The sequence below is a fragment of the Calliopsis andreniformis genome, chromosome 9 (genome assembly GCF_051401765.1).
Source record: "Calliopsis andreniformis isolate RMS-2024a chromosome 9, iyCalAndr_principal, whole genome shotgun sequence".
In the NCBI taxonomy this organism is placed as follows: domain Eukaryota; kingdom Metazoa; phylum Arthropoda; class Insecta; order Hymenoptera; family Andrenidae; genus Calliopsis; species Calliopsis andreniformis.
This window is the reverse complement of record NC_135070.1, coordinates 19,753,281-20,000,000: the sequence shown is the minus strand read 5'-3', so window position 1 is coordinate 20,000,000 and position 246,720 is coordinate 19,753,281. Positions and strand designations below refer to the sequence as shown.

The 246,720-nt window shown below is 46.0% G+C and overlaps 9 protein-coding genes across 20 annotated transcripts in view; 7 read left to right on the top strand and 2 right to left on the bottom strand.

Moving 5' to 3' along the window:
* LOC143182748 (uncharacterized) overlaps positions 1–2,377 on the top strand; it is a 29,934-nt gene extending 27,557 nt beyond the window's left edge. For all 3 annotated transcript variants that reach the window (XM_076383941.1, XM_076383939.1, XM_076383940.1), the window contains exon 6: positions 1,532–2,377. In XM_076383941.1, the coding sequence (XP_076240056.1) occupies positions 1,532–2,229 (698 nt within the window). In that variant the 3' untranslated portion in view covers positions 2,230–2,377. The remainder of the gene's footprint in view (positions 1–1,531) is intronic.
* Positions 2,378–18,197: 15,820 nt separating this feature from the next.
* Positions 18,198–18,449, top strand: LOC143182755 (uncharacterized). Its single transcript, XM_076383956.1, has one exon. The coding sequence runs from the start codon at positions 18,198–18,200 to the stop codon at positions 18,447–18,449; it is 252 nt and encodes an 83-aa protein (XP_076240071.1).
* Positions 18,450–20,412: 1,963 nt separating this feature from the next.
* Positions 20,413–20,796, top strand: LOC143183488 (broad-complex core protein-like). Its single transcript, XM_076385032.1, has 2 exons — positions 20,413–20,422; positions 20,471–20,796. Exons 1-2 carry the CDS (start codon positions 20,413–20,415, stop codon positions 20,794–20,796), a joined length of 336 nt encoding a protein of 111 aa, XP_076241147.1.
* Positions 20,797–34,061: 13,265 nt separating this feature from the next.
* LOC143182752 (neo-calmodulin) lies at positions 34,062–103,939 on the top strand. Of its 6 annotated transcripts, XM_076383947.1 has the most exons (9): positions 34,062–34,191; positions 54,245–54,271; positions 81,621–81,662; positions 95,339–95,602; positions 100,142–100,175; positions 102,064–102,165; positions 103,001–103,136; positions 103,215–103,363; positions 103,800–103,939. In XM_076383947.1, exons 1-9 carry the CDS (start codon positions 34,153–34,155, stop codon positions 103,829–103,831), a joined length of 825 nt encoding a protein of 274 aa, XP_076240062.1. In that variant the 5' UTR covers positions 34,062–34,152; the 3' UTR covers positions 103,832–103,939. The 6 variants fall into 6 exon arrangements, with proteins under 6 accessions (XP_076240062.1, XP_076240064.1, XP_076240065.1 ...); XM_076383949.1 differs by lacking the exon at positions 81,621–81,662; XM_076383945.1 differs by lacking the exons at positions 34,062–34,191; positions 54,245–54,271 and adding an exon at positions 76,299–76,426.
* LOC143184153 (uncharacterized) lies at positions 60,951–75,662 on the top strand. Its single transcript, XM_076386186.1, has 2 exons — positions 60,951–61,190; positions 75,521–75,662. Exons 1-2 carry the CDS (start codon positions 60,951–60,953, stop codon positions 75,605–75,607), a joined length of 327 nt encoding a protein of 108 aa, XP_076242301.1. The 3' UTR covers positions 75,608–75,662.
* Tpnciib (troponin C type IIb) lies at positions 87,149–95,326 on the bottom strand. 4 transcript variants are annotated; one of them, XM_076383954.1, is made up of 5 exons: positions 95,309–95,326; positions 91,985–92,003; positions 90,631–90,774; positions 88,170–88,418; positions 87,149–87,403 (listed from the first exon to the last, which is right to left on the bottom strand). In XM_076383954.1, coding segments are annotated over exons 2-5 (423 nt in total). In that variant the 5' UTR covers positions 91,986–92,003; positions 95,309–95,326; the 3' UTR covers positions 87,149–87,374. The 4 variants fall into 4 exon arrangements, with proteins under 4 accessions (XP_076240069.1, XP_076240068.1, XP_076240067.1 ...); XM_076383953.1 differs by lacking the exon at positions 95,309–95,326 and adding an exon at positions 92,313–92,452; XM_076383952.1 differs by lacking the exon at positions 95,309–95,326 and adding an exon at positions 92,301–92,394.
* A 7,528-nt stretch (positions 103,940–111,467) lies between the features above and the next one.
* Positions 111,468–115,164, bottom strand: Erp44 (Endoplasmic reticulum protein 44). Of its 2 annotated transcripts, XM_076383942.1 has the most exons (7): positions 115,034–115,164; positions 114,391–114,472; positions 114,141–114,296; positions 113,732–114,032; positions 113,576–113,623; positions 113,104–113,399; positions 111,468–113,038 (listed from the first exon to the last, which is right to left on the bottom strand). In XM_076383942.1, the coding sequence occupies exons 1-7, from the start codon at positions 115,088–115,090 to the stop codon at positions 112,695–112,697; spliced, it is 1,284 nt and encodes a 427-aa protein (XP_076240057.1). In that variant the 5' UTR covers positions 115,091–115,164; the 3' UTR covers positions 111,468–112,694. The 2 variants fall into 2 exon arrangements, with proteins under 2 accessions (XP_076240057.1, XP_076240058.1); XM_076383943.1 differs by lacking the exon at positions 113,576–113,623.
* Positions 115,165–123,765: 8,601 nt separating this feature from the next.
* Positions 123,766–125,130, top strand: LOC143182751 (uncharacterized). The gene is made up of 2 exons (XM_076383944.1): positions 123,766–123,792; positions 124,047–125,130. The coding sequence occupies exons 1-2, from the start codon at positions 123,766–123,768 to the stop codon at positions 124,950–124,952; spliced, it is 933 nt and encodes a 310-aa protein (XP_076240059.1). The 3' UTR covers positions 124,953–125,130.
* Positions 125,131–174,674: 49,544 nt separating this feature from the next.
* Sp1 (transcription factor Sp8) lies at positions 174,675–201,727 on the top strand. The gene is made up of 3 exons (XM_076384540.1): positions 174,675–174,785; positions 199,752–200,802; positions 200,871–201,727. Exons 1-3 carry the CDS (start codon positions 174,675–174,677, stop codon positions 201,725–201,727), a joined length of 2,019 nt encoding a protein of 672 aa, XP_076240655.1.
* The last annotated feature ends 44,993 nt before the right edge of the window (positions 201,728–246,720 follow it).

The window sequence follows — 246,720 nt, the reverse complement described above, 5'->3', positions numbered from 1 at the left end:
TTGGCATCGATGTTTCTTCCTTTGATGTTGACTCGGCCATTACTTGCAGTTGCATGTAGAAACATAAAAGCGAATTAGTTGACTCTTTGACCCGATTGTACGTAAATGTAATTGTTACATTGTGACCAGACTTTAAGTAGCGACTTTACGTTCTTCTGTCATGGATAGGTATTTAATATTGAAGATGCAGGTCGTTAATATGGATTGATACAGGGAGGGTATTGTATATGTGACACGTTCGAAATCTGAAGCTTAGAAATTACAGACTTTATTTCTCAGACATATGTCAGGTTTTTATAATTCACAATTTCAAGTTCCGTTCGCCTTTCGAAAAGCCGACGTCTGACAGTGATTCGTTAGAATTTCATGACAATACCGTTGCAATAGGATCCGGTAACCAAAGGAGACTTATCCGGTTTGATAGCACTGATTTCGCGAAACGCGCAACCGCGTATCGGGAAAGAGGGAAAGAGGGCCTGGGAGGGCCAAAGGGAGGGTGGTTCTCCTCGCCTCACAGTCTCCTTCGCCCCCACTACTGGTCCACGTAACTCTTTCGAAAAGTTCGTAAGACTCGCGTAACCAATCCGGAAGCTACTTAGATTTTTCTCTCCCCGCCGATCCCTCGGCCCTATCCTCCAGCTTCGTCTCTCTCTCAGCCGCTTTCTCGTTCTAGTCGTGGGTTCGTAACCCTCCTTTGGCCCTCCCGTCGTCGTTGGCTCTCCTCGGTTTCGTAGTCTCGCGGCGGTCTATCGATCGCCGTGGCTCTCCGCGCTTAGAGTCAACATCAGTCATAATACAGCGCAACGGCATACGGGGGTTATTAAGAATAATACGCATCCTAGGTATATATCCCCCCTAGGCCCGCTCCCCCTCGTCGCTGGCACGGAAAAACGGGGGAAGGAGCGAGTGGTTCGTGGGGGGTTCGGTTGCTAGGGTAACCGGCTGGGTAAAATTCCGCAAAGAAGAAGCATCGCCGTTATGTTCCCGCTGTTGCTCTTGCTCTTATATACGCCCGTTACCACTGCCGCGCTCTCGTTGTATCGACATCTCATCCTCGCGGACGTTATACTGGCTTTTATGAGACGATGAATGTACACTCGGGCCCTGCCCGCCTGCCTTCCTTGAGCACTCTCCCCTAGCCCACCTTTCAACCCTCCGTCTCACTCCGTTTCCCTTCGATACGCCTCATCCTGCCCCCTTTTCTCTCCCCTTCAGCCTTCCTTCGCCAGCCCAACGACTGTTGGCTCCTTTTAACTCGCGAACGATTAACAACATCCGTGTCCGTTTAGTCGGAAAGCGAAGCCGCGTTTCTCTTGATTTCCTCTTTTCTTTCGCGCACGAGCGCGCCTCCGCGCGCCCCTGCGCGCCCCCGCGCGCCCCCGCGCGCACACCCAACCCTCTCTGCCGCGAGCGTTTCAGAGAATCGGACGTGTAAGCTGAGCCGACGGAGAGGAGATCGTAGAGAGCAGCGTGTATGCAATTAATCCGCGTGAATCTCGGTTGGACTCAGCCCCCTCCTCTTTGGTTGCAGACCGGGAGGTCGCCGAGGAGGACGGGGGTTGGCGGTCCGCTACCACCGGAGACGGTCAACGGGAGACCGGCCAATCGAGCCAAAGTACAGGGACTAGTCAGTGCGAGATGGTGCAGGGGCACCAGCAGCACCAGGAGCTGCCCATTATCGATCTCTTAGATGACATTAACGATCAGATGCAGATCGTGCTCAAGTCTGAACCTCTGTCGCCGAAGATAGACGAGCTCGAGTCCTGTCTGCTCACGGAGCAGATCGATTTGCAGACGGAACGTGCCTCGGCCGCGTCGAGCGCTCAGCAAACTAGCCTCCAGTCGAGCAACAGTAGACAACATCAACAAACGAGGACGGTGCTGAACGAAGCTGTTCCGTTCGCCGATCTACGCTGGCTGACTCAGAACGGCGGCCACCAGCCGACGTCGAAGCATCGCGACGCCCCTAGAACCTCTCACGCCGAGGAGCTGAAGAACAATCGCTCGATCAGCGGCACTTATTGTAGCTTCTGCCAGAAGACCTTCTCGCGAGCGTGGTCGCTGCAGAGGCACCTGACCGACACGCACTTCTACGTGCCGCAGTCGCTGTCCTGCGACCAGTGTGGCAGGAGCTACAAGTCCAGGAACAGCCTGGTCAGCCACAAGAGCCAGTACCACGCGAGGAAGGAGCGCAAGGAACACGAGGAACAGTGCGAGGTCACGTATTGACCGACCTCCACGGTTTAGTGACCGAATTCGCGTCGAAGTTCCGTCTTGCCTCGCGTCTCACCCCTTGGACACCATCTACGACGGGGAATACCCATACGCGCGAGGGCCCATGGCTCCTTCCGGCATGAGAAAGCAAAGAGACGCCTGAACGTCCACCCGAGCACTGTTACCCTTCACTTTTGTAAATATCGTTGAATAGACAACTCTCGAGCATTTTTCTGTAAATATCTCGCCTAGTCCCTAGACCCTCGACACGAGTTACCTCGCTGCATGCCAAAGAGAATATACACAGTTACCATATCCACGCGCTAGCTCCCTCATCGTCGGCCGATGACGTCGCGAGAGCTGCGGATTTCGAAATAAGTTCCGCCATCTGGACTAGTCCCGTGCCAAGTTCATGGCTCGAGTGTCTCGTCGCGGCAAAATCGATACCTCTCTCCTACGGTACGACTGTGCTCTTCCTCATCCACCCCTAGGGACCGCACAAGGGTGGTTCACCCCCGACGATAAAGTCAACTTTGTAGCTTTCCCCCGTCGATTAGCGGCGCGAGCGGTTGGCCCGTCGATGACACAACCACGCTTCGATCCGATCGGAGAGAGTCGGGTTTCTGCCGACAGAGAGAAGCCTCGGCTGGTTGGCCGAGGACGAATCTATTTATCGGTCGATTGGACTGTAACCCATCTATCTGTGTCTGGGCCTTTAAAAATAATTTTTCGGTTCAGATACGGCCTCTCTCGTTTCGCTTCGTATCGCTTCTCCTATCGTTCCGTCCGTCACTCTCCCTTTCCTCGCGTCTCTTCGCCTTTCTCATGCTCGCGGCTCGTTCTCTGGCGCGTCTCGCCCTCCGTTAGAACCGTCACGCACGGGACGTTCGTTTATGGAAGTTTGTAGTTACCGTCGAAGTAATCGTCGCATAGCAAGTGTAGCGTGAATGACCGTTAGACGACTGGATGAGAGAAAAATAAAAGGACGATTCGATTGAAAATGTAAAGTTGTTTTCACTTTGAATAAAACACTCACCTAAACCCGGGCCGCCGAAGATCGCGTGGAAACTCTCTCAGATCCCCCGCTAGGCGTTGCGTTCTCGACCTCGTATCAATGATCGACAACCGACCTGTTCGCTTCATCGCATCATCCCCGTTAGAAACAGATATTATCATACTCTTGTATATATTATACTACACACGTTATTACCTACAAGATCTACTCTGCTCTGTCTCGCTGTAAATAATATGCATCGACATTATGGATACATCTCTCTGGTGCTCTGAAACCACTAACGTCATCGCTCACGATCGTTCACTGGAATCTTGGAATTGCTTGCACTCTACTATCCGTAATGCGCTATAAAACAGATCGGACGTATAGAACGACTGTACGAGAGCACAACGATGAATTCGTGAATGAGAACGGTACGGCGCCCTCCGATTTGGAAGTGCTTTCCGCAAAACAGTCGTCGACCATTGTCATCGTGACGAATCATTTCCAGTTGCACGTGGAAAGGGGGTATATTTGCATTTAGAGACTAGTCTCGACGATGGTCAAGTCTCCGACTGTGGGACGTATTGGGGGTTGAAACGGTGACGGTGACAATGGCACGGCGAGGCTAACGGAAGGCGCTTTCACGGAGAAGTGCTCGCTTGGTACCTGTGGTGTCAGATGAAACATAGAATGGGCGTACGATGAAGATGCAATGTGGTAGCACCTGCAAGCATTATCACGTGGTTCCAAAGTAACGCAAAACAGACAGTTTGAGCACGGCTTGGTCGGGTGACGGTGCAACGTGCGCGACACACTGACTAATCGAGAAGGGCGCACGAATTTCTCTGTCTCTCTCTCGGCTCGGATAAAAAGGTGGTAGATGGTGGTGTTGAAAGGGGCAAAAATCAGTCCGCATAAAAATCGAAAAAAAAAAAAAATCTAGAAACTATGACCGATGTCGCGGGACACGTGACCTAGAGAGAGGACCTCTAGAGCGGCGGGGAAGCAAAACGGGTTGGTTCCCTAGATCCGCGTTGGACACACGTGTCCGTGTCCAAACTGACGTTCGAGCCCCCCAAAAACTCAAAAGTAACCCCCTGTGTCTGGTTCTGCCGCCAGGTCAGTTGGCTGGCAGCGGCGCGACCGATGAGTTTCGATGCGAGCCTTGCAACAAAATCCTGACCTCCCTAACGCGGTTGAGGCGGCACATACAGAACGTGCACACCAGGCCCAGCAAGGAACCGATCTGTAACATCTGCAAGCGGGTATACTCGAGCCTGAACAGCCTGCGGAACCACAAGAGCATCTATCATCGGCAACACAGCAAGAACGAGCAGCAGCGCAAGGAGATGGAACAGATACGTGAACGGGAGAGAGAGCAGAGAGAACTGTCGGAGATAGTAAGCTTGCAGCAGCAGCAACAGCCACAGGACCAACAGCTCGATCAACAGTCGCGATTGGGATAAACGATCGAGAACAGCCGTGAAATCTCCTTCGGTTTTATTGGTCCCCAGGACCTCGAGATCTCGTCCTATCGAGGGCTCGCGACCTTCGCGATCCAATGGATTATTATATAAGAGCGATTACGCGTGCGTCCTTGGATGGATCTGAGAGATAGGGATCGAGAAGCCTGTTCCACGCGTGCGCCAGTTCTCGTTTCGATCGAGACTGATTTAGGGTCAGAAACGTAGTCGGAGCTACTGTCGATCATCGTTACGCACCGTTGCTTAGGGTTGCCAATCGTTTCGATCGTATTTACGTACACGAATCGTATGTAGTTGTTGAAGAATCTCCTGTAAGACACACTGGTCGGATTTATCGGTTTGACGGACAGTATCGTTGGGTTATCTAGTAATACATGTCCTGTTTTCTGTCGTTCGAAATGCTGACGCGCGATAAGCTATCGGTTTTTGCATACATTCTCTAAGCGTACATCGCGGATCTCGTTCATTCTTCCACGATGACCTGGAGTCAGGAGAGGGTGGTCCATGGAATCCAATCGTGAAGGAGACTATCTGATAGGGGGCGATACTGTTATTATTATAGTTTTCGAGGAACAAGATATCGGATTAAGAAAATTCAATGAAAATCTAAGGGCGCTGGAGTCGTGCTGGAAAAAAATTTAATTTTTCTACTATAAGGTTATAAAAAGAGAGAGATATATATACATATACATAGATACATATACGTTACGTTGCATGTAAATACTTGCTCGGGTTGAGTAGTTAAAAACCTTCGCTTCGAAGACGTTTCCTTTATTTAACTTCGATGGGAGTAGCAACGACCCCCTTGTTATTTTTTCTTTGTGTTTAATTTGATCAACGAAGGGTGGTGATCAGTGGTAACCCGCGCGCTCTATCACCAGGTACGGTGTTACAAGGAAAGTGGCAGTACAAACGTGAAAATACACTATAAGTTAACCTGATGTACCTAAGTTAGCGATCGCAACTCTCTCCGCATCCTACGCGTGCAGGTTGACCTGTATGTAAGGGCAAGATTAGTTGGCTCCTCTCACCCTGTCTATCGTTGTCTCTGTGAGACTTTAGTACAAGAGTAGGGGAAATAGCCGTGAACGCTTTAGCCAACTGATTGTGTTTAATCTGTAGACGCGTCTCCTTTCTTTCTGTCCTCTCCGTCAATCTCTTTCATTTTTATTTACGTGTTGAAATTTAAACTAAGAGAAGATATTGTGAGATGCGATTAAGCGAATTTTTTCAATACCTTTTTCGCAGGAAATGGTGCAATTAGTACATCGAAATGTTTTAATCTTTTTATTTTAAATACCAGAAAGGATTTTCGTTTTTCTAATACTGATATCATGCGTTCATGATCTTGAGAGTAATTTCGTCCAGACAATCAATGTCGATTGTTAAATTAACGTATTTGGTTTTTGATTAGATTTAATGGGGGTGGCATTTTTCATGCCACGATTCAATTTTAGGCTATACTATATGTTGGAAACATACTTTGTGTGACTCTAATGCTTTGTTCTCCTTGATGATAAGTAAACAAACGTTTTGAGACGATTTAACAATTGTTATTGAATATTTTTAGCTTCGATAGGGTCTTTCAATGTCGATATCGAAACAGAAATTGTGATAACTTATGTTATTATTTTTATTTTTTTTTTCTTTAAAATGTAGATTAAAGATTTTGTTTAACGTTCTATCTCTATGCTCGACCGTAATAAAAATAAACGAAAAAAGAGAACAAAAAAATATTTATCGCGAGCGTTTAGAACATTATCGAAGAGAGAGCGTCGCCTGTACGTAGAATGTAAATAAAATCCGTTCAGCCGAGAGAATGGCGCGCGTTTGTGCGTGCGTGCGTACGTACTCATGTAAATAAGAAAGTCTTTTATATCTGAATTTATCGATGCACAAGCGTAATTACGTAACTATATGTATAGAGAAATTTATAAACACGGTACATACACACTCACGTTTCACGTACACGCACAAGTATACAAACATTTATTTTTATCGCTGGTATCGTCGACTTTCTTTTATTGGTTTATTTTTGTTTTGCGTCTTTAATTATGTTTATTACCAGGCTTTCGGGGATAGCGCGTATGTCTAATAGGTACTCACGCACGTATACGCTTACCGTATCCTTCTTTTTTTTTCTTTCCATTTCGTTGCTACTATTTTAATTGGATTCTCGAATAAATTTAATTATCGTTTAACGATTATTCTTACCATTATTATTACTATTATTATACAAATATGATTATTAATATTATTATTACTATTATTAATATTATTATTATTACGATTTATCATCCTTATTTATGAATAAAATGGTTCTTTTGTACGCTGAGAGAGAGCGGCCCCCTCTTATTTCTCACGTGTCGGAGAAAGGTGCACGCGGGTAACGTGGTGCGCCGCTCGTTAACCTTCGCGCACCGGATTATGCAACCTGGACGGCGGGTGCCGTTTCGCGTTTTCTTTTTTCTCTCTTCTCTCCTCTCCTCTCTGTTCTCTTTGGCCGCGTTACACCTCGTTGCCCCTGCGTGCGCTTCCGGCCGACCCACATATACACGCACACGCCGCCGTGTAGCACGTGAGCCCCAGACCCCGTGACACGTATATTCGCCCGAGGTGGCTGCCACCTCCGTGTTCCTTCGTTCTCCGTAGTCAATGGGTGCGCGCGCGTTCACGCTTCGAAACACCCGAGGGTCAGACCATCGAGAAATAAGCCGTTATATATACCCCCTTCATCCCGAGAACACGATCTATAGCGATTGGAGCAAGTATGGAGAGGTACAGTGGCTGGGAAAGTATTTTCAAAAAATTTACATTTTCTTTATAGTCTAGATGTTTTTGAAAGTCGAGTAATTAGTCAGTTTCAATTCAAAATAGTGTAATTTTTAGAGTCACGTGGATTGTGTCACGCTCTGTTCCATACAAGTTTCATTCAAACAGACACAATGATTCGAATTTTAAATAGACCCATAATCAATCCATTATTTCATTGTTTGATAGAGTTTCATTGGTATGCAACAGAGCTTGACGCGTGAAAATTACTTGAGATAGTTTCTGTAACAATCGAGTCTGCTCCAAGTGCCTCGCTATATTTCATCCACTAACTATGTCCTCCCTTAGTCAACTGGTCACCGAAGGCCATTTCCTGATCGTAAATAACGCCAGAAACGTCCTCTACGTTTACACCAATACCAGCTTGCTTCTCAAAGAGGCGGTAACTGTACATTCGCGCAACGACGAGAGATAGAGTGGTGGGGATATAGCTTCTCAGTGGCCTTGAGCGGCCATTTGATTCTGTGCTGTTTCTTTTCCCCTGGAACGGAAACTCCTCGGCAGCCTCGGGGCGGAAGAGGAGCTTTCGCCCAGGTCAAGTTCAACCGGACCGAGAGAAATTGCTCTCCCGACGACATTGAGGCCCTCCGTTGCATTCTCAGACGCTTCATTATCGCATCGTCGCGCGTACTGGATCGCTCCTCGCGAGGAGCATTTAGCGCGGAGGAAAAAGGAAGAATTCGGAGAATGCAGCGAAGGTCTCCCTATCTTTCTCTCTCTCGCGACCATCACACAGTCACGGCTCAGGGCCGCGCAGGAACGTGGACGCGCATCGATAACACGTGCCTCGAGATTCGTAGAGAATCCCGACTTCCGGTGGTGACGATCGGCGATCGTTGCGTTACCCTATTGGTCAATGACAAACCAGAGCCCCGAGCCACCTTTCTCTCTGCGATGAAACGGAAAGAAACACAGAGAAAAGAGAATTCGAGCGGCCGCACTACGTTAGGGGGTTGAAGTAACAACCCCTTCGAGAACAACAGCTGCGATTGGCGGCCCCTCGACACGTGCATCTCCTTATCAGTCCCTCCTTTCCGCTTTTAGTACCTCGAACGTGCACCTCTTTCACCTTCCTAAATAAACCAATCGAAGTCCACGTTTAGCCCACCCACCCTCTACCCCCTCAACCATTATCATTGTCACCACATCAAAACCCCTCGGCCCTGCGCATTGAAGAACACCATCAGCGTACACTAATCATGTCCAGTGATATTAATGGCAGTCGTATCTTTGTTCTTGTTTGTTCCCGGTCCCGCTCGCTCGGCTATACGTTCGGCTCTGGTTCGTCATTGTTCTGTGTGTACCTACCCGCTACCTTCACGAACACGGATTTGCGCTGGGGGTCCATCCACACACGTGGCTCTCCGTGTGCCTCCTCCTACGCCACAAATATTGGTTCGTAACGGAAAAAATATCTTTTCTTTTTAATTGGGTGTCGATATTTATTACGGACATATATTGGTGCTTGGTCTCTCTCTCTTTGTCTCTCTGTCTCTCTGTCTATTTCTCTCTTAAATTCTCTCCTTGCAACTCTTCACTGCTATTTTATTCGATCTTTCTTTGCCACTTTCTCTACTTCTTTTCTCTCTCTTTCTCTTTGCTTCGAGTTTTGTTACTTAACTATCTTTTTCGTTACCGCTGCTTTCTTTCTCTTTCATTTCCGTCTCTCTCTAATCGCCTGTTCGTTTAACATGCTCTCTCGCGATTCTATCACGCGTTTCATTCGTACGGTTAACGATAACGATCGCCGTGTCCGCCGACTCGGAACGAAATCGCCTTATCGGGGGCCTGCAGCGAGTCAACACTCGGCGATCCTCGCGATGAGATTGTCGCATCCGTTGCACGGCAGCCTGCTACACACCCCGGGCGTCTGCTATACCTGTGACGTTTGTGGTAAAACCCTCTCGACGAAGCTCACCCTGAAGCGGCACAAAGAACAGCAGCATTTCCAGCCCCTGAACAGCGCTGTCTGCGCGCTCTGCCACAAAGTGTTCAGGACGCTGAACAGCCTGAACAATCACAAGAGCATCTATCATCGTAGGCAGAAATAGAGCCGGTTATCGTCGCGTCACGCTCACGCCGTGCCGTGGAACGCTGTGAAACGAGCTTAGTAGAGACGGAAAGAGGGAAGAAACGGAAGGAAACGGGGTGTCAATGGACGACGGCAACCCAGGGGCTCCGAGGGAGGACGAGAAGACAGGCTTGTCGACAGCATGGCCGCTGGAGGGACGGGAGGGAAGAAGGACCGCGCTCTGTGTTCTCATTTTCACTTTCCTTTCCGTGATTCGTGTTCGACCGTTCGCGAGGCCACGGTTCCCTTATCATCGTCCTCTAGTTTCGTCGTTCACGCTTGGAGACTGCCCTGGGACATCGCGTCGGGGTGCATCCGCCGCGTGAACCACGGAGTTGTTGTTACATACATTGTTAGTTATTACGATCGGTTGCGTCGTGGCCAGTGGCGTTCGTTGGTTCGATTGCTCTGTTAACGTTTTGCGATACCATGGGACCAGTTGCAGTAACGAGATCTCTCGCGTTCGGTAGCACCCTGACCAGAGCGTGAGGTCCACGGGGCGAAAGGCACAGTAGAGGGGCGTAATAGGGAGTCCTTCTGTAGAAGATGCGTTTGCGACATCCCGAAGATATCGAGACGGGGCTGGCTTAGAGAGAAACAAAATCAGTGCTTCCAGACGAGAGTGAATGGGCCCGTGCCGGTTTACGCGGCGGTCGAGTGTCGCGCAGACTCCTCGAGAGACACTCCGTGTTCTCCAAACATATGTTCGCCGAGCTCTATCACTGCGCTGCTCTTCTGAGCAGAGTTCGCGGAGCTCGGCACTCCCTGGGAACTTGGCCTCGGTCTTCGTAGACTAGCGTGTTATCATTGTTAGGAGTAAGCGACGCACACAAGTGAGATTATCACAAATCGTACGACGAGGGAGCAAATTCTCTCCGAGACGAGAGGGCTCCGGTTTTTCGGAGCCACGCGCCCTTTCCCCCCACCTATAGAAGTTTGTGGGGGGAGTCGAAGTTCAGGGTCGCGTCCCGTCCGCAGTCGAGGCCCGCTCGTTGCCTCGAAGTCGCGGGCCCCGGAGCTCGCGACCGCTCCGAGCGACCTTTAGCGCGAGCCGACGACGATCCGCGACAACTCGAATTCGTTACGATTTCTTGGAATTGGGAGAACGCGTTAGGGCCGAAAAATTAGGGTAAGTCGTATAGTTATTTTCGTCTACTTTTATACAGTAATCCCCTCGATCTATCCACGAACGGGATATTTGAATTTGGCGCGGAAACTTGGGTCGTGTTGTGGCCCTTGACGAGCCACCCTCGAGGGCTCAAGACTGGCTGCGGTTTAGGGAAGCTCGTGGACAAAACCTCGCTCGGATCGTCGTCGGCCCTCGTTGACGGTGCTCGTGAAGAAACGTGGCGGCTTCGTGCGTCGCGGCGCGTCGAATGGACGCTGCTAGTCGGCACTCTCGCAGATGCAACACGTCCTTCTGCCGCGAGACAGCCTCCGAGGCGCGCCGCGACTCCTCGTATCGAGATACATACGGCTTAATCGCAGGCTATATATACATACGGTAGTTAGATAAATATATTGCAAGCAAAAGGAGAAAATGCGAAAAAAAGCGAGGGAGGAGAATACTTCCAGGTGTCGTAGCGGCGACACCATCGTCCAACTAACTTTAGGCGGAAACTAAGCGTTTCGACAAGACTGTAAACAAATAACCGGAAGACTCGAGCGTGTTTTTCATTGTTTCGACGTTTAAGTGGGGGTGGGATGGGGGATGATGGCTGCAGAGGGAGGAAGGACAGCGAGGAAAGGGACTCTTGGGGCGGAGAGTACACGCGAAGGGAGCTGAGGGTGGGGGGAGTCCGTCGCGGATCGATCAACGCGATTGTAAAAAGTAAATAGAATGTTTAACGAGAGTTAAGTTACGCTGAGTCAGGGTATACTCGTGGCGGGGGTGGGAGCTCTGGCTCCCGATCCTCCCGCGACGATTTTCGTTCCCGTTCCGCGACGGAGAAGGGAAAGAGAGATCCATTGATATAATATTAATATAATATATACATATATATTTTATCTTAATATATTCATTCCATATTAAATGCTTTAGCGGGGGTACCTTGCACACAAACACACATATTCATTTTCAGTGGTATACACCGGGCTTTACATAAAGTACCTTATTTTTATTACTACTATTTTCTATTATCGCTAGTGGAGTTTCACATTCTTATCACTATCGTCGTCGTCGTCGTCGTCGTCGTTAGGGTCGAACGAGAATATTCTTTCATTTTTCATATTCACATCTCACACACATGCACACCGTCGGTCGTCACCGTGTAACGTCACTCGTTCCTTCTTTTTATTTCCTTCGTTTCTTCGTTTTTTGATGGAAATCCGCGTGTCATCAAGGTTTCACAGACACGCAGTACACACGCACACAGAGACACGCACAGATACGCCACGATACTTGTTGAGAGAGTCTAACTTGAACAATACTCAGACGCGTGGGAGCGAGAAAAGCGGGAAAAGGAAGGCGCGTTTCACCCTCGCGCGGCCTTGGCGCGTTCATTTGCATACTTCGTTCGCTGCCACCTCTCCGCGAGCAACACCCGCCGTCTTTGCCTCTTTCTTACGCGCGCTTTCGAATTTCCTTTTCTCTTCGATCGAAGTGGGAAGAGCAAGGGGAAGGGGGATCGCGATGACGACATCGTCGAGATCTCTGAACGACGTCTGAGACCGCGTCGCGTTCAGTAATAGGCGTTTTCGGATTTTTTCCGGCAGTCCGAATGCGTGGGGCAGATGGGGCGAGAAAGAGGAAACACGGTCCACTAACACTGACAGGTTACTTATATAATTAAACGATAATAGCCATATATACATATTAACCGACAACATAGCATATACCTATATTTTAGTAGAACTTTGATAAGCAACCTCGCGAGGACTTCCTGGCGTCAGCGAGATTATTTCTTGGTTAACTTTCTTTGCATTATGTTACTCCAACCTCACCACAGTGACTCTGTGAATGAAAAGCTACAGTCGGTACTAAATCAAGTGGCTACTCGAGGACAACTGTTGGGGAGCTTTCCCCACTTTTGCTTTCAGCCTCTATCCTACTTTTTCTTTCATAGAAGTCTGCCAGAAAGAAGCCAATAGGACACACAGAGTGTCTTATCTATCATAATGCACAATCAAGAAAGTGTCCATTTGATTTTATTTCTACTGTATCTGTTCCCCGATAAATGTACCTATGTATTATTTTTACATCGTTTAAAACGGTTCGTCGCGCGTCAGGTAGGCCTAACGATGGTCCCCGAACGATAAACATATAGACAGACTAGGTCCCGTCGTGCGTCGACGTTTGTAGATGATTGATCGCAAAATAATTCGCAGAACACACATAGACACGATACGATATATTTTACAGCGTACTAATTCACACACTGTGCATCATTGTAAAAACGGTGAACTCAGTCGAACATAGGCACCTGTACACACAGACAGCACGTACACATAAAGGTACAGGTGACACAGACAGATCGATATGTATTTATCGAGGAATACTTCAAACAAGGACATGCGTACACAGACACACAGACTTGTACATCGTTAGATAGGCTATGATAATTTAAATTAGGTTATATTCCGTTCGAAATGGTCCGCGTCGCTCGTATTTTCGAAGTCACCTCTTCGTCGAAGATTTCGATTGGATTTCCTTCGGCTGAGATTCGAGATCTCTGAAGAGAGGGAAGATTTAGCGATATTGCGTAGGAGTCTTGACGCAAGTTAAGCGAGAGTCAGGAAATGGTTAGGCAGGTTTCTATTTAGCGTTCGAAATTACGCTCGACGCAGAACATTATTATGCAAAATGTAAACGCAGTGGGGGAAAAAGAGGAACGATGTCGGTAGAAGGAAGTGTGGTGTTTTCTTTGTTCGGGTCGGATAGAGGGAATGAAGAGGAACGAAGCTTTAAATTATTGAGAGAGAGAGAGAGAGAGAGAGAGAGAGAGAGAAAGAGAGTGAGCGAAAGATCGAGCGAGAGAGAGAGAGTGCGTGTGTGATAAACACGATTTTATAGTAGTCAGTAATTGGGAGAAAGAACTGATATTGATAAAATATTTAAACTAGTAGATTTATTCGAAGAAATTGATTTGCGACTACTGTAAAAGAGGAAAAAAGGGAAAAACAGAAGAAACATAAAAATGGCCAAATATAATTGCGGAAATATATATTCGCCGTCCGATCCGCGCGGTCGGCGCTATATTACGAGAATAATAAATTATTAATGAAATTAATATAAATTGAATGAATATTTAACTGCAAATTTGTATATTAGTAGAGAGGTTTATATTAGAGTATCTTTCCTTTTTCCGCTCTTTGTTCGTTTATCGTTCGTTTTAGTTTCCGCGTGAACGCGTTACGAAATTGCGAGGAGAACCCCGTGGAAACCGCGGTTGTTACTAGATAATTTATAATGTTATTCCGACGGCTCGTTGAGTGCAATGAGAACAAGACCGTTGGGGGTGGGAGGAAAATTGGAAAAAGAAGGGAAAAAAAAGTGTAAAATAAAACACGCCGTTCTCGGAATTCGCGCCTCTGTAGTTGGCCTTGCGAAACTCGCGCAGAAGGGACAAGAAACGCGACGGTGCTTCCTAATTTTTTACGATTGGCCAGTGCAAAATATTGAATCGTTCGAAGTCGTTTATTCGAACCTCGAAAGAAAGACTGAATCGTTAAATTGAACGTGTCGTGGCTGGCTGCGCGTTCCGCTTCTACCCCTTTTCGAACGAGGGGGTGGATGGAACGATGACGAAAGTTGAGACGGAAGTTCTTGAAAGGCGAAACGTTCGATTACGAAGAAGATAAAAAAAAGAAAGAAAGATGACTAGGGAAGAACTGGAGACGCGTACCTGATTGCATTTATAATTTAAATGACGCCGCCATCTGCGACACGGTTTGGCGTCAGACTGAATTGGACTGATTTATCTATTCTTCTTTTCCTTTTCTTTGTATTTTTTTTCGTTTCTAATCGTTCTAATTAGTGAACTTTTACATTGGACTGATCATATGAACGTTTTTATTGACTGAATGTTACCAAACGATTGTTAATTAAAAGTATCTAATTTCTAAGTTAAAGCGTGAATCCGATTTATCGGATTTTTTTGGCAGGGCACCGCAGGAGTTCGAATCCACTGAGAAAGAAGGGTAGGAGGAGAGGAGAAGGGCAGGAAATCATAGAGAAATGTGTTCCTTGAGAGACGATGTACATTTTCGTTTACGGTTCGACAGATCCACGTTTCCTTCGTTCACTTCTCGTTACTGTGTTCTTATCTTTGATATTTGTTCACGATAGGCCTTTGCAATTACTGTTTTGTTTTATGGTCAAGGGTAAGAGGCACCTCTATATACACGCACACACACCTACACATACAGAAGTTTTAGGTTCTTCTTTTTCTTTATCACGTATTAATTAATCCGTAGACTTATGCAATAGGAACGATAGGACCTTACGTTGCTCTTATTTTTTTCTTTTTCTTCGCTCACTGTTCTTTATTTTTTTTTTTATTGCCAGCAGCAGCTATTTTACACACGGTACAGACAGGGAAAAGTAAGCAGCAGTTCTCGTATAAACCAGCTTCCTTAAATATAAATAGTAAGCGGTTAATTCCGGTTCTTTAATTACCTTACGATAGAGTTATAAATTAGCGATCATCCACGGATACTGAGCAGACATATTGCAAATCATCGATGATAACGATTGCCTGCGCGAAAACACACCGTTGAATAGAATTATTTTTTTCTTGTAACCCTGATTTCTTATTTTCGAGAGAAAGGGCGAGTGTGAGAGAAAGCGAGAGAAAGAGAGAGAACGAGGAAGAGAGCAAACAAAAAATAGAAAAGAAAAACCATGAAAAATAGCAGCGAAGCACTGAAAGAATCATTTGAGAAATGAGAATCGAGCTTATCCGAGATTCGTCAGACATGTAAAAATTGTATTGAGAAATAAAAAAGGAAATAAGACAATGGAAAAATAGGAAAACACCCCGGTGCCATCGGCTCGAAGCATCCAGTTAAACATAGGGGAGGGGGGCAAGAGGGAAAAAAGTCTGAATTCTTTCCGGTAACGACTCCGTTTTCGGGTACAAATCGTTTCTTTCTTAAGCGAAGTATGTCCGAGCGTTACCGTGCTTACTTATTATTTGTTATCTGCCAAGGTGTTCTGGTTATAATATATATATTTATTGACGACTATTATTATTATATTATAATTATAGTTATTATTTTTTATTTTTAAGCAATGTCAAATGCATCTTAATATATTTTCACCTTTTTTATATATATATATATATATACATAGATGATATATATATAATATGAAATGTACTATTTGGTTTAATAACTCGCTTGTATTTATTTTCACATACGTTACATTTTTCACGCCACTTCAGCTCACCTATCACATCCTCGAAGGCGTGCATCACGTCTGTGCCATGTATTTTGTTTCCACCCCTCCGTGTGAACCCGGCAGCCCTGTTTAAATCGTCACCGTGAGCGCACGTCGCCTCACGCTTCTTTCTTTCAGCTGGGAAGGTAAGTTAACGCACGAACGACCTCGCAGGTCGCTGGAGAACCGCTCAATTTTCCACCCTCCCTGAGCGGCGATCATTCACTGATCTCGCCTAACGAGCTGTGCTCCATTCGGAATTTAGTAAACGCTTGTCCTTAACGAGGGAATCGTGGACAGCACGCGTGTGGTCGCGTGGAGACCGAAGTAAGAACGATTCAACAGAAGAATGGCTCGCCACAGATATGTTAGACGGCCCTCGAACGGGGAGAAACTGGCGCACATGCGTGCTACTGTTTTCCCCGTGGAATTTTGGCTGCCAGAAAAAGGAGAGCCACGTCCAGCCGTAGTCGCTGGAGGGTGGAGAAGGACCATAGTTCGAGGCAAGATCGACTGTGAGAGAAACGAGGGCCATTCGCGCGAGCACGCGACAAAGAGAACGATTAAGCCGCCACGCCGCTCACGCGTATTATTACGTTTAAGTTCGAATTGCATGCTTTAAGTGTCACCCAGAATGCTCAGTGTCTCCCTATTCGTCGTCTCCTTTTATTTCTCTTTTCTCATATATATTTTTTTCATCCCCCACCGCCCGCATCCGACACACCCCACAACGTGTTTTGTTGGACGCCGCGACGTCTAACGAGGCTCGCGGACATTATATCGCATCTGGAACGACTGGAAAGCGTCTCGTACGTATTCCTTGGATCGAATTCTATGAGAACCGATTCAACCCTCCCCTACCATTGTTCCCTCGTTCACCGTCGCCCCGTGTAGCGTTTTGCACGCGCGAGTGTCTGCGTGCGCACGAGCGTCGTATACAAAGATTTCATAATTCGAGAAATCGTAGCGAGGCCGAGCTCATCAGCGGGAGGAGGCCGTGTTCACCATTCCTTTTTACCGTCTGAAGTTTAACGAGACACGCGGCCCGAGAAATTGGATAAAAAGCTTTTTTTCCCCCGGCGATGCGGCATTGAACGAAACGAGCCACGGCCTCGCACCGTTCCCCGTTCGATGGCTAAAGGGCGAAGGAGAAAAGGCCAGATACAGCATTATGCGATCAGACACACGTACACAGACACGCACAGGTGGCGTACCACGCGAGAGAAGCTTCGAGCAGCGTCCGACCGGGTCCCTTTTAATTAACGAGCACACCGCGCTCGTTAGAAATGAACCGCACCTTATTGACGCTTAATTCGTCCCCGTGTTCTTCGTTCGTCAGACGCTTCATCCCGCCTCCTCTGTCCCTTTATCGCGATCAAGCGTGTGCATAGAGTCGCGAAATGTGTCTGTCACGGACGAAGCTGTTCCACTTGTTCCCCAGCGCGTCTTACCACCCTTTGGCTCCGCGGAGAAAAACTGGCATTGAATGTTCTTACTTCGCTCCCCCAAAAGGCGACCGTTTCGAAGCGTCCTCGCAAGTGTTTCCACGTACACACACACACACACGCACATACATACCTTCTTTTCTCCTTTGTATCGAGCGTCTCCTACGTTTCTTCTCCTTTCGAACCACCTTCAGTCCCGCGACGTTTGAAAGAAAAGCGCGGGATGCGGGAAAATGTGGATCGCGTCGCGATTCGACGTCGATTTCGCGGAGGCGCGCGCGGTTGAGGAATGAGAACGGGAGATCGCGATGAATCCCGGCTCGTCTCGGGGCGAACCACAGCCGGAAGTCCGTGAATAATTTGAAAGCGACCGGGACAATGACGGGTCACGAGGGGAGACGTGAATCGCGCGATGCAGAAAGAAGAAAGGATTCGAGAAACGTTCCTTCGGAGTTTTCTCGCGCTTTCATCAGGAATCCACCCCCCTTGAGATGCCCACCCCAGCGGTAGGGGAGGAGGCGATGATTTCTTTTCTCGGACGATACCTGTGCCGCATCGTTTAGGAAAATATGAGCACGAGCAAAGAGGAGCGGAGCGAGAGGCAGGTGGAAGGTTGCAGGGTGAGAGTGAGGGATGATGAAGGATGCTGGAGCAGCGAGAGAACGAGAGAGAGAGAAAGATGAAGAGTGTGTCGCTTGATAAGAGGGGCCTAGGGGTATAAGTGTAGGGGTTGCAGCTGCATGAGGTGCATTGTTGTGTTTCAGTGCTCACCTCTATGACGGGGATGACCTTGAACTCTCTGAACACCCAGTCAGCGAAGAAGATGTTCACCTGCCAGATGTGCGGCAAGGTGCTATGCAGCAAAGCATCCCTGAAACGCCACGTAGCCGACAAGCACGCCGAGCGACAGGAGGAGTACAGATGCGTCATCTGCGAACGGGTCTACTGCTCGCGTAACTCCCTGATGACCCATATATATACCTATCATAAGAGCAGACCCGGCGACATTGACATTAAGTTCTTTTGAAGGTTTAGATAAGGTAGGGACCACGTTAACCTCTCACGCCACACTTTTTCACGCCGTCTCTATCCCCCGCGTTCTCCTACCCCCTGTCGCCCTCTTGTCTCCTCTTTCTCCCTTCCGTTCGACCTTTTTCTCCCACCGTGCGTAACCCACAAACATCGTTAGAACGCTACCGCGTAGGTCACAATCGCGTAATCGGTGTCTCGAAACGACCTCGGCTGCGCGAACAGTTCACTCCCTCTTCCTCTTTCCGGTACTCCTTTCCCCCCTCGCGATCAGTGCATGCCAATGAAACCGGTCCCAACTCCCACGTGGGTTCGACCCTTGTTCCTCTTCTTCTTCTGCCTCTGCCACCTCTCTTCTTGCGGTTCGAGCTTTCCTCCGTCTCTCTTCCGCAGAACTGCTTTTCTCCCCTCTCCCTCCACTCCTCCCTCACCTACCCCCCTGTCGTCCTTCGTTCTGTTCGGTACCGTACGGTCTCGCCGATCGAATTCTTCCGGTACTCGCAGCTCCGTTATACCCCCTGTCGGTGACTCGGGATCGATGCGTCGGGTTAGTCCTTCGCAACGATTGTCGATCGAGGATCGTTCAATTGACCGATATCATCCGTTCGATTCAGGGGGTTTGCGAATCGGTTGGGGCTAGACCGATTCCTTTGAATCGAACAGGGTACACGAATTTCGCTTAAGGTTCTCCCCACTAACACTCCCCTCCACTCCTTTCGCCTCTTTTTTTATCAATTTTTTTGTGCCAGTCGATCCCTATATACGTGTCTCGCTTCTTTTTTTTCGTTGATCGTTTCGCTTGCTTTTTCTTCCTGTCTTTTTTTTATGCTTTCGATTATTTTTCGTCCGTGGCTTTTCGATGTTCGATGTTGTGTGCATGCTGATGTATAACACCACCGTTTGATGCTCGTTTTGCAGCTTCGATGCTCGCTTAATATCGAAACGCCAGTTTCGAGAGCGGTGGGTCGATCGTCGATCGGTTCCAGACTATTTCTCCGGGCCTCTTTTTTTTCTTTCGTTCAAATACTCCGCGCCGCTGCATGACGAGCGTAAATTGCAACACGCGTCGCGAGTTTCGATCTCACTGTTTCTCTAACAATGGGTCGCGATCGTTCATTGAGCGTCGCGTATCGAGTCTCTAACCAGCGATCAGCCGCGACAGCATGCACCCTTTGCACGCACGGGTAGTCCGATCGGAAACGAAATACTGTCACACACTTATGAGTAACATCTTCTCGCGTACTTTAACATCGTGAACTCGAGAATGCCTGACTCGATCTCGCGAAACTTGCCGCATCTGGCATGGTGGTTTTGGTCCTCTTCATCTCTGCTCACTCGACTAATCATAACTCGGTCAATTAACGATACTTCCGACATATGATTGGATGAAGTATTCGGGGGAGGAATAAAGAGGGACTTAATCCATGATAATCCTTGATCGATCCCGAAAGAAACCGACAGGGTTGGATCTGAAATCGAGTCGAGATCGTCTCGAGAATGAAAGTGGGAAAATTTTGATAGAAGAGTAGCATCGAATATCTGAGATTCCATCTGTTTGATAAATGGAACAAACACGATGAATATTCTATTCAGACTCCTGGTAAAGATTGATTCGATGCGCGCTCCTCTCTTCGAAAAAGATTCTCCCTCTCCTTTTACTCATCCTCAGACGTTCGAGGAAGATCTGTTCCTAGAAGGATGATATTTATTTCGCACTTCTACGCGAGAACAGTATCGTCGTTTTATCGACAGAAATGTTCCCTGTTTGGTTGGAGGGAATCGAGGAAATGAACTGCTCGAGGTCACTGCTGGGCGACGCGAGATACCAGGAAATAGGAAATCTTTGAGAAAAGGAATCTCCTAAAAATTGGCCAATGATCTCGAGCAGTCAAACGACTTTTTCCTACCTGTAAAAAATCTCAGAATATTCTGAATGTATTGCACGAGACTGTTCTCGCGGAATGGCGACAGGTTTTGGTTTCCAGTGAAAATGTCTGACGCTAGACGGACGGTTTTCAGGTACGGGCAACGGGATGCATCCAGCACCGTCGACGCCTCCCTCTGTCATGTACCGGATGCCGCCGCCAACGGCGGGCGGTATAAACGAGCCTCAGGAATGCCCGTACTGCCGTCGCAACTTCTCATGCTACTACTCCCTGAAGCGTCATTTCCAGGACAAGCACGAGCAATCGGACACCCTCTACGTGTGCGAGTTCTGCAACCGCACGTACCGCACCAAGAACTCGCTCACCACGCACAAGAGTCTTCAGCACCGCGGTTCGAGCGTCATACTGAAGAGGCTGCTGAAGGCGCAGATGCAGCAGCAGCAGCAGCAGCCGCAATGAAAATGTCGGAACCGTGTTGCAGCAGTCACCAGGTCTCGAGCTCTGGTCATTCTCGTCGTCGCCATCGACGTCTCCGTCCGGTTCCTCGTCGCTCGTCGATCCAAGCGGACCGAGGCGCGCTGCCATGCGTCCCGACGCGTCTGTCGCCGCCTGTCGCTAGACGAAGATTCAGCTACGCCGATCCTCGTACCGATCGGCCCTCCCTTGACGTTCTTCCATCGGAGAATCGCGCTTCCATCCCCCACGCCCCGTTGTAGTCGTCGTTTTGTAGTTCTCCTCGAGTCAAGACTGCGATTAATCCAAAGAAGAAACGAAGAGAGAATCGACTGAGACGCGGTCCAGCGGTTTTGAAATAAAGCCAGCTGGTCGCGCGAAGGCTGTAGCGACCGTGAGCCGAGAATACATTCCATGCGTCGGGCTGTAGCCCCGCTGCCGGGAGCCAGGGGCTCGGGCCGATCTCGACGAGGCCTCGGAAGGCGACAATCACCTCGGGACGTTCCGTTGAGAAGGGACTCGTCCGCAGGCAAACTCGTCTTTTCGCAAGTACCGTACGAAAGTTGCAATTTATGGAGGGGATTGGTTCGGGGGCGTGCACAGTAAATCACTTCAGAGTAGTTAGTCTTTGGTTGGGTTTGCCTGTTCGTAGACGATCCCTGGTATCATGTCAATTCACGATGTATCACTGTTTTGGTTCGGCGGACACAAGGAAGCGTCCCAAAGTGGCGATGGTCCAAGGGTATGACGCGAGGACGAGGGGTCGGGGGAAGAAAGCACGTGTTCAGGCATGGTGCATCGCGTTGTACATACATGTGTTACGCGTAATATGTGTAGATGTACGGTATGCGTGGGATGTGTGCGTATGATGGTGTTCGTGTGTGACGTGTCTTTGTCGTTGGGATCTCTTCTACGCGCGCACACGCTAGAGCGTGCGAGTATTCGACCGTTAAGGGGTGGGGGATAGTAGATCCGTGGATCTTAGGCCTAAGTGAAAAATTCAATTACAAAAGTCTATACGAACATGTGCTCAAATTTCGGGAAATGGGGGAGGGGAACAGGAAGGGGTTGAATCGTGTGGGAAGGGCGCGGAAGCGGGTGGTTAGAGGACCGGTAGGGTTGAAGGGACGATGAAGGTGGGTGGGCGAGATAGGGTATATATCGTATTATCGAGTCTGGCTGAGTAGGGCAGGATGTTAGGGGTGGATGGGGGAAGGTTGTCGCGCGGAGACAAACGTGGGGGGAAAGAGCAAGCGGAAAAGTGCAAGTAGATGTTATATGGGCTCTTACACGTGTACAGGTCCGTCGTGCGCGCAAATTACACAGACTATATTTTTAACTCTTTAAAAGTAATATTTTGAGCTGTACATATATATATTATATTCGTACGATTATTGATATATTATATATATATTATATATATATATAACGATGATATTCTCTTGTTCAGGTTTTATAAGGGGGTGTAAAGGAAGCGAGAAGGAAGAGAGAATGTTAGTCTCGACGTAGATAGAACACGGCGGGCAGGGCAGTGGAGCTTCCGCGTTCACCATTTTCTTCTCTTTCGAGATGGATTATCGACTCTTTCATTAGTTGTTCGCATCGCGTCGACGAATGTGCAATATTACGAAGTAAGAAGGGGTGAATTAAGGGAGCATTTCTTTCCGTTTTCTCTTCGTTTCGTCGTGATCGAATGCAAAAATTTAAGGGGTGGGGGAACTAATCGGGCCACAGATAAAGCGACCAAACACCTTGTGTTTCGGATTGATTTGGGAAATGGTGGTGGGGGTAGGGGTCAGAGAATGGCGCACGAGGAACTACTCGAACACTGCCCTGTTCTTTTTAAATCTTCAACACGCATCCATGCTTAACGGACGTACAAGGTGAAAAGGCGAAACCCTAAGAGAAGAAAAAAGAAGAAGTTGTTCGTCGTGCAACATAGTTCAGGTTTAGAAATCAGTATGAAAGAAAAAGCAAATCTGAAAATACGAAACAAAGTTGATGTTTTATCTTAAGGGGGTTACAATGAAGATGAAAAAGGAAACAAAGGAAATGCCATTATAAGCTAAGGAGCAAGTACAAATTTATTCGAAGGGGAAAGATGATAAAAACAAATTATTCGTCTACGTCTAATTCTTAGGTTCCGTAGTAGCCGGGGGATGAAAGAGGGAGGAAGGTATTTAAGGGTTCGAAACAGAGTGCAGGAGAAAAGAGAAACGTGGTATAAGGGGACGAGAGAGCGACAAGTTTTCCAAACATATCTTCGCGAATGCTAAGTATACCGTGAAAAGAAAAATTATACGATTTTAGATTTAGGTGTCTTCCGATGGCGGGAGTTTTTAAAATATCGCGTATACATTCGTAGAGGTTCTAAACAAGATAAAACGGAAAAAGGAAAAAATCTTTTTCCCGCGACCGGACAAAGCATAATGTGGAGAGAGAAAAAACAAAGAGAGACGACGTTCCTTTCGCGACGTGGAGGACTTTGCTTTTCGGAAAATTTCTTTTCGACTCGGGAAAAGCTTAAAGACACATGGAATTCGTTAGTGAAAATTGTCCTAGTCATTTTGGAAAACCTTTTTATAATTCTGTGATATATTCTCGAACGCGACGAAGCATTCAAGATAGGATATATATGTGTATTCGGCGATACAAAACGAAAGGGGAACAAGGAACGTGGGAAATATGGGGTGGGATGGGGGATGAAGAAATTAGAAGAAAAGCAGAAAATGATACGAACGTTCCACATTATGATTGCCGGCGTGCGCTGATCGCATATATAATATGTATATACATATACTTATATAGCGAAAGGAAAAACTTAATTGGTTAATCGATATCGGGAAATTCTGTGATGTCCTTCAGTTGGGTATACTAGAACGAAAAAGATATTAGAGGTATATGATGAAAACAAAAAAGTATACGGAATTAGGTCGATGTTCGGTGTTGTGTAAGTTAATTGTATAGGGGAAACACAGAAAAGCAAAGCCGGGACGAGACTTATAAGGTCGTGAACAGTCGAACGCTGTCATTGAAGATTCCTCGATCGTTCAGGCGACAACTGATCCACTCTGAGAATCGAGAAAGAACTGAACGATGCGCGTTATGAAAAATTCTGCGGAGGGAAAGCTCGTAGGAAAAAAGCCTAATGATAATCGGCACGATACCAAAGTGGATTTGACTGTTATTCGTTTTTCTCTTCGTTTTTCTTCCTTCAGCGAGACCAAAGCGTGAAAGACGAGCTTTCCTGGGGATAATGACGCGTGTAAACCCGTTTCTCCCAGGGATCAGTCGTCGCCGTGAAATCGGGGGACGTCGCGCGGTGCTTCGAACGTATAACATATCTCTTCAGGGTAGTGGGCCCGTCGTGTACGCTGACACGGTGTTGAAAGTCGTGGGGAAAGAGATACACACACGCATACACACAGAATCTATTCCAATGTGCCAACGTCTTCGTACTAAAAGCAAGGAGAACTTTAGGTCTTTTACTATTTACACGTGGAAGGGAAGAAGACGAAGAAGAAACGAGGAGGGGATGGACGTAGCTTAGGGACGCGTCTCGTCTTCTCAAGGGGAACGAATATTATCGGACATTATTATTATTATTAACTACTAATCGTTCTAGGGTTTAAAACGAAATATTATCGAAGGAACTCTTTTTCAAACATTAATGCATGGATTTTCGTCTCGTAAAAGTAAGAAGATATGGAAAGGAAAGAATGAGAGAGGATCAGCGAGAATGAGAGGAAAAAAGATATTTTAAACTATCTATTTTTATTTGCATCGTCTATTGTCACGTACGTGTAAATATTAATCGAGTAAGCGACCTCTGACCGCGAGTTTCGCGCAAAGGAGAACGATAAATGATCCGCACCGCTGCTACCGGAATAGGCATTGCTCTATCGGGAATCGTGCGAACCGGACGTTGGTAGGCTCTGCGTCTCTGTGTGGACGATATGTGGTCATTGTTGTCTCGAGAAGAAACGCCATTCGTATCACGTACTTCCTTTTTTCTTGTCGAACGTGTAATCGCCCGCGAAGGCGAGACCAACTGGCAGACTAAAGACTATAGCACCGATAACAGAATCGATTGTCAAGGGAAATTCGTCGAACATGGCCGTGAACCTGGGACAACATTGCTTCTCGTCTCAGATTTCGCCATTTTCCACGGATCTCTCACGCCAAACCAACGCAAGTACATTCTAGCTTCCGTTAGAGCCGTTTGGTAGACGTGTATACGTAAACGTTCTCTTTCTTTTTGATTATTATTAATCGTAGTCTAATTCTAATTTCATTTTTTTTTTTCGTTTAGTCGAACGACTCTTGCATCGGATCATTCGAGTCCGAGAGCTGAAGGGCTCGAGAGCAAAATGATATGTTTCCTGGCGCTGTGACGAAATACTTTGATACGCGAATTTACTTTCGAGAAGGCTGATTTTTATAATTTTTAAAGGAACGTCGACACGTTAATTAAGGACTAAAATTTTTATTTTTATTATTTTCCAGACTTTTTCGTTCTTCCTTTTTTTTTTTTATAGAAAACATCCCTACGTTTTAGGGAGTGATTGACTGATTAGACTGGTTTTTTCAATTGGTTTAAACTTCTTCTTGATCATGTGATATTGTCTTACCAAAGAGCATCGGGAAATTGTGAGAGCTTCTCGGACTTTCGGTCGATACTTGTCGTGGCAAATTATATTCTCGTGAAAGATAGGGAACTTCGTATCGTAGACAAGATTTCATCGTTCTTCGATCAATTAATTAACTCTTTTTCTATAAGAAAAAAATTATTGCATTATATACCTTTACGATCTCGTGCAATCTCGAAGAACATATCGCTAGTTCGATGGGCCTTGAAATCCCGAAAGTCCGAGCGAGCGTCGCGTGGATATATTATTCTTCGGTTTCGATTGAAAGTAAAATGAAAAATTGTATCTTTATCTTTTTTGTTTTTAATCAAAAGGGGGATCAAAAAGTAAAAATGAAACTACGAAACGGAAAAAGAGAAGGAAAGATAAAAGGAGAAAGAAAGATACGCATCCTCGAAAATAAAGAAAGCAGGTTGCTTAGGGATGTATGATTTAACGAGAAATATCGCTAGGAGAAAAGAAAAGAAAAAGAAACGAACGAATAAAAAAACAAATAGTAAAATAACGTCGAGCATATAGGAGAAAGACTACTTAGATTTATTTTTATTATGTCTTCAAAAAGACTTTAAATATAATATTTATATTGTGCCATAATTAATATTAACGAGACCTTAAGTATAAATTAATTGTTACGAGAAAGTTTTTAAATTTATCGGAAGGGGAAAATCGCAAAAAGGAAAAAACATACAAAAAAAGATTAATAATGGAAAAAAGCGCCAAGAGGAATGAAAAAGTATATCATCTTAATTGTCTATCGATAATTAACCGTACACGGATAGTTATTAAGAAAAGATTCGCGTCGTTTTTTAAGTAGAACTCCGCATTTACAAGAGAAGCTAGGATTAAATAACAACCAGGTTGATCCTCACATCCGCTCATCACGTAATACTAACACGATTCGCGTAGCGTGCGACTTATTATCAGAAGAAATGAAAAAAAAAACAATTATTAAAAAAAGAAGAAGCCATAGAAGAATAAGAAGAAATGAAGAAGATATAAAAAACACCTGCCGTTCTTCCGCGTACGAAGTATCGCCTTCACTTCGTTCTTGCCAAATTTGCGACACCATGCCGCCCTTCTTCAGACCACAACGATTTCTGGTATCGCCCATCATTGACTCGTTCTCCTTGCGAATATTTTTCTGGCTTTTATTTATTCACAAATTTCTCCGCCGATGTTGAAACAAATAAGGATGAAAAATCCACCGTCCCAGATGGAAAAAAAAGTGATGAAGAGGCGAGTCGATGATACTACTAAATAATCGCTTGGTCGAAGATGGTACTGAATGCGAGAAAAGCCGCATTCGAAGAACGAACGGACGAGATACGCGCAATTATTCGAGTGTTTAACATATGAACCGATTTTTCAAGGGAATTCGAGAGAATGGACATGTTTTGAGAACGCGGGAGACGAGGAACATAGAAGCGTGCGAGGGTTCCATCATCGTCCGCGCGTAAACGCGTTCGACTATTCCGTCTTCCTTTGTTTCCGGTTCCAAATGCCGCGTAACTCATCCGTTCGGACCGCAGCACGCGAACTACATCCGAATATCATCGTTTCATTTGATTCTACATATCGTCTGCGAGCGTGCTCTCCATTATGGATATAGCAGATCCCCGTATCACATCGATATGTACATATATCGTACCGGGTACCGCATTTTAAGTTGTTTTGCCTCCGTGTATTATTATTATATTATTATTATTATTATTATTATTATTATTATTATTATTATTATTATTGCTATTATAATTATAATTATTATTATTATTATTATTATTATTATTATTATTATTATTATTATTATTATTATAATTATTATTATTATACCGAATTTTGTCTTTTTGAGTCTGTTCAACGTTAATACATTGTCAGCGATGTTGTTTTATTACGACCGTGCTATTGTCAGTGAATTGAATTAGTAAAGATAGTTGAAGATCGTTCGGTTTAACAATCGAGAAACGGGGAAAGTGAGAGAGAACGATGTGTAACGATATATTGTCAAGGAGTCGATGGCACGTTATGTTAACTTTTTATGTACATAAATATATATATGCAGATATATGTACGTATTATATATACATAACACGCATAAAATATTATATATATTATATATATTATATATAGGCCTATTTCGTAAGGTTTCTCCTTGGTTTTATTTTTTATGTTAGTTTCTTCGTCGTTTTGTTACAGCGAACTACAGTGAGAATAAGAGAGAGTGGAAGAGTGAGAGAGAGCGAGAAAGACAAAGAAAGAGTGATTGTTTAAACGCGTTGAGAAGAATTTAATTGATACTTATTATCATTATCACAATTATTGCTATTATTATTATATTCATTATTATTGCTCTTATTACTATTATAATTATTGTAATAATAATTATTAGTACTAGAATTATTATTATTTTTTATTAGTGATTCTATCACGATTGTGATCGTTCGTTTGTTTTCTTTTTTTTTTTAAATATATATGTATAATATAAATTGATCGATCGCGATGTGTGCGCGCACGATGATAATGCATATCGAGGAAGAGATCGAGAGAAAGCTCTCTGCGCCGCGTTAGCCAGATTCAGACCTGTTGCGAGATCCGCCCACACATCGTGAGCATCCATTGTCGTCCGACTTTTTTTCTCTCGCGTTTGCGTTTTCTTGCGGTTTACTTCTTCCTTGTCATTCGAGATACGATCACGAAGCGTCGAGATATATAGGTACATATACGATGGTTTCCATCCGTTTCGTAGAGATTTAATTTTTAATCCCCGTAAAATTAACCGTAACAGGAAGCACAATTTATTAAGAGATAGACCGGGTCGTCGAGCGCAAAAGGATCCACGTGTTGCAACCGTGTTCACTTGTCCGCTGTTTCCTCGTTGCCGATCTTTTCTTTTTTTATTCAAGGCACGAACCGCGCGATATCGAAGCTCGCACTCGTAGCTTTACACTTCTCACTGAATGTTCTCTTCGCGACATTCCACGGGCGATTGGCCGCCGACGCCAACCGTTTCTACTTACATACTTCGTCTAGCTTTCGCCATACCTTTCGAGGGTTCACGTTTTTCGCCCGCCGACGGAGGAAAGTGCACTGTTCGTCGATGGCGAAGCAAAAGAGAAGAATCCGCGTGGAGGATACGAAACAAACGTAGCCGAAAAGAACCGTTCTCGCGACGTTGTGGAATCTTTCGTGGACAATCACGGCCCGACTATAATTGTAATTGTAAACAAAGTGCAACACGCTGCCTTGCTGAACAGTACAAGTACAAAACGAATACAAATACATTAAAAGAAAAAAAAATCATGTCTTCGATTTAATGGATGGAAATGATTTCCGGTAGTTAAGATATCAAAAAAAAAAGAAAAAAATAAATAAAATAGAAAAAACATAAAAATGTGTACGAGGTAGAGAGAAAGGAGGGGAAACAGAAATGATTTTAGGGGAGAAGAATGTAAGGGAATAAAGAAGGAAAAGAGAAAGAAAGCATTTTAGTCGTAGGGAATGGTAGAATTGAAACGAGCCTCCTTTGTAAAGCAGCGCCGCTGTTCGTCGAGCGTGTATAGGAAGAAAGGGAGAAAATTGCGACAAATGGCGTGCGTTTGTTCACAAATACCTCAGTTGCCGTGGCCTCAGACACACAAACGCGTGTACACGATATCATTCTTCCAACGCATCTCTCATCTTCTCCGCCATTTTGCCTGCCGCAGGGGTGGCATCGCACAAAAAAGTTCACGGTACTTCCAAAGAACGAAAGAATGTTAAGTCTCTAGAGCGATTTCCATTCATTTCTACACACTGCTGGCTCAAAGATACCTCTTTGTAATCTTGAAAATCAGATGGGATTCATCGAACGACTCAGCATCCCTTAAGTCACTTAATCCAAATTTGCTATCGATTCCCCTAATCAGCAGCTTTCTAACGAGCTCTAAGTCCATTTTTCTAAATAATCCCGTGTGATTTTTAAGATACATATGGAATCGCTGGATTCGGTTGAACGATAGGACTCCAACAGTGTATAGAAACGACGCGATAGCATCGGGAACGAAGTCTTTTCGTCGTTTGGAAACGAGAGGCGCGACAATCGTGGATCGTTGGTCCAAAGCAAGACGTCACTGCCAAACAAACCTCTGAAACGTCGAAGGAGCCTTTTGGCCGTCAAACGAGAAGCCGAGGCGAAAGGAAACGTTCCACGTCTGAGGCTCGGCAACAACAGATTCTCATCTAAGCTACAATCGTTGTTGTACTTACTTGTCTTCTATTTTGTCACTGCATTGTCTGGGTAATTAATGCGAGCAGGGTGGCGCACGCCCTTCCCGCGGGCGGCTTCCGCCGTGAGCCGGAAGTGAACACGTCAAAGAGGTTCGTGGTGAGGCCTCCGGGCGTCCAGAGATTGAGGAAATGTATAAGGGTGTTCCAAGCTACGTGATGCAACTGCAGAAGTGATTTCTCTCATGGGAGAATGGACTCTAGAGTGCAGAATGCAGTTTCCGGAGAGGGAGCAGCTTCTTTTGAGTTGCGTCGCTTAATTTGGCATGCGCCGTAGATCGAGGGAAGGTCGCGCGCGTACCACGAGCGCGCAAACAGTCGCCGTATTATATTTTACAGAATACAAAGTATAGATATATAAATGAATGAATGAATAAATGAAAATTATATATATTGTTCCGTTATCGCCGTTATAATACCATCCGTGTAACATATATATTACAATTGCGAATAAATTTGCAGTTTATTACCATACCGAACACAGAGAGAGAAATTCTTCAGTGTGCTCCGTAAACGATTAACGAGCTTCTTTTTCCGCATATTAACGACACTACAATTATGATATATCGCGTAACGCATTAATATAAAGGTATAAATAAACTATAAATATGAATGAATAAATATTAAATGAATAATTCTCCGCCCGGTTGTTTCGCTGTCTGTGGATGCAAAAACCTTCTGGGGGAAATGTTCAGTTTCCCGTTTATTATTATTGTAATACAAACGGTACCTCTTGTCTTTCTTGCGTAACGAAGAAGAAAATTGAGAAGGGGATGGAGAACGCGAGGAACTCGACACGAGAGTCGGGATGGTGGGATGGGGAGTACGGAGAGGGAACGAGAAAGGAGTAAATGGAGTCGAATCGAAGGTCGATGTGTGTTGTGTATTTAAACGTATGTAGCATAAGTGTGTACGAGACAAGTTTCCGCGATGGGAGGGCTCGCTCGTGAATCGCGCGATCCGTGAACGTTTCTTTTTTCACCCGTGACCGTAGGATACGACTTCGTTGTCGCCCAATCAACGAACTTCATCGCGATCGAGGAAGATCGAGAAACAGAAAACGCCTCGAGGCGTTGACGAAATGGAGAATGCAATTAATCGATCGAATACGCGCGACCCAAAAATCGATAAAGTGCGGACGGCGAGAAGAGAGAGAGAGAGAGAGAGAGAGAGAAAAAGAAATGATATATAGTTCAATATATACATAATAAATATTCGAGAAAAGTTCTATATATATATATATATATATATATGGCGGACACACGATGTCGACATATTTTCTAACGCGCGTCGCGTCTTTAGGCTATTCACGGATTAATTGTAAGGCATTGCAATTAATTGATGTATGTACGTAAGCATTCATTCGTATTTTTCAAGGCAGTAAAATGGAATTATTATCGTCTTTATTATTATTAATTATTATTATTGATTATTATTGATTATTATTATCTATTAATTATTATTATTATTATTATACAAAAAATTCGATAATAGTTGTTGGTGTAATATTATGAAATAAATCTTTAACGATAGAAAAAGAGTACTCCCTGCAGTGTTTTCTTCTCTCGCTCCGTCACCCTCAATTTCAGAAGCGTGTACCGTGGAGACAACAAAATCCTCAGACGCTGAGTGCACGTAATCGCTAATACTATGTTGGAGGCACGTACGAGCTGCTCGATAAATCGCGGATCAATTGCGCAAGGTATACTGGCAGGGCATAATACCATTGGTGACGTCACCGAGCATGCAGGTGGAAAATGCAGCGTGTCCCTTTAATCTCGTGCGCAAAACAACGCATGTGAGTATAAACGGGACGCCTTAGAAGTGGGGGCGTGTTGATAATTGAATGCTTTCAAGGACTAAACGCGGCGCAACAGGAAAATCTAAGAAACAACGAAATTCATCTAGACGGGAAATCGATTTCACCGGCGAGAAACTGTTAAAATATGCGGAAAGGAGAGGACTGCGTGGGCAGCCCGAGACAGAGAGAAATGAATATTTCATAAAGGGACGTTGTGGAATTGCAACCATATTCGTTTTCTACTCGCAACACCCCCATCTTCCGACCTCGAGGTATCATCATAATTCTCGCCCCCGTGTTCATGAATGCCAACGTACACCGGTGGTTAAGTGCTGCGGTGCTAATTAGCCAACCTGATGCTGTTTCAGTCGCTCCAGTTACTTATTATGCACGCGCAATCGTCCTCTTCCTTTTTCCACTTGCCTTAAGGCCGCTGATTACGAAAAACTTTAGAGCAGGTTAAATAAGGTGGTGAATCTCATTAGTATGTTTTACTTTGGTACTCAGCAGATACCTCGAATGTGATTAATTTGCTGCTACTTTAATTCCCGAGTAGCTCCTTGTAGAAAGAAAAGTAATAGACATGGAAAAATATGAGGGAAATTGATTCTATTTATTCGTTGCCTGTTGCATCCTTACCAAAAGACCTTTTACATTAAGAAGAGGAAATAATTGAATAACTGTACAAAGTTGTCAACTCCAATTTTAGGAGAATTTGTATTACACATGGCAATCTTTTTAATTATTACGGTCTTCCGTTTAATAGTGAGCAACAATTTTAAAAAGGTAGGAGAAACAGTACATTATACCAACCCCATTCCAGAAAGAAATGTCTGGCTTTAAATAATTCTCTATTATAAGGAGACAATTTTTCCTGTTATTATGGATCGCCATTTATCTAGTACTCCGTAGAGTGAATAAAAAATAAAAGAGACTTATAGCTCTGATCCCATTCCTCAGAAGAATATCTTTTGTTTCACAAATAGTCGCTGCAAGACCACAATACTCCATGGAATATTTTCATAAATAAAAGAATATAGAAATTGATATTTTTCAATATAAAAGTGATTAATTAGTCTTAAAATCAGGAGGACTTCACGATCGTGCTACAGAAGTCAGGAGTCATTCAGAGGTCCCAGGACTTTACCTAAAAATTTGACTAAAAAAGTGTAACATGAGAAGAATTCCAATTATTCCACTCGCAACAGCGAATCGCCTTAATAACGCGACTGTAACCGTTTCCTTATCGAGACATTTAGCAAATTCGTGCCACTCACATCTACGCGATATTTGTTAGCGATAACAATCTAAACGAGCAAATAAGCCACGAGAGGTAGAAATCGGAAAACTTCAGTTCGTTTAAGCTCAAGGACTATGAGGCGTTTTCCAAGACGTTAAGAACGCTTGATAAATATTTAAAGAAACGGTCGAACATCGATGGAGACCCATTCTGTTATCGGAAAGAATAATTCCAAGGTCGGTCTCGGCGAGTACAGAATTTCCCCGTATAAGGGAAGAAGCTTCAGCAAACTGGAACAAGGAAACAGACGTTAAACGCACTGGAGAGATGGAAACATCGTAAATTTCGCCCCAGTGGAGCGATACAATTTAAATTTTGCGGAGCAGAATTAATCAGAAGAAATACACATTTGTTGGCGTTAAAGTAAAAGCGCTTCAGACACGATGAACTTAGTGAATCTGTGAAGTCTACAGTTCTACGATGGGAAGATAGGACGCCTGAGATAGAGTAAAAATGCCGGTCGTTTGGTATGCATCAATCCGGAGATATCTTGTGTGCATATCAACTCGAAGCAGAAAGCTGGACAGAATCGGAAGAGGAATCGGCGGCGGTTCGGAGGCAGCGCATGTCGCGACGGCCTTGGCGCTGGTTGACCTTGGCACTCCTGCTCGAGGCGTCCGTAAAGTAGGCGCGGCCCTGGGGCACGCCACTATGGCGTCGCGGCGAGCGTGCGCGAGAAAGCTGGGGGTGGTTTCCTCCACCTCAGCTGCTCGGAGACCAGCCAGACGGGACAGCCGGTCAGACGCTACTCAGGCCAGAGCCGCGTCAACGTCCTTCCGTGTACATCCTCGACGTCGAACCGACGTCCAACTGGCGTCCTTTCATCATCGCGCTACGATCTTTCTCTGGAGTCCTACCCCTCAACTTCCTCTTCGTCTTCCTCGACGATCAGCTCGAAAGTGCTCCTTCGATCCTCTGCTACGAGCCTCGCCTAGATTCGCCTAGGAAACATACAGCTTCCCATCGAAGGATCCTTTCCTCTTCGACACCCCTCAGTTTCGAAGCTAGTCGAAGACGACTCGTTGCTCCCATCGTGCACGTATTCTCTGTTACTTGTGTACGAGCGCGCGAAACGGAAGCAGGGCGCGACGACAGATCGGCGGGAAGGTCTGACAACGCGCGACCACCTGTAGTTGTGGCCTCGAGCCACTCCTGACTCGGGACCGAGCCTCCTCCGTGTCACCCCACCCTCCTCAGAGCCGCTGCCTCTCGTAACCCTCGGAACCGGACGCATAGCTGGACCTCACGTCGTCGAGGAAGCCTTAAAGCGACGAGCACCATCAGCTGGGAGGCCAAGGGTGGGCGCATCCGGACGCGAATACCGTTCAAAGTCTGCCAGGATTACCACCAAAATGAAGACGTCATCGTTCTCTCTGCGCGTCATGCGACGGGTGAGTAAGCAAATGTTTTACTTTCGATTTCGATTTCATTGGTGGTTGGGGGTTGGTACAGAGATGAATGATTTAAGATCGAGGACGTGGTGGTCAGGGGTCATGAATTTGAGACTGAATCTTTGGACGTTTGTCAGGGTTTTTTTGAGGTGGCAGCCTTTCAGAAGTGTGTCCTAGGTTTTTGTTTATTGGCAGAGAGAACATTTTATTAGGTTGCAGAGTAATGTCACAAATTTTCCTCTTGAACGCGTTCGAATGATTTGGAATCAATTGATTATTTTTTCTCTGGTTTTTCTACTTAAACCCAGACTGATACTATTATAAATTTCTTCCTTAGATATCTAAAATCAAAACAAATTTCCATACAAAAGAACCGTTAAAAACGAGTAGAATTTAAATTTCAAATTCAAATTTAAAATTTAAAATTTAAAATTTTGAATTTAAAATTTTGAATGTTAAATTTAAAATTCAAAATCTCCATGTCACAGCTTTGTTACTTGAACACGAAATGGAATTATCTCTAGAACCTTCCTGTCGACTATTCACAAAAGCTTGAAATAGTTCTTGGCATATTTATGCCCTGAACTGTCACCTCGAAAGCATTCCTCTCCAATTTTGAATCAATTCAGCAAATTAACTAACTGGTAGCACAATTCAAACGCGGGGGCGATGCGTTTCATGTCGCGGGATCCCAAAACAATAAATGTTTCCCGTCATTTATAAAATACGTTGGCAGTTTCCCGCGCGGATATCGCGCCAAACGACGACACCGTAAATAATTTGTTTGGCAAAAATCTGTGCCAGGGTTATGCGCGTGAATCCGTCCATGCACGAATCTATCCTTAGTAGAACTGATTTATTCGCCGCTGGTGGTTCTCTGAATGCATATTCCATTCGAATGCATATTCAACTGGCAGTACCCGCTGCGATATAATTCCTGAAGGAATAGGATTGTAGCGGTGGCCCTTCAATCCGATCGCTTGTAAATTTTCAATCAATTTGGCTGGCATCCTGTTTCGAAATATTCTGAACATTTGTTTTTAGTACACTCTTTTCTATTTTTGAAAATACTCTTCAGAACTTCCAAATTTCATCAGAACTTTTAAAATGATTCAGAGTTCAGTAAAAATTAAAGTGATTCGAATAGATAGTATATTTGAAGCACTTTGGGGTCTATCAATGTGGCATAGCTTGTGGGAAGAATGGAGATGAAGCGCGTCATAGCTGGAGAATTCTTAGGTGGAAAACTACTTGCACTGGCTGCGTTGCGGTGCATAGGTTACGTAATATGGTGGCTGGTAATCAATTACCCTTGGAAACGCGGGGAATATTATTTCGAAATAGCGCTGGGCGATATCGACGATGAACGGCGCTAATTGATACGCTCTGTTCCACGAAATTGCTTCGAGATAACAGGTTCATTCTGTTTCTGCGAGATCTAAAGTACTTTATCGTAAAGAATAGAAACCCTAGGCTAGGTGACGAGGGTAGTTTATTTTTCAGTCGTTTCTCACAAAATTGGAGAGGTGAAGTAAAGAGAAGGGTTCCTAGAAGCAATTATGCCATTCAAGTAAAACTGGGGTAATTTATTGGAATTTTTTAATCCAAAGTGCTGATACTTTTAATAGTTAGACGTTTACAAGGAAAACTTAAAATAATGAAACATGAATGAAATTCCATATGTGCGTCGTTTTCTCGTAATTAGTATTTCTAGGACAATTTGTGTAATATTTCGTTATGCAACCTAAAAAGGAATGAACAGTCCACTACATAGAGAATTTTATGAAACTTTACATAACTGGTAAGTTCGTTTTAAAGAACCACTATTTCTAACGTTAATTATCTCCAATTAAATATGCCAACTTTTTTGGAGTGGATTGCTGTTCAATTACCTACACTTTCATAAAAATTTTATTACCTTTGATTCAAGGTAATCCCACGGAAATCCTTCATTCTACAGGATTTAGGTTTTCCTAGGCATAATTAAATTGGAAAAGACTGTAAACTCGTTGAGATGGAATTCGTCTTGTAACAACTTCATCCCCGTGACTCAAATAACCATGATTCGCGTCTAAACTCGCAGGAGGCCGAGATTAAACCGTAATTTCCATTTTCGCGGCGGATCTCTTAATTAATAATTTTGCGGCGACGCGAAAGTACGATTCCACTGGCAAATGGGGAAAAGAAGGGGTGGAAGAAAGCGATTACGTTGCTTGTGGAATGTGAAGCAACGTCACAGGGATCGCTTTAAACGTTTCTTTTCCCCTTCATTTCGCGTTGTCTCTTGTTCGGTTTTAATACTCCCAGCTAGAGCTTTGGTCGGTTATTTTCTGCGAGAAAAACGTTTCCTTCGTCTGACGCATGCAAAATACAGAGAGGGCTCGCTTTGCGCCAGTGGAACTTCGTTTCCTCGCGGCCCCTTTGCACTAGCTGGAATATACAGAGGCATTTCGAGCCACACTGCAAACAATCCGAAATTCAAAAGAGCGCTGCGTTCTCTTTTTCATCCCTTTATACTTGCTTTTCACGCGAGTGCTAGAAATCCTGAGATCCCCTGAGCGGATCTTATTCGCAAAACTCTGTCGCCTTCCTGAAAGGAATTGGAAATTGAATTTCTTTGAAGGGAACTTAGGAAAGAGTTTAATAGAAATTAACATCACAATTAATTACGATTAAATCCTTGGAGGCGGTAGCCTTTCGCTTCAGTTATTAATTGGTTACTTCTAGTCTCCTTATACTTAAAAAGTAAATACAGGTGCTAGTCATTTTAACAGGTTTGATGGTTCTTCATATAAGCAGAAGTCTGTATCGAAATTCCACGAGATATCTAAAGAGCATTATGCAGATCCATTTCCTGGAATGATCACGCTTCAATTTTCTTAAAGTGTATTTGATTGGAGTTCTCCTTTAGCTATCAAAGACACGGTATCCCGTCGCTGTCAATGCTCCACGGTCCTATTGTTCACGGAAAATGACCGGATTTCCCGAGAAACCGTACACTCAGAGGACTCGATAAGAGGAGTAACGTTTCAAAAATCCTTTTACCTTTTCCCAGAACTGCGTCCCTCGCGAGACGGCGCTAGCTAACTCGTGAAGTTTTCTCATTTCCTCGGGAAAACAGGCCACTCGTCCTTGGCCAGTCCCGTCGTCTTCCATGGTCTTTCTTTGCTTCTGTTACCCCTGTCGTTCTTTCTGTACTGTAACGCGATTTTGGGGAATGTCGATTCATCCAATTACGAATCCCTCTTTCGTTATTCCGGTCAGGGATTTGGTTGTTTCCACCCCGCACTCTTTCTTGCGTCTCGTTAATTCTATTGCTTTCGCAAGACGAAAAGGGGTTTGTTGGAAAATACGATGGTATCTTAGAGAAGTTTAGGGAAACTTTGCAATTCAATGAAATTTTAGTAACTTATTAATTTAGGATGATATTCGTTTGAACACTTGAAACACACTTTTTTCTATTTGTTAAAAATTGCATTAAAAAATGCATTTAAATATGCACCTCAAATCCAGCTCAGAAGATACGCCTGAAGCGTGTCTGACTTCCCCTATTCTACTGACATGTTCTACTAGCTGCTGTGACTGACGCCTGGCTATCGCACACCGTCAGTAGAATAAATCTTTAGTCAGACACATTTCAGGCGAACTTCAGGCGTTGCTACAATGAGTTACTCTGAAAGGAAGACTGAAACGCAATTTCATCATTTCACATTTTTTTCATTTTTTGGCATGTAGAATTGCCTCATAAAATTTGTAATATTCCTTGTCGAACATCGCGTAATTTGTTCGCATTGCACTCTCATTCTATCCAGCATCCTCTAAATTGAGAGTGGTCATAAATCTTTCCTCGAACTATCGACTACCTGGAAATTGATGTTTTCCTTCGGCAAACTCAAGAAGGGGAATCAAAAGATCATAAGTATAATTATCTACGGCGTGAAGGTAATTTTCCAAGTTCGTTAGCAGATGGCAGAGTAGGCCCTTTTAAAGCGAGTCGCGTAATTCGATTTCCTCTTGGACGACGTAGTCGATCGAGGAACACGTCGACGTTGCCACTGTGTGTTTGTCCCTCCTGTCAGCTGTTCCGCTGTCGCTCAGGGATAATATTGACCGTCTAAGGCGCAACACGATGCAATTAAGTCGGAAGTTAATTGATCGCGCCACCAAATTCTCTGTTCGTTTCGTGTACCTTTGAATAGCGGTTTGCACGATGAACCTATGACGTTGTTAAGACATATTGTCGTTGCAGCGGACAGAGGATGCGATAGATACACATTTTTCTGTGAATACGCAAAAGAGTGTTTCCAGAGAGGAACACTGGTACGAACATTGTGAATTCGTGGTCTATATTCAATCAAGCAGGCTTGTAATCGGATTGTCGAGCGTGCCAACCTTTATTTTGGATTATTGTACAGTGGATTCTATTCGCGCATTACAGAAATTGTTGCACAACCTGGAGGACTGGCGGAGCAAATTTTTCATTGGAAAATTTCAATGGTCTATTGCACCGTTCTGGTCGAATACTTTTCCATGCTGGTCTAGAATGATTCAGGTTATAGAGAAATTATTTATATTCCATAAAAGCCGCTCTGGTTAACCCTTTCGCTGCGGTCGACGTATATATACATTCTGAGAAAATAACCGCTGGTTAAAAGGGTACACGGCGTAAAGAAGCAGGACTCTATTTAAAAAAATACCCTGATAAAACTGTAGACACTATCTTTTGCATTGACTAGTCTGTTAGTGAGTTTCTATTCAAAATTTGCTGTAGTAAAAAAGTCAAATATTCCTCGAGGCAGAAGGAGCTATCAGAATGCATAACTAAAGTTTGAAAACGTCCAAGGAACTTAGAAAAAGCAGTCAAAGAGGATTTCACACGGGAAAAGTATTGCTTTAGGTATAAAGAAATAATTCTTTTACCAGTATTTACTTCTGTGTTAATGTTCTTATATTCAGTGCTTCCCGAGAAAAACTGTCTTATCTTTTTATGACCCAAGATCGTCTGCCCGAAGGTTACCAAAAAATGTCTTCTACGTTGCGACTAGAGCAGCGATAAAACCGCGGAATTTTGCTCGTCCCAGTTTCCATCGTGGCCGAATTGCAACGTTTCCCAAACGTTCGAGGAAATTGGACGCTGGGGTCGACGATAGCACTGGGGAATTACGCGTTATCAAACCTAGGCCCTCATCGACGAAACTGCTATCTGTGTTATAGCATTTCCCCCCTTTTTTTAAAATTCTGATCCATTGCGCTTCTGGCATCCTCGAAAGCCTCGTGTCTTTGGAAACCGTCCTTGAGACGAGCTTGGGCAAAAATAGTACCGCATTTTCTATTCTGTGAGTCTTCAAGAGTTTGTACAAACTTCGTTCTACTCGCTTCTCTAAAGCTATGTCACTTTATGTGTTTCCGTCAATGCAGACTCTCTTGGTGAAGCTGCAATTTCTCAGAAGATCCATAATCCCTCGTAATCTAAGGTTTCTGAAAAGCCGCCAGTCCTTGGGGACCGCCCCTGAGGCGAGCTTTAACTTCGAATATCATGTGGGACACGTATCGAGAAAATGGTCCTACTTTCCATTCGACTACGTGTTCCCTGGAACCAATGAGAGTCTTACGCGTTTCGACTTTTCCCGAAACGCGTCGGTGAACTGGCAAATGCTGCTTGCGAAAACAGAATAGCGAAACAGGGAGCTGGTCCCTTTGGCGTCCCTTTTATCGCGCAATTCTTCCTTGGAAGTCGTGAAATAAGGACTCAAACGAGGGATGGTAAAGGAGCATTTCGCCGCGTATGAAATTCCTTTTGCGATCGCTCGATCGACGTTCCGCGCATTTTCCGCGGGGACGATGAAAGCCCGTGATCCTCGGTGAAAAGGGAGCCAAGGAACACGCGACGCTACGGCTCGAATATGAAAAGAGTTTCTAATATTTGCCGAGGAGTTCTCGAGCAGGCTTCGATCTGATCGACGAGCGGCTTATTCTTAGCCAGGGTATAGTCGTCGTTACCCTGTGCGACGCTCTATTTCCTCGATACTTGAGGGGGAAGAGTGTCCATTCTGTTCTAGGCAAACAGTGTCGTCGAGAATAACGATTGAAGAAACCGGTATCAGAGCTTTCTCCAGGGATTTCACTCATGTCAGACGGCGCATTGACTAACGATTGCGAAAAAGGAAATAATGGCTCGTGGGAGTCTGAAGTCGCATTGGTCTCCATTAAAACAAGAAACGGAGAGTATTAAGAAATATCGTTCCGCGTTCCGTGCATTGTTAGTTCTCTCCTCGCTGTTAAAGCGTCACAACGCCTCCGGAGATCGTTCGGCGCTAAAAGGTCAAAGGGCGGGGCGAAGGAGGATCGATTTCATTGGAAAATCGAAAGACGCGAATCGCAATATCTTCGAACCTATGTAATTGCGAGATACTGCGAGAGGATTTTCTCCTCGATCCAGGAAATCTATGGATTAAGCGTGATAGAAATTTGTAGATTTTTTTCGACGACCTCATCGATTGACTGCTACCTGATGGATTTCGCACTGAATGAAATTTTCTCGATTTCCGATTTATCAGCCAAGCGAAATGGGATTGGCAGCCCCCTGAAACGAATTAATAAAAATTGACGGGTCGATCTTGCTGCTCGATGTAGAATATTGCTTTTTCCTCGCGCTGGTGGACAGAGCAAATTTAATGCAGGACCTCCATCATCCAGAGTCCACTGGTAGAACCATGCTTTGATGGATCATGTTATTTCAGATGAAATTGCATGAACTTGCCATGAAGAATTTTCGATGGTTTTATTATAACGTAAGGGAGCTCATTTTCCTTTCTCTTTTCTCTGAATAATGATTATACTGCTTTCCTTATGCGATATTGATTAAAGATGTAAAGTATAAGCTTATTTATCTTTTGGAAATTAATCGTGAAGCCTATATAGAGACAAATCCAATATAAAAATTCAATTGCCTCGTTAATATCAATGTTTCTAGCTGGCTTTTTTCAGATTAAGTAACAAAGTTACACAGAAACTTAACATTATTATGTCCTTATTACTATAGTAACGAGACACATCATTTATGCATAAGTTCCAGAGGTAAAGGAACTTGGTACATTACCCTACAGCGTTCTTCGGGTTACACAATCGTTCTGACCAAACTCAAGAGTAGTACTCGATATTCTAAATAAATATTATCGTGGTTCAAATACTAATATTTCAACAGTCACGAGCAGAATCCATCACTCTGGCAATATTTCTTCAAATTTTTTCTTCTTGTAGAGTACCTCATCCAGCAATCATTTGAATACCTAAGCGTTTCTCCGAAAGAAAAATTTTCTCAGCTCGTTCCAACAAAATCAGGCCATTAACAATGTTTTTTTCGCCGTAGTATGAGATCTTCCAGGCGCCTGGAATATCATTTGCCTTGGCGAACGTATGCTCCCTGTTCTTTTGGACTGAATGCGATCGCGGTCCATACGTCGCGTCCAGATTGCAGAAAACATATCAAGAGGACAAAAACGTCGCGGGAATCCATCCCATTCGACTGCGTTTTATGACAATAAATCGGCAATAATGGGGCGACGTGGAGTGTGAGCGACGTAATAAACGCGACCATTCGCTCCTCACTCGTTCGATCGACGAAAAACGGTCTCCCCAGTGTTCGATTCACCACCACCAGGTTTCGTGTCTCCGCGATAAATCGTAGCTATATTTTCATGGTTCAAGGATTACCGCCGTGTCTGTAAATCTTAGTACGCCAGGGCAACCGTCGTACAGCAACCACTAAAACTTCCTGCACCCCTTGACCCTCCTGTTACGAGCCTCGGTTATAGGTGGCCTTTGTTCTCTGGAGTCCACATTTAGATTCTAACCAAAGATACAGGTACGCTTAGAGCTTTAGAATTTTCGGGAGAAACATGTATCAAGGATTTGGATAAAGGTGTTGCAAGTTATTTATGGGGTTGATGTATAATAATCGTAAATTAGTATATCAGTGAATGCCTCTTATAGAACGATTTAAGTTTAAGAACTTCTGCCGTATATTTCCTGCATTAAATTGCTGTCGTTGCAGATGCAGTTAACAATTCAGAAATGCAATTTATTGTGCATTATTGCGTTTAATTGAGGAGGAGTTTTTATGGTTCATCTCTTGTAGTGAAATGGTTAAAACTCGACGAGGAATCGTTTCTCTTTTCGTTCGACGTACCTTTTACCCTGGAGAACCGAAATCCAATTTCTCGTGATGCAGCGTGGATGAGTTTCCTTGCGCAGGAACTAGTCAGTCTAGACTTTCTTCCACGTTTTTCTTCCTGACCATTAGGCTACTCTTCCTACGTTTTCTCATTTATCAAGCGAGGATCTGTGATGATCGGATAATAGAAATTATCATTGGACGGCTTTTACCTCTCGCTGTAGTGAAATCGGATCGGAAGGGACAAAATCACATACAAGGGGTGGTTAAGAGCATTCCTAAACGGCTCGGAATGTGTTTGATTATTCGGAGAGCGTGCTTTCAGATCGGACAGGTGTTCAGGGAAACAGGAGGGATGATGCGATTACGAGTTTAATTTTGCAAGGACTTATAGCGCCAGGTAATTTTCGACTTATACTACTGGCAAAGTGTTTGAAATCTCTCTATCACTATATGGAATGTGGTCCTCTGAAAATTGGAAAAAATGCTCATGTATAGTACGTTCCATTCCTTAAACTGCACAATTTTAGAATTCTGCCAATATTGGGAAACCCTAATTCCTACGAATTCCTTGATTTCAGAAAATTTCTCTGACTCAAACATTTTGTTGGATCTTAAAAAGCTTCTGAAGAATCTCAAATTCCATGGCGCTGCAGTTTCTAAAAATCCATGAATTTTACAAAAATTCTGAAGCTCAGAAAATTCCTAAGCTTCCGAAAGTTATCTCTTTTACAGAAACTTTTCAATTTCTCCACTCTCGTAGTACCTAATAAAATTGGGCATTCATGAAATTCCTGTCCACTCGTCGTATCAAACGACAACTGTTTTATCGTCGCCCTTTAATTAACCATCCACATCCATACACTCTGGCCTGCGAAACACGATCGGTGCTTCCAATCTCCATTTTCCGTGCCAGTGATTCGCGGCAAACGAGCTGTCCACACGCGGGACATTCGTCGTTTCGTGTCGGCACTCGTCGTAAAGCAGCTAGAAACTCGAGGGACGAGCATAGTGTCGAGCAGCGTGTTCCTCTTATCGGAACCTAAATAAAAGGCCCCAAGCCCCGCGCATAAATCGCGTCCCATCGTCTGTAAACATCCGTCGAAAAACAGATTCGCTGGGTTTTTCGTTCGATCGCTGGGGAATGGACAACTGGCGGCGAATAGGCGTGGAAATTTAAATGTCGCGAGTGCAACATGTAAGCTGCTTTGTCGCCTGCAGTCCTTGCATTTCCATCAGCTTAATTAAGCCGGCTAACGGCCAGCGGAATTGCGGCACAATTCCGCGGAGCCGTTGCGTCGTCGGTGACACAGACCAAGCGCGAATGGTGGAGCTTCCTGATCGTCTTGGCCACTCGTGGCCCCTTTTAACCTAATTGTCCGCCGACAGACAAGCTGTCATCGTATTTTCATGCTGATCGAACTTTCTGATGCCATTTAGCGCAAGTTACTGCGAGCTGCGTTTCAATTCAGCCCCCTTTTTCATGTCTCACCTTGGATGGTTTTATGTATTATATAGTGCTGTGTTTGTTTGAATATAAATTACAAAAGCCATTAGAAGAGGAGGATGATTGTAATTTTGTTAAGAGTTTCCTTGAATTATGTTCATATTTTTTTATAAGTACAATGCCGTTAACCATAAAATGAAAACACTTGAAAATAAGCTCCCTGCTCGGCAGTCTTTAAATTTCTGAAATTGTTTCAAGGGTAAAGCTTGCCAGAGGACTTCATACCCATCTTAGTTTATTGTCCTTCGTAGGAAAGGTGCTATTTATAAAAAAGGGAGAAAAAGTACGACAATTGTTAAAGGGACTCGTAATGGAAGGCCGAGACTTTACGATTTACTAAGCTTTTTTCTTTTATTGTTTCACCGATAGCGCGCGCCAGCTCCCAGGGGCTCGTGGAACGTTATAAAGAGAATTAAATGGCCGGGGGCGATGGCGGGACGCAAAGGACCAGCAAAAGGAAAAATACGAGGAGACACGACCTGTGACAATTACTTCTTGACGTTCTAGGCCTCGCCGAGAGGCTTTAAAGCCGACAGGCTTGTAAAGTTGTGCGATCGAACAGTTCCCTGTATGGTTTCGTCGAATCATTCATTTCTACGGCTGCGAGACGAAGCTCGTGGTGGATTCGAACAAGAGAAAAGCCGCCCACGCCAGGGACCACCCCTTGAAATCGTCGCCATCACCCTGCATATCTACAGGCATAAATTTTTCCATCCGGGGAATCTAATTTCCGCCTACGCTGGTCCTTGAGTCGTGAACATCTAATTGAATCCTCGCTGGTGGAGGCAAAACCACGTGTTGCTCTACCAGTCGTTTGCGAAAATTGTGCAATTGAGGTTTAATCCTTTTACGATAGAAAAAGTAGAATTAGTAATGAGGTACTACATAGGAAATGGAGAGAGTATTTATAGTCTTATTACCATTGATTAATAAAGAATCGAGGTGTTAGCGGAGCATAGTGATCAATAGCTTAATATTTTACTGATTATTGTCTTTTAAAATTAAGCTCAGGCATATACCTATATTCGAAATTTCAACAATATTGTAACGAGGTCTGAACCCTCAAAGATATCGTCTTCAAATTCGCCTCAAGTTTCTCGCAATATTCCTTCCGCTCAACAGACTATTTCCCACGGCACAGGAGTGCACGAATTCATGCGAACCTCGTTATGCTTGTCGGATTGTTTGAGGAAAGCGTGTTCATCGGGGTAACGCTTCAAAGCTACAGGTATAAGAAGCAATTACGTTCGTTAGCTTTTCGCGTGGCAAGTCGCTATTCGCCTACAGCAGGGTGTCAAGGTTACTTTATACGTTTTTCTCTTGTCATGTTTTTTTCTAGTCTTGCATCTTTAACCTGTTTCTCAGTTACATATCATAATGAGTTTCCTAGGTTCCCGTTAATATACATTTCTCGTAAAAAGGTATTTCGTAAGAACTCCTCTGCTCTAAATTCAACTTTTATGAGCTAGCACAATGCCTGTAACTCGAGATTAAGTATCATATATTTCATAACAAGTTTTATGTTCCTTGGGGTTTTAATTAAGAGTGTGTCGTGGCAACTTAAGTAGTGTAAGTATTTAATGACAAGTAGATATATGTCGATAAAGGTGTGACTCATTCTACTAATTAGTCAGTTTTGTATGCAGTGTGTACTGTATCCCAAAGGAAATTAAAAAAAGTCAGACATTTACCTGCATAATACTATCGTGTTTGACAAGTATACATATGAATTGTATATGCATATTGCAGTTCCAGCAGCAATAGAAATGGCGTGCAAATTTGCAACTAGAAATACGCGAGGGATTAACCTTCATAACGCCACACCGAAAACTGGCCGCTAAATACCGAGAGACCGAAAAAAGGAGTATCGAAAATGCACCTGGGAATTAACAGGAATTACCTTGCAGTCGCAATTTTGCAGCGATAATCAGGGACGCGATGATTCCCAGAGGCCTCACAACAAGGTGAAAAGGACAGTCTCTTAATTAATCTTGTAATTAAGTTTCATTGATATTGCATCAGCGGCGCGCAAAAACGGGCGGGAACATTAACGTTGATTAGAGGGAAAGAGGCACGTGTGCTCGAGAAAAAGCTGAACCATCGACGAGAGCGTAATGCTGCCAGTTGGCCTGTAAGAATGTGCCGACAGAGAGAGCTTTCATGTGACCGAGCGTTGCTTCTGTATGCGGCCTAAAGTGCACAGCCCACCTGTTGCTAGGCCTATATCGGCTGGCGATCTCTCGCGTTTTCCAGCGTCCTACTCGAATGCTTCGCATTCCACGATTAACGCCCCCGCCGTGCTTTATTTCCGACCACGAAAGATCGAATTATGAAACAGTCTCGTTTCCCGTAGATTAGTCGCTGGTCAGCCGATCCGGTTTCATCGACGGAAGGAAAAAGAATCAATTCCCCTTGTCATGTTTCTGTCGACAGAGCTTGCGATGATTAATGAAGAGGAGATTGTGGACAGATTTAAGTGAATATTATTAACCTAATCTTGACCTCACCTTGCTCTAATCCAGACTTAGATCAAACCTCTTTTCAAGGGAAATTTCAGTACTTTCCTGCTATTCAAAAGTTTGAAAATTTAAATATTTGAAAATTTGAATATTTAAAAATTTGAAAATTTGAAAATTTGAAAGTTTGAAAATTTGAAAATTTGAAAATTTAAAAATTTGAAAATTTGAAAATTTGAATATTTGAAAATTTGAATATTTGAATATTTGAAAATTTAAAAAAAGGCTTTGACAGAATCAACAACTTTCTTTAACTTTATTTTGACTGAAAATACATTCAAATCAAAGTAATTGAACAAAGATTACCACGGAGCCGAGGTGACGCGTTCCAGGTAGATACGCGTGAGAGCAGAGTCTAAATATTTATGTTCCGTACTTGCGCCAGTTCCGTCGCTTAAGCGTTTGTTAATTGATGGACTTAGGATTGTCTGCCCTCTTTAAATATACACCAACCCCTTCAAGCGCAGTCAGACGCAATATTTACTCTCCGACTCGACTCGCTGGTTCTCTCGTTTCCCAGAACCCAGCTGCAACGGAAGGAAAATAAGAGTCGAACGGAAATTAAATCTACGCCGTTTGCCGTATCAAATTCTAGTCAGAGTTTCGCCAAGTTTATCAAGATAACCCTCCTTCCTGGAACGAATCATGAACTACCTTGAAAAATTCCGAGTGGAGTAAACAGTCGTCAAGATCTCCTGCATTTTTTAAGGCTTTGACGCGACGCAGAGTCAACGAAATCGCTGGAACTTACAACTGGACTTTCTTAAAACTCCTTTGACGAAAGAAGCCGAAGGAGGAACTAGAATCAGGGAAGATCATTAGGCACACTAATTGCGCTGTCGTTAGCCAAACGATGGCGCTCGAACACTGGCTTTGAACGTCAAGATGGAACCACTTTGCTGTCAGAGGATTACTTCGAAGCTTTTACACCAGTAATTCACCGAATGGCCATCCTACCTTGCGTACTTCGTCCTCCCTCGTCAATCGCGTCTTGCCAATGAGAGTCTCGGACCTAAAGTACGCTTCCTTATCAACTTATCGAACTTTTCAAGCATCTTCCACAGAGTAGTCTGGTTGAATCAAGATAGAAAGCCTTGAGCTCGGGGACACCGTCAGCTTCTAAAGCTCAGCATAGGGTGCGCGCGGCTGAACCTCGTTTCGAGTCGTATTCGTAATGAAGTTTGGGCGAGTTATCAGGCATCCATAGCGGGAAAGGCTGGGAGAAGAGGCGGTTGCCAGGGAAACCAGTCGCACGTGTCAGCTACGTGATCCCTTTCGATTGTATGAAATTTCTCGTCGTCACGCGCGCAACCGTTTCGCCTCTCGGAAAAGTTTCATACCATGGACCACCGAGGAGATTACCAACGGCTCCCTGCTTCTTAGCAAACTCTCGATAATCGGGGAAAAGTTTAGGGAATCAGAAGACGGAGGAAACTTGACGATGAATGCTTGACGAAATTTCCATACGGAGGAGCGCGACGTTGATCTATACTACTGGCACTAGTAGCTGCACCTTAATGGCGCGAAAGTGGCGGGGATTTGTAGCGTAGATCCATGTGTAATTAAATGCACGGAACTGGCGCGGAGGGCTTCGTTAGTTCGGGAATTCGTGGCTTCTGCCTCGAGCACGTTTCCCACCGGACTTAGAGAACTTCCGCTCGCGGTTGAACACAATATCGTATGTACAGAACGCCTCGCAATTTTCAGAGCACATTCTGAGGCTGGATCAAAGGTTTAACGGGTGTGGAACGAGTTATGACGCATGGAGTACAACTATTCTGTTATTTCGTTTAAGATTCGAACTTCTGTTTCGCGTGAGACCGTAACCATGCACCAAAGGTGCAATCTAATGTTTCACAGGGATACGATTTGACACTGTATTTGAAAGGAGCGGAGATTGATATGAATTGAAGATGAGTTCTATCTGAATTACGTACGAGCTTCCATAGAATTATGTTTGAATTGCGTTTCTATTGGATCTGATTTGCCTCTGTCGTATCACAAGCGAGTTCCAGATACAACTGAGGTGCGTTCGGGTTGCAACTAGATCGTATCTAGGCAACAGCCTGAGTTGTATTTCAGCTGTACTACTTTGTATAGAAGGTGATATCAACCTGAACCTGATACGAATCTGAATCACAAACTGAATGTAAATTATAAATGTAAATTAAAGGGTCGTGATATTCGAATCATAGAACAGGAGTGAACTTAGGGTTCTTAATAATTCTTTCGCCTCAAGGTGACACCATATATGGGTATTTTACGATGGAGACGACCCTCACTCGTATTATTACCTCGAATCGTTAGCAGTTCACGCGAATCCGACGATCCCCATCGAGCACGGCGTTAGACGCTCGTTATTGGATCGCACTATTGTCCAGTGGAAATTGCAAGAGCCGAGTCATGGGGATCTGGGTCATTTATGTAGGGCAGGTAATGTCAGGGGTCGCGTGGAGGTTCCAGCTCTCGTTTCAGGCTTCCAGGGAAGATCTTCAGTCGTCTCGCGTGTTCGTTTCCCTGATTTCCCAGGGACCTCCAAGGAGTTTCGACACTTGGTAGGATCTTCGCACGTACTCACCTTGGAAATATTCCTGTCCTTTGCATAGGTAATGATATTGACTCTCATGGCGAATAAACTGAATATTTCGAGGAAAGAGGTATAGAATTTGCAACTAGATGCAAGCTGAATTATCGATATATGGAGTAGCATATGGTATACTGACTTTTAAAATTGAAATTTACGATACAAAACTACATTTCCCTCATCAGAAATTCGCTAATGCCTTTTGAACATAAATCAAGCAAGTACTATCAATTAAAACAATTAAAATGCAATTTCGCTTCTAAAGCAGATAAATCCAAGAGATAGATAATCCGGCAGAAACGTTCGAGATCCACTCGGGGTTGAGGCAGTGAATGATCAGTTTGATTACCAATTGCCCGTGGAACGCGATACGGCTGACAATAAAGCCTGGGCCGTCCATTGTAAACTGTCTCACGGCTGATACACCGTTATAAAGTCCTCTCTTCCTGAACGGCTGACAGCGGCTTAACCGGCGAAGGTTTCGATTTCCATGACCTGAAAAGATCGATACACAATTGAAACGACTGGGCTGTTTGCTCGACAGGCTCAAAGGAACTTTTACTACCACTTAATTGCCGCTCGTCGATGCATCGATCATTCGATTCGCGCTTACTCGTCTCTCGTGCAAATGCCACGCATTTCCCTTCCCTCAAGAGAAAATTCTAAATATTCAGAAGGTCGAGCGCTTCTTTCCCTCTCGAACACCCGCTCTCTCGTCAGAACTCGTGCAAATTCTCGAGTGGATCCCCGTGTAACCGGGTGAAAAGCTCGCTCCTTGTCCGCGATTGATATTTCCTCGAGTGGCTCGTTTTGTTTCTACAGCGAGTCGAGAGTAAGCTTATTCTGGCTAGATTGCTTTTCGTGACCGGCTCGCGGCGGAAGTCGTACATCGAAATCCCGGCGACTTCCATCGGAGCACGTGACCACATTTATTTACACGAGCGACAGGATCTGTGAGCGTTCTAGAAAAGCGATCCAGAGGTGTCCGAGGTGTTGATGGAAAAGGAATTTTCCAAGCGACGGATGCGATTCTATCGCCACGCCCGAGCGTGGTCCCTCCCTTCAACTTATTTCGCGCGTTGTCGTTCATGCACCTCTGCATCGACGCCTTCAGCCCGGTGAAAAGTAGAACAACCACTTTGTCAGTGTCACTGCGGCGCACATAACGGTGCAGCGAGATATTTATCTAGCTCCCACTCGATAAACGGCCAGAGTAGTCTGCCGTTAATATCGTCCTCGTGTCCTTCCAACCTTTCTCGCGTTACACGTCGTCCCTCAAAACGCTTCCTGCTACGGTTCGGTTAGATTGCCAGTGCATGGGTCAGACGGAGGACATCTTCAGGGACATGGTAGGGTTGAAAGGCGAAGGCTGTTATTCCTTGGGCTAGATGGTTTTTAGTCCTTTTTTTGCGTCAGGTTTCCTTCAGGAATAATTAAGGGAGTCTAGACATGTGGGTGTACTTGATGTAGTTTAAATGCACTTGAAATGCAATTCAAAGACACTTGGAACGTGAATGCACTTACGAGGCAGGCTACATGCACTTGAAATGCACACTAGATGCAGCTTAAATGTACTTGTAGTACAATTAAGATGCAGTGCGAATACACTCGGGATGTACCTGAGATGCAGCTTAAACGCACTTGGAATGCACTGGAGATGCGACTGAGCTTCATTTTGGATGCGCTTAAACGGCGTGTCTGGTGGAATTCGGAAACGCTTCAGATACATGAGATATGTGGATCACTGGAACGAGTTCTGCATACATTTAGTGCACACCGTGGTACAACATTTTGAATACATAATGCGCGTCATTTCAAGTCTCAAATAAAACTGCAACTCAGAACATGATATTTTCCAGAGTTACAGGCATATAAAATTTGCCCTTACTATTATTCCTCCAATCCATGCGCAGCATGTATAAGATAATCCACTTTTTCTCATAGACTGGTACGGGAAATGACTTCCAAACCATAAACTTCATTTCTAATCTTCCCTCATTTTAAATATACGCTTTTACAAACCAGCAACTCAACCTTCCCACAAGGCTGACTCAAAAGATTTGCAACCCTTGTAGCATATAAAGTTCCTCCAAGCCTCTCGTAAAGATTGGCTACAAGGAAGATACAAGAAATCACGCAGCTCGACGTAATCCCGTCACAAGGAAGGGTTTACGGCGCAGAGATGCCTGGAAGTCGGTAAACAAAAACAAGCTGACGCTCTGCTTTGATTTCGTTCATCCTCGAGCGACCCTCGTTACTCCAATCTCCTCCCGCCTTCCTGGAGGACCGCCCGAGAGACTTTCCCAGAGGATAATCACGCAGAACTGCTTTCGGGATGAATACATCGTCGATTCGGAGCACGTGTCGCGGAAGATCCAGGCAAATGGCTGATTTCCTGGCCTCTGCTTAACCACCGCAGGAGTTTTCTTTGGCAGCTGGTGCTTTTCACTCGGAAGCTGTTCAGCTCAAGGAAGCAGACCGAGGCTTCCGTTTCCCCATAGAGGCGCATGCGTGAAACGGCGAGAACTCGATTTTCAGTCGAGTCACGAGCGAATAATGGAAGCAGTGGAAGAAGGAAAAGGGTCGCTGGAATTCTCTCTCTGTGGATGCACCCACCCTGTTGACTCGTCGAACGAGATCTCGTGTCTCGCTAAGGGACGAGGCGCGAAAATTTCACGGTCGTCGCGGATCTCGTGCACCTTGCCTGTCGGTTTCCCCATTGAAACGGCGTATCTGGTCGGTTTCCATGGTGATTCCCGGATATGAAGCGGCTCGTAAAATCAATGGAACGAAGTCAAGCCACACGCCGGGCTTAGTCGGTCGAAAGTAATTACGGTATCAGGAATGACGAAATCCGACAGAGATCAATCTGGAGCGGATTTCTGTCGATCGCCGAGTGGTCCAGATCCGACATCACCCTCGGATGTTTACCGAGCCCGCTCTACGTTGAATTTTAAAGCGCCTCCGTTAGCGCAGGAAATAGGGTCGCTTTCCGAGCGGACCTTTTTTGTCTTCGATTCATCCTCTTTTCTCTGAGTCTACGCGGGGCTTTATTTACAGTCGCCGGGACAGGTACAGGCACAAGTTTTACATTTTAATCGGAACGAACACAGGACAGTTGGTGCAGAGAGAGGATACAGTCGCTTTGAAAGTAAATTGGCTTTCCTGTTGATCGCCACACTCATTGGCAGCCGTGCGCGATACTGAATAACGATGCGCCGTCGGGGAAATTTAAATCCTCGGGTTAATCGAGATACCAGAAAGCTCTGCCTCGCGAAGGTCGAGGCAAATGGCTGAGGATGCTGGGGATGCGGAAAGTTTTTATCAGAACTCGTTTAGTTTCGCGTTCCACTTGTTGTCGATGCCGCCTCGCTTCCAGGGGTCGTTTGTGGCTACAATACTGAACGTGATTGGGTCATCTCGCTAAGAACTTCGTAGGGGATCGAAGGCGCGATTAATCTTGCCGACCTCCCTACCACTTGTTACCACAATAGATAGCACTTTTCTACTTTATTTTCTAAGATCATGGTTCGACTGCTTAATAAGTGTGCATTGGTAAGGTAAATGGAGTTGTGTATAATTTAATTACGGTGTGAAGGAAATGAAGGTGATAAGGTTGATGCTTCGTTTCTGAGTAGTTAATTACTGAGAACGCCTACAATATGCCTGAACAGCGTCTGACTTGACTTATTCCACTGCCGTCGTTGTGTCTGACATGACTGATCTATGACGCGGTGGCAGTAGAATGGGGTTGAAGTCAGACACACCTCTCGTACATCTTTGTCAATAACTTGAAAATGAAGCTTTAAACAGAATTTGATTATATTTAGTTTCCTTCCAATTCCAATTATATAGAATCGCTTCATAAAACTTGTGACACCTGTTGTCAAACAGCCTGTATATCAATCATATAGCTATTAAGTTTTTTATAGAGTGATATAGAGTATAAGTTTTTTATTTATGACAAAACCGTGAAAAAGTATTCATACATACATATTTCCGATATGGACTTGTTTTCGAGCCACACCTGTTTTTGTGTCAGCGATCTCTGTACTGTATAAATCCAACCTAGTAAAGTGTCTGTTTACTGTTTATCTGGAAGAGTAAAAGGTCACGTCATGAGTTCTGTCACATTTGTAAACATGTATTGCGTACATTGCTAATGAGGGTCAGCTTACTGTGTAGGTCTCATTCTATTTAATTATTACTCTAAAATCTGTTGTTTGTAACTTCAATGACCCAAGCAAAGTAGCCTGCAAATTTGTACAGTACTCAGCCTTCTCTAATAACTCAGACAACTCACGGCGGGAGGTATTTACCCTTCTATGCTAGCCATTTCGAACAGTTTTTTTCAAGGTAGGCACATATTTGTTGAAACAAAAAACAAACTGTAACTTGGATGCAAGGTTACCGGATGTACGTTTATATGAATTTTTACTGTATACCTTGAATCTATCCTTGCATTATTTTCCACGTATTACGAAACACGTTGTAATTACATCATGGGTTTAATTATAGAAAGGAGAACATATTTGTTACTCATATTATGTAATTAACACAACAACGAACAGTCTATATTATATCCTCCGCTCCATTAACCACTAGCAGCTGTCGCTCGAAAATTCAGTCATCATAAAACAACAGCCGTATATTCTCTGAAACAACGCCCACATATTTGTACCATTCACCACAGTCTTACTCAGACATTGCAAACCATCTCGCGTACGAGCTAATTTCGATGGGAACACAAGCGGGTATAACGGTCGCTATCATTCCGACACGCCGACATTAAATGCACGGAAATGGGCAAGTTTTGCGGTTCAGCCAATTACGCGGAATGCAAGGGAAATGTGAAGCGGAAGTAGCAAATACAATGTTTCTGTTTTCCGCTTGTTCGCGAGCTCGCCAATGAAACAGCCAAGAAAACGGGAGCTTGCAGACCCGTGACGCGGTTTCCAGGACAACCTGAAATTATATTTGCCTAGAGATTGGGGCGATATTCGAACATCTTCGCGGGCATGGATCGTTATGGGGAATGGTTTTACTCTTCCAATAGGAATCAGTGGAAGCTAAGCTCGCGGAGGCGTTAATTCGGGGCGGGTTGCTCGATGTGACAAACAAGTAGAATAGACGTGTATTGCATGCGACGCGCGATCAATCGGCGATCATGACTGTCTCACTTGCGTTCGACCTTTCCCTGTCTCTATCTCTTTTACAATTCTCTATCTCTACCTGTCTGTATAACATTCTTTTCTTGTGTTTCTATTGCACAGGCGCATCGCGGGCCGGCAGTCGTGCAGGTACAAATACTTCCACGCAAAAGTTTCAAACTTTGTGCACTAAGAAGGGACACGCCTTAGGCGACCCTAGTTTTAGTCTTTTCAGCTAGAATGCGGCCGTTCGCTAGATGAAGTAGTACTTAGTTTGCCTAGGTCCGCAACAGTTCGTATTTTCAGCCCTGTCTCGCTAGTAGAGCGAAACGAAGCTTCTTAGCCACCAGCAGCCACCTGATTTAGTCACCATCGCGCGGACCTCTCGGATAGATCGCTTCAACCGGACACCTAGTGATAGCTAAATCACTGAATGCCTAGATTGCGTTTGCGTAGCGTCACTTTGCCTTCGAGGATCGTCGGAGCCGTGAAATTTGCAAATTTCGCGGGCACAAGTATCTCAATCGTATTACTGATTCGAGAAGCTGTATAAAAAAATTCAGATTTTGCGAATTCACGATTTCCATACCGAGCTCGCGAATGTGCCTTCTATCGATCGAGAAATTTACATTCTACGCGTGTATGCAGCATGACCACTCGACGATGCATGAGAAAGTTGAGCATGTTTCGCGTTTATGTTGGTCGCGTTTCACCAACATCTCACTGTAGTGCCCACGAAGAGCCCTTCTAGTGCGATGCAGCATTCACTGAAAGCTTTTCTCGATGATATATCTAATGTGTATGCTTTTCTTTTATAGGTAAGTGATTCTCACGCAACACGATCCTGTTAGCCGGTTGGTAAGTCAGCTTTCCTTGTCTTAAAAGCTTGATGGTACTGTGAAAGCTCGATAAGCTCGTGGTCGGTACGACAGAGCTCTTTGAAAGCTCTGTTCGGTCATGTACCGACTGTGGTGGTACATTCCTCGATCTATACTACTTGCGTTGTACTTATCGTGTGAACCCTCACTAGTTTCCTGTCGTGTTTATTGACTGTACGCTTGATAACTAAATGAATTATGATCGAGTACCATAACTGGGTATATGTAATAATTTCAAGTACTGATACTTCTCTTGATTCTGGCCTAACATGCACATTGGCATGTAGGAAAAGTTATACTCTCGTAAATACGTGGCCAATTATACTGGTGCATGCAATCTACTATCAATGATAATCATTCCGTAATATCAAATGATATTACGGAAGAATTCAAGAAAAAATCTCCATACATCAAATAAGTAGATTGATCCAAACCAGGTAAATTTATTTTGAACATAAGTGAATTATTATAAATTGTTAAATTTTTCTGTACTTGCTCCGCACAAACGACTAATTTTTTTCCTAAATAATTCTTTAAATAATTCTAGCGACAAACAAGTTATGCAAATTACCACTGCATTATTGATGCAAGTCATAGATATCCTATTACGCGATGAGTTGGTGAAGCATTGAAAGGGATTTCGAAACGTCGATACACAGAGCCAGCAGCGAGAATTATTGAAACATGGAAACGCCGATCACTCGAAAATATGCAATAGATTCTTTTATTGTTTTTAACAGCCATAAATTTAATCCTGAGGGCATGTTAGCGCGATTACAACACTCTATGAAAAAACTCGGTAACTTTTTTAAAACCTTCTACGGTTCAAAAAACAATTTCAAACATAGATATTTCGGTGGGTGAAAGCTGCACAAATGTTTCATTTCAGAGACCATTTATTGAGGGCTACAAGGAAACCAAATTTCATAAATTTTTGACGTTTTAAAAAAAGAAAGTTTTTACTCTCTTTTCAGTTTTACAATTTTTGGTAAATACTATCGACTCAAAGTGAGTTTATCAGTGAGGAATTCTAAATGCGAAGAACGATCATAAAAAACCGAAAAGCTGTTCTTCCAAGTAGCAGAAAGTGATCCAGTAGATGAGCCACTGGCTTAGTCAGCCGCATTAACGTCTGACCACAACGAGGTGATTCCCCTGTCATGTTTCTCCTTTAATTATTCATCTCTGCGTACAGGAAAGAGCATTTCCATGCCAAGGACACGTAGCAGGCAGTCCCAGCTGTGTTCTCGGGCGATTCTCAACAAACGTACACGAGCGATCGTTGCGATTCGCATCGAGCGAGCAGGAAAAAGGTCGGGCGAGAAGGATAAAGCGACACGGTTCGCGCTAAAAAATTTTGATAAACGCCTCAGAACTCGCGTGCCTCGTTAGATAAAGTCACGAGGCATAAATCAACGAGCCTGGCGAGATCCCTTTTCCTACTTTTCTTATCGCGAGTGTACGTCCGGCGACGAGCCCGCGCGGAAAAAGAACATTCCGAGAAGCAGACGTAGCGAACTATTATTCTGTTGCCGCTGGAGGTTATTGGAAACCTGCGCTTTCGAGATGCACTGAATCTCTAGGGGTGTTGTTCGAACGGTCAATTACAATTCGCTTGGAATCTGTGCCATTTACTTCGCGTCGAATTGTGCACAAGTTGAGAAGTCTTTACCTTTATTCGATGAATGTTTCCTGTTTTTTGGTCATACGCTTTAGAAATGCAGAATTTGTTATTTATAGCAAGTAGATACAATAAACTATTATATAAAGAACATTCAACTTTGCCATGATAATGTCTTTAGATTATTTTTATTTTTAAGAAGGAGCAAATATTCATCCCCAAAGTTGTCGCGAAGTTTTGTAGAACTGCCTACATAGACGGAAATGTTTTGCAGTGACATAACTCGAGCTACTAAAGCTGCAGAGTACAAATTTGAAGAAAATCCTGTCTTGAGAAAGGAGAGTTGATTATACTCCGTGTAAAGGCGCTTCTATAAAAGACGTTACCTTCGCACGGTCTTATACCGAGAGAGAGCTGCTGCTGGTTCTGACACCAGGTGATTGAGAGACCGATTACCCTTGGCTCTACTTTGGCGAAAAGGGGGACACGAGCCATTTTTCATCCCACCTTACACAGAGGCTCGTACAGCTGCTTTTCATGGAGAATACTAATGCATCAATTGTGAGAAAGGGCGTTGGCACAAACATCGGAAAGAATTTTATCTCTTATCGCACACTTCTCGAAAACAAGTGAACCAGAAGAAAGAATATTTTCATAAAATCGTAAAAAATAATATAGAGGTACCGTGTGATATAAAATCTTATCAAAGATTGATGTGACGTTGGAGATTCATTAGAAAAGAAATATATGGAGGTACAATTTTTTCGAAAAAATGAATTCGACAGTACTCAAGGAAAGAAACCTTGCGAGAAACCTGCAGAATTATATGCATATACACAGGGTTATATTCATGTATGTAATTACTTCAAGGTGACGGTGAAATTGTACTTGGTCCTCAGCCTTCAGCGCAAGTGTACGGTCCAGAATTTTATTTTTGTCGGTAACGAGGTCATTGCAAGCGGAAAACCATTACTCAATCTATTGAAAGAGTTCGTGATGCCACTGCCTTACTCAATTTTAAAACCTCTCACGAATTACGACGGCAGATTCTGAGGAATTCTAGAAGCGACTCGCGAATCCTGTTACCAGGCGGACCTGAAACGCTGAGACGTCGAAAGCAGCATGAAAAAATCGGGAAACGTGTCTGCGAATCGTTCTCTGATGATGCATCCGCGTGAAGGGCTCACGTTTCAATTTTAATAACATTCCGCGGCTAATTTGTACGCGAAGTTGTCACCGAAAGTTGCCCTACCACGGAACACCGCCCACGCGTTATGAAAATGTAATGAGAGCGCATCCTCAGCGAACGATTCTCAAACGACTACTGAAACTTTAATTGCGATTCTGCCATTTACATAAACACTATTGGTCGATTAAGGGTTTTGAAACTTTCCTCTGGGATTTTCGTACCATGCCGCGGATTCTCATTTTGGAAGTTGGACGCATTAGTAAAATGGTTTTAATATTGCAAACAGGAAAATGCACAAAATAAATGATACCAATTATTCTTAACCGCAATTACAAACATTAATTTCTTAATTAGGATCTCTGAAAATGAAAAAAGGAGAAATTTAATTTCTCTACTGTTCGCTACCAAACTGTTTTTATCTCTTTTCTCAATATTCGTCATTAAAAACTGAAGGTGTTTATTTGGTTGCTCTTTTACTGCTTGTTTCGCGCGCTGCTAGCACTAAGTGAATGCAAATTTGCGAGAGGAAGCGATTCGGAAGAAACGAGCGAACACTTCGGTCAGATTATCTCCGTGCTCCGTGCTATCTACTTTACTTCTCCTTAACCAAGGTCAGGGGACAGTGCATGAGCCATTGCGCGAAATGAAACGTACACTGCCCTCTTTTACGCTCATTCCGTCTTCAATTTGTCGAATACCATAGGTTAGACAGGAGTGGCAGGCGGAAATTGAGCGACTTCCGTCGGTTCCGTGAACGCAGTGCTGTTGTTGAAGGTTAAACACCGGTTCGACAATGTTGGTAGCACTTTTAGTTGTTAATTGGAATCCGACAGAGCTCCCGTAGGTCGTGGCAGCGTGGTTTTCTCGTCAGCCGAGCGAAACTGTGGCTCTGTCGGCTCGCAGTAGAACAGGTCAACGATGTTTGCCACTTTGCACATGGAAGAAAGGCTCCTTAGAGGTTCCGTTAGCTCGATAATGGCCGCGAATTTTTTGTTCCAACAGAAAGAAGCCTTTTGACTGACAGAAGGGAGTGTAATTGACACAAAAATTGGCGAGCAAGAATTGACGTAAGAGGGTTGAATTTACAGAGCACGGTTGACAGAAGGAATTTCAATGGATGGAAGAGCCTGTCAGATTGACAGAAGCGTGAAAAAGATATCGGAAAACGGAAACTCAAGACGTCTGAAATATTAATAGCGGACCACCTGGCGAGACAAACGTCGCGGAAACTCCGCTGTCTCGCTCGACGTTTAGGCGAGTTCCACTTGTTTTTCCTCGGTGTTTCCGGCCGAAAGGAAATCGAGAGATATTTCATTCCGTGTCGAGGAATAATAGCATCGGAAAGCTCCGCGGCTCTTGGAAGTCGTTTGTGTAATGCACGTCAGACGAACGCGCCGCTGGCACCTGTCAATATTTTCTAAGGGAACTTGCACAAAAGCCCGCCAGCAGCTCGAGAAGACAGTACGCTAACGCGACTACCGCTTCGTTGGACAATACGCCCATTTTGTGTACATTTTTTCCTATTCGAGCGACATCATTTGCAAATGAACAGAGGAATCCTTGGAGAAAACAATTTATTCTGGACCCAGTTTAACTTTGAAGCGAAACGCGCGATAACTGCCAGTGGGTATCGATTTGCTTCGTGAAAAAGAAAATATACAGAGCAGCCTTGTAATTAGAGCGGGCCTTTGGACACACAAATTCCGCTTGCCAGTTTGTCAAATTTCAAAGCGTCATAACTCTCGGAACGCTGGGTCTTTAGTCACATGCGATCTGCAGCTTACGTGGAAGATTCAGTCGGGAAGGGGTGCTGTTGACTGGTAACAGTAATTAAACTCGGCAAGGGCGACGGGAGAAATTATAAAGCTGCAAATATTGCAACTTCGCTCGTATGGTGGAACTTGGTACACCCCTACCTCGGATTTCAGAGCCTAACAGGTTTTCCTCCTATTTGACCTACACTTTTGACACACTACTGACGTTACTGTCTCATGCAGGTGTCTGTCACTTGCATTTCCCTGCAGATATTGGTAAATTCTTCTTTTGTGAACAGGCCTCAGAATTTTTGTATACTACTTAATTCTCTTATATTTTTAATTTTTAAGAAACTAGAAATAAATTTATTAGACATTTCTTGCACTACCACTTGTCGTATGATTAAGATCTCAGCGCGTAAACTGCCGGTCGCTCCTAAATTCGTGGGAGATCGATGCACAATGCATCGATCCCAAACACTCGAGTAATAATACAACCAGTTTCGAAGCCCATATGCAATAACTGGTTCGTGACTGGTCACGTGGTTGATTAAGAAGCACGCAGCCAGCCACTGTCAGCACCATGGCTTTCGCGAAATTAGGATCCAGGCAGAAACTAATCGTGGAACCAGAGCACGGTCAAGTGCCTCGCCTCGATGATCCAGTGGAATACAATCGCGAGGCAAAACCACAATGGCAGTCGGTGCGGTTTCGACCAATCGATCCGCTCAGACGCGGAATAGAGACACCACTGTGGGTTTTTACCATTCGATGGATCTCTGGAGGGTCCTTGGGGCGGTTCCTAAGGATCTCCGTGTCGCAAGCTACGGGATTGAATCGAATCTCGTCGAATCTCGACCGTTCCATTACAGGATAACTGTTTTTTCAAAGCTGCGCGGGCTTTCCTATTGAATCTGTCGTCGATATTTCGATTTCTAAAAGATTTCCTGTGGGGTGCTCCAAAGTGAAAAAGGTGGAGACGAGTATTTGGTGGCAGGATCTTTTCACAGTATTGAATGAATAGTACTTTCCTTTGATTATATTTTTAATAAAATTTTAATTCCATATTTTATTAAAATTGTCTTCTATAATTATAACTAAAATATCGACTCCTACGGGTTTCCAAAGATTCCGCTTTCAGTGCGGTCAGTTAATGTCCAGAACTTACAAATAAATATAGTTACACTATTTGAATTAACTAGTTACTCCTCCCACAAAAGTTTACCTTTATAAAAATGTTCCTCCCACGACTTCTCCACTTACTGTAATCACTTAGGGGAGAAAAATCGTGATAGGAGGTAATCGTCCCCACACGCGGACGCTCTGGTGACCAGCCGGAAGCACAGTTCCGGTAGGAACCCAAAGAGAAAGACGTTCACCCTTGAGAATGGCGTACGTAGACGTAGAGAGGATGCCCGTTAGAGCACATTGGTCGTTGGTACGGTCGGTCGACACGGATGATGCTCTCGGGGGTCGGGACAAGCTCCGGAGAAGCTCTGATCGTGGCGGTCGTGCGGGGCTTCGAGCTTGCGCACTCTCGCGCCTGGAAATCGCGGAGTCGGTGCGCGAGGGGCGCGTGGTGGCACCGGGGGTGTCAGTCACGGCCCATCTGCCCACCATCGAGCACGTAAGTCCGTAAGCGGTTACTTTTTCACCCTCTGAGGAACCACTTCCTCAAAACCCCTCGTCACGACTCCTTTTTGTCTCCGTTCTTCCATCAGACTTTTTATCTCGTCACTTCCCAATACTTCCACGACCTCTCGTCACCCTGTCTTTCTACCCCCGCCACGCCGTGTGTGTCTGACACTTCACTCTCCTCGAACCCCGAATAGTTTCAGTTCCCCATCGAAATGGCCGACGTACAGCGAGAATTTCATACGTACATGGATTTTCGGAGGTGCGCGAAAGAATTCAATGGGGGGGCCAGCCGGCGACGGTTACAGTGATTATGGCGAAAATGGCGGGCACTCTGGACGATTTCGCGAGCGCAACCCAGTCAGGAATGCTGGTACGAGGGATGAACGTGTAGTCGAACGCAAGTGTTCGCGGTTCTTTTGTGCACAGAGTGTGGAATCGTTTTCTCGTTGAATCGACGTTCCGGCCGTGTGAGTGAGACCTTTTCGGAGGCAACGTGCCCTCCCCCCCCTCTTTCGTTCGCCAGGAAATGGATTTCCTTTGGGCTAATGTCTTTTTCTTGACTGAGACTCTCGGTGAAAAGGCTGTGCCAGTCGAGGTTCTTCCCACGGGACGCGTTGTAAGTCTGGCCGTGTGGCTCCTGACGAATCGTTGATTCGAATCACTTATTCTGCCGTATTGTCGCAATCCTTGACCAGTTCCACTGGACCCGCATGGGTATCTTAATGGAATTTTATTGGCGAGTGGAGTTAGTTTGAATTTCGAAGTCTTTAAGCATGTTTCCTTCTAAAGAAGTTTCTTGGAGAATAATTTGAAAGCTTCGTTTCAGCTTCTACACGCGAGCACGTGATGCACGCGTGACGCGTTCAATTTCCCTCCAGTTTTGCGTACATTTTCATAAATTAACAGGGACACTCAGGAAACGTGTACGGTCTTAGGAAGAATTGCCCCTTAATTAGAGGGTCATTAATCACTCTATAATAACAAAGTGTTCTTTTAAACGGATATAATTTATCGTCAAGTTGTTACTTCCACTTTCGACGATATCCACTGTGCACAGAATTAGTTCCTCAGCTTCGAGCGAGTAGTAAATGAAAAGCTCGTGGAATTGAGACTTTCAAGAGCTTTCTTTTGAACGCGTACGTCGGCCACTCGAAACACTCGCATCGCGTGTACGCGCGACGTCTTGGGGAAGGTGAAGTTGCCTCTTCGAGGAGGACGAAGATGACCACGTGCGTCCCAATCACTGATGAACACGAGCAGATATCTCTTCCCGACCTGGCCAAGGAAATACTCGAGCGGTTTGGCATTAACTTGCACCGCATTGCACAAGAGCATCTTCGACATTTAATAATACAATTTCTTGTCGAAAAAGAGAAAGGACGAAGCGAATGAGGAGTGTTCCCTTGGCCTAGATATAGCTTCCGATATCGATGAAAAGGAAATCCACCTTTCCTTTGACCGATTTTTCGTGTACAGTAGAATGTATGATAAACAAGTGTCCTGTTATCTGAGTTTCACTATTCTTTTATTCAAACCTTTCTTTGTTTATCATAGAAAGAGAAGCTTCGGTTTAAAAGTGACTTTTCATAAACCAATTACTAAAGTAGTAAATTAATCATGTTCTGATAATAATTTGGCGTCACTAAAAGCAACGCCAACACTTCCGTATCTCTACTATTTCTATGATTATTATTAAAAAAAAGTATTCGGCGTGAGAAATATGAGCAATTACCCAGCTGCATTTCTCGTTAATTCATACAAGAGACATTCTACTGTACACACACTTACTCTTCCAAGCAGGTGTACCTAACTAAACATCTAATTAATTCCGAAAACTGTCTGGTCAAAGAGAGAAATCTCACTTCCTTCAGAATCCAATTAAACTGAAACAACCGTCGGAAGCAGCGCCGTTCCCGCTGGAATCGCTGAAATACTTCAGCGACGGCGCTTCCGGGCGACGAGCGTTTCGGTTTCGCGAAACATCGAATTCCTCGAGTGTTCGATAACTGGGAGTTCGCACTGCCTGTCTCGTTTTCGTAGAATAATAGCCAGAAGGCCGCTTAATCGAGTGGCTTTTAAGCATTCCGCGCTGTTCAGCGTTTCAGGATGCCCAGCCACGATCAACTCTTTGTCAGTGGGCTTCTATTTGTTAATGCTGATTTGTTGCCAGTGGAGGCTGCTTTGATAATCGACCGATAGAATCGACGCTCCAAAACGAACTGGTTTTGCGGGAGCCGTTTAATGGGAGAGGAATGACATCCCGATAGAATGCGTCCGGCTCGCAGACGCGCGTAATCAAGGGAATACAGACTGTCCCTGCACAGACACGATAAACCGCGAGTGGACGAGATTGATAGGCTATCTCGGTCCAACCTTTTCGTTCGTGTCTGTGAAATTTATGACAGAATTCGTCTGTGGAATATCTGGGGGTATATTGCACGAGTTTTAAGGGATATCATTAATGCAAATGAGACTAGATTAATTATGAATTTTATGCGATACAAATTTTATGTCTTGGAATAAAAGAATCGTCAAAGGAATATTTCTACATAGTCTAGATTATGGAGTAAAAAGTGACTTTAATGCTATTGCAAGTTGAATGTTAATTTGGTGTGCGCAGAAACGTTTTGAATTATTAGCATCTTTACCCACACCTGTAACTGTTACTAGACCATCTCTAAAGAGATGTTTCGTAGGGTACAGCTTAATAATTTCGCTGGAACGTGTGGTTTCGTATTTAGAAGCCGCAGCATCAGGCTTGGTCGCAATTTCTTCGTTAATTACGCTTCCTTCGTAAATTATATCTGGAATGATGGGGCTATCGAAAAACTGCATTTGCAAAATGAACTGGCTGCATATGTAATACCGTTACGTTGACACACATATGTTAAAGGTATACCCTTAGCATATCGAATCGATAATCAGATTATAGAAGCCAGTGAAGTAATAAAATGGCTTTGGATATTAGTTTATCTTATTTTACAACATATTCTTCACTTTGGAGACCTTACGCTGCTAGTTCGATTTGGAGGTAATATTTCCAAAAATCAGCTAGTCTTCTAAACAGTGAAACCTGTTGCCTGGTCCATTAAATTATAACAATTAATACAAGTGTTGCGTGTCGATGATCGTTAACCCACGCGTGCCTGAAACAATTTTCCTAATTTAACGATTATGCTCGTTAGCACACTAACACTTTTGTTGAGATTACGGCCCTCTGTGGGTGCAAATGCAATATTTGTTAACGAGGTTCAACTAATCCTGTACATGACGTATCGCGTTCTCCTGAAATGGGTTTCAACCATAAACCAGTGATTCAAAGCTTTGTAGAGGATATGGTTTGCTTTTGATAGAATGTAATATTGCAAGTAATAAATATTCTGGCAATTATGTTTCAATGTAAATGCTTTTATTTACTTCTCTCGATCTCCTATTTTATGCATTCAGCTGCATTCGAATACATTCAAGTTGATTTCTCCTGAAACCTTTAATCTTCCATTTTATGCGCACAAAGAAGTCATAAAAAGTGGTTCAAAGCTTTCAGAGTAGTGTTTTGAACCGTCTTATCTTTAACGACGTTCGCGACACCCTCTGTTATCACGAATCTCTGCCATTTCCAATTGTAATTACTTGGAAGGGTAGATACGTATCTGAAAGTCGTGTACCATAAAAGCAGGAATAATAAACGAGGGCCATTGGTCGCGTAGAAGGTGTTCAACCCTTCTGTAAAACATGCGAAATTCTAGACTGATAGTCGCGTGAGTTCGAGAACGAATTTTTTCCAAAAGCCCACGCGACCCCTGATAACGATATTTTTAGGCGGGTCGGCTGGACACCTTGTCATTATCTTCCATCATGCATCGAGTCGTTGCACCCTCAACCACTCAATTCTATTTCCAGCAATCTTCAGTAAAATTCACCACCGAAGGGAATTATGAATGAAGTTGAAGCCATATTTAAACTGCTTCGTGTTCCAATCCTCGTTGTCCTAGGAAAATCGTTCACCTGTATAAACGATATGCTAGACAAACTTAAGAGAGAATTAAGTTATGTAAAGGGAATTCCACTTTCTCAGGTGATTTCGTCGTGCAAACTTGATTCACGATTATCACAGACTTCTTTAGCTTGAATAGGTCGTTTCAATAACAGTGTTTCCCTGATACTCGATAATCAGTCTTTGACAGACTGAATCGCGCTTCGATAATCGAAGGAGAAAAGTTGCCTTCACGCTTGAAGGGAGCAAGAACGACTTTGAAACGATATTCCCACGAGATTGACATACCATTTCAGAGGATTTCTCCTCTGCTCTCGTGGAACAGCATAGGAGGGTAGTCGCGCGACGACAAACGAGCTGCCTCGTCCCATCGGCGACGTTCCAGAGAATTTCTCTTCTCGTCGGAGGAACCCAGGCCCCTTTAAATAGGCTCGATTTATTCGAGCGATAACCAGGGACACTCGTGCCTTCTCGCGATGCATCTCCCTGTCGCTTTTCCCTTCGTTTCCTGTCAGCCCCTCCATTCAACGTTTACGCTCCCTTCGCTGACCGCCTCTCCTGCGACTCTTCCGTTTCCGGTCGCTTGATCACGCGAGGAATGTTTCAGTCTTGAGAGAAGTGAAACTGTGGAAAGCCTTATGTTTCTTTTCAAGGCAGTTTAAGTAGTTTAGGAAGAGTATTTTGGAAAAAATAGAGGGTTGGGTAGAGAGGTGGTGGAGGCAGCAGTTATAGGTGAGTGCTTCGGTGGACCAATGGGTCTAGAAGCTATCAGCTCGATCCTGGGCTACCATTTCTCTATTCTCGAGCCTTTCCACCGCGTTTCAGTCGATTACAGGGTCTCTTTCTGTGACGAGAATGACCATGCAGTTCCACTTGGCTGTTGTTCAACTACCTCTCCTTCGATAAGGAGTGCCTCCGAGGCAGAAGCGTTATTCTCAGGTGTGCCTATCGTTAATTGCCGTGATTATCTCGATTATATCCCGTTCAGTCTCTCTGCTCCCCAATTATGCCCTTTATCTCCTCAGTGCCTCTGATACCTTCGCTGCATATGAATTTCGGGAGGCCATGCTCACCTGCATTCTAATACACATAACTAAAATAAGCATTTTATAACAATATTCTTTATGTATCGAATTATTCGAGCTAAGACTACTTCCAGTGACTATCTTCTCAGTAAACTGGAAGCTATGAAAAGCTCATGCTTTCCCCAACCAACTCGCGTTTGTTATCGCAGTCAGCCTTAAAAGCCTGTTCTGGCGTAATCTGTTGCTCACAGCCGCCCAGATACTTTTCACCTCCGCCCTGAGCGTGGGAGGTCGAAGTCTACAGACAAGTAGTCAATGACAGGGACGAGTTTCGTGTGCCCTGCCCTCCCGCAGCTCGATATCGTAACTAGGACGTGAACCTGGGCTACCTAGCGTGCGCACGCGTACGCACGCAGCGTGCATACACGGCGATTTCGGTGTAAACCACCCCCGTTTCGATAAGCCGCCTCGGATCGTGTAACCGCTCGAGATTCCTGCCCGACTAGTCGAAGACGGTGTCCCAAATTCAAGCTGCCACTCTTCTTGTCCCGGATGTGCCATCATGTCCCGTTCTCTAATAACGAATCTTGGGTCTTGACGTTACTGGAATAGAGAATTGAAAAGCTACCTAGTCATTGGGGAAGAGGCTTCCGTAAATTGTCAGAGAAAAGTATAGAGAAAGATTCTGAGTTGCATAGGAGGTAATTTGAAGGAGGTTAGCAATAGGGAGGTGGGCCTGTAGATTAATAGAAAGCTTGTATAAAGAGTTTTCTTAAATACTGAAGACTGAATAAGAATGTGCGTTTCTGGAGTGAGAAAACTGCTTCATCTTTAATGCTACTCCCCAAGCGCTGTGCAAGCTTTACACCTACAATTAAGAAAACTTACAATTCATTAAAAAGAACTTCATCCTTTTTTCAGCCCTTTTTTAAGAGTGTATTTAAGACTCATATTCACCATGATTTTCTTTACCCACATTTTTAACATAAATCTACCCTATTCATCCAAACATACAAGTCTATAAATTCAATAGGATACTAAAGCTAATGACTTTTATGAGCGATTCAGCTCGTTAGAGCTTTCTACGCCAAACGAGAACAGCGGATCGTTTGAGCGTTCGTTAAACGCAGTTTTGATAGACCAGCAGCTTGCAGACCGCTTCGTTAATGCTCCCCATGAATAGATCATGAAACGCTACATTGTCTTTCAGCCGCGGAAAGAAATGGCATTGTTCAGAAGTGTCTCTGGAACCAGATACGATAAGAAATTTCGCTCAGGGAAGTTTATTGACAACGGCAACAGGTGCAGGCCGTCTTCCGCAAAGTCAACCCTGCGTGACGTCCGCTTGTTCGCTCACAAATCGCCCTTTCATCGCGCTCATTTTGTCCTCGCAACACCGTACAAACTTCTGCTTCCTATGACGTCAAGGATCCCGACCTCGACGAGTCTTGTCAGTCGTTTTTCTCGCGGTGGGACGAGCAACCACTCGAATTCGCCACAACGAAGACGCAACATTCACTTACATCCCGCGTTAATATGTAACAAGGAAATTCTGTGACCCGGGGATTGGCGACGGGCCTGGCTACGATCCAGCGTTGTCAGCGACGAAACGCTACCCTGGAATACCTCCCCCGTGACGGTTTCCCATAAATCATCCCCCGAGCCACGGATGCGGGATGGAAACTTCACAGACTGATACAACTCATCGAAAGAAACAGAAGAGTTTCATCAAGACTTTTGAAAACCATCGAGACTTTGAACAGTCCTCAGATTTGACCAGTGTTGGAAATGACTCTAACTTTTCCTCATAAATTTTTTAGTAGCTGTGGCTATGCAATATTATCGCTATCATTCAGGGACTTGGCAGTTCTGTTTCAATAAACTTATTATACTTATTCTTTTTATAGAGATTTTTATACCTTTTTTTGTAGCTAGTTCTTTCTGCTGAATGTAAGGCTAACAGCGCGTTAATTGAACGACAGTTTTGATTTTAAAAAAACGAAGAACGAGAATGTTAGGCAGGAGGTCACAAATGAGGAATATTTTTAGCGTTTATTAGCCACAAGCCGTGCACTCGGCTCGTAAATCTCGCGGTTGGACTGCGGATGCTGAGCAATATTCGCCTGTGTATCGATTGCGCACATAAAGCAGCCTTTGTTACCCTGGAGCCGTTAATCCTCGATCCTCGGTCTCGCATTCGGGGAAATCGCGGCGCGGTAGTTAGGGAAAGTCCTGTGTCGCGTACGTGAAAAGCTTCAGCTGGAAAAGGCGATTCGGTACGCGCTGGGACGCAAAAAGCGCGAAGCTCCTGGATCCCTAGCTCCACAGTCTATTCAGACAGGGATTACCAGATTTTTCGTCGGATGGACCCTGCCTTTTGTCAGTGGACAGTTAATGTGACTGCTGCTGGTAGCCCTGTGCCGTGAAACGCTGAGCTAAATGAAAATTTTGCGCCTCGATTCGATTTTCGGTTAGACGAACGACGTCGGACGTGGGATGTCGATTTATAGGGAAGACTGGCAGTCGATCGACGATAATCTCGTAAGACACTATATCGCGACACGCTCGCAAACGCTTGCCGATGGCCTGGGGGTGGGGGAGTTAGGCGAACGAAGGACGAAAGATGAAAGGTTGGAGGAAGACAGGGTAGAGGGGTGTAGGATAAAGGACGGAGGATGCAGAACGGAGGATGGAAAACAGAGGTCGGAGGACGTTGGGGGTGGAGGTGGGTGCAGCGTGGGAGTGATCAATACTACCCTCCACGCCAAGTTCCCGCGGGAGTGACAAAGATGGGCCAGGACGCGCGGAAGACGCGATTTTCGGAAGAGGAACTCTCGGACGACCGTCAGCTTCCTATTTTCTCGGAACCAGACCTATGAGATATTATTTCGTGGTAGGATTGAATCAATAATGCGATTTCAAGCGAAAATGTTCAGTTTATGTCGAGACTTTTACGTAGAATTATATAGTGAATCAATATAAACTTAGCAAGGGATTTATATATTTTATGAGAATCGTTTTTTAACGAGGCTACATATATCAGTTAAGGCTACTTTATGGCACATTTTAAGACACCTTCAATGATCAGACTAATGAGTTTTAAATGGAAGTTTCTCCTAGCATCATCATTCAGGTTGCACAAACGATTCTTCTATCACGTTCGCTTCTTGAAGACGGTGGTCTTGTTTGTTCTACACTCCACGATGTTCAAACGGGATACACTATTTAAGATCCACTCGACTTGGAAGAATAAACGATCATTATCTGTAATGCTACTTCTTCAGCAGGACTTACATCAAATAAAGTCTTAGAAGGTATTTTTTTTCGGAACTGTTGAGAAAAAGTAATAAAAAAATTGTGCAAGATTCTCATCAGCAGGCACCATAAGCTTTTGCAACGAAACTTCGCATACGTTCGATGGGCCGCTGTCGATGAGACAGCAACAAACTCGACGCGACGGACGTGTATGCACGCTGCTGGTATGCAGAGAAACGGAGTCAGTGGGCTATCGATGGCGTGGCTGGTTGTTTAGGTTAACAGCCCCCAGTCACGCACGACCGAACGAATGGGACGCGCTATATTGTTCTGGATACACGACCAGCCTGTCCTTCCTTCCCTTTGGCTCGTTTTATCGCTCGCTTTCTGCGTGTCTCTCTAGCCACGTTTGTGTCCTCGGCTTCGATCCGCGAGCTCGACCCTCTAGCCTCTAGAAAGTGTCCACGCGTCGCGTGGAAATTGCTCCTACTAATGATATTTTAGTTTGACACCCTTTCGAGGCATGTTGTAGTAGATTAATAAGTCATTCGCAGCTGTTTTCAAGGGTCAGTTTCTGTCTTAACTAGGTGGTGCTTTCTGTATAGGGATGGTTATACTGTTAAAAGGAAGTATGTCAGAGCGATACAATTGAAAGCTAGTAAAATTGATTAGGTAGAAAATCTCAAATTATTTTTTATTGCTATAGTATTTTATGTTGCACACATTTATAATTTATATTTATGTTATTACATTACAGTTCGATTGACGTCCCTGTACTTTCATTTTACAAGTACCTCAATTGTCTAATTCTTCTGTCCAGATCGTTCGATAAATTCGCGATTTCCTTTTGATGAGATATCTGATAACGTCTGGAGCTATCGAATTTATTACGCAAGCTTTAAACCGAGTCCTTGATTCCTCGTGGGGTGTACAACCAACGTGACAGCGCAGCAAGAGACAAATTCCCGCTCGTTCGTACGAGAAAATTGCAATTTCGAGGGAGGTTCGAGAGGCCGCCACCCCCTCCACTCGGAACTTCCCGGGAAGCTCGTTATCAATAATGAACGAAACACCGGGAGATCGGCCTGTTCGACGAAAAACGATAAATTAGGAAGGAACTGGCTGTGCCCCGGAATTGCTTAACGTGAATGTTTCATTAAATCCGTCTTCCTGCTTCCTGAAACGCGAGCGAAGATGTATCGCAATTCACCCCTCTATCGCCGATTTCTTGGTACGTCAATTCCTCTATTCCTCCGACATGGGTTGAATTTTCGCTTTAGAGATGAGATGAACCGATTTCTTATCTAGATAAAAATTTCAAATAACAGAGAACATAAATAATTGTTAGTTCGCTATTTTAAAATTCATTGCTATTTTAATGATGTCTGACAGCTGACACGACGCTGCGACTGTGCAAACGCGACGTGTCGAGAACGAAGCGTCAGTGACGGTTCGTTCAAAGCCGCAGCCCTTCTGCCTCAGCCGCCATTCACGTTCCTCTTGGTCTCTTTTCAAGCTGTTTTCTCTCTATTACCATCACGTCAAGTCTGTCAGGTTCGTCCTCGAGCGCACCGCAGGACCGATACAAAGCGACATTAATCCGCTTTCCGGTGGCTTCGCGCCGCGACGTTGCATCGGCAGTCGTTTAATCGAGTTTCAAGCTTCCGACGGAGGGAGGCCGCGTCACAACGACTCGCAGAACCGAGGGAATCGTGACGAGAGTAGCAACTGATTGTAAATTCTGCCTGTCCCGCTGGGACAACATAACGTGCGAACAAGTTGTCGTTAGAATCCCATTGAAACGCTTATTTTCACTTAGGCGGAATTGTAACTGACTGGAGTTCGGAATATTTTACGAGGAGCTAAGAAATTTATCTTCTTCCAAGTATCGTGAGCTCTGCTTTCTTCCTGTGCACTTGTTATAGATTGTACTGTACAGAATCCTTTAACGAAATAGGGAAAAATGTCTGACAGGGTCTACTAGATCTATCCACGTGCAAAAATTAAACTATCAATCATACTCATCGCGTACGCAAACATTGTTAAGGTACCCTATTTTTGATCAAACGTCGTTGTTTCATTCGTCACGAAGTAGGCCACACCGTAGATTAATCTTTCCGTTTCGAACACGTCGCTCCTCTGCGAATCGGGTCGAAGTTTTCCTCATCGAAAACGAGACCTGAAATCCTCGTAATCCCGTCGAATTCTGGCACGATCTTCTCCCAGAGGATTCGTTATCGACGATCCGATTTCGCGGCTGGTCGATCGCATTTATCGTATCGTTTCGCCCGTTTCGTCATTCGATGGCACGAGGCAAGCTCGAGACGCGATTTAAGAGTAGGCAGGTCGGCAATGGACCGGAAGGAAATACTGTCGCGCGATACGACCCGTTTCCACGGGGGATGAAACACGGTAAGAGGATGGTGGATCCAATATTTTAATTTCGAGAGGAAAATGGTTGTCGATCGATGCCCACCACGCACCCGATTAAATCCGTTCGCTTTTTCTATAGACGGCTGATTGTTAGCCCTGGTCGGCCAGAAATTGCAATTTTTCAATGAAACTGGCCCTCGAGAAATCCCATCGGAGTTTCAATGGCCCGCTCTTATCGACGTTATTACTCTGTCGTTCGAACTATCGTTACCATCTCCTGCCGGCTTCGGGGAGAATAAAATCTGCCAGGCTCTTTTCTTCGGCGTACTCCATGGAAACTGAGCTACGGCGGCTACTGAATGAGGAGGGTATAAATTAAAAATAAACTCTTAAGAGTTTTGGTTAGCCTATCATAAGAAAGTACTAAGAACTTTTTCCATAGATTGATAAAGGGTACTTCGTTCGAGGCGTTAAGGCTTCCTCGTGAAAGCCTGCAGCTATGAAAAAATTCCTAATATTTATGATACTTCCTGGTGATTAAGTATCTGGAGAGTTACGATATCAATTAATTAAAAAATGATGCTCCAAGTTTCTTCGTACTTCACAAGAAATATGAGTGAAGTACGTCTACATCGTTATAAATGCCCCAATTAAAAAAAAGGCAGATGTACCGTGACTAATATAGTTGCGCCATTCGTTATAAAAATCAGATCAGATTCGTGGAAACATTCGCGGGTATCTGATTTTAGATTGCAAACAGCTAATCGATAACGGGGTCGTAACTTATTCAACCGTTACACGAGAATCGAGACTTCGTAACTACGGTTTAAACAAACATTCTATACATGTATCCCCTACAAAGAGTAAAAATTACCCTGTCGCGCCGTTTAATTGGAGGCATTCCATAGGAAATTCGAGCAGGTTCGCCACTCTGCGCGGAATCGATTAAGTAGATCCAGACGTCCGTGCGCGGCCACGCCTCGAAAAGCAACCTGTAACAACACGGCCGTCGGGTAGCGTTCTTAACGGGGCTTTTACGTTTCTCTGGCGCGTTACGATCGTAAAACGCCACTTTGTGGTTCCTGGTTTGTTATCTAAACTTCATTCGAACTCGTCGGCAACTGACGCATTATCGTGCTTGCTTTTTAAACTGCTAAGTGGTTCGTTTTCCAGGCCAGAAACGCGACTGCATATCTGGGAATAATTAAAGGTAAACTCGCTCGTTTCGCTCGTTGCAAATGATCTATAAACTTCATAAAATATTTTACCTTTTCTTGGGCTAGTATAATCGCTGGTATTTTTTACAATTTCTTCAATATATTGTTAATTTAATGTTAAAGAACACATTAGCCTCATCGCTTATCGCTAGTACGGGAGTCTATAACTTCACTCAGCGATTGCTGACACCTTTACAGAGATTTTAGAGCGATTGTACGACGATCGAGATAAATTCGGTTCCGTCGAGTGTTCCGAAGCAGGCGTCATCCTCTGGGTCCTGCATTAGGCGCGAATAACACGGTCTGCTGCATCGATTTAAACTTCCCCTGCCCCGCCCTAACCCCGTGACACGTCCTGGCTCGTGACGCGAGCTTATCGCGGGATTCTCGCGTCTCGTTAGAGCGAAACGCGAATTACGAGAACGAGGTCTGCGTCTAATTGCGTGGGCGAAGCGATTTAACTTGCCCGGCTCCCTCCAGTTTCCAAATTGTTACAATCTGCCGCTCCTCGAGATACAGCAGCAGTGAAATATTCGTTATCAGCGGGTAAACGGTCTGGGAGGTCGTGTACTGGAAGACAACCGCGATTTTTTCGTAAATTACAGCCGACGCTGAGCTAAACACGCCACGGCGCTAGGCCATTAACATGCAAATTCAATTTGTTCGTGTAGGCGATTCTTCCTCTCGGTTCAGGGGATACCACTGAACCTGGGAGTTCTGGAGTTCGTCAAAGTATTGTAAAAATTGTGGTAATGAAGTACGTGGGCGAAATTTATGAAACTTTGGAACACACATTTGGGGGAGAATGATGACTCTTGTTACTGATATAAAACCAATTTAAAACTTGTTCTTGAGGATACTTTACAAAACATGTTAAATGAATTTCCTTCAATTTTGCTGTGCCTGAGAATTTGATAATATCTCTTATGTAATATAAAGAGAGAGTCAAAGATGCACTCGTTTAACCTCAAAGGCGACCATTGTCGAGATTCTCTACAGTGAATTTTCAAAGCAGATTTCCTTTGTCACGAATGATGAGCTTGGGTGCTTATCATGTGACACACTTTTTTGTGGTACTTGCTTCATTCCGTACTTGTAGCCTGCTAGGAGAAGTAGAGAAACTTGTGAACTGTCTACTCACTGAACTACCACCACTTTGGTTCAAGATTTCTTATTAGCGAGCTGAAAGGGGCAACTTAAATCGTTTCAGCAAATTATTTCGAATAACCGATCGGGATATCTCTGTGGCACATTCCGCCATCAAATTTTTCATCGCCACCTAAATTGCTTGAGCGCATGGTGTGAAGAGGGTTCACTCGAGTTCTCAACAACATTTTTCCCCGTACACGTCTGCGAAATCTATCGAGGCGTCAGGCGAACGAATTTAATTAGAAAAGTTTCGCAGCTGAAGCCAGACACAAACGCGGCCCATTCTACTTTCGTTCTCGTCATCCTGAATAGGCCACTCCAGACCTCACTTCTAAGAGAATTTTTCGCGTTTTCTGTCGCTCCATCGCAAGTGGAAGTCTCTCCCGGAACAAGAAAGAGAGAACAACAACAGGTGTAACGCGAGGAAGTAGACTGTAATGCTCTCGCGGAGTTTTGCCCTTTTTATAGCTCTTGATAATAATACACGCGCTTCGTGAGAGTGTCGATAGAAATGTGAGACGTTCTTGTAGGATCTGGTACAAACATTAACCTAATGACAAAACTTTATGTACCTATGAAGTACGATATCAAAGCCTAATTTGAAGTTAATATCGAGAGCTATTCTTAGTTCCACTGTACTCTTATTGTTAATACACCCAATAATCGAAACTCTAAATAATAGAAAGTGTAGATACTCAAGGTCTAGTTAATCAAGGTTCTATTGTATTAGATACACGTTCTCCTGAATTGGAACAACTACTGATCCAAAAGAATCAAAGGATTCCTTAATTGATTTTCAATTATAAGAATAACTAGTTATATTCTTGGGTACCTAATCATTTAGGAATCCTCTCACTAGTGTACATACATTTCCATTGGCAACAAATCAAAGAAGCAGTCACCCACGTTTTGGTATCACTCCCGATAACTTCCAATAGGCAATTGCTTGAAAATCTTCTCTAAATTACTGAACCGGTGTCAGGAATACTAGGATATAATAAACCTCCACCCACGATTTTAGACATCATAAAAAGTTTGTCACGATATCCTTGAGGCACTATTAAAAGTTTGAACGCTGGCAACAAATCAAAGAGAAAGTTAGTTACCATTTTTAGTAGTTCGCGATAATTTTAGCTGAGCGATTGCGAAGTATCGGAGACGTGCACGTGTATTCAATTATTTAAACGGGCAGGCAGTGCACTTGGTTCTTCCGCAACATTGTTGCCCGAACAAGTGATCGATATCTAGACGAAGCGCAGAAAACGGTGAAACGCGAGACTCCGTCAACGAGACTGTTTCTTTCTAGATCCATGGCCATAATTGCAATAACCAACGACCGATCGATCGAGCCATGAGGACGCATCAGCTGCGGCTCGTGTCGCCTGGAATGTAGTCGTTCGAAGGAGCACACAAAATTCACGCGTTAAAACAAACAAAGAATACGAGATCAAAAAAGAAAAAAAAGAAAACTGAAATTCACAAATTATATTCATTAAGGTTACTAGCTCACGAAGGAATAATCCACTAGAACTGACGGCGACGTAGCGACAGGCAAATGTCCTCGTCGAGCTTCCACGAGAGGCCGTCGACGAGCTACTCACGAGAAGCGAGCGGAAAAGGAGACATCAACAGCGACGCTGGTCGTCGCTCAGCATCAATTTCTCCACAATAAAGGCTCGTTAAGACGAGGGAAAGGAGAAATCTAGTCAATCTTAGTTGTGAAACCCCTGGCTGTGTTTATCCTTAAAATCGTAATCGATAGTGTTCAGAGATCTTGTCCCTTCGCTTCGAGACGAGGCAGAGACCGCCAGTAGAAGAGGTCAAGCATAAGATCGGCAGCGAAAGGGACGACATCCGTACCTTAGTCTTTGGTCAAGTGATACTACAAAGAAGAGTCGCGTAATAGATATCGTGTAGTACAAAAGTAGTATCCGCGAATTTCCAAGCCACTTGTACATACTCGCTCGTGGAGAGTCGAGAGTAATCTGTGTGTGATCCAAAAGCAATAAGAAATCAATTCTCTTTCGTCGTTAAGTATCTTCGTTTCCGGGTACCCGGTATTTGGCTGTGCATCACTGTGCGCGTATTTCTCGGGACGGTCGAGTGAATCAAAGAAAGTGCAACAATGGCGTTCGCCGCGGCGAGAATGATCCTTAAGGACAAGCGACGGAAGGCCAGCAAAGAGGACTTCACGCCGCGAAACAGGAGCAAGGTAACATCCACGTGAATATATTTTCAGATACACTAATATTGAGCACAGTTGATGGTAATTGATATCTTACGATACAGGGTGCTTCATAGTTCTTAAGAAATATCTAAAGACGTGTCATGGCAAAGAAGAAACAACATTTTTTCAGAGGAAGATGTTTAAATATCTTTTAGGCTGCTCAGGAGTTACACTGGGGTTGATATTTCCCTTTCGCTCCTTTGAAGTAATCTGTATAGTCTGAAGCACCAAACTAGACGACCTTAACTTGAAAGCTTCAGGCATAAATTGACGATTAATAAATTTAATAACACTGTCAACCTTTTAATACTCTTAGAAATTCCCAATAGAATGTTCAACGAATCAATCAGAAAACCGAAGGTGTCATACATCGATAAACGCGCAAGATTATCTTATTCCAGATCGTGCCCAGTGTTGTACAGTTCTCGTTTGCAGCATTATCTTTTATAATTGACGAGCAATTTAAGGTCATCCAGTTAGGTGACTCACCCTGCATTACTCGCATACCTAATCGCTAATGATATTATCTAGCTGCAACACGTATCGTTTACCATATTCCTCGTAACATGCACAGGGCCATAAAAAATTCTCGCAATGTTCAATGGCATTCGTGGCGTCACGGCAGAACTCGAGCGAGCACGCAACATACTCGAGTGTAGAATTTTACACAGCTCCCATGACCAGTCGCGTCGCATTTTCGAAAGGGTACGACCAAGGGAACCACAGAGCGTCCGCATGAATCTCGTTACCCGCCTGCAACGAGAGAAGCAGATTACGCGAGTACAATTCATAACGCGCGGGGCGACATTGGAGACACCTGGAAGACCGAAAGGGGATCGGGGCGCAAGAGGGTGGCGGCGCGGAGGGTGCATACTAATGAGCACACCGTCGCGGCGGTGCGAGAGCACGTCGCTTAAGCGAGTATTTCCATTCGGATGATCGATCATACAGGACATTTTTTTAACTACAATGTATAGCATTTTTCTGGAGAATTTCAAGTTCTGCTGTGCCTTACAGATATTTTTTTCGAAGCTGGTTTTTCTTATAACTATATCCCTAAATGAGAATACTCCATTAATCTAATGACGTACTGTTTTTTACTCCGTTCTACAAAAAGGGAGAAGGACATATGCGAGAGTGGTATATATAATAAGTGGCCAAACCGCGGGTTTTAGATAATTGGTCGAAGCTCAGGGAACGGGCACTAATGAGGATCAAAGCCAAACGAAGGAACGATAAGAAAGTTCGTTACATGGCCATGTCCCACCGCGAACCGGAAATTAAATCCGCCTCTACCGGACGACGAACTTTCCCAATTCGATTGTTCGATTTGCCGCTTATCGGAATGCTGCTGCTCTTTCTCCGCGGCTTTTTTCGCAAACGTTATAATTAAGACGCCTTTGGGGACTTCGTGATGCAGAACAATTATTGGCCGACTTTGAAGGGACTTTTCGCTTTAGACATCCCTGCTCATCGTTTGCTGAATTGTTGGAGAACGTTTTGAGATGATAAGAGTACATTCCTTACTCCGAAATTACCGTGGAATCATCTGCTTAATTCTTACAAATAAGTGGCTATTTTGAAATATTCATAATAATTAGATAACCAATTGTGTGTATTTCATTCCTTTGAAAACCGCGCTCCCGAATGCTTTCAACAACGTGTAAACTGGGCAGGGATATCTCGATTCGCCTCTACCGTTTTATCGCCTCTCGTTTGCGTTAACCAGATCGTTATGCTCCCAGTAAGTTACTGTCGTCCTCCGTTATCGTGCTCCTGGAACTCCATACGCGCGTTATACACATTTTCTCGTCCGGGAGAACCTGACACGCCCGTTCCCAAACGAAAAATTATTTCTATCGTAGGAACCGAGTTAAATAATCCTGAATATTCGGGGATTTGTCAAACCATTAACTTCTGAAAATGTCTAGCGAGGAATCGTAAACAAAATTTTATATAGCTATTTTACGCAAATTCTCTTCTCATATCTAGTGTCTTTATCATAACTGCATTGAAGCTGAATCGTCGCCTATCGATTCAAATGCGTCTATATTTGACTTTCCAAGTCCTTTTTGTCGTAAGAGCTTCCCATGCCGTAAGATTATTCTAAAATTTTGAATTAGTCTTTTTTAGTTAGCCTCATATAAAGTGATACGCTCATTGAAGGTCACGTTGTATAGCCGCGTATTGTGGAGAATAATTTGCGTTTATTCGCGTGTCGAACGTGGCACGTATCTCGCGGCAAATGGCTCCCCAGTCGCGTAATTGTTTTGCAAATTTTCACTGCAAATTTTCAGCTTGTCCATCGTTGCCCTCCCATAGCGAACATCCAATTAGCGGCAGTTTACGAATGACTGGAATTTTAACGATCCATGAACTCGCGCCGGTTTTTGAGCTAGTCGCGAATGGAGCACCCTCAACGCTGTTCTTTCATTGCGTCCGAGCAATTAAACGCTTCTCGTTGCTGACCAAAAGTTGAAAGCGTTATTCGTTAAATGGCGAACGTTTTAGGAAAGATTTTGCTGGCTTTATACGGAGGAAGCAACGATATTGACGGTACGAATGCAAATGAGCTGAGATTCCTTGCTCAAAGGTGGCTGAGTCCTTTCTTCCTTGTGTCTTGATTTCGAGTAAAGTTTATTTAAAAATTATTCTTAATAGAATGAGTATTCTATTAAATTTGATTATTTCAATGAATATTTGAATAAGAAATCAATTATAAAATGATCGGAACTATCGTTGACCCATCCCCTATTTTTCGTGGAGGAGGAAACAATGAAGTGAAAAGTTTCTGCGACGGTATCTTTCTTTCCGCTGAAATCGTGCTCCTCCATTCGAAGTGAAACACGTTACAAGGGCAAGTTGGAGAGCTCGCTCCGTGGAATCGGCCAACGAGAATCTCGCTGAGTCGAATAACTGGTATTGAAAATCGATAGCTGCCGATAACGTGCTGTCGATCCTTTCCCACTGGCGCGTTTTATGTTTCAGAAAATGCTCGGTGCACTCACGTGAATCGGACCAGATTTCCCCCAGAAAATTCCCGTTTTTTTCGCTAAAGAAATCGTGACATATTTTCTTTGAAAGATATTTCAGGGGAGTAAAGTTGGAGCACGCTTTGGATACGAGCGGGTTGCTAAACGCAGTAAACGTTTATTTCTCGGCCACCGTTCGATCTTTGCTCGTAAAATTAATGTAGAGTATTTCATTCCCAGATCGCTTGCTCGATACGATACGATACGGTGATCGAGTCACTACTGAAGGTTGGAAATGGGTTGAAAGGTGCAAAAATGTAGGAAACATGGTACGATACCTTTATACAGCCTGACGAGCGAGTAATTCAGCGTGAAAATTCGTTCGTTCGACTTGCTTGGTTTTACGTCCTTTATAAAAGAAGTACCTTTCAAAACTGGATTAATTTTTAAAAAATATTATGAAAATTTTAATAATGTACCAACAGTATTGCTTCGATCACAAACGTAGACGCTTCTATTATATATCGAAATTAATTTCATATATAGTTTTCCCACATTTTCTCTCGCCAAATCAATTTGTGCTCTTTTCCGGTCTCAATTAGCAACTAATGGCTTCAATTTTTCCGTAAAGCTAGGCGAGCAAGTCTTACGTAATGATCGAATTCTAGTTGGGGTCGGTCTTGAAGTGTCCCTATTCAATCGCCTCCCTTTAACAGAAGCAACAGCGAGCACCTGCGACCCTTCCTGTCGACGCTCTTGATCGAGCAACTCGAACAGAGACTCGAGTAATTGCTCTTTGATCGGCAATGCTTGTCGCCGTTGGGACTCAGCCGATGCTGAAAAGCGAGTTTAATCCGATGCTTTTGAAATCCATCGACGTGGCAGCTTGATCACGTGTTCGTGGAGACTGGAACGAATGCAATGAAAATGTGATTACCTTTTCGCTAGGGATCGTGTCGGTTAATTTACGTTCCACGACGATTCAATTAATTCATCTCGATACCGCTTTGGGTATCGCGATCGCTCTCGATTTTTTTTTCATATAGACGAAGAGATCCGTGATCTCGCCGAAGTTTGATTAAAGGTTCTGGAAACGTTGTGTACTGCTTATTTGATATTTCATAAACGAAGTTACGGTCCTATAAAAACGACAACGCGAGTCCTTGAGCGAAAGGTACCGAGTCAGCAACGAAATGTTCTTTTCTCCGAACAAGACGATAATATCCTTCAAGGTTCTTTGTGGTGCGTGCTCCTTTGACCCACATTTATGCGGTAGTAAGTACAGAAAACTGATAATTGAGGGTGAAACGTGAGGGTACTAAACGAAAAGTGAGGGTTGATTACACGTAATAAGATATCAAGAGAACTAAAGGGAAGAAATGAGCGTGAGGATTTCGTAGAAGTTTGAGATTCATGCGGACGATGCGCGTGAGACTCGAAAACGTGCAAGCGTATTGCGGAGAATCAACACGAACTCTTCCCTTCTACTTTGCCACGAGATTACTACTGTCTCTTCGCTTCCCCTGAATGCTTTGGTTGTACAGAGATACGCGCTACACTGTGAGAGACACGAAAACTGGCCTCGTAATCGTCCAACACTTGAGTACTCACGCTATGCTGTCCTATATGTTAAGTGTGCACCGCTGACGATACGCTGTATTTACGGATGTGTGACAAATTCCACGAGTTCGGTTTACGTACCGTCTTTGCCAGTAGGGAGAGTCTTTGTAATTTATATTCAATCAGTTTCTTGTAAAAATAATTGAATTCGATTCAGATTTAGCGATATGAGCACAACTAATGTCTCGATATTTGCTTACAGAAGAGAACAGGTAAAACATCTTTCAAGGTTTGACAGGAAAGCAGCTTCAAAACACTACAATACATTCCCTTGCAATAACAGAGCTCTCCCTACTTTGGCCACTTGTACAAACGATTTACAGCAACAATGTTCTATCTCCCTTGTCCAGCTATCGCATTGAACTCCACTGAAGGAGGATGCATCCGTGCATCCTCTCACGCAGATTGCCAGAATATATATTCTTTCACTCTTCCACCCTACGCTCGATACTACTACGTGCCCGTGTTAATTGTTAACCATTTTACCCTCTGTGTATCTTACATTCTACTATAGCATATCTCTATTTGTACTTTTCCAACTGCAGTGTTGTGGTGATTGGTGACCTGTACTGTACTTGTGTTTACAGGCCCGCAGCGCCAGTACAAGTAGCTTTAGAAGCCTGAGCCAGGTACATACCAAAAATTGACATAATCCACATTCTAGTTGAGAATTTTAGCGATATACTAGCTACTTTAGCCGGTTCCATATCATAGCTAGACACTTAGACTATAGAGACACAAACATATAGCTCATACGTAGATGCGTAGAGCACGCGAGTTTCTCCTGGTGGAACTCGATTACTGGTCCATTCGTGCGCGGTATTACGATCATGATCGCCACACCATTAGCGTTGAGAGAGCGATACAACAGCGAACAAAGGACTCTCGATCGATAAACCATAGTCGTGTGCTTTATTACCGAATGGTAGCCTCCAGTACGACTATATAGCCTGTTCTCCCAGACAACTTGTCTAAACGATTGTACACGGTCGCGTATCGTACATGCATGCTGAGACGATTTCTCTTCTCTTCTGAACACGCAGGAATGCTGAATGAAGCATGCCACACGCACATCCCTATGAACACCCCTCCACAGATCACACGACTTGTAGAACTTGCATGCCTTTCATCTGCCTGTTTTACCTTAGGTCACTGTGTATGTGCATCCCCCTTTTTACTTCTCTCTTTCGCCTACTTTTTCTTCTTCCTCTCGTTCACAGTGATTCTTGCGCGAGGAGCAGAGTAAGTACATGGAGGAAGCTGTGCACGTTTGAATAAAAAAACGGGGGGAGATTTGAAGGACGCGTAACAAGTTCGCAGACGTCGCGTCGCCATGCACTCTGGAGCAAGTAAACTGAGCGTGGCGACGCAGAGAACGTTACTCGCGCGAAAGGTCGTTATTTACGCGTTCCCAGATACCGCTAATCTATGGAAATGGTGTCGTAACTCTCGAAAGTCGTTCGAATTGGAGGCTAGCAGTCTGTGGATTCGAGCAGACGGCAGCCCTTTAGTTGGATTCGTTTCGAGAAGATCGCGACGCCCACGGGGCCGATTCCGCTTCGCGAAGAACAAAGAGGTTCGAAGCGTAAAAGATGTGTCGCGTTAACCATCGTCCTTTCATCCCCGTACTTTGGCTGGTTTCTCGAGGAACGGAGCTGCACTCGTAATTTATTCCCTCCTCGACTTTCAGCCGTTTCCTTCGCCCGCAGCGGTTCCCCGCGGCTTTGCATATTAATTACGCGAGTCGCGGGCTATTTAGACAGGCGAATCGTTTTATCGTGAAACCACTGGACTGCATTGCAAGCGACTGCGCTTCTCGATGAGAATCGAACGTTCGTGGAATTCGTTGGAATACATTACGTCGAGGACACCTCAGATTTGAGGCTGTACTGGGTCTCCAAAGAATGTGGTCCTTATTAAGCAAATGTTGATTGAATTTTCTGATCCATTTGTCAGATGACATTTACTACCAGTCTTCTCTTACCAATATTCTACTAAGAATTCTTGTTTTTCAAACTGTTATCCTCCCTTTCCTGGTCTCGGTCCCTCTACTCTTGGGAGCCCTAGAGGGAGGGCTGTGAAGAGAGAAGGGAAGGGAAATGAGAGAGGAGAGAAGGGAGAGGAAAGAGGACATAGGAGTGAAAGGAGAAGAGAAAGTGGAGGGGGAACAGGGAAGAGGGGAGAGAGGAGAGGAGTGAAGGGAGAGAGGGGAGAGGGGAGGAGAGAGGAGAGAGGGGAGAGGAGAGGAGAGGAGAGAGGAGAGAGGAGAGAGGAGAGAGGAGAGAGGAGAGAGGAGAGAGGAGAGAGGAGAGAGGAGAAGGGAGAGGAGAGTGGAGTGAGGAGTGAGGAGAGGGTGGAGAGGAGGACTGATCAGTCCTCTAAGGAACAGGTCAGAGATCAGGAGACAACCACCCTTATGGGGGTGTCAGAGGATGAGGACCAGGTTTGGGGGTCAGAGATGTTCCTTACCCTTAGAAACTCGGGGGGATCCCGGGAGATCCTTCCCTGGCTTCGCCGGGGAAGGATCTGAAGAATTACTGCTCTCGAGGTTGTATTTATATGAATCCCAGAAACTTGATAATAACGTAAACGAAGTTAATTGGTTGATTGACTCCGCGTACTCAAGCTACCGAAGAGTATCTCACGAAAGATCGATGTATCCAATAAAGTAGTAACTGTTACCATTTTGTTAACAATATCTTACTTATTATTTAATGCAAATGTTTAAACGTTATTATTGGTCAATATCGAGATTTATTTATTTATTTATTTATTCGTTGGAAATACAGGATTTCTAATTTTACGTGTATCTCCTTATTTCCTGTTTCGTATTTCGTGGAAAAATCCATATGGAACTTATTTCAGAAGCTCTGTTCAATTTTCCACGGGGAATCATCTGTCTGCTATCTTTACTAAAATGTGTCGCTACTTGCTGGGTATCTTGCATAGGACCGTTTAGCTGGATTCATTTTCGGGACGAAAGGAGCTCTTTTCGGAAACAAACGGGTCGAAAGAGCCGCCCTCCGGCGTAGATTAAGAGAAGAAAGGCTGGGTGAATGGCATCTTAGGCCCTCGTACGCGGAGAGCACCCTTCTGACAAGTAGTCGTTGGATATAAAAGCGATAGGAGAGGCGGCGACTGGCTTTGAATGTAGTGGGGAAGGCGGTCGGTTCGAGGTTGAGGATGGTTCGGGTCGAGAACGACGATCGATAGCTCGGCTGCACCCTCGTTGCACGGTGTTGTCGTGGCCATTGCTTTAATTATTAATTATATGCAATCGTTTCTAGACCCTTTCCTAAGTGCAGTGACACGTTTCAAGGTCACAGTTATCCACGTGTTTGTTCCATCACCTTAGGTCTCTTCCAGGAGTCTTTACAGACGCTCTTAGCTGTCGTGGGACGTTTGGGTGCACTTGACTGACGTTGATCCCTGCAGCTCAATGAGAAATTGCAGCTAACAGCATGATAGACGCTATAGAGGCTTTATGTTAGACGCGAGTTGCATATCGTACAGTCACTCAAATTCATTTATTCTTGGCAAGTGTTCAAATATTTGCCTACAATTTTTAGTCCTAATCTCCACAAAAATATATAAAGCTGGAAATATGGGGTAAAATATCTTATATTATATGCTTTTGGCACCACTCGTCTTCGTTGCTGTTGAATATTTTACAATTTTTTGTTTCCTAGAGGACATACTTGACAGAAACTGTCTTCCACCAAAGAATATATTGAACATCCGCCATTCACGACCACGTATCGATATCTGGATACGATTCGATAGGCTGTTATAGCCTCATTCGTGCGTTAACTATCATCACCCAGCTACTTTTCTCCTTGAGTTATCGACTAGCAGGGCGCTAAAGTTTTCAAGCTTTCGTCATTGCGACAAGGCGAATTCGTACAAAACGCGAAGAACGGAAACATAGTGTAACGAAGTTACCCCTGTTATAAAGTCGAACTATCCAGGTCGCAATTACTGTAATTGTTGCTCAGGGCTGTACTTTTGTGCCCCGGGATAACGAGGCTAACCAACTCCTTGGAGCAAGACGGGTTCTCATGCGTTTCTGTGGATTTAATTTGTTTAAATTTTGGTACACTAGTTTCACTACCACTAATGTACTTCCAAAATTTTCAAAAATTCTATTCCAATTGTGATAATTTAGATTTCTTCAATTATTTCAATAAATGTGCAATTTTATGATTAGGTACCTCTCTGTTGTAATTCATAAAATAATTCAAGATAAGTCCATTCGCTTTCCTCTCCACAGATTATACATTAGGTAACATTACAATTTCTCATTTCATGCGAGTATTACTATAAAACTATCACGATGATTAAATTCATTTCGCCGTCCATAGTGGAATTCTCACACGTGCAGTTAACTCGTCTGCCCTAATTAAGTTAAATCTCTTCCTACCCATTTTTATCCATTATTTTAAAGGAACAGACGGAAAGAGCTTAAAAATAGTCTTTATCTTCACAGCAGCAGGATCTCCCGATCTTCTATCAAACAGGAGAGAACGAAGTCGAAAATTCTCAAAGTACTCTTCTCAGAACTTCAACAATCCAAGTCCCCCATTTCTGTCGCTATAATTCCTATTCTTCCACGAACCTTTGGTGCATTTTTACGACGTACTGATTCTATTCCGTTCACCTACGGGGTATAGCTTTTCAAGGCTCGCAGTCAGCCCCAATTATTGATCCTTCGGAAGCTGCTTCCGGGGTCTCGCTCGCAAACACTCGGACAAAACTCGAGTGGGTGAAACGGCCAGGACCAGGTTTGAAGAGGAACGGGCTAGGAAAAGGAAAGGAAGACAGCAAGGAAGAAGGGGGTAAAAAGTGGAAGCCGAACGCGAGTGCGATGGGTGGAAGAGGGTGTTTCTGGGCGTTTTCGTCGGATTTCTCTCGGCTTCTCGCACTCTCGTCTTCCCTTCTCACCGATCCTTCTAAAGACTGCTTCGAAACAGGCTTCGAAGGGTCCAGGCTGATTGGCTGGAACTGATTTTTCACGAGCAGAGCCATTGTCGAGCGTCTCGACGATTGTGACGCTGACCCCTCCCTAATGAAAAGTCGTTAGGGTGCTGGGTAATCCTACTCGTTATGCATTCAGCTTCTGAAAGTATTAACGACACAGAGAGGACTGTTTTATTTGCTCAACTACCTTTACTGTTAGAACTTCAACTACTCATTAGCTATTTCACTTTCCTCTCTTCATCGTGTTAGCTATATCTGTCCGTATTATCGTTTGTCTCTTCTCTACTCGTGAGTCTGTCTCGTTATCTTTCTAACAGAACCTTCTGCTTACTTTTCTGACTGTGTGAAACTTCCTCATGCCCTAGAATAGTACTGTCTGTGAACGGAGTCCTATATTGCTCATCTATGATACTGTACAGACTAGTTCCTACACATAGCAGTGGAAGCAAAGTGGGGAAAGCTCGTTTTACACACGAGTGAAGCTCGAAAAGCATTGCCTCGGAGAAGCAGAAACTTTCGATCGACTACAACCACTGTTCAGTCAAAGTTGGAGCGATTTGCGGGACTTCTGAGAGGTATTTAATATGTGTGTACATAGCGCAAGGAAACACTCGATCCTTTGAAATAAAAAGTGTAATAGGCGCTTGTATCCTCTCGATTCCACTGAATTGCCAGCTAAACGGCATCGCCGTCTATAACCCCGATAACCTGGCCAATATATGCGCAGCGCGAGGCCACAAAGCTCGAGGCTAGGTTCGCGAGTCGATGCCCGAGCTGATCGAATAAGCGTCCTTCACGGAATCCGAGCACGAGCCCCCTGCACGCTCAGCGATTTGCTCGCTGCGGATACTTGATTAATATCCCATACAACTTTCCCAATGGCTTTCGACGAGGAATTATTAGGGATGCCCATTGTGATCGAAGCTTCGAAGTTTCTTTTCCGGGTTCGAAGGGTGTTCTCCAGCTTCCCGAAGAGATAAGGACGCGTTCTAGCTAGGCGACTGTCATCGTCGATTTGTCAGGCGGCAAGGAGAGTAATAGGTATCCACTGGTCGCAGCCAGGGATCCATAATTTACCTCGAAGCATCAATCCACGCGCCGTCATTAATCTCTGACTGGTTCAAAATGAAGACATGGCTACTGGGATAGTTAAAGACAGAGTTTAATCGGGCACTTAATTAACAATGTCGGTACATGTCGTGGAAACAAATGGGCAGACGAGACCGAGGTCCATCGAAGCTCTCTGAGTCGTTGTTCAGGTCCAGCTGAAGCTTCTTCTTCGTGGAACTTTAGCTTCGTCAACGATTAATCCTAGGTTTGTAGAAAGGAAATGCAAGCGCTCCCCTGACGCAGGCTAATGAAGTTTAATCGCCAGTCATCATCTCCATGAATTCTGAAAAATGTGAAATAAAGTGGTGAGCGTTTAATGAATCGAAGATAAATTCTAGAAAAACTTCACGGATTTATTCGTCCCTCTAGTATCGTAGGGAACAATATAGTATCCAAGGATAATCGCGAAAGAGCTTTCATTCTGTATCGTCGTCGTACGCAGAGAACGCTCCTGTCGAAAAGCAACTAGGTCATATCCTTGCCCCTTTATACAACTTCCCCAGGTTTTTTAAGAAGGTGCCTTGAAAGACCAGTATTAAGATATTCGAGGTTTAATCAAGCCCTCGTACGAACTAAAATAACGAGCTCCATGGACGTCGGAGTAACGAAAAAGTTGGCGTGATCGATACAGGAACTTTCTGTTCACGTCGCTCTGGGAAATTTTCTGCTGCCAAAATTGGCTCGAGTAATTAAACCGTACTCAGGATAATAAGAATGCAAAAAGCACTGTATTGAAGAGTGCTCTTTATAGGACCGGAAAGATAATGAAAAAATATAGTACAGTATACAAGCTGAATAGGAGAGATGGTTGGAGGATACTGTGAGCAATTTTTTATTACAAGAAATTACTTCTCTACTGAACCATGCTACTGACACCTAATAAAAAAAATACAAAAGATATGTTACAGCAGACAGGTGTAAAGATTAATTCAGAGGAACAGAAAAGATAATGAAAGATTCTACCGTGCACAAAGTTAAATAGAGGAGAGGGCTGAGGGACTTCGTCAAAGAAAGAGATAATCATTCTATTAAGAAAACGAGGTGCTCACCGCTAAAGTCAACAGTGCCAGAGCCGTCGGTATCAATTTCAGCGATCATGCCGTCCATTTGATCGGGCGTTATCTGATCATCCAGAGCAGCTAGGATCTCGCGCAAAGAACTGGTAGGAATATAGCCATTACCCTCCTTGTCGTACAGCCTGAAAGCCTCTTTCAGCTCCTTCTGCAACGCCTCGTCGTCCTCCTCTTGGAAATGATTAGCCACCCGACAGAACGAGTCGAAATTTAATTTACCGCTGCCTGGAATTAGCGGAATCGCGATTAGAAAACACTTTCTTATTACTCTGAGAGGATGCTGTGTCCACGTTGCGACTCGACGTGGTAAACAAGCTCCCCCGCAGCCTCTGTTCCGCTTCCTGTCGATGGGAAAACATCCGAGACAATATACTTGGTAGCCTTCCAAGCGGCTTGTGCAAGGTCGGATATAAATTTGAAACTTATAACGGGTGTCAAAATGGCGTCTTAGTGTCGGTAGGCAGAGGTGCATGGTCGGACGAAAACCAAGGGAGATAAGCAGATTCTATGGAATAGTGTATTAAACTAGATTCTAAGCAATCACTGTCTGAAGTGGGATTCTATAAATCCAGCCAAATTAGATTCCGTGGAATCAGTGTCAAGTTAAGTTCTACGGAATCATGTGGTGACAGATTCCATGTAATCTGCGTCTTATGCTAGATTTTATGGAACAAATCTATTAAGACGTACTCCATGAAGCGACTGAGCTAATTTAATTTCCAGCCCGACCTCAGAACCTCTGAGCAGCAAGTTGTTATTAATATCCATTTGAGATCTCAAATCTTGACCCACAAGATACATAATATTCCTTCAAAAAATCTGATTCTGCAGTTCGTCAAGTTAACCGGTTCCAGAGTTCAACCAAACACGGCAACCAGACCCTAAACTGTTTTAGACTTGATTTAGACGACCTCAAGACAATGTAACGAGGTAGATACCACAGAATCAGTCTATCAACCTGGATTCTACGGCATTAGTCTGTCAAGTAGAATCCTACGGAATACGAAGAACCGATTTACAGTAGATAAGGGGACAATATCTGCTCAGCAACATTCGCTGATAAAGCCCTGGAAGGACGCGGTGTTTGGCTTAGAGGAGCATCTCCTTAGTTTCGTGGGCTTTACGTTAATTCCGTGTGTCCGGCTCGATGTCACCTATCGACGTCATGGTTAAGTGGTCGCCGTTCGAGCGTAGTCGAACATGGTGGCTAGAGCAGTTCGATCGCTGTTTCTTGGGCTACGTTTTCACGACGTGTCGTGACGGAAACTACGGAACGTGCAATTTCCATCTGGACGAAGTACCGTCCGAATGAGTACTAACTCATTCGTGCGACGATTCAGCTATGAGCACACGATTTCAATATTAAATTTGACGTTAGTAATGTTAGTATGACTACTGTCGATGGAAATGAGGTAGGAGAACGTTTCGTGGCACGAGCTTTTGCATGCAAGCCTCCTGAAAACATATTAATAATAATAAAGCTATCGAGCTTTATCCACATTTAGCAGAGGAAATGAGCTGGTGAAAGTTCATAACGTTATTAATTGATGACGCAATTTCAGAAAAGGCGTGGGCGTGAAAAGGTTGATAATTTGATCCACGGGGACCTGGGAATCGTAATCCCCTGATATTACGAGATTGAAGTTACCATTTCTACCACGAATCTATCGAGAGCTCTCGGGCAAGTCGGCTTTTAAATTAACGTGTAGGCCCTTTTAATCTTCTTAGCAGATATGAGTGCGTGGGCGAGAAGCTCTTTGAACAAAGCGACGTCTACCCTGGCGGGAGTTCGCAGTCGATACAGGAGACGTCAAAATGGGAAAAGTAGGCGCAAGCGACGGAGGAAACTTCGCCTCGACCCAATTCTTTTTTACGGGTGAAAAGAAGCCCGCGACGTATCCGGAAATCTTGAAAAGGAATATTCTTCCTTTGCCGATGGTAGCCGAGGGTAATCTGGACGCGGATATCGGCGTGATATCTCTCGAATCTATCGACGAGGAAGAGAAGCGAATACTGGGAGCAGCTCGACACTTTGAGTTACCGTCTCGACACTCCTCGTTCGATTTCCATTGTCTCGCCTCGTCGAGTTCTTCGCTAGAGCTCAGTCGGCAGCTCCGAAACGTCAGCAAAGAGAGTAACGGTAACGGTCAGCAGGGTCGAGCGTATTAAAATTGATCAGGGGAAGTTGAACGGCGCGTGGAATGGAAACGGAAGCCCTTTAAAGCTGGAAAAGTTGAGGAAAGTTTTCACACTCGGCTTTCGTTGCTTCTATACACGTGCCTTCCCGCGTATCATGAATTATTTGGCCACGTCCGGTCGAACCGAGCCATCGATCCACGCGAACCGCCGACCAGAGCTCCAAAAATTCTTTTACTGGTGGCAGAGCGGCGACAAAATCTGGGGGAGCTTTCCTACTAGTTTAAAGAAAATACGGTACCGTCTTCGTCCTCCTGCTTCAGGATAACTTCGAGCTCGTGGTCGTCGAAAGTGTGCCCCAGGGTGTTCAGAATTGTTCTCACTTTTTCTTTTTCGATGCGGCCCGATTTGGTGGAGTCGAACATGGAGAACGCCCTCCTGAGCACTGTAAAATACAGGGAATGGTTTTGATATCGTGCTGGGATAGTACTGGGAGATCTCTCTTATCGTAGATTTCATTTTTTCCTTCTGTCCTGTTTCTATATGTAGCGTGACTGGTGGATATTGTGGATACCAGGTCTTTCGAAAAATTCTGTCGCTTTTACATGTAAAGTGTTTAACCCGCTACTAATGATCATCGCTACAGTGGCTCCGGGCAAACAGAAGGCCAGTCTAACAAAAGACGCTTGCGAAATGCCCAACACCGATCTTCTCCTTAAAATTGAGGTCGAGCTAAACTTAAACAATGCTCGTCGCTTAGATTCTTGTACTTCAGAATTTTCAACAGCTACAAATGTGAACGTTATAGTAGTGTGTGGTTCAGAGCTCGGTGAAATTAAAGCCAGACTCAATCTTCCAAGAGAGAAGTTTTAATATTCTGAGCGGAAAAATGTATCAACACAGTGGCTTACAGAAAACCAGACAGCCTCCAGTAATAATAGACAATTAGACTACAAATTGTTTCTACCCACGTGGTCACGTTACTAGCACTAACCGAAAATAAACGACAAGCAAGGAATGCGACAGAATTTCTCCACGGACCGAATACTTTGAAACCAGACACCAGAATCAGGATAATTCCGCGCCTCCCCGAGGAATTCTAGAGCAAGGCGAGCGCATCCCAGCTCCCACATTTATTTACACGTCGTGCCAGCGCGTATTAATATAGCTCGGCGGAGTCAATCAGCGGTTTATTTTGCTATGGGGAGCCGGATTGCGCAATGGTCGCCGCGTAAAAGCGCCGTTCCTGCTCACACAGCAGGAAAACTGCGTGGGTGGACACAACCAGCGGCGTTTCCGAGGAAACGTTCGCGAAGGAACGTCACAAAGGTCATTCTTCGACCAATAGCAACACAGATGATTTATCAGGGGCGCGTGATCAAGTTTGTCCACGTTGCGGCGACAAATCTTAACGATCAATCGGTTCCTTTGAAGCGGCCGTCGCGACGGATGGCGTCGTTGGACGTAAAATACACGTTGACCCAAATTTTATACTCCCCACGACCTTCTCTCGCGAATAAACCATACTTGTTGACAGCGCTTGGATCCAGTGAAATACGAGGGCCGCGTGATGGCGCGCAATCTATCTGCACGAGGGCGGAATTTCACTGCTTCTCGTTTCTCGCGTTTAATGGCAACCGATTATTGGTACTTACTCTTCACTTGCTCGTTATCCTGAAACAAAGAAAGTTAGCTTCAGTGGTGTTCCCTTCAATGGACGCTGGTTTCGCGTTACATGACGGAACGACAGAAAATTGCACTCATCCGGGAAACGATAGGAATGAAGCTCCGATAGAGACTCTGGGGACGATTTAATTCCCTGTCTGTCAATTATTTCCGATATGGAAAAATCGAGGGATCGCTGGCGGCGCGCCAAAGCGGCTCTTCCCTGTCGTTCCGAACGCGACCACCCCCCAATTAAACGCGTTTCCAGCGGACAACGTTGAGAAGACTGGTTCGGCGATCACTCACTACAGAACTGACCATTTTTTCGTTTGGTCTGTGGCGATCTTGACGCTGCGTCCCTTAGCTCTCTCGCACTAATCGTTCATCCGCGCTGGATATCTTTTATAAGCTCAGCTAGAACGCATGGAAGGGGAGGAGAGGAATCTTTCGCTCACCCCTTCCTGCGAACTGTCGAAATTCGCGGCTTCCCGCGCGGCGAGCCGACGCCAGTTCGCGCGCTGCTATAATGCTACGGTTCTCCGTGTAAACGGTTAACCAACCTCCGCGAAAACAGTCGCTGACTCAAGGCCACGTGTCAGTCTAGTGCACCTAGAATCTTCAGCTTCCTTAAGCTCTGGAAATTTTAGGAAAGGCTCGTCAAAGTCATTCGAGTACTTGATACGCGCAGTGCTGCTATATTCCAAGTCTTCCTAGTGGAATTCGTCGTTCATAGCTAGACACATTCTCCGAAATGTCGATAGGTTTGAGCACTCCTTGTAATTGCACCCTGTTTCCTCTCGAAGTGCTCGTTCAAGGTAACTGAATCATCCTCGAATGGTAGATCGACGCGACGAACAGCCATTCCAGTATGGTCGCTTTAGTATCTCCTTGTTTCCCCCGATTTATGTGGTGCAATTGAAAATGGGGAGAAGGGTGCATAGCGTTGCGCAAGGAATATTACTTAAATTTGCCGTTATGTGGCTGTTTTCTGCACTGATTCGGGGCGGCTGCCAAAAACTTTGAGGGAAAAGCAATAAAATTTTCGTGCACCGCGGACGCGGTCATAGGAGGCGGCCGAGGAACGCGGAGGCGGAAAGAAGTGGGGACGGTGCTATTTCAAAACATTCCAGACTATGATACTACCGCTTTCCATTCAACCGCCACATCGCTTGAGCGCAATATATCGCCGATTCTTTTTATTGCCGACGTCAAGAAGTTTAATATCCGCGTACACTCGTGAAGTCGTGAAGTTATCGTTGCGAGAAAGTATTCCCTGTAAGCTACGCGCTGCAACGGGGCTCGGCTCAAAGAACGGCTTTAATTCGGCGGACGAGCGAAACGATAATTAAAGTTCTGTGAAAGTTCTCGATTTCTGGCGTTCTCCGTTGCGTAACGGTGTAACCCGACGCAACGTAGCATGCCACGGGTTATTGTTGCCCCGCGACCCTAGCAAACGAAAGCAAAGCGCGCGTTTCTCGTCCCGCGTTTTTCCGCCATTTGAGCGACGCTGATCTAGTGCTTTTCGTAAGAACGCGGTAGACGGAGAATGCTATAATTATCTCGTCAGTTCCACCCACGCGGCCTGTGCCCATCTCTCCGGCGAATTATTATTTGAATAAACCAACGATATTCTTGGAACGTCCAATACCAATTGTGCACCTCACGAGTCCAGCTATATTTAAGACGGAGTCTACCTTACGAAGTAATTGGGCGAACGGTCGACGAACCTTGCGGAATTCCTGTTTCAGTTGTCTTCGTTCGATAATCAAAGGTTCTCTTGTAGCTTTTTTCCTTACGAAACTGGAGATTTATGATGGCGCAAAAGTTGGCACTGAAAGTACAATTCTACTTACACTCTAAAAATAGTAACTTCAAAAAGCTTCACATTTTCTGGAATATCATGTTTTATAGATTTCGAAGACTGACTGTACTCGTCCTAAATATAAACTAAACATTATCCCTCGGCCACGTCCAAACCTGTCACGTCGTGACTTCTGACATTCATAAAAAAATAAAACAAAAAATGCAGACGCCCGGTTGGAATTTGTAATCAGCATAAAAAATGCAAAATTGCCTCACAGGCGGTTGAATTCCGCGGTAAAGAGTACAGACGGGGACAAAAATGAAACAACGTGCCCAGGCAGCGTGCAATGACAAAAATCTCCGAGATTACCGGTCCTGCTATTCCGCGACGTGTCATTAGTAGAGATCCGTGAACAATGGCGCGCGAAACACGCCAACCTCGAAATGTTGACTCGTCGCTCGCTCGTAATTAAGGGTATTGTTCGCCCAGCAACCTTTTAGTTTTTCTCTCGCGGGGAAAAACGAATTTCCGTTGCGGTGGACGGGGTAGGCGTTGTCCCCGCACGGAATCGCTTCCTTTCTTTCCTCGTCCGCTTTTCATTACCGGTCTGCTGCATCTCACTGTCGACGCAACAGCTCCGAGTGAAATTATCGGAAAATCTCGATTGAAGCTTTTCGCGGTCGACGGACGAACTCGTTCGACGAAATGACTAATCGTGGGAGGCGGTTGGGAGAGTGGAATGATTTATTGCACAGAGAACGCGATTGCATCGAGTGCGTTCAGCGGGTAAATCGGAAGCAAAAAATGCTTATCGCCTGCTGCATTAGGATTTCGATGAGAGAGGTTGTGCGGGCTTGAATACACGCCGATGGAAAAGCAAGATAGGAGAGTAGAGGGTATCGGAGATAACTCTGCGAGCGAGTGGAAAAAGATTCGCAATCGGTGATGGCCCAGTTTAGCTTTCGGTCACAATAACGGGGTAGGATCGGTAAACAACGTTATTTTTGTAATTTCCGATGCTCGTTTCGTCCAACTTCTCCTGTAGTTCGTAAATCTTTGCGCTTCTGCAATAGAATCGCTAACGATAGTCTTCGAGAATGTTAGTCGGGACGTGTCTCTATCAAACTTCAGTTTCTACAAATTCTAACTAATTTTCCATGTTCCATCGAGAGATAGATAGTCGTTCTGTGCAGTCCAGTGTGGAGTAGATCGAAAATTATTTCGTACAGGCGTTTGGAAGCAGAAACAAAGAAAAAATTAGTCGATCGAACGAGCGAATCTCGTTAAACCGCGGGGCAAGGCTGCTGACGAGGGAAAAAGGAAGAAGAGGAACTACTGATCAAACCCGCGGTCGTGTCGTTATATTTTTAATTTGGACTGGCGTTTGATCGTTGCTGCTCGCGCCGCTTATCCCGAGATTCCATCGATACGTTCAGAAAGCGAGCAGAAACGAAGCGTCAATGCATTCCGGTGGAAAGTATTTCGATGTAGTTGTCGATTACAATGGTACCTAACAATGGGCTTTTATTTCCGACGGTAGGCTCGCAACAAACCAGCTGATGGAGTCGGCCACGTGAACCAAAAGGGATCCACAGGTCAAAAGGCACCGCTGACGCCGGGGCAAAAGGTGCCGCCTGGGCAGAAGGTACCGCCTGGAGCAAAAGTCGCAGCCAAACCAGCTCAAAAACCCACTGCTCAGAAGGGACAGGTGAAAGTCACGCCGAAAGCAGCTTCCGTTAAGACTGGCAAGAACAAAAAGAAGGGCCAGAGGCAGCAATACGACCTTATCGTCAAGATTAATCTGGTGAGTAAGATTAACTACCTTTTTATGCCGTTTGATGTGGCTCGCGCGCAGTAGAATAGGACCGTCGTATCCAGACGCGGGAGAAAATGTATTTTTACCTATTGCGAGAACATACCTTCAACCTATCGAGGATTTCCAGAGTTTGCGTATCTAAAAGGAATGATAGACTTTGAGAAATGAAGTAGTAGAATTCTGCATCTACCAATAGAGTCGCCCATCACGAAATGTTCACACTGAATTAATTGGTACATAGCAATAATGCAAATATTGCTAGAAACTGTCTATAGACACTGGCAATTCAGGAAAGTAGATTTCCTAATTTTGCTGATGGTTGTTTGCCCGTTTCTCGTCTCTAGTACCGACCAGACTGGGCGCAGGCGCAGTGAAAACAGACAGTCATGGTTGGCCACATCTAAACCATTCCTCGCCATCAGATGGTAGCACATGTCTGAATACGGAAACGTTTCCCACGCACAGCTTTATCATGCGATCATATTTATATACAAATCAATGTTTACTCTATGTGAATGCAATTGGGAAAGAAGCCCGTATCATTTGACCTCCGCGTATGCCGTAAGCAAAGGTTAATTCACTGACGCAAGTGGCTGCGACCCAATCGGACGCGTTACAAGTTTTCCATTATCTAGATTGCCTGAATGTCTCGCTCTTCTCCAGCGTCGATATCCGTATCGATATCGAGTATCCATTAAAGTAGCTATCCCTGCTCTGCTGTGCATTTTAAGAAATATGTAGATGCTTGGGACACCGTGCTATAAAGCAGGTCAGGATGTCCGTGATTTTTCGTCGCGTCGATCCAGAAATAGTCTCAGACAGTCTGGCCGCCTTCCTTGGCCGATTCGGCCTCTAGCTAAGGAAAATAAACACTCCGTGATCGATTCGGAAGATCGTCCGATGCAACAAGGGACAATTGTTCCAGCATTCACCCGTCAGTTCGCTTGAGCGTGCTCAGCAACGCTCGAGGTTCAAGAAACTTGATTCTGGCTCGCACTTCGAACACGATTTACATTGGTCCACGTAGCACGAAGGTGTACCAAAGTTAGCGCGACCAAAATATTTGCGTTGGTCATAATCGCAGTCGATGTCCGCCTAAATCAAGCGCGACACGGTTGATTCAGAACTCTGGCGACTCATATTCTGATATCCTTTCTCAAGGCGATATCTACTTGAGACACTTGGGCAAGAGGGGCCAGACAAGATCTACATTTTCGGAGTCTCCTCCCGAGCGCACATTCCTTGCCAGAAGCGCAGTCAGACTTACTGCTGAAGCGGAATGAGAGAGGCGAGAGGACGTCGGGAGAAGTAAATAAAGAGAAGATCGCCAGCGAATCGTCGAGGACTACTGACAAGTTAAAAACAGCTGAAGGTTGCTCGAAGGCGCGCGCTTGCTTTTATCTTTACTCGAATAATGTTCGAAGCGACATGAAACGAGTGCGTCGCCTTTTTCGCTCATCAATGCGGAACGTGGTTCCTGAGGTGGGATCCTCCAACTTCTCTCGGATGATTAATCGATCTAGATGATTCGCCGCGAGTGCATCTTGAATGATAGTTGACAGCGGGGCGCGCGCTGATATTTCCGCGCGTTGAGGGGGAGGGACAGAATGAATGCGAGGTGAGCGGAACGGCCGCAAACAAGCGGTGACGTTGCCGCTCGCTAGTCCATAAATATTATTTGTGTTCGGTCCTGTTGTCGTGCAGCTGCGATTGACCAGCGTGGCGAGTGAGCGCGCGAGTACGAGCTGAAGAAAGTCTGATTGTGCCGAAAGTTAAACGCTCCAAGAGTGTCAGTTAAGGAAATACGGCGAGTTCTAGAAATTGTTAAGTGCTAACATTGGTTGGCCAATGTGAATCTGGAAAGTGTTTTATGTGAAGAGAAACACTTGTCAGTTGGTGAAACCAGTGCGTCCTAGATATGGCAGACACGGAGAAGAAGTACACAACGGCTTATGGAAGACTGAGAAGACTCACTAGTACCATTGACGGCCAGACTCGACAAATAAGTGTGAGTAATACGATTGAAAGGGATCTGTTTACCCTTCGCCAGGGAAGGGGTTGAGGAACTTGCCAAGAATCGTGTTAATTAACAACCAGTTGATAGCGTCCATGTTCTGAATTAGACAGAAAGTTGTATCTGTAAAACTCTTGTGGTTTAAACACTTTTACCCCACTTCAACCCCATAGACTAATCCAGAGGCTAATCCATTAAACGATAAAAGAACAGTAGAATTTGATGTACAAAGCGATACCAGAATCTTCTGAAAAATCTCAGAACCAAATTCCATTCGTTGCATTAATATCAAAGAACTACGTGGTCCGTTCAGGATAAATGCAATGCAGACACATACACTCGCAAAGCCTTGGGGCTGACTTTTCATGAGTTTATGCGAGCCTCTCCGAAGCGCTGGAAAAGATCGTGACCCAGTTGAATATCAACTCTCTCCACTTCCGAGGAGCTTCGAAGTATCGAACCAAGAGCTTTCGGTTGGGACAGATCCGATGGACTCGTGTCCCTTTCCCACAGTGCTTACGATTATATTCGGGAGCATCTATAGACCGTAATCCGCGAAAGTCGTCCATGAAATGACACACTAAACGCTCCTAAAATAGGTAACACTCGATAATTTCAAGATCAAGGTAACTTGCAGTTAATGCGATATCGTATTTCCTTCGCTCGTGGTCTTCTTCTGACCTTGTAGTAGAAAGTATCGCGAAATATTTCGAGCATAATCGTTTATTTCAGCTCATATTGTAACTGCGTCTGTATGAACCGTGTCTATAGATCATTCGATACCTGAGTCACGACCAAACTTAACTAACCCGTCCGACTTATGGTGGGCTTCATTAGTCGCCGCTTCTAGGAAACAGTTCCTACGCGAGACTCGCATTAACTACCAGCCCAGGGGATCAGTTACAGCGAGTAATTTGTAAAATGGCTATGTTTAACAAGTGACAGTCGCATCTTAATCTTGACGTTTTCGTAACCAACTATTTGTGTTTCCAGGGAATCGTTCATTAGTCGCCTCTTGCAATTCAGTCATGTTGCATCGAGTTGGAAGAGTTGTAGCGACTCAGTTGAGATGAATAATGATCTGATTGCTTTTGCATGTTTTCATCGGCAAAATTATAAGTGGACTTTACCGATAATTGGCTAAAGCTTTGGTGAATAAATACAATCAAACCTTCTGAGATATGGACTAAGATGAACAGAACTAGAATTCGATTTTCCATCACCATAGAAAGTAGTCAATTTATTCCTCTAACAAGCTCAATAGCATTCTGTATTAAAGACAGATAGGTTCAGGGACACAAGCTTTCTATTATTGTCTCAATTCGCTTGGAGTGTTAAGTGATACTAAGACGTCAAGCTTTCAATTGCCGCCTAATTGAAAGGGCGTAAGGAAAAGGCGTCTCATAAGTGCCTAGCATGACTTCAAGTAAGAGAAGTGGTCTTGGCCAGCACAGCATCGCCAACCTACTGCATTAGTAGAATGAAGTCGGTTTGTCAGACCAAAGGCTTTCAATATTTCATTTTCATCTTAAGGTATCCACTTCCTCTTCTCGTCTCGAAGATTCATTTACCAATATTAACAAAGAACATTCAACAATACTCAGCTTCTACTCAACCAATTCACAGTATATTGTACATCGCACAAAAGCTGATAGCGTTGATAAGTCAATGTTCCTGTAATCGCGTTAACGGCGTATGTTCCTTAATCCTTCGTCATCTATTAATGCTGATTTAACAATGTCGAACTATGGGGCGTGTAGGAAGCGGATAAGCCTGCCGTTAGGATAGCTTGAGCGACTCGCTGGTTAGAACACGCCCGATAATTGTGCGAATTCTGCGTATTAGTGCTCATATCTGGTCGATTAAACGCACATTGAAAGGTACCAGCGCTGAATCATATTAATTAACTCGCCGACAACGTGTATGGCATTCGTCGAATTCCATCGTGAACGGAATTCTCCGTTTTATCGCGATCGAACGCGATTCCAACTCCCTTTCATCGAACATTGCCAAGCCGAGAAAAACTGAACCAGCTGATATGGTAATTGTTGGCGAGGAAATTACCCGCCGTTAATTTGATCGATTCAATGAGATTTCGAGCAGGAATTGGCAGTATTCCGCGAACAGGTCGCAGTGTGCGTTGGCGGGAACAGCATTCGCATAATAAGTTTGACGAGACGCTACCGTGACGCGTTTCAAGCGCGGTAACAAATTAATGTAGTTTGTCTGTAAGCTGTTAGTGTCTGGACGAAAGCATGTGTGGATAATTGACGCGTACACGTGCCAAAATTACACCTTCAGTGACATATCAATGGCGCTGGATAGATTTCAAACTAAATAGAATTTGCTATGGACTGGATGGTTGCTACCATTAATGCATTAATTAAGCTAACTTCGAACTTCCAAGTTGAGCTACACTCACAGATTATGAAAAGCTGAAGCATAATTAAATCACGCGGCGTTTCAATCCTCAAATTTATCTCATCACGTCTATTTCTCTCTTTCTGTTTCAGTCCGAATATGGGCTCACAGAGGATCAAGTGGCCGGTAAGTTAAACTTAACGAAGCAGCTCTTTTCCTCCAGCAATTAACATTGAATCGCCGATGGCATCGCGGAAGAACGCTTCTGTGGCAAATTGCGAATCGCGTACGATGGAATAGCCCATGTTCCAGTGACGTACATCGCGTTTCGGGTCTGTTGAATCTGCAAAAAGAGCGAAGAAAGAAACAAGCGCTTTTCTCTCGTTGAACGCCGCACCGACGATAAAAATTCGCGAACGTTAACGAGTGGAACATGAAACGCGCTTTTCCACGTTTCCCACTGGCGAGCACAGCTCACCGACACGTTGGTCGCGTTGCTCGTACGTCGTTTCACAAATTAGAGAAGCTGCTCGTGATTTTCGCCGCAATGCTGCATGCTCGAAAACGCTTCTAATTGCACCGAGCGCCGGCCCAGAGCCAGTTCCTTTCGCTTTGACTCTCTTCCGGTTGCTTCTATTCGCTGACACTTTGATCAATCAACCCTCGATCCTCGATCCTCGTAGCGCCCAAGCGATTGATATCCACGTGGGGACTCACGGAGGCCTCGCAATTTGCGAAAGTACTTTACGTAAGGACGTTCTGCCACGGATTCCACGGGAACGTGTTGCATAAAACATTATATGCTGAGGCTCACGTGACCGCGAACATTGGCCTTGCGTCGCGGCACTTTTAAAACGTGCAAGTTTTCGCGATGGCACGCGACCAGAGATCGCCGATTGCGCTCGCCGCTGAAAGAAAGATTGCCCGTTCGTTTGTGCACATTAATGCATATCGGTCGGCTGTTTACGCGATGATGAACGCGAGGTGAATGCGGGTCGCTCTATGCGGCAAACGATAAGATTGTACGGGCCACAGTTCCTGTTTCAAAATTGCCCTTCCTGAACTACTTTGGAAATTGGAAAGTGTTTTACTGTAGATTGTGTTGGATTCATAAGACTTTGAAGAAAATTTTTATTCTCGAATAAAGTAGATCGAATGTTAGCTGCTGTATAAAATGTCGAACATTTTTTCCAGATCGACTGTAGATACGAAACCAATAAAAGAGTTTCATATTCTCATGCGTCCTCCGATATCTCTAGTGCATCCTGAGAAAATGTCCCACATTTTTCTTAACTGTCTGTACAGCCAAAAAAGTTGGTAACTCCTAACGCGCTAAAGTTTTATCGTACTTTATTACTTGCAAGACCTTCCATTTACACCCACCTAAAAAAAACCATGGATAATTTCGCAAGCGAATTCATTGAAAAAACTCTACGTCGTAATGAACGCACGATTCCGTGAACTTTTCGAAACGCAACTTTTTATCAACGAACAGGACGCTGAGAAAATTTATAACATCGCAACTCTCGCGATTCCGCCAGGGTTGGCTGCTTGCCCGACTCTCGTGCGATCTCGGCTAACGTTTGTGCGAATACAAGCCATCACACACGTACGCGCGGGTTGCTCATGATTAATAGACATCTAAATTCGCGAATTCTCAACAATGCGATGCCCAGCGGACAGAGGCGTTTTGTTGTATATCTACTGCCAAATTTTCGATGGACTTTTTCCTCTCGTTGTTATTTATGGCCATGGCATTCTTGCTGTGGGCACACTCTGCGAGTGCACTCGAATGCGCGGAGTTTGATTATAGAAGCATAGAGGGAAATAGTGATACTTTCGCATTTTGAACACTTCAACTTGTGAATGATCTCCAAAAATTTATATATTCTAGTTGTTCGTAGGAAAATAAAGGAGAAAAGGGTAAATTATCAAAACGAAATGCTAAGGTGCTCGAAGTAAATTTCCCTCTACTGCGACTGCATGTTTAAGAAAAATATTATTAGGATGTCACGGTCGTGATTCATTCGACAGTAAATCGACGAGCAAATAGCATCCCAATTTATCGTTTCAGAATTTAAGGAAGCGTTCATGCTCTTCGATAAGGACGAGGACGGTACTATCACAATGGCCGAGCTCGGCGTGGTCATGCGATCTTTGGGACAGAGGCCATCAGGTAAGTGGGACCTTAAATCATTCGTGAATCGAGGATGCGCTGATATCGGGCGCGTGTCGCCCGCGTGTACCAAGCTAGACACAATTTGGCCAAAAGCCACGAGCTGACGAAAGCTACCCACATGAAGCCAAAAAATATAACGACAGTCTAAACCCCTGTTCTACCTACTCCACGATTCATTAGTCACTGTTAGAAGAAGTTCGTTTATCAAATTTTGAGCCATTTTGAAAGGGACGATTCGTCGCGTTTATTCACGCCACTGAGTGATGGCAAAACGATGTTCCAAGGAATGACAAACAAGAAAGACCATTCTGTGCACTTTATTTTCGACGTTACTTCGACTTACACTTCACTACAGTTTCTACAGAAATCTTCGATTCTCCTTGGCCCTCGAAATCTCCTTGGTTCCCACGGCCGAAGTGTCAGAAGTAGGTGGAACGCGAACTTCGCGAAAGCAGTTCTCGCTCCGAATTAATATCCTGAGAGACGGAGGTTCGGATGTTTTCTAAGACGGCGATAGTTAAACGGCGGAATTACCGAAACTAGGCTGTGACGAGAGCTTAGGGAGAATTAAGTTTGGAACGACGCTGAGCTAGAAACCGTGACGGCCGAGCGCACGTGCAAACGTTGGTAATTAACTGCACGTCGGCCTCCCCTTACCCCTCCCGTCGCTGGGGGACGTAGAGGGAAATTAAATGTCTTCCACGAGACGACGAGTGTACATGCATTACACGCCGAGATCCGAACGAGGACACATTAAAATCGCGAATCTTAATTTCCTCGTTTGGACCTGGGATCCTTTGAAACGTTCCGGTTGATTATGTTTCCATTTCAGAGACGGAGCTACGGGATATGGTAAACGAGGTGGACCAAGATGGAAACGGTACCATCGACTTCAATGAGTTCCTGCAGATGATGTCGAAGAAAATGAAAGGCGCCGACGGAGAGGACGAGTTACGCGAAGCGTTCAGGTAAATATTGTTTTTTCTCTTGGTATTCTTTGGTGGAGATTTTTAGAAATATAAGACACGACAATTTTTGGGTTCCAGAGTGTTCGACAAAAACAACGACGGCCTGATCTCGTCGAAAGAGCTGCGACACGTGATGACGAATCTCGGCGAGAAGCTCTCGGAGGAAGAGGTCGATGACATGATCAAGGAAGCCGATCTGGACGGCGACGGGATGGTCAACTACGAAGGTAATTCGTTTCTTGAGACTCTACAGTATTACCAAACAATATAGTAACCTAATTCTGGGATCGTTTAAAAAGTTATCGCTGGCGACATCGTGAAGTTCCTTGGCGCCGAAAACTAATTGCTATCTTAAATAGAATGTAGCGCGGTCGAGCTTAACAAGCTTGGTTTAATGCAGAATTGGCTAGTACCGCGTAAAATAGCTCACTTCTGACTATAGTTGAGTGTAATCGTGCTTCGAGACCGAGAGTCGTGTCTGCATGGAACGTAACAAAACGTGGAACATTTTCTTAGAAGCAATTCTAGAGATGACACAATAGATACCAGATATATATTCGCGTATTGATGCTTGGAACCGACTCTATGGAAACGTTCCACATTGATGCTAACATCTTCCACGTATTAATAATTTTCCCCTGCAATGAAACGGTCCATCCACAGAATTCGTGACAATCCTGACGTCGAAGAATTAGTTCGGTGGCCGTTGGTCGACGCGAAGCTACGAAGCTGCCGGAAGTCTTCGTCGAAAAATAAAATAAAGTTCGTGAAGTTCCTCCTCGAACCTGTAAGATGGTCGTTCTTTCGTGCCCCCATCATCGAAGACACCTCCAGAGAAGTGGATAACGAGGATTGCAGGCAAAAGTGCGCGAAGGAAAATCTGAGAACATGTTGAAGGATCGCGGAAGAATGTCGAGTTATAGGAGGAAGACATTTTCGGCGCGGAGCATTCCTCCCCATGCGAGGGTAAGTGATGGAAGACAGTCGAAATAATGTCTCTGGTGGTGGGGTGACGGGTGACTTGGCAGGATTTCCAAAAGAAAAAAAGGAAATGCGCGAAGGAGAGCGACTTCCGCAGTTGCACACGCATACACGCATACACACCTCGCTCCTTCGAGTTAAATTTACGAATCTAAGCTAGGCGGAACGACATATGTGCGTGAAAGACGAGTGAGGTGCTCGCTCCCGAAACAATCAACTGAGCTTTGTTTAGCGTTTACCTACCTACATACCTATACTCTCTATTAATGCTCTAAAACGTCGTTACTGGTATATCGTTAGGAACCGATTCTTCGTCATTCTTCGCCAGGCTCATTTGCGTGATATTTCTCACACCGTACGTCTCTAGAATCGTCCGATAGCGGATTGTCATGGCCTAAAACGTACTCGAAAGTGGCGCAGCAGTATTGGCGCGATATTGACAAGTCATTGACTAGAGATGACCAAGGCAAGAGTGATATACTATCAAGATAATATTGGGTCAATACTGGCGAGCTTGAAGAGCTGTGTTTTTGCGTATCTTGATCCGTGATCAGACGATCGGGACACCTATCATCCCTTTCACTTCTATCGATCGGTATTGTTCCTCCAGTTTCGTAGATTCGCTTACAAACGAGACAAACCCTCCGTGACTTTCGCTAGCTGTCAGTCAACGCTCTGGCCGCGGGACGTGACGCGCGAGATAGCTCTATAACGATCTGTCTTCAAATTTAGATGAATGTCGTTGGCAAGTAGATTAGCTCTAACGATGATGTACTCGTGGCAGAATTTTTAGAAAACCTCCGCTGCGCGGCGGCGTGCCAAGACGGCCGCCGGCGGGTGAGAATCAAAGCGAGCCCAGTAGCCGGTCTTTCCTTAAATGTATAACGCCAGTAGTTCTTTCATCCCTTTGCACTTCGATCTTTCTGCGTGCACAGTCGACCAGCAGCTCCGATCTGTTTCTACCCTCTTTTACGCGTACTAGATACCAAATGTTGCACGGTGAAACCGACACAAAGTTAATACAGAAATTGTAGAGTCATTTTGAAACGGGTTCCATGTAGTACATTTAGGAAACTTCTCATTTCTTACAAGGTATATCGATAAGCAGCGTTGGTATGAATTTCGGTGTGCTTGAAAGGCATGCTTGAAGTAGCATACACCAAACATTGCCAGTGCCCGGGAGACATACTTGGAGTGCAAAGGGTTAATCGACGATCCCGTGTTTTTGTACCCGATGTTCCTCGGCGGAATTTCTCGTGACCGTGCACACCGGCGTTGTTGTTAGTCATGATGATCCTCTCATCCTGTGTCAGCCCTCCCTAACACCAAACACCGTCCACCTGTAAAACCTCGACATTCGACATACCACCTATACCCACGCTAAACTGTACTAATACGCATCGTGCACCCCCTTAGGTCCTTAATAGACAAGAGAAGCCACAGCCGTAGGTCGCGATAGAGGATAGCTGAGTTAGCGCAATAGAGAAAAATACATACACGTAATAAATGATGCATTATACACGTACCCTATTATATATGACCTATACATGGTGTTGCTACCGAAAGATACTTGAGGTAACCTTATTATGGATATTCATATATATATATATATATTTAGTATATACTTATATACATACATACATACGTACATATATATTATATATACATATACACGTTAGTGACCGTACGTCGGTGGTATACTGGCATTGATATTTTTATGGTTTTAAACGAACAAAAAAAAATGATGAAAAAAATAATGCAACAAGAACAAGTATTAGTGTCAGAGAGAACGAGCGCGCGAAAGGAAGAGAGAAAGATAGAGCGAAAGTGTGAGAGTGAGTGAGAAAAAAAGGGGGAGTGAAAGAGACCGAGAGAAAGGACAAGTGGCTGGTTGATCGAAGCGCGGAAGAGAAATGGGTGTACATAGCGAAAATTATTCGGGCGGGAGAATGGGGGAAGCGGGATGAAAAAAGGGAAATACTGTAAAAGAGCTCTTAAGCGTGTAATAAGGGACGATTTTGGTTCGTCCTTAATACGGAGCGTCGATAAGCGGCGACTGAATACGTCGGGTAATGTTGGTCACACGAAGCGGTGATTTCATAGAGGACACATACACACATACGTACATACACATAGAGATAGACAATAATTTTGTTCTTTAGTTAGGTAACACGCATATAGATTGCGTTGCTCGGCTCGATCGCAAAGTGAGGTACGAGTAATGACATGATTCGGAAGTGTCGAATGGAGTTTGAAGTTTGTGGAAAGAATCTCACGAAAATCAACGTGCTTACCTAACATTGTGATCGTTCTTTATGGTTGCTTCGCGCCCCTGATTCGCGATTTAAAAATATTTCATTCTCAAAAAAAAATAGTACTGAGGTACTAATAGTGTCTTTAACTTTTTTTATTCGGCGCAACGCAAGCCTAAGAGCAACGTACTTTCAAAGCCGCGGGCTGTGCAACTATGGGGAGGGTACGCGAGATAACGCGCAGACATGCCAGCAAACGTTCAAACGAGACGCTTCGACACTAAAAAAGAGCTCGACAAATCGACGCAAAAAATATAAAAAATAGTAATGTATAACGTCCCGAAGACAATATCTTTAACGATTTTATTAAAGAAAGATAATCGAGATTTACCTCGGGAGAAGGCCTACGTTTTGCCACGTGTGTCCGACAAGATAGATTGTAGAAAGATTGCGTGGGGGGAGAGTAAGATAGAGAAACGAGGAGTTTCATCGATGCAGGAATCACGAGAAAGGTGCTGTTCTTTAGCTTAGACCTTACCACTTTCTTTTACAATCCATCCCTCTGCTTTTGCCTCACCGAATCACCTGCACCTTTCGTTATAATTCACTTCTTCGAATCTTATTTGATAGATATCCCTACTCGTTTCGTTCAGAACACACCGAATAATACTCTATACGTTTGTTGGAAGATGAACAGGCCAGTTCATTTGGATTTACGACAACTAATGCACGATATTTCACTGCACCCCATGAGTTTTCGGTTCCCCTCGTTTCACGTTGACTAAAGCGATAAGATTATTCGACGAACACTAGAACACAAGTACAAGATATCGTCAATACACCTGTATGTACATACGTCCCTCCCAAAGTGTCTCGCGAACGAACCGGAGACCTCGTATTCCGCCCTTGTTATATGAGGCGTTAGTCGAACACGCGGAGGACTATGGTTAGATCCTCTCGAACGCATCCTCAGTTCGCAACGCGACACTCAAACGCACACTTTGTCACGCGCGCTTGTAATAGGTACCTATCTCATTAATCATAAATCACGCGGTTTAGCGAGGCCTCCGGATCAGTGAGCGATTCTTAAATCAATTATACATAGAATTCCGTTCCGCGGATGCAGGAAGTCCCTTTGGTTGAACCTTATTGCGCAGGGCTGCTCCTCAATACAAATTATATCAATAGATGATACTGTGTGAAGTGACGATGTACAATCTTATTAGGTGTGAGCTGCGAAACCTATGGAACCAAGAAGTTTGACTGTGGAAGGGTAGAAATTTGAATGCGTGTACGTAGTAGAGAAGAGATATGCAAGGGGCCCACTGTTGAATGGCACTGTGAAGACTGTTGCCAAAGGGTAGGTACAAGGGACAGCCCTGCCGAAGTTATCGTTGATCAATCCCCTACCGAAAAGTATTTTTATAGAATACTCTTCGTGAACAGATATCCTATGATACATACGGCATCGCATTATATTATATTCTATATATTCTATTATATTATATTTACGTGGTCGTATACGCGCGAGTACAAATCGTATATCGTATCGTATATCGTTCTACTCTGCTGGCAGATTTCATTGTAATCATTACAACCGCGTCCGCGAGGACGCACGTTCTACGATACGGCAATTACGCGTCAAATTGATTACAGTAGACGTCCTTTTTACGAGGGTACCGCAAGTCTTCCTTTCGATCTGCGCTGTTCGAGGCTCGAGGACGACGTTTGAGGATGTAAGTTTCACGGCGTACTTACGGCGATCGGGTCGTGTCCTTAGACACAGATGTCGCGTCGCTTGTTTTACACATCATTCTTTCCCGATAGAGTTGCTCAAGTCGATACATATTTCCATGATAAGTTTTTTGATAACCGAAGCGTCGGAGCGTTGTTGATTCGTCTACTAATCGCGTGGATCTGTGGGTCAGAGCCGCAATGAGGAAAGCACTCGAAGACTAAGATACTCAGATCGATCAAGCTCTCCTACTTTGAAACTTTGCAGGGGATTCGAATTTATTAAAATGAAAATTAGTCTTCGCTTGTTTTCTCCGTATCCAGTATTGATCCTTTGCTACTAACAGAGTATCAGAACGAGACGGCAACGTGAGATGTTCGAGGTAAACGTGTACGCTTGCGTGAACTTGTTTCCACATTTAAGATAACTAAATAGTTCCGCTTACGTCGTCGAAAGTGCACAGACTGCGAGCTGATAGCCATGACGCATAGAAATGTCGACGATCCATCCAAAGTGGAAATTAGTGTCGAAATTAGCATAGGGTCTTTTTAAGATTATCCCAAAAGTGGCTCACATATATTGCCCGTAACAGTCGACGTTATTACAAGGTTCCAGGAATATTTTCATCCTTCTTCTTGTTCAATCTTACACGTTTCACTATCGTAAGCTAAGGTATTTCCACTTCGGATGGCTCTCCAAGTTTCAACCGTGTCATCGTAAGAGAACTTGAGATACGCGTGCTCGTGGCTGGTTTCGAGAGCGATTTCGACCCGACAAAGACAGATCGTGTATGATCAAGAACAGGGGAAATGAGAACTAGTTGATATCAAAGAAGCCGAATGATGCAAAGGTAATCAAATAATTCTATGTACCTACATTGCTAGATGGAGAAAACTTGATTAACTTAGATGTATGGTAATTGTAATTGTTGAATAAGCGTAACTATGTTGTATTAATCACGAGGACGTCTGGGGAAACTGTCCTGGAGAAACGATCGATTATTTCTTAGTGATAATCAAATATATATGTTTTACATCCATTGGCTGGCGTGAAGGTATCCGTGGCATCGCATTCAAATCGGGGATGCGACTCAGATGATAATGGGAATCGATCGCGCGAATTATTTGCAAAAATCGGCTGATACGATGCGTTCTGATACCAATTGCATCTGAAAAACTCACTGGGACCGCTGATATTGATCAGGTTGACGTGGACAGCGTCAGAGACTTCCGAATGATGCTCGATCATCGTGAATCTGTTGATTTGCTGAGATTTCTTTCAAATTCATGTTTCGCGTTCGAAGGTGGATACGGCGTGCATGCGTTCGTGTTCCTTCCGAGATTCCTGAGAAATACTTTAACTAAAAAAGTCATAAAATTTCGCCTTACCTTCAATCTTTCATCCAAAGACTTAAAGGAGATCTAATTTTGCATGAGTCAACCCTGTGATAAGATTTTTCTTGCAGAACCCTCTTGCAAACTATCTTCCTTGAGTGTAGAAGGAACACGATCGAAATTCTAATCATGTCGTATCTCGTCGATAGCTTCTTCCCTCGCGTTCACTTGCTCTATCGCTATCGCAACCTTTCCTCGGTTTGCCTAACGCGAATCGGTCTAACGTAGTAGCATCGCAAGTAGGCAATACGATATAATATCGTTGACATTCGTGCGACCGAAACAGAAGATGATATGTCAAAGAATAATTATAACATAATAAGAAAACGTCTTTCATTACTTTATTAAACGATCGCGAGTACAAGTCGTGTTAGTTAAAAGAAAAAGGGGGGGTGGAGGAAAAGCGGGGAAGGAAATATATACGTGTGTTATCCGTGTATAAGCAAGTCAAAGGGAGAGCCCCCCGATAAGTCTTTGGTTTTTCGTGGGGTGCAAATGTGCAATTGTAGCGGATACGGCGCGGAGACGATGATAAGCGTGTTAACATGTAATAAAAGTGAAAATTATCTTTGAGAGGTATTAAGAAGAAAAACAAAACAAATAGCGTAAGCACTAAGTGAAGCGTGGTTACATCCAGAGATATCGCACTGTGAATGAGAGTATTTATATTTTTACTTGAGAAAAAAACTATGGTTACGAGTAACGTTTGTAACGTCTAATTCTCATCCGGTTAAGGAAATGTTTGTAACATTATTTTTCTAGAGCATATATCGAAACGGTTATTGTTGTGTTATGACGAAACGTGCTCTCAAGCGAAAGGCAGGCGAAATTCACTGTAGATGCAGTACGTATTACATTTACCCCTTGCTAGCATTTCGTTACGATTTATTACTTCATCACCCTTGCGATTTCTCTATGCGTTGTATAGTTGGACGTATAAATAGCTGCTGCGAAACGTTTCTATACTGTCGCGGGGTGCTTGAGAGACATGTGCACACGCGATGCAACCGATGTGTTTCTCGCGGTGTTCATTGACGATTTTACTGCTGTAAATATTGTTTGTTGTGCCTAAGTTCGCGAGAAAGCGCGCAGATTTGTATAAGGAGAACCAATGAAACAATTGATAGCCACTGTTTATCGTTTCTACACGATTTTCTCTCGACCCTCTCTTCTTTTCTCTGAAGTACCTTACGTTAGTAAACGAATTCGTTTTATTGAGCTAAGATATATTTATAGAAATCTTTGTAGACTCTTATAGAGGACGGTAAAACTGGCTATCAGTACGGTACGGCAGAAAGAAAAGAACATTACAACGAGAGAGAAGTTTGTTCGCAGAAAGCAATTAGGAGAAGGGAGACTGAGAAAGAAGAAAAAGACTCTCTCGTTTAGTGATCGTGGAATGTTCTTGAACTTTTCTGTCGATCCACTACAACCATATTCGTTAAAAAGTTCCTTTATACCTTGGAAAATGATATTCCGTTCTCTAACTACGGTACCTGCGATTGAGAAGAGGTTTATACTCAGATCTGCTCCACTCACGTTTCGTCGTAAGGTGGAAAAAACCAAAAATAAAACTGGAAGTGCTGGAAACTGTGGCGAGAGTGCAGTATGTATGGTGTTAGTTGTATGATGAAACCATGTTACGTGTAATGCTATGTCCTGTAAGATTAGAATACAACATAAAACACAAAAAATGGTAATGGCGTGTACTGCTGGAATGTAATACATGTATCAAGTTACCCCCAAATACAGCCATTTTATAATGGACATTCTTCCGTCGTCTTTTCGTTGGCTGTTTATAACAAGAGAAACAATAAAGAGAACGCAAAAGTTAAAATGTTATTACAACCACTAATATAAATTGAAAGCAGAAATATAAAATACCTTCCTTTCCCGCCTTCAAATATTTAAATTTTCAATTTTTTTTAATTTATTGGTTCCAGTAGATCAATATTAAATACTCCAAGTGTCTGACTTAGAAATTCTTTATTTAACAGAAAAATTAATACCATCATCCGTACAAATTAGCTTCTTAGGAGTATCTTAGCGCTAGTATCAATACGAAAAATGTGTCCTCGCTATTATTTACCCCTATTATTCGTTCAAATATCCAGAAACGCGTCAATCCTAAAATACTTTGCCCAAGAAGCGAGATATTCCTACAGCCAATTTCAAATTCGCGCTTGGTCTCGCGCCTGTGGATCATTCACAATCGAACGCAATCGATAGTTTGCGCACGAGTTTCCCGCGCATCATTGTGCTCAACTTATACCCGGTTTCGAACGTGCACGCGACCACAATTTTCCATCATGTTGTAGAAAAAACGCTTCGGGAACGAGTAATTACAATGTATCAAAAGGTGACAGCCTTCAGAAGAACTCGTTAGCATGGCCTCGTTGATGAATCGAGCAATTAAAGTGACGCGGGACATATCAGACCGTTCATACAGCCATGGTGTATCAGCAGTACATATTTGGTAATGTAAAACTTAAACTTCAATCACCACGAGACGATATATTACAATAATTCGCCTATAAGTATAGTATTTCTTATTTCGTGTTCGTTCTTCCTTAATATTCTAGTATGAGTCGTGTTACATTATTGAAATACAATTTCTGTAACCGTGAATATTGACACTGGGAGATTATTATAATCTCGGCATTTGCTCATGATTTCGTGTTACGAGTTTCCTAACCACTTTCTCTTTGTATTCAGTAGGAAAGAAAAGTTAATTATAAAAAAGCACATGTTATGTAAAAATAGAATAAAGTCTACTATTTCGATCGCGAAACCTCTACGAAGGTTCTGATTTTATGCGTGAATTATGCAGAGTTGATTTTTACAGGTTAGAGTTTCGATAAATGTACATAACATTTGGTAGAGGCATGAGATTTTACGCTGGAATTATACATATGTGTATATGTATATATATATATATACTTTTTTTTAAATTATTTAGTATGAAATTGACCGCGAAGATTTCTTTCCGTCTAAAATATGCTAAATAAACAATTTAATTGTACAAGAATACTGTATAAATAACTAAACGAATATGTTAGACGTGCGTATTACGTCGTTATTATTTGATTTAATGATACGACGGGTTTGAGTTCCATCGCTGTGAGATAATTAACGAATTGCAGAAACAGAATTATACAAATCTTAATATTTCGACGTATTTTAGCTATACACATCATTATAATTCATCCCTGAGTAACGTGTACCTGTTTTTGCTAGGCGCGAGTTTTTTGAATGTAGACTCTGGTGGAGTTGTAGGCACCTTTATTTGTCCAATCACTTGTTGCACTTCGTTACTAGAGTCTGGCCCATAATGAAACTCCCGATGCAGCTTTCCTGAGTATAAATCTCTCAGGAAACTCTTTAACTTTCCTTCTACATGAATATCATGGAAGTTTGGGAACAGGTACATATGTCTAAAGCTATCTATAGCAATTAAAGGCAAATCTGATGGTGTCTTTCCTAAATGATGGAGTGGATGTGCAAATTTGAAACCATCAGCAGTTAAGAAATTGACATTTTCTGAAATGAAAATTAATTTTTATAGATTTCATATACTGTAATATGTAAAAACTAATAGTACTTACGTTTTTCATCTATTAATGTCCTTGTGACTACATCTTTGTACATTTTAACACTCTCAACATCATCTGGAGCATGAAATAATATAAGGAAAGGTAAACCTTCCTCTGTTAATTCCTCTGCATTTTCAAAAGTAATCTCTCTAACAAGGGGCACACATTTCTCTTGTGCCCAAACATTCAGTTCATCAAAATTACGTAAACTTCCTTTGTACGTCTCATCCTCATCGTTAGAAAGTGCCTTATCTGATCGGAAGACAATAATAGGTTCTCCTGGAGGATGCATTGCTTGGCTGGCATTCCTAATTAATTATTAAGCGATGAATATTTATCTCCCAATTATGAGTTTCACACCCATCAAATAAAGATATAATGAGAAATACATACAAACAATTCTATCGCAAAAAAAGAATATTGCAACTTTAAAAAAATGTACAAGGCAGAAAGAACACTCATTTTATCTTAACATCTTACTTACAAAAAGTGAAAATGCTCTCCAAATTCACAGTTTTGAGCTGAGCAAGTGCTTGTTAGAGGAAATAACATCAATTACAAACTTTTCCATAAAAGGATTCAATAAGTTTTGTTAGTAAATGTGAATAGTGTTTTAATTCAATAAATAAACCATGCTTACCCAAAACCAACATGGAATTGACAGTCATCTTTCAGGTTGGTAGCAACCCTCCTGAACATCTCATATTCAGGAACATCCTTCCTATCGAAGTATCCAATAATCATTCGTTTTTTATCATCTAAATTAGTTAATTCCTTTAGGTCATAGAATTCCTTGATTGGATCTTCCAGTTGTTTCTTAATAAATTCCTCAAAAGCTTCCACAGATCTCTGGCCTCTGTATTCCCTTTTAGTTGGTTGACCATTTCTTATAACTTTCAATGTTGGATATTTGGTAATGTGAAACCTCGAAGCAATGGAGGCTGAAATATAATTTCCTGTTTAGTAAGCGCATATCTTATCTCTTTGTTTATGCTGCATTAATTCTCAGTTCTTGTATGCACACTTTTATTATTTTTTGGCTTACTTACATTCCCTGTCACAATCTACTTTTGCCATCACTACTTTCCCTGGTTCAGGGAAAGCACTCCTTATCTTAGTTGCAGCTTCTTCAAAAATAGGGGCTAATAAGTTACTAAAACGGCACCATTGTGCGTAAAAGTTTATAAATACCAATTCATTTGATGCTGAAAGGAACAAACAGAATCATAATATTTACGATTCGTCACTAGGTCATTGAAAATTATCTACATCGTTTTTTTTTGTTATCGCATAACTCACCAAGCGTCATATCTATATTTTGTTGAGTAAGCGATACCGCTCCTTCATTCGCATCATTTGCTAAATTGTTTGGCAAAAACGCCTAAAAAGTGAAAAAATTTTATATCATTCATTATTAATACGTGCAGATCATTTACAGAGTTTCGAAATGTGTTACGGACCACCTACACGTGTACTGTCGAATTGTTGACACCTGACATATGGGTGTGAAAATTTAATGGTCAGTAAATAAAGTAAGGCAATAAAGTAGTGTTGTTAATTATATTTTTATTTTCCGGTATGGTCTAGTAGGACGTGTCACTTCCGCGACGTCACACATGAAATATTTTTTCGATTAATTTTCGACCTGACAAGAGTTTGTAACGATTCAAATTTCTTTAGAAAAGTGTTTGGTGCACTTATTTTTGAGGTTAATTCTGGTGTACGTGTATAGGTTATGCCGCTTTATACAGCATATGTAAGTCCAGTAATGTCAGAATTTGTCCGTAGTTAGTAGGCTCTAATAGCGGGAAACGGATTTTCTGGAACTCGTAAGTTCTCAAATACGTGTCATCGAATGTGTTGATGGCGGTTTTCAAAAATCCGTGTCACTTGACTTTTTGTTGACAAAACGCCATCATTTGCAATTTCAAACGTTACTCACCAATAAACAGGCAAATATAATTACTTTGAAGTCCAAAATATCACAAAAGACCAACATCTTGTGATCTGAAAGTATAAACTTGATCAGGCAACAATTTTTTGAATAACCATCAGTAAGCAGCTGCCTCTGCATCAAATGCCACGAATCTGCTGTAAATCGAAGCCTAGGGAAATATCATCGAGACATCGATTAGTCAGTGAAGGCACAGCGATGCGTAAATTCTCTATGAATCCACACTCCTGTTCGTTCCTCTTTATCTACACCTTATACTATTTCTTATTCGGTTCTATTCTAGTTCACCTGATCACGTGGCACCTTGTTTTGATTCTTTTCACTAGTAACTAGTTAGATTTCTAGGGAATTTTGTCTCGCTGCTCCTTAGAATTCCCTATAGCCACCCAATAGTTACCTTTCACGTTTGAGCACGTGATACTCCATATTTCCTAGGCCGTTTGAATCTTTAGCGGGAAGTTTGAAACCTCTACTCTACATTAGCGATTGAAACATGTTCTAAAAAGATTACAGAGTAATAGTATCTACTTTACAGCACAACACTTCTATAGAAAGCTTATTTACTTTTTCCTGCACTTCGGTAACGGTGAAATTTACCGTTCATTGTCCTTTCGGAGCACAAAGAAAATATCGCCAGTATTTTCCAAGAGCACAGGAAACATTTCTGACCGCAGAACGAATTCTTATAAAGAACCAACCATAGACAGTGTCATAAAACAATTATATTCCGTAATCTCCGTGAAAATTTGTACAATTATCCTCGCGGAATTCAAGCACGAGGTTGATTTACAATCTTCGGCCAAAAGGCATAAGCATCAGTGATGCATATTGCAAACCTGGAACGGTTCAAGGGGCTGTAGGAGATCTTGAAAGACATTTTGGTGAAGGAGACCGCTAGGATCTTCCCGTTCACAACCGCAGCTCGTTTAACATTCGAACTTACCCTTTTTCCCTTGACAATCGAAGAACATGGGCTGCACGATAAAGGAGCAACTGTTTCCCCAACCGCAACAGAACTTACCTGCCAAAGGGCACCGTCGCGGAAAGTGCAATAAAACAATCATACATCCGTAATCTCCGTGTAAAAGCGAATTACTCGACGGAAAAGGAAGTAACAATGCCTGGACACTGAGTATCGTGTTATGGCAGCACGACCATGACTTCATGGAATCCCTCCACTGCCCGACGAAATTTCAATGTTCAGGTACACCTGGATGGATCTTTGGTCCTCAACGATATAATCCCCATTGAACGAATACGAGGTCCTCCCTGGCCACCAACTCCAACAATAATTTATGACCACACGAGCAGAGGCTGCAGCGAAGCTCTCGAACGGGGTACGCTGTCGTGTAAGCCACGGCTTAACCGTAATTTACAACGAAATCCAATTTTCCCGATTCTACGTTTATTCTGCGGATCTCCTGGACCGTACCACTGCCTTTCTTTCATAGAGCCATCAAGAACTTAAGTTCCCCTGTACTGTCAATGAATCCCGACCTACTTCAAACACGATATTTCTGTCACACAGGAGTTACATTATTATGGATTTCGATTCTAAATGTAAAATCTTGTCCGTTCAACAAAATTACTTTACATAAATATTCCTAACTCTATGCTAAAACTAAATTACTCCGAGTCAAGCAGAACGTCCTCCCTCCGTTCCAAGACATACATAACTCAATAAACTTTGTGTCACTTGTTTAACTTTCTCCTGTATATGGCGCAGTATTACTACTCGCATTGTTGCGACGAAAAGTGTTCGATGCTCCAGTGAATTGTGTCGAGTTAAACGCGTTCGTTCGACACAAGTTTCCGCCAATAGCGCTGGCAGGATGACAGTCGGGATGACTTTGAGCTCATAGGGACCATTATGCCTTTGCGTCGCCGACGTTTTTAGTCCTCTCCGCGGGGGGTTGAACTTCGAATGTGCCGATGTCAATCTCGTGTCTGAAAGGTCCATCCTCGCGTCCATAACAGCACGTCAAACATCCGTCGATCGTTTCTGATGGCAGCAATGATATTTCGCGATGGAATTTTCAGCAGCTCGCGACGCAAGCTCAGACAATTAGTGCGTGGCCTGTTGAAGAAAATCAAGGATATGATAGATCTAAATTACCTTGGACACGTTACGGTGACACTTGTTCCGCCAGAGCATCGGCGTTCTTTGACATTGGATCGGTCGCGCCGCTGGATACTGGTCGAACAAACGAGCCTGTTGAAAGATAAAACCACACAATGCGCCACAGGACTTCTGCACGTTCTACAATATTTCCCTTCCGAGAAAAGTCACTGACGCGAGTTCGAGGGCGGCATTGACTTTGCCGCGACAAAACGCGCCGACTTTTCGGTTAAAAAAATATAGGCTGGTGCCGACGGGAGCACTGCTCGAGGTATATCCTGAGTCTATCGAAGTTTCAGATTCGATCATTTAATTTAAATTTTATTCATCCCTCTATTTCTAAGAGGGAGTGTTCTAAGAGGAAGAAAATGTCTTTTTTTGGTACATCATTTACGAAGTCGAGCGAAAAAATTGTAGCCGGCCAAAAGATATCCGCGAAGTCGTTAATTTTATATCAAAGACCTTTTACGAGCTTACCTGGAAGAAGTGGTAGGTCCACGACGAGGATCTGGAAGGAAGCAATTATCCATTTTAATTCCTCGTTGACTTGACATGGGGTATACACGGATGTGCAGGACTGTTTGATCAGTCCCGGCCATCCGCGGTCGTTTCGGTTTCTCCTGATTCGTTCTCGGTAGGTTGGCACACAAATCATATATTCAGCCGGCTTGTGGTCCAGAATTCTCCTTCTTCCTTTTAAGTTTCGGCGATCCCCGTGGCCCATATCGGCCCAGGGCCCGCACCCTCGCAACAAAAGCGGCCAGCCGGTACGATTGAGACAATAGAGAAGCCACCACGAGGCTGCTTCCTGCTAATTAAAATCTGTCGGTGAAAGACGAGCCGACGAAGGGTGAACGTCGACCCATTTTTTTTCCGAGCAACCAAGTCACTTTTCTTCGGACCATTCCCTTGGAAATTCAGGCTGTTCATCATGTGCCGTTCGCGCGATTCTTTTCAAGCCAATTATTACCTGACCGGATTAGTCGTTAATTGTGCCCCTGTGTAAAATGCAAGTGGTCGATTGCTGGGCTAACCCTACCCAAATATCGATGATGCTTCTACGAAGCGTTACCTGCGGCTTTAGAACGTACAGCGTCATAATATTTGGTGCAATCCTTTGCCTGATCCAGGATAATACTATATTCCAGGGGTTATCCCATGACCATAAACTCAATTGTCCCCTCCACTCGGGGACGATATTTCCTTCGAGTCAAAAATTAGGCGAACCTTTCCGAAGAATGCCTAGAGAATCCGCTGACAGACGTTGACTCGCAGTTTGACACAAGTGTTACCTTTAATTCGGCGAGATCATAAAGGTCAGGTTACGTAATGAATCCACGTACAATGTGACGGCTTCCTTTGAACTTAGACATTCTCACGGCTTCCATGGTACCCAGAGGTTACCCCATGATCCTCCTTCTTATTCTGCCGTTTCTTTCTTCCTTCTTTTTTTTCGCCTCTTTCTTCTTCAACTTAGACGCAACAGGTCGTATTGTGACGAGGGTGTCATTCCCTTCGAATGGAGTTGGCGGGAGGACCCCTTCGGCTCGATTCTTGCGTCTGTACGACGAAGCACAAATTTATGGACTTGGGACCGACGTTTTAGAGCAGGTACATGCTTCCCCCCTTGTTCTCGCACCTTGCGGATCGTTAGTTCTACCACAGAACGCGTTTTCGGCGCGTTTGATAATTCCAAAACGTATGGGATCCAAGAGAAGAAATGTGATAAACTCGTAAACTCATACAATCACGGTTGACTTACCGTTTATAATGTTAAACCAACAGATCCTTCGCAACCCGATGTTATCAATTATTAACGCCAGCAGCCCTCCAGTTTTTAAACGGCGTGTAACAAATGAATATTGAACAAGACCGAAAGAGGCTCCTCATACGAGACCGTTTCCTCTTCAGGCGAGTGATTAATGATGAAGCACCGTCCTCTGTCCATTTGTTTAAACGTGAAGAGGTCAGAACAACGAAACTGCGCGCTAATGGAGCAGTAGGACGTTATTAGAATCGACTTTATAAGGGCTGTAGATCGTAAACCGAGTTAATTTCATTGTTAATCTTCTAAGAATCGGGGACGTGCTTGGAGAATTGAAATTAGTGTGAACAGGTAGTGTCATAACGCTTTTGTCTGGGGTGTGCAAATATTAGCCATTAACAGCGGATGTTTCCCAAATATTTAACCAATCAGGTAACCGTGAATTAGAGGCCACTCGCTGTTTAACTGGTCTGTTTACGTACAACGATATCCAGCGATCTTTGGCAAACGTTGTAATCTCTTGTTTATACCCTTGTAATCCTAACCCGATTAGTTGAGCGACGTACGAGTTAGCGGGAACAGATCCGACTAATCTTGTTCCGCAGGATGGTTCATGCGATCCGATCACCCTTCAAATAGGCTTTCTTTCCTTACAGGGGAGTCGTGAGCGTCCACGTTACGCCGATCATCGTGTGAAAACTGCAAAGTCTCGCTCCATTAGCTCCGAAGACTGGTCCCATTGTCGGGTCCATTGTCGGGGAACGTGGCCCTCTTCTCCTCTCTCTTTCGTATCTCAGTTTCTCTCTTATCCTCGTCTATCTCGTTTTTTTCTTTCTCCACCTCCGACGTCTTTGCTTCTCCCTTGCGTTTTCCCTCAGATCGAACATAAGTTAGGAACCCATCAAGACTGGGGACCTGCTGATCCCGATGATGCTCTTTCGGCTAGGTAAATCGCGTATAAAATTGACCCGTAGTGAAGTGGAAAAGGTTCGACCATTAATGATGTCTCGACCGACCGTCATCAAGGGTGTCTTGGATCGTTCTAAGATGCTATTCGAAATTTGACGAAACCGAGGGAATGAGGGGGTTTGTGATCCTCTTAGGGAAGGATGGGGATGAAAATTGAGACATTTGTTAATATTATGTACAGTACCTAATTTGATTTGTTTCTGATAATCCTAGACTTACCTATATTTACGACCTCATGGCTGAAATCAAATAAGTTGACTACGCGAGAGCTAATATTAGTGTACATAACAGGTCCCTGCTCGTCACGAAAGTGATTTGGAACCATCGATTCCCAGCAGACTATAAAAGTCTGTGAGTTACGATAAACTCCAGGAAAGCGTTCCCCTTTTTCTCGAGTGTGTTAGTTCTCGTAGGCGATAGCTCATGTTTATGCGCGCACGGACCGTAGGTCCTCCACAAAAGACCGCCGAAAGACTGTTATAGCCCAAGAGAAATATGTTACGAGACTTCCCGTGTCCACTTTCTATAAAATAACGCCGCTGGCCATTCCCTTAACTCGCGGCAACAGCTTCGATCTCTATGCAATCGACGCAGGCCAGGGATGCCGAAAAATCGAGGCTGTTGTTTCACTTGGCTCTTGCGCGCATAAATCCAGGAAAAATACGGGACATCGAGGACCCGTCGATTTCTTATTGCGGACACCCGAAATCTGACCTGCGTCGTCCTTTCCGATTTGCATCGGTCCATCGCCCCTGAATGTCTCCCAAAAATGCGCAGCTTTCGCAGGAACACCGAACGACCCAGCGAATGCACAAAGACCAACTTAACACCCCCGCGGGTACCTCCGTTTACCGATTAGACACACACCACAAGTGCTGTCCTGCTCAGCTCGTTTCTTCCTTATTTCGTCGATGACCGTCGACCTCTTGAACAGCTCCACCGGATGCCCGACTTTTTCGGAAATCTCCAGCTTTGTGTGTGGAAACTGATGAAGTCGCAAGTGAAAGGAAATATATGAAGTTGTAAGTATGATGAAGTGAAGTGTATTAAAGAAGAGATTATAGTTTCAAGTGCTGTAAAACCTAATCCGCATGGGACAGTAACGGTCACTAAATAGCTGTGTTTTATTCAGACATGTTCAGAGCTAATCTCACTGCTAGAGTTTAAGTGTTTTTAACTCGAGACAATATGGGGGAAGATCTCAAGTTTTGCATCGATAAAGAGTAACTGCGTCGAAGAAACGTATTTCCAGAGAAATTCCCATCCTCGGGGGAATCGATCGTCCGCGTGGGAGTACTGTTTACCGGCGGAGCAATTTACCCCTGGCGGAGACGTTAAGCGGCTTATTAGGGGACAATGGCCAGCTCCAGTGGAGGAAAGTGAAGGGTTGCTCTGGGCGTGCCCCCACCTTTCACCCTTCTGCCGCGACACTGTCGCAAGATTTACGACAATGATGCGGTTGCAACGCTACTGGCACTTGCTGGACATGTGTCAGCCAGCACCGTCCAATTTCTATGCTTTTCTTGCTTTCGATGAATTCGACAAACAACGACGAGCCCCCAGAGAGAGTCTGCTTGTGGTCGTTGAGAAATATTCCAGAAGATCGATGGTCTGTTCTGACCGTCTCTTTTTCTGTTTCTCTGCGTACACGTGACGTCAGATGACACTTCCAGCGTACCGGAAATTGATAATCTGTTTCCGGTATGTGGCTGACGCACCGTCCAGACATTTAATATCGCTGCCACGCGCTATCGCCTTTCTCGAAATTGGATGAAAGATGCATAAATACGAGGGAGGAAATATGGACCGGCGATAAGGCTCTATTATTTTTGCGTTGAATTTTAAATCACAGCGGTGTTGTATATAGCAGAGCGAGAGCAGTTCTGTAGATAAGCATGCCCTTCGACTGTACAGATCATCAAGAGAATGTGTCGAGACAAATGGTTTCTTTGAGGCTGAACAAACAAGATTCGAACTGATCTGTGCTTCACTGATTAGAAATCAGTCATTCGTGTATACTTGACACAGCAGCTCCAAAAGCCTTTAGGAAAGCTATCTTTCACAAACGGAGTGGAACGATTTGTCCTCATTCCTTGTACCAGCATTTTGACCTGCAACGGGCTGCTGTCGGTGCATTGTGCGCTCTCTGCAAGGCGCAATAATGGTGGCTATCTGGTGCGGATCGGTAGCGCGAAAGTGTCGTCACCTCGTCCTGCCAATGATCGCTTTACAGCCACCATAAACCGAGACTTTGTGCTGCGCTGTGCAGTTCTCAGTCCTGACCCGTAGGATGCATTGTCAATGCTCCCTTACAGCCTGGACCAGGATCTTTTATGGATTTATGGTCTGGACGTACGCCACAAAGCGTACCTAGAAGCCTTGGGAAAACTGGTGCCCGTTATCACGTGCTTCCGTGGGGTCGTCGCGGGCCTCTCCACGCTTTGATACGCCTTTGCAAATTTCGTCCGCCCCCTTTGGCGTCCATCAAAGGCCCACTAAATACCGTAAAAATTCTACTTTGACTCCTTTCAGTGGACGCCTAGCGTCGTTTGCACCACCAGTCACAAGACCTACCAGGAATTTTGTTATCTCTGCGCAAGTATCTTTTCGAAGTTGTAACTACGGCTTCGAGTTTTCCCGACTGTGAAATTAGAAAGGGTGGACGAATTTTTCAAGCATATTAACCATAATTGTTTCACGGAAGGCGTAACGCAACTCCCACGTACGCACCACGATCCGCGGTCGTATAATTACGCGAATGCGCGCATAGGAAGAACGCGTGCTAGCATGCGTGCACCGAAGTGGTGCGTCGCAAGCGCACAGGACCGCTAATTAAACCCAAATGCCTTATCCACTAATTAAACCCGAACGATTAAGTTTATTCCTCCTGCTGTTACGACGTTTCTGCCGATAATTATTACCTACCAGCTCGACAGCTCCTCGAATCATGGGCGGCCGAATCGCGAAGCAATGATTTCGCCTGGAGCTCGATTGCCGCTTAAACGATGCCGAAAATAAGCGTCCGTCTTATTGGGAGCTCATGGACGAATTCGAGGAATGGTTAGAGATCAAGCTTCATGAAGATTCTTCTTTAACGAAGCTAAATGATGGACGTGAGCTACTTTGCAAAGTGCATCCGTGCAAAAAACTGAATGTCTTAAGCGGTCGATGGGAAATCTTTTGTGATATATCAGTGCATCGCTATTATGAGGTTATTTAATTCCTAACGAGATAAGAATCACAAGAAGATTAAAAAACGCCTACATTCCTCCGCGAATTTCGCTATTAAAAATAAACAATTGTACGTGTCTACTGTAAAAGAAGACGATTTGTAAAAACTGAATGCTCTCGAGAGAGTACCATAGGATTCAGGAAGGCTTTCCTCGGTGGCATGAGGCAGCCCCCAGGGACGACCACAAAAGGTGCGTAGCCTCGATCCTCGATCCTCTATCCTCGGAACGCGGGGTTGATTTATGAGCCGATGGAGGGGAGGGCGCATGCGCACCAGGCAACAGGATTCACTGGGGTCTACCCCCACCCTCCATAGAGGAACCCGGCAGAGCATTCAGCCTCCTCCCTTCTTCGTCGGTTCCTTGTCCACTCGGTTATTAAAACCGAGGCGACACGGTCGGCAACCAGCAATTATCTGGCGAACGCTCGGAGCCGCGCACGCTCCGATCCGCGCACGACTCTCTTCGGTTCCCTCTTCGTTTTCGTTTTCGTTCCGTCGCAACACAGTTACCAGTGATCAAGATTACAGGATTACTTTGTTTCTTGTCCCGTTCTCGCGCACACGTGCCCAAGCATCAGCGGAGGAATAATTGTAGCTGAAGGAAAGAGTTGTGAAGATATTGAAGAAGTGAAGTGATGGCACAAGTGATGCAGTATCAACAGGTCTGTTAATAACAGATTTTCTAGTAATGGAATTGTAGTGTTGAACGCTGAGATACTTTCCGTGTAATCTGTGCGCGATATGTTCATTGAGAAGTGATCTTTTTCCTTTGAAATCGTTTAAGATATTCGGTTTTTTTACCTTTTAAAGGTTCAGAGATTCGACATAGAATATCGACCACAGAGAAAAGCGTTCAATTTTAAAATTCCAATTACAATTTTAATATTCCAATTTCAATTTTGATTCGTAATTACAGATGTGCATGCCGACGATGTCGCCCATGCCAGGCATGACTCCCATGACCAGCATCCCCATGTCGATGCACCAACACACGGCCATGGATTACGGAAGTCCAGGCATTCACTATCAACCGTACAATCACAGTCTAAGCAGTCATCATCTCCAGACCAGTCAACCGAGCTACTGGTATCCAGGATCTACGAACCACAGTCAAATCAGCGAACCATTGACACCACCAGTCTACACGATGCCGAGTGTTGCAACCAGTACAGCATCCTGGACAACTCAAACGCATCTTGCTCAGCCTCAGCTCACGACTATCCCAACGATCCAGCACTACCCTTTGCCACCGAGTCCACCAGAGCTTCCACCCAGCCCACAGGATCACGCTTCCCCTTATCAGTGGCCCCTAACCCCTCCAGCGGACCATCATCTCCTAGCCGTCGAGGAGGCAAGCAAATCTGGCAGAAAGTGTACGAGATGTCGGTGTCCAAATTGCCAAACAGACAGTGGAGCCCAGCTCGGTGTCGACGGGAAGAGGCAGCACGTATGCCACGTGCCTGGATGCGGAAAAGTGTATGGAAAAACCTCTCATTTGAAGGCCCATCTAAGGTGGCACACTGGCGAGCGGCCATTCGTCTGCAACTGGCTGTTTTGTGGCAAAAGGTTTACCAGAAGCGATGAGTTGCAGCGTCATCTTCGAACGCATACTGGAGAGAAGAGGTTCTCCTGTCCGACGTGTGGCAAGAGGTTCATGCGAAGCGACCACTTGACCAAGCATGTGAAGACTCATGAGAACCAGAAGAGGAAGAACTCCGCTAGCAAGAAGGAGTCGAACAAGGAGAATTCGGTGCCCGCGGCGACTACGCAGAACGTATCGCCTACGTATCCCCCAGTCGGCGCCCAGTACACGATGATTTGAAGTTGTGGTGTTGCAGAATGTTTGTAAACCTTCGCGTTCTATTTTGATTGGTGATGCGATGACGAAAGTTTGGGAGAATCGAATTGACGCGATTGGAGGCTACAGTATACGTCTCCGGATTTGTAAATAATTAAATTGCTGCTGAAAGTTCCTACTCTTTCTTGTAATTATTGTACATAGGAAGAAGTTTGTATATATTTTTGTAAAATACGCGCAAAACCTGAAGATTGTAATTAAATTATATAAGATGAGTTAATAGAAGTATGGATAAGCGTTTTTCATGACACATTCACGATCGTTGATTCAACCCCAACTACTCTATAATTTCTCTGTAATGTGTGTCGCCCAAAGATGGGTGTGATCAGAACGAACGTGGATTTTGTACAGGCTGGAGAGTAGATTTACCGTGAAAATTCACATAATAACGAATCATCCCTTGTCGTATATCAGGTTCCTCCCTGACATCTTCCTGTCATACGATACATCGTGAGTCCCGCCCAAGACGCACAATGCAACGTAGGCACTCCAGAGGCCAGCCCTTCGCTGCTCCTCGATCATTTCCTACCTGGCAGGTGTTTTCGATCCAGAAAAAAATATCATTCCAAGGAAACTACCCCAAATGTCTCGACCATCCTTATAGGGTAGCCCATACAAAATAACCCATGTGATTATCTCCGAAAACGAAGGGTGTATTAAAAAACTGTCGACACGAAATGCGTTTAGTTTCAAAAGGGATGTCTTTTTATTGTAAAGTCCAAAAAGGGGTATAATAAAAGCAGTCCAACCACAGTATATACTGTACCTATAATTTCTTCCGCTCCAAAAACCATCGAACAAAAAATCCCATATTTTATACGCCCTTCTCGAAAGAATATCCTCTTTGGCATAAGTCTAAAGATTTTCTCCGTGCATTCGAATCAGAGGGAAATTCGCGAAACTCGTACGGCACTGTGACGGGCCGATTCATTCGTATTCCAGCCAAGAGATGGCTGCACGGTGAATGGAAAAAGCCCGCGTAGCCCCATTAAGGGGGCGGCGCGCCGTAGCCCCGTAGCCCCGGCAAGGATTCATGGCTGGCGTAGAGGTAGAGGCAGAGAAGGCAGACGCGAGGATAGAGGTAGAGGGAAAGCTAGACGGTCGAAGGAGAAAGGGAGACGGCGGAGGAGACGCGAAGAAGCCACGAAAGCGAGATAGCGACCGATGGAGGGGGTTGTCGGGGTGGAAAGGGGGAGGGAGAGGGTTACGAAAGCGAAATAAAAGAAAAAGAGGCAGCCGCGGAGCAAATTATAGGGAAAAATAGGGAGGGACGAGACGGAGGAGGCAGCACAGGCCTCGGTGGTGTGGCACTCGCAGAGGAAGAGGATCAGGTGGATGGGCGGAAGGGTAGGAGGGGAGGAGGGGTGGCGCCACGGCAATTCCAGGCTCACGTTCAACGTTCCCCGCTGGAGTACCGCGGATAGCCGCGAAGTTAGTGCGCAAGAGATTCAAAGAGAGTCCGCAGAGTGACGAGACTACTCGTGTCTCCGGTTCGCCTCGCCTCGCGTGCCCCCGGACCCACCGCGAGGAAGAGGATCGCGCGAAAGACGAGTCGCGGCCGCGAGCCGGACGAATTACCGCGAGCGGACAGAGGAGGGAGGTGGGGGAGAGGGGAAGAGAAAGAAGGACAAGTACACACAGAGAGTACCGCGGCTCTCTCTTACGTGTTACGCGCGGTCAGTGCGAGAGGTTGCGACGTGCCGCGAGCATGCGTCCGCGACGGACGGCCCTTAAGGCGGACATGTAACACGCCGACTCGTTGTCGCCGCCGTCGTCGTCGTTGCCCACGCCCGTGAATGCTCGCTCCTCGCCGTCACCGCCGGACGAATGCACGCGCTGACACACCGTCCAGGAGGCGAGAGATACCGACGAACAGGTTCGTAGCCGCGCGCATGTCACCGATCGGGACTGGGACCGGTCCCGATTCCAAGCCGATCGGCTCGCGATTCACGCGCCCGACCGCTGCTGCGGCGAACGCCACGATCGCGCGTCAATCCCTCCCGAAGACGCCTACCCCTCGCGATACCGATTGTCGTTTGCTCGGGACAATCAGTGATGCGACGTGATCCCTATGCACCTGTGTCCGGAATCTCTATACCCTCGTGGCTCCCGCGATCTCTTCGACTTTCTTCGAAGTCCGTGTTACCTGTTGTGCTCGATCACGTCAGTGCTGATCTCCCAGTGTCAACACCCTGAAAGAGTTTTCGGTACTCTAGGGCTTGTGGTTTCTCGATCGCGGATGCCTTCTCATCTTTGGCTTCGAGGACAGTTTCTATTGATTTTCCCCCTGAATTCGCGAGAGACATATGCGCTCACGATTCCTCGGCTCTATTGGAGACGAGACATAGTACGGTTAGCGAGACGCGTAGAGAATGCTTTTGAATTTTGATAGGAACGGTGGAACGAATTGTGACGTAGTGTTTCTTGCTATTGTTGGTCAGTGTGGACCGCGGTGCATGGACTAGGGCTGGTCGAGGGTTGCTGCCACTGTATACCACTTGTGTATCGATATTTTTGGGTTCCATTGGACCAGCTGAGCCAGCAAACTGGACGCGGAGGTCGGAGGCGGCGGGGGCCGCAGGGGTGTCAGCCCCCCAACGCATCTTGGCAATATTAATGTGAGTTTCTATTCCATATTTTATAGCGATGACCTACTATTCAACATTCTTTAGTTATTTTCATCTCTCTGTAATCACTGCACACTAGAGGAGTCTGACAAGTGTCAAGACTTTTTACCAACTCTTATTACTAATATTCCACAAAACTGGTGAACCGTACAAAATAGTTCTGCATCGATTTTCCGCTTATCAGTAGTATTTACATGCTTGTATAGTTTTTGCTGTGCAACTCATACACTCGTTAAATGATGTGCATAATGAATTCCTGTTTTTACATGCGTAACTTCTGCTTCATGTTCTTTGCTTTAGGCAATCTGGTTCCCTTTCCCTTCGACTGCAGATCATTTGAGATTTTCTTGTTAGAGCAGAGATCGATATCGATATCCCTTCAGCTAATCTTAGAGTTGCAGTCTGGTCACACGAACTAGCCAAAAGATCCGCTAGTCGGTTTCTGACCGATATAGTAAACGTTACTATGTTACTACGCCCGTTTCACGCCCACCATACATCATGCGTTATGTGCAGACCTACCTGCCAACGTGTACACGGTGTTCCAAAGGTGGCACGCGAATTCCTAGTAAATTTCCAATGTAAAAACTTTATATTATGTCAATTACCCCTTCCTTGAGTAATAGAAAATATGACTAGTATAAAAGTATGCCTTGTCAGATTCCTTATTTTTCTCCATTTGACACTAAAAAAGATTTTTTACAACGTTTTACTGAACATTCGTCAAGAGAAAAAGCTAGGTCACTTGACACTGATTATACTTTGTATATTTAAAATTGAAGAAGAGAAAAATGTCGAAAAAGGAGTTGGAGTTTATAATACATACAAGTCGGTTTAGAAAAGGGTGGGAGAACTGCAGGTCCATGAACAAATACAGTTTGAGGTTTATGGAACTGTCTGTAGGCAGCCAGGGAGAGTAGGCTATTCGGTCGAGTTGAAACGCGGCCCAGCAGACGGTCGAAGGGCAAGAAACACGGTGCCGGCACTTGGCTGACACACCTCCACACAAATCTAATTAATTTATATCCTGAGAGAGGCGCCACCAGGGATGTCTAAGTCCGACAGGGAAAAAGAAAGGAGCAAAGGTGCTTATGGTACCGGCTCTCGCTCCTCGACTCACGGGAACCTAGGGTCTTAGCTTTCGGCATGGTGAAGGAAAAGGGATCGGAGCCCTTCTCGAAGATTCTCCAAAAAGATATATCAACTCTTTCTCACAGTCGTCTGCTTTTTATTTATTATTTGTGTGCAGATCATAATGACCATTGTGTCTAACGTTGTAAATAATAAGGTTATGATCCTCCACTGGGTATTTCGAAAGGGAAAGTTCGAATCCTGAAAAGGAGCTCTGTGTACCAACTACAGAAAGAAGCTTTCGTATAAGCTTGAAAATGAAGAGATAAATAATTTAATTATTTAACCTTGTTAGACGTTTATCTGACTTTAATTATACTTGAAAGAGCGATCCTACACATGTTTACACGAACTTCCCTTCTTTAAATATAGGTACCTACATACACAATGCCCACCTTTGTACACGAAACATCCTGTACACGTCTTCCATCGCGCCTTAGAATAAAGCTGCGTATCAAGCCGCCTCGAAGCTCCACCGAGCGTAAAGAAGTGAACAGCATCGCAGTGTTGGCAATAAAAAAATCATAGAGCGAGAGTAATTACCCGTTTACATAGCTCAAGGTTCAACGTGCTATCGTTAATTAAGAAGACAGGCAATTTTGATGCGTTCGACAAGCACCATCTATGCTCTCGAATAACTGTCGGTTACATTGTCGAGACTTGTCAGGAATTACAGAATGGAACGGACATGAAAAAGCACACACCATAATATCCTGGCCGGCCAGTGGATCCAATTAACCTGTCCCACCCCAGAAAATCTACACGCGTCACGCGCACGTACTGCTCTCGAACCCTCATTAGCGGTTTACCTCCAGAGCGTCGCGTGAACTTTGCACCTGCAAATTGCCACCTCCCAGCTTTACCGCCTCTTGCCGGTCCTCTCGGTTTTGAGGTCCCCTCCGTGTAGTTCTCTCTTCTAGGGCACGATCGTTGCCCGTGGGCTAAGAAATCGGCGTGTGCGCGCGGGCCAGATGCGATCGTCGCAGCTGTTGCAAATTATGCAACGCCAAGGCTGGCTGGAATAAAGACATCGAGTTCTGCTCTGATAGAAAAGGCATCAAAGCATCGGTTTTGGCCACTTATTTATTGAAAAATAAGGACTCGTGAGGACACCTGACGCTTTGAGGTTTTCACTTCTTGTTATGGGTATATTAGTGGTTAAGAGGTATTATTCCGAAAAATTGGGAATATGGGATGACGAATACTGACCTCTCTTCGTGTGTTTAATTTTACTAAGTAAGTAAAAGTAAACTATTGAATATTTAATGAAATTGGTAGAACATCAAAGCGTTCAATCGTTGTAAGAACCTCTCTATACGTAGTGAGAAGGGAGAGATGCGAGCCGATACTTTATTAAGCTATTATTCTTAATTAGCAGCAAATCGAAGGAAACGCGGTGCGAAATAAGTTGAACCTCTACCCCTCTTCTAGCATTATGTACACGATTAATAATTTGTATGGAGCAAACGAGCCTCCGAACTTTTATGGCTTGACGGGAGCACGTGCGCAGAATAAAATAAGCGGATTATGCAGATGAGAGTCTGATTCTGTCACTTTTGATTTACGGTCGTTCTTTTAAGGATGTCCAACCGATCAAAGAGAGAGGAGATAGAAATTTTCCTAATAATTTATTTTTTATCTTCTTTAAGACAGTAATATGTGTAATTGAAACGAAAGGGTGTGGGCTGACTAGTGGGACAGCTGGTCAAGGGTCAGGGACGACCAGAGGGGCAGCTGGTCAGGGGTGAGGTATGTCCAATGGGAGGGCTGATCAGGGTTAGGTGGATCAGGGTTGGGTCAGAGCCCCCCTTCAGTCCGCGACCAGGGAATTGTCAGATCCAAGTAGAAACAAATAATATTAGCGAATTAGTTCTCACAATTAATAGTATACGATTATTTCACATCGTGCTCACGTAAAAAATAAACCAGCAAAAGGCTAAACTTATAGGAACCCAAAAATTAACGACACAAAAGGTTGCCACCACGAAGGCGAATAATAAAAAATAGAAGACATAGACCGCAGGCAATCATCCTACTGGCGGGTGTGTTTTCCGTTCGCATCGTGGCTGCAACCGAGTCGATTCGATTAACCCGATCCCTGATCGATATTGCCCTCTGTCGCTCTTCTCCCCGAATTCGATAGAGAAACGTCGATAAATTTATTTACGAGGAGAGTGCCTGAGATCCTGATGCAGCGCGTCGATGCACCCGCGGTAATTGACGGGGAACGTTTTAAGGAGCGAGAGCCTGCTCACGGTGAAGTTGCATCAAGTGTAATCAACATTTAATGCACCGACCCGGATGGATTACGGTTAATGCACCCTGGATCCACGCTTCGAGTCAGCATTTCCTCGATCCCGATCGAGCTGAATCGGGCCGCCACCGTGTTCGACTTGGACGATTTTTCTCGTAGCCCCTAGAACGCAGCAGCCACGGAAAGCTGATCAAACGTTCACCACGCGATTATCGCACACACGTCGGTGCGCATAGAAACGAAAAGAGAGCGGTAAAAACGGCGCCTCGGTTGCCCCCGGCGAAGACTGGAAGCCGTTTCGTAATCGCGGCCTGGATCATTTTCTGCACGACTGCGCGGGAAATTAGATCACCTACCTCTCATCCCGGTAGCGCGCGAGATCTAGGCAGGTTTCATCGCACGCTACAGGAAGAGCCTCTTCTTTCTCCCACTCCTTCGTTTCTATCTTCCCTGATCCTCGTTCGCCTATCATCGACAACTTGTCGCTGATAATTTAGCAATTAACCACGATTTTCTCTCGTCCCCGATCCTCTGCTATTAATGTCCTGCTGGTCGCTGGTCGAGGCGACCACAGAGGCTGTCCTCTTCGCACCTAGCCTTCTTTAATCTCGACACGCATTTCTAGCACCGTTATACTCGTTCCGTTATCAATGTATTCATGAGATGATTCCTGCAAGCCGCTTTCTAACAATTTTCCTTGAACTATAGAGCTAATAGCTGATATGAGGCTGACTCTGCTCGAGTTTTGGTTGCCATTCATGATAATATTCCAACACGAGTGCTCTCTAATCTATGGATTATGCAGCAATTTTAACTGCTTGATGCTCCGTATCACAGGGAATTACAATTTTACAAGATTGAACTACGTTTATCTCTTAAATAGCTCCTGAAGCTTCTGCTCTATTAATTGCTAAATCTCAATAAGCAATGTGTATCTAGTAATGTCTACTTAAAGTGTTCGCTGCATATCTGCAGTTTCTGATCTTCACCCTGGAAATAACTCTTTCGAATTCACAAAACCCGAGGCCACTCTACTTTCCTCGTCATGCTGCGGCATCAGCTTACGAAAAATCTCGGGGATTATCCTGTGAGCGCGGCAGTGCCCCAGAGAGGATTCGAAAAAACCTCGACGTAGCGTAGGAACTCGCCCTACTCTCCCATCTCCTCCATCCTTCCCGACTTTCTCCCTTCCCCGGATCGTCCTCGTCCTCCTCTTGTTCCCTGGTTCTCTGGGGGCTTCGCTTTTGGCTTGGGCCGGGTGTAATCGGTTCCCCGAAGCCAGGGCTCATTATCGACCCGTCGGCCTAGCAATTACCTGCGAAGCCTCTTTCGACTTCGTGTGTGCCAGAGTCGGGCACAGTTTCCGACTCCTCGCCAGGCCTTCCGAGATCCTTCGGGGATCTACGGTGGAGGGACGAAGAGGATGTTGAAGGGAGACGAGGAAAGAAGGAAAAGTCAGGGGTGTATGTCCAGTGGAACGGCAGTCTGCTGCGTTGCTGCTGCTGTTGTTGCCCGCGAAATAGCCAACGCCACGATAATCCGTCCAAGAAGCGAATAAACGGCCGATGATAATTACTGGACGTGCTGGTAGTATGCGATAATCGCTGGGGCTGCCAAGTTCGCACCAGTTACGAGGAAGAGTCTGCGGGAACGCCACCTGCAATTTCTTCCGCGAGAATAAGAGCTGTTTTTCATTCCTAGATTACTCTTCTCGTAATAAGACCTGATTAAACGATGAACAGTAGTGCCTCGAAACTTCATTGTAAACTGGATGTAACAATGCACAAGTTTTATAGGTAGGTTTTTCCAGGAGGTAGGTGTTCCGCTATTGTATTGCATGCCCTGTTATTACTTTGACTATCCTTACGTGACTCTGTCATTTAAATAATATTAGTTTACAGGGTTGTAAAAGCAAAAATATATCTAGTCAAAAGATGGATGAGTGGTATATAAATATATAGTAAGCAAATCGCGAGCATTAACCTTGGATGAGTGATATATAGTACAAAAAGCAGAGTATTCACGTTGGTCAAGTTTATGGAGCTGCTCTTTGGTAAAGTGGGGTCATTATTGTGTTTCAGTGCGATATCCCAAGAAATGTATTTAACTTTCGCCCACGGTAACGACTGCAACAGTTATTATCATGAAAATTATGCAATCAGGTACTGTACTATCGCGCGTGCAAACGAACCAAGTTATTTTTGCTATCGGCGACATTTCGCTTAACTAATTTGCTAGTATAGTCGACCTATCGGAAACTCGTCACGATAGTCACGGCTAATCGCGGGAAACCTAATTCTGCGGCTTGGTCGCGCGTGACAAAAACCTCTACGTATTTATCAATTTCCTTTTTCCTCGGTTATTGCGATACTGATGTATCGAGGCCTGAGAGAGATAGAGTTTTTACTGCTGCAACGCTTCGAACGTCTCAGCTTCCTCGATTCATCTAGATGCAAAAACAAATAGAAATTCGATGCGTGTTATAAGTCTTTAGAAAAGACTTTTAAAGTGAAACAAGAAAAGATGCTCGGGGGAAGAGAGTACCTGCTAAATAATTACAGCTTCTGAGGAACTAGGGCTGTATAATTATAATCACATTTTGTCGTAGCTGCAAAATTTTGGTTCCTCTCGGTGATTAAACGATAAGTTGAACTCGATGCTCAAATAGTTTCGCGCGATCCAAGGGATAAAGGCTTAAAAGGACACTTCTCGAGCTGGAGAGACCGCGGAGTTAACGAGTTTCGAATCCCTCGAGCGTGCAATAAAGGATGTTATCAGAGAATGGTATCGACGTTTTTATGCAGCTCGTAAACATTAAGCCTTCTTTTTCTCGCGATCACAAATGTGAAAAACGAGCGGTCGAGGAATGGGATTCGTTTAGGGCCGTCATCGCGGTAGATGCTTATACGTGATCATACTTTGTTTTGAATTTTCTTAAAAAGTCTCATTTGCGAACGATTTACCAGGAAAATTGCTCGAGTCCTGTAATGGGACGAGTTGCAGTTCGTGGAAAAGCGTTAAGTACATCTAACAATCTTAACGAAGGAGAAACGAGCGGTCTGCCAAAGCGAAGTGCCCTTACTAGGGCTACAGCACGATATAAAAGATTTAAAAATATACAATATTCGTGGGTGAAATTCTAATCAAATTATGATCACAATTTGAGCGTCTCTGTGGCCACAGGCTTATGATCATCGACCTCGAAGTAACGAGAACGATGCGAATAAATAACGGATAGTCGAAGGCCCGTATCAATCCGTGTCATCGGACCGCAATGTTCCTCGAATTATCGATCGTGTGCTTCCTTCGCCTGAACAGCATTAAAGCTGGAAACTACGATCATTTTCCAGCAAGGAACCTGTATGGTCAAAGGAATGGTGATTATCTCCTTCCTGTCATTACGATGTGATTTCGCGACTTCAATCGATCGATTTTTATAGAATGAAAAACAGAAGCAGCAAGTTATCAGAGAATTGAATGTAGCTCTCAGTTAAAGTAATGAGGTCATTATGATCCTATTCGCTCTTTACTATGACATTACACTTCAAAATTCATTATTCATATAATCAAGGTATAATATTGCCGGACATTGTGATAAGCTCTCCCCTTAACGCATTATAGTCTCATCCTTTTCTCAACATTACGCAAGAGTACCACGTTAAACCTGTACAGAGTTGCGTTGTCGACGATCTCCACGTTTCACAGACGTCCGCCCGAATTAATTAACGTGAGGCCACGTGTAAATTAGCAGCGGTTGTGCTGTTCGAAATCGAGCGGTGTTTCTGTGCAGACCGGTGGAAAGTAATTAGGTGTCATTACCGCATCCCGGTAACGGGTGTACGCGGCCTGGAGAGAGTCCGGATTCAGTTTGTTGAAGTGATTATTCTTATTGTCGTTTCCGGCTGGATTCTCAGAAATCTCGGAAGTGGGCATGTAACACAGACACGAGACTCGGGAGCTTCTTCGCCCCTTTCTTCTTCTTTGTCCACGAGTCTCCGCTTTCACCTCTTTCAGGATTTCCTTCACTCGTTCCATTGACTTTTGTCTCCATTTTCCATTCACCTTTGCAGGTGTACTAAGACTAGCTCATACAGTATCCACGCGTGGGATCTGTAAAGCTATGCAACTTATCGCAGACTCAATGCAACCTTTTCTAATTTGTGCCAATTTGTTATGCGAGTATAAAAGAGTACTATGACTTACCCTCGGTGCTTCATCTTATCGCATTTTTGAGGTCTAAAAGTAAGAAACCAGGTGATATTAAATAAGAAATAAAAATTGATTTTGTGGCAAAGATCGCATACTCTGAAATTGTATGCTCTCCATTCAATTAAAGGATAATTCGACCAAGTTTCACGGTTTTCGAACAGGCAGCAATTTTCGTGCACTACATCAGCATGGTCAGTTGTTTTTAATATCGTTCGACGCAGTACATCATCGTTTTGTTTAAAGTCGAGTTCTCGTGTCTGGCTGAACATGCCTGAGGGCGCGCTAGGGAGAAAAGTGGCGGTGTACGCGTAACCGCAATAAAACTCGCATTACGCTCCGCGTAATACGTGCATAAAACATTCGCGTGTGCGGCAACGCGTATAAAATGCAGAAGTCGTTCGCGTCGTTTTCTCAGGCAACCTCGTTCCATCTTGCACGAACCCCTAATAGATTTATTTTTCAAAGAAATCGAGCGACACGATACCCTATACGGCGTTCCTCGCTCAAGGATTCGTTCATTGTGGATACATGGCTCTTAAACGCAATCCACTACTTCTCATTTGATCCAATTCACCAAATGGCAACGATACTGACTTCCGTAATCGTTGGTAGAGCACACAGCACACGTGAAACGTGGGTGTGGAAGGCGCCAGCAACTCTCTCGCTACAGCTGGATCGTGTTTCTGGCGTGGCGATACCGGTATCCCTTCATTCCTGAGTAATCGTCAGGCCCAAGGCACGCTATCCGCCATTTTCTAAATACGTTGCCCGAATATCGAATGTACCGGGAATCTGGCTCTGTCGAAACCCCGTTTCTCCTTTAAAATATGCGCCTGCTTTCTCGAGACACTCCTTTTCATCGAGGTAAGATTATTCAAGATACCTTTATCAACCTTCCAACATAAATAACTCTTATCAGAATTGCTATTAGATCTATAGCGACCTCTTTTAATGAAGTCATACAGTCTCTTGATTGAAAACTCCGCAAGATCGCGAAGGAAAGCCAAGTGTTAGCCTCTGAAGAGCTGGACCCTCGGACATCAGCTGGTTTATTTTCGCCAGACCCAAGGCCTCGTTTATTATTAGCTTGATATCTTGTTACGAAGACGCATTCCGGGAAGACTCGCCCTGGCCATGGGTCCAGCCTTTAAATTTCTGGAATCCAGAGGTTGTCGCACCGAGATAATTACTTAACGCAATGAACTCGCTGAACCAAGTGGCAACACTCAAAGTCTTCCCGTTGGAAGCGGAGCGATCGGTGCTTTGAACCTCTTCCGCGTAATCGCGTTGGCAAGCGAGCCTTCGCGAATAAGTCCCTCTGAATGAAATTGCGGGAAGTATTTAGTCAGGGTAAAAAAGCTGTTGGAACCTCCACAAAGTAAAATTGTGGTTTATGAAGCGTATGTCGAGTCTTCTTCGCAGTTCTCCTGAGGGATCCTCGAGTTCTTTCGCGAATCGAAGGTCCCTCGGTCGAGGTGGATGCAATAACGAGGATGCACGCCGATGCAGGACAGTGCGTCAGCTTCAGAGCGTACGCGCATCAGTTAGGGAACCGTAATCACCGTCGAGGGATCTCGAATAGCGCTGACTACGTTTTAATTACTCGCCGCATCGCAGAGAACGTGGAATGACATCAAGATGCCCTGAGGGGTGACGGGGAGGACAGCAAGAGAAAGGGAGAGAGGACACGAAGGAGCGTTGACCGCTCGTAAAAACAGCTTCGCCGGTTTTCCAGTCCGCCCTCCCCTTTAATCACCATGCCAATGCAAATACGGGCGACGCGGCTCGCGGCCTCGATAACAGACCTGATAATCGGATGATCACTCCATCCTTCGTTCGAACTTTATTAACGGAGTCTCATTTTTTCGGTGTCTCCGAATGTCATTCGTAAAAGGTAGTTCCGAACGTGCAATCATGACTTCTTGCAACTTTATTGCGTGAGCTAGCGAGAGTATATTCTAGTTTTTTTATCAAAAGTGTTCGAGAATCACATATAAACAGCTTCAGCGTCCAGGCAACAAGTGTTCGCCTCGCGTTGCTTGCGCAATCAGGCGATTCTGGCCGCGTCTGATGAACCAGATCTTTCGTGATCGGTTTCTTTTCCCAACCTAGCTCCTCTAGACGGAAACCCAGTAAGCATGCACACCGTTTAAGTACTCGCCAGCACGAGAGTCGTCGCTCTACCTGAAACTCTAGCCGATCGCGTGCTCATCTAATGCCGGCGACCTTGGCAGGATTCAGATTAACCCGATGAAAAGGTCTAAATCTTTTCGTGTGACTTTTTCAATCCACTCATGCTTGCGAGCTAGCTTCTTTCTTCCACGAAACGGAATTCGAAATTATCCCACGTTCGCAGCGACCTATCACGGACCTCCTTGCGAGCAAATTTCTCGGTGACGAAATACGCCTCTTGGTAACCAGGAAAGTTTCTCGGTGATGCTGATATCTTCGATCGATTGCAGATTTATCGCTTAATGTATCGCTGGATGCAGTCTCTTACAGTAACAGAGATCATGACTCACATATTCCCAGCTTAAAATCCTTCAAATTTAATGCTTGTTCTTAGTTCAACTTTCCTTATGAACAGCAATAAGAGAAATATTTATCTGACAAAAAAAATCCAGAATCTAAGATAGATCGTGAAATGCATCTATTGCATTTCGAAGTCGATGTTCACAGACGGACGACTCGAACTGTTTCCCAAAGGCGAACGTTCGATCGTAGCTTCATAATGGCTCGAAAGAGAAGTTCCCACGTAGTCTACGTCTGAAGCATCGGCGTGTTCGAGAGATCGTCGGCATGAAAACGGCGGGATAATTGTGGCTTCGTAAATACCGCTACTTAATACCCGGCGTGCTGCTCCGTACACGCGTGCATAGATCGCACACCTAGTTGCACAGACCTCGCGTATTAGATCCTTCGCTGGTTCGTGGCAGAAGCGTCAATTCGCTTGGAAAACGTTCCTCTTCGCGCGGTCGGTTTGCTAGAAAACAAGGTAATTGTACGAGGCGGCTGCATACGCCGCAGATATGCACTTCCGCCGCGGATCTTGCTCCAGTGTAATTTCACGGCATCGCGACCACTGATTTCTTTCCTAAATTTTCGGTTCTGTCTAATAATTAGCTTTCAAACCGCTTTCTATTGAATTGCTGTGCATCATTTTTCCTCAATTTTTAAATTACAAATTATAGGTTACTTTATGAAATGAAAATTCTTCTATTCTATTTCGTTATAGAGAAGTAAGAAATGACTATGCTTGCGATAAGTATCGGGAACCACTGACGACCCACGTGGCACGGAACGAGTTAATGAAAATAGAAACCCTTAACATAGGTAATTACTGCAACTTATTATCTGTTTTTAGCTAAAAGTATTTTACTATCACTTTTCAAAGTATTCATATTATCCTAAACATTACAAATATTTTACTTAATAGTTATGTTAATACGTAGCACTTTCTCATTTCTTTAATGGTTATTAATGGTATTCCCTGTCTTGTCTGAGTAACAATAATTAAGTGATAATTGAATTTAAAATCTAAATATTCCGAAATTGTTTAAATTGCTTATTGAACGTCTCGTAACCGAGCCATGGGCCACTAAAATGATATTCATATCCAAACGATACCTGCCCATCGTATCTCAGCGTTCGATCGCTGATACGTACCGACCTTTTTATTTGCGATCACGAAGTCACGTGAAGTGTCAACTGGTTACCGCGGGTCAATTGTAGCACTGAGCAAAAAGCGCTCTTGATTGCAGTCATTACGCAAATCGAGCTCATAACTCACGGCCGAGAGCTGATCTCTCTCCCCCTTTTGATTCTCCGCACGTTTCTAAGATCGATCGGTCGCGTATCCGCGGGACGATTATAATCGCTGCCCGATACGAAACGCGTCATCCTGCTCTGAAATCAAAATCGTTCCCGCCCAATTTTCCCGCCAATGGTAGTTCGCGTGGTCCCGTAAAGCACTGCATTTCGGGTCTTAAAAAAAATCCACAACCGCGTGCATTTAATTGGAAATGTCATATGAATGTATCGAGTGTAATTGAGGGTAATTACGTGGGACATAAGCTGCACGCGTAATCAAGAATAACGCGATGTTATTTCTCTATGAAGACTGGTTTCCCGACAAACTCATAAAAATGAAACACTAGATATTTTAACCTGGATCTCCTTTTGCAGAGCGACAAGTGACCGCTTTTGAATGCACAATAACGAAAAAAATAACTTTTAAACGCAATCTTCTTACCTCTATATTACCTTATCGTACTGACTTTAAATCGCCTTGTTACCTAATCACGTCAGAATTAGCAACTCCAACAGCAGTAAAATTTTATGTATCCAGTACTTTATACATTATATTTTAATGTCCATGCAATTAATCACTTGGAAACCTGCATCCTTCATAATGTCACTATCGCAAAATGTGGTTTATTGCGATCGACTACACTGCTGCGACTATCCTAGCTAATTACGTGGTAAGACTATAAGCTTTTCGAAGCGATAAGTGAAAACAATTGCGATAAGGAAGGCAGCAATGTTCAATGACACTGTCGACGCTCACGAAATAGCTTAACTTAAAGATATGCATACGTTGTTGCATCGATAGTTCAGTATTAAGTGTACAAGTAAACGCGAAGTTTAGGGAAATTGTGACACAGTTGTAGCGACTGGCCGACGAAGGCAACAATTTTCCAAAGTGAAACGGCTGATCCGCTCATGTCCAATAACGCGAGCCAATTACGCAAGTACTCGTCCATTCGTAACAACAGCAACTCGCAAATGGACTCAGGATTGACTGCGCAAAAGAATTAGGAAGTCTCGTAAGTAGTATATCGTTTAATGACCTCTCGATCAAGGAGGCTTGATTAAGAACGATGGCCTGGCTTTTGATAAACTGTGTAACAGTCGATTGTCAGTTTCTGTACCGCGTGGGGCTGCTTTATCGCCGCTTGGAACTGGTTTCTTGTCATTTTTCCGAGGCAGTGAGGCTCGCGGAAAACGGGAATGCGGACGATCGGTCACTCCTCGCAACGAAATACACCGGATTACCTTGTTCTTGATTAATGCGCTCGAGGTCTGCGTCGACCAAACGAGATGCGAGGGTTTTTACTACTTGCTAGAAAGGATGCGGCGCTTTCATAAAATTTATCAAGGTACTGTAATCAACGAGTGATGAAACAAGGCGTTTCACAGCTTTTTGGGAAACGAGGACTCTGGACTATAACTATAATTAAGATCATCTTTTCATTTTCTGTCTTGACTATCTCTCCTAGTTTTTATAACGATAGTACACCAAGTTTTGTCAGCGTTCGCTTGTCTCCAACATCTTCGGACGTGAATAGTCGCGAAAGCACGCAAAAACGAGAACAAAGAAATGACTCCCTTTTGAAAGATTTAGCTGGCAGGCTTCCGCGTAACAGAGCTACCAAAATCGTGACTGTTTGACAGCAGCCGACAGAAGGCAACGTTATTATATGTCTCGGGGCCTCCCATACGCACCGATTCTCAGTGAAAACTTACGTCGAGCACGCGATCTACGGCTTTCTTCTTCGTAGTGCGTGGCCTTGAGCCACGGTCTACCCCCATGATCCTGAGGAATGTTCCTTGAGAACGTGTCCTCTGGATGTCGGAAACGCTCCATCTTCTCATTTTTTTCAACAAAGAAGATTACAGCTCGTTAGTCCTCTTTCTGCCAATGTTACGTAAAGGATCGTTAGGTAGGAACAAGAATTTTTTAAGTGGAAACTGAAGTGGAAACTGAACAAATATCTTAAGCAATTTTCATATAGGAAGGGAAACGGAATTCGTGGAAATTCTGCAGATTTACGCCTAACGCTATTCCCGACACCAGAGAAAAGCCGGAAAAGATCACTTATTATTATCAAAAGTCACCACGAAAGGCGTTCGATCCAATCATGCGTGTACTCCCAACGCGTTCCTATTTCCTATGTATATAGGTTAATGTTTAACGATCAGCTCAGCGCAGTTAATTGCCTCGAACCTTGTCATTAGTTCGATACAACCAGTTTTCGATCACGGTTACAAAACGGCTGCCGGATAATTATTTCTACACCGTCGAAGGGATCAACCCTATTCTTTCGAAGGTGAACACGCGTGTTCGTTAAGACGCGCCGACGCACGAAGTTGTCGGTCGCGTGTCCGTGCGACATACGCGACTTGCATTCGCAACGATCAATCGATCGAGCAAAGTTCCCGCGCTGGATTCCTTCGACAACATTGCGCCATCCGTACAACCCACATTTCCAAAAAGTTATATAAAGCTCTGGTTGGAGCGGCAGTCGTGGTTGAATAGCTATGACGCACGTAAAATAAAATAGGAGTCTAGTAAACGGTCGGTTAATAGAATTCATGAGGTTCGAACGGGTGCGTGCGCAGGAAGTCGTCGTACGTCACTTCAGAACTCGAGTGTCCTGATTTTGTCCCTATCGCTCTTCCCCTCCGATGGATCTGTTCAAGAAAAAGGGACGTTTGTCGCACCATTTCCACGATTCTTCTTTTCCTCATCGAGACGCATCTCACTCTTTCCTTGCGTATTCAACGACCCGAGTGAACAGCGCACCAGGAAGGGGTCGGGACTGCGGCTCGTATCTCGAGGCTCTGCTAAATTTCGGGATTGGAAAGCCACGATAGGACGATATAAAACGGTTATCCAGCGCGAAAGTCTTGCGAATTACGGAAACACTGCGTCAGCAGCGAGGCGCACGATTCTCCGGAATATCCGCATCGATTCTTGCGGTCACGTCGCTCAGGCTTCCTCTCTCTGCCATTCCCGATCCGTCCCCGCTCCCTCGCGACCCTCGGGACATCGGGGTCCTCCTACGCCTCTGGCTCTTCCTCTATCGCGTTCACCCTCGAATCCCGCGGCAGTGGCACTCGGGGAAACCAAGATGGTTACCGCGTCAGCACTTCGCCCGTCGTTCTCTCCCTCGTTCGCCGTTGTAGCTCCACTTTCGGCACGGGAGGGTGGCGAAGAATGGAGATGGCAAAGGTACCTCTTAGCATCGGATACCTCCTTTTCCGTTCTAATTATTCTCGATCGAGGTGGAGTTGAGGAGGTCCTCGAGGAATTTTAAGAGAGGACACTATGCTGTGGACATGTTCCATCGGAATTCATTAGAACTGTAACGTCCAATGTGTCCCTTCTTTTATAGAAACGGAATTAAAGTCGAAGGAGGATTAGAATGATGAATATTAAGGGAAAAAGCGGTAGTAACTGTAAAAACTGATACCGATTTGTAGTTTCTTTTAGTTTCATTCAAGGACAGTTTGAAATACTTACATACAATATCTTCTACGCATTCTTCACGGGAGATGAGAATTGATGACTATAATACAGCAGTATGCCCTGAACAACTTGTTAAGAAATCAATCGTAGTAATCATTTCAACTGCTTTACCATCTCTTCTTCAATACTTATATGTATACATTCACAGAGATGACTTTAAATCACTGTTCTTACATCCAACACAAATATAATGTCTACTTGTACAATTGCCGACTCTAAGCAGGTGCTTACACGTTCCCGCAACCTGTGTTTCAATTCACACCTCTGTTCGCGGTTATGGCCTCTAATTACGCGTTCCCGTATGAGCCCGGCAGCTCGTTCTTCCCGTAATTTAGTCAGAAAATGCTCGAGTTCCGTTCGTTTATTGCGATAAAGAAACCTAACGGCGGGAAGTGTCGTTGAAAAATCGTAATCGTTCGAGAACCCCACACCTCAGCTGCCTTCCTGGCGGTCAGGGCTACGATTTTCCATCCGCAGGTCGTGCGAGTTCGTAGCCAGCGCAAAACGTACTCGGGGAAGGAGCAGAGAGAAAGGGACGCTTAGGATAACTCTCCGTCGAACGGACGGATAATAATCCGCGTACATCCTCCGTTAGCGGCACGGCTACGCTGCAGCCAATTAATCCGGCAATCACGAGCGGTTCTCCGCTCCGCTCCACCTGCTTTATTTGCCATTAAGACGGAACGGATACCGCGCAGACCACGCCATCGCTTCGAACTTGGGGAAGGGTGGAACGATGAGAAACGATGGTAAGCGGGTCGATTCTCGATCCGAGAAGATTCGGTGTGGGCGTCGTTGTCAGGAATGTACTATGGCGTGCCGTCAACTCGATTATACGCGACATTTGTTCTTGTTTGCGAGTCTCTGTACTGATCAGCTTGGTTTACGACCGTGTTCTGGTTTTCTTATTTTCTTGATGAGAGCTTAGGTAATTTTTGCTTTCCCGAAGGATAAATATGGGAGCTAGAATATAATCCTGAATCAAGATTTATGTGATTTCAAAACCGTCATTTTAGTAGGGAATTTTCTATAAAAAATGCGTTTTGTTGTTCAGGATGTATATAATCCCTGAAGAACTCGATCTTCTTCTTCTTCCAGTCGTGCTTCACGAACCTCTTCCTCGACATCTTCTCATCTCCTTTTTCTCCCCTTTCGATCTTCGCTTCTTCTTGGTCGGGTCTCCTGCGTCTCATCTACGTCCGCTTTGCGAGCCCTCCACCTTGGTGGCCGACTCGGTGCGCACACAAACGTATCGTAATATGAAGTACGGTTCGAACGTGTTCTCCCGAGGCTCGTCCCTTCTTCTTGTCTTTGATTTTCTCTTCGTGAAGTCTTGCACCGTGAAGGATGAACTTCTTCGAACAGGGGGGTTGCATTGCAATCTCATAACTTTTTCTTCAACGTAGTACCAATTGCCCAAGCTTCAAATTCTGTTCATTTGAAATGAGATCTCTGAGAATCATCAATATATCGAGCACATGGAATTTATAATATCTCCTTGGTCCATCGGGAAGTATTTGCAGAGACCATTTACTCCCCGTAAGAAGTAATTCGATGACAACGAGGAGAGCATCGTAAATAATTGATCGGCAGTGGCGGTATTAATGACGGCTACAGCATCCAGAGTACCAGGATCGTGTCAAGGACCACCCGCGGCGAGTTGCCACGACAATGCTGGGGACAGACGACACGACACAATCAGGGACTCCCTGTTCCGCTAGCGGGCTCGCTAATAAATTATTAAAGGGACACCCTCTGGAAGTGACGGCGGAATATTACTGGGGAGAATGACTGTCCCGGTTCCTGGCGTCGTATATATATATACGACCCCATCGGCTCTATCTTCGCAAAAACAGCCATCTCATTTCGAGAGGCTACACAGAGTTTGCACAGCTCTTCTTCCTCCTTTTTGTCCGAGGAAAAATGTAGCGAACCCCGACATTACCGCGCGTTGTCAGCCAGCCGCGCAGTGCTACATAAAGCGATCATAACTTTCGCGTCTGACACGGGAAAGATTAATTGCCGTATTAATTTTGCCCACGTAGATTTTTCATTCGGGCTCCACGGTGCCTGTGACAGGTAATTAAACAGCATTTAAACCGGACTGGAGCAAAGTGAAAATCAGCGAACTCGGTGACTCAAGTCGACGCCCGTTCGGAGTGAAAAATCCCTAACGATAAGGAGGAACCGCGTTTCGTGGTGAAACGAGAGCCGCCCTCGACCGAGAACTATTAACAAGACGGAATTCGAGACGGTCGATCAGCCGATGGCGCTCCGTTTCATCCCTTTGTCTTACCGACACGGGCGAAACCGAAATCTCGACAGATTTTCCTCCCTCTGCAAAAGCTCATTCCCGTTCCGAGGCAATTTCCAGCCTTAGCAGATCAAACCTGCCTACTGGGGACGGGTAATGGGGATCCAGAACGCGTAAAGACAATGCAGCGTCGTCACGGCGGCTGATACCTGGACGAAATTTTGTAAATCGTCTTTAGCTGGAGCAGGGTTAGAAAAGGGTGATGCATAATCCGTCGCTGCCACGTCGAAAACTTCTTTGTCTTTGCGTTAAAGTGGAACGTGGCGTGACGGATCCCTGATCGACAGAGGGAACAGTCTTCCTCGAAGTATGACGAATATGGGAGAATATGGACCTGTGATTCTGGCATGCAACCGATCATCGAGGGTCGAGGGTGGCGTCGGAGTTACCTAGTCAACGAACGCTAATTACTGCGACTCGCATGTGCTGGCAATTTGATGATAGCGCCACGTGTCGTTATCTAAGCCGTGGTCGAAAGCTCGCGCAATTTACGCGACGCTAATTCGGCGAGCTTCATTAGGGCAGACCTCGGAGGCCCGTACTTAGACGACGCGGGGGGTATAATCATAGTTTAAATTCGGCTCCCATCCATTGAAAATCAGTGGCTCTGACCCGCTTCGCAATCAGGATACCGGTTAGGGGGAGATCTAGGGGGTGGGGGCTATCATGGGGCATTTGATCCGCGGCGGGTCATCAATATTGCATGAGGGGACCACGAACGCGCGTACGATCATGCCAAATGCTGGGAATCAAAATAGTGACGGAGTTTATAGTTCGAGAGACCGCTGCGCGCCATCCCCCTCATTTTGGTGACGAGCACGAGTTACGATGCGTCGGTACACGCGCTCAGGATGCACTTTGCTGTTGAAAATTTACAGAGCGTTTCAAGAATGTAACAGTTGATGACATTGCAGCTATATTTGGGGTATCATCAACACTCTTTGAATGATTCTACAAATAAAGGTCCAAAAGTCGCGTAATATTAATCAAAGTGTTTTCCACTGATTCGTGGTCACACGTTCCATGTCAGCGTGGTACGATAATTTTTCGCTGATCGAACGTGCTTCCGCGACGATAAGGTATCCGGTCGCGCGGATAAGAACGACGAAGGATCCTTGGTCGTAAATCGAGTTTCGTCGTTGCAAGTGGCGTGCCTCCCATCGTCGTTCGCGATCGGGCCGCGTGCGAATTAATCCACCGACGGGCCATACGTGTTCGCAGGCGAGTACCTGTGTGCGTGAGTGATACATGCGTATTTCGGACCGCGTATATAATAACAGGTTGCCAGTACTGGGCCCTCTCTTAGCCCCTCGCGGCCTCTCAGTCAGTGATGTATGCGCTAATTGTGAGGCCCTTCGCTCCGACTCTTCCCCTTCCTCCTCATCCCCTTCCCCATTTCTTCTTTTCTCTGCCGCCTCGCGATTCCTCAAGGAGGTTAATATCGACTTCGATTCAATTTAAGAGCGGGAAATGGTGAACGATCCTCATACTCGATCGCTCCCTCGCGAATGAAGTTGGTCTCCAGCTCTTTGAGTCATATTTTTTCAATGTCGTCCGTGTTAAATGCTCGTTGCGTAAATTTATTTCAGAGGGCAGGCCAGATAAGACGAGGATACTTGTTCTTCCCTCGCCCGAAGCTCTTCGACATCTGCCAGCATGGAACGCGCGTACAACGTATCGGCCAGCCCGAAGCGGGCAATTAAGTAATTAAACAAATCCGTCGATGGCGTTATGAATGAGTGGACGCACGCCCGCGAGCGTTCCCAGACAATGAAAAGGTAGAAACGTCGTCGGATGACGTACGATCTGTCTATTCACCAGCACCGTTACGTCTCTCTACGTACTTACATAGCTGGAAAGTATTTACCCTCGCTAATTAAATCTTGCCTCGAAAACAAATTTTCCTTGGCAGAGCCATCGCTGTTTGAAGTTACTTTCAGTCTCTTCTAATCTTTTTTCAATCTCACAAATCTTTCTCATCTAGCAAAACTTAATTTCCCGCGGATCGCTAGTCGCATGTTTAACTTTCAATCAAGGCAGCCATTTCCCAGGGATATCTGGCCCAAGTTGTGAACTCTGGACATCATCCAGCAGGAAATTTCCGAGGCGCGTGTGCTATAAAACCCGGCGTAGCTGCTGGAAAAAGGGAAATCAGTGGTCGGGCTGTTTTACGAGTCGCGTCGTTCGCTGTCAATTCCGGCGGTGCGCAATCGGGCGGCGAGCATTAACATTGGTCTCACTCCCGAGTTTAATCAAACGCTAACCAGCGGAGATTTAATCTGCCGCAAACTCCCCCGTGGCCTCCCTCTTCCCACAGGCCCCTGCTTTTCGTAGAAACCCTAGTAGCGCGTCGGTGTCTCCTCCGTCTCTCTTTTCGTTTGATTCCCTGGCGCGGGTAATGTAATCACAACACACTCCAGGGTGGCCTGCTCTCGTTATTTATAGGCACTCTATTTGCGCCAATGGAGGTCGATTTTGGCGGCGATATTGACTCCACGCCACGATTAAGGGACGAATCCTGCGCGCTCAGTCCCCCTTGGCACCCTAATGTGCCTCCAGGGGACGTTAAACGTTGCTTTTCCTGCGGACCGAAACAAAGTCGCAGTTTGTCAGCCGGTGGTTTCGCAATCGAACCTATCTCGCGTTAATTGATCGCCCTGGAACGAGATTTCCGTATCCTGAAGGCATACTAAATTAGCAAACAATTTCTACGAGAGACTAGGCAACTGCCAGCTAGGTAAGGGGCTCGACAAGGTAGGAGAAAGTTTGAAGCGACGAGTTGTCGAGTATGAAAGAAAATTAACGGTGATAGGATCAAGTCTAAAGGTTCTTTCGCCCTCCCTCGTTGAAAGTTTCGCGGCCCACGTGTCGCTAGGACTGTACGCCCACCTAATGTCCGGTATCAAGTCGGGGAAAAAGAACAAAATGCATATGTCACGTGTGACTTCCGGCCATGATCGCCGATTGCAGTGACCGCAGATGATACGTTGCGAAGCTTTGTCCTCGAGTTAGCAAATGACTAACTGCGCTGGCCGCGATGAAAAAAGGCACAGTGGTCAGGGAGACATCAATATTGCATCGCGGCGAGGACAAAGTTTTCCTTGATCGCCTGGAAATTGCTGGTATTTGACTTCCATATAATGCAAAGAAACAGTCGAGAATAGTTGATTTATTGATTATTGTCCAGGATTTCGTCGATCCGAGTTTGGGCCAGAGAACCAGCGCAGCTGGCTGGGCAGCGATTCCCATCGAGAATCACGAATTCACCGACTGACGACGACTGGACGAGCGTTCCAACACGGCTGATGACACGTTACCGCGACTATTCGCGGCTCTAACTGTGGCGTAACACATGGTTTTGTGCAGTAAAAGCGATCACCTGCGAACACTACTTCCAAACGAAGTCATAGGTATATTTATACCACGCAAGGAGAAGAAATGAGGCTCAGGTAGGAGAGCGACAAGATGAATAGCGTCTTATTTCGGAAAACAGGGTTGGAAATACTGGGATATTGTAGTCCATTTGATATTCCTTTGAGCTTTGCCACAGCCTCGGTGGTCTGTCTTCGACTGGTCTTCGGCTAGGAATTCCTCAGGGTTTCTCTAGGCGGTAGATCGTTATCTCTGTGGAGGTAATTACCCAAGCTTGCGGTAGCGGAACAAGAACCCAGGCAAAGACAAAAGTTTTGGCGCGTGGGCCTCTAGACCCCTGCTGGGCTCCTAGACTCGAAATTGCGTGTGGATGCGGTTGAGGGAGGGTAAAAAGGCGCCGCCTTGGTATACATCTGTGAATATTCGAGTTCAACTCTACACACCAGTATTGTACGGTGCATAGTAGTAGGTACTATCATTAAGAAACATCAAGAGTAAATATGGGGCTAGTAATGAGAAGTAGAGATTTCCAGAAAGGGGATTCAGAATCGACGACGATTTACCTTCGTGATGTTTTACTTTGTATCGGATGAGCAGATGATTCTAGTGTACCAAGCATGAGTTCTCCAAGTATCTTCTTCATCCTGCTTTCATCGAGGACTTCGATCACAGGAGCGGCGATCTGCAACAACCACTCGCTACAATTTGCATGTTAATCCTAAGGAATGAGCAGAGACAGTGCGAAAATGTTACCTGTCACCTCCGAGGAAAGTTTTAATGAAGCACAGTAGAAGTCGATGTTATCTGTAAAGGTTCTCCCGATTAAAACATCATCGATGATTTCGATCCGCTATCTGCAGAGGGACAGCTTTATGCGTCATCGACGGAATCGATAGGCTATGCTGTAATTAAGCAATTACATCGCTGCTGGAGCGGTTTGCCTCACGACAGCGTCGAGTCTCTCAAACTGGATGATCTGAAGCTGCCACAAACAGAGCACAAAGTAAGCTCGTCGAAATTTCATCTATTTTGAAGTGAAAATAAGACGCACAGTGGATGCTCCTCGTTAAGGTCTGGCAGGTAGCGAGAGGAAAAATCTGAAACGGTGCTCTTCTCGGAGCGAATCGCGGTTACCTCGGAACTAAAGGCTTAATTCCAGTAATCTTCGCGTCAGGCTGGCTTCTGATCCGGGCCGATGGCCAGGCACCGCCGATGCTGGATGCCCGTGGAGCGTTCGCTGATGCTCAGCTAGCCAGTAGGTGCACACACCGAATAATAATACACGAGGCGAGGAGAAATAAGGGGCGAAGGAGCCGTGTACCGATCGAGTAGGGCGAAAGGGGAGGGTGAAGAAGGAACAGGAGGAGGAGGGATTCGATAATTACTACCGGGAGTCGTGGAGGCGGCCATGGAATCCTCCTCCCGCAACGAGCGCAAACGCGCAATTATTCCCCATCGCCATCCGACCGGGATCTCTGATTCCGAGTTTCCTGCCCTGGTATAAACGTACACGCGCGTACGAGCCGGCAGCTCCTGGTATTTGATCTCACATACCACTCGTTTTCCGCCCAGACTCGCGGACTGGATGAAGCAATGATAAAACTCGGTGCGATTGTGAGATGCCTCCTCCATCGAAAGCTGTTGTTTCTTTCAGGACTTCTAGGTTAAATGAACGGCGTGTCGATGATATATGAATGCCTTTCTCGCATATCGGTATCCGGAGGAAGTTATTACAGACTTTATTCCCGAACTGTGTGATACACTTATACTCAGCTCGTTTGCTTCTAGCTATGTAATTACAAAAATGTCTAGAATTGGATCTATTGTGCAGAGCTACTTGGGGTAACAAGGATAAGTACTTCGCCAGTTTTGTAGCTCTGCAGAATATTTACATACTTCTTCAGCTGAAGTATAAGTATTTCTATTGAAGGCACGATACCCAATTAACAGGAAAGGTGATTACGCTTAACTTCCACCACATTCTGCGATATCTTTCTCCGCCTCCACCTCTGAACATTCATGTGTTTGCGGTCTGATACGCGTGTTCTCGATCGTCACGGTCTGACGCGTCTAATCGTCACGGAATGGAGCGCTCGCGGGATCTTCAACGAAGATCGAAACCGCAGAATCTGCCAGCGAACCGAGTCGTTAAACAGCTCCGAAACAGAACCAATAAAATGCACTCGCGCGCGGAACATTCCAGCGATGTTTCCCGCCGGCAGTGTGACTTTTCTTCGCGCGTATTTTCGGCACCACCCTGAATCCACCCTTCGAACGCGTCTTTCATGTCGCGAGGAGACCGACATCGGCGTCTTTGCTCTGCGTCATGGACGAGCGAGTGCGGTCGCGATGGGCGTGGTGGTCCTCAGTCAGAGAACCGTGACGCATCGAGCTGCACGCGTTATTCACGCGCGAGCACGCACGCGCGCGTATACACGACCGAGCACGGGCACGAGCGTGACACGGGACGTGCCTTATACAGGGTGTTTAAACTTCTCCAGTTGCGATCGCCACGTCAGCCTGTGGATCGAGAACATTGTAAAGGTGGGGAAGTTTGGTCACCTCGGTGGACACCTTCTGCACCAGGTGGTTTAAGATGATTGGTCAATATATTGATTCTCGATTTTTTTTACAGTGTTCGAACAAAGAAGTATGCATATGCTCTTGTCGAAATTTTTATTATCATGATTGAGTTTATTAGATTTTATGTAACAGTTCAAATCTCACGTGCATCGATTTCCTACAATGTTGTAGTTCATTTGCATAATTAGTAGGGGTTACAAAAAAGGAGTAGATCTATTGTCATGTTCATGCGGAATTAGACACGGACAATTAGAAATAGTTCGTAAAGTGCGATATTGCAGGGGCTGCGTGCACGCATTCACGATGGTCACAGTCGAAGGTTGGTGATTTGCGTTGAAGCTTGGCGACTTTTCGCAAAAGTGATCGTGAGGTGATGATGCGTGACGAAGTTAATAAATTCAAACGTAGCCGATGCAAAAAGCGCCATTACCGATCGCTCGTAAATCCTCTAATGCCTTCGAGATAGAACGGAGAGATTTACGAGAAGTTTGAAGCCAGCGACTTGGCTTCGAAACGACGATGCTGTTTCTTCAGTAACGACACCGGTTCTTCACGATGGTGTTCCTGCCTCTAGCGTTTATATCACCGCGACGATCGCCTCTGGATGTGTTCTCGGTAATTGTCCCACTGACACGAAGAGCAATTCGTGCGGTGTAACGGTATAGAGCGCATAGTGTCGATTCGTTCGTTCCGTGACGTAAGCTCGTTAGCGAGTCCCTAACGTGCATGCCCCACTGGTGGCAGAATAATTATGGAAAATTATCGTCCCACGCTGGACTGGAGATGCTCGTGGAGGCATGAAGAAAAAGCGACCGGACTATCGTAAATCACGTGAACCGTCGCATCAAAGGAATGCCATGGCCCTCGTCCAATCACCTTCTCTGTTCTCTTTGCTCTTGGATCTTCAGGATCCAGTGAATTTAAATCCACTCGAAGTTAGCACTTCGGGGGACAACATTAGGTTGTTCCGTAGTGATGTTGAATTGATGAACTCTCCTGGAGAAAAAGGATAGAATTATACTCGACACTGCATTTATGACTATCTTTGGTGTCACGCGGCTCCACGAGATAAATCACTAATTCCACGTAGAATTCAGTTTCTCTGACAGAGAAGACATTGATATCACATAAGAGAGTCGCGAGCTCTCTGCTCCATAGCAAAGTTCTTTTGTTCCCCAACGCATCTCCAGGATCCCGACCTTTGAAAGGGTGTTCGACCCCCGCAGCGTGCAGCGACGCACCACTCCCTGGGTTCAGCGGGTTCGGTGTCAGTCGTAAGTAATGACAATGCGATGACTGGTCGAGCGCTAAACACCTGCATTCACCACCTTATCTCGCGGATCCCGCTGTTAGGACAGGTTTTCGCTATCGTTAGCCGTCCTCGACGATAGACGATGCCCCGTCCGGGACACAGGGCGCTTTGGGTGGTCCTCAATGGGGGGAACGCGATTTTGACGCGTCTCACGCGCGTCCTTTCCTTCGGCATCTTAAACGACATGGCACACGATCGATCTGCGACTCATGCCACGTCGAACGATCCGAAATCCAAGCCCCAGCTTCTTCTTTTTCGTCAGCCCTCTGGTACCCGGGATGGGTCGTGGCTCGTTTAGGGAAAGCTCGGCTCGAGACGATTCGTCGTTATCCAAACCGAAAGGGGGAAGTCAAGAGGGGCTGCTCCAAGTCCTTCAGCATTTAAGGCACCCTGCCAGAACTTCGGAGATCGTCGAGAGGCCGCCGCTCCGCTTTAATAGCGACACGTTTTCGCGAGGACGGAAGTAATTAACGGTGTTCTCTCCTCCGGGAGGTCGCAGCGTCCCCTGTCTCCGGATTGACGATCGATATCTTGGCGACGATTCTGAAATTCCGGCCCTCCCTCCTCCTACTCCGTCACGACGGCACGCACACCTCGATCTTATTGATCTGACATCAACGTTGGTGTTAATTATACGAAGCGTCAGACGCCTGCTGGTTGTCGTCACTTTGGAAACAGTTTTTTAGCTGAGTTATTATACCTTCAGATTTTATGCAGAGTACACGGCGTACACGGAGTTTTCTTCCCTTATTTTCGTCATAGTCCCTTGATACCACTATGCTTTCTAAACATGTCGATATAAACTACAAGAGAGTATCTTCATATATGACATCCAGTATCAAGGGTCGATGCTATCTTTTTGCAATCAGCGGTTATCGTCCTCTTAATGGATTCCTTCAGAGAATCCAGGTGTCGTGACTTCCTGTGTACGATAATCGAAGCTTTTCATAAACTCTAAGCTCATCAATCTTCATTTGAGCCTCTCACTCTGTCAAGGTTGACTTACAGATTTGGATAGGTGTTTTTTGGGTCGATGGATAAGAGAAAATCCAAGAATCGCAGGTGCAGCCCTGTTCGGGAAGCAGGCACAGCCGCGGGGACGACGACCGTCGAGTGTTGGCTGGCTTCGACCGGCTCGTTGAATATTTATCGGCATTCGTCTTGTTTGTAGCTCGTTGTGGTTGGGTTGAATTTAAATATCGCGGCTTTCGCGTCCCGCGCGTGCCTCCTTCCTCGTCTCCATTTTTCCCCGTCTTCGCAAGCCGGCTCGCATTATTTATAGTCGCAACGTGCGTGTGCCTCTTGTCGCTCTTACCCTGATAAAAGAAAAATCGCGAAAACATCGCGTCGAAATAACAGGCCATGCCCGTGCAGGACTATGTTTAGAAAATCACATCGCGAATAGCGTTCGTCGCATGATATATCCGCGATGTTTTACCTATTTGCCACATGCTATTGTCATCAAAGACAGAATTATTGTCGTCCAAGCAAGAGTAATATATATTTTTCATCGCGTGACTGCTATAGCACTTTATGTCACTGCTCTCCTCGTTACATCTTGGGCGTGTAGTAGATGAGAATGTGGGGAGCTACTTGAAATACGCTCGGTAGTCTTCTGGAATATTATTTCTAGCATGAAAAAGCTGGAAGAGCTGGGCTTGTCATGTTTTGCCTCAGAAACGTTGCTTCTTATAGTCTTGTTAGTAAGTAGTATTGGTCTGTTTGTTGTTAGACACGCGGATGACTTATAATTGATTGATACTACTTGAATACTACTCTACTGATACGCTATTAAGTTTATAGGATCTTTTTTATTCATAATTCAAAATTCTTGCTCTGCCAAGATCCCAAACTGTACAGAATGTGTTCCTCCACTTGCTACTCTCATTACTGAAACGTGTCATCCTTACTGCTTCCACGATTTCACTATATTCCTCACAAGTGTAATATCTGTCGCAAAGAGACGGAGATTTTCGATTCACAAGTGCCTATTCTATCCATCTTCTCGGTAATGGGCTCTGAAGGGTCGCAAAAATCATTTACCGTGAAAACCCTTCACCAACCCTCTGCCCTGAGCTCTCTTCAATAGGCAGACACTCGTCTAGAAGTGCTGCTCTTTAAAACGTAAAGGGAAGTCTCTATCCTTCAACCTCTCGCCATTGAGGATAGACCTGCTGCTTCAGATTTTGATCTCCATGTTCGACCGATTATACCATATGCATAATACAATTAAAAGTGTCCGAACACAAAGACTCAAGAATTTAGATTCAGCTCTCAGGACTGTAGATTTGCGCGAAAATCTCATACCCAGAGTCAACGTTTCTCTGTCCCCAGAGGAACACCGAATCGCAGCGGCGGCCAAAAATTGACCTGTGCAAGGACCAGTTCTGGCGCAGTTCGCTTCCACCCCCGAAGCGGGGTAACAAGAGGAGACGGTGGAGCTGGAGAAGAGGGCATCGTGAACCGAGGCAAAGGCAAGGGTACACGCAACGGAGTTTCTTCTGCCGCGGGAAGGCGTGGTCGGGAGACGCGCGACGTCCATTTGTCTCGTGCGCCTCCCGCACCAGGAACGCCCTCGCATCCCACGGGCATCGATCACGTCTTCCTCTTACCAGCCGCGTCGTACCGCGCCTGTGTACACTTTACGCGCACCTACCCTCTCGCGTGTACGTGCACGTACGCGTACACGCGCACCGTGCATCCCTTCACCCCGCCGCGACCCCACCGCCTGAACCACCGATACATTCCGCCCTTCCATTCCGCTCGACCCTCGACGAGCTTTCGGCTACACTTTGCTCGGGAATCGAGCTTCGAAAAATACCACCGCAGAGCTCCGCTCGAACCCTTGCTGCCTTGATTTGTCGGCCAGCGTTCGCACTTTTCGCGAAATGTAGAGCTAGTACGGAAATGTTATGTTGGAGGGAAAGAAAGCTCTGGCAGAAGGAGTGAATTACGGTTTTATTTGATAATTGCAGGTGCTGATACAGTTGGTAGAGTAGTAGAGTTGGTCACATTAACAAGTAGTCTGACTCTTTGATTACTGTGCTATGTCTCCAGGGTATACGATCGTAGGATATTCTGCACTACTGGCACAGACATATCAACTTAATCAGTAGTATCGGTCGAATGAGATCTATGACTGGTCCTGCGTGTGTTTGACTACAAGTGCTCAACCTGGTAATGCAAATATAATGTAGGCGCAGAATATCTGTCCGAGTTGTTTTCTTTTCTCTGCGATTAGGAATTTTATTATGAATTATTGTTCCTGAGAGAGATACTTATAATTACATCTTTTTCTTGTTTCAGCCGGTAAGTGGAATTAAGACATCGTCTAGTTTTGGCTGACCACCAAGGTTCGAAGTATTAGGAGTCCGATGACGCACTGGTATCGGTATGCCTTTTAAGCTACATATCTATTCTATGTCATGGATCACTGGTCACGAAAGACAGATTTTTTCATCGACTAATCGATTAAGAGAATGAAAGGGCAGTGCCTCAGACAATATCCAAGTCGTAGTCATTATTCTTGTTGACGTATACTTGCATCTAAATTATCATTTTAGTCTTGTAACGAGTTTCATTAGTATCATACGCAGCTTAATTAGTAGTGTACGCCTTTTAGTAGTTCTCCTTGTACAAAAAAGGACCAAAAGTCTTATTAGCATCTTCGCCGAAGTTTCAGGCGCGGTATACTTCAATATAGACGTGAGATTAAATTAGATTCAAATTAATTTAGCTCACATAGTATTTACCATACTGCAATATCGTAAAGCTTTCAGTCCTCACCCCCCGTAATTAGTTTTTCGTCACACCAATTAGCCAATTCGGTCCTCGTTCATCACATCTCCGACTGACGCTGCCGTTCGGGATTCAACTATGCAAAACGCCGCTACATATTTATTCGTACGTTCAAGCCTTCGTGAATATTCATGCCCTGTACGAATGATATAGCACGGTCCGTCGAATAAGCACGGAGAACTCCCGCAAAATTTCGCTATCTCAGAAATGCACTGCTTCCAGGAAGTTTATACCACGGTCTTTCCCAAATAAGGTCGAACTAGTTCATCCACAACTTTACATGAGTCCAAATTTTGGACACGACTTGCAACACATTTTTCATTTCGTTCTCAGCCAGAAAACTAGATGCCCCCAAGTTTTCCAAATCGGTCACCGAGCTGATTCACTCACATGAAATATTCAGCAGGGATATTTTATGCGCATTTCACAGCGTCAATCCAAGAAATCCTATCAGAGAACGCGCTGGAAAATAGTCCCGCACGCAACATTTCGCGGAAATACTTACGACATAATTGCGGCCGCGAGCGACGCAGGATGTCGCAGTTTGCGATCGCGTGCATTCGACATTTCGCTTCGGATCCACGGCGCAGCATACCGTGGGCCGAAGTCGCCCCGAAAAATGTTCCGTGAGCCGATCGTGAACAGCGTCGGCGACCTCGATTTCACGGGTCGACTCGCGGGCGACTTTTGATTGATCGAAAGCTGGCAATTAACGATCCCCACGCGGTCACGCATGCCTACGCGCACGAAATTTATGCGTCGGTATTTTTCTCTACCTTTCCTCGTCGCGCCCGCCGCGAGCCCGCGCCGGCAAAGCGTGGACGGCGCGGCGCGGGGCAGCGCGTTCGTTGCATATGCATGCACCGATTGATATGAATGCATCGCTGCATACTAAACGGCCGCGCTGCTATCTGATCCCGTTTTCCTTTCGGCCGCGAAAGGTCTCCGCGACGCTCGGGGCCGCCTTCCGCGCGGAAACGCGACGATCCCTAATTAACGCCTCGTTCATTAACACCCCTTCACTCGTGGTATGTTATCGATCGACAGATGAACGAACGATACTTGAATTTTAATAGCCCAGCCTGCACGATTCTTCTCTTGCAGATGAAAAATTAAGGTAGGCTAGAGAATGGTACTATTGAGGCTCTCCCTGTCAGATTCCAATTTTCAAATATCGTTATCGTGAGTCGAGACGCGCGTAGATCGAACTGGAAATAGAGCCAAGAGGGCAGCCATTATGAATATATTGGCCGGTCGAGCGAACCGCCGATTTTATCTGCGGAATTTCGAGGTCCGTCCCAAGCTCTGCGTGGGAGGATAATGTTTCCCCTTCTCGCGCCTTTCGCTTTTTACCTCCTCCGTGGCCGCGTCGTCTCGTTCCTTTTTCCGCTTCTTTCCGCTCTTCGTCCCCTGCGCTATCTCCCTGCCTCCTGAACCGATCTTGCATGTACCAGCGATGTCAGGATGTGCCTCTCTCGCCATTCTCTTCTTTCGCTGTCTACCAGCGACGACCTCCGGGCAGGTTCGCTTAAACGACGCTATTAACGGCACAGGCTCTTATCTTGCCACGGTGAATCGTTGAAACATCCTCGTTTCGATACGGTTTCACGCATACAATTTTACGAAGAGCAGTCGAGTTGCAATAAAAGATTAAAATACAATAGTGACTCGATGATGCGCTTGCCTTCTTCGAGCTAGTCTTTCACTTTACCTAGTCACCAACTACTAGAAGTGAAATACAAGTTTCTGGTATGGAAAGTAACCTCGGAGTCAAGTTTGTTACATTTTCGAAGCTTTTAATTGGTTCCAAGCTGCGAGCTTGTATCGAAACAGTACTGTACCTACTACAAATATCGTAGTTTTGGCAAAACACAAAGTCATTAAAACACCCTTCTTCCATCCACTAAGAGTTAAGCATCTTGAATGGGTTGAGAATCGTCAGAGAACCACAAACGGCAGCTGTAGTTAGAGGGTTTTTAAGGGTGAACTAAGATCGAGCGAAACAGCTGCCTCCCACCAGGGTTATCTGACATGCTTATCAGGTGACCATCGGCGATAGCAACGCGGCTGATGCAGCCAACTGCTAACAGCCATGGCTCGTGCAATTCACCAGCTAGATGACTGAAGAACTCCTTTTGCTCGCGCATCACAATATTACATCCCGTTCGTAGTGCTCGCATCAACCAGGCTCGGCACGTTCTCTCTCTCGCGCCTCTATCGTATCTAATTATCGAGGAAATTGCACGATATCACTCCGAGCGCCCTTCGTACGGTTATGATTGCCCGCAACCACTTTTCGTCGGTCTCCCATTACGTCTTTATCCGCTACATTTTCGTCTTGCTTTCTTTTCTCGGCGTTTTGTGGCGCCTTACTCTCCCGCCGTGTCTGGGAAGCTGAGCTAGGAGCACGGATTAGTCTTCACACAGTGACACAACGAATGATTGATAACGCGCATCTATACGATGGGTAATTGAACCGTTAAAACGGCTGGTTTATCCTAGGAACATCTTACGCGGTTATAGAAGCTATGATAGAGTTAATGGGCAGGCATATCTATCGGGAAGATCGATGCCTAATTGGGTCGAGTATTTCGCGAGTATGCAACCGGCGTGTACTTTGGCGTATCGCTTCTAATTATCGGGGAAATTGAGCGGTATCATTGACACACGGCCGCACGATGCGCACGGCACGATATTCCAACGGTTACTGAGGGTAATTGCAGTTTTCCACGGTAGGTGTTGAGTCGATCCTCGGCCCTATCCTCTGTTCAAAGAAAAGTAACTTGTTACCAGGCTAATTATGAGCTGGGCATTAAAATACATGATGGCCCCTGACATATCTTGACGCGGATCTTTTCGTCGACACGCACTTCGATACACGCCAGCCACGAACCGAGCCAGAACTTTCATTTTTATGTTTTATTAGGACGTTAATTATGCGTGTCCTACTCCTCACTTTTAGACGTTAGATCAATTTGTATGCATCCCTGATTAGTGGAGGCAATTTATGAGACAAGAGATATGCCACTGTTACAGTTAAATGCGAACGAGTTTGGAGTGAAAGGGTGAAGAGAATGCTTCTCCATTTTGACTACCAAATTTGTTCCTACGTTTTAGGTCGTTGGTATGCAAAGTGTGTTATTATTCAGTGGTTTCCCCTATAGCTATAACTAGGGGAAAAATGAAAAGAGTTTCGTGAAACACAAATTTTGTAACTGCGTCTCCAACTTCCACGTCGGTCGCAAACTTTGTAGTCTGATGTGAGACAAGGCCCGAGACTCGTGCAAGCGTTTGAGCAGCGAAAAGTCTGACGTATAATTTCGTGGGCCGTTCGAAACGTCGAAACTCCGGCTACGCCAGGGAGATATATGACTGAGCACCCTCGTCACTTAAAAATCTTGCGCTAGACTCTCCGAGGGGAAGAGTTTTCGGCCGTCGGGTCCACGGCGATCTCGCGTGCACCATAATAGGCAACTTCGACGAGGTGTTATTAAACCGTCTTTTAATTGTTCTTCCAATCTGCACGTGGGAACGTTGAACATGGACTGTGCAACATTTCTGCCGTTCGAGCAGTCATCCAGCGATGCGTCTTTGAGCGACAGACGATCCTTCTCTCTCGAAACGTGCCCGATGTCTATTAATCTGGGATCCTAGAGGGACTTCGGGGGGACTCGAAGCGAAAGATGTTAGAGCCGTCGCATAGAACGTGTATCTCGCGAAAAATCGACGAATCTCGGCGGGCACGAGGTCGACAGAGAGAGGAGGGGGCGAGAGGGAAAAGGCAGCGAGGAATCGAGCGGAGAATGAATGGACTCGGTAACGTTATACGTGGACCGGTAATTATGACTCCTCTAATCACCGACAATTACCGCAGTTACCGGCCTCACGGCGTTATCTCGACCGGTCCATCTCCGGCTCCGCGGCGAGTGAAGGAAGAGAAACGGCGGAACGAGAGAAAAACGACGGGAGAACGCGGGGCACACAGTACCAGCCACCAGAATCGATCGGGGAGCAAAGAAAATGCACGAAAAACGCATCAGTCATGTCGTGGCAATTGCCGACCGATTAATAACGATTACCGGTCAACGATCGGCTAGAGTCATTCGTCATTAATGACTCGAACAATTTGCACGTTTTATCGTCCGCGAGAGAGGGCAAAAATTGACGTTTCAATTAGCTATCGTTGTTCCGTGCAAGACTGTATTCTTGTGGCAGGGGGTTCCCTTATTCCTCGGCGAGTCTTCGCTTTAGCGAGCGAGATAATGGGCTGGTGGACTTATCGGGTTGCCCTCTGAAAAGGGAAGCGACAGGGGAACTGAAAAAGGCGATAGGAAAGGGACTACCTTTTCTCATTACCGCCGACGGTAATTAGTCAGTGGATCGAGAGGAAATAGGCGGCTGTCGTGAAGCGAGGCCCGTTACGTGGCAATAATGGGAAGGATTCGATCAAGTTTTTGCTCATTTTCCGTAGTCCTTAAGGCGCTGCTTCAATCTTCCTTTCGAGAGTGATTTGTCGGTCGACTGGTTAATCCTCTTGCGACATACACATGATCCCACGTTGGAAACAGTGTTGCTGTTTAAATCACCGTTCAGCAGCCATGAATCATAGTGTATCTTTCTAAGAATGGTGTGGTTATGAGGTGTCAAACGAAACAGTAGAGAATCATCCTCTGATGAACTGATTTTCCTGATGACCGACTACGTTCATGTCTCTAGGAACGCTTCTGCTGGAAGTAACGCGATTGAATTTGTGCATGATAGCTCGGGGGCTTTACCCACGACCATGTTCCGGCTATCTGTGATCCCGTAACGCGATCGTTCCCATAGAAAATGCTCGCTGGGCTGGAAGCGATTCTGTCACTGAGCGTTTATTGCCGACACCCCGCTATAGTCTCGACAAAATTAATTGCATTCCCAAGGTCGCATCAGATTTAACTTTCATATAAATATGTTATTATTAAGCCCAACCTTCGCGTATAGTAGGGGAAGTCCATCATATGCCCCGTGTAGCCACTTGATTCAGCCCTGCCATAGGTTGCAACAAAAGATTAAGTCCTGACCAGCTTGCAAATGCGTCAGAAATATTTACAAACACATCATTGGAGGAAAGAACAAGGAGTCTCCGTGAGTAGGGGATTCGACAGCAGATTAATTAGACGCGCTGTCAAAATTGTTATATTTTCGCCAGTCACTGCGCCTCGCGCAGCAGCGTTACATCGTTCAAGAGGAGATATCAGATCGCCACGGTCCGATGTCGGCTATGTAATTCGCTCGGGCGTGCAGGCCCGTCTGGTTTCGAGCAGGACGAGGGCGCGAAAGGGGAGTGGGTGTGGGGAGGACACGGGGATATTCAAATGCCGCCACTCTTGTATGGAAATACGCGAGATGTAAAGATGACGGTGAGATACGCGAGGCCCGTCGCGGAGATATTACCAGCTGCTAACGCGTCGACTAAATCACCGACCATAATACGATACACGCAGCGCGGAGTTCGCCGCTTTCCAGACGCCGACCACTTAACCTCGCCTGGATTAATTTCTGTAATAGTCCCCTTTGGTAAATACACCTTCTAACGAAAATCCCGCGCGGCCTCATTAACGCTTCCCCGAGTTACTTTCACGAACCTTCGTTCTTTAATCGTTCTCGTCGTCGCGTTCTTCCTGCAATTAATCTTCTGGCTGAGAAGTTCTTGAAAATTTGCTTCGTAGAATCACGCAAGTTTAAGACCTAAATTTTTACATAAAAATATAATTTACACTAATTTTGTGCACGAATTGACCTCATAACAGTGTGAAGACGTTCAGAATGTGTTTCACACAAGAGCAGCCGAGCCACCTTTCCCCAAAACACAGTGGCGTTTTTTGGGCCTAATTGGCCCGATCTCGCGGATCTTCCCCTGTTCTGGCTGGAAAGAGGAGAGCCCCTAACGAGACCGCACTGATTATAAAACGATCCCACAATATGGCCCTGATGAGGTCGGCCGTGCAAGCCCGTTCCACGAACGCCCTTCCTTCTATTCACTGTGCGAGTTATTTCTGTTGGCTCCCTTTTCCTTGCCGTCGTCGACGAGTCAGCCCCGACGAAGCTGCGCTCGCATATATAGATGTCGCCGCTGATGACAGACCGAGCACAATAATTATTAGCAGTGCGCGAATCGCGATTACAGGGCAGCCAGGCGGTCGATCGCGCGAAAGAGAGTGCGGGATCCAGCGCGGATGGTCGTTCAGCGACATCCAAGCATGCATTCGAGCGGATATCGTGCAGAATCCACCTACGTACACGTATCGGGGGAAACTGCGCGAACGCGCCCACGTATACCGTCATTTGCGCGGTCGATATCGATGTTTATGTATCGATATATCTTGGTCCCGTCTCGTTGGAGCCGATTCCCCTAGAGCGTCTCTTCCTGGCGTCGCTGTTTCTTTCGTTTCTCTTTCCCCGTCGTCATAAATTTGCTAGGACGTATAAAATCGAGAGGAGGTCTTTCCAAGCTATTTTTTTTCCATTCGAGCAAATGGCTGCGATCTACGCGTCGAATCGTGTTTATCGTCACTGGTTCTCGAGTATCAACAGTCGATCTTGGTCATATCTCTGGTGTCGTGCGGCTCACAGGCCACGCGATTTGCGTATCACTGATCTCCGATTCGTACTGTTTGTATGTAATATTTGTACAGCTTAGTATCACTTTGATAGATATCAATGTTGTGTTGCACTACTAGAGATGCATCGTGAGTTTAACCGATTGCGTAGGACCAGTCGTAGGTTGCGTCCAATCGATTCTATCTATTAGACTCCTGACATACTTGCAATAGTGGCGCGCCCAGCTTTCGACATCGGCGAGCAAACAACAAATATTCGACGTGCATGCACGTTATCGATACATATTACATTAGCGCTAATGATAATGATCCTCCGATTTGCTTAAGATCTTTGAAAGTGCCGCGCAACTCTCACCCTAAACACTGTGCACGCTCTTGTATCTAACGCGATAATTATCACGGGCGCGCGCTACTGCCACGATCGGCAGAATAATCAACAGAGGTGTACGCGAATAAAATTCTGTAATGAGAGTAAACATCAATATTAATCGCGCGGCAGACCAGCCATGGAATTTCCCACAATGTCAGAATGAACACGATCAAGATACGTCGATAATCAACTTCTACGCTTGACTCCATTGTACGTAATTACTCGCTGTTACTCACCAACCATAAAGCCACGATCACGTGATCCTGCCGCGGACATCCGTTGAATATTATTCCCTCCCTCTCCCTCCTTTGACTCTCCCTCGTTTCTTTCCTTTCGAGGAGGCCAAGAGATCATGCTGCGTCTTCTTTCGTACCAGGAAGACGGCGCAGCGTGTACGCGCAAGGTGTTGCGAGAGATCAACGATCTCCTGCACACCTTTCTCCATTGTCTTCGCCTGGATCTTTAACCCCGACAATATCCAAACGATTTTTGCGAGGCGGCCGAGACGCGAAATTCGTGTCGTGGTTGAAATCTACTTCCCTGACGCTATTACTTGTCAGTGATACCGTAGAACAGGTATTGTCTACAAGTAGAACCCCTTACCATGCGTTGTTCCCCTCTGCACTTTATCTATTATTCGTACATGGTACTCATATAACGTGATATGGACTTGATTCTATATGAATATATTACTGAACAAAACGGAAAGGGGAAATATGAGCTATGTAGAACTTGAGTAGCAGAATCTACTGCTGTAGATCTTCAGGTAACCAGAATAGTATATTACACCTACACATTCATATTACACGGTGCATAGTTTCTGTAGTTTCCGTGTTATCGTCAGGGATTTTCGTATTTGGTGGTGCTCGAATCGAGGGGGAATGAGTTCTCTGGAAGGAAGGGGGATGTCGTGCGGGGGGTACCGATTTATGAGCCCGTACATCCGCTCAATGCGAGCATTATTGAGATTAACAGACCGGTCTCTATGCGTAGAAATGGTTTCCCGATCGACGATCAAGGAAGCCGACTGATCCGGTCAGGGAAAGCCGCCAGAAAGCGAGCTCGTTGTTGCGTTTTTAAGAATCGTTCAGATCGCTTATCGTAGACCACCCAACGTGGCTTTGGCGGATCTAATGAACGTCTATAAATTATAATACATTAAAGTAAATGAAAAATTAATAAATTAATTACACATGAACATGAAATAAATAACGTTGACGGTCTATTGTAATTCTTTGCCCTTGAGCCCAGAGATGATAACGCGAGAGGAATTGGCAGAAAGAAGGGGCCGAAAGGAAATTCCTGGATATTGTAGATAAACGAAAATTGACAGCCAACAGAAACGGTGAGGTTAATAACCAAGCGATAGAATCGCGTTCACGCACGCGTGTGTCCGTTGAAATTCACCGCGCGAAATAATAACGCGGCGCGGCCACAACGAGGGAAATTTATCCTCGAATTACCGACAGAGAATCTATTGACAGCTCTCGAACGGCGATCGGCCACGAGCAAGCGTTCCACAGGGAGGGCAATACATAAACTACCATCGAGCCACCGAAGTGGATGATTTATCAGCGGACCGCGTGTGGCGGGAAAATGATACAAAATGACGCGGCCAATCGGTCCTCCGCCTTTCTCTCTCGATTGGATTCTTCGTTTTACGTTCCGTGCCGAGGGGCGAGCTTCTATCGATATTTGTCGTGTAACCACGAACCATGGATCGAACCGAAAATCGGCTACAGCGTGCTTTCTCCACAGGCTCTCATTTACAGCTGCACATTTTATAGTAGAGTCTCGATTAATCGACTGACCATGAAACTCAGACCTGAAGAACAGTTTTGATGACAAATTTTATATACTATTTTAAGTCCAACAAGTACAATCCCTTTCGCAGAGAAGCGTTTTAGCGATAAATCTTGCGTCTGCTTGCAAATGAATTTAAACCGCGTGTATTCGTATGCGCATTGTTAAATGGTCCTTGCAGTCTAAGCTCGGTCTCGTGGTTGTTCTCGCCTATTCATCGGACAGGCTGCGCGCAAGAAGGTAGTACGATCTTGGATCACGTTACGCGGCTTGGCCAGCTCCCCGGTTATTATCGGGATGACAAATAAAGCATTTTATACGGGGCCGATAATTCATCGCGGCCACGCTCGTGGAATGTAGCGAGATGTTAAATCGATAAAGTGTTTCGCGGCGAGGCAAAGGGCCGAGGCGAAACCGCGGGGCAGAGGAAGACCGAAGAATTATGGGAGTTATTACGGGGTTCGTCGAACGCGCAGCGTCTCACTTGTCCAAGGGAATCGGGATATCCTGGTGTCCTGCGACTCTTTCTACCCTCTCGAAAAAGTCCACTACGTCGACGAAGAAAATCCTACCATTCTCTATTATCGAATTTATCTGATGCACTTGAAGCTACAAGCTTCCAACCAAACGACCCTAATACACGCTACAAGTTAACGTTAAAAGACAATGCTATTCTTACCTAGTATCACAATGTATCCAACAGAGTCCAGCATCGGTGCAGGTTGCACCTGGCCCAGCTAAGTGATATCTCGTGCCGCGAATTGTTCAGTGGGAGACTGGGCGATTACCGAGAGAAGTATGCAGCCGTTTAAAGTGGCATGGTAACTCGTTGCGACCGCAATCACGGGTCTCTAAGTAGCGAAGGGAAAACACGACGGAGCTGGCAGGAGGAGAGGGCTCTTACGGTAGTTGCTCGTACGTGTTGGCTCGCGTTCGACTCGCGATGCACTCAGCCCTCTGGACTCGCCGGCGGTTAGGCCGCGGTTACCGCGTGGTTATCAAGTTAACCTTTTACCTCGAACCTCGATGAGGTTTGCGGCTGGCCGAGGAGAACACTCCAGACGGAAGGAGAGGGGACGGCCAAGGTGTGAAACCGCTCCAAAGCAAAGAGGCGAGAAATTGCGCGCGATTATCCTGGGGAACGTGGCCGATTCGCGGGGATGTGATACGCTCCGCAACTCTGGTAGACCTTCGACAACGATTCCACGAAAATCTCCCCTCGTTCATCGCCGCTCCTTTTTTCCGCGCAACTTTCTCTCCGTTCCCGCGAGTACGCGCAACCACGTGCACATAATGGAGGCCAATAACGGGGCAACAGGTACCATATCGAAGCGGACGAAAAAGGAGAGGGAAAGAGGGAAAAAAGCGCAAACGAGCATATATACTTTATTCATTATCCGGTTTGTAATTCATAACGCGCCATTAGTCATGTTATTATAGTATTTACTCGCGAATAGCGGGTGTCTCGGGCGAAACTCGTTATTACACCGAGGAACGAGCGCGAGCGCGCGGTAATTACTCGGCCTCGAGTGGAAAGGGAACGTCGAACTGGGTACACGTAGCGAAACGGCAACTTTACAATTTTCCGTTCATTTCAAGTCTTATTATCGCTGTTACGAAGAATCCAGCGTTGCAAATTCTTCGCTCCATCGCCCTTCTAATTTACCATCCCTCGACTGTTCCATTTCGCGCAACCAAACGGCGATCCCTGATCGGCCCTCGTTCCCCACGAAAATAAGAAATCTTAAAGATGGAAGAAGATTACGCGGAGGAGCATTAAAGCCGAAGCAGGCGAACGGTATCGGGTCCAACAAGCAAGGAGCGACGCGCGGCGTTTGAGTACACGCGTTGCACGGAGACGAGGAGTTATGGCCGCATTCGTCTCCATTATCCGGTGAATCATTGAGGGAACGACCTAACCTCGGCGTTCGAGCTTTAACAGCGCCAATTCTTGTACGTCGATATCCTTCGCCGGTCGACTCTCGGGATACCCTTCCTTCACGGGCCGGTTATACGCAGCCGGGCCGCATTATTGTTTGCATAAACGCGATCCGTAAATCTCCCCTCGTTCGTCGATTTGCAATTTTCCCTCCTCGCATGCCCGCCGCTCTCGCGTGAATGCGCGCCACGACACACGCGTTGCGCGCACATTTTATACCGATTTCTCGGAAACCACCTGCCACTGTGCTGGATTATCGTCGCACGAACGCTTTTACTTTGTCGTGGCTTTCTCTTGGAAATGCCGGGAATATATTACTGACATGAAGCTTTTGCGCTGGTATCATTTAAATTGTAGTTGTGAAAATGAATGGTGACTACGAACTTCTTGCCCGGCAGTGCGGCGTCTGAGATAACGCAAGTTTACGCTGGCGTTAATGTAATCCAGATATCATCGACATCTCGTCCCAGGGGGTGTGAATTCACTGGCATCGATCGGCCAGGCCTGGCTATCGGCGATCGACAGTCGAGTTTACTTCTCGCTTTCCACTTAGCGCCTACATGATCATACATCCTGTTGCATTAGCAGCCTATTTGTAAAGATCGAAGCCACCCGCGGTCCGACAATGCCGCGAAGGTGTGTTCGGCCGGGAGGTGATCTTTCGCAGCGTGCGCCCTCTCAGCGGGGGATCAGTTGTTCCTTTCGACTCGGTGACTGTCCGATACGTGACAAGTCATCTTTCCGTTCTCGTGGCGCTCTTCGTCCTTGTAACTTCGCGCCAGTGGTCCTATGCTGGCAGAGCTGCAAGACCAACAAAGTGCAAAGTGACTTTAGGAAACGCTGAGTTAATCCTTTACTTCTTCTTCAATATTAGCATCTTTCGTGTAGTAGAACCTTGCTTAATGAGCTTAATATAAATCTCAGATCCTCTTCAAGGCTAATCTCATTACCTTCAGTTGATTACTAGATATTAAATGTAGTTCAAGATTCAATCGACGTTCTACTGCACTTTTATTGCCATGTTACTAAATATACACGGCACTGAATAAAAAGGGCTGCAAATAATTAAGAATGTTAATCGCAATTTAGTTCTCCAAGCGTTTCAGATATTAGCGTTCTCCCACGGCTTCTTCCGCTCTTCTCGGAATCCTTGGTCGACAGCCCCGATCTTCCTCGGCAAGTTGTACGTGGGTACGCGGAGTAATCAATTAATTTACCGCAGTGCAGTACGCAGGCATCCTCCATCTCATCGTCATTCTTGGCCGCTCGCTCCGTAAGCGAAAGCGTCCGGGTGGACCGACAGCATCGACTTATAACTTGGATATTAGTCGAGATTGAGTCTTGGAGAGAGAGCCGAGACGGATCACGGGATCCATTAGCCTTTATATACGCGTAAAGGGCCAGCGTACGTAGATGTTGCATCGAGATAACGATGGCATACCTTCCCCATCGTCCGGGCGTCACGATAATTAGAAAATTAAATTGTCTGCTCGCTCCGGGACTCCAGGTCTCTCGAAAAGGGATCTTTGCACCTGCTAATCTATATTTCATCGCCGTCTTCACTGCACAGTATATTTTCTTGATCGTTGTCAACGCAGAGGGAATATCCCTGCACTCGCGATAACTTTTCCTCAAAACGCAGGGTTCCTGGAACAGGATTCTCTGCTTTCCTGTTTTTCTTTCAGCAATCGTGCGGAAGGAAAGAGAGAGGGCCCGTAGATTTACTACAAATGCAAAGAGTCTTGCTCGAAAGCGGGGAGACTCGGCGATATCTCAGCCGGTCCACAGATAGGCTCGGGAGATAACCCGAGGGCTGGTGGGTGGTTGATTTAATACCAACGAGGCGGCAGGAGAACCGTGGGGTAAGCTCGCGGCACGAGGGTGGGGTGACTCCCTGATATTTTAATACGACGGGGAGAGCGTGATGCTCGGTCATCCATCTAACCCGCGAGAGCTGTTGGTGCGTGTGCACGCTCGGCTTTTGCATACACGGAAATCACGATGCATTCACGGGACTTAACGCGCTCGGGAAGAGTACTCGCCCTGGCGTTCTGTAACAGGAAGGAAGACGGTTTGTTACCATTATCTTCGTTCCTGCTTCTATAGATAGCACCGCTGGTCGAAAGCAGGAAATTCTCGGTGAATTCTCAAGTGCCCGTACTGTTCGAACTTCGTCCGACATCAAACGGGGGAAATCCCCTTCTACTGTCTTCAGTAGATACGTCGAGTGGCCGAAAAGATTCTGCTTTCCAGCACTGCGCACGCGAAGGACTATCCTCTCGCAATCGACAGAAGAAGGGGCGTGCGAACGGGGCGGCCTGTCAGGGTAGATGCTCGTAGACCGCATCTAGGCAGAAGAACATTTCTTTCTCGATTAGGTTCCCACATATTACCAACCACCCCCGCGACGTCCACGTCTCAGACCCTCAGTGGGTACATCCGTGTGCGAGACTCGCTCGCGCTGGCTTAAGCAACGTTTCAACGTTGTTTTTTGTGTCTGGCGGGCCCTTCGCTGCCCAGGTCCAGGGTCTGCCACGATTTAGTGGCCCTAATTGCAGGGTTCAGCTATTTAATTACCGGGTTTGGGCCTCAGCCGCGGCCGTCCCTGGCCCCCTACACGCCCGGTCAAAATGCGAGTACATTCATACGCGAGCACACGTAGAGACGCGTCGTGGACGAGTCCACCCACAAAAGGAGAAACCGATTTTCAAGTTCAATGAGAAGCCAGAGTGCGTTAAATATCGCGTTGTGTTTCTTTTTTATGAAAACTGTTATCTTTAATGATATTTTTCTCTTCCTTGGAGATTTTTATCTGCAAAGGAAAATTTGATCAGTACGAATATTGGTATACATGCGTGTTGTTTTCTACTGAGGTGTACCATGAACAGCATGCCCACTGCATGGCCACCATTTTACTTCACACCCACGTATCAGTTTGTGTACCCCACTCGCTTCGCATTATCCTACCACGAGCCTGCTATGGGGAATGTATCACCTTTTGCCCGCACCTTAGCCCACCTCTGCGAAGCTCGATGCTATGTGGGCATCAAGAGTCTCCGCCATTTTGGTTCACATCTCTGAACAGTGAAATGTTCTGCATCCACCCATGTGTTCACATCTATGGTCAGTTTTGAGATTCATATTGGTTCCACTGGTGGTTCCATTTTCTATTATTCCATTATCTACAATTTTCAGCAGTATAAAATGAAAATCTCCGCAACCCAATCAGTGTTTACTCCACCGTATTAATTATAACGTCACTTCCATCAGAAGATTGGCATTTAAAGAGTGAGTTATGTCAGTCTAATTAAGGGCGCGATTGATCGAAAAGCTCGAGGGTCGCATCAGTGGTACCCGAGCGTTCCCTTTTCAGAGGTAGGTCGATTAACGCGTCGATATCCGGCCAGGTGACGCCAACGAGTTTTTCCAAGATGAAGTAAACGCCGATCGCGTTAAGGGATGATGAATGACGGAACCCGAGGAGGGCATGAGGTAGACGGGAAGAGGCGTATCGGCGTGAGCACAAAGATGTACAATGAAAAATTGTGCCGCTGGAGACTCGTGCGTTCTCTCGGATATGAAACTGCCAGACGGATGGACGGACGAACGAAAAGAACGGATGGCCGTTGTTTTCGAACGCGAGAGCCGGCCCAGCGCTCTGTTATTATATCTTTCTCCGTTTCTCATTGCTCTTCTCTTTTCTTCGAGTCTAAGGAGAAGCGGATCGCCGCGCGTTACCGACGAGAGAAAGAATAATAGCCTCCCCCTATGGTGGCCTACAATTAAAACTCTCGCGCGTTCCCAAGGGCGGGCAAGCCTCTCGTTGCTGCGAGTCCAGGCTAATCGACTCGCCGAGTGTCCAGCTCGCGTGCCTCGCTCCAAAACCCTTCGACTCCCCAGCAATCTCTTGTCGCGATTCCAATCATGGAAGCAGCCGTCACTGATCGAAGGGAAATTTACGCGTTAGCCATGCTTCCGGGACGCGTCGAAGCCCCCTTTTTCGCCAAACGGAAAGGGAAACATTAGTTTTGCCAAGAACGGCCAAAAAAGCCTTTAGGGGACATCGAGGGACGTAAAATACATCGGAAGGACGGGACACCCTTATGTGGATTCAGGCGTACACAGCCTCTTCTTGCTGCAAGAACGAAACACATGTTGACTGGCTGCTAATCGTATTCCAATTAATTTATTCATGCACTGTACCCATTTCACTCTTCCCAGCACTCAATAGTATATAGAGTAGCAAAAAATGAGGGTGATCAATTCCTATTGAGTTAATAGCACAAGCTATCGAACACCTCAGGGATAGATGCTCGCATCCCATTGACAAGGATCAGTATGAGATCAAGAGAAGGAGGAAAAGGGACGAAAGAGTGCATGGCAACGGTGGCAGTTGCTCCGGAGGTTGGGTCCGCATTACGGGTTACGCGGGCGGGGTAATCACGATGATTCCGACTTCGAGGTCGGTCATCATCTCGTCACCGCGTCACCCGCGGCCAAAAAACCGTGGCACGCACACGTCCTTAACCCCTGCGCATGTTCCCTAGGCATCAACAGCTCTACGCCAGCATCGACAACGCCGAGCCGAGGACTATGGGTGGAACAGAACGACTCGCGGAATACTTTATGGACTTATCAATCATTTGGTAGCCCCGTGTAGAGAACTGACCGTAGCCTCGCGTTTCTTGCCGATTTGTAGCCTGTTATTAGGGAGGATTGAAAGATTTCGGGCTCAGGCGGGATCTGGTTCCATTCGTCTGAATATACAGCGATCACTTTGCGTGAGACTCTGACTCTTTCGAATGCGATTCCTTTGTAGATATTCACGGGCTAATTTATTTATTGCCACTTGTCGAGTTACCCAGGTCCCATGAAATTTACAGTATTAATAGGAACTCGGTTTAGCACTAGACTGGAGCTAAGAGTTCGCCCGAGACTAAACTAACACCGGATTCCATTTGAACTAGTTCTACAGTATGATTAAGCCACCTAGAGAACTATGCAGAGGCTTCTGTGACCAGCCGTGGTTAGGAAGGAATTTTGGAAATGAAGGCTCATTATGTCTGGGACTCCCAGTAAACATTGCCCTGCGGAAGTATAAAATTACCCGAAGAGGAGGGGGCGTCGGTGATCCACGTGAAGTCCGATGTCTCTGAAAAGGAACAGAAGGGTGGTCGGTATCGTCCTCGTGGAAGGCGTAAAATAAAACTGCGGACAATCGACTGCGGGCTAAGTTTAAAGAGCGTCGAATCCCTTGAAGTATCCGCTCGGGGAGACGGTAAGGACTTTGTCGGCAGGGCAGCCTCGGTGTCAGCGAAGCAATCCTTTGGGTCCTTCCTCAACATTCTGGCCGATGGGTGAATGGAGATCACACGCGGTTCCCACTGTATCGAGTTACAGGCGAAGGGAGACGCGCAAGAAGAAGGAGCAAGAAGCACATTGGCATTATGCGTCCGAGGGAGAATACGAATCCATTCACCGGCAATCATCCGTTCACCCAAGCCTTCTCGTCCGCCGTCTCGTTCATTCATTCCCCCCCTCCCCCCTCTCTTTTCTCGTTGGGCTACGCTAGTTCGAGTAATTCACGCTGAAACGGAGGGAAACCGCCTGGGCGAATCGTAGGAGGAGGAAAAATGCTCCTGCACGGTAGTGTTCGTGAAGGACGGTAAACGCGAGGAATTCTCGAATCGAAGGAGCGATCGCGAACGATCAGACGATCTCTGGCCGTGCCTACGAGTAGAAAGTGAAGTCAATGGTCGATAGCTAAATGTCGTATTATAATGCGCGTCATGCCGTTTGAACGAACTAACGGCTTTCCATTTGAATTATCTGCTTGGTTGGGTTCCTCGTTCTATTATTAAACTTTTTCCGATAAAATTTATTATGAAACGATTTCCAAGACGGACCTCTGACCTCTAATAAAGTAACACGTACTTCAGACACCGCTTTCTATTCATCTCTGACTCTAATGGCTTAACTTAGAAGTTTAGGGTTTCAGGTCTGACTAGATACTGTCCCGAACACTCGTCATTCGAGTTTCCTCTCTTTCTTAGAAACTGTCTTTATCTCGAGAATCATCATACGCTGTAATGAGCCCGATCCCGAGGCTATGAACGCAATATCGCCACGGTGTCTCGTATCGAAGCCTAAAAACTCGTAAATACGAGCACGACGGATAGACGCTTGCACACTATCCTGCTATTACGTTGCGCTCCAGGGTACTTTATCGCATTAATCTCGCGTACGTGCTGCCGCGATTTTTCTCAAACTTTCTCACCTGGTTTTTAATCGAAGCCATAACTCAACCGGCCAGAGGACCAGATATACAAATGAGTCGTTGTTTAACTTGCAGAAAGCCATAACCAGTTATTTTCTAAGCACTAACAAATTGAATTAACCGTAGGAGCGTGACGTAGGGAGGGCACAGTGACAAACGCTCGCCAGGACGATTCGATAATTGAATTTTAATTGCAGGGCTTCGTCGGTGATGAATAATCGCGCGCACCGCGAACAGGATACTCTTAACGCATGTTTCCTTAACTCGCCCCTTTAAACAGACGATACCTCATTAACGAGATTGCCGCGGTTACTTTCCGCGGCGACTCGGCTCGAGGAATTCCATTAACGCGCGCTCGTCGTATATGAAAAACGGTCGTGGCGAGTACTCGAGACCAGCGCGCGCGCAACCCCTTCGAGATTACCACCGACTCCGTAAAATCGAGAAACCTGTTTCCCGGGCCGTAACGATACGCTAATATCGCAGGACCTAGTCATCGTTATCTGCCCATTCGCCTCCCACGCGTGACCCCGCGTCGAGTATCGAGGGGAAGAAGAAAAAAACAAAGGGCCGCTTGTGAGAGGGGAACCGACGAGGGTGGAGAGTGGAGAGTAAAAACAACAGCGAGGAGGAGAGCAAAGGGCCAAAGGGGGAGGGTAAGACAGGGAGGAGGAATAAGACGAGGCGCAGGAAGAAGAAGAGGAAGAAGAAGCAAAGGAAGACGATGAAGAAGACGCTGCGGCGGTCGCGGCGGTGAACCACGTGATCGCAGCGCGTTTTAATTGGTTGGGAGCGCGGCCTGCGCGCGATGGAGGGAGGCCGTGGCAGACGGGGAGAGAAAAAGGGGGCTAGTGAGACGGAGAGGGTTCGTTAGGGTTGCCACGAGGATTAGACAATCGCGAGGTTGTACGAGGAGGACCGTTGCGAGGGCGGGCGCTGCTTCTGCCCCACCAGCAACACCTTCCAGGATGGAAACACACTTGTGGAGTGTTCCTGCGGGACGTGGCCCAGCCGCTGCCACTCGCGGGACGCATTCTCTCTCTCCTCCTCTCTCTCTCTCTCTCTCTCTCTCTCTCTCTCTCTCTGCTCGCACGCACTCACGTATCCGGACACCTCTGTATGCTAAAAGACGCGCTGTAGTGGTTAGAGAAGGGAGAGGAACGGACAACGAAGAAAGAGAGAGAGGATCCGCCTCCGTAGAGGCGCTCTTCTCCTATGTGGGGGACGAAAAAGCTCAGTTATAATTGTTGCACGCCGCGAGCTGCACCTCCAGAGTCCCTCCGCATAATTGTGACCTCCTTCCGTGTCGCGTCGCCGTCAATCCGCCGCGATACGTCCTGCGTCCTCGACCGACCTCTCCTCCTTTGCGCTGCCTCTTCCCTGACCAACAGCCATAGAAATTACTGTGATTACCAGGATATACGAGGGGCCACGGCAACCTTCCAGCGGACTACCGATGCCGAGGAGCGCCACCGCCTCACGATCGACCTGCCGACACCAGATTCCCTCGATACTTCAGGGATCCATAACGGCAACGCTCTCTAAGCGGCCGATCGTGAACGGACCTCACGTCCTATACAGAAGACATGTTCATTGACTGTGGTGCCCAACGTCCTTCTCAAACACGCGGCTCGAGTTTCCACTTGCGGGGGTGACCAGTGTAATTGCCTGTTTTGACATTTTGGTGCCGAGTTTTAAAGCTCCGTGCTATCACTGTGCCGAGTTCCTTCTTGCTCTGGAGATACTAGACTAACCTCTCAGCTGACTTAGACTGAAGGTGTTCAATATGAATTGCGCGTATCAGTATTCGCATCCAACTCATCCGCAACATGTGATGACTATGCCGCCAGCGGCTGTTCAACAACCTCATCATTCCACGGATACGGAGTATTTAGAGGTAAAGATATGAATAATTTTTTGGTGAGTGGGAATATGAATGGTTTCTAGACGCTTTGTGTCAAGCTGCTGCCAATATTTGACAGATTCGACCGACAGGGTCTGCTCCCTTCTAGGCGACGACATCCTGGGCGGTCCAGGAACACCCCCAAGGTTAATTGTTCATCTCCCGGACGCGAAAGAGGCCAATGCGAGGCCTGTCTCACCCCGATTCTCCTTAACGCGTTGCCAATTCATCAACACTGGCTGACAATTCGATTTGTGCGATTGCCAATCGGATCTTGAAATTTAATTTCGTAGTATAGTTCTGGCGCTGATGTTGAGCTTAGACTTATCCCTGAGACTAAATAAATTGGTTATCGAGAGTAATCTATCTCGTTCAGAAAATTCAAGCCAACACTCACTCTTCAGAAGAGATGAAAACCTTGTGTTGCGTCATTGCTTGAAGAACATCTTCCATGGGTTCAGAAGCTACAAGATTTACAAGACGATTCGTTGATTGCTAGCTCCTTTGAGCTGGCGAACCACGCGCTGCGGCTGACGATGGAAGCGACGTGAGTCCAAAGCGTTCATTAGCGAATAAAATGACGCGTTCACGGCAACAATAAATCGGAGTTGATCAGCTCGCGTGAAAGGTTGAGGAAAAAACGTCGACTTTCACGTGGCCAAGGCGAACGAACGAACGAATCGACGAGAACGAGAGAGAAAATGAAAGGGAGAAAGAGAGACGTAGCTGGGGGATATTAATATAAGGGCTCGATACGTAATTATAGTGATTACCGTATTGCCAGGGGGCGGACGAGGGCGTCCCTCAGTTTGCACGTCATTTTGCAATCTCAACTTCCAGTGAACATGCGCGCGAATTTGTCGGCGGTCCTTCGTCCAAGCTAATTGTTTCCCCCTTTTTGCGCCAATTCTTCACGCTCCTCTCGTTCCTTTTGTTCCGGCAGGACGCCTGTACCGGAAGGGAGCCACTGTCCACGCGTAGAATTTCATACTTCCGTGTGTTCCTTAATTTGTGGTAGAGGGACATGCCAATTTCTGTCCCACAAGTAGGCAACAGACAAGGAACAACAGTTTCTCGAGCAAAACTGCCGCCCAGAAGGCTTTATAGACACCAGTGGCACACGGGTCTAAGTTCCAAGTTTCATGGTCGATACCTACCACGATCAGAATTCGGCAAAAACTTTCCCAGAGAGTTACCGGCCACATTACCATTACGACGCTCCTATGTCGGTCGATCTATAATTATTACCATTCTCCCTAATTACGCTAATAGTTCTCTCGCGTTATCTGTTCTCACCGACGTGGCTATTAAACGCTCATTTGCATTGTTTACTTAACTGACTAATGTCACTTTTAATAGTCCGCCAATTAACGTTTTTGCACGCATGTTTCATTTTCACGCACTGCGCTGTCTTCCGCGATAACCCGCGCGCGCGAGCTTGCGTAATAACGTGTCCCGATCGCCTTCCCTGTTCGTGGAAGAGCAGCGAGTTCCTTGTTTGCGGATTACACGCCGACAGAACGGGCCGACCGCGCGTGAATTACGGGGGATCGGCTTCTCCACCTCCCCGTGGAGAGCACCCCATAAATCTGCTCCGGAGAGAGCGTCTCTCTATTCCGGACCACGGATGTAGACGAAACACCGCGAGTTGTACGCCAGCCCCAGCCAACGAGTCAGTAAATCAGTCCTAGACAAGTTTCTCTTCGCCTTGTTTCACGGCAAAACGTGCTGCCACGACCTTAAAAGCCTCCGAGAGACGAGTCTACATGCCTCTCCTTGCCCGTTGCGTCCGTTCGCGGAGACGAATCGCCGACAACGGTCAAAACCATCCTGGCCAATATTTATTTCGCTATAGTCGGTGTATCGCTATAACTCTCGCCGGCAATTAGAACAGAAAGACCGACAGGGGGCTGTGTTCTGCGTTCAGAATAACTCGGAGGCGGTTCTTTATTGGTAACGCTTTATTCATTTGAAAGTCGAGGTTTTGAAGAGCTGTAGAGGACACTTTGGTTGACTCCCGATTGGATAGAATAGTTTGCGTGCGTTGGACTTGATGAGGTTGTCTTCTTATTATTAGAGGATTGCAAGTAATTTCATCGGAACTCTGCTGACACACTGTCACAGTCCATACTCATGACTAATTCTTTCTGAGGAACTATGAGATATGACTCTATATCTAAAGAATCTGTCTTGATTAATTCGATTATGAGATTCTGATTGGTGGATCTGAAAGCTATCGACGATGTTAATTTTTGAACAAAGATTAAAGCGACTCCGTGTCAGCGTAACCAGGAACGCGAAAACGTCCGTCACTAGAGAATTAACAATCGCGTGCAGCGAATGAAGCACTGGGCTCCTATATTGTCCGTAGAATGTTTGCACCTTATCAGCGCTCTTCCATTAAGTACTTCACGCGAGTGTTTGATTTACGAAACGAAAATGCAAGTTTTTAGCTTGTCAACTGTCAAAGTGTCGTTAAACCGCGCGAGGTAAATGGTTTCAGAGATACCAGTAATCCTTGCCCCTCGTTCTAATCTACAACAAGTTATGAGGTAGCATAATCACCATAAAAAGCAGTCGTTCTACAGTGTTTCACATGTTCTCAATACATCCTAAACGCGTCAGGGTCGTCTACGACGCGTCAAAAGCTGAAATTGTTCGTATTAACATAATAGCCGTTCCGTCTCATCAAACACGATAGCGATAGACCAAACAGATAGCAGATCGTAGTAGTTATTAAACTCGAGGCACCTTTCCGAGCCGGTCTACTACTAAGCTTACACAACGATAGCGGCGCTGGTTCCAGCCTGACCTGGTGGTGAATCTTCATTTTCGACGGTCCCAGCCGCTATATGCGAAGCTGGTTCCTTGGTAATTATTAGTCCATCAGCATCTCCCGATGGCCACATGGCCGTATAAGAGGCAAAGGCCGAGCTCTGAGTCCCTGCGCGGACCATCTTAGCTTCGCGAGGCCGCCCTGTCATTATCCGCCCCCGTCAGGCCCGTGGGCCCCATTTCCCTTTCAACCCCGTTCACCTCGTCTCTGCCAATCAGTGATCCGTCATTTCGTAGCCTCTCGATATCGCTCGATCGTTACCAAGAAAATCAATCGTCGCTTCTTCGATCAACTTTTCCTCTCCGTCTCGCTTCAACTTATTACCAACACATTCTCGCTTCAGCGTCGAGGAACGAATTTAATTCTTCTCTCCAGCGTTCGATGCTTACGGTGCGTGACCATGCCCGTGCCATAGTGGTAATAAATTACGCAGTTCATTTTTATCCAAAAATCTAAAAACGTTGGTGTACGAGGGAAGGCAGCTACATCGATCAATGATACAAAAACCACCCCTCGAGAGATACCTGGCACCCTCGTTTGCACGATCCAATGCCGTTTGCTCTTTCAAAGGACGTTCACGCCCGGTTCTGCTCCGATTCATTGTAATGCATCCCTCTTTCTCGCCTCCCATAACAGTGGCCGCTCTATCCTCTGACCTCGAAGGGGTGGATCGTACTTTTTTGTTGCTCGATCGCACGCGATGTACGCATCATCGTCTCCTGCGGCTCGTAGGGGATGGCAGCCCGTAATACCTCACGTTCCGCGAAATATTTGTTGACTACTTTTATCGACTCTCATGAGCAACGCGCAACCCACTATGTGCAAATCTCTCGCTCAATTTCTTCGCTCTTCCTGCAAGAAACGTATTCTCCTTTTTGCAAATGAGGACATTAAGGGCAAAGCCTCATTCGTACGGATCGTGCAACAGAGGTTTTATTGCGTGACACAAAGGAGGTACAGTGCACGCAAGAAATACTCTACTCGAACGCTGATGTATGCGACTGTGCGTCTACGCCATTGTCGAGGAGATCCCGCGGACGAAAATTGTTGAACATTAAGAAATTGATGTGAATAGCCTTTGTGAGATACTACGCGCAAATTGGCCGGAGAAATCTCGGTCATAACAGCCCTCGCTCTGACGAAGAACGGTTATGAATGGACCGCGATTAGATAGTCGCCACAGTGGCGCCTTGGTCTTCTTCCATTATGGAAAATTAGGACCTAATGCGATCCAAACGCGTCTACCAGCCAGTGGCGTGGACGCTCCGTTCGAGCGTGTCCTAATTTGCAATCGTATTAACCTGCACCTCGCGACTCGGTGTGCAGCGAAAAAAATGAAGGAATACGCCATTGGAAGCAACGGGTCATAATAGATCCCTTCCACGTCCGCTAAAACTCTACGCGCGGGCTGCTTTGTATAGCGAAGGCGATAGCATTTGAAATTCAAACTCCTCGATTAAAATCACATTAGACTCTCGTAAGTCGGTACAACCGTGATCTTCTTGCGCTCCCTTCGCGTGGATCTCGCGAAGAACGTCATAATGTCCTCCGGATCCAGGGACTGCAAATGTCGCTGTACATTAAGCGACAATTTATTTCACGAAATAAAAAGATTCACGTAACAGAAGGGAAACACCGTAATCGACCAACGTGGATGGGCGAAAGAATCGAAATCATCGTTGCGTCATGCTTGGCCACAGCAGAGACCGAGTATAGACTGTACTCTGATGCGACAAACTGGTATGCCCACGTTGATGGTACAGCATACTTTTAATACTGTTATAACGAGAATATTCTGCGAGAAATGTATGAATCAGTTAAGTTCATTTAGAATCAGGAACAGTTCTTCTTTCGCTATACGTAGACCTGCAATTTCCGTGAAGTCGTAATTGTGCATAGAAAATCTGCAATGACCGACAACTGACGTTTTTTTGTACCTCTTCGAGTCATCATAGAAACCTGACTCAGAAACACAGAGGCTATTAACACAATTCCTGATATGATTCTCCCGAAGTAGAATAAGGATCGTGCATAGACAGACATTGCTTCCTCAGAGGTCAGTATGTACGACGTTCCATGGAAGTTCTAAACGCAACTTCTCGGTCAGCTTTTTCAGCTTAATTGGACCAGAGTAGCATATCGAGAAAGGTCTGTAAAGGCACGCGAATCCGATTTGTATATCAATTACCCAGTCCGGTCGGTGAACTTTGCTCGTTTCGCTGGTATCAGATAGCGGCGTGTCGGTATTTAAATACCAACGGCCTGCATACCGTTACGTCGAACAACGAGGCTGCAGCCCTAATACGACAACTTCAGGTCACGTAAGCCTCGGCCTGGAACAAGAGTTGGGCGACGAGCGCGCGAACGGGGTAGGGTAGAGGAAGGACAGGCTCGCGGAAAAGAGAGTCGACGAGGCTGAAGAGCGAGGAAAGAGAGAGGGCACCACTGAAGTCGCTGTACGCGTGCCTCCTCTTGGCGGCGGCGCTGTGCGCGCGCATTTCACGGTTAAATCATCGAGAGGAGGGTTGCGGATAGGCGAGGAGGAGACGAGATCCCGCAGAGAAGGAGCTGAAGAAGGACAAAAGGGAAAGAGAGAGGGGGCAAGAGTGGGAGGAAAGTTGGTGGGGATAAATAAAGTGAAGAGGAAGCGGGCAAGGCACGGAGGCGGTTAGGGGCGGTAACTGGTTAGGTCTGGGTCCCGCCCAACAGGCTCTGCCCCTTTTTTGCCCGGGGGCCGAAGTCCTGGCCACTTCCCTACCATTCCCCTACTGTCTGGTCGGGGCAAAGCCGAACGGATAGCCGGCAGTCTGTCACGGGGCGAAGAACGGGAACCACGTTAACCGGTTTCCCCGAAGCACCATAACGTTTCCGACCCACTCGCTTTTTTACGCAGCCCCGAAGGCCCTGGACTCGACTCCACGGGCCTTTTCTGCCATCGTATCTACGGAGTTTCGAATCTTGCTGTGAATATCCGCAAGTGAAGTGTGTATCGCCAGAGACATTAACGTTGCAGAACAGTTCGCAACACTGAAGAGACAGAATTCGTTCGGCAGCGGTAAACCACTGACAGGATTCCGCGAAGACGCTAGGCAGCTGTGAGCGTCAACAAGATGTTGACCGATATGACACCGGCTGCGGCTGGTCAACTTTACCCGCAGTTACAGTCCATCGCCAAATCACCGGTACACGGACATGTGGTGAGTTCATGAATCTTTCATCGACTTTGTTGCGCAACACAGTGTTAGAAATACGGGTGAATCGACGTTAAAGAGGTTACTCTAGATTGCAAAGTTCGTCGGATATAGCGGGTGGGATTGATTGATCCATAGCTTAGCAAGACGGAAAGTAAAATGGAAATAGGAGTCAGGTAATGGTCGGATTTGTTCCGCGATCGTGGACTCTTAAAGTTAGAAGGTAGGAGATCTACCTTTCGAGGCAAGGGTAGCTGTCAATCTTGTATCTCCTTAAGGCGAGGTCAATTGCTTCACCTCCTCCCAGATAGGGATCTTAATCCGCTCAGGTAGAATAGTCGATCTCGCAGATCAGGTGCTACTGTTCCTCTCGTCACCTTCGACAGGTCAGACCGATAAAATCGCAGATCTTGTCGAGCGGTAAATTAGGAAGATTTTAAACAGTGCCATCCCGACTTCACTCATCCGTCGATCAGATAAACTCTTATACTTTCTGGCCTCACAGTTGCAAGTGCAAGGGTGCCAAACCAGGTATAAGAGAGCCGAAACCTCTGTGACAATTAACCTCTTTGTATACTGTGGAACCTATGACAATGTAGGTTAAGCAGTCGATGCGCCACAAGGAGGGCCAGCTTGGTCCCAATTGCGCAGATGCAGGCCATTTCCGCATCCGCATTGTGTCGTTGACGCATCGAACCCCCTGTGCAGTTGACATTGTCCTGACAAGGATCCTCGGATCTACCTGAGCTTCTCGCATTATCGACCTACGCCGCCTGTAATCCAGCAGATCATCCGGGATGATCTATTCTGTTTTGACAGAAGCGGTGGTCTCTCTGGCAAAATGTCCGAGCGCCGCGCGGACGAGCTTTTGTGCCTTCTATCTCTGGACACCAACACGTGTTCCAGGCTCCGTGCACGGCTTTCGGGGCCTTTTTTATTTCCTATGACTCGGCAAGAAGGAAGGACGCGGCGGCTGCCGTGGCCTCGCCGAGATGATTTACGAGTCGACGTAAAAAAGTAATTAAATCCATGGCATCGAAGAAAAAGGGACGCGTACGAGTATTAATTAAGTCAGCAGAAGAGTTTCCTCTGTTGGTGCGTACGTGTATGTGTCGTGCCGAAAATTAATCCGGCGGAAAGTTCTCTTCCCGCTTTGCTACACATGAGACCTTGCTCGTTTTTGTCAGCACCAACCGACTCGTCGTTACTCTTCTTCAGGACTCTGGCAATGAAACGATACAAGCCCTGCATATTAACTTTGCGCCTCGCCCTTGCAGACACCACAAAGATGGACGCGTAATCGTGTGAGAGACTGGCTGTCGCATCAACGTCCAGAGTGTTGCAAACAGTTTATTTTTCTTGCCTCCCTTCCCTTCCATTCTGTTCATGTCGCTGAAGCACCCGATCCTAATGTATCGAGTATCCTTCGTATAATGGTCCTTGCGCAAGGTTCTCAGGGATCAAAGGGACTGGCCTCTACCTGTGCGCCTAAGGAGCCAATTATTTGTCTGCTCCTCTTTGTGCACCGGGAGGATCCACTTGACAGGATGCGTGGGATGGTAACACGATCCATACTTCCTCTCCCGTCACTCGATCCTTGCGATGGGGACACACAATCTTGTCAAAGAATGTTCTTTTTCTCTGTACTTTTGTCATCATCTTCTCTCTACATCGTATCATGCGTTACAATTCTCGTTAAGCTTTACCAGCCTTGTATGTTCTCGTAAACGTTGAAGCAATTCGCTGTTATATCTTTTCAAGAAGCTCCCACCAACTATCACGATGGATACTCTGCTGATTAATTAATCAGACGATGAAGGAAGTCTCTACACGCAAACATGTTGGACTATAAGTATTCCAATGACAACTAAGTCGTCCGTTTTACGTCGCACGATCGATCGACGTCACTTCGATACCTATTGCATTGATCGTGAGAACATAGAATGTTGTCCGAATCCTTGTTATTAATTCATAGATTGAATTTACCGTGTCCCATGTCGCTTACTGCGAGAATGTGATATTTCTCATTGGTCAGCAGTAACTCTCCAACGAAAAAGTACCGTCATGTAGGTATCTATATTATTCCGTTTCACAAGAGAGAGGTCTATTTTTTCTGATCTTGCGAAAATAGATGAAAGAAAGACTACAATTAGAGGTAGCCAGTGGTAGTTGTCGAGTGGACTGACAGGATTCCTGTTGTCGCGCTCGAGGATCCTCGAATCCTCGCTCCACTTCACTTCCACGCTGGTAATCCGGTAATCCGATTCGTAGGGTAAAAGTGTCCTTTTAAGCGACGCCCCGTTGACATTTTCAAGGGCAACAATGGACTGCGAACGGGCGCGGTGCACAGTGATTCTCGCAAAAATACGACCTTCGTCATGCTGGAGGGGGATGAAAGCACGGCACGGCCTTTTTATGTGACCTAAGAGGATTTACCTGGAGCACCGGATGCAACGAGGATGTCATCCTAATTTGTCCCCCCTGAGAACAAATTTTCTGTGAACAGAGACCAATTCCGTTTTCTTGTCCAACCACAAACTGTTTCTTGCAGTGTTCCAAGCCATATTCTTATTCTCCCGTTCACTAGAACGTTCGCAAGTAGCATAAAGTTTGCCTAGAGCAAACCAGCCAAAATGTTTGATCTCTGCTACTGAAAGAGTAGAGCTCGTTGATAGAGTCTCCGCCCCTCGATTGAAAAAGTTTCTATCAACGAGGTCTGAGCAGTGTTTCAGGACGTTCACGAGCTATGCTCCATTCCTCGATGACAAAATCCCTTTCGATTGGTCGTCACGCCCACCACAGTCGGCGAGCAGACTGGCTTAATGAATTATTTTCGTGTACGCGTCGCAACGTCCCAGACATGTAAACACCCTTTCGAAAACTCATTCGACAGGGCCTGTCCTGTTGGCAGACGGGGTTCCAAAACGTGGCAGATGTTCTGGGGTGACAACATGGCCGCTGTGCTCGATGTGCACATCTTGGAAAACCGTTTTCGCGTATGATCGATCAATTTGGCCCTTGGCCTGTACGCTAACGCGACAAAAAGCATTTTTTTGTCGTTTACGAGCCGAGAGCGCTGGCTCTCAATAGCCATTGTGTTGGCCGTGAACTTTTCCTGGATGAAGCATAGAGTTGAAGAGTTTTACCAGTCACGGCAGAAAGTTTCCACAAGAAAGGCTTGCAACAAGCTCCGAATGGCGAAGGAAGAAAGCGTAGGATATTCATTATACTTAGTTTCCATCGAACGGTCAAAGATGCAATTTTATGGTTTCGAGCTAGGGGGTGAGCTTGAGGCTAGAATCCTTGGATACGTAACTCCAGCGCGCATCGTTATCGTGAAAAGGCCGATAATTGAAAACCCCGGCCGCTCCTTGGCTCCCTTGCCTTAGAGGATGTTCCTATTGCACGCGCGAGAGTCAGTACCTCGAATTATCGGTCATTATTTCAGCATAGCATCGCTGTGGACGAAATTATTCGCTAAGCGGAACGAAGAATTCCCCGACATATTTGTGCATTTCTATCCCGAGTAAAAAGGAAATGCAGAAAACGAGAAAAACCACTTGGTTACAGTTCTTACACGTTGCAAACACGATTACTACCTAATATGTATTCCAAGAAAAAAAAAGAATGATCTTTAATTCATAAACGTAGATCTATAATTTCAACAAGCATCAGAGTTGAAAAAAATGACTCACGAATGAAATACTGTCGCACGATGTGACGATAGGTTTCAGTCGAGGCTGCTATTTGACTAGAGATCCACCCAATGCGTGTGGGTTTATCGTCTACAACGTCTCGGGCTCACACGACTTCCATCGGCCATCATCATCGTATCGCTGGAAGGTTCGATAATTGAAAAGCCCAGGTTTCACTCTCCTTCTCTCGTCTGGCGCTGTATCGTCGTTGTAAACAATATTCCTGGTCGTAGAGCTGGCGCACGAGCCCCCTGCGAGATAGTACGTCGAATTACCGGTCATTATCGTGACGTATCATCGCGGCGAGCGTCATTCACCGGACCATCATGGGAAAGATGAACAATACTCGGTCTGGTCAACACCTTGGGGCCTTAACGCACGCCACTCGAGCAAAGTGGAAGAACGATTATTAACCGCTCGATTCTATTAACCCGACTACTTTCCTTCTCGTGCTAAACACAATGCAACCATTTTTTCCACGCTGAAAGATTGCACGCTCGAATTGGTTCCTGCGCTTACCATCATTATGGACGATAGATCCTCTTAGTCAGAGGGGAGTCCACCTTGTTCCTTTTTCCTTCTTCGATCCGTGACCATTATCGTAAACAGACTTTCCCTGAATCTTACATTCTGTAATTTGATCGAAGAAAAAGAGAATTTTCTGTGACTGTGCACAGAAAAGACACCACAAATGTTTCCAGAGAAATGACTCACAGTTCCATCGAGACCATCTCTTGGAATCAGTAAAGATAGAAGACGTTTTACGCGTAAATATTCTAGCTCCTCGCGTAGCAAACACCTAGGGGCTCGATCAGGATTACGATGATCTTTTGCCGCGAGGAAAGAAGCGTGGCGTCAGCAGGGATTCCCCGCAGGGGTGCCAAACCCCCGCGGAGTCGGAACCAAAATACCAAACGTTGGCTCACCGGTCCCGCCAGGCGCAATGATTTATCGCCTACACGTTATACGTTCCATCAAACGCGAATTTTTCCAGCGTATGCAACAGTCGAGGCTCGCTCGTTCTCCACACTAAAAACCCCTGGTTTATCTTTGCGCTCTAGAAAAGATCTTTTACGCTTTGAGTATCGTTTAGCCGACCGCAACCTGTTTCTAACCTATCGTGGCCAATTATCGCATAATTTATTTTTCGCCAATCGCTGGATCGCGCCGTGAAAATGCATAAAGAACCGTATTTCTGCAACTCACTGCAAGGCATAGCGGTTCCTGAAGGTTCCATAGGAACTGGTATTTTAAGAAAAATAAAAATTCTTTTGGACTTGACAGTTCTTTCTCCTTAAGATAACATTTACTCGTGTTTGGAAGTAAATTGTAGCTTAGTTTCCTGTTCTAGTCGTCTATTGAAAGTAACGGATACTCTTATTCTTCTGAACTGACTCACATCCTCGACAAACGATCCCAGACTTCTGTTACTGCAATACAATTGATCTACAAATCCCAGCAATTCTTCAGCAGCACGAAGGTAAAATCGCCTCTCACGGTCAGTATGGAGATCAATGACCCTCTCCGAGGCCCGTAAAAACTTCCGGTATACTCGGCACGAAAAGAGCCAGCCGCGGTTTTCCCTTTGGCAGATGCATATGGCCGACTGGCAGCTTGCTCGCACCCCTCCGCTCCCGAGGACGCCGTCTCGTTGCGTGCATCTCGCAAACGAAAGAGGAACCGGTGAGTTTTGAGCGATGCCTGGGATATATAATTGCGAGGGACGTTTACGGAGGAATGCGACAGAATTGACGTTGAATCGACACGATGGCCGCTGGAACGTTGCTCCAAGTAGGAGAAACATCCTGGTTTTGCGGCGGTGGCACGCGTCAAACGCACTGGCATGCGTCGGACCAACAATACTCTGGTCCAGTGTAAATTGAGGGGAATGGAAATGTTTCTTTTGCACAATTCCGCGTCTGCATTGAAATAGGCGCAGCTGTAGTCGCGAAACGAAAGGAGCAGCTTGTCATTATCAACGAATTATCTATCGGGGGGATCGATACAGGCGATTTTCGTGAAATCGATTGCAGGCCGACCGAGTGGATTTGCGCTGCGTATCTGAGATCGCGAGTTGCGCAAGAAACGACAGTAGTCGAAGGAGCGAGGCGAAACCAGAATGGTGAACGCTCACCCGATGAGATCGGCTCAATTTTCTGCGTTTTGCTCTCCCCACGTCCTTGCGCGCACAAATCATTTGCATTTTGGTGCCCACGTCCGCGCAGCTATCACGCTCCTTCCCTACGGGGACGAATTATCCTCTCGACATATTGCATAACGACCCCCGTTTGTCCCGTTAGATTCACAGATTGGACGCTTCGTTAGGCGTTGCGCACAAGTCAAGCGGCTGCGGGGGACGTTTCAGAAACAATCCATCGAGACGGGAGATCTATACATAACTGATATTCCTGTTGACACGCATCTTCGTGCTGTCATGAAATCGTTTTATTTTACAGAGGATATATGTAGTTATGGCTGATTAGAGGTTTGCCTCTTCTGCTATGTAACACCTTCCTGTGAGGCTTTACCTGGCGCGACTCACCTTGCGGTGCAAATCCTTGAAAATATTAGTGGACTTAGAGCTTTGAGTTCTCTGTTCCAGCTACAATAATATTTACCTTTTTTCTCGAATTCAGCTTTATGAAGCACACTTTAAGGTTTGAAGGTTTTCTGTGCAGCAATACCGCTCCAACTTGCTAATAGTAAACAGTGCAATTAATGTTACTACCGGAACGAGTTCAGTGCACCTTCCAAAGAATTGTTAACATATCTGCTCATGATATGGTACACTGAATATTACTACTACCATGTAGGTATCTAACAGAGATAACCATATCTTATCGTTTGTCTCGTCGCCAAAGTTTTCCCTGCCCGAGTTTCTGAAAAATGTAATTCGTCAAGCATGCTCGAGTCGAGAGGTGGCTTTTACATCGGTCATGAATTTTTATGGAGGGGACGCGGTTTCCCAGTTTCACGAGAATATAGAATACCATAAATCCTTCGTGAAAAGTAACGCCTTTCTCTTTAAGAAACTGGATCATCTTTTTCGTCAATCCTTCACGAATGTTCAAAACATTTGTATATAATGGTCGTTATGCTTGCTATCTTCACATATCTATCTTAATTGTGTTGTATTTTTGGTGCAGATGATAATTTATTTACGAGCTCTCCGGGTGGGTGAGTGTAGCGCGACCGCAGTTGCTCTCCCACGGCCTGGTCGGCCACTAAATCGCGAAACAATAAATCTGAGAGTCGAGTCACCCTCTTTATGGGCCTCTTATACGGGGATGATGCCCTCAGGGGGTCGCCTAATATGTCACAGTCTGTTGCAGCGGTCTCTCCGACGGAGCTTCGTGTCGTGAACGAGGGTGGATGCGCGCGAGAGAACCGTTCCTAAGGGTTAGTTCTACCGAGGGGTTGTGATACGCTTCTAATGGACTGATTCAATAGCGGCTCTATCTGATAAACTCTGATCTCTCCGCGCCCGGACACACGTCTTCGTGGATATCGAATTAAGCGGATTGTCGTTTTTCAATTCGCCGCTAATCGACACCCTTGGGATAGTTTTCAATGGAATGGGGATATACCGCTCGATATACCGTGTGGTTCAGTCGTTTTAATTTTGTAGGTATAAATAATGACAGAAATAATATGGATGCTCGGTGTTTGAAACTCGTTTGACAGAGTGGTTTCCATATCAAGAACAAATTTACATTTCAACACGTCTGCTTTACCCTCCTGGAAAACGCTTGCGAGTGTTTCTCTGCTGTTTAAAAAATTTACTCTAGCTACACATCACAATACGTATACTTAACACTTTGAATTAGGAAGTTTCTTGTGACACGATAGCAGTGACACGAATCAACTCTGCACGTCTCATTTCCCTCCGACAAACTTTTCTTTACATAGACCGAGGGATTGATTGCGTCGGCAGTCTTGTTCAAGCGAATAAAGCAAGCTGAAACAGATATTATCGTATCGCGATAACATCCTCGCAGTTTTGTCGCGCGTTGAAACCCCTTCATCCCACGAAACTTTCTTTTAATAAGTCGACATCCAGCTGAGTCTAAACAAGAGCTCGCTCGCTACGTGCTCCCTAGGAAATTAACGAAGGCTTTAGGTGGAAACGATTGGGCTTCGTGTGGCATGTATGACGTGCGCTATCGCTCGCGAAATCGTGATCATTAGAAACGAAACATGACAGCTGAAAAATTATTATAATCTCTGCCGCTTCGGGTTAACTGTGACGATTTGCATAATCCACCGACAGAAGTTGAGCGGTAAGAGAAAAGCTCGCATAGACGCGCGCACGAGCCTGCGTATATCGCGAATCTACGATCCGCAAAACCGCGATGAAGCTATAAATCAGCTAGCCGAGGAAGACACGCGAGCCAATTTGCTCGAGATTCTTCAATAATCGTTTTCAACGATTAACGAACGACCGAATACGCGTATTAATTCCAATCGAATTATCGCGGTTATCGCGGCGTTCGCGAAAAGTTAGCCGTATTATACCAAGAAATTATCTGAAACCGTTCAATTCAGTCAACGATTCCAGCTCGCAGCGTTCGAGGGGATAAAAATCGGATACACGGGCGATACGATAATCGATCTGGCAAGTTACGAGCTGGCTTATCCAACGTGGAAGGAGCGGATTTAAACGATCTCTCTGCGGCCCTCTTTAGCGGTTTCTAGCTCGGCTGCGCTGACTACACTCGCGTAATACCCATAATCGTTACGCGTATAATTCATACTCAGAGAAAGCGCGTGCTCCGCTGGCTCGCCTGCTTACGAGGTGGCGGGGAGCACAGGTTTTTCGGTTTGGCGGCTCGGCTAAACAACTCCGGTCTCGTAATTAGCTCCAGTAAGCCTTTTCTCGGAATCTCGAACCAGGAAGCGTTTAATTACGATGCAAATGCTTACCAGAATCCAGCCCTCGACTGGGAGAAACTTCGAACCCTCGTGCTTACGTGAAAAAATTATACGACCAATTAAAATACTCAAAATAATCCAACTTTTTGAGAGTTTCACAACTGCATGGAGAAAGCACGGATCCCGTCTATGGCGTATCACTTTGCCTCGGATCGCCAACACTTGCACCTTGCGAGACGAACGGGTTCATGGCTTGCCAAAGGTGATTTAATGGCAGTTTGTTGGCGCAACGGCGCGGCGTCAACAACGCTGCGGACAAGCCCAGCTTTACGCGTGTATTACACGAGGGAAGTTGTTCCTGTATACGGAGTCCGCTTGAAAGGTTTCTACTCGCCGCTAAATTGCCTGGAGCGTCGCTTAACTGGACTCACGTCGCTCTTCACCATCGCCCGAGCCTCTTCTTGAAGATCGATTCCGCGTCGCTCGAGTGTCGCGCGTCTGGGCCTTTCGACACGGAAAGATTGACGCTGTCGTGGAGATTGATCGATATCGAATACTTTGGACAACTGAGATTGATTGAACCGTCCAGGTTCCCGTTTGTTTCTTATGCATAATTTGCGCTGAGCTCCGTACGCGACTAGTCCATTCATTGTTTCAACTTTTAGCTCAGGTTTCATCCTGAAGATTGATTACCATGATACTGCCTCATTTTTCTACAGCAATCAAGATCAAGCTCTAATCAGTCGTTGAAAGCCAGAAATATCTGCAAATCAGAGGAGATTAATATTATTCTCATTTCGTAATCACGTCGCCTACTTTCTGCCCATGTGTACTCAAATTCTCCAGAGATCGTATTCTTTAACTACCTCATATATTTTTGCAAAGTGTCCGAGAAATTCCCCGAGCAAAATGCAATCACCTCGATACGGCCAATTCCGCTTTGATCCGCGAGTATGAGTCTCGTTAAGTTCCTCCAAAAAATTGCGACATTCTTTCGCCCCGGGAAAAGAAAATTGGCGATACGACCGAGGAGGCAGGTGCACGAGGATCGTCTCGGCTGTGGTCGTCGACACGCGACGCCGACGACGGAAGCCCTATTTCTCTCGCGAGCAGAAACACGCTCGGCGGTTCGCGCGTATGTGGGTCACGCGTCCGTTTGAAAGAAGACGTCAGTGTCGTGTCGGCAGCTCGAGCAGAAGCAGGGACCGCGTCGAGGCCCATTTAGATTTAGCCGGTGTTAGGTGTTTACGAGTTTTTAATTGAACGTAAATATTCGCAGGTGCAGGCCCCAGATTCCGGGCGCAATTACGAGGAACGGGCCTCTGCGCAGGCATATATCGGCCCGTATCGTTGGTTTCAATGTAAGCTTCCGTCGTAAAAGGAGCACTCTGGCTGTTAGAAGTATGCCGCTCGGTGTAAATTTATCAGCTCGCGCGTTCGTTCGCTCGCGAATTTTGCTGGCTACCTATTCGCTCAGCCGGCCCTTTCGCGTCTCGTAAAACGCTGCCGCGTCTAAATTATGACCACCTCTAGCTGCGTTCTTCCCGTATCAACGGCCATTTCGCGAATACGCTGGATAAATAATATCGGCCGCGCGCAGGTGAAAGCCGCGTGTGTGGCCACTGCTAACGTAGCGGTGCTACTTTCCTCTGCTACCGTTCTCGCGGTTTTATCGCCCCGTTACTTCGCCGATAACATTCTTGCCAGTTTGAGAAACTGTTCCCTGCCAAAGAGCAACCATTCATGGTCCAATCAATTTTGGAAGGCACCACGGGTTGACAGAGGGCAGAGAACGGAGCTTTTTATGGTGGCTGGGCTGGGTGAGCGATAGACGTGTCAAAAGGTTCATCCATCAGGGCTGGATTGGCGTCGAGGACAGTGATCCAGGGGCAGATGTTGCGTGACATCGAGGTCGCAGAGACTCTTGGACTCCCTCGACTTTTCGCAGGTTTCGTGAAGCAACCGTGATCCAAGGTCCGAGGGTCATCCAAATCGCCGGTGGATCGTTTAAATGCTAATATCCGACTAATTTATCGCCGTACGATTCCGCTTCCCGGGCCGACATCCACGCTATTTACTTAAACTTTCGTAATTGAAAGAAAGCCGCCGACCGGGACCACCGTGCTGCACGAGGCAATAAAATGTCGAATATACGGGCACGCTGGGGAGCTTTCGGTAGGCTGATCTAGGAGGCGAACGATATATCGACCGATCGACCACGCTAGTCTACCTGCCGAACAATAAAGACACGCTTACGGCTCCGCCCCTGACACGTCCCTTGGACGCAAGCGCGAAAGACCTTTGGACAAATGGCGCGGAAAATATTGTCATTAGAGCGGGTTCCTCTTCGAGATATAGACGAAGGATGGAGGAGGCGATGTCGATTAAGCCTGGGGTCCCGCTTTCACGGGGACCGACGAATTAATAAGCATAGGTCTCTAATTTTCTCTGGAACGTCCTGTCCGCGATTCCATGCTCCATTCGATCGTCTGATTACGAAAACGCACAAATCACTCGAAGGAGGTAAATACGTGCTTGATATATGGGGCGGGGTCTTTGAAGTTCTTCCAGTGTCCGTCAGCGTGAGCCAGGCATCCCATTCTGCCTACTTCTAATCAAATTCGTTTAACCGTTCCTGCCTCTTCTTTGGCCATTCATCTTTCCGAGTTATGCTCAATTTGCGTCTTCTGTTCGTGGATAAACTGGCTGCGTTTTGAAATGCGGAAAATGTAAGAGCATGATGCACGCTATGCGTTGTGTGCACATACCTTCGTGCAGTTTAGATGCACTTATTGTTTTGCGATCTCCTTGTACGAATATATTTTGAGGCTCTTCTTTTAACTCTGCTGACCGATGATATCTATACCTGAAGTAGATCCTTCAGGCACAACACTTGTCAATTGCTCGCTACCATCATTTATACAATACGAAGTTTACGAAGTATGTGCGTGTTGCCCTACAACTCTCGACGAATTTCAAAGTCATTTCCTCATTGTTGAATCACATAATAGGCATTTATTGCCAGAAGCTTCGCATGCAGTAGAAAATCCCCTTCGGCAACGAGAAGCCATGTGTTGCTGCGTGCATTTACTGGCGTTGGAAGTAAAAACATCGGAGAGCCCATCGCATGGACATAAATTCGACTCAGTACTTCTGGCCTGCTTCTTACCGATCATGCCAACTGTCTTCGAAACAGAGTGAAGCGAATTCAAAATAAGCGGAAGGAGGTGAGAGCAAGAGCAGCGAGGTAGCCAACCTCGATGATCCTGAACGATTCCTTGACTCGAATTCGCGCGAGTTATGGTCAAAGGCGGGAGTCCCGAAAGGGCAATTAAAGCGAATATCGGCACAAAAAGCCGAGGGAGGTTCCCGGTTCTCTTTGTCCGGCAATAGAGAGCTGGACGCGAAATTAGTCGGCGATCTTTTCTTGGTTTCTCTGTAAAAAGCGTCGGTCGTTCTCGTGAGCCGTTGACCGTCGCTTCTCTGGCACCTGCCTGGCGCTGCTTCTGTGATTGGATCCACCTGCGTGTCGAGCATGGGCGAGGTTCCACAGTGCTCGCTCGTTTTTCCGAATCGCGGGAATTTTGAAAGCACCGCGAACGAGCCCGACTTATCTCGCTCACAGGCCGCTGGCCATGATAGCCCTCGAAACACTCGTAAACCGTGCAATAAAGGCTTTTCGCTTCCTGAACGTCACGTCCTGGCCCGTGTTATGCCCTGGCGAAATCTTAATATTGATCTCCTTCTTCCTATAAAGGGGCGCCGGTTGTAAAAGTAAGCGCTTCCGTAACAACTGGCCGCCCGCAATAAAAACTGCCGCGAGGAATTAAAATTAAAGCCTGGACGCTCAGTGGTCGTGACGCCGATTCGTGGACGATTTTGCGTGCACTTTGTTGATTATGTCCTCTGGCCACACAAGAGAAATGAGGTTGAGAATATTTCTTGAATGTGAATGAAATGCTTGAGGTTTTCTCGACTTGGAATATTATGGCTTGAAATTCTTAAATGCAGAGTTTATTATTTATAAAGGTAACTCAAATGTTTTATTAATATTGGAAGTAATTCAGAAGGCTTAAGATAAATCAGTACGTACCCACGTGGGTAGGTCATTACTTAAAAACCTGCTTGTGCTCTTCATAAATTCTAGATTCTAAAACTCATTTAAGACTCTCCCTTAGGATAGGCGAATATGCCCAGCAACAAACCACCACAATCGCGCAGATATCGCGATCGTAACTCGTTCCTACTGCTAATTATTTGTTTATCGGTCTGCGCATGCAACTATGTCGACACGCAGAGTTCCTGCGATAAGTAACATAATCCCCTTGAAGTAGCTAATAGATGCACAAGTTTACTGCTCACTCGTATGCAAGGAGGACATAATCGGCAAGAACAATCAATGTCGATGAAATCGTCTCAGCGGATACTCGGCGTCGGTGTTATCGTTTTGGCGAAAGAGCGCAGTCGTGAGTCAACCGAAGCGAAATGAATTTTTAAACCAACACGCAACGACGACCGTGACAAGGAAGAAAGACCGCGAGATTGGTTCTCTGAGCCAGACAAGACACCGTTCTTTTTCTTGCAGCCGCAAGCCTTTTAATGCGGAGTCGTTCCCGATACTGTCTTCGGCAAATGGAGTTTTAAATCCAACGAATTTTTAACCCGTGATTGTTCCGTGTCGGCGATCATCAACCGTTCACCAACTGTGGAGAATACACAGCAGTGGCAAATCTTCCTTGAAAGTGAGGAAGGCTAGAGATTTCGTGATAAATATGGAATTAGGGACGGCGCCGTTTGTTGGCTATCGGGACACTTGTACCAGGGGAGACAGGACACACGATAGAAGCTTTTGCTGGAAGACGGGATTAATAATTTTATTCATGAGTAACCGAGGCTGCAGCGCAACTTAGGAACCTCCGTTTAGTTCCCACCAAACGGCAGCTACCTGTTACCTCCCTTCTAAATTATGTTTTTTAATTAAATCCATCGTGAGAGAGCGACTCGGCTATCTCGCTCTCAACCCCCCAGCCCCCTCGTGTCCCTTCTCGCCTCTGTGCGCGGCGCGTTACGAAAGGCCCGATCGTATATCCGAAAAAGTCTACCTCTTTCGCTGTATAACCGTGGCCCGGGGCCAAAACAGGGAGCTACCCAAATTTATTCGGCTATCGAGCGAGCAACCAGGGAACAACGGAGGCTTCTTCGCCTTCTTCAACGTCCTCCATCCTCTTTTTGCTCTTTTCCGCGCTCGCGGCGCAACTGAGTTTTTTGGCCCCGTTAGAACCTCGGGCTCCCTCGAGACAAATTTCAAATTGCCCTTGGACCTAATGATTTCCGGGTATATAGAACACAGGGCACCCACGTGATGGAACCAAGGGAGCCGCTCGAGAAACCAGCGACAACGCCTAGCTTCTCAACATCGACCTGCGCTACCAATTCATGAGCACTCGTAAATCTGTCGCTGGCGACAGCGGCGAATATTAAACAGGCATTGCCGGTTAGTTATAATTCGTAGCCCAGTTAGCGCTGCTCACCCTCTGAACCTTCGACTTCGGCCGAGAGAGAAACGCACGCTTTCGAGTTTTCGACTTTTTATTGCCTACGGTGCGCATCCATCCTGTCGTTTTATCGATAACCATCGGCCAGAATTTTTACTTAGTTCGACATCCTATCGCTGACAATAGCCCATATCACTTCGCTTAAACCAATTAGTGTTATTTGAAGAAGGAAAACTAAGATGACAGGTACTAAATTTCACCTAAAATACGGAAAGCACTTCAGTCTCTCTCTTTTCATTGGCCGAGTTACCTTTCGGGGCGGGATCGAAGTTAACGCGCATGTAAATCCACTTAACGCAGGCAGTAAGAAGTGAGGTACATTTAACCCTTGTTAATTAAATATTCTCTACACCACACGGCGAATCTTGCTTTTGTTGTCAACCATACAAGACCTTGGGGTATATCTCCTGAGATTTAGGTATCGCTTCCAATATTTCGTGTTGCATAGTTACATAGTATCACCGTGGAAATCGAGATCATCGGTTTCAGAGCAGCACCGATAACGAGGGCTCACTCGGTTAAGCAATTGGTTTTCGGCAAAAATCACGACTCGTTTCTCAGCCGTTACGTCTTCATTAGGATAATGAGGTCGGCGTAAATCTTCCAGCGAGTGAACCGGCCCGTGGAGTTGCGCGTGCTTCTGGAATACGTTCGAGTCTGGGGACGGAAGCGACTGCATTTGCATCGAGTAATTTAGTGGTACATAAAATTCTGCAGCCAATTAGCGACCGAGTGTCCGATCTATCGCCCCGACCGAGTCGTTTGCTCCCTCTAGAGCGTTTCTAATTTTGGAGAGGTGACCCCCTTTAGTTGGCTCGCGCGATCCTCCCGACAAGTCTTCCCCGTAGTTTCTCCTGTTTACTGCGCTGCCCTATCGTCGAGGATACTCTACTCTTGCGTAAGCACCGTGCTCCGAAGGACGCAGACAGATATAAAACTGCACATTTGCAGAAAAGATGGCCGTATTTTACTGGCACTGTTGCTCCTGCCTCCAATTCAATTAACGTTACAGGGGTTGTAAAAGTAAAAATTCTCCTTTTACATCGAAATCGCGTAATATGGGCGTGCAACTTCTGTTAGGGACGAAGGCAATTCCCATTTTATGGAAGCATGATTCGAGAACTGGATTTCTGTTTCAAGTTTCCGTCCTGTGGCTGCGAAATGAATTCATGCGTCGGCTTCGTATGGAAAAGAGGACTCTATTTGTGGACTGCTCGTTTCGAGCCGATACAGGTATCACCGGTAGGGAGGGAAAGTAGGTTGTCGCTTAGACGTCGGATGCGGTTCGCCGCAAGCCCCGCTGCATCGACACCCTACGGTTTACCAGGTTCGCACCCTCGCTGTTGGACGGCTGTCGACGCGAACCCCGCCACCTCCGCGTCCAGCTGTCGCGTGGCTCTTGCTCACCGGTCCGCTTTATTTTGCCTATTCACCAACCATTCGCTCTCTTCGATCTGTTTACCATCGGACGATTGAATTTTCGTCGATTTTTTGTCGAGTTCGCTGCCGCAGACCAGAGTTGTTTGGTACAAAACTTTCGGATGGCTGGAGATTTATATCCTAGAAGAACATTTTTCGACGATCTTTTTTTAGCAGTAGGCTTTAGAGCAGTAGCCATTGTAGCTTGAAATATTGTACTTCTGGTTATACCATCTTTACACACCAGTATAGCGTTTTCACGGTATCGATGTCTCGTCGGCAGCATCAATAGCTCTCCATGGACGCGTCATGAATCTCATTCGTCACACTGTCGGCGCGGTTTGACACGCATCACCAGTTAGCTGAAGTGTAAGATCCGCGCGAGAAATTTCCAGCCTGGTCAGGCCCAAATCCTGTGATCTTGAGAATTTCTTGTACACTCGATTAAATTATGAGTCAAGCAATAGCGTAGAATATTTGCTCCTCATTCGTGCACTTCGTCACACTTCTGAAGCTTTTTTACAACGCCTGTTCGAAGACTTCACTGATGCTTCTCAGAAAGTAGCCACTGGGCTGCAGGAAGACGGAGGACAACGAAGCTCTTTGGTTCTAATTTATGCGCGGCACAGCCGAAGGCGTTATTAGTCCTAGCTGAGCCACGATGGGCGTGACGTCACGCGGCTAAAACAAAGGATCCTTGGCGAGCCCATCCCACAGATGGGTCTCTTTCAACTGTGCCGACAGGAGGGCGCGAAACCTAGGACGGATCTCATTTGCTCGGCCGCTTTACGCTTTGCAAGCTTTCCCGACTCCAAATAATAAGTCCTTTTTTCCCTTTGTATAGCTATGGGGGGGTTAAGCAGTTAGTCGCACGCTCCACCTTCGTTTTAGCCTACGTGCAAGGTACTTTTAGCAACCCCAGCGTTGATGGCTTCGAATCATACTTTTCCCTGCCGATTAACCCAGTCAACACGAGGGAGGCACCATCCCAGACATTCGAATTCAGCCTGGCCCGGCGAAATAAAAGAAAGGTGTACACCCTGCGCTATATGCGTGCGTAGCGTACATAAAACATTGTTGCCTCGCGAAGAATCACGATAATTGACGGAGGACAGGTATATAGTGGCGAGAGGGTGTAAGTCAGGTATACATATACGTATATCGGCGACTCGAAGGCGCCCCGCTCACGCTGCCAGCACGGAATAACGACTCCTTTTCGTTCTGCGCTGCGTAATTACAGGCCAGCCAGAACTGCCGGCTAATATTGCTCTAATCGATAACCCTATTAACGCGTTCCACACGTTCTCGTTAACTGATCATCCCAATTGTGCAAGTTCTGATCGAGCCGTCGACCTCGTTGCTTCCGCCTGGAAAAGTTAGGGCGATCATCTCGTCGCTTTTCCGCGAACTAGTCTCTTCAAAAAAAATGTTGAATCGCCTGCAGAGTGCACACAAAGTGTGCAAGAAAGTTAGAAGGATGTTTCCGACGTTCTAGGCAGTGAAGTATAGCTCGAGCGTAAAAGTGGAACGAGTTCTCTCGCCTGATCCCCACGAGCTTGTGTATAGGCTCTAAACCAAGCCAGAGGAGGCTAATTGAGAGACGTCGTTGTCTCCACCGGGCCACTGTCATATCGTTCCGGCGGATCAATACGTAGCCTGCCTACAACCTGCACTCACGAAGCTCGAAGAGGGCGTGGCTCGTACACCACCAGCCGGAGAGATACTCTCTCTCTCTCCCGTCCTCCTCATTCCCTCTCCACGATTCGCCCTCTGTCTCTCCTCTACTTTCTCTCCCCTTCCCTCTGCTTTTCACCCTAGCCACACCGCCAGGAAGGATGATTTTGTCTTCCACCCCTCGAAGGGTAACCACGACAGCGAGCAAGCGTCGAAACTCACCGCTACCTTTCCCATTCGTCGGCGACACGGAACAGGGACCATATCCTGTTCGATACTCTCATCTAAGATCCTTCGAGGAATTACCAAGGTCCTCTTCCTTTGAGTACACTGATTCACGAATCCGAGCTGTTATACTATTACGATCTTCAGAGCTTGGGGGGAGCACGATAGAAAATAGAATAGAGCAAAATAGAAACTGTTTATTTGCAAAACTACTTAATTAGCCTACCCTCTACAAAACATATGAGTGAAAATTGAAAATTCTTGACACTTCTACCGCAGGGTCGAAACACCCCTAGGGTGTTAAAAAATTGAAATTGACCCATTTGGAACGACCCAACGATTCCTTAAAGAATGAAACGGTAAAAGAGCTCGCCGATGACCGCAAAATCGTGGTTATTACCTTGGCAACCTTGCCCGAAGTCACGGGGACAGGGTGACCGCGGATTGGCAGAATTTTTTTTCTTTCCCTTTCCCTTTGTCTCCACTGTCGAAGGGTGCGCGCACTCGTTGTCTTTGGTCGGTGTTGGTGCAAGGTTGAACCCGTGTGGGGGCGTGTCGCCTCGATGGCGCCGGCTGCTAATGGCTGCGCGGCCCGCCAGACTTTAATTTCCTGCCGCTTCCGCGGACCCTTTGCCTGTACCTTTCTACGTCCGAATACGAACCGGACCCTCTTCCCAGCCTCCAGCCTTTCGGTAGCCACCGACCGTCTGTGCTCGTCTTTCGTCCCTCGGTACGACATCGCAACGATTTGCATGAGATCGAGCTAGCAGACGCTCACCAGTTTCATTGATTTTGAATCTTACGAGGGACTTTGCCTCCTGCTTCCCTTTTTTGAGAGACACAGTTTTAGAATGTTTGATGGAAACTGAAACAACTATCGATATTTCTCTCTAATGGTCTTAATCAAGTTACGAGTTGCGGTAGAAGAGTAATTTAGCGGCATTTCCGAGTGAAATAGGTTTCAGTTTCCAAGGAGAAGAATACAAGCAGCGGCAAACTGTTCCGAAAGTGGATCGTCTGCCCTAGTCTCGTTGCTCTCAGGCAATCTCTGATCTCTTCTAGGATAGGACCAGCAATTTTGTGTCATTATACACCCTCGGGGGAAGATTCGGTTCCGGCGGCCGGCGGCCGGTGGCTCGCTGGGCCGGTTTTTTTGGGCCGATTTAACCGCGATTATGGCCGCATACAGCGTCCGTCCGGCAGGATTTCGATATTACGAGCTGCGTTACCTTGAGAAAGCGTCTCAATCGGCCGGGTTCCATTTCGCTGGATCGATATACGCGAGCGGGAGAGCGCCTAATTCGTGAAGCCCGCCTCGAAACTCGTTATTATCGGCTTGCGTAATCGTATTGGAAGAGCGGGGCCATAATTCCATCGGGTAACACCTGCTCGGGAACGCGTTTCGGGCGTAATAAAATCGTGGCTAGGGCGGTTGGCATAAACCGAGAGAGCGGGCCGAGTGGTAATCTGTTGTTTCGTTTTTCTCGTTTCAGGACCATCCGGGTTTACGGGGCACGCCGCTGGCGATGCTCGCGGCCCAGTGCAACAAGCTGAGCAGCAAAAGTCCGCCGCCACTCGCCGACGCGGCGGTGGGCAAGGGTTTCCATCCATGGAAGAAGAGCCCGCAGAGCAGCGGCAGCTCGCCCCAGCACTCGACTGGTAGCGGCGGCGGCGGCGGAGGAGGCGGCGGCGGGGGCGGGGGTGGCGGGGGAGGATGCACGACGACCGGAGTGAGTCAAAGACCAGCGGCGACGAGCAGCGCCGGCAGCACGACCGGCGGCTACGCTCGAGCGCCCGTCACCTCTTGCGCCTCAACGGCGCCCCAATACGGCAGCGACCTGTACTTCCCTGGAACGGCGAGCGCCCAACCGGCCAGCGATCCGCACCATCATCAGAGCAGCCTGCTAGGAAAGGTCGAGGGAGCGACCTTGGGCTCGGTGTACGGCAGACACCCGTACGAGTCGTGGCCGTTCAACGCGATGCCCGGCGCGACGCACGGCGGAATCAAAGCGAGCGACGGCTGGTGGGACGTTCACGGCGCCGCGACCGCCGGCGGGTGGCTGGACGTGAGCAGCACCGTTGGTGTCGGCGTCCACGCCGCCCAGATGGCCAACTACTCGGCCGACTACTCGACCAGTCTCGCGCTAGCTGGCAACCATTTGTTGACCACCGCGACCACCGCCGGTCACAATCTCCTTCAAGACACGTATAAATCGATGTTGCCTGGCGGCCCGCCCGGGTTCGGGCTCCACCACCACGCGGCCGCGACCGCTGGCGCGGGCGCCGGTGCCGGTAGCCCGCAAGGAAGCGGAGGTGGCGTCGGCGTCGGGGCCGGCGGAGTCAGCCAGGCCCCGTCGCCGCGCTCGCAAAGACGTTACACCGGCCGCGCGACCTGCGACTGTCCAAACTGTCAAGAAGCCGAGAGACTCGGTCCGGCCGGCGTACATCTCAGGAAGAAGAACATCCATAGCTGCCACATACCTGGTTGCGGTAAGGTCTACGGGAAAACGTCGCATCTGAAGGCCCACTTACGGTGGCACACTGGTGAGCGACCGTTTGTTTGCAACTGGCTTTTCTGTGGCAAGCGGTTCACACGTTCGGATGAGTTGCAGCGGCACCTTCGAACCCACACCGGCGAAAAGAGATTCGCCTGCCCGGTCTGCAACAAGCGGTTCATGCGCAGCGACCATCTCGCGAAGCACGTCAAGACCCACAGCAGCAGCAGCAGCAGCAGCGGCAGCAAGGGCAAGGGGGGAGCGGGGAGCTCGTCAGCCGAGTCCTGCTCCGACAGCGAGGACAACGGGAGTCAGCAGAGTCCCACTTCCAGCTCGGTGCCGCCGCAGCCGCAGCCGCCACCGCCGCAGCCGCAGCAGCAACAGGCCCAACAGCCGGCTCAGGCCCAGCAGCAACAGGCTCTGGTGGCGGCGGCGGCGGCGGCGGCAGCGGCGGCGGCGGTGGCGGCGGGCCAGGACACCAACAACACCACATCCCAGACCACCACCAGCCTCGGCCATCAGCCAACAACGCCCATGACCCCAATACAGATGACCCCTCCGCCTCTGACCCCACACCATCCCCACCACCCGCATCTCCCTCCTCTAATGCACCATCCGCATCATCACGCAACCTCCGTGCCAGCGGCGGCGGCGGCCCACCACCCGCACGCGGGGATGAGCATGCACTGAGCCCGGTGGGGCCCGGAGCCGGTACCTGCAGTTCCGCTGCCTCAACGGCCCTGGGCTCCCCCCTATCCTACCCCCTCAACCTGAACCTCGTACATAACCACGCGACCATGGCGCACCATCAACACCAGAACCATCACCACCACCACCACCATCACCACCACCATCCTCACCAGCAACAGCACTCGCGTCAGAGCAATTCCTACTCCGTGCAACAGAATCCTGGCACGCCGGGGACCGCGCAGACTCCCTCACCCTCGTCCCCTGCGCCTGTACATAGTCTCTAGGTTCACCCCTCTTTTACCTTCTCTTCCTGCTATTGGGCGATAGCGACAGGTTTCTTATAGAGTCACGAGAGCATTCGCGTATCGATCCAACCACGTTTCGTTGTATCGCAGATGTTTTGGATCGTTCTATCGTGTCAATTTTCGAGGCTTTTTCAGCTCCTTCTCGAACGATCTTCGAGGAGAATCTTTGAATGCGCTAGCCATCGGCCCTTCCCTTCCCTTCCCTTCCCTTCCCTTCCCTTCCCTTCGCCTCTCCTCCCTCCCTCTCCTTCATTCCTCTCGTTCCCTTTGTCGGCGGTTCGAGCCTGTCCACTCGGTGCCACCGACTTTGTTACTTGTAAATACTATAAATAGCGCGTGAGAAAGATATTATATTAATTAAGCGGTGTAATGTTGTAAAAATTCTATATAAACGCACTGTCGCGCTGTACCATACACTGAAAACACGTAGACACATACACGCAACAAATGCATATATAAAAAGATCGCGCGCATGCTCGCGCGGGTTACATCGTATCGTGCTCGCGTCTGTCTTATCTCCCCGAGGTCTGGGGAAACGCGACGAGTTTTACGATTTTCGATCCAGGAACAAGGATTTCTCTCCGAGCAAGTTCCAAACGACGTTGATCGTTCAGACACCGTCGAACGACGGGAACGCATATCGGAGTTTCGTTATCGCGTTTCAATATTATTTCCCCCCTGGCGTGTGATTGCGTTTGGAACTTGACGTTCGGACCAAAATCATCTCCGTTATTGAAAGACGACCCCTTAGTATCACACGACATTGTGGATTAATTATTATTATTAATTAATTATTAATTATTATTATTATTATTAATAATTATTATTGATGTATTATTATAAAGATTATAAATTCATTTTAAAAGAGATAAAGAGAAAATAAACGATGCTTTTGTGAGTAACGATATGCCTGGATGATGATTCCCTTCGTGATCGCCGTTCTCCACTAAACATCTATCATCCCCTAGCTCGGCTCTTGCTCCTGCTGCTGCTACTTTGGAGGTCCACAGTGTCGTCCCTGCAAGATACCTCCAGCTCGCGCACCTTCGATTTCGAAAGCAACGCAAGAACCTCCATTCGATGTTCTCGTCACAGAAGTAAGTTTCCACCCCATTTTCCTCCTCTTTCTGCTACTTCATCAGGCCTTTGGGTATAAATTTCATTCATACTTTATCGGTACACCTTTGCACATCAAAGTGTCTAATATTTCCCTACCTCATTCCTTCCGCCAGCAAACCAACCTAACAATTTCCAAACCCGAAAGTAATTTGGAACAGTGGACAAATGAAAGGGCAGAGGTAGGAGCTTCCTTGGTAACATTACAATATCGCACGGGCCGTTAAACCACTGATCCTGCGAACCATGAAATATCCCGTCACAATATGAGCTCCCTACACCCGTGTCGTCTTCCTGTGTACGAATCACTAAGTGGAGGTCCCTACCTAATGATCCTACGAGTCTAGAATAACCTAGGATAAGTAGTTTCCCCTAAAATAATTTTCTCATTTATATTTCAACTATAACACGATTTAGCGTTGCTTTCGCGAACAAGTTCGATCATCCCTGAACGCACAGCTAATCTGTCGCGCGTTATACACGCGATTTACATTAAAATCGTTAGCCAGCACTTGCTCCCTTTGTCGGTGGAACGGACGGAACGTAAGGTTCTCCTTTTTTCTGCGGCGATCCCCTTACTTTGATTAACCCGAAAAGGGTTTTTATCTACTCGGCGATATATATTCCTGTTGGCCTATTTCTGCCGGGTCCGAGAACGCTCGCTGCGTATCCGAGAGCACTGGACGTTATTACCGAGGATGACTCGGCGTATTCGTACCCTCGCCCTGCCTTCCACCGCTAATGCCTAAATAATGACGTATATACGCGACATGCAGCTTTATAAGCTTCGATAAATTTAATTACCCCCGGACGTTCCCGAACCTCCGCATAATTTCCTTTTAATCGCGCTCCATTAAGGGGACTATGCGTGTGTCCGGTGAAGCGAGGACTATTCGCGAGCAGAGACGGAAAAAGAACCTGAATGTTTACTCTTCCTTCATTTCGAGCGAATGGTGATTAGGTCGAAAGCGCTCTACGATTGCTTGCGGGTAGAATTGAGCAGTCTGACAACGACAGACCGTAACAGAGACCATAAACGGTCCCTGGATTCGTTGGTATGCTCTAAATGGGATCAATATGGCAGAGATTACGGAATAAGATCGTTATGCAAAGCAGCCACGGAAGGGTCTGAAGCGTCGCGACGAGACGATTCGCGGGGGGGTGCGGTTAATGTCGAGCAGCGAGCAAGCCCGGGGGATGGCTTTTTCGGTGATTTAACCAAGGAGGGTGAACGTTTGTTATTCAATTTGCGAATCCCCTCGGTACCAGCCACTGTTCACCCTCTCTATCCACAGATCATCGCGCCTTTACAGCTGTCACCGTACTGCCTCCTAACTCTACAAGTATTTCTTCTTCTTTGGGAGATACGATCGCCATTTATTTGTCATCCTGCATATGCATGCTTACCATATCGTTTCCCTCCTTGCAATATTCATTGGTTACTAATACGACAAGTTCACGGAAATTTCTTGGTGTGTAAGTTTGAATCAGTAGATCTCGTTTCATTTATTTATAGTCTGGAGAAGGCAGCGTAATTTGGAGCAGAAGTGAAATGGTAAGTTGCACAATTTCAGTTCACGGAATGAGGAAGGGCATAATATTAAGGGCGCAGTATTTGTATAATGCAAGTCTTTGCTAGTGAACTGTGAACGATAGACGTCCTTTATGTGTTAATCGATTTTTCTCTCTGTCACAGGAAACATGCCAAACATATTACCTGGGATTTTCCTGTCAATCAGGATTGGGAAAATGTTTCGTAGTTTGAGGGCTAGGAATCTTAGCAATGTAGCTTTGAGTAAGCAAAAAATAAAATATTCAAAAATTCGTGGAGACCATATTTTTATCAAATCCAAAATATCCTTTCCCTATATCACTTTAGAATTTGTAGGAGGGAAACACGTTATTCAACAAATAGAAAAATGTTAGACAAAAATAGTTCGTAGATCAAATGCGGGTGACACTTTGAAATACCACACCGTTCTTGACGTCGGCGACAGCCAGAAGAAAATCTGGACACAAAAGGCCGAAAAGGCTCGGAGTAAGTATGTATCTCCGGCGACCCTTCCCGACCCGTTAACAAACCTCATGAAACTAACGACTCGGCCTGGTTAGGGAACACCATGGTTTCATATATACAAAAGCTGGTCCGCTTGCTCCCCTTTTTTCCCTCCTCTGCAGCCAGGAAAGAGAAGCAGTGTGTTTCGACGCGTTACTGAATATTTCCGAATGAAATTAAACTCCTGTCAAGATAGGATTATTGAAGCTCTCCGATCCATCCTGTTTTTCAAAAAGAGAGCATAAGTCTAAGGTAGCACTGCTAATTCAGACAAGATAATTTCACAATTTTTCTCAAAATGTCATACTTTAATGGCTCTTACCTCAGTTTAAGTTAATTGGTTGCCTCTCAGGAACCGTCAACAGAGGAACGCTAAGTCCCTCTAGACCACTTGCCTCTCTGAGCGCATTATTGAATGGCTGGCACGAGTATCCGCAAATCTGGTGGCGAAACGGAAATCCTGAGTGGTAATCTCGGTGGCGCGTAACGAGCGAACAGATTAGGCCGCTGGTAGGATCCCGACGATGTACCCTAATAAAGAAGGCTAACGAGACTGAGGGCATGTGGTTAACGACACAATCTATCTAGGCTACGCACCGGGTCTACGAGACACTTGCGTGAACCTAACCGCTCTCGAGTGTGCTTCGAGAGGAGCACGGTGCACGAATTCGAGACACACGTGCAGGTCCCGAAAAGCACGCGAGTCTTGTTACCAAAGTGCCGCAACCTCGACAAGGATCTCGCGTCCTATTGGGAGCAGGGTGCTCGGTGTCTTTTCAACCTTTTCGAGAGAGAACAGGCTGGGAGATTAGGCTTGCCTTTGGGTCTCGAGTAGGTTACCCTTGAGAAGTTGCGTAAATTATCGGCAAATTAGTGATACTTCGAGTAAGGGGTCTGTAGGTATCCAAGACGCGGGAAATATACCTGACTGTTAGAGTCAAGAGATTTGACCAGAAACTAAGAATGAATTTTGATTTCAAGTAGAAACAGGATACCTGCCTTTTTGTAAGAGAATACAAGTATTTGAGATGTTCCTAGATCATTTCTTTTAGTACACGTTTCTTTTTATAAAAAAGGAGACCTCGAAAGTTTTCTTAAAATTCCGTCCCCAGTTAAAGGATTAATGGACAAACAACACTGATTCGACGAGTTTCATCGTAACAACGTCCAGCAGCCGCTGCGGGCGAACCTGTAATGCAAGACCGATGCATTACCATCTGATTCCTTCTAATTACATATCGTTAAAGGTCATTAAAGTATCTGGTTGGTCCACACGACACCCGTGTGGGAAACTGACGCCGCAATATTCCTCCCACCCGGTCAGTGAATCAACATCCTCCAACGATAACTTCGTTACGGGTGTTTGCCCTAATTGAAACGGGTCGCTGGAACTAATTATCACTGTCGCTGCTGCCGATTCACGATCGAATTATTCGAGCTCGCGTCCATTCATCTTCGACCGATCGCGTCCCCCGCGGCCCTCGTTAACCCTCTCACGATCGCAAATCATTTTCCATCCCCCCTGGCTCTGCCGCGAGCAAATTAGAAAAGGAAAAGCTAGTCCCCTCGTACGACCTATGTTTAGAACAGGTTGAAACGGGTGTCGTGCGACGCGTCCAAATCGCTACATCATATTTCTGTAACGTCGACTCCGTCGTGCCGCTCGAACGACGTCGGTTCATCGTCGCCTGTCACCTCCGGAAATTCAACATCAAATACCGTGTCCCAGCAACGGTAGATGCTTTTTGCTGGCTGATCGTGTAAACGGTACGTCCACGTGGACGACGTATCATCCACAGGATGTGGAGTGGTAGAGCTTGAAGAAGCGTATGGTCTGCCTCTGAAGTCGAAAGATTAGATTCTGTCAGAGCCAGTGTACGGTACAGCGATTAATTTTTACTTTGTGTACAGTTTTCGGAGCATCCAGTTGTTCTTTAGGTACAGACGCTCGCGGACACTGGGACAAAAAGTAATGCCAAGGAACTCTCTACCTTCCGTGAAGACAGTGCCCGAGGCTAGGATGACTTCGACAAAATGCTTCGCCTTAAGAACTAAAATTAAATTTCTTCTCTTTTGCCATGTTCTATTCTCTCCGTCCTAGAATCCACTATTATGAAATACAGTTGGAATCATCGCAAAATGTTCACTCTGGCAGCAGTACGCGTATGCGGCGGACGGGAAACAGATGCAGCATTGTGGTCGCAGATGCACGAGAAACGCACGCGTATTGGCCGAACATTGAAGCTCAACCGCGGAGCATCGGTCGAATTCATGCAGAGCGGAGCAAAAAGGACCGAGGGAATAAAGGACCCGAAGAAACTATCGCGTGGGGAGAGTTGACCAATTGATACACATATGCGAGACCGCAAACCATGCGAAATCATCCTCCATCCTGTGTTTAGCTTCATCTGACCCAGTTCCGTTTCAGAATCCATGGAACAGAAAAGAAGTTGGGTAATCACCGACCTGCCTCGAATTTCAGTGCCGTTTGCATACCGTTGTCGCGCATCCTGTGTGGCTTTCGTCGAACGAACGACTCCGCGGAAGTCACCTCCGCGAGGAATTTCTCTCACCTTCCAGATTAAAATAATCCCTCGGAGTCGGTGGGGCGCATTGTTCGCCGTTCCACCCGGAAAGATGCATTAAATGCAAAATAGGACCGACGACAATAGTATTATAATTGCGCGGTTCTTTGTCGTCGAGGCATACCAGATTTCTTCGTGCCCGCCTCTATTCTGTTCCGCGGCCGCGAAGAACTTCGTAGACCCGCGCAAGTTTTTGACCTCGTTTACCATCCTTGCTGACTCGAGCAGCTTCGAAGAAAGTTCCTGGGCTATTGTCGTCTAGGACCATGCTTCCGCGAATTTTCCTTCCAGGAAATTCAAAGGGGTGAACTTTTTCGCCGAACTTGGGGTATAAGAATCGAAGTTGCACCATTCGTTTAGTGTTTAGTGTTTGTAAGATTAGTGGACGATCAAAGATATGCAAGGTACCACCATATATTACGTATTAGTAAATCTGTTCAGAAAGTGCAAGAAGATCAAGAAGAATAAAAGGAACTCGCGACCGATATTAGGTTTTATTTGACTTACATTATGGCGCTGAATGGAGTCCTATCGAGACAGTACTGTATAGCAAGAAATGGATACTTACCTTAGAGGATGTAAGTTCTACGTGGTTTATATTTTCCAACGAGTTTTTTATCAGGAAAAACAGTGAACGTTCGTATTTTCCCGCGGTGCGTCGCAGCCGGTATCCGTTCATAGTCGCGCGCAATGAGCGCGTGGAAGCGGGCAAGCGAGCGAATCGTTCACGACATCCGAAGCATTGTAGCGCAACGTGTCATTCCGGTAATACGGCGCAAGGTACGAGCGTAACAATGCCGCGCATATAGACGTTTAATTATCATAGAGTAATGCGTCTAATGACATACATTAGACAGCGAGTCGCCATATGGGGACCCTTTTGTTCGCCACTATATACGGTATATAATAATAGTCGCTCACGGAAAGAGTTGTGCACGCGCATGCGTGGCAAAGGAAGACCAGCCTCCTCTTCCCTTCCGTGCCTCCTTTTCGCTCTCACTCCTTTCCCATCCGTCGCGTATCCATCGTATTTCCTCCCTTTCCCTATCTTCTCCCGCGGCCTATTTCTCTCTCCCTCTCTTTCTGCCCGCTCGCCCGCCGCGAGTCCTTATGCCACCGTGAATCATTCCGCGTGCGACTGCGTGCCACTGATTACCGTAATCAGTCCGTTCCTGTTCCGGTATATCGGTCGCTAATTATAATCATCGATCCACCCGACGTCACTTCCTCGTGTTTTCGAGCTGTCCACGATGCCTGACTCCCTGGATCCGGTGGATCACGGATCTACGGCCAAACGGATCCAACGGAAAGCCTGTCATTCGCCTGCGACCGTTTCAAGGGACCTGCTTGCTCGCATGCGATTCGCGTACCCTCTGCACCCTGGACAGGCTCAGCTTTCGCGGTGTCCCCGATCGAGTTATCGGAACTGGATGACGCATAGGTCGGGAACGGAGCGTTTCACTTGCAGATGCACTGGACAAATGGGAATCAAGCTTATATCATTAGAAAGTTCGTGGTTTTTTTATGTACAGTGCGCGTGGGGCGCCTTGACCCATAGCCGCGGGACAAAAGTAATTTTTCCGCTTTATGGAAAGCGTGCTTCGACTTTCCTGTCAATCTCGACTCCAACGCGGAAAAATTGCCCGTTTATTTGCGGAGGCGGTTGCGAGGGTATGTCAGTCAACTTTTATGTCTGCCCATTGTAAAATATCCGCCTTTGCCTTTATCCCACGTAATAATTCGCATTGGTCGCAGGACGGTGTTCTCTAGTTTCGTAATGGCAAGCGGGACTTGAGTATGCAATCGTTTCTGCGCGGTCTGCCGTAAAAGTATTAGGTCGGCGTGCAGGTAATATGCATCACGCAGCAGATTCTGTAGGAACAAATTTGACTAGACACTTTTTACTTTCAGCAGATGCTGGTAGGAGTAAATCGCTATTCTATTGCCATTCTGTTCCTAGAAGCCTATAGATAGCGTAACACTCGTAAGCTTTTAAATGGAAAAATATTGGTCACCGCCTCCATAGGCAGACCGTTCCCCAAAGGTGATTATTTTCACGCTGATTCGGTATTATGGCGACGAGCAATGATTTTCCTACGATAGTTGTATGAACGAGGGGCGTACCTAGGCTCCCACAGGGGGTGAGCATGTGTTTGCTTTCGATTCGTCGCAGCACTCGCCTCTCCCGGGACTATTTCGCCGATCCCTATGGATCTGTTTGGCTTTTAGGGATTCATCGGTAATCCACAGACCGTGTCGTGAAAACATGAGTAAACTGGCAATAAAGAAGTCCCTATGGAAACGTCGAGAGCGTTTACCTTGCAAATAGCACGATGCCTCCGGACAAATGAGCGAGAAGGAGCCGTCGCTCTCGAAGAGAAGAATTATTGCTATAGAGGTCGAGCTCGAGCAATAATACTTGCAGAGACGCCGCGTCTTGGTCGCACGAACGATTCACACAACAGATTTGTTTGGACTTTTCCATCGGTTTCCTTTATTTCGACCAGACCCACCGGGTCGACTTTCGAGAGCATCGGAGGAAACCACTCGTGTGGTCGAAGAAGTGGCCGGTGTCCTGGTTGCGTTACAAAACAGCTGGGAACGACTTAAACCCACCCAGTTGGAAGTCGGCAGCGACTTCAGCCGATCCTTTCTGCCCTTTGTCCGTCGATGCCCACTGCTACGTCCACAAACCGAGGATTTTTTTATTTAAGGAAAAGGATATTGGTAATCTGTTTCTATTAGAAACTTCAAGTTAACGTTTATGCAAGTAAAACGCTGTCTTGTATTTGTAAAGTTTACAAGTATCATGAAAAGAGCGATCGATATGATAATAAGTGCATCCAGGAGGCCTGTATCAAGGAAATGACAGAACCTTTTCAGTCAGACATTGGTTTGATTATCAGGAACTGGAATTATTGCTCATTAAGGTATGCATAGGCCGAGAATTAAAGGAAACGAGAAGATTGATTACAGAATGGTTGGAAGGCAGGTAGGTTCATTGCTTATGCTTTTTCTCTGTTGCTTGAACCAGTCGTCGATTACGATTAAGTCCCAAGGAAGTCTAATGACATAAGCACCACGTAGTGAAGATTCGTGCATGCAATACGAATGTTGAACATAATTGCCAGTTCGATTAGAAGTTTTTGAATTGATGCTGGTTGAATTGACCAAGACCCCCCACAGAGACTATTTCTTTTACTTCTTAAAAGGATCATACTTTCCTTGTAGCGATGCAGGCTTTGGAAATATAAATAATGCAATGTTTCTGGCAAGAGAAAAATATTTCTACGAACGCAGTGTCGTCGGCGTTAGCCTATACATAATCCAATCCGCGTTGAAAATGGAGAAACCGTTTTCGGTCTTGTTACCTGTCGCATCGAATTCCCTCGTGCCCGAGGAAATGTTTTCTGACGTGGCCAACGGGTTGCGAAATGCGCGCTCACGCGCATTAATCGCCACGAAAATACAAACAAAAGCGGCAGGTGGCGAAGTACAAAGAGGAGAAGTGCTTTTAATTGCTGAACAATGGGGCCGCTGTGTGCCACACCTTCACGCATTGTCTTGCGCTTTAGTGGATTACTTACACCGACTGATCAGAGTCAATGTCGGTGCCGACTAATGGAACCGCTCGACAATTAGCGGCCCGTGCTGTCGGCAAATTGTTTTTACCGAGAAAAACTTTGCAGATGAGTACTGAGAGACAGAGGATAGTCTACCGATTGATAGTACAACTATCCTACACTTTTTGAACCAATTTCCACAGATCTGTCTTGATTTCACGCGACCGAATCAGTCAGGTCCCTGAAATAGGTGCAACGATAGCTCGATTTCAGGCACGTGCTGTTTATCCAACAATCGAAACGGTTCGTTGAGCAAATTTCGTTTGAAGTCAAGGCGAGAGATAACGTTTCTACCTGAGAGCTGGTATCGGGGGGCGAGTGAACGCCTTGGCACAATCGCGATACGTCTTGCCGCGCTCGTTCCTGGGGCGAAGCACGCTCCACGCACGAGTGAGCTCATTGATTTCTAATTAACGGTTAGATCGTGGAACAATCACGATATAATTTCTCGTGTCCGGCACAATGAAGCGGCGCGACAATACAAATTCCCCCGGGGTCTCCGCGTGTCTCCCCGGAGAAGCATGACAGGGGGGCGTACACCGTTTCAGAAATTCGTCTTTGGCCCCGGTCTCCGGTCTTTCTCTTTCACGTGAAAAATGCCAGATGTTTCGCATGTGGCCGACGTAACGTGCAATGCCGTTGTTCCGCCTCTGTCACGGCAATGCCTTATTCATACGCGGCCGCGAATTCAGATCGAGCCTCGAGGCTGTCGAACCGCGGCAGCCACGCACGCTCCTGCTCGTTCCAAGGAAATCGTTTCTTTCCTGCTTTCAAGAACGACTGTTCCGACTGGGCAGAAGCTATCGATTCGGAGTCTAGCGGAAGGCTAGTTCTTCGATAGAAGCAAATTTAGAGACCTCCGAGGATTGAGCGACAGCGAAACTTATGAATGGCGATCGAAGGTTCGAACATCATAGGGGCTGACTCTGGTTCACTCGATCGTGATTCTTCGATCCTCGAACAAAGTCGTTATTTTTTATACACTTTCCTCTCTCCCTCCCCCGGCCTCAGTCTCTTTATCCCATACGATCTTCACGCTGTATTACGTACTTCCCCGTGTAGAGACGATGCCTCATTATGCGGGACTCGTCTATCAGAATCGATCACTCCTCTCGTGGGCGTACATTCGACGAAGGAGGTCCTCGAGGTTGACGCACGTCGACCTGCACCGTATAACGCCTCGAATTTATTCAATAACGACGATCGTTATGGGCTCTCCGAGGGGGGGCGGGTCGCGGCCCTTCCGATATTCGACGCCAGACACGTGCTCCGAGGCCCTAGCGTGCGCTTTCAACACCGACCACGTCCCCGTGCCTGGCTTATTAACGGTGGGTCCCGTCTTCCGACATCCTTCAGTTGTTTGTTGTTTCATCGTTAAGACGTCGTTAAAACCCTGAAGCGTCACGGCTTCGTTGCGGCGAGTTTAATTGGCGGCATAGCCAACGCTACCACAAGTTTCCGGCCGCTTGGCTTTCGTTCGAGCAATGATGCCGAGGTGATGGGTGATATAGGCGGATTTTGGTTCATCATTTTTTCTTGCCCTCAAGAAAAATACAATTTTCACTTGTGTTCTGACTCCGTCAATACGGCCGCAGTGTTATGACCCGCATGTGGGTCCAGAGAATTTCAACCCAACTCCTAATTTTTGCTGAATTTCTGCTTAAATAGAGACTTGGAACCAGAACAGCCCCATATTTCGGCAGATAGCCGAAGATGGTCGCGATGTCGCCATCTATTTAGCACATCCGTTCGCGGTTAATGTTCCTCTGGTGCTGTAACACGAGGAACAGCCACTCGCTCGTGGCGGGATAAAAATACGGCTGAGAGGGTATTAGTCATGTTGCGATGGCCCGTGGGGTTCCGAAAGACGCTTGTGTATCCGTCGAGCTCTCTCTTTTTCACGCAGCCCGTCTTGTTCGTGTGTTAACTAGATCGCCAGGAAGCGGAGCCGCTAAATCACGCGGGATACGGACAAACCCAGAACGGAACGTGGCAGTACGCGAACCAATTCACGCACACCATCCCGTGCTACGCGTCAACTGCCAACGCGTCCTCTCTCCCTCTGCCCACCCCTGCCTCACCAGCCACGGTTCGCCTCTCTTTCTCTCTGCCAGCCTGTGTGTATATTCCGCCGTCGGCCCGCTCGCAGACGTATCAATTAACTCCGGAACTCGACGGCCATCTCGACTAATTTCCATCCATTCTCGACATACCTACTCGATGTGCCATGAAATTATCAGCTGATAGAGCTAGAGACCGCTACTGTGCCATACTTTCGGCTCGCGTTCCTTGTCTCTCGCTTGCCCCAGGATCGTCTGATCTCGGCGTAGAAGTACGCTTTAACAGGCCTCCTGATTGATAGTCAGGCAGAGGATTCTTTTTTCTTCGCTGTAGCTTTGAGACACTCGTTGGCGTGTTATTAAGATTAGGGAGCTCGTGTTCCCCAAATACAGTTGTCGAGGAGTGTTATTACCGCTTTGCCTTCTCTATTATGTGTTCTGGTTCACCGTGGGTGTCTCTGGTCGAGTTTTTGCGCGGACTCGTGGCCGATTCTGCACGCAGGAAGTCGTTGTAAACGGATACCTATTAACTACATGCGAGATCTGTGCTTGCCAGGGACGTTTTTAAAGGCACCGTCCTTGCTCCATTACGCTAAGGAGTCGGTTGATAAATGACAGTCGATCGGGATCGGTTGACATCCCCTCCTCGACCTGGCCCGCGGAGTTGGTCGCGTACACGAGGTGTTAATCGACTTCCCGTGAAGCGATCATTTGTCAGATCTGCGAACGAACGCGTCCCAGTCGGTCGGTTTCGTTCTCGAGAACGATTTATTAAACGACGAGCCGACCATGCGAGTCAACCGGAAGTCGCCGGTACCCTTTGTTCCTCCGCTCTTTCTTACGTGCACCGTCGTCCCAGGCTCTCCGTTTATCGCATTTACATTCTTCGCTCCTCGGGCTCCTCGCCCACTCGTCGCGTTCAGATTATTGAATTAGATATACCAGCCGGAATTGAATTGATTTCTGACAGTCATCCCACGATCCGGCACGCTCGCAGGTATAAAGTTCCTGACGATATCGGCTCAAGAACAATCGTTCACGATGAGAGGGTGGATATCTTGCCTCTCTGAGACCGTTCGTTCCTCGCTCAACACTCGCTCTTGCGTCCCACTAGCTTACTCTTCCTGTTTCCTTTGCTTTGGTGCAGGGAAAGTAGGTACACGATTTCAAGTGTGTTACCTTCTTTGCGAAACTTACAACACTGTTTTTGACTTTCCTAGAGAAACGAAAAGATAATTAAAAAAATAGAAACTAGCAGCAGATGCTAAAAAAATAGGAGCCATCCCTAAAAAAATATTTCGCATTGCCCCAGTGTTGTAGATATTTCCTCCTTTTTTAAACATCTACAGCGCGGTATGGTCAGACGTATCAGTGCATCTGCCAGACGACCCCGGGTGCGACACGGGGCGCGACACGAGCGAATATTAGGGCACGCAGATCGGGGCGTGTCCGATGGTGTCGTTTCCTACGTGGCATTGTATGTCCCAGGACGAGACGCACCTGGGAGTGAACCTACCACGCCTCTGAACCGTGGGCATGTAAGAGGTCCCCGTGGATGTACCCGTGGAAGTAGACACGTATTCCCCGTGCACGCGTGCACGTACGTGTGCATCTAGACGCATTCATCGGGCACAATTCTCTTCAGACGCGGTTTCGGCGTGAGCGATCGCACCTCTGACGAGGCGCATGATATACGAGATCGTGGCGAGGAGACACAATAAGGGCTGGTCATTACGCGGCTGTAGACATTGTTCGTGATATACTAGGTGTCAATGAACTGGCAGTATAGATTGAGAAAGGGTTACGCTTGAAAAATGAGTACAAAATTAGAAATAAAAATGTGCAGCTATATTTTTATGAATGTCCAAGTAGTTTGAATTTATTTTTGGAGGGAAAACTGGAGCGTTCGCATTCAGGGAAACGTGAATAGTCACGAAATAGTGTATTCTGAAAGGGAATGACTGGTTTAGAGGGATGGAATCACGCGTCGTCGTCGTGTCTTGCTGCAAAGCGAGTCGAACGATATTCTATGGTAACGTGCTGCACTCGCGCGGCCCGAATACGCCCGGGGGCGGCCAGGGCGGAGGCGATTCCGCCCCCAGGTGGGTCAGGGTGGTGCCCGGCATATCTCATTCTACTCGTGCATAAATAACACGACTGAAAGGATAGCAGTCGACACCTTCCAAATTGTGGAAACAGGAAAATGCCGATCTTAATTGCAGAGGCCACCCAACCTATTGTCAGAAAGTCCAGACTTTTCACCCCCACTCGATTTTTTTGTATTTCCTTATCAAAAAAGGATCTATCTTGAAATTTGGAAAATTGCTTGGACAGGATAAGAAAAAGATCTTTGAATCTCTGAATAAAGAACAGAGCCGGCAGAGTAGCGGCAGATGACGCGAGGAAGAAGCTGTAAATACTTTCGCAACAATACTCCGGCGATATCGCGTGCCAACACGGTGTATCGTTGGAATACGTGCACTTTGATGAGCCCGAAGAGGGCACCGTATCCTGTGCCTCGTGCATTCTTCCAGGCGGTTTTCGGCCAGTAACAATAAGGTCACCGTAATTCCTCGAGCAATGGCAACAGATGGAGAAACTCGTCGGTCCCATCAATGTCTTCGGAAGTGTTTCGATTCAATGCCTGTACCACATATGCCTGAAGGAATAATAGCGACTGACCGATGGGAAGCGAGTACAGGCATGCAACCGCAGGTACGACTACCTTTGCCACTTATCCGTGGCGCTGATGTTATCAAGGGAACTCTATGAAACTGGCTGAAAGAAAAAGATAAACTCACTTACCTTCTTAATTATTCGCGTGAAGGGACGAGAAAAATGCAGCTATTGAACCCATCTCAAGGTATTAATGACTAAAGGACAGGTAGCCGCCGAGTATAATTGTAATCCAGTGGTATATTTCATTAAGCAGTCGTTAAAGGTAAATGATTTCTCGATAGTAAATCTGAAATATGTAGGGCGCGCGCATAGGCGTATAATTTTCCGCAGTGAAATACATGTACATACGAAGGAACGTAGGCCAGCTCCGGAACGTATTACCGGCACGCCACTCGATCGTTTTTACGCGCAATTAATCGGCGTCGTTTTGTACGGATATTAAAGGATGCTCGCGAATGAATCCCAAGACCGCGAGCAGATCGGCGCGCGGCAGGGATCGGTGCACGTGCTGCTACGCGCGTTTAACAAGCGGATCATAAACTCCTGTTTACAAGATAATGGATGACAAATATTGGCAGATGCTCGAGCGTCAGAGGCGCGCCGATATGCCCCGTAACGTCCTAGCCTCGAGGCCCTTTTATTGCCGCGCCGAGGGGCACACGAGGGGCCCGTAACTCCGCAACCCCGAAATAGTGGATGACATTTCCGTGTGATTTCTTTTTCGGTTGTATTGTAGAGCCGCCTGCCCTCTCCCAGCTCGGGTCGAAATGCATAAATCAAGCCAGATACGGTGCAAAACCGGCGAACAACAATGTTCGACGTGGATTCGTTCTCTTCTACGGTCGCAGAGGACAGGAATTCTTGGCCACAGTGGTTTCCATGGCACACAGAGGCGCGACCCATAATACGGAGCACGATGACAAATGGTGTACCCACGATCTTTCACAGCGAACTAGAAAACCTGCGTGCCGCCTCGATCGCTCGTATCCTCGCGCGAAGAAGCCACAACAGCCTTCTGATCCCATTGACGAGTCGAGAAATCTTTCGAGTAGCCAAACAAAGGGCCTTTTTCACGCGGCTATACCGTATCCCTCGCGCACGCTATTGCGGCGAGACATAGAGAGCGTCGCTGAATACCGCCGAGGACGAAATCAAAAGGAAGATTGTCGATGGTTGCGGGTTTTATTATCGTTTCAACAGGATCGTCCGTCACATCACGACCGGGCCAGTGTCCCTTAACGCTGGTAATTGTGTATTTAACGACACGTAGGTTTGCACAGTCGCTGGGTCCAAGAGCGTCGTGCTCGGCTTCCGAAAATAACCAATCGGGCGTCTCCGAAATCACGTAAAAATGTCTCGGAAGGGGTAGAAGCTCGGTGTCAGCGGCGTGAAGAACTGCTCGTAAGAGTTACGAGGTTTACTGGGCGATAAAGTTGGCCCTCCGTAACGCCTTGCGCAGACCCGAACCAACAGATTTCTCTGTCGACGCTGGATTTGTTTTATGAGACCGTCGTGATGTAGAAGGAAGCGCGTCCTTCCTTTCTGCTCTATCTGCGCTTTATGATCCCTTCAGGAATGCAACGTGGAAGAAAATAATAAATCGTTTTCTACGTCAACCTTAAAATCCTAAACGATTCGACTTTAAAAATCAATATCCGCCTGCTACATATTTCAAATACTGGAGCCAACCATACTTCCTCTTTTTCTCAAGAGATCTTCTCTGTAGCTATTCTGAATACGGTGAACACGCTGGTGCAGAAGTAGCTTCTGAAAATTTGCCAGCCAGTCGCGTTTCAAGCGCTCGACAGAGGTCTCGGCTGGTTTTTAAGGATCGTTCCAGCCGACGGGGATGGGCGTCGTCGCGGAAAGAAATGCACGACGCCAGGGTCAGGTGTCAAACAGCTCGACAGCGTAGAGAATTCGTCGGACAAGCCTCGACCCGAACGCGATGGATGCGATGGATTTCTGGCGATCCGAAAACGGGGTTTACGGCCTCGCCGCGGCCCAAGAAGAAGCTTAAGAAGGCTGCCGCAGGAGAAGAGGGGCTGTAGGTGTCTCCGACAGCATGTGCTCGGGGCGTGGACCAACGCGAAAGAGATATACTGCTTCGCCCGAGTATTTATGGCATATCCGCACTTCGTCCGATATATATACATCAGGGACAGCGCGGAATGCGCGAACAGCCACCCCGAATAATTGTTTCTGGAAGTGCGAATGGTGCGATTATTAACAGCTCGACCAGTTTTTTGCGTACCTCCCACTGAACTGGTGAAATAAATGCGAGCAGGCAGAGGGTGAACAGTAGCATTGAAAAACTAAACAGGGAGCAAAGAATAAGATACAGTTATGCTGTAGTACATGGAAAGATGCAACCCCCGAAATGCGGCCAGGTGGCGTAAGGAGGCAGACAGACGCGACAGACTGCAAGTAGAATAGGCATGAAGAGAGCGTAACAGGGAGTTGATACCGATTAGGTAAAAGGATTGAAAGGTAGACAAGAGGCTGGCGTTTCATCGACTCGATCAGAGGCAAACGATGAAATTATAGACGAGACCATCCGCGATTTCTTTCATTCAATGGAAGATAAGATCGCCTCGATTCATCCAGCGTTGGCGCAAGAGGCGAGCGCGTGTTCCAGCGAGGACAGAATGCAATTAACGGTTGAGGCGGGGTAAAGATAAACGCGTATTATGATTCTTCAAAGTGACTCTGCAATATAAGCTTTCTACGTTCCACGTTCTCCGTTCGTTCCACCTTCCACTCGGTATTTTTCCCCGTTCCTTCTTTCCCTCACACCCTGTCACCTGACTTCTTCATCCGCAAGACGATAAATCATCGGTCTCTGTGTACATGCTTCTCTACACGCAACCATGTACACACAGTGGACGTAACAAATAACGTCGGAGCATGCATTTCGCGATCGTATGTTTTCGACTCGGTCGACGTGCATGCCGTGTACACTTTATCGGCCGCCTCATCTGTGAAATGATCATTAAGTTGCGCGATGGCGACATAGTCGAAGGATGCGGCCTGCAAAAACCACCCATTCCTTCGAGAATTCTTCATTCCATGTGTTTGCACATATTCCAGATTAGAAACTCTTCGAAGGCTTGACAGTTAGACAAATGAAGGATTCAAGGAACGGTAATGGAAAGTGCTCCAAGTAAAAGTGTAAAAATTACAACTCAAATGTCAAGAAGTTTACCACTTTGATACAAGAGTCAATGATTAATTGTATCATAGATAAACCTTTGAACTTCGTCTATTTGTGGCTTTCTAAATTTTTCTAAATGTGTTTCTTTGCTTTGTCCTTAAAAATAGTTCACGGCAAGAAAAGAATTGTTTACTCTTCCAAAAAATGACGTAATTGCCAGTATTTCCTCGTGGAGAACCCATCTGAGAGTATTATAACCTCAAGCAGTCATTATCAAGCCTGTACGTTTGCAGCAGAAGTTGCTGGTGTGACACATTCATTACCCAGAGTTGAATAGACCTCTTTGGTTCAGCCTCTTCGTGTAACCACACTTCTTGCGCGGCTATAAGTAACACTCATCCGAGCAAACTTCGCATGGTACGTCCCAACGTCGCATATAATAATCATGATCCAAGCAATTAGAGTCGGGAATTGAATTCGATGCGAACTGAGTTACAAGCTGTCGCCACGGAATCGATCGCTCGGAGTATTTCTAACAGAGAAAAGTAAGTTTAGGAGTTTCGAGGGATAAAAGGCAGCGACCGAGCAGAGAAGGGCAATTAGTATTGTATGTCGATAGGTCTGCGATCCACATAGCGACCTGTAGAAATCGGGGCTACGGGTTTCTCAGCGGGGCGCAACCTGTGCGACTCGTAAAGATCGAAAAAGGGCGACGGTTCATTCATCTGGCCAAGCAGGACACTAATAGCTCACCTTAGGTTCATTCAGGACGAACCGTCGGGGATCCGATTCATGGGAAACCAAAGGGATTAACCCGTGTTCTTGTGGCCGCTTGGAATCATCTTCCACAAGAAACGCAAGATTCTTTGGTCGTAAATAAAAACTAGCCACCCTTCTTCATCGTAGATCGGGCAACTTCGCCGTGGAAAGACTTTCCACGGTCGTAAAAAAATCATGGGTCATCGCGACACGTTTACGTTTTTTTCCCCGCGGTTTTCCTCACGGATAAACGTCCGCACTATTTTCACTTTATGACCACTCCATGGGCGTTATTTATCGAGGAGCACGGACGTAAGGGCCACCCTTGGGATTCGAGTAGACTTCAGATTTGCTCGGTCAATAAATATCATTCGTTCCGATACTCGAGAACCCCTCTGGGCCTAGGTCGAGTTCCGCGTATAACTAAACAGAAGGGCTGTTTGCCACCATGTGTTTCCCTTGCTCGAATATATACCAGCTCGCGCTTTTCAGGTCACATATGGGTGACAAAAAGCAGAAACTTGTCGGAAGTAAGGCGAGAGTTTTAAATGAGTGGGTATCTACTGACTGGTCTGAAGAAAATCGTTACAACTTTTACGTTTTCGCGATCTCCTTCACCCCTTCCCAAAAGAAACTACATATCCTTCAGTCTGGATAAATGCAACGATTGCCGAAGTCGTAGGGTCGAGACCCTCGCACTCGGTTGACCCTCGGGAACTCGTTTCCATCATTAGGGAGCAGCTAAGTGGCCACTACTGCCCAAGGCCGTAGCAACACCACGTCCTCGACGCGGACGCTCCTAAAAATGGCCGTCGATAAACTGGACATTCGGAACCAACCCCGATCTCTCGAAGGTCCGAGCTATTTCCTGTTTGCTCCAGGTCCAACCACGACGTACCTTCTGCCCATAAAGCTAATACATCCGCAGGGGTCGCGACTAGGGTGTTGCACAGACTACGCAATTCCCTTCTCCCTCTCCACCTTTCTCCAAAGCACCCCACACTCTCTTTTCGTCCATTGTCGAAGCTGTATCGGATATGGTTGAAACTTTCTGACAAATCGGTCACGTGTCGAAGACGCATGCACGTCGCTCTCTGCCCATGAATGATACCTTAAGCGGAAGGAAGCTGTAACCGAGAGATAAGTAGCATCAGGAGGAATCACTCGGTGAAAATTCACGTGAACCTCTGAAATATTGCGATCCTGAAAACTGCGTTCATTGAAAAGGGATGGGACGGCCATTTAATGGCCATTTCGACCGCAGAGTCCCACGTTCCGCGGAAATTTTCAACGCATTACGGGGAAGGATTCGCGAGGTGCACGGGTATCGTCGTTCGACAGGTCATAAAGATAAATAGTTAGCCGGCAAATTTACACAATTTGTAGCGAACGACGGCCAACGCTGGCCGTCGAGAAAAAAAGCTACGGGGCGAGGTAAGATGCTGAGAAAGGAGAGAGGCGGACAGCAATCTACGGAAATTGGCAAGAACGACGAACCAATTTCCGAAAGAGGCCCGCAAACACTGGCCCAGGGGTCAGTCGAGGTGAGGGTTAATCGTCGATAAAACGATCCTCGTTAACGCGCCCGACCGATACGCAGCAAGCCTGTGAAGTGGCGCATTGCTCTCGCCACAGCCTCGAGTATTCTTCGCTACTGTATTGACGTTGAATATACAATGAAGTCCAAACATCGTTGACGACTAAGAGATCTGTTCAATCAGTGGAATGAAAAAACCGTAGAATGAAGTAGCAGGCCAGGAATAAACGCAAAGAGGCATGTTTTGGGAGCGAAGATGCGAAAGAACAAGTCATCGACGGACATTCACAAATTGGATGACCTTAATGCGAGTTGCACTGGGCATCCACAGGACTCAGAATGTAATTTTGGTCTCATGGACCTCTGGTCGGCTGGTGGTCTCGACGATTAACATTCCCAAAGCAATTGCACCCACGGCGACCATCCCAGCAGAGCCAATTCCTTTGCTCTGGCTCCTTTGCCTGCTCGAATCTCGCAACCGCGATTGAGACGCGCTGCTACGAGATGGCAGCACCACTCGAAACGCTGCACCTGTACGGGAGTCCATCCCTGAAGATATTGTAGGGTTTCGAAGAGAAGTGCATGCTAGCGAAAAGATAGGTAGAGGCATCATTTTGGATTCGACTTTACAATTCAATTTGAGATAACTTCCAAATGAAATATTTAAATTCGAAGTTGGCGTGAATGGATTTCAGCGCAGAAGGAAAAGGAAATTGCGCTGAGTGGTTTAAAAGGAATGAAAGCCTATCAACGTTGTTCCTCGTCGGGTAGACACGGTCGTTTGCCAAGCCTTCATCCTTGATTCGCGCAGACATTTTTGTCCTCGAGTGTCGCGATCGGGCGGCCTCATCACGTGAATTACAGGCTTCGCTCGTGGTTCGTGGGTGCCTTCGAGAGTCGCGTGGATAGGCGGAGATGCCAGGGAGAGTACAACTGCTTCGGATGAATTGGCAAGCAACCTCCGACAACCCTGAGTCTGTGTGCCATCTACAGAAAAAGAATCACGTGTTTTGCGACGTAACCATGTCTGATCCAATACTTGGAATCTTAATTTTTATCAGAAGCATGTCTAACTCTCAAGAAGAACTGGATCAAATACCTCGTCTCTCACGTGAGGGAATTTTATTATAAAGCTATTCAAAATTAGTGTTCATACTACTCCAAAATTGTTAACTCTGAAAAGTGCAGAGTATCTTGATCGAAAAAAATCAGAGCACCCGAGGCCAAAGAACGCTGCCGCCTTTGCCAGGGATCCTGGACGAACGAGGATGAGGAATCGCGTCGAGTCTGCACGTCGCATGAAATGAGGAGCGGCAATGGCAAATAAATCGCTTCGCTCGCGTCACGTCTCGATTCGAGGCGAGACCGAAGGCTCACGAAAGCGTATGATGGACCCGCACGAATCGTTCCCGCGGTCTTTGATGTTGCCGCCTCGCTCGGTGAGCCACCATGGGTGACAGAATCCGATCTTCCACCCACGCCAGTTCGTCTATCCATCCAATACATCGAGAGGTTGATTCAAGATCTACCAAGGATCGTCTATACATAGGAAGCCGGATGCATTTGAATGCGCGATAAGCAGAAGATTCTGCTAATAATTCCTTTTCCTGTTTTGCATGTATTTGCTGTTCGTTGCGCAACTATGAGTAATCATTTTTAAACACGCAACAGTGCTGGAGCATAAAATTCGCGGACGTCTGCCTGTCGGAAGAGCTTCTCTGTCTGCTCTACTAGAATTGCCTACAATGTTTCATCCATTTAGGTGTTCCTTGGTTAATGAAGAATCCACTTTGTCTGGATTTTCAAGAGCTACTGATAATCGTGTATATCGTTTAATTCGAGTGGGCGATCTTCGTGGGAGCGAGCAAACCGTGTGAACGGTGCGAGAACTATCTGGAATTCGTTATTAGGTTTCATGCCTGAAAATTGTACTCTAGAAGAGTTTTGTCCAACTCTTGATCGCCATTAAGCTATCGTTTTTCATTGCTTTCGCAAAAACTTCGACAAATCCTCGTCGAGCACAATCTACCAGCCTTCTTTGACTCGAGTTCCGTAATTATTTCGCAATTAAGGATGCTTAACGATGCAGTGTTGACCATTAAATCTGACCTTACCGTATCTGCAGCATACAGATGTGACGTTCGCCTATAAAATCTGGGGCCAATGTTACGACATCGTTGCGTGTCGTCGCAAAAGCGCAACCGGCTTGTGTTCCGTTCTTTTCCGTGATCGCTGATTCCCCTTTGCTCTTCTGCATCGTCATTACGTCCTCTCGCTACCAAATTATCGAGTTGCTATTACTCCACTAGCGAATCTAATAAAAGGCTATCCTCTGACTCTAATTCATGTGATACGCGTATCCGCTGGAACGATGGGAACATTTGTCATTCGCTCTTGTTCGGCTCGATGTTGCAGGCTGCACTAACGACCGCAAAAATTGCGCAAAAGGTAACATTTGCCTAAAAATCGATATGCAGACTGCAGGAAGTTCCATTGTTTCCTCCATCCTCCATATTTCCTGATTCACTTCCCAGAATATCTACCTTTTAGTTGATAATCCCTTCTCAAAGAAATATTGCATCATATTATGGAGTGTTTAGTCTATCTATGTACTTCATGCACTTTAATCAGAGTCCTGTAATTATTGTGCAATTGGATGCCAGTGATACGATGTTCGAAGAGCCACTTAATACTCAGGAGAGTTCGTAACAAGAAGCAACACTCATAGTTCGTGGTGAGAAACTATCAAAGTTAAACGTACTTGAGTGCAGTGTAATGGTAGAAACGCACGAATGGAAACGCAGCCTCTATGCAGGCGGATATGGCTACATTTTTGGCATTTCGCCTCGACCTGCCTCTCCCAAGGAATTCAACCTTTTTTCCTCTCCTCCGTTCAGCCTTCCGCGGTCTATAATCGTGTATGCAAATCGTCACATGGCGGCGGGGTGAAGCAATCGTCCCGCAATCGTGCCTTATTAAGTCGTTCCGCTGATTTTCTGTATTCGATCGACGGGAACCCATTGGCGAAGGCCTACCTTGACCCCGAAGCAGCAGGTCGCCGAAGATCATCCGTGATCCGGAGCCACTGATGCATTCAATTGAGCGTTACGCGCAGAACTTTCCTAAGATAGGTGCATCGATTACTGCATCGCTTCAATTGCCCAGAATTGCCTTCTACCAATATTCAGAAAATATATGAGTATCTAGTGTACTGAGAAAGAGAAAATAAAATATGTAGATAGAGTAGCTTTTCATGCTTTTTCACGTCTATGTCACAAACGATGCACCTGCTGCCTTAAATTACAGTTTATGAATCGGATTGGCCATCCAGGAGGCAAAAGACGGGCTGGCACAAAAAACCCAGTTTCTAGGTTCTTAACCTGCTACCTGTTTCTTTACTGCGTCTTCCACAAGGTGGATTCCCTGGCTCTCGTCATAAAACGTTAATTATCCTGAATCACGCACAGAACTGCGGCGACTGATTTTGAGTTGACTAAATCTACGAGTCAATTTGGTAACCCTGACACTAACGACACAGCAATATTAAGTTAATGCAACGAGTACATTAACAAGCACTGTATTCGTGCGCCTTATAACTTGCTTTCATTTAGGGCGTGATCTTTCTCTGTTATAGAGTGGCTCGTCGAATCGATTTCTAGAAATACTGCCTTCCTCTTTCGATAGGGCTAATTTACTTTCACAAAACGTGGAACCAGAGCGGGCATTTTTTTGCTCGGAAATCGAACGCCCGTTCGCTGGATTGGCCCGATGCAATTCAACACCGTCCTTTCTTCCAGTCTATAGAAAGCGCGGAACGGAAAAACCCACGTCGGAAAAGCTCACCTAATAAGCTGAAATCGGAGAAACACGTAACTACGATGTTGAAATAGTGTCCCTCCTGAAGAAGCACCGATCGAAACGTTTATAGCATAGCGCAATTACAGGGAGATAAAGAAGTTTCAACAATTTTCTGTCGTCCCAACATTTCCCTCGCGTCGTATTTGCACGCATGTTCTACGTAGAGGATGTCACTTTTAGCGACGGATTCGCTTGTGAATTAAAGGAGACGGGGTGTTTATTGTGACGTTGCGCCCTTCCGACGTGGGAACTCGGGAAAGCAGCCTATAGGGTGCTGAACCCATGAATCGGGCACCCCCAAGCTAATCGCTCGATCGCCTCTCGCCGTTGACAAATTCGTGAGACGATGATGAATGTCATTGACTACCGAAAGCTGTATACGCTGTACTCTGTTGATCATCGAGTGATTGAGTGTCACCGATAACTTTCTATTGAAGAACTTCAATACCTACAATTCAGTGACAGAGATTTCAGATAAGCGTCTTGAGCCTCTTAATTGATGTCTAAAATGAGAAGTGAAAAGTCACGTGCTTTGAAGTCTAAATGCTGCAATTCTGTTCTAATTGCTGTTTTACGTATAAGGCAAGGGTAGGTTTTCCACCTATGGACAGACATATTATCAGAGAAATTTCTCGCAATGTATAATATTTAGGACCAGAACATTTCGAATATCTAATAGAAATATTCCTGTACCGAAAATGACCAGCTGATCACAATCTTTTGACTCACAGAATAGTCAATTGTCAGAGCCTCCAGACTTTGACAGCAAAAAACGTTAGCTTATTCTGCATAAGGGAGTAATAACGACGATTCGCGAGACCGAAACGATTTTCTAGGCGAGTCGGTGTCTACAGGGTTGGCGCGCGATTGCTCTAGGGTGCGAGAGGCCGTCACTTTGATATGTAAATACACGCACTGCAGGGTGTGTACCACCGAATGTGTACCACCCGTTACACACAGATAACCGCGTGCACATAGACGCGCGCGACCAAGTATCCAGGCTTACGTATGGACGCGGCAGCCCCGTCGAAGAGCAGCCCGATGTGCATTTGCTTCATCGAACATGCCACAATGGGGCTCTGACTATAAAGGCAAATCTATTGAAAAGGGTAGGCAAGAGAGCGAGGTGAGGGGCGAAGAGGCACGTCCCGTTCCTCGAATCCACGAGAACATCCAATATCTCCGTTATCTCTATTCTGCCTACGTCAATATTGACTGGCGCGAGTTCTTCCTCGCTGGAACACTTTCTTGCCGAGACGTCGCGGAGAGTATTCCTCAAAGAGCGAAGCATACCCTGTCGAACACCTAGAGCGCTGGTGTTCGACTATTTGATACGACTCGAAAAGACATCTAATGGTGGCTCGAATCGTCGGAAAGAGTAATGAACGGTGAAAATGGTGTAAGAACGATCGGATATCGACTGGCACAAGCAAAGGTAGGTGGTACCTAAGAAAATGATCGGTAAGTAATACGCGGATAGGCCGAATCTCGCCTCCGCGCGGGATATTAGGCGAAACCACGGTGGCGATGGCGAGTAATTACCGTACGCGGTCTGGCGCACGCACCGTGAAAGGATAAGTGGCCTAATGGCGACGTATTGTGCGGTAATCTAAAGTAATCGGGCTCTCGTTCTCTTTTTTCAAATTACAGCCCGAGAGTCACACCCTTTTCGAATGGAACGGCTCGAAATGATAGCGCGGCCGGACGACTTCTATGGTCGCATGCCAAACAGCAATGTCGCGGAGGGAGGGTGAGGAAGGGAGGGGCAGAGAGAGAATAAGAGAGGATAAGAGAGGATAAGAGAGAGTAAAAGAGAGAGGTGTGCGCCGCGGAGACGCCGACGTAGGCTACGTGCGTTTTCCTGCTTGCAGCAGTTGCAGCCACCCCTGGGAGTCGTAAGCCAGGGCTTGCTGCACATGCACGCGACTGTTGATCCAGCCTTGTGTTGGTAGCCGCGCATAATGGTGCCCATTTAATGTTAACGACGCCATTTTCTGAATATGGATATCAACCGCCTTTGACTTGAGGCGCTCATGAATTTTCATACGCAAGTTAGGGCTGAGCGCGTTCCTCCGCGCTACGAAACCTTCGCTGAATCAACATCCGTCGCTTTTAATTCCCGTTCTTCCCCCTTCGTCGCTTTTTCTCTCCGTGAAGTCGCTTCTTCGAGGAGGTTGGCGGACCTCATCGTTGGAAAGGTTCCGCCCGCGACGCTGGCGTGCACACAAGCCGTGCAAAGTGGACACGCGTCCGATGGGCCTGATCGTTTTCTCGATTTGACTACAGCCTGTCGCGTCTAGACACGTCAAAACGATGAATGTGTTCTAGCCGTGCATGACGGAAAAGTGTCACAAGACGAGGTAGCCCCTGACAACGTTTACCTGCCAGCGGCTGGAGTAGCGTGACTTCGCTGACGTCAGCGTCAGGTAAGTCTTATCCCCACCATGGAATGCCTTCAGTCGCAGGTGAGCAGGCGTGGTCTTTTCTCGACCAATGGTGTTCACGGGGCAGGACGATACCTGAGCAACCTGATAGCTCACCTGGGACGCGCGCACCCCTCGCGCGTAGCGAATCGCCCTCGCGTTTAATCGCGACATGCGACTTGCCCGCAAATTATATTCATTTTGTAATGATAATTTACGAACAACTCGTATTATTATAATTTCCCCCAGATAAATGAGTCTAAAGTCGACTCTTAAACGCTGAAGATATTGCTCTGTGGATGCTATTGGTTTCTGCATTCCGTTTACGTGCAGCACGTATGGCGGCGACGTATAGAAGGGATAGACAGTGAATTGCGCTGGAAAACGATGATGAGTAAATAATGTTAGCGGGGATTCGTCGTTTTTCTAGAGAACATATTACGTCTAACGTATTGATGATAACAGTGCACGTATGGGCTGTTTCATTTCATTTGATCATCTAATATGTCTTCGGTTGGAAAACAAAATTACATTTATCGCAACGTTTGATCCCTTCAAATCAAATGTAACGGAAATATGGACATATTTTCAGCTGTCGATTTAAGCGAAATACTTTCTACATCATCGACGTAAGCGAAGGTAATGGGAAAATGATATGGTAGATAGAGTATAGACAACGTCCAATCACTTTGACGATTACGTGGAAAACACACAATCGCACGATAAATACATTAAATAACCCATGCAATTCCTGTAAAAACGAAGTAACGAGAATTACTTTTCATAGATAATAGTAGCTTCAACGAGGTCATATACTCGTAGCAAATACTTTCATCGACATGTAAACTGTATATTCGCTTTTATTCGAAGGAATCATGAGGATTACGTGTTACCAGAATGATGTGTGTATACCCGGACTTTCGTTTAAGAGATACAAGGCGTGACAACGGCGTCCTCGCCGCGTTCACGACATAATCTCAATTATAGACGACTTAAATAATAATACAAATTAGAGGAATGGACCTCCTGAGAAGATAATTCCGCGGTAGCGTCCGATACGGTCGAGGCGAGGAGAGTAGCAGGACCTCCCAGCTGTCCTCCCACTGCGCGGAGATTACAATAATTACCATTCTTATTTGCCTTCTCTGCTTCTCTCTGCGGGCCCCTCGGCCTTTCTCAGCATCAATTACACCCGTCAAAGTTTCTCACTTTAATCTCGAGATTAATCGCGGCCCCCAAACAGTGGGCAATTGCAGTTTCGGCACGTGGATCTTCATCATACCTGTGAAATTGTTTCCGACACTGCTATTAGCGCGGGCGGGGCTCTTTTTTCTTTTCTTCAAGCTACAGGGGACACTTGTCACTGAGAAATTTGTCATTTGATAAAGTAGCATAGATACAAATTCCACATGAATTGAATTAAAAAACCAAGAAACAAATAAAAGAACTGCCGAGGCTTACAGGTAACATCTTGTAGTAGAAAACTTGAGAAGAGTGACTTGATAGACATATCAGTGTGTACTAGAAAATTTCTAACAGGCTTTACTAATGGACAGTGCCAATTTCGGACCCTTGTAAGTCTAAAACCAAAAGCCACCGTACCAGTGATATAACCTAATCTTAGCAGCAGTGCGCAAGGCTCTACGTGGCAAGGTGCGAATGGAGCACTAGTAAACCGAGCAAACAACGAAGACAATAAGTTGGCAAATCTCACGGCGGGACGTCGGCAGGCGGTCGCACGTGCTGAGAGGAAACTCGAGACAACAGCAATCATCGCGGCGTCCACCGGTACCAGAAGAGAAGCAGGGAGGTGGGGAAGGCTGAGCTCGGCACCTCCTGGGACGATAATTCGATGTAGGGGCACCCTGAAGTACCCGTGGTGCCCCATCGGTAGGAGGTCACGGGTTCCGCCCCTGAGATACGCGCAAGAGCTCACGCACCGCCACCCTTTGCCGGTTTTTAGCTTTCCTCCCCTGCTTTCTGTCCGCCACTCTTTTTCCCTTTCTCTTTGTGTGCTTCTTCTCTATTTTTTCTCCAGCTACCGTGGGACGTCTGCAACGACGCAACGGCGAGTTTCGCTCGTTGCATTTCGGCTGTAGTGAAAGAATCGCGAACCCGTTTTCACGTGAACGCCCACCGGAAACAGCTGAACAGGCGACTGAATGGTCCGTCGATAGAAGATATAAGAGCACTGGGATCCGATTACGAGGACACGCGGTACGTTGGGTGACCGTTTCTCATTCAGAGCACGTCAAATCCTTTCCGACTGCTCCGCTCTCGCTTCTTTTATTAATTGAACCACGATGGCTGATCAGCTACACCCGTGGCTGCAGCTCTCGCAATATTTGCTTTACGCCGTGTTTCCAAACGGTCGAAGATTTATTGGAAATTAGCCGATTCGTTGCACTGTCTAACGAACAGAAGAAATATCGCGGTTAGGAAGGTTCTTTTTCTGGAGCACATTTCCACCGCGCCCCAGGAGGATGTCGGAAGAACAAAGGAAAATCCTTCGTGTTCCATGCAGCTATACTCGCTGGATGAAACCCCGCCCACTCTACCCTTATTACTACTCTGCTTTTGTCGGTGAAGGAATTCTTCCCGGAGCTGGCGCATTTCTGGAAACGAAGGAGATCTCTTCATCCAGAATGCAAATGTTCGTAGGTAGGAAATGTGCTGACTTCCGACTAGCGGTCGCACGAGTGGCTATCCAAGTCGAAACGATCGAAAGGTGTTAAGTTAACGAACGCTTCGCCACATGGTGCCTCGACTTCTCGCGTCACGGCGACAGACCGCAGAGGATCGGTCCTCCAGATGTCGGAGATACGCATTCAACTCGTTACACTGCCACTGAAAGACAAGCATCGTCATCTGTGGCCAAGGAACACCAGTTGGCTACGAACCAAGTCTCTCCTCAAGCATCCATCATTTCTGCACGCGCAGTGATCGATGCCTACTCCAGGCAACACAATTATATCTATAAAAAAATAGGACGCAGAGGACTAAAGAGTGGGAGGGACGTGCAGCCGACCTATTTCCGAGTGCACGCGTTGCAGCGAGACAAAACCAGCGAACGCGTGTCCCCGTGAAGCATTCTCTCTGCGGGACTGCCAAGCGCGTTGAATTTCGGGGGGCTGTCCAAGGGCACGCCCTCGCCCCTACGAGCATAATTCCGTTTCTGGCTGGTACATGTGCTCCGCACAACAACGCCGCGGCGCAATCTTCATCCATGAGTGAATAACGCGTGCGGTGGTAGCAGCTCCAGGGAAGTTCTTACAGCACGCGCAGGGGCGTACCAAGGACGCCTTGAACGAACGCCCCTGTCGACCCCTAGGTGGTCCAGGGCGTCACTGGGTGGTACGCTTTAATTCCACGCCAGTGGATCCTTCGTTTCGTCTCTGTGCAATTTCGATGCTGTCTCTCATCGATACCGCCTGATACGATTCCCTTCATGGTCGTCGTAAATATTATTTTGGCCGGGGGAAACGAAACGATTTCCGATAATTAATCGTAATTCGTTAGCCAGCGGGCCGATGAATGAACAGCGCACCCTTTGATGCAACGTTTCTTGGAATGCGCTTGAATCAAGTGGCATTTAATAAATTCCAATTAACGATGGAACAGGGACCACCGGGACACGGTAGTCGAATCGCAAATCGCATAAACACACACAGCTCATTAGCCACAGAGGGGCTGGATCGGTCGCCTTTTATAGTCGAAGGTGGCAGGAGCTGCCGCCTTCTCTGCTCAGAGAAAGGACGCCGGTTTACGACAGCGCATAAAGTCTATAGATATTGCCGAGGAATATCGTCCCTGTGGTCCATAATTTTTTCCCTTACTTTTTTAAGGAAATACGGTTTCCACGATGCGTCACGCTCTATCATTATCACTCGTCTCTGCCCTCTGTCCATTTTTTTAATTAGTGCACTTCTTTATTTGTCTTATTTCATACTCTCTTATCAAAATAACAGATACATGATCTTCCTTGCACGTTGTGTAATTTATCCATAATAGTCAAGGTCAGAAGCCGATGGAATTTTTTCAGTACATGTACTAAATAGGTATTGTATTGCGCAGTAAAGAAAATATGCAGCAACGCGAATACTAATAAGGATAATCGTGGGTTTGGATTTCTTGCTCTTCAACCAGCAATAAATTATGACACCGCCATAATTTTGGTTTTCGGTAGAGATGAGATTGTAACTGTAGGTTGACGACATCCCTACGTGCGCATGATAATCTACAATTCGAAAGGACTGATTGATGGGAAAACTGGATGTGGCCTGGGCGTACCTTCGCGGCGATAATGATACGCTTACGTTTACAACTCCTCGCGGAGGGATGCTACCACTTCCTTGTGTATATGATTCGTAAGCCCTTGCCCTTAAGTAATGACAGGACGAGTATCGACAAACTCGTACGGACGTTCAACCGAGGCTCCTTTCTACTTGATAGGCCAATTATCAACACGAACGAAAAATCATTTTTTTATACCGTCGATATTACGCCGACGAGAGCCCCGTGACGAATACGTAACGAGCTTTTAATCCTTCCACTTTTTTTACTATAGGATTACCTTGCAATTTTCTGCGATTTTCTGGAAGTAGATGCATTACGGGGACGAGCATATGCACAAACGCCGCCATGTTTCGACTTATATCGATCGTAAGCTGCGGGGTACTGACAGACAACATTGTTGGGCATACATTATCCACGATGCACCAACGAGAAGAGGCAATTGCTTGCGGGGGCATCGGTATACTATTACGTCCTGAAACGATAGGTAGCAAATTGTCGCGGAAAATGCACTGCGGACGACGTCGCGAATGTCATTTTCGTTAGAGGCTTCCGTCTACCTGAAACATGAATGCATCGTTGAAAGAGATGGAAAGGGTCGTTTGCATACTGACGATCCACCTTGTTACATCGAATTCCGCAGGTCCATTCGATAACTGACTGGTACACGCGAAGAAAATCGTGGATAATGCAACGAGAGCAAACGCAATCTAGGTAATTGGCGGGATGTGCTACGCTGTTCCGTTTTCGACTTCGATTTTCTACGATTGCCAGCGAATTCCAGCCCCCCCTTCGTCCCAGAACACGCGCGCACGTGCAATTTTCTGCGGATACTCGCGAATCACGAACCCTGCTGGATAACCGACGGAAAGACAGAAGCGGGAATGGCAGTTTGGAATCGAGGAACCTATCGTAATTAGATAGTACGAAGAATGGAGGGCGAGTCGACGTCGACGCTGGTTCAGCGACGATTGCGCGTTTGCGATTAATTAAATAACGATATAATTGGCTCATGGGGCAATTAGTTGATTGATACGCCTGAACCCTAACGAATGAGGTGAAGAGAGAGACGGCGCGATGCGAAGCCAGAGGGAAATCGTTTCACAGAAGTTGCATGTTGAGCGACGACTAGAGCTATAATTTATTTGTAATTTGCATTCGAATTGCCCGCGAAAATTCATTACGACTCGGCCCGCTCCGTGCGATAAATTAATTGAATTAAAAGAAATGCCGACAGTCTCGTAATACGATTCAGCGTTCCAAGAATTCCGGTAGGAACTGAAAGTGATTAGCGACTTAATAATCGGCCATTGTTCTTTGGATAGCTGTGGTCTGAGAGGGAACGATTAACTGAGATCGCAGATAGGCTGGCGTTTGTGAAAGCCTCGCAATGGGGAAATAGCGCAACACTCGCGCTGAGAAGAATCCTATCCAGCCGACCAATTTGTCGTGGAAGAGATGGTCGTGTCGATACGCGACAACTGTTTCACACTTTTTACTGGCGTGCCTTCCTCTCTTATCTTCCTATCTCCCCGTCGAACAGAAATGTACAGTGTAAAACAAAGGAATAATGACGTGTAAAGTTCGACGTAAGCGATGGCGTAAGACGTCGACGTGGTTCTTTCGTGGACGCAGGCGGCGCCAACGAATCCTTTGATGGCTCGCCGCTTGGTCGGTTTTTCAGGTAGCCACAGACGCATTAGTCACTCTTCTCGTTCTCTTCGCTTGTCCCTCTTCAACGACGAGGATGCTGAAGGCGCAGGTATCTAAATGAGCTGCTCAGAATCGTTAATAGGCGCTACGACCGCGAACAACGCGTCACACGCCGACACGGATTACCTTTTCTCTATCTCTTCGATCCTTCTTTTAATCGAACGTCGACTTAAACGTGTCCCAAGGAAATTGAAGAGGAACGAGTACCTACTCTTAAGGTTTCGAGTCAATCTCCTCTGATTTTAGAGCTGGCTGAACGATTTTCATCATCAGCGTCGCAGAAGGAGAGCAGCGGATGGGTTTGCTTTATTTTCTTCTGAAAAAGTGGCTCATCCAAGGTCCAGGTCCCTTTGTTCTTTATGAAATCAAGTATAAAGCCATCAAGCTGCCAGTGTAAACCGCAACGGCCAGGCAGCCTCTGTTTTTCTGCACCTCCAATCTCGGCGCCAGTCAGAGAGCCAAATCATGGCCTCATTATAAAGTAATTAAAACCCATTACTAGTGCTATCCTTTATCGGTGGAGGCAAAGGGCAGGAGCCGACACAATGAAGCGGCAGTCAGACCCTCGTCTTCCCTGCGCGGCTCGAATCTAAAATCTCGATTTCGGCTGTGCGATCCAATAGTGATACGAGAGGACACTCTCAAGTTCGGACCCTTCAGTCTGTCAATATCCGTCCTCGAATGAGCTTCAAATGGAATTGTCACATGTTTTAAGTGAATTTGCCTCGCCGTGGTCAGTAAAAGACCGTATCCATCGAAGGGACCATCTAACAACCATCATTTTTCTTTCGATGCGACATTTCGTTTCATTTTTATTAACGTCCTCATTTCACAGAATTTGCAATAGCTGCTGGTTTAGGTTGATTAACAGAGGGAAAGATTGGAAATTTCCCCAGAAGATTGAAATGTAAATATTCGAAGATGTACATTTCGAATATTAGGCCAGAGTGGAAGGAGGAAAAGGGACCAAAAGAACGGAATGGTTTAGTAACGAAAGGAACTTCTTGTATCTGCACCGTGAACGTAATTACAAAAATCTAACAATCAGGCTTCTGAAAGAGACGAGGACAAAAAGCGGCCTTAACGAAATAAGGCTATGACGAAGCCAGTGGCGCCAGGGTTCCTCCAACTCATTACCCGATTCTCCTCGCTAAACCTGCGTCAGACCGGGCTGGGTTTCAGAATTTACTCGATATAACGCCCGAGTATTTCTCAACGATATAAGAAATATCTTACTTTAATTACTACTTCGAGGAACGTAGACAGATGGAAATGGCTTAGAATAAATGGAAATCCAATGACTGCTTAAATTAAAAACAGAGTGCTATTGGGTACACAAATTGTGTCGTAACGCCCAGGTATTCCCCTTGAGTTACTTAAAATTACATTTTTTTTAGACCTTTGATTGCCGCGTATCATGATTCATAAGTTATTGAAGTTTTAGAAAAACTGAGCCGAAAGAATTCACGGCGAGCTAATGAATGAAGATCGACTTGCATATCAATGCCGGGCAAAAAATACTGCTTACACTCACACTCTCTTTAACGTGCACTTTCGAGGTTAGTAACTGGTTCCAATACCTGAGAGAAAGCACCTGTTTTTAAGCTAGATCATCCTACATTTAACCGTGGAAAAGGGAACGAAAAGGAGGACAAACAAACAGGATAGTTCATCGATCACGTTAATAGCGGGAACGAATTGTGGCGCCTACAGGTCGGTCAAGGTTCAACCGACCAAATTCCAAGCTCTCGAGTCTTTCTCAACGAGGCTGATAATTCGTAAAGTACGTTCACTTCGCGCGCCTAATTTTTCACCTTCGAAACGGAACCCTTGTCTGCTGACCTCTTGTAAAGTGGTCGGTGATTAGAGAGGTGCGACATTTTCGTGATGCTATCGACGAGTTAACCATCGCTGTTCGCATACCGACAAAGGTGCAACGTGATGATGGGAGAAAGATACAAATTGGGGTCGAGAGAGTAGGTAAAGGTCCAATCGACCGGTTAAAGATCTTATCCACCTAATGGACAGAAGCCACTGCAGGCAAAATCAGGAATCACTTATTTCAGGATTTTCTCGTGACCTAGTCATTCTTCAAAATTTCCTTCGATCCCCTACTTTTTTCGATTCTGAACAGTATAGAAGAGAAAAATGAACGAAAAAGCAAGTGGCGCGAGAAAGGAGAGACAAGCAAAAGGTAGTTAATCTATTCTCGACAGCTCTCACCTTTTCAAACCCTCGTTAATTCGTAAGGAGATACAGAATTCATCGACGGGCACAATGGCTCCACGAACAAAGCGGTGACTCGTCGAAACTCCTGTCGACAAGGATTTCAATCGTCTAACAGAGGCGCGGAATAATTTAATTAGCTGCTTCGTTGCCCGAGGGGCTCCTCGAGCCTCATCGTGAAACTCAAAGGATCGCTGACCACTCGTACAGAGCATAATTTCATTCGATGCTACTAATCCCCGAGAAAAGGTTTCTACCTGCTCCGAATGTGAAACGCAATCTTTCGGAATATCCGATTCTCGCGGAAGAGAATCCGGGTTAGTCGAAGCACTAACGAGAAAAAAAAGGAGGGTAGAAGTCGTTCGATCGGGGGTGCAGGTGAAGTCCTCTCGAGTCCTTTATAGATTTACTCACGCCCCCGGATCCTTGTTTACGTGGCCGTAACCGTCCGTCGCTAAACATTTATCGACTCTTCGGACAAAACCACGATAACGTTATTATTACCATTACACCGTACCCGAGGCGTTCCCTAACTGCCTTTCGCTCTGAAGTATCGAAAGTGCTTTTTAAGATGAGATCGCGCCTGGATCGAGAAGCATCTCCCGTTGCATCCGGGATCGTCCGAGCGGCGATGCTGCAACCGTAAATTGATGGACGTTCACCGAGGCACAGTAATTGAAACTCTCCAACTTAGCAAATGAAATCTCGGCCCCGACTGATTGGTATTATTATTCCCCCGGACAAACGTTATCGCGAGATTACAAGTCTGGTGGGCGCGTAACTTGATGGAAACGCTGGTGAAATTCTTCCGTCGCTGGGGTCCACGCATACGTAATCGCCGCGCGTGTTTGTTCCTCGTTATGTTTCCCCTTTTCTCGACTTAATAAAGAGGCGAGTATTCTATAGCAGCATCGTGGACCATCGCCGATCGTAAAGTTTGCACCACTGTAATCCCCATCGTCGGCTGTTGCTGGTCATTCACGAGGTGTTAAGGGAACCTGCGTCTTGTGGCTGTTTACGCTGGCCATGATTTACGACGGTGCATTCACGTAGAATGCGAGGCAAGGCAGAGATCGTATTGATAGAGAGCAGAATTTCTTAACGTCTTCGAGTTCCATCTTTTTCTCTATCCACTCTCTACGAACGTGGCGGAATCCACTTTTAACTCGCGCGTCCCACGTCTTTCAGTGGAAGAGAGAGGATCGATGCCGCCGCTGGACCCTCGTAAATCGTACGCAGCCTGGCGCGTATTGTGCTCGGTGATTTACCGGTGCAAGTCCATTAGTCGTAAAGCAATGCTCCTCTCGCCATTGCTAGATGACGGACGATAAGACAAACTGCGTTGCTGGGGTATACAGGGTGAGCCATTAACTACCATCTCGATTGGATTCAGGAAAAATGGATGTAAAGCAAAAGTTGTAGGTAGAAAAGTGACAGGATATGATGACAATTTTCTTATAACAAGAGGTCCCAAGGATTGTAAATTTTACTTCAAGAATTTTCCTCTAGGAGTTGCGTAACGTTCGCGATATAGAAATCACTTCTATTTTTCCAAGTGGAACGGGGTATTTTTATATTATCTTCTACCATGCAATCTTTGCTTTGCAAGTGTTTTTGTAATCACTGAATGATCGACGATAATCAAGGTGATAATGGCTGGTTGCTCACCCTGTATAATACCGAGCAGAAGCTGTGCAAACTGCGTTAGTGTTGGTCTCAACAACGTGATTCCAACTTCTCTTTCATCGACAGTCGGAGCTAGTGCTCTTTCTCGTCGGACCTCCGTTCCACTCACCAGCGTAATTTACGATCTTGGCCTCGTCATTACAAGCCGAATGCATCAACCTTCGTTACCCGCTCGAGAGGGGCAAGGGTGAAATGTACGAACCTCCCTAGTTGGTAATGTGTATTATGCTCCTTTCCTGTAACGAGCCATTGTCGGCTGCGAAGCGCCGAAAGATTGCAATTCTACGCATATTTTTGATTCCTCGATTCCATCCTCGATTCTGAACTAAATCCCTTGGTTCTTGGCTACCAGAACTACTAATCGGGAAGTTGAAAATGAAATAGAGGCCTAGACACGAGTTGACTACTTTATCTAGAAACAGACCTCTACTCTATACCTTTCTATTTCACTTTATGTCCTACAGCCACAAAAGGCAACGCCTTTTGAGCACGTCACATCTCACAAAAGATAAAGAATAAAGAAAACGAACTAATCACTGTAACGTGCGTCTCGTTAGTTAACGATATATGAGAGCCTAGAATTCAAAGACAGCTGTCGTCGAAAACTGTTCAACAAATGAACGCTAATAGCACAGCGAGTTAGCAGAAGGGAATCTCGCAATTTTCGCTAAAAGAGATAGCGCCGCTAAAAAGCAAGGTCGTCGACAGAAATTGCGCCGAAGAGAATTACCCACACTCGTACTCGTCGATTTTTTTGCATAGAAAGGATTTTAATTGAACCCTAGCCTTATTCTTCAGGCTAGGCAACGCGCAATGAGAATTTACAACGCCCCGTTTGTTTGCCATTTCGAGCCATTGGCGTCTATAATTATCCCGACGAGTACGGGCACGAGGCTGATTTTAATGATAGTTCCCGATAAGCCTTCCGTTGCAGGATTTAAGCACATTTTACAACGTGACGCAGCAAGAAAACGCCCGAGTTCTTTCCACAGGGTTCGCGAATCCTTTTGCCCAGGGTGGACGATCGGTCGACGAACGTCGCCGATACGAGCTCGCAGCGCAGTTACCTCGATACAATATCCTCATTACCTGCAACTCTATTTTTCTTTAGCAAATAATGGTAATTACCCTCGTCGCGGGCGATTAAAGACGCAAATGAGGCAGGATGCACGAGCTCGTAGCTTTGCGAGAGTCCACCGCGTAAAATCGCGTCCACGGAAAAACTGGACGATACTGGTGGCTCGTCGCGTACGCGTTAATAATTGCCCCCTCAGAAGAAACCTAACGAGTCGGACATTAACGTGCTCGTTGCACGCGCGTACGAAGGATGCCTACGATTTTATGGGATTCTGCACGTATCGCCGGATCGCGCGCGATGCCGGGAGCGGAACGTGGTCGCGATATCAGGGAGGATATAACACGAAATACACGAATGTCCGTGATCGTGGGCGGGCCGCGACATAATAAGTCTATGATAGACCATGTTTCGGCAAATGAGCGACAGAGATCTAGCCGCGGACATTATGCATCCTTCCTGTGCGCTGGTTAATTACACGATTGCGTCCCTCCAATACAGAACAATACTACCGCGAAAGGACGGCTTTATTATTCAGAAAGGATGCCCGTTTACGCGTGGCTTCTTGCCAGAATCTACAATCCTGCGTACTAATTAAAAAGCCTGACGCGTTCTTGCAGAAAATCTTGTTACATAGAATTTTAGATATATACAAGTTACGGTAGAATTATTCCAAAAAATAATTAGATATCCTATCTTCAGATTGAACTAGAGATATATATTGCGCAAGGAATTTGCGAAATCGATCTCCAGAATACCTCGGCGCGTTTTAAAGCTTAGAAAGCGGTGAAGATCGCCACTGAAACGGTAAGTAACAGTAACAGTAGCATTGAATTGTGGCTGGCGAGTGCGCTTTACAAGAGATCTTTTGTGATGCTACATTTCCGTGTCGAGCGGACGATGTTGCCGTCATTGTGGCGGATTTCCTCGGCCTCTTTCTTTGAAAAGAGTCGTAACAGGGTCGTATCACAAGGTTCCGTCTTGGTGTTATAATAAAATTGTAAAGATACATTGGAAAAGTGGTCCTTGTGGGCGTGTTAAATTTTTATCCTGCGGGAAGTATATATCACCTTACGGCGGAGCCCGAATTGTCCTAAATCGAAAAGATTTCACGGTGATTTTTAACTGGTTGACCGATTGTCCCTCGAACACGCAGCCGCCCCCACGAAATTCGGCCAAGTTACAAGAACGAATTGCTCTCTACGACTATTAACGTTACACGTGGCTTTTTCGAACCACCATCTGTCGAATGATGCCGAATGCCGTGATCCTTTCGAAAACAACGTGGTTATTTTGCGATTCGATCAGATATTATTGTATCGTCCCGGATGATTGCAGTCATTATATGCCCGGTTCTACGCATTACGAGTCGTGCGGCTATGAGTCGATTCTAGGAGAGTTTGTAAACATGCTCGAAGAGAAACTGGAGCAGCGTACCAAACAGAAGTGACGAACGAATCAAAATCCACGTATAACTCGAAATTTTTAGAAGGACTCGTCACAGAATAGGAGAATATTCCACGAATCGAGCGCAAACTTCAAAGATGCTTAGGCATCCTTAAAGGAGCCGGAAGTCTCCTGAAAACGGAGCACGCTTTCTCGTTTGCTTCTTCCTGTCATTCGAGACCCTTTTACTAGCACCCTAAAAACCCGCTCCTCCCTCCGCGGCACGCTAATAGGTGATTCTTTACCTAATGGGGTGGCTGCCGTTGGGTATTCGTTATTCTTCTTTCGGCCCTTGTTGTTGGCTGGAAACGTTTATTATTTAGCAATAGGACCATCGGCTACGATGGGTGTCGACGGCCATGCCCATCGCACACGTCTCGATGTTCTTGGGGTGTGCGCTTAGATCTCGCCGATGCTTGTGTTAGTTATTGCGTCGTCTCGGACCACTCGTGCACGTGTACGCGTGTCACTGCCAGAGATACACATCGATCACAGTACAAACGCAATTAGGAAAAAGTGAGTAACAATCTCGTTTCACAGCGACACGAAAAAATCGAACTCGGCTGGTGCGCATCGTTGAAGTATGCCAAATTTTAGTCACTACACACAAACTGATAGATATTTCTATGTTCACGCATATGTTTTATACACTGACACACACAGACAAGCGATTCTATGAACGGAACACAAGACGCGTGCAGACCACGAGTGCAGCTGCAACTCTCACGCCCCCGACACACCCCTAAGGATGCAGGGGGTAGCACGCGTTTTGAAGTAACGGTGCATTCAGCTTGTACACTTTTGTCGCACCCCAAGTTTATCGTGGATTGCAAACGCACGCGAAACGATACCTTCAAATTCTAAACACAGACTGAGCGAAAATTGTAAATACGAAGATTCACAATATTGATACTACGTGAGGAAAAAAGAAAAGCATTCCGCCGTCGATAAAGTGGCTCTGCACCCTACGCGGCCAGGTGTCGAACAATTGATACATTCGTACTCTGAAAATTTGTTTTGGTTTACTATCTTGGGTTCTGATGATTGTAGGGTTCAGAATAATTGGCTTACCTGGATTACTTTTATCCTGCTCTTCTGACTGTCTGCCTAGTAGTTCCAATTTGAAACAAATCTGCTATAAAATGATAGTTCTAGTTACTTTTGTAATGCAATAGCCATCAATGAGAGACTTAGCAGCAATTGCGAGGGGAAAAGGTGGTAAGGAGACAATTGGAGTAGGTGATGCTTCAAACTAGTAAAATTTCTGACATCAGACAGTAATAAGAAATGCAGTGATAACGATTCGAGTGAGAACCCACTCCTGCCGATGGTAAAGGTTTTCTAGGTGATGACGTCAGCCCGTTTTATCCACCACTCTGTTAGATTATGAATGGGTGGGGAGCCTTAAGGGTCCGCCTTTCGAGTAAACTACTACTACTACCAATATCGGAACCAGCACTACCATCTCCACCACTGCCGTCGCTGCCACCCCCGGGGGCAGTAATCTTGCATGGAGATCCGGCTTAAACGATAGGCCCCGTTTCCAGCGCCGCCCTCGTACGCGAGACTCTTAATTTCCAAGCAAAACGAGCATACCGTAGCCACCACCCGGTCGCCCGGTTTCCACGAAAATACTTTGCGTCCAGTTCCTTCGTCGCCGTTTACCAAAAGAACCGCTCGATGCCATGTTATTATACGTGGCTTGGATATTTCCATATCGCGCGACTAGGCGAGGTTAATGCTACCATCAGACCCGAGCCAACCCCTTTCACGAAGATGGCGCGCTATTAAAGAGATCTCCTTTTTCTTCCTCTCCTTTTTAGGGGAAGGACTCCTGTGGTCCTAGTACCATCCTCTTCGAGTACCAGCAGATTCATCCCCTGCCTTGTCCCTTAATGTATCGTCTGGTCATCAATCTTACGAGTACACGTTTCACATATTTCAATCCTGAGCGCTTAAACGATAAGGGATGAAGAGGTGACACAAAGGTATGCTGCCCGTCGAGGCAGGACGATTGAAGGAAAGAATGCGAGGAGCATCCGTTTCGCGAAGAAGAGGGGCGAAGTCACGAAGAGGATCGAGAGAAAGAGCAGCAGAAAGGGAGGCAGGGAAGTAGACGGCCATGATGGTTTGATATAGCCTCGAGGAATATAAAACGAGGAGAGATATCATCGCGCCGGTGAGTCGGAATAAAACTATAAACCAGAGGAAACAATTACCCTGACTGCTCGGTAGAAGATGCGGCTAATGATAAGTGGCTGGCTGCTCTCGGGCCTTCCATAGTCTTGCCTTCGGTCTCTTTCAGCGCCATTTTCACCAAGCGGATAGGAATTCCGTCTCCTCTTCTTTCTTGATCCCTCATTCTTTCTTCCCCCCCTCTCTCGCTCTATCTCCTTTTTTAAGATTCCCGCAATCGTTGCGCAAGATCGCTGAAACTCTGCGATCAATTATGCCCGCTGCGTCCGGTTGACGATTTCGCCGAAAGCTACGGAGATTTTTCTAACTTTGTACACGCAAATAGCGGTCCCATCGACGACTCTTATTCCTGAGATTACACTGAGCAGTGACACGCATGTAGCAGCGCAGCAAGTAAGTACAGAGTGGAGATATGAAAAATTCATGGCCAGATCCGAGATGAAAAATGATGTTCCAACCGCGACTAAGTTATAAACCTGCATATCCGCAATTATATCGATCGCGATACGTTCTGGGCTCTACGATTATTCATCCTCCGCGAAGGAAACTCGCTCGAGCAATCGAAACAACGATATACTTAAAGGCGATTCACTTAACGAGGAATGTTTTCATTCCTCTTCGCGATTTCTCGGTTTCCCGATCGATTCTTCGTACTGCCCAAAGGAAGGACTTTGGCGTGAGTAGCAGAGGGTATCCGAAGTGGTTACCAGTGAGGAGCAAAACGATTTTCGTATTTCAATTTCCCCGTCTGGTTGAGCAAGAGTGCATCTTCTAAAGAGACTCTCTCGGTCGGCTTTGCACGCGGTCGTTTTCTTTCGCGTGGCGAAGATCACAGTGTTCACAGAAGGCATCTAATTGCCAACCTCTCGCATCTCGCGCTCCCCCATAAACTTAACGACCGGCTTAACGGTTGGCCCTGCCGGTATGCTAAAGAGCGTTTCTTCGGCTATTTCGCGAAGCACCCTGTTAAAGACTCCGATGGGCCGTTGCGGCGTTTAAACGGCGCAAAAGACCGCGTTCTAAGCGAGAAGCTCCTTCATTTCGGCTATCTGGAATCGTAAAACCGCTAAATTAATATGTAACGGACTCATTAACGGACCGGCCTGACGTTTTGCCTGGGTTTCGCTAAAAATCGTCGGAAAGGCAAAGACACATGCAAGATTCCCTCGCGACTCTTATACGAAAGCCGACGATGATCGCATACGAAAGTCCTAATTTGAGCCTTTCGTGGTCAGGGGAAATATTCTAGAATATCCCTGAAAAGGTATGTTTATCTTTACACTATCATTACCTCCGTTTTTTAGCATAACATCTTGCAAATTGTGGCATAGTCAAAAATTAAAATCTCGTATGAATAAACTATCCCTCATACCCTCGAAAATGGTAAAAAAAATATAATTGAAAATCTCCTTCTTCAGACAATTCTACTCCATATTCAAAACCACCTGCAACCCCCAAGGTACTGATAGGGAAATTTCATCGTCATAGGTATTCCTATCGCCTGTAAAATTTGTTAGTCGAAACCGGAAGCAGCCAGTAGACGCCGACAGTCGGCTGCGTGTCCCGTCGAAGCTATTCGACTTTTGCATCGCTTTGCATGGTTCTGATTGGAGTGATCGAGAAAAAGTGCAGGGTTTGGAGGGGTGCAGACGGCGGAGGGTCCGTGATTGGTGGGACATTAGTGTAATGAGAGTCTTGAGTTAAGGGCTAAAACGTGGTAGCAGCTACCGCGCGGCGTGTATCCGCCATGATTAGAGCCTCGGCTGCATTTTCGCCGATATCGTGAGTTCGCGAAATCGCTCCTGCAATTTTAATCCAGCCCCCCAAGACTCTTCCTCCGTCGGAGGGAAAAAGGAATGTCGGTGGAACGACGGAGTGCCTGTGACCAGTCGAGGAGCGAGGAGGAAGCTCTAACGAATCGCGCGTCGAGTCAAACCCATCGTCTTCTCGATCGACAGATACGTATCTGCGGAATATTCGTACGCGTGCGTATCGAGCTACATTAATCACAGACACATTCGCGCCGCGCAACGTGCGTGAACGATGAAAACGTTGTAGGCTGCTATCGATATGATTTATGACACGACGTAACGATGTACTTCTGGCGTCGCAACACGCGCAACGCGTTCCCTGCCGTGTCGCGTTAGCGGAGAACTTGCTATTTCTGATTTCATGTGTCCTCTCGCATCCATTTACCCATAAATATTCCACGATGTCAAGGCATTTGCTACTTTTCTTGCGCTACGATCTCGCAACAAATGGTACACCTTTGCCAACTGAAGTTCCGCGTGTCGGTTCTCATGCATCGGTGCATTCCGGTTGCCTGCATTCAGGTGCATGTGGTACAATTCGGTTCACATCTAATACCTCAGAATTATCGCGTCAATGTTGCGTCTCTTTATAGAGTATGAGATTTCTGAATATTATTTTTAAATTTCAACTGAATACTGCTATTCATCGTTGGTGTAATTGACATGGAATTATCGCAGAGCGTGATTTTTGCAATAACGTTTGCTGATTTTAAAAAGTGCTCCAAGGCGTTCAAGTTGCACACAGTTACCCCCTAATCATACCTACGAGTCTGACTGCAGCCCGGATGTAAGGAAGCACGTGTTGTGCCGGTTCCGCCAGCAGGTCGGCCAGCCTCGTTCATGGGCATTACGTATTCAGTGGCCAGCGCCATTTTGCCTCGACCATTTTTGCCGATCAAATCTTAATTGTTGGCTGGCGGCTGTCTAAGGAGGCGTGGCCACTGGTTGGTTCAGTTTCTGCCACGCGATGCACGAACGCATTGGTTTTCTTCTTCTTCTTCTACCGTTACTTCTTCGTCTTTTTCGTCCTCTCTTCTGCTAGCAGCACGATACATCGCGACTTTCGAGTCGTTTTTGATTCGCTGCCGTACACGTCGGTTAAGCTATGCAACCTATACTCCAATCACGCTGCGCCATCGAGTGCTATGTAAGATCAAAGATCGGTGCTTCATCTACGTTCTCGTATAACCACCGCGAAAGGTATGATTGGCTATAAAAACTGTAAGATTGCAAATGCGTAGGATGCCTATCGACGCCGATGAAGGCGTGCGCGAAACAAAGATGTCCAGCCTTTGACGCGCTGCAAGAAGTCGGAGATGAATATCGTCACTACAATTAATCCGGACAGCTCAGAGGGGCAATTATTCGTTATCCAGGGCAAATCTGAGCCATTACTTGCGTCACATTGTAACAGGTTAGGTACATGTGTTCCAAGTGATACGAAAAATGGCGGGGACTGAGTCTATCTATTAGACGACATCTCCTAGACGACTTTTGTCAGGCGACAGTTAAAAACGCAGTGAAAAAAAGATTCAAATTATCATGAAGAATACCACAGCTAAGTCTATTTCAAGTATTGATATTTAAAATCGGACTCTCAATTCTTTGCCGAAGGAGATTATTTCAATAACTCCGATTAATTAATAGAAGAAAGTCTTATCCAACCATCAACGTCCAAACTGCAAAGTATCTAAAGTACCTGTGGAAAGCAGTTGCCCGCAGCGTTATGGTGAACGAGCTGTTAACGAAAAGCAAGTCGCTTAAATTATAAAATATATTAATTTGAAGTTGGCATGCGTGTTCAACAGGCAATTATCGTGAAATTAATATTATTGTGCCCGGTGTAATCAGATCGGTAGACGACGGAGCGGTGCGCACCGCCGCTAACCTTCTCCTCGTAATGACACGTATTACTCTGATTGGCAACAATTGGTAACAATTGACGGGCGGAACCGAGCCTCGAAGGTTCCGCTACTTTGCCCGCGTTGTTTACGACCAGAACTTCGAAACGTTACACCTTAATTGCGCGGCTACATGCTCGAGGAATTATCAAGGCTTCTTTATGTCCCTACGCAATTAGTCATTAGACGTACCTGTAGTCTATCTCGACACGCTGCTACAATCTGGCTCATCCTCAATGCATATAATTTTAGGTTTTCAAAGAATGGAGAAACGGACACTCACTTACCAATATCCCTCAGAGTCTTCGATTTCCCTTCGTGGTTCCTCTTTCTTGTAACATCTGAAATAATAACATATTGGATATGAGAACAGAGTTATCACTTGTGAATCCAGTCGACTATTTGACGTACATCGAGGTCGATACTAACGGTAGTAAAATCATTCAATGAGTTTTCACATGCTGACAGCTGTTTGGAAAAAACTCGCAAGCAGAGGAAGCGGTTTCTAAACGAGGCAGCAATAGAAAAGGGAGAGCGATGATTCTCTAATTCTTCACTTGCCTCGTAAAAGCAGGAAACGGTGGATGCAACATAGAAATCAGCATCAAGTTTTATGAGCCCATAACGTAGCCAATGAACCGTTTCTAGCCCTGTACATCGAATCTGTCGAGAAGTTATTGCAGCATCGTTACGTTCTAACGATTCCTCTTCTTGTTTCTGCAATTCTTCTCGCCGTAACTCGCCATAATGGTCACTAACATTCAACCTTAATTCT

Coding starts and splice junctions, on each gene's coding strand:
- LOC143182755 (XM_076383956.1), top strand. CDS start 18,198: ATGACGGGGATGACCTTGAACTCTCTGAACACCCAGTCAGCGAAGAAG.
- LOC143184153 (XM_076386186.1), top strand. CDS start 60,951: ATGGCGTACGTAGACGTAGAGAGGATGCCCGTTAGAGCACATTGGTCG. Junction 61,191..75,520: donor ATCTGCCCACCATCGAGCAC/GTAAGTCCGTAA, acceptor GTTTCTTTCTAG/ATCCATGGCCATAATTGCAA.
- LOC143182752 (XM_076383945.1), top strand. CDS start 76,340: ATGGCGTTCGCCGCGGCGAGAATGATCCTTAAGGACAAGCGACGGAAG. Junction 81,663..95,338: donor GCTTTAGAAGCCTGAGCCAG/GTACATACCAAA, acceptor TTCCGACGGTAG/GCTCGCAACAAACCAGCTGA. Junction 103,137..103,214: donor GAGTTACGCGAAGCGTTCAG/GTAAATATTGTT, acceptor TTTGGGTTCCAG/AGTGTTCGACAAAAACAACG.
- Tpnciib (XM_076383952.1), bottom strand. Junction 88,419..90,630: donor GAAGCAGGAGGACGAAGACG/GTACCGTATTTT, acceptor CGCTAATTCCAG/GCAGCGGTAAATTAAATTTC. Junction 87,404..88,169: donor TGGCACTGTTGACTTTAGCG/GTGAGCACCTCG, acceptor CACATTTTTCAG/AATTCATGGAGATGATGACT.
- Erp44 (XM_076383942.1), bottom strand. CDS start 115,090: ATGTTGGTCTTTTGTGATATTTTGGACTTCAAAGTAATTATATTTGCC. Junction 113,624..113,731: donor CAATTCCATGTTGGTTTTGG/GTAAGCATGGTT, acceptor TCCTCTAACAAG/CACTTGCTCAGCTCAAAACT. Junction 113,039..113,103: donor GACATTAATAGATGAAAAAC/GTAAGTACTATT, acceptor TTTTCATTTCAG/AAAATGTCAATTTCTTAACT.
- LOC143182751 (XM_076383944.1), top strand. CDS start 123,766: ATGGCACAAGTGATGCAGTATCAACAG. Junction 123,793..124,046: donor AAGTGATGCAGTATCAACAG/GTCTGTTAATAA, acceptor TCGTAATTACAG/ATGTGCATGCCGACGATGTC.
- Sp1 (XM_076384540.1), top strand. CDS start 174,675: ATGAATTGCGCGTATCAGTATTCGCATCCAACTCATCCGCAACATGTG. Junction 174,786..199,751: donor CGGATACGGAGTATTTAGAG/GTAAAGATATGA, acceptor TTCTCGTTTCAG/GACCATCCGGGTTTACGGGG. Junction 200,803..200,870: donor CCACTTACGGTGGCACACTG/GTGAGCGACCGT, acceptor GATGAGTTGCAG/CGGCACCTTCGAACCCACAC.